General features: G+C 42.6%; 2 protein-coding genes and 2 long non-coding RNA genes across 8 annotated transcripts; 2 read left to right on the top strand and 2 right to left on the bottom strand.

Moving 5' to 3' along the window:
* Positions 1–13,377: 13,377 nt before the first annotated feature.
* On the bottom strand, positions 13,378–194,913 carry PPP1R37 (protein phosphatase 1 regulatory subunit 37). Of its 2 annotated transcripts, XM_029571626.1 has the most exons (13): positions 194,108–194,913; positions 154,148–154,245; positions 130,686–130,731; positions 129,865–129,965; positions 123,222–123,341; positions 115,768–115,918; positions 92,912–93,067; positions 58,692–58,804; positions 54,826–54,967; positions 47,442–47,608; positions 29,837–30,965; positions 22,294–22,384; positions 13,378–18,264 (listed from the first exon to the last, which is right to left on the bottom strand). In XM_029571626.1, exons 1-12 carry the CDS (start codon positions 194,508–194,510, stop codon positions 22,302–22,304), a joined length of 2,709 nt encoding a protein of 902 aa, XP_029427486.1. In that variant the 5' UTR covers positions 194,511–194,913; the 3' UTR covers positions 13,378–18,264; positions 22,294–22,301. The 2 variants fall into 2 exon arrangements, with proteins under 2 accessions (XP_029427486.1, XP_029427487.1); XM_029571627.1 differs by lacking the exon at positions 22,294–22,384.
* LOC115073314 lies at positions 80,779–83,539 on the bottom strand. The gene is made up of 3 exons (XR_003851976.1): positions 81,885–83,539; positions 80,988–81,341; positions 80,779–80,905 (listed from the first exon to the last, which is right to left on the bottom strand). It is a non-coding gene; the product is annotated as an uncharacterized LOC115073314 (long non-coding RNA).
* A 96-nt stretch (positions 194,914–195,009) lies between the features above and the next one.
* On the top strand, positions 195,010–200,367 carry LOC115073313. The gene is made up of 3 exons (XR_003851975.1): positions 195,010–195,551; positions 196,043–196,135; positions 198,372–200,367. It is a non-coding gene; the product is annotated as an uncharacterized LOC115073313 (long non-coding RNA).
* Positions 200,368–203,784: 3,417 nt separating this feature from the next.
* On the top strand, positions 203,785–225,769 carry LOC115073312 (zinc transporter 1-like). 4 transcript variants are annotated; one of them, XM_029571631.1, is made up of 5 exons: positions 203,785–204,463; positions 208,400–208,869; positions 219,128–219,583; positions 224,551–224,672; positions 224,803–224,968. In XM_029571631.1, the coding sequence occupies exons 2-5, from the start codon at positions 208,401–208,403 to the stop codon at positions 224,815–224,817; spliced, it is 1,062 nt and encodes a 353-aa protein (XP_029427491.1). In that variant the 5' UTR covers positions 203,785–204,463; position 208,400; the 3' UTR covers positions 224,818–224,968. The 4 variants fall into 4 exon arrangements, with proteins under 4 accessions (XP_029427491.1, XP_029427488.1, XP_029427489.1 ...); XM_029571628.1 differs by having other exon boundaries at positions 203,786–204,463; positions 224,551–225,769; XM_029571629.1 differs by lacking the exon at positions 203,785–204,463 and adding an exon at positions 207,134–207,370 and having other exon boundaries at positions 224,551–225,769.
* Positions 225,770–265,015: the final 39,246 nt, after the last annotated feature.

Raw genomic sequence — 265,015 nt, forward strand, 5'->3', positions numbered from 1 at the left:
TATATATATATGTATATTAATTCTTCGCAACATCCACTGGCCCGGTTGCATTTTACTTGAGTGAGACTTGGGGCATGATGGAAGCAGAGGATAAATGCATACCTCAAGGGGAGGGGAAAGGGTTGCCTGGGACCTAGGGATTGTGGGTGGTGATGGGGGTAGCCCAATTTCAATTTTAACAGAACTGGAGAAGTTATATGGGGGGGGAAGCTCGACCTGCAGACCCCACATTATTTTCATTTTTAGGAGGGCTTTGGGACGTGGCAGGGCCATTTATGAAATTTTGGGGGAGGGAGGGAATCGGGCCACAGGCCCCCTTTTCTCTATTATATATATATATTTTAACTTTACAGTGCTACTTACCAGATGTCTTTGCATATGTCTGGTTAAGCAGAAAGTTATTCCACCGCTCAAAGCCGCATAACTTAAAAACCTATCAGGTTATATTTAAACGTAGCTATTTAGGTTTTTAAGTTATTCAGCTACATGTACCAGATACATTTCGGTGGGTATATTCAGTGAAGTGTTTAGCAGGATGAGTTATCCAGCTAACTTTAACTGGATAACTTGTCCAACTTCTTGAATAAGACCCTCTCTGTGTTTATCCCATGCCTTCTGGAATTCAGATACAGTCCTCGTCACTATCATCTCTACAGGGAGGCTGTACCATGCATCCCCTACTCTCTCTGTAAAGATTGCTTCTGATCTACCCCCTCGCTGTCATCCCATGACCCCTCAGTCTACTGCCTCCTTTCCTTTGAAAGAGGCCTGCCTCTTTTGCATGGAAACTTTGGACGTATTTAAGTGTCTCTATCCTGCCTTTCCTCTATGGATACATGTGTAGATTGTTAAGTCTGTCCCCTTATTCTTTAGAAAGAAAACCACCGATCATTTTAGTAGCCACCCTCTGGAATGACTCTAACCAGCTTATATGTTTTTGAAGATGCGGTCTCCAGAACTGTATATAGTATTCCAAATAAGGTCTCACCAAGAACTTCTACAGGGGCAGTATCATCTCCTTTTTTCTGCTGATCATTCCTCTCCCCATTCACCCAAGCATCGTTCTGGCTTTTGCCTTATCCGCCTTAAGATCATCAGAGATGTTCATCCCCAGATTCACTCTTTCATGCTTAGAAGAATTTCACTCCCTATACTGTCTGTCTCTGTCCCTTGTGTTTTTGCATCCTAATTGCATAACTCTGTCTTTTTTTTTTAGCATTAAATCAAAGCTACAAGAGCCTAGACCATTCCTCGAGCTTCACCAGCTCTTTCCTCATGTTTTCCTCACTTCTCTGTGCACTCTATTGTAGATTTTGTCACCACTGGCAAAAAGACAAACATTCCACAATGTTGTTAAGAATTGATCGGAGGACTGATCCTAGTGGCACACTGCTAGTAACTTCCATCTCCTGTGCTGTGGATGTATGTGGGCATGGCTGCCTATACTGTATATATGAAGGCATGAGCATGCCTTACCTGTGAAAATGGATGTGCGCCTCTGCTGCTTGTAGCTGGATGAAGGCATCTCTGTGTGCCTGTTCTAGCTGCAGGAGGGCGTATTTTTTGTGCCAGTACTGTGTATACGAGGGCATTAGCCATGGGCCTGAGCTTTGGAATGGAGCAGAATTTTTGAGGGGGCGAGTCAAGAACTGGCTGCTAGTTCATTCTGGCCCCACATGGATGAGTGTCTGCTGAAAGCCATCAGGCAGTGCCCACTGTTCCAGGTAGGCAGGGCTGCACTGCTATCCAGATTTGAAACACTCTGAAAAGTGTTGTTTTTTTTTTTGTGTTCTAGCGAGAGTGCATTTTGGCTATCGCAGATTACATTATGAAGAATCCCCGGGCATCACCACAGCACCTAAACAAAGAAGTAGAGAAACAAGTGATTTTATTTGCTGCCAAGCTTCAGGCTCTCTGATCTCTGAAAACAGCGAACCTTCATAAGGACTGGACCATAACCCAACCAAGCTAAACACCGGACCGGGCAGGAAGTGGGATGCAATATGCTGGGGGCCACACTTTATATAGGAAATGAACCACATTCAATGCTCCAAACTGCACCAGACGACCCTCCATCCATGACAGCTCAAGGTTTCTAACCACAGCAAATCTTCAAGCCTATCTGTCCCTATGATATGAAGCTATACTGAGGCACATAAATTCTGCTTTCTTTATATACTATACTGTGTTCTCTATTAGCACCTAATCCCATCATCATCACAAGGAAGCCTTCCCACTATAAGCCCACCACCATCTTCATCATTATCACAAGCAAATCCTCCCAACACAATCCCACCAGCATCACCACAGGAATATCTTCCCAGCACAATCCCTGGGTTGGGGTGCAGCAAACTCATACAATGCTAGATTCTGGGATTTCTGAGAGGGGCATTACTGCAGATCACCTGTTATTCAGCCCAGCCCCGCCCCTTGCAGTGCTCTTTATGTTCCTCTGATCCATTGAGCACGGCTGCAAGAATGCAGGACCCTAGGCAGAAGGGGCAAAAGGTTTGACATATTAAAAATCATGTCTGCTTTTTTTTTAACAATTTTTTTCCACTGGAATCATATACTGTAACTGTTAATCAGTGCAGAATAAATGCAGAAAAACTGTTCTCTTTTATTATAGAGAGTGGCATACGTTTCCTCATCACCTTGCTGTCAGCAGTCCTGCTCATGCAACCAGAGGAGCACACACCAGTCTGCAGGCATAGGCTGTCATTGCAGGAGGCAGTCCTTAGGCTGGTGTGGGAAACTGTCTCCAAATGTTCACAAGGTTCCCCCCCCCTGTAACTGAGGAGCCCTCTAAGCTACTTCCCCCATCCCCTGCCAGACCAAAGTAATGAAAATTAGGCAGAGAAAGAAAGTTAGGTGCTTAGCACCCATATCCACACCAGGCACCTAACAAAAGCATCTGCGTTTAGAAATGCAAACAGGTCGAGAGTGAAGTGCCTCTGTTTTAGGCACTTAAGTTCCATGAATTTTCAGCTTAAAACTAGGGAGGCCGATATTCAGCATCACTTAGCCAGGTAAGTGATGCTGTTTCAATATCTGGCAACGATTAACTTCTTCCAATTAGCCAGATAAGTACTTAATACGGTTAAATATTATCTGGCTAGGTGGTGAGAGGGATGGGGGCAGAACAGGCAGGAGCTACTTATCTGGCTAACTTAGGGGATTATTTTCTAAACGTTCATTGCACGCAAAAAGTTTGGGGGGGAGGAGTCTGCTGTGGCACCGCTGCCGGCGATAATGTGAGGGACATTATCACCAGCAGTAGCGCGGCGAATAGCACCATCTTTTACGGTGGCGCTATTTGCTGTGAAAAGCTAAGGCTGCGGCCAGCGAAATCGCACCTGCGAAGAATGATGAATCTAGCCCTTTGGACTTACCCAGCTATCTTAAAACTTATCCTGGCTAAATTAGCAGAGTACGTTTGATCCGGCTAGCTATCTAGTCAGATATTCTTTACAGATCAATCTCAGGATGTGTAATTTTGGGTGAAACTACCAAACCTTAGGTGCCTGCAATGGAGGAGCCAAAGTCAGGCCTTCAGCTTTCTATGAATATTGGCCTCAAGCTGTTGAAGGTGTGGTGGTGAATTTCTGGATTTCAGGCTTGAAATCCTTAGTTAGATTATGCTAACTGCGTCAAAGATTGAGACTGCGCTTTTGAAACCTAGCTGGCAACAGCTACAAGGCAGAAGTTCTGAAAATGATGTAGCTATAGCGTGCTAGGATTTATATATTTATATAATCTTTAGTAGCAAAAGCATTACACAGATGGAGAAAGGTAAAGTTATTTACTTCATTTCTTAGGAAAACGGTAAACGTAAGTATTAGTTACACTGAGATGGGCATAAGATTCTTGGAATTTAATGAGGGGTAGCCTAGTGATTAGAGCAGTGGGCTACGAACCAGGAGACCATAGTTCAAGTCCCACTGTCACTCCTTGTGACCTTGGGCAAGTCACTTTACCCTCCATTGCCTCAGGTACAAAACTTAGATTGTAAGCCCTCTGGGGATAGGGAAATACCTACAGTACCTGAATGTAATCCACTTTGAAGCGCTGAATAAAGTGCAAAAAGCAGAATATAAATAAAATAAATAAATATTGATGCATATTCATAAACAGTATGATATACTGACCATTGATTTATCTAGTACATGTTATCACTGTCTTAAGTTCATTTATAAAGTGTAAATCATATCTGGGATCACAGCTGTTCCCTTGTACTTTGTGTGTACACAATCAGATAATAAAAGTAAGGAAGTAAGCTAATTGCCTTTTATTTCAACTAATTCTTTATAGCTTTTAAATTAGTACAATAAGAGGTGCACAAAGCCAGGCAAAGGGGCTTCCCAGGTAAATTCCTTTTAAGGGATTTTCCAAAAAAGTCATAGAATATGTTCTGCAATGCATCCCTTAAAAACAAATAAGTAAACAGAAGAAACAGGCTTTTAGATGCCATAAAAAACTGCTTCATAGAGCAGCTGTTCCTGGAACCAATGAGATGAGGAAATATTCTAGATTTAATTCTCAGTGTGACACTAGATCTGGTGCAAAAGGTAAGGGTGATGGGGCCAGATGGCACTAATGACTATAACAATCAAATTTAGCAATCAATGAAGGGAGGACATTAAGGAAAATTACTGCAGTAGCATTTAAACTTTAAAAAGGGAGACTATGATAAAATTTGTTAAATTAGTGGAGGAGTAGCCTAGTGGTTAGAACTGTGGGCTACAAACCAGAGAAACCAGGATTCAAATCCCACTGCTGTTTCCTGTGGCCTTGGGCAAGTTACTTCACCCTCCATTGCCTCAGGTATAAACTTAAATTGTGAGCCCTCTGTGGACAGGGAAATTCTTACAGTAACTGAACCATAATCCGTTTCAAAGTGTCTGAAAAGCAGAATACAAATTAAATACATTAAAAAATCTAAAAGGAGCTGTTGCAAACATTAAAAGTTTGCATGCAGTATGTACACTATTTAAAAACACCGTCTTGGAAACCCAGACTAGATATACCGTATTCCATGTATTTAAAAAGGCAGAAAAACCAAATGACTGCCAGCTATGGTTAAAGGATGAGGTGAAAAGCTATTAAAACCAAAAAGATATCTTTCAAAAACTGGGAGGTGAATCAAAATGAAGAAGATAAGAAAACATATAAACATGATGGCAGAAAAAGACCATATGGCCTATATGGTCTGCTTATCCACACCAACTATGAAGCCTTCCAATCCCCTACCATTCCCTCAGATTCTGTGTTTATCCCATGCTCTCTTGAATTTAGATACTATCCTTGTCTTCACCACTTCCACAGGAAGGCTGTTCCAGATATGCACTACCTTCTCTGTAAAAAAAAAAAAAAAAAAAAAAGAATTCCTGAAATTACTTCTGAGTGTTTTGCACACTCTTCTGGCTGGCTGTGCTGTTGCAGATTTTGGTATCATAAGCAAAAGGACAAACTTTTCCTGATAATTCTTCTGCAATGTTGCTCACAAATAATGTTGAAAAGAACCAGTCCGATCCCTGTGGCACACCACTAGTAATGCCTCTCTCCTCCAGGTGAACATTTACCCTTTGTCACCTCCCACTCACACAGTATCGAACCCAATCAATCACTTTAAGGCCATACCAAGGGCACTCAATTTATTTATAATGTGCCTATGTGGAACTGTGTCAAAGACCTTAATGAAATCCAAGTGCTCTACATCTGGAGGCCAATATTCAGTAGGCCATTTAGGGGACAAGTTATCCAGCTAAAGTTAGCTGGATAACTGTCCTGTATATTCAGTAGGATAAAGGTCCTGTTGAATATACTTACTTTTTTTTTTAAGATACTAAAATTGCTACTTAACTGGATATCTTTGAAGATATCCAGTTAAGTAGAAAGTTATCTGGCCACATAAGGCCTGGTAGCTTTAGTCCAGCTCTGATGCAGGCCTATAGTTATCCAGCTAACCTAGCCAGATATACCAGATATTTGGCTGTGCTAGCGGGATAACTCAACCCTTCCCCAGAACGCCCCTGGAACACCCCTTATTTATCTGGCTAAATTATAGCCGGATAACTATTTATCCAAATAATTTAGCTGGATAAATGGCTGTGCCAAATTTTCCATTTAGAGGGATAACTTTTGAGTTATCCCTCTAAATGGCTTTTGAATATGGACATCCTAGCGCTCTCCCTGATGCAATTCTCTGATCACCAAATCAAAGAAACTCATCAGATTCGTCTGCCAAGACCTACGCCTGATAAAACCATGCTGCCGTTGATCATGTGATACATTGGTTTCCAGAAACTGTACTATCCTTTTGTTTCAGAAGCGATTCCATTCATTTTCTCACAACAGAGTTCAGACTAACTAGCCTGTAGTCCCTGTCTCCTCCTTACTTTCACTTTTGTGAATAAGAATTACATCTGCCGGTTTCCAGCCCTCCGGAACTACTCCAGAGTCTAAAGAAGCACTAAAAGGTCAGCCAGTGGAGCTGCCAGAACTTCTCTAAGCTCCTTTAATACCCATGATGTATCCCATCTGGCCCCATCACTTTATCTACTTTAAGATTATTAAGCTACTCATGAACACACTTTTCTCAAAATCAATTGAGGTTTCCTTCACTTCTAATCCTCTTTGTGTTTGTAGAAGTGGCAGGTGCAGGACCACATTAAACAATGAACACCAAATCAGGGCCAGCTCTAGGACAAATGGTTCCCTGGGCAAAAATAGCCAATGGTAACCCCACCCCCGCCATACATTATTCCCCTTTCTCCCACCCTCCATCATCTTCCTCCCCCTTCCTCTACCTTTTCTGCTTTCCTTCAGGTACCAGGCACACTCTCTCCCTTCTCTACATCCCCTCCCCCCAGGCTTTCTATCCCCCTTTCTCTAGGCTTCTTCTCAGTATACATAATATAGAAATTCTTGAGTCAACTCAGTCAAAGCAACACAAACTCTTCACAACAAGGCATTTTGGAAATAACACAAAACCCAATAAAATGCACATTTCAAATCTATATAGCCAACTTGCCTTACCGAGCATCATTAACTCCCAGGACTCAAAAAAGTGAAAATCCTGCCTATGAAAGGCAAAACTGGAACTATTACACTGGGCCCTAGAACACCAATACACTTCCTACTGGGAAAATACAGATTCCTAGAAACTGAACACTACTAAAAAAACTTCATCTCTTCAAACATGCAGAACCCAGACAGACCCTCATCTAATACAGAATGAGGGACACAAATTTGAAATAGAAACTCCAGGAAGCCATACTACGTATTGTGCACCACCGAAGAAAGAGAAACAAAAATGCATTTCCTTCTGTACAGTGCAAAATACAAAGACATCAGAGATGCATATTTCTGAAAGCTGACATTCTGCAATCCCTAAACTTAAAAAGTTTTCTACCTTTGTTGCCCAGGCATTTTATTTTTTTCTAATCTGTATGGCTCTGATCTTTTTTCCTCTTTGCTTTCACTGCCTTTCTTTCTCCATTTTCTTTTTCCAGAGTCTCCTTTCCATTTTTTTGTTTCTCTTTCTATTTGCTTTACTTCTTTCGCTACATCTGACAATTTTTTCCTTTCATATATCTCTATTTCTCTGTTCACTCATAGCTAGATTTCACCCCTCCTCCTCCCTCTCCTGCTCTCAATACTCCAGCTTTTTACCTCCTTCTCTTCCTTCCATTGCCCCTCTCATTCCTCCAGATAACTGGTTCCATTGTCCTTATCCCCCCCATCTGCCGCCTCCTGATTCTCTCATTCCCCAACTACCTGAAGTTAACTCTCTCCAACCATCCTCAAGCTTTCCTGTATTCATCTATTTTCCTCTCTCTCTTTGCCTTTTATTGTTTGCACCCTCCCTCACCTCTCCACATCCTCTCTCTCTCTCTCTTACCCCATTAATGACATAAGAAGTGCCATGCTGGGTCAGATCAAAGTTCCAGTATTCTGTCTCCAATAGTGGCTGACAGTAGCCAATCCCTAAAAATGGAATCCATTTTTTTGGCTCACTCCCTATGACAAGTGGTGGGTCTCCCTGAGTTACCTGGTTAATAGCTATGTATGGACTTTTCTTCCAGGAGCTTGTCCAAACCCTTTTTAAACCAAGTTAAGGAATTGCCTTGATCATATCATCTAGGAATGAATTCCACACCCTGACTAGATGTTGGGTGAAAAATAATTTTTTTTCAATTTGTTTTAAATCTGCTGTCAGCTTATGAGTGACCCCAAGTCCTAGTGTTATTTAAAAGAGTGAATAGCCAATAACCATTTCCTTATTTGTTCCAGTTCTCTCATGATTTTATAGACCTCAGTCATATTATCCTTCAATTGTATTTTCTTCAAGCTAAAGAGCCCTAATCTATTAGGTTTTTTTTTTGTTTGTTTTTATAAGGGAGAGTTTCAACTCTTTAACCATATTTTGTTATCCTTCTCTGTACCTTTTCTAACTCTGCTATATCCTTTTTGAGATGTGGTGGCCAGAATTGCACACACTACTCAAGGTGCATCCACACCATTGATCCATACAGAGGCATTATGATGTTTTCCATTTTATTCTCCATTCCTTTCCATATAAAATTCCTAGCATTCTGCTTTTTTTGGCCATTGCTACACACTGAACTGAGGATTTCAAAGTACAGTCTACAATGATTCCTAGATTCTTTTCCTGAAGGTTATTCCTAACTGTGTTTATAAAATTAGGATTATTTTTCCTTATGTGCATCACAGAGTAGTTAAATCACATGCAGATTGTGATAAATTGTAGGAGGACCTTGTAAGACTGGAAGATTGGGTATCCAAATGACAGATGAAGTTTAATGTGGACAAGTGCAAGGTGATGCGTGTAGGGACAAATAATCCATGCGTAGTTACACAATGTTAGGTACCATATTAGGAGTTACTACCCAAGAAAAAGATCTAAGCATCATAATGAATAATATATTGAAATTGTCAGCTCAGTGTGCTGCATTAGTCAAAGCAAACAGGAATTATTAGGAAGGGAATGGCTAATAAAATGGAGAACGTCATAATGCCTCTGTATCGCTCCATGGTGAGATTGCAACTTGAATACCATGTGCAGTTCTGGTTGCCAATCTCAAAAAAGATATAGTTGCACTGGAGAATGATAACAGGAAAAGAATGGCTCCCCTTTGAGGAAAGGCTAAAGAGGTTAGGGCTGTTCAGCTTGGAGAAGAGACGGTTGAGGGGGGAATGATAGAGATCTATAAATTCATGAGAGGTCTAGAATGGGTAAATGTGAACTGGTTATTTACTCTTTCAGAAAATACAAGGACTAGGGGCACTCCATGAAGTTAGCAAATCACATATTTAAAACAAATTGGAGAAAATTCTTTTGCACTCAACGCACAATTAAGCTCTGGAATTTGTTGCCAGAGGATGTGATTAGGGCAGTTAGTGTAGCTGGGTTTAAAAAAAAAAGTTTGGATAAGTTCCTGAAGAGCAAATCCATAAACTATTAATCAAGTTGACTCAGGGAATAGCCACTGCTATTACTGGCATTAGTAGCATGGGATGTATTTAATGTTTGGGTACTTGCCAGGTGCTTGTAACCTGGATTGGCCACTGTTGGAAACAGGATGCTGGGCTTGATGGATCCTCAGTCTCACTCAGTATGGCAACTTCTTATGTTCTTATGTTTACACTTGTCTACATTAATTTTCATTTGCCATTTAGATTCCCTGTTCTCCAGTCTTGCAAAGTCCTTCTGCAGTTCCTCACAATCTGCCTGTGTTTTAACTACCCTGAATATTTTTGTGTCATCTGCAAATTAGATCACTTCATTTGTCACTCCCTTTCTGGATCATTAATGAAGAAGCTGAACAGCACTGGTCCCAGAGCAGATCCTTGGGGCACTCCACTAATCATCTTACTCCATTGGGAAAACTGACCATTCACTCTTGCTTTTTTGTTTCCTGTCTTTTAACCCATTACCAATCCACAGTAAGTGTGGTCCACTGTTGTTCCACTTCACTCATCTTCTCCCAGCCTTCTAGCTGCTTTTGAAGGTGTGTCTCTGTTTTACCAAAACCATATTTGTTAAATTCAAGACTTTGATATTTGTGACTTTTCTCCATCTTGACCATTACATAAAACCATACGATCTGATGTTCACTGGTGCTCAAGTGGGCACCTACCTGGACATTAGAGACACTGTCTCCATTTGTGAATACCAGATCAAGTATCAGTCCTCCTCATGTGAATTTCATCATCATTTATCTGAGCAGAGGGACCTGAAGGGCATCCATAATCTCTCTACTTCTTGAAGATTCTTCAAAAAGGACACTGCAGTCCACATCCAGATTAAAGTCTTCAACAAAGAACTTCCTGTATTTGTTGGGGGTGACACTCTGCATCCATTAGCTTCCTTCTGCCACCTCCATCCTCAGTTTAAAAGCCTGATGATATACGATCTGAATTTCTCACTTAGGATCCTTTTTCCTGCCACAAACAGATGAAGGCCATCTTTATTCCATAGCCTTATGTTCAATACGTGGCCCCAGCCCCTTATATCTCTAAAACCTTCTTTACACTAGATTTTATGGATGAAACAACGGATATTACAAAGAACAACTGGTCACTTAATTTCTCTGCGTAGACAAAAATTACACAATACAGAAGAGTTCATTGGCCTTGTTGACTTACCTAAAACTGACGACTCTACCATCTGTAGTGTGTTAAATGACATTTTAATATGCTGCAGTGTGCCACTGAGTCTATTCAGAGGGCAATTATATGATAATGCAGCTATGTCGGCTCACATACATAGTGTTGTTGCTCAATTTAAGCAAAAATAAAAATAAAAAAATCCTGCAGCCATTCATATTCATTACTTGGCATACTGCATAAATCTGTGCATGACAGATACAGGGAAGAACGGTAATGTAGTTCAGGATGAATTGGACATGGTGTTAGAAGTGACCCTTTTCATCAAGCAGTTCACAAAGCAAAACCATTTGTTTGAGTCTTTAAAGAGAAAATTAACTCTGGAGAGTCAAAACCTGCACACGCTCTATTCAATATAATGGACTGTCCGTATTGGTGCAGTGAAATCTATCATAGATAATTACAGCGTTCTTTGTACTGTAATGACACAGATAAATGAGAAGTCACCATGATGAATGTGGTGTAAGAGTTTGTAGTATTTTGGCATTGCTAGAAAAATTCAGTACATTTTATGGTGGGCATCTCTCCTATCTTGCCTTTTCTGCCTCTAAACAAAAACATTGCAAGTGGCTCACCCTATGTAATAGGATGGCATACAAAGCAGTGAATCTAACACAGGGATTTCTTCTGTGGCAGTGGTCAGAACAGACCTGCAAAAGTTTCTACAAGTCAGAGACAGAAGCTGCCACAGATCTGACATATGCACCTGTGCTGCCAAGGCACCAGAGACTCCCAAGTAGACTGGATGGGAGAGAAGCAGCCTACACCTTTACAGGCCGATGCAATAACGTTGCATAAAAAACGTGCGTCCAAACCGGGCGCACGTTTTTTGAACGCATGCACATTCACCTCTCCTGGGCGCTCGATGCAATAGGCAAATGAGTTGCCGCACTAAAAGGGACGCACAATGGGTAAATTGTGCATCCCTAGCGCTCGACATCAGATGCCCAGGAGACGTGGCTGTGTGCCTACAACAACCGTACCCAGAGCTTCTTCCCCCACCCCTCTGGCAGGGCTGTTCTTGATTGGTCCTTTTCACTGACATGTGACAGTGAATGGACCACTCAGCAGTAAGTGAAGGAGTGAATAAATTAATATTAAGTGCCCAACACTTAATATTTATTCATTCACGCCTTCACTTACTGCGGGCAGAGGTTCCAATTGGGCCAGAACTCGGGGATGCTTTCTCTTGTTCCCCCTATGAGGAACCACAGAAAGCAGGATTTTATTTTAAGCCCTTGAGCGCGGCATGATTCTGCTTTCTGTAGTTCCTTCTACTTATATTGCGACAATACTAAGAGGAGGAATTGCAGAAAGCAGGATTTTTTTTTATGAGCTCTTGAGCATGGCATGCTTAACGCCAGCTCCCAGGCAGGCATTACATTTGCTGCGTTAAAAAGGGTGCCTTGGCCGTGCGGCAATTTTTGGCATTGCAGGGTAATAGCTAATAGCTTCATCTGCATGGAATTCGCATGTGATGAGCGCTATTAGCTACGCACTCATTGGACGCGAGTTTTAGATGCGCTGATCCCTGTATTGCATTAGGGGTTATTTTAGCGAGTTCAAAATGCGCAGCCAATAGAGTGTTGCCCAATGCCTAACCTAAGCGCACTATATTGCATCGGCCTTTTAGAGTCCAGCAGAATATAACTGGAGACAATATTACAAAGTTTTAGATTTGCTTATATGTAGACTTTGATCAAAAAGCCACTGATGTGGCAACTGACCTGGAGAAACTTCTGCTCACTGCAACTATAGAAGACGATGTCACTTTTGCTACCACAACTTTGAAATTGTATGCTACCAATTTTGATTGCTTGCATACACAATTGAAAATATTGCCAGATACAGTAAAAGAGTCTGGAAATGAAGCCACAATGGTAACAACCATTAAGTCAATCTCAGATGCAATGAATGCAGAGCCTATGGCAAAGACATTACTGCCAGAGGTGCACAAACTACTTTGCTTATACGACACAATACCAGTGACTACAGCAACAGCAGAGAGATGCTTTTATGCAATCCATCATGGTAAAAAAATTACCTGCGATCTCCAAGGACTCAGATGAGATTGAATGACTTAATGTGTGCCTACTGTTACAAGGAGGCCCTTGCACCGACATACAATACCACAATTGTAGCTGAGTTTAAACAAAAAAACATTCACAGAAGGACTTATTTTGCAAAGTTTGACACACAGGACCAAGAAAATGGCTCCTCCATATTCACACTCAAGGAGCTGACAAATATTGGAGAGCTATAATGTGATGATTTTCACTTTGTTACGTTTATATTTTATTATAAATAATGTGGAACATTGTATATTTTAAATGTTTTGATCCTCTAACTCCTTAGGAAAAGTGGAATATAAATGAATGTTAAATAAACAGTTATTCTTCTTGCACAGTGTGATTTTTGTAGCTTAATTTTGTGATTAGCTTTGCAAATAATAATAATGATTAAGGATCCTTTATAAGGTTTATGTGAAGAATTTATGTAGGAAAGAATGACACTAAGGGCAAACAAGGTAAGAAATCGGCGATGGGGTGGGCAGAGTTTGGTTGTTAAATTTGCCCCCTCCCAAGCTAAATGGTGTTGCACTATCCATGCATCAAGTATTGCCAAATTCATTTTACTGATAGTTTTCACAACAGTGAACCACAAATGACAAGCAGGATGTTTGCATTAAGTTAGGAAACCCTTTATTCCAACCAAGAGTATTACAATAAACCCATAAATGCAATAAAACACACAGTAATATTTCTCTAGGGTTCAGAACAAAGCAGGTACTGGCCTGGCACAAGCCTCTGAGTCTAAATCAACAGAAAAAAATATATTAACTCTTAAATATCCAAGTGCTGGGACACAGAGGTGGTTTCAACATTCATTTAAAGGTAGGTAATGGACTGAAGGACTCCCCATCACTTCTAGTACCTGAAAGCTTGCAAATATGGGTCAACCTGTTCCTTGTAGGAAGGGGATGCATGCCAGAGTTTCTTTGGGAAATGTCCTCCCAATGTGAGCTCATGCACTGGGTCTCTGTGGGGAACACGGCTGGGGGTCTCAAAGAAATCCTTAGGCTCGGAACTCAGCTGTGCCCCTACTTTTGATTTCTGATTTCCTACCCTAATCCTGGTCTTTGCCTGGACATAGCAGCTTTGGTGATAACACTGCACTCTTCAGGGGCCTTCTTCAACTTTAATAAGTTTCAGTTCTTCCTAGTTTGAACAGAGCCAGCTTGGTATCTGCATGGCAAACAGTTTTGCATGGTGGCATTTGTCCGTCCCCTTGCCCTCTATGATAAATGTCAGTATAAATATATAAAACTGCATAAAAAGGTGATAGTCTGGGACTGTGGCCCAGCGTGGCTCATTCTGATAACTGGCCCCCATAGGTGCTTTGCATACATAGAATGCACCGCTTCCCCTCTTCTGATCCTCAAAGGGTTTTCCATATGGTACTCCTACCAGAACTGTCACAAGCCAGTTAGGTTTTCAGGCTACCTACGATGAATATGATTGAGATGAATCTACATCTACTGGGTCTCCAATTTAACAAATATATCTCACGCATATTCACTGTAGATAGCTTGAAAATATCACTGGTTGTGGGCTCAGTAGGAAAGGTTTGGGAATCACTGTAGGGATAAGGGCCATTGTGTTCAGACTGGCTGCTCTCTTGCTATGCATAGGCTCAGGGCACTGACCAAGTGCATGCGTTACACACTCTGGAGTCCCAGAAGGCACTGAAAGAAGCTTATTCATACTAGTTAGGGTTTATGGTCTGGCTACATTCTACTCAGTGCCTTTTTATGCCTACTTTCCGCCGCTCGCCATTTTCTGAACGCTCAAATGATATTCCTCAGCTTTTCTTTTGGAGTGGGGAGCGGGAAGAGGATGTGTAACCCTTCTTCTACAAGCCAAGGACATGTCTAGTCCTCAATGGCCATAAGTATTACCAGATATTCAGTATATGCAAATTAACCTCATTTCTGGATCAAAATATAAGGAAATATCTCACAAAAATAATCTTTTGGGATATCCTTTAAAAAAAAAAAAAATCCATATTAACTTGAAGCCTTTGAGGCCTGGAGTCGAAGAGCTTCAGTGTAATCTGTTTTTTCTCATATGTATTCCTTAAGATGATGGCAGTGCCAATCCCACTTGTCTATTCCAGGAAGAAGTACCCCATCACCTATCCCATCCACTCCACCCTACTCTGAAAACGCTCACAGGCACCATAAGGATGGGGGGTAGGGGAAGAGGAGGTTCAGTTTCATGAATAGCTTCTCATTTTAATAGCTAACGACGACAAAATAAAATAAAGTAAAATGCACAATGTAAATACTCCTTTTGCCAAATGTCTAGAAAGAGAAGAGACCGCCTCAGTCTGTAGTGTAGTGTTCTGGGACACTCCCTGCCGCCTGCTTGAGCTCTGGCCAAACAGCACAGTGTCCTTGCAACTCCCTGATAGATTTATTGCACTTAAGAAAACATTAAAAAAAACCCAAACACAAATCTTTGACACTACCCCAAGAACCCAAAGGCAAGGCTGGTCCTCTGATCAGTTTGTAATTGTAATTCATAGTGAGAGGGGCAGCGGAATGCAAACAAAACATAACTAAACAGACAAACAAACAAACAGGGAATGAAAGCAATTCTCTTATGTCCTCCACGTACTATCCCTATTTCACACCCAGGCTGTCATTTTTCAGATATAATACACATCCTCGTCCCTCAGCGTTACATAAAATAACCTCCCAGGCCCTTGGAGCTTTTCTGGATGCCCCTAAAGTATAGGAGGAGAAGGTGTCTGTAGAAAGGTTTTGGATATTTGCAGAAACAGGCTAATACATGGACATATGCCATGATGGCTTGGGGGAAAAGGGTATTAATGCATCCATGTGTATAGGGGGGGGGGTGTCATTTTACAGTGAAAAACTATTTCAGCACACAGCCCCCTTATACTCACATAGGACAGCATTAAACCCACTTCCACTGGAAAAGCAACGTTTCCTGGGTGCCATGATTTGGTTGTTTGCAACTGCTAGAATCTTTATTGCTGGTGCTTCACCAGCGCTCTGCAGCACATCTGCCTTCTGGGCCTGGAGTCCTAGGAGGCCTTACAAGGAGCTTTTTATTTCTGATGTTTGGGATACTGGAGTGAGGAGAATGAGGGTGAAACCCAGAGGAGGTAGCGAGCACATGCATTTCATCACATCCGAGCCCAGTTTCCATCCTGAGAATAAAACACACGCCACACTGAAGCATCTGTGTGGTAGCGCTGGAGGAAGACTGTGGACAAACCTAATAAGTAGTCGGGAACAGAATCTACCAGCTGCTAACACCCTCTCTCTCAAGGCCAGGAAATGCACTGCATCCCTCCAGCAGAAAGTCATTTGCAGTAGCCTTACCATTAGTAATGCATGGGATAGGAATACAGTAAACCCTGGAGTAGCTAGAAAGACCTGGTTCTCCCAGGTCAAGTCCTGTACTAGACAGAAGGAGATAGGCCTCGTACACAATCCTTCTTTGGGAACAGCAAAAAGGATTATGGAGGACATAGGTTTTTTTTAAGACTCGGGGGTACTTTTCTGATGCCTAGCCTAAAACAAAAGCTTAATTGGGTTTCTAGATGCATGAATTAAGATTAGGCCTTTTACTCTTCTGATCCCAGAACAGCCTGTTCACATTAATCTTTCTGTCCAGTGTGAAGACAAGCTCTCCTTTTAGAGAATATAACAGCACCGACTCTAAACTCTTCAACACTCATGTGCACCAGTTCTTTAAGATTTTCCACCTGCAGGCAGGAGGGACTGTGCTTTAACTCCTCAGTATCCCTTCAGCTGCATGGGGGAAGGGCTGGAGTAGTAAGTCCCTCAGCATCCCTTATCTGCAGGCAGGGAAGAGCCTGTGCTTTAACCCTTCAGTATATCTCACCTGCAAGGGAGGCCAGGTCTAGGTCGTAATTCCTCCATATTCCTCATCTTCAGATGGGGGAAGAGTCTGTGTGGTTAAGAACTCAGTATCCCTCAGCTGCAAGCCTGACTGAGGCCTGTGAGGCATCCCACACTTTCAGAGAGGGGAGGACCTGTACAGTAAAATCCTCAGTATCCCTCATATGCTTGCAGGACTGGGGTTGGGCCTGTGCCCTCGCTCCTTAGCATTTGATACCTCTCTTGCAGATAGGGTTGTGAATCTGCACACACACAGACCTTGTTCAATATACCTCAACTACACTTGGAGGGCAGGCCTGTGCTGGAATTCCTCAGTAAGATTTGTTTTGCCAAACAAGTCTCTTATTGGTAGAATATCAGTCTTAGATGTAGCAAGAGATGTCTCAGATCATGAAGCCTATAATCCAGAAAGCTGCAGCCTAAACTGATGAATCCTTAGGTTGACCTCTTTACAGCATAATTCTCCACTAAAATCCTAAAGAACAAGTCCACCTAAGGGCCACCCTGTTCCATTGCGTGCAAGGTGAAAGCTTGGGTAACCCATGCTGTGCACCCAGTATTCAGCACTGTGAGTATTTTGCCTCGGATGAGAAAAGCTTTTAACATATGCTGGTCTGTAGTTTTGATTCCACTGCATTGGTGGCGAGTGAAGGGGATGTCAACGGTCAGGAATAATTGGGGCTATGAAAACAGAGAACCTGAAATGAAAATCACGCTCACAGAGCTACTTCCCACACAGTGCTTTGAGAGACAAGGAAAAAAAAAGGAGCAGCAAGGAAGAGAGAAAGAGAAGTGTATCCACGCGGCAACTCCTCCTCTAGCAGCTCCCAGGCCAACTCCCACCTTGGAGCAGACTGGTCGCCGTGAAGGAGATCTGGGCGTCATTTGGTCAGTTCAGAGTGTGTATGTATTGGACCAGTGGCCACTTCCTGTTACTGGTCGTTGTCCTGAGCAGACGGGAGCACCCCCAACACGCGGCCATCCTATGAAGGGGCACTGTATACTAACCTTATGGCTCACCTGTGGTACCAGATGCCCAGCCCCAGCCTGAAAGAATCACAGCGTGAGACATCAGTCCATTTCTGAAAGAAAACCTGGTCCAGCTGGGAGATGAAACTGCGTCCATTACTGAGCAGCCGGCTCTGATCCAGCAGTATAAAAGGAAGCCAATGTGAAAACTCCATTCATCTGGCTCTAAGAACAAGGAGAGAAAGCTGTCCAGTAAAACAAAACAGCCATTAGGGAAAAGTCGCTCAAGTTCTCTCATTTTCGTTACCATCACAAGAGGTCATCAGAGCTGGGGCCTGGTGGGGGGGGTGGGAAAATATCATTGTGTGTACTGCTTTAAATCACGTTCTCCTTTCGGCTCCCTGCACTAGCCGCAGAGTCCTGCCTCCAAGGGAGGTGGCGTCTAGATACAGGAAGATGGTGATTAACTCTGGGAGTGCAAAGTCATGTCATGTGGACCAAGAAGATTAGAGGCCTGGATCACACACAATGTTAAATGTTTAGGGGGATTCTCCCCCTCCCCCGACCTGTGGTGTGGGAGGAGGGCACAAAGCTTCACAGGCATCTTCCACAACAGCCTTAGTGCAATGCAGGAGGACCCAAACACACTGCAAGAGAAGAGAAAACATTGTTCAGAGGCAGAAAGAACTGAGCCCCACACACAAGCTCTTAGCAAGTACCCACATAAATAATAGCATCAAAATGAGGAAAACCTTCTCTGAAACACCCACCCACCTTCTCCCCTTCCCCTAAACAGCACCTGCCACTCCTGCCCTGAATACCCTCTTCCCTAAACACACCCCAGGTCTAGTCATTCCCATAAACAAATCCCCTTCCCTGGATAACCCTGTCCCTAAACACACATCTGGGATCCCTCCTCACCCTCATATCAGCTCTATTACAGAGTGCCATCCCCTATAATATCCTGCCTCCTGGGATAACCCTTCCCCTAAGCACTCCAGGGATAGCTCTTCTCCCAAACAAGACACTCCAGTGATATTCTGTCCATACACCCCTGAAACTTCCCCAAGATAACCCTCTACCCCTTCTCCTCCTGGACAGTCTTTCTCTAAACATCTCTCCCAAGGAGGTCCCTTCTCCCAATCAGAAACCATAAAGATCTCCTTGTCCATACCCCCACCCTCCCATAAGGATAGCCATTCTCCTGAAATATCCTTTCCTTCTCTCATCCTCCATAATCGTTCCCCTAAACACATCCTCCAAAATCCCTTCTCCAAATCACACACACCTCAGCGACATCCTGTCTATATCCCTCCAGAATCTCTGTTGAGGATAGCCATTCTCCTAAAAGATCCCCCCTCTCACTGGATACCCTTCCCCTAAATATCCCCCCCTCCCACCTAGGGATATCCATTCTCCGAATCACAGCCCCTCCTCTTCCCCCTGGGGATATCCTGCACAGGGATATCCTCCAGGCCACCTGTTACCCCAAACGAAAACAGAAACTGTTATCCCTCCCCCTGCCTTGCAGAACAGTATCCGTTTCCCGCGCACACCCCCCTAGTGCTCTGTACCTTCTCACTCAGCATTGCTCAGCACACCCCATCCCACCCCCACCAATCCTATGCCAGCTGCAAAGTCCTCTCTGTCTTTCACCCCTCTCCTCCAATAGGCTGATCGTTTTCCCCCTGCCTATGGCTCAAACCTCTCTGTTGATGGCTCCCCCTAACCCACTCCTGCTTCAGCTCGGCAGCAGCAGCTCCTGTGCAGACTGCAAAACGTCAAACTCAAGGTCTCTACCAGTGCCTCCTGCCCATCCAGTTTGGCAGCGGCTTCCACGTAGGCTAGGAGCCTGTGACACTTCTTCAAGGCGAGAGCAGTGTGCAATAGCTGGCTCTACCTCTCGGCTCCTTCAGGAGGTGCCTGCATGCCACGCGACCGCTCTGCAATTTAGAAAACTGGATGCTGCAGAAGGGCTCTAGTGAGAGGTGAGAGCGCTTGTGGGGGAGGAGGGACCAGTGCTGTAGTGTCCCCCCCACCACCCCTTGGACATGGCGTCCTGTGTGGCCACACACCGCAAAAACCAGCCCTGATCCCGTCAGCAACATCTTTCCCCTGGGAGCAGCAATTACTGAAGACTCACAGCGCCAGAGAAGCACCCTGCAGGTTACATCTAAGTGTGCTTTTTCACAATTTGACCCCATTTTATGGAATAAGCTTCCGCAGGAAATTTGCTTAAATGTCCGATTACAAGCATTTTAGAAAATGTCTGAAAACTTTTTTTCTTTAAGAATATTTTTAGGTAGTTAGTATGGAATTGTATATTTCATTTTAATGTTAATGTTTCATGATATTGTATAAGCTGGTGTTGTACACCGTTGCGAACACTAGAGTGGCGCCGCTGCGGTATAGATATTTATTTATTTACAAAAATGAGCCCTCATCCAATGGATAACCTGTCCATACCCCAGCAATCTGTCAGGGATACCCCTACTCAAACAACTATCTCCCCTGCCTTCCCCAGTGAACCCCCATTCTCCGAAACACAAATATCTGCCTCAGGAAGATTTCTTCCCCAGACCTCAGGGATATCCTGTTCAAACCCCTTCTCCAAGACACAGACACACAGACACAGACACAGACACACACAGACACACACACACACCCCTGCAGAGAACACCCTTCTTCCTTCAAAATATGCCTTTATCCCTTACCCCAAACACCCACACAAACAGATCCCTGAGAGATTAACACTTCTCCAAACATACAGAGGCAAACCAGGTACAACCCATCCTCCAACTATACCTCTCAAGGATAACTCCTTCCCTCCAAAAGGTAAGATACAGGAATAACCCTTCCCCTAAACTGACCCCCCGATCTGCAAGAAGATCCCTAATCCCAAACCCACACAGTCAAATAGATCACACAATCACCAGAATGTAAATATGAATACAAGACATGGATGTCCAGGGCATTACCTCAATTTGCATAAACCAGGGCTATTCTTTCAATTTGTACTGAATAAACATTCATCCAGTGGAAAGCATATCAGTAGTGTTTCCTGATGGATCTCTCAATCTCACTGCACATGCAGCACGATGTCACATTAATTAGCCCTGACTATGTGATCCCTCTCAATCAAGATCTCTACAAATTATCATGGTGCATTCTATTTCATTACAATGTGCCTTACCCTACCTTTTGGGATTCTCTTACCCATAGTGTAACGATACATTCTGCTCAGTCTTCTGGGACACTCTTAACCAAAATGTTATGTTATGTCCAGTCTAAAATCCTCATATTCAAAACATCATAGCCTATCCTTCCCTGTCTCCTTCTGGGATCCTTTTACCCACACCATCATGGCCGGTCATCCCCATCTCCTGAGATCCTCTTACCTAAAGTATCATGGCAGATGCTGCCGCCACTTCCTGGTATCCTCTTAAGTACAGTGTCATGGTAGGACAAAGCACTATGGTAAACCATGAAGGGGGGGGGGGGTGGGGGTGATCATTGAGTGTTGCATTAAGAATGGGATCTCTTATGTTCATCAATCCTGGATAGTAGAGAAGTACTGGCGCAGTCTGCACAGAGCAGTGGTTACAACCGTTTACATCAGGCTTCCATGAAGGTATCAGAGTAACTTACAGGGAGCAGTGGTTACAACCCAGCAGCAGAAGGCTGGAGTAACTTGTATGGAGTGACCATGGTGGGCATGGGAAAGCTAGACATTTTGGACAACAGTCCCACTAATTTTTGTGACTGTGTAGATTATTACAAAACTTGATATTAAGACATGGAAGATTTAAGCATTTGACGAGAAAGGCCTTAACTAGTCTAACAGGGGGGAGGGGAGTGATCAGCTCTATAACAGATTTTGGACATGTTTGAAATAGGCATGCAGGGCAGTGGTAGGAAAAGGTTTGAGAAATCATATAAAATAGAAAAACACAGACCAAAAAGGCTAGGAACATCTTCAGTCAAGGTCAATTAACGTGCCAATATCAATAGCATGACACAATCACTTTTCTTTGTTGCATTTCTGGCCATTTGGACCACTTTAAAACGTTTGAACTCAGTAAATCCAAAGAGTGTTGGTTCTATTGTTCTGACAGAGGAACTTTACTGCATACACTATTTTACTGTAACAACATCCAGCCATGTTGGATCAGGCTTTAGTACATGATATGAAAAATCTTGAATCTAAAGTGTGAGGTAGCCTATCAGATAAAGAAATATAATTAAATAAATGAACTAGATTATATTACTATTGTGTACCCTGCCCCGTCTCCTGGGATCATCTTACAGAATTACTGCCACATTTTAATCTGAAACACTCCTTCCCCTGCCAGTGACCATCACCTCTCCCCTACCCCTATCATAGCTATCACTGCTCTCCACCACAACTATAACTTCTCCCTTGCCCAGGCCCGGATTTAGGCAACTGCTCAGGGCACCAAATATCCAAGTCAAAGGGGAGCCTGCTTCTGCTTGCTTTAGGGCCATGCTTCAAAGACGCATTGCGTGGTACTTGCCTATAGGCAACAAAATCCTTAATCTGGCCCTGCCTCTACCACCTCTGATCTCACACCTTTTTTCTCCCCCTCTGGCAATCCCAGGGTTGCTCTTACCCAAAGCATCACATATCCTGCCCCTTGCTCCTGGTATCCTCTTACCTAAAGTGTCACAGCATGTCCTGCCCCATTTCCTGGCTTGCTTCTCGAAGCAATTCCTCTAATTCTCTCTCGTTCTTGGAACAATTAAATTCTAAAACAAGAGGGGAGAAAACTGGTCAGCAGCTTGAGTGCAAACAGGTAGCTAGCAACATCTCAGTCACATGACTTATAAAGTCTGTTACTGCCTGCGTCACCAGAAAGCAAAATCACTCTCTGCAGGTTTTTCAGATTGTAAATTAAAGCCATGCATAGGATTCTGAAAATATATAATGCTTTATATGTATTTTCCTGGAACCTTTCACAGAGCACATCATTAACGTCAGACTCTATGGCAGTTCTCCTCAAAGACTATATAGGAACTCTGTAAAGAAATTAAGCAATTTAAATATTCCTTTCACTTTTTAAGTTACAAGTGGCTCACTAGCCCCGCTACCTTCTGCACATTACTAACTCACCCAAATTATATACCCGCCTCAGCCATGTTTTGTTTAGTAATACTAATGCTTGTACATGTGACTGAATAACAGCAATAAAAAAAAAAAAAGAAACTTGAGGCCAATATTCAGTAGGCCAAGGTATCTGGCTAAAATTAGCCGGATAAGTTGTCCAGTATATTGAGCGGGATAAATGTCCCACTGAATATACTTGTTTAATGTTATCTGGCTACATATAGCTGGATAACTTTAACCCTAACTGGCCATTGGTTGAGCATGGAGGTTAGGCCTAAAGTTATCTGGCCTCAGGTGGCCGGATAATTAGCTACTTACCCAGATATCTTCAAGATATCTGGATAAGTAGTGCACCTTAAGAAAAAAAAAAAAACCCAAACAAGTCACAGGCCTTCCGGTCTGATGCCCACCCCTCCATCACCACATGTGTCTATCCTCTCTCAGAAAGCCGGCACCTATCCCTTTGCATAATACTAACCTCCTCAGCCATCAAGGACCTTGTGTTTGACCTTGATTTAACCCTCTGATCCTGGAGTGCCAAGAACAAATTTGGTTTTCAGGATATCCACAATGAATATGCGTAAGATATAGCTGCATGCACTGCTGCCACTGTATGCTAATGTTTCCCATGCATATTTCATTGTGCAGACCTGTTTGTGGCACTCCATGACCGGAGTTTCCTACCCCCGATTTAACCAAATGGATCTCTTTTATATCTGTTATATAACCAGTGCATGTGTTATGTTAAATTCTAACTAGTATCTATACTTATTGTACTACTACCCAATTCTAACTAATATCTGTATCATACCTAACTCTACCTATTATCTGTATTGCATTCAAAACTAACTACAATCTACTACCCCTACTATTCTAGCTTACCAGAGCTATTGTATATCTGTAACTCCTATCTACTTATGGTTCCCATAGCATTAGCCTGTATAATTCTACTGTGTTGCACCATACAGAATGGTTCTACTTGTAACTCAATTTGAACAGTCTAGTTGGAAAAATGAGACACAAACAAATGATGATGCTAATGATACAAGGGATAGCATAGCTCTTTTATGAGGAAAGGTCCTAACAGGTTAAGGCTCTTTAGCTTAGAGAAGAGAGGACTGGAAAGAACATGATAAAACGTTTGCAAAATCTTGAGTGGCATGGAACAAGTTAATAGGGAACAGTTATTTATTCCATCAAACAATACCAGGACTATAGGACATTCCATGAGACTAACTAATAGCAGATTCAAATCTAATTTTAAAAAGTATATATAAGTCAATGAATAATTAAGCTATGGACTTTGTTGCCAGAGAAACTTGGTCAAGATTAGTATTATAACTGAGTTTATAAAAGGTTTCCACAAGTTTTTGGTGTCAGGTCCATAAACGATTATTAGCCAGATCCACTTCACACATTTAGAAGTGAGCAAAAGGAAATAGACTTTCCTAGTAGGCTCTGCTAATAACCCAGACTGACCACTGAGTCATGCCCAAAGACCCAGACTGGACGCTGCTGGAGACAGATGCTGGGTTTGATGGACCATTGGCCTGTTTCAGCATGGTGTAGGAATCCATATGTGAGGGTGACTGAGCAAATCACTAAGGCTGGGGCAGAAAACCACACTAACTCCAGCCTTTTAAAATGCAATTTCAAGTTTTATTATTATAACAGCAAAACAATATTACAGTAGACTGCCTTATCTCAGGATAGTGTACTCACAAACCTTCAGCAGAGAGGACCAGTAGCTCCTACTCCTGGAGACATGGGGGCCTCCTGATCCCAGTTGGGCTCACAAACTTATTCCCCTCCCAGTAGGGTTCAGCCCACAGAGTTCTCTCCACTTTTCAAAGGAAAACAAAAAGTAAAACAAAAACCCTGCCTCCGGCACTAACTTCACCGAGTACTAAAGTTCTCTCTCTAGACAGCGCTTGCCTCCTTTGTCTGCTGAAAAACCTAAATCTGCTTCCCTCCAGGCCCCACAGACCACTCTAAACTTTAAAGGCAGTTTCGCTCTTTTTTTTTCTATGCTCTGCTTTGAGCTTTCAGGCTTTTACTTCAGTGTTCTAGTGCACACTACAGCACTGCTTTGCCCCTAAGCTTCTTCCTTGGCAGGCTCCACAACAAACTAATTCACAGTCCTCCCATGGAGGTTTTTGTTTTTTTTTGCTGTGCCAAGCTTAGAAAAAATCCCTGACCTGACACCATATGTCACAGGGTGACTGAGCAAATCAGCTAGGCTGAAGCAGAAAACCACACTGACTCCAGCCTTTTCAAATGCAATTATTATAACAGCAAAACAATATTACAGTAGACTGCCTTACCTCTGGACAATGTACTCACAAACCTTCAGCAAAGAGGGACAGGAGCTCCTACTCTTAGAGAAGCTGGGCCTCCTAAGCTTATTCTCCTCCCAGCAGGGTTCTGCCCCCCCCCCGAGCACTCTCTCTCTCTCCATAGTATTTAAGGTGGACCAGGCTAAATGCCTGGTCCCGCACATGCACAAAGGGGGAAAACAGGGTCACTTTGTCACACCATACAAGTCTGAAAGGGCTAACAGCAATTATAAATGAAAAATTACTGAAATTATAATGCAGAGATGGAATCCAAGCTAAATTATTCTTGACAGACCACAAATCTTCAGCAAAGTGTAAACAATGTATCTTACTTGTTGGATGGCACCCTTGATTCTCTGTTGACTGTGATATATTTGTCTTACTCCCCGAGAATGTTCTAAGTTCAGGACTGCTCATGTATGTTCCATAAATATAGCTGCTATGGTTGTTAGTTTACGTCAAACGATACCATTTTGTATCAGGTACATATATTTACTGTGACACAAGATGGAGGAATAAGCTGGTCATGAGAAGCTTGGTAAAAGCTAAGCAGCTAAACAGCTAATTAAGCTATGCAGTTACCATTTTAACAGACCAGGCAAGATGGACCTAGATGAAGAGTTCTGGGAATGGAGGAAGAATAAGAAAAAGGAAAGAAATTCCAGATGGTGATATAAGAGCACTAAAGGACACTTGTATTACATGGAGCAATTAGTGAGCAAATTATCTGTCGGTGTACTCCTGGGTTTAAGCTCCCGGGTATAATCCCAGTAATTGCATGGGTATTTACACTGGTAAACCCCCAAGGTAACCCTGTGTGCATGCAGGTGATAAGCCCCTTAGGTAACTTTCACTGGGGGAGAAAAAGGGCAGCAAACAGGGCAGAGAAAATTTGTACCAACTCTTTTTCAGTCTCTATATCACTTTCACTCACACACACACTTTTTCTTGTTCAGTCATTCTTTCATAGACAATCGGACACCAACTCAAGGGCAGTCTAGAAGAAGACATTACAGAAAAAGATTACCGATAAATGCATCCTCTGAAACAGGAATCAACAAGGACCCCAAATCCAAGTACTACTAGTACAAGTCTGATGGCAGGCCTCAATGGCACCAATGACAAAGACTTCTGCATCAACAATGTTGGGGATTTCTGTGCTAACGGCGTTGAGAACTTTCACGTCAATAGCGCCAAGTGCATCGAGAGTTTCTGCACCATTGGCAGCAAACATACTGAAGAATGATGCGATAATGGTGCTGAGGTCTGCACTGATGACACCAAGGTGAACCTCATCTTAGGTGCCAATGAGTCCTGAGAGGAAGAAGAAGTTCAAGTGTGTGCCGGCTCTGATGCTCAGTGCTTTTGCATCTTGCTCAACCACATTGCTACAGAGAAGGGGAAGAGCCTTACTCAAGGAGTGCTTACTCTACTTGACACGGGGTGGGTGGTAAGGGATCAAATGCGGCTCCACTCTGTGAAGATGAACAGATCCGTCTTGCCACAGACCTGTGGAGCTCTGCCATTTTCCACACTTGGTTCTGTTTGGTCCTGGGGGTGCACCTGACCACAATCTTAGCAGTTTGCAGAGTCATGATTTGCTCTCAGGCATCTGTATCAGAGGCCGTGGCCATTTATGTGGACTTCTTATGGCCACAGGCACAATCTTTGAAGCCACCGAGCTTGGAGTTCTTGGAACAGGACATCTTTATTATTTATGTTTTGGGGTACCACTGAAAAGTGCCTTTTGAGGGGCTGCTGAGGAAGCAAGAGGAAAAGTAAAACAGTAAGAACAATGCCAAAAGGCAGACTATGAAAACATTTTAAGAGCGAGAAGTTACACATCTGTGTGGAAGCTCAGACAAAATGATTGAAGGTCTCATGAGGCAGCATGCATGCCAAAAACTCCCAAGCAAGTTCAGTATTAAACTTTTACTGAGCTTAAGAGATGGGTCCATTGGATAATGTCACCCATGTATCATGCTAATTCAACCCTGCTCTTCAACGGTGTTGAAATTGATTTGATTATTGGAGTTTTGGTTGTGCATCTCAGCCTGATTCAAATCAATAGCACTGAGTAATTGTCGCAAGACTAACAGCTGCACTTATTTTGGGGAACTTGGAGCCTGCTGTCTGTCAACAGCCTTAGTACAAGGTTCTAAAACAAAGTGGACAAGGCCATGGGGCCAGATGAGATACATCCCAGGATACTGTGGGAGCTCAGAGAAGTGCTGGTGGGTCCATTGGAGAACCTGTTCAATAAATCCCTGGAGATGGGAGTGGTGCTGCAAGAATGGAGAAGGGAGACTGTCGTCCTGCTTCACAAAAGTGGTAGCAGACAGGAGGCTGGAAACTACAGTATAGTTACCTTACCTTGGTGGTGCAAATATTAATGGAGACTATGCTGAAAGGAAGTAGATAGAACTATTTACAATCTGGTGCCTTGCTGGACCCAAGACAACATGTTTTCACCATAGGAAGGTCATGTTAAACAATCTGATTGATTTTTTTTTTTTTATTGGGTAACTAGAAAATTAGATCAAGGAAGAACACTAGATTTGATTTAGCTGGATTTCAGCAAACCTTTTGATACTGTCCCACATAAGAGACTCATGAAAAATGAGAAACCTAGGATTGTATGCCAAGATGGTTGAATGGATTACAACTTGGTCAACTGACAGATGACGGCAGGTAATGGTAAACGAAACCTATTCTGAAGACAGAACTGTGTTAAGTGGAGTGCCTCAAAGGACAGTTCAATAAATAAGAAATTTCCCATGATTCATGACATCACTGACAAATAACAAGTACATATTTTAGGGATAACCTGCTATTACCTGCAAGTTTTTGGGTACTTGCCAGGTTCTTGTGGCCTGGATTGGCCACTGTTGGAAACAGGATGCTGGGCTTGATGGACCCTTGGTCTGACCCAGTATGGCATTTTCTTATGTTCTTATAACCAAAGCACAGCTAGATAAAATTGGGGGAGTCCCTCTACATGAGCTATTCCCAACAGGTTTCTTCATAGAACATCAACCCAGGCCAGGGAGATATGATGGAGTGGTGGCAAGGCTACACTGAAACTCAGACAAACTGCATTCAATAAATATCTCCCAGGTAGCTGACTCAATGTCTATTAGCATATTTAAGACAAAAGAACTCAGTAGGGATCCTCCTGGTCTATAGAGCCCTGCACAACAATTCATTCTCACACTCATACTAATCATGGTTGTCTTTCAGAGATTCCATCAACTAGTGATCAATCCCCACATAGAAAATCCCAATTCCAATTCTGAAGATTTTCTCAATTCTATGTGTGCACTAGGATCTACGCAGGTAATCATTTTGCCTACCCATGAGAAGGGACATACACTAGATCCAATGTTTCTCTCAGGATCAGACAGATCCAGAGGCCAGGCTAATGATATTAAGATACAACCATTACCATGGTCAGATCATTCTCTAATTGAGCTCTCTCCAACTAATAATTTAAAACAATTTATTAATAAATCAATATCAATTATGTGTTTAAACAATTTTTTCTTAGTAATAACCTTTTGATATAGGGTGCATTTTTTTGAATACTATATATATATATATATAGTATTCAAAAAAATGCACCCAACATACATATATATATATATATATATATATATATATATATGTATGTAGTAGAAATGAAAAGTTCTGTTGAGCAGCTGTTGAAGCAGTGAGGACACCCACTTTGTTAGTGGCCTTGACCACATCCTCTAGCAACAGATTCCACAGCTTGATTGTGTACTGAGTGAAAAAGTATTCTTTCTGATTTTTTCATGGATTGTACCCTTGTTTTAGTATTATTTGAAGGAGTAAATAACTGCCTTTTATTTACCCCTTCCATCCAACTCACGATTTAATAATATATTATCATGTTTCCTCTCAGCTGTCTGTTTTTCAAGCTGAAGAACCCTAACCTGGGTAGCCTCTTTTTCTACTGAGGCCATTCCATCCCCATTTTCTCGCAATGCCACTCTTGTACTTCCTTCTATCACTAACATATCTAAAATAAAATCTTGTACCCCCATTTTTCTGTATTTGCTATTTTTTCTTCTATTTTAATTTTTTGCACTCCTGGCTACTTTCCCAGCTTTTATTAACTTTTCAGGATATTGTCACCTGTCTTCCTCTTTCTGCGAGCTCTTGTAGTTTATGAACGCTAACCTTTTCTCCCTTATATTTTCAGTTACTTCTTTAGAAAACCATAGCGGCCTCTTTTTCCTCTATCCTAACAAAAAGGTTAATGGCCCTTATATCTCCTTTTAGCTTTGTCCACTGCTCTTCTACTTCCCTTAGATTTTTCCATCCAGCTAACAACTACTTGAAGTACCTCCCATTTTCAGAAAGTTTGTTTTCCTGAACTCTAGGATCCTCGTCTTTGAATGAACCTTCATCTCTTGTGCCCTAATAAGGCTTAATGTATTATTCATATACGTGAATATCCTCAGACTTGCATGTAATGCCATCCTATATCAGTTGCCAACTTAGGTGCACCAATATTTATTCTCATGTGTACCATTTAAATTAGATGTACCAGTAGTCTACAACAGGAGGGGAAATTATGTTGTCCTCACCCTTCCATGCTTGATTCCATTTGTACACCTCACTGGGTGAAAATTTACTTTCAAAAAGGCAGTTAATATCCAGAGGCACTACGCACTCATCCTGTGCTCAATTTTAGCTTCCAATTTCTCATCATATTCACAAATACCATTTACTTACCCTGTCCTGACGTACAGTCTATCTTTCCATCACACCCCAGAGATGCATCTGGCAGCACATGAAGAAACTCTGCCTTAAGTCCATTAGGAAGTGAAGCATCATGGACTGTAGTCTCGCATGCTCCAATATGTATCTTCTCTGGATGTAACTCATCACCACTGTCCAGAGACCTTGTGTTTCCCAGATAAAGAGATGACTGGTCATTGCTGACCAGTGACCTTGAGTTCTCCAGACAAGGAGGTGACTGATCACTTCTATCAGGCAATCTGTTTTTCTCTGGATTGGGATCAATTTCACCACTGCTGTTGGATATCTGAGTTTTCTCTTGGATGGGTTCAGATACTGCACTGCAGCTTATGGACTGCGTATGGTCTAGGTTGTGTTTGGAAACAGTTGTATTAGTCTTAGTGTCATGTGATGTAGACTTTGGGGACAGCATATGGGGCACAGTTAGTGTTGGAACAACAGGGTGTTCATACAATGAACAAATCATTTCTTGTCTTGAATTATCATTATCCATTTTCTGTGGAGGAATTTCCACACGTGTGACCACAAAAATTTTATGCCCTCTTCCGGGACTAGAAACCGCAATCCTCTTCTCATCTGGAGGGCTTTTTGGAGAACCTGGAAGACTCTCTTTACTCCTTTCTTTAGAGTCCATCATCTGTTCTTCTAAACCCTGTATCTTGTTATCCATTTGATCCTTTGCCACAGCAATTACAGATAACAAAGGAAGTTGGTGTGTGTCATCCAAATCCTGAACGTTTTGCTTCTGTCCCTGGCTTATTTCTTTAGCTTCTGTTGCCACCTCTGTCTCTTCATCTGTGTCTGAGTCAGAATCCAGTTCGGACCCTGCTGCCTTTTGGTTCTGACTTGTTGCCTCTGCTATGTCTTTACTGTCCACAGAGACCAAAGCCTCAATCACCTCTGTTGCCTGCTCCGGAGGCTCATCCATGTCGGTGATCTGGTTCTCCTCCAAGGGCTCTGTGATGGTGATTTCAGGCATGGAGGCAGAGACCTGCATTTCTTGATCTTTTTCCTCTTTCTCTTTGGCAAGGATAAAGTTGCGTTTGCAACCGTTTTGTATTTCTGCTAACAGTGCTTTCTGTGTCTCTATGAAGCTCTTGACCTACAAGGTGGAAAAAATTAGGTACAAGTGAAAATCCAGATGTGTAACAAGCAAAGAGCAAAATTGCTTACCTGAAACATGTTCTGTGAAGACAGTAATTCGGCAATCAAATAGTCACAAGACTGCATCTGATAACTGAATGGACAGATTCTTTCAGAGTTTTCTGAAAAGGCTAAAAGACTATTTACAATTCATGTACTGCAGTTTCGGTGCTTTTGCGGCCCTTCACTCCTTTCAGTTTTGACTAGAGGAAGAATTACTCCAAAGCGAAGGTGGGGAAGAACTGCTTCAATGGTGAATTACTGTTATAAGAGAACACCTTTTACAGATAAGCAACTTTGTTTTCCCTAGAGACAAGCAAGTTCATCAAATCACACAATTGAGATTCCCTAGCTAAAGGTTGTTAACAAAATGGGAAAAACAGCAGTAGCCAATGGACAAGAGGAAAATATTTTAAACGTTCTCTCTTTTTATTTATATTCAAAAGCATAAAATTAGGAGATAACTTCTGATCTAACCCTAAAGGAAGCTGTGGAGAATGACCAGTCCAAACTTATTATTTCACTATGAGACCACATCTAAACAGTAAGAGGATATGAATGTACGGACTCCTCCACATCACAATCTTGCAAATCGCCACAGAGGTAGACCTTAAGTGGATTACCAATGTCACCATGGCCTTAACATATCCTGCTAAGGTCAGATCTACCTAACAGAAGGAGATACAATCTGCTATTCAATTATAAATGGTGCGTTCTGTCATCACATCCCCAAATCTGTTTGAGTTAAAAGGTATGGGCTCCACTCCAAGTAAATCTCTTGCATTCCAAGGAACGAAGGGCCTTTTCACCATTAAGGTGAATGTGACTTACAGGAAAATGTTGGAAGAACAACTGACTAAGGTGAAAATGTGACTATTTTAGTCAGAAACTTCAGATGTGTACAGAGCACCACCCTATTATAATGAATCTGGTATAAGGTGCATATGTAACTAAGGCCCGGAGTTCACAATTCTGCAGGGCAGAATTGACTTGCATAAAAAACATGACCATCCAGGTCTGATACTTGAGTTCAAAAGAGTCTATCTAGAAACTCGGAGGAGGCTATCATCAGACGAGTAAGAACCATGATGATGTTCCATTACAATACAGAAGGCCTGATGGGAGGCTTCAATTGAAGTAAGTCCCACATGAATCTGAAAACTAAAGGCCGCACACAAATAGGGTTGTCTTTTACATAATGGTGACAAGGACCAAATGCACCAAAAGAAAATTAGATCTTACCTCTGTTAATTTTCGTTCCTGTAGTACCAAGGATCAGTCCAGACTCCTGGGTTATGTCTCCGCACCAGCAGATGGAGACAGAGCAAAACTTGTCAGGCTCTGTCATATATACCAGGGTGCCTCCCACAGCCGGTCAGTATTACGTAATGTCAAAGCAGAATAACCCCCCCAGCTGAAAACTAACTATATACATGAAGTTCAACCGGGGAACCCTCGGGATCACTAAACCCAGCAAGAATCTTGATCTGAAAAACCAAATAGCACAGCAATAGGAAAAAACAGTGGGCTCTCAGACTTAGTGCAAAAGCGGGCGGGACTCTGGACTGATCCTTGGTACTACAAGAATGAAAATTAACAGAGGTAAGACCTAATTTTCTTTTCCCTGTACGTACCGGATCAGTCCAGACTCCTGGGATGTACCAGAGCTCAGAACTACTTGGGATGGGACCCGGAGAGGCCTGCTCTCAACACACCTCCTCCGAAATTGCCCTCCCTAGAGTCCTGGACATCCAGCCGATAATGCCGTGCAAATGTATGCAACGATTTCCATGTCGCTGCTCTGCAGACCTCTTGAGAAGACATCTGGTGACACTCCGCCCAGGAAGCCATCTGGGAGCGTGGCGAGTGTGCCCTCAGCCCTAAAGGCAAATGCCGACCAGCTAAAAGGTATGCAGAATTAATAGCCTCCTTCAACCACCGCGCGATGGTAGTCTTAGAAGCCATATTACCCTTCCGAGGCCCATGCCAGAGGATGAAAAGATGATCTGAAACCCGGAACCATTAGACACTTCCAGATAGCACAGAAGGGCCCAACGCACATCCAGCTTCTTCAGATCCTTGGAGAGGGAATCCAACCTATCGAGTTGGACAAACACTGGAAGTTCTACGGACTGGTTCAAATGAAATGCCGAAACGACTTTCGGTAGAAAGAAGGGAACCGTCCGGAGACTAACTCCGGATTCAGGGATCCTCAAGAAAGGTTCCCTACAAGACAGTGCCTGAAATTCCGAGACTCGACTAGCCGAAGCAATAACCACCAAAAATACCGTCTTTAATGTAAGATCCTTCAGGGTCGCCCTCTTCAGTGGTTCAAATGGCGGTGCCCATAAGGCCTTAAACACCACGTTTAAGTTCCAGGAGGGACAAGGAACAAGCAACGGAGGACGTAGATGATTTGTCCCCTTTAGAAAACGGGCAACATCCGGATGTGAGGCCAGCGTCCCCCCGTCTACCAAACCACGTAAACAACCGAGAGCAGCTACTTGTACCCATAACGAGCTGCAGGATAGACCCTTGACTAAACAGTCTTGAAGGAAGGCTAGAACGTTGGACATGGACGCCCGGGTAGCCCTACTTAAACGATCAATACACCACGACTCGAAAATCTTCCAGACCCGAGTATAAGATAAGGAAGCGGATGTTTTACGAGACCGCAGTAGGGTGGCGAACACCGCATCCGAATAGCCTTTGTCTCTTAAACGGAGCCTCTCAAACGCCATGCCGCTAGACAAGGCGATCTACCTGATCGAAACAAACAGGGCCCTGATGAAGTAGATTCGGTAACGCCGGCAGACGCAGGGGTTCCTCTAATGCTAGATTTAGAAGGTCTGCAAACCACGGGCGCCGTGGCCACTCTGGAGCTACAGGATGACCTCTGTTGGATGATGCTCAATTCTGCTAATAACCTTGCCGAACAGAGGCCAAGGGGGAAAAAAACATAGAGAAGGATCGACGTCAGCCAAGGAAGCGCCAAGGCATCCACCCCCTCCGCCCCCAGTTCCCTGCACCGGGCAAAGAAGCGTGGAGTCTTGGCATTCCATAAGGTGACCATCAGGTCCATGGCCGGCTGTCCCCATCTGTCGCAGAACAGTTGGAAGGCCCTGTCCGACAGCTCCCACTCTTCGGGATCGAGCTGATGTCGACTCAGGAAGTCTGCGTGAACGTTGTCTACCCCTGTCATGTGGGACACGGCGATGTGTAGGAGGTGACGCTCCGCCCACTGCATCAGCAAACGAGCTTCTAGCGCCACTGGTGATTGATGTAGGCTACCGTTGTCGCATTGGTTGACAAGACCCTGACCGACTTTCTCTGGATCAGGGGCAGGAATGCCCGGAGTGCCAATCGTACCGCCCTGGTCTCCAAGCGATTGATCGACCAGCGAGACTCGAGCGCGAACCAGGGCCCCTGGAACGACTTCCGCAGGTACACCGCGCCCCAACTGGAAAGGCTCACATCCGTGGTGACCACTGTCCACTCCGGTGCTACGAACGACACCCCGTGGAGGAGATTGTCCGAACACAACCATCATTGCAGACTGGCCCGTGCCAGGTCCTTCAGCGGTAACGGCAGCTGGAATTGCTTGAAAACCGGACTCCAGCGGGACAACAACGCCGACTGTAAGAGCCGCATGTGAGCAAAGGCCCATGGCACCAATTCCAATGTTGAAGCCATGGAACCCCCCAACTGTAGGTAATCCCAAACCGTCAGCATTGGGTTCTGAAGTAAAGCCCTGACCTGGTGTTGCAACTTGTGACAGCGGTCGACGGAAAGAAAACCTTGCCTTGTTGCGTATCGAAAAGAGCCCCCAAAAACTTCAGAGACTGGGAGGGGACGAGGTGACTCTTGGATGTATTGACCACCCAACCGAGGGCGCGCAATAACTGTAGTACCCGCTGAACCGCCTCGGACTTTGCTCGAATCAGCCAGTCTTAGAGATAAGGATAAACGAGCAGGCCCTCCCGGCGCAACTGCACGGCCACCACCACCATGATCTTGGTGAAGGCCCTGGGAGCTGTCGCGAGGCCGAACGGTAATGCTTGGAACTGGAAATGCTTCCCCAAGGCATAGAACCTGAGGTACTTCTGGTGGTCCTTCCTGATACCGATGTGCAGATACGCCTCCATAAGGTCTAACGAAGCCAGAAACTCTCCCGGCCTTACTGAGGGTATCACGGACCTCAGAGTCTCCATACGAAATCGTGGTATTCGAAGACACCTGTTAAGGTCCTTCAGCTCTAGGATGGGCCGGGAGGCGCCGTCCTTCTTTGGAACGACGAAGTATATGGAGTAGTGTCCTCTTCGTTGCTCCAAGGCTGGTACTGGCACAATTGCCCCCAGGTCTAGCAACCGGAGCAAAGTCTGTTGGAACGCTTATCTCTTCTCCGCGTGTAGCCGTGTTCTATCACAGAGAGCACCCACTGGTCATTCGTGACTGTGGTCCATACCTCGTAAAAGGGAGACAGTCTGCCACCTACCTTCGGAACAGAGGGATGGACCGGCTGGACATGATTGGGACGACTTACCTCTGGGAGCCAAATAGGAGGAAACGGGTCTACCAAATAGTCTTCCCAGGAAAGACTGGGACTGCTGTCTACTCCCTCCCACTTGAAAGGAGGATGAAGGCGCAGTAGAGCGAGAGGAACGAGGCTTACGGTTTCCCCGAAACCTAGATCTTGAGGAGAAGGACCCCTTGGTACGTGACCTGTCCTCCGGGAGTCGGTACCCCTTGTTCTCGCCCAACAATTGGATCATGTCCTCCAATTCCTTACCAAACAGGAGCTTGCCCTTAAAAGGGAGGGACCCCAGCCGAGACTTGGAGGCTCCATCCGCTGACCAGTTTCATAACCACAACAGCAGTCTGGCAGAGACCGCAGAGATCATGGAGCGAGCCGAAGTCCGTAGTAGGTCATACAGTGCACTCGGACTATACGCTACGACCGCCTCTAAACACCCCGCTTGTCTGGCTTCGTCCTCAGACAGCCTTTCGTTAGCGAGCAGTTGTTGCACCCACTGAAGACCGTCCCGTAATGCAAAGTTACTACAAATTGCCGCTAGGAGCCCCAGAGCGGAGACCTCGAAATCTTCTTCAGCTGGATCTCCAACTTGCGATCCTGAAGATCCTTCAACGCCGTGGCTCCAGTGACCGGTATGGTCATCCTCTTTGTGAGTGCCGAAACCACGGCGTCCACCTTCGGTACCTGCAGGACCTCTAGGGCTTCGTCTGGCAGAGGATAAAGCTTATCCATAGCCTTCGTGACCTTCAGGTCGCGGAGAAGTGAAAAGGGAATGCTGTAGGAAGGTCACTCAGATCCAACAACACCGGGTCCATGGAGCCCAGCCGAGACTCCTCAGGCGGCGTGGTTATCCCCAGCTCCTCCAGGATGACAGGAATCAGCGGAGCCAGCTCATCCCGTCTGAAAAGGCGGATCACCCTCGGGTCATCCCTTCCGAGGTCTGGCTCTGCTTCGCCGCCCCATGTGGCGGTGTGCCCTCTCCCTCTGCCCCCCTTGGAGGCAGGGAGGGCTCCTCCAGAATCTCTGGATCCGACGAGTCCATGGCGTCCATGTCCTCTCTATGCGGCAGAGCCCGCAACACCCGTTTGGCTCTGGACTGCCCGTCCGAACCCTCTGACCGAGGATGAGGCTGGTCCGTGGGAGATGGCCCCTCAGGCCCCCCCGGTTGGCGATTGGGCCGCGTGTCGTTTGTGGGCCTTGCGGGCCTTAAAGGCCCTATGCATGGCCAGGATGAAAGCAGAGGAAAAAGAATCGTCGGACCCTTCAGAGTCCGTGGACGTGTCCCCCCCTTTCCCTCCCTCCCCCCCCCCCCGCTCCCATCAGTGAAACAGGCCGTGGGACTGGCCGCAGTGGGGAGAGGGGAGGAGGGGAATCCCAGGGGCCTGCCGCAATTGGAGCCCCGCTCGGAGCCGGAGTCAAAATGGCCGACTTTCCAGCGATTTTTGCGAGGGAGCTGGCGGTAAAAATGGCAGATTTACCCGTGGTTTTCTGAACTTGCTTGGGGAGGGCAGCCGGCCAGTCCCTGATGGCGAGGGCGAAAGTCTGATGCCGGACCATGACCCCCCCAAGCGCGACCGAAGGCTCCTCCCCCCCCTGGGATGCAGGCTGAACACAGCCCGTCCCGAGAGAGGCACGTGGTGCTCGAACCTCAGATCGAGCATGCCGATCCGTGTGGCATGCTCGGCACTAGTGAAGGAAAACGAAAAACAACTGCAAAATAAAAGGGGAGAAAGGGGAGGGAGATGCCGAAGTGGCAGCTGCAGCTGACACTAACACGGAGTGTAGCCGAACACAAAAGACAAAAAAACCCGCTCCACTTTACTTTTTATTTACCTGGAGCTGTCCCTCGTCGTGGTTCTGAAGCGGTCCGGCTGGGGTGAGTGAGCCGGGCTCCCCGGTATCACCCCGGCTGGGCTGTTCCACAAGAACCTAGGGTCCTCGACCCTTAGCCCCAGCAAGTGCTTAACCAGGGGGGGATGGTCCCCTCAGGACCTGACAACCTCCTGGGAGCAGAGGACCATCTGGAAAAGCAGCTTCTTCCTCTTCTTTCCTTTCTTTTTTTTTTAATGAGGAGATAAAACCACACACCAGACAAAACACCCTGACCCTGACTACACTCAGTGCCCCTTTTTCTATTTTTTTTTCTCAATCAGATCAGACTGTGGGAGAAGCACCCGACCATCTGCTGGAGACAAAGTAATACTGACAGGCTGTGGGAGGCACCTGGTATATATGACAGAGCCTGACAAGTTTTGCTCTGTCTCCATCTGCTGGTGCGGAGGCATAACCCAGGAGTCTGGACTGATCCGGTACGTACAGGGAACATGAACTCTAACACAGATAGTTTTGACATCAGACTCTGAAAGGTTGTAGAAGGTACTAAAGCAGTTTTTTCATGGGACAAAAGATGGGATTTAAGGCCTTGCCCTGACAACAGATTGCAAATCTCTTTTTAAAACCATGAACACTTATAGTGGATTCCTTTCTAGAAACCAGGATGATTTCAGACACCTTTTCAGACAGAATGAATGATTATATTACATCTCCCTCAACATCCAGGCTGTTAACACCAGAGACTGGATGCTGGAGCAGAACATTGTTCCACGGTTCTGGGTGATCAGGGGTGATCAAATCCTGAAACAGTGGAAACCATATCTGTCTCAGCAGAAAGAACTATGAGGATCATGGTTCTTGGTCAGTTCTAAGTTCTGAAAAATAGGTGAGAGAGACATACAACCACCATAGTAAATGCAGGAAAAAACAGAAAGTAGTGGAAAATATAGAGGCAGAAGGTGAATTAAACATGAATTCAGGGAGCTGATTCTCAAGTAAGCAAACTGATCGCAAGCATACAAGGTCTGCTTACCTGTAAACAGGGTTCTCCATAAACAGCAGGATGAATTAGCCATAACACATGAGTGACATCATCTGACAGCACCAAGATTTCAGAGCTCAGCAAAAGTCTTATTGAGCAAACATGGGAGTTCATGCACTTGCATGCTGCCTAGTGAGCCTCTAATTCTATTCCATAGATTAAGCTTTAATGAGATTCTCCAGGGAGATAGATGGGTATTAAGTATGGCTGGATTCATCCTATCTACAAAGAACCTTGTTTACAGGTTACAAACTTGCTTTCTTAGTCAACAAGCAGGCTTGAATCATTCATAACATGTGTGAGGCGTTTCAAGCTGAAGATTGCATTGGAGAGTAATAACTTAAAAGACAGCATGGCCCTTTGGATGGAGAACGGACCTCTGCTTGTCCAAAGTTACTATATTCCTAGGATATGGTGTCCAGACAGTAGTGGTTTCTAAAGGAGTGAACAGGCAACCAAGTATCAGCTTTGCACATGTCTTTAATGGACGTGGCTGTCAAGAAGTGGGGGTAGTGAGTCTTTGGGCTGCTGTTAAGTATATACAGCCTATCTTGCACTAGCAGAAGATACAGTAGGCCTTAACAGGCGGCAGCTGATACACCACAAAACAAGATCTTCTGCATGACCAGCCACCTCCACCTTTGGTTGAGCCTGCAGGTTCTGGCAGCCAACAGGGTTTTCCATGCAAGGGCCAAGGAAGAAGTACATAATGCTGGTGGCCAAACTGAGGTCAAGACAGGCGGAGAGCAAAGCGAGGTCAAGGCAACAAGAATTCAGGCCAAAGGAAGAAACACAATAGCGCAGACAGGAGCTGGCAAGGCTACTACAAGACAGAGCAAGCACACACAGAATCAAAACCAGGAACAAGGCAGAAACGCACAGGAACAAACCAGGAACAAGGCAGGAACATGCTGACGCAACTAGTACTGCAGAACGAGCAGGAGACCTGTTGCCAATGCACTAGAAGGTAGCTCTGAGCTTCCCCTTATATTAGGCAGGATGTGATGACACCTGTGCGTATCACACAAAGTCCAGTCAACAGGCCCTATAAAAGGACTCAGGAGCTGCAGGAAGTTCAGCCATGTCCTTTGAATGCAGCATGATGCTGGAGGCTGCACCAGAAGTGCTTCAGACTAGAGGTTACTGTGGCCCTGTGATAAGCCACTGAAGTTGCCATGGCTCTCACTTAATGAGCACTGAAAGTCTGTATTCTGTAAGCCAGCGAGAGCTCCTTCTATTTTCTGGTGATATGCCACAATGGCCCTGAGATGAACCTTAACTGAAGAAGTGCTGAGACCCAAGGACGATAGGAAGATTGGCCACTGTTGGAAACAGGATGCTGGGCTTGATGGACCCTTGGTCTGACCCAGTATGGCATTTTCTTATGTTCTTATGTTCTTAACAGATATTGAAGCAAGGCCCTCGAGCCACTGGAGAAGGGATCCAGCTGGTTGTTCCCACAACATGTTGAAAGCCTCTTTCACTTGAAACTGTAAGATTTTCTGATTGAAAGCTTCATGGCTGAATTCAGCATGTCTTCCACTCAATATCCATTTACATTTATCTGAATTTGTAAACTGCCTAACACTGTAAGGCCTAGGTGATGAACAAATTTGCATACATAATACGATAAACAAAACATGAGAGAGCAATAAATCAATAAAACATAATGATAAACCAATAAAATGAATGAGCTAAAATAATCTAAGGAGGAGTAAACTTTGTAATCTACCTTATAAATGGGCTCTGACCGATGGCTCGCAAATGCGCAGTACAGAGCAGCTCTACTGCACATGCATGGGCGGGAGACCACGTCGGTCAGAGCGGAGCTAAGATGGTGCTGGGAGGAGCAGCAGTGGTGGATCGGCGGCGACGATATCAGGCGGAGCAGCGGCGGTATGCAAGTGTCAGGCGGGCTGAGCTACAATAGGTGGGAGGAGCGGCGGCAGCGATATCGGGAGGAAATGTGGCGGCGGTGGCATGGAGCAGCTGAGGTGCGCGCTGGGGAGGGATCCCCGGAGACCTGTCTCCATGAGCAGGCCATGCTGAAAAGCATAAGAGGGAGAGGGAAGGGGGTGGGGATTGAGAGTGAGGGAGGGGATTGAGAGTGGGTGGGGAATGACTGAGGGAGTGGGAGGGGAGGGGGAGAATGAGGGGGGAGGGAGAATGAGGGATGAAGGGGGAGGGGGGAGGTGAGAGTGAGGGGAGAAAGTGGGAGGGAGAATGAGAGGGGAGGTGGGAGGGAGAATGAGAGGTGAGCGTGAGGGGGAGGTGAGTGAGGGGAGGGAGAATGAGGTGGGAGGTGAGAATGAGGGGAGGGAGAATGAGGGGGAAGGTGAGAGTGAGAATGAGGGGGAAGGTGAGAGTGAGCATGAGAGTGAGAGTGAGGGGAGGGAGGGGGAGGTGAGAGTGAGGGGGGGAGATGAGAGTGAGGGAAGGGGAGGGAGAATGAGAGGGGAGATGAGAGTGAGGGAAGGGGAGGGAGTGGGAGAGAGAATGATGGGGGAGGTGAGAATGAGGGAAGGGAGTTTGAGTGGGGGCAGGGGAGGGAAGGGGGGGGGGTGAGTGACCAAGGAGGAGGAGGATAGGTGAATGAGCGAGGGGAAGGGGGAGTGAGGGAAAAGAAGTGTAGACGGGTGCAGTGTCCGAAAACGGACCGAAATTTTTTTTAATGTAGCCTTAACGGCTTGTTTAAAATAAATAGCAAACATATTGAAATAAGCAGGCAAAGAAAAACACAAAATTAACTATAGGCCAAATTAAATAAAAATGTCTTAGTCCATTTTCTAAACTTAAGTGAGTCACATTGCCACACCATGAGGGCCAGTGATGGCAGATTCAGATAGCAGAGCTTGCCATCTTCTTGTGCGATGAAAATCGCAGACATCCCCAAGGGAATCCGAACCTGAATGAATAATAGATGAGATATGGATACCACACTTGCTACAGGCAAGCCAGTGCTATGAGGATTACCCTTTCCTTGTCCTGAAGGATCTTCTAGAAAAATAGGCAATGAAAGGAATTGGTAGGCATAGAGAAGACTGATGTGGCTTTTTAGCACAAAGGCACTGGGAGCTAATCTGTAGTTGCTTAGAAACATGTTCTCTGAGGTGAACAGGTTGGTGTTCCTACGAAGAATGAATAAGTTGTTCATGACCTCTTCATAGAAAATTGAGGCACATAAGACAGTTATACAAATTACATAAAATTCACACAACAATTAATATTTTATCACTTCACTAAAAGACCACAAACAGAGGGGCACAAGATCTCTTGATCCAAGGACCACTCATGCGGTTGGAGCATTCATCTGAAACAGTCTGGCAACATATTCTGAAAGGTAGGTCGCCTGGAGATGGGCATTGTGACAGCTGGTCCATGACCAGATTTGGAAAGCCTCCTTGTAGAGGAGATATGAGCCTGTGCCTGCTTAATTACATAGAACATGACCACCTGGTTGTCTGTCTGGATTAAGATTCTCTTGCCTGAGAGAAGTTGGGAGAATGCCCTTAGCCATAACAGATGGCTCGCAGTTCTAGAAGATTGAGTTGCAAGTGACTCTGTGCTTGAGACTACATCTCCTGGGTCCAAGCTGCACTGATGTGAGCGCCCCACTTTCTGGCAGAGGCATCAGTTGGGGTAGGATCACTTGATGCACTAGGATGCATAGAGAGAGAGATCCACCATCAGAACCTCCAGGTTTATTCACAATTGGAGAGACATTTGCATCTCATGAGTTAGATATCTGATGGGATAATGGCTGGAACAATTGATCCCACTGGCCTCAGAGTGCCTAGTGAATATACCACGTGCAAATGAGTCAAAGATACCATGTGCATCTCCTTTGCCATGTGACCTAGAAGAACACGGATTGACAGACATCTGGTCATGTTGTAGGAGAGATGTCACCAGGTCCATCAAAACTATGGCTCTTTTGTCAGGAAGAAATGCCTTCTCCTGAAACATCTATCCAGGCTCCTATGAATTGTACCTTTTGGGACAGGATCAAGTTGGACTTCAAGAGATTGACCAGGAACCCCAGGCACTAGAGAAGCTGGATGGTTGTGCTGAGGAACTCAAGAAATCCTGCTGGTGATGGGCCCATCAGCTACCAATCATCCAGGTATGGGAACATGTAGACTCCTTGTCAATGAAGCTGTGCAGCTATGACTGTAAGGCATTTTGTGAACACTCTTGGAGCTGCTGAAAGGTCAAATGGAAGCACTTTGTTCTGGTAGTGCACATCCTTCACCATGAACCTGAGGGACTTTTGATGGGTGAGGTGAACTGGTAACATGCAAATAATTGTCTAAGATCCACAGTCTCCATCCAGTTGCTTGGATGAATGAAAGGCTAAATCATCTGGAAGGAGTTTATCTTGAACTCTTTTGCATCAATCTGTTCAGTTTCCCTAAATCCAGAATAGGCCTCAATCCCCATGATTTCTTGGGGATTAGGAAGTACCAGGAATAGAACCCCTGGCCCCATTCCTAAGACAGAACACGTTTGATTGCCATTTGCTAAGATGAAAAACTATTTCCAACTGCAGCTGAGCAGATTGAGAGGGGTTGGTACTGAAGGCCAACCTCCGTTGGACTGGAGGGGACCAAGGGAAGTACAAGCAAGAGTACAGCTATATTTCACAATCTTCAGAACTCACTTATCCTTAGTAATGCAGACCTGTACTTGGACCGGTGCTTTTCAATATATATATATATAAATGATCTGGAAAGGAATATGAGTGAGGTTATGATATTTGCGGATGATACAAAATTATTCAGAGTAGTTAAATCACAAGCGGATTGTGATACATTACAGGAGGACCTTGCAAGACTGGAAGATTTAATGAAATTTAATGTGGACAAGTGCAAGTTGTTGCATATAGGGAAACATAACCCTTGCTGTAGTTACAAGATGTTAGGTTCCATATTAGGAGCAACTACCCAGGAAAAAAAATCTAGACATCATAGTGGATAATACTTTAAAATCGTCGGCTCAGTGTGCTGCAGCAGTCAAAAAAGCAAACAGAATGTTAGGAATTATTAGGAAGGGAATGGTGAATAAAATGGAAAATGTCATAATGCCTCTATAACGCTCCATGGTGAGACTGTACCTTGAATACTGTGTACAATTCTGGTCGCCACATCTCAAAAAAGATATAGTTGCAATGGAGAAGGTACAGAGAAGGGCAACCAAAATGATAAAGGGGATGGAACAGCTCCCCTATGAGGAAAGGCTGAAGAGGTTAGGGCTGTTCAGCTTGGAGAAGAGACAGCTGAGGGGGGATATGATAGAGGTCTTTAAGATCATGAGAGGTCTTGAATGAGTAGATGCGACTCAGTTATTTACACTTTCGAATAATAGAAGAACTAGGGGGCATTCCATGAAGTTAGCAAGTAGCACATTTAAGACTAATCGGAGAAAATTCTTTTTCACTCAATGCACAATAAATCTCTGTAATTTGTTGCCAGAGGATGTGGTTAGTGCAGTTAGTGTAACTGGGTTCAAAAAAGGTTTGGATAAGTTCTTGGAGGAGAAGTCCATTAACAGCTATTAATCAAGTTTACCAAGGGAATAGCCACTGCTATTAATTGCATCAGTAGCATGGGATCTTCTTAGTGTTTGGGTAATTGCCAGGTTCTTGTGGCCTGATTTGGCCTCTGTTGGAAACAGGATGCTGGGCTTGATGGACCCTTGGTCTGACCCAGCATGGCAATTTCTTAAGGCAGGAGCATGATGCCAAGTTCAGTGAGAAGCATACTTTGCCTCACGGGACTATTACAGCCAGAGTTTAGATTAGCGACCCTGACTGCAAGGTAGATCTAGTTCCTTCTGGATACAGGAAAAGGCCTACAGATTCAACCACGAGGAGAACTATTGGACAAAAACTGCATAGTTTCCTTCGGTGTCACAAGACACCCGAAAAAACCCCACTGGGGTCAGAAAGACCTCCAGAAAGAAAATGCAGGCCACTAACATCTGAAGGACAGGATGCCTTTGCAGACACGTGCCCAATGATTGGCCTATAGGCACAATGGGCAGAAAAACCCAAGCAACACTTGGGAGAAGAAATGGCAACAGTGGCTAAGTCTGCGGCCAACCTTACTTGCCAACATATCAGACAAATCTGACCACCCAGGACAGCTGTGAAGAGTGTGAGAGGATACACAGCAATCCTTGAACAGGATTGCTAGCCCAAAAACTCCCAAGCAAGGAGTTAAGCTATGACCGAAGCTCACCCACCCTCACCCTTGTCAAGGGTAGGCCTATCCATCCAGTTCACAGGATAACTCAGGTGAGCAGGAAGGCACTTTGATCTACTCAGTGAAGTATGAAAAGCTAACGGCAGTACTGGCCAGAACTTGGCGAAAGGACAGTGAAAAAGGTGGTGTACCAATCTCTGCAGGTATAAACTAAGATATACAATGAATGCCCTCGCTTTTCTCCTCTCTCTCTCTCTCCCACATTCTGACCAGAAATCAGAAGAAATGAAAAACACAATGAGGCAGACCTTGGCGCTGCCAGGATAAGAAAAAACCACTAGGCTGAATTTAACAACCAACAACTCATTGCTGATTGCAGCGGGGAGTTTAGCCCTCCGCCCCCCCACTCCCCCTTCCCCTCAGGGTAGACCTCTCAGCATGACAGGAACAGCCGAAACTGAGGGCCAACCTCCTGGGGAAGATATCCACCAGGAGACAGAAAGCAGCGACAGCATGAGTGCAATTCCCTGTAAAAACAGGATTCTTTTACCGACCTGGCAACCCAAAGAATACCAGGGCAGGGTCAGTCTGATCTCAGAACAGACCGCCCAACAACCTGGTGTAGGTATCAATACCCAAGGACAGGATTATGCACCCTTTCCCCCAAGGAATCATCCGGTCCAGGAGATGGACAACGGTTGCCTAAATCAGGACTTCGCTGCCCACAGACAGGGTTATCCATAAATTTAATTTAAAAACTTTTCTATACCGTTGCTAAGTTAAATACCGTCGCAACGGTTTACATGTAGGCACATATTTAATGTAGGTAAAAGTGTACAATAGTACATTCTAACAGGTGCCATCAAAGGTTCGGTTACAATATATCATTAGACACAGTCATTTAGCAAAGTAGTTCATGACCAATTGTACCAAGGTACTTACACGGGTAGTTTTATCACACATAGTATTATAGTTATGGTGTATTGTGGTGTGGAGTTCATAGACTAATCTACTGTATAGTCCTAAGGACTGTATGTCGGTGCCTTTCTGTCTTTTCCTGAAATATTTCTCTCTATTCTCCTGTCTCTTTTTAAAATGCTTGTTTAAAAAGCCATGTTTTTAGGTTTTTCTTGAATGTCTTGAGATCACTTTGTAGCCTGATCTCTGGAGGCATTGTGTTCCAGATTATGGGTCCTGCTAGTGATATGGCTCTTTCTCACACTTGTGTCAGTCTTGCTGTTTTAACTGATGGAATGGTTAGGAGTGCTTTATTTGCTGAGTGGAGGTTCCTGTGTGGAGTGTGTACCCGTAATGCTGTGTTCAACCAGTCTGATTTCTCATCATAAATTAGTTTGTGAATGATACATAGGGTTTTGTATTTAATTCTGTGTTCAATTGGTAGCCAATGTAACTCAGCTAGGGTTTCAGTTATATGGTCCCTCCTTCTTTTTCCAGTTAGTATTCTAGCTGGTGTCTTAATGTTGTATTAGGTAGTCCTAGCATAAGGGCATTGCAGTAATCTGTGCTGGAGAAGATTAGTGCCTGCAGTATTGTCACGTCTTGAGCGGCTCAAGACGAGCGGCTCCCCTCCTCCCGAAACAAGGCTGCTTTTCGCGCCTTGCTTCGGGAGGAGGGGAGAGAGGACTGGCAATCCCGAGCGTAGGATTGCCCGTCCTCTCTCCCTTGCAACTTTTTTTTTTCGTTTTTTCGATTTTTTCCGCTTTCGTTGCTTGCTTCGGGAGGAGGGGAGAGAGGACTGGCAATCCCGAGCGTAGGAGAACCGTCCACTTCCTGATACCTGTCATTTCAAATGTCATTTGAAATGACATTTGAAATGACAGATACCAGCGTGTCCGTGAAGCGTTAGGCCAACGCTCCCAGGATACTGTATAGCGCTCTATACAGTAAAATAGGTTGCGCGGGCCTAACGCTTCACGGACGCTTCTTAGACGCAGCTTGCATTTGCAAGCTATTTACATACAGTATCGAGCAGTAGGTGAGCTGGACTGTGAGTGTGGCAACCGCGGGTGTGCCCGGCACTAACGCAGCTCTTCCTACCGCTCCTTACTGTATCGGCCTGTTTGTCTGATCTAAGGATGCTTGAATTCTGCCACCCTTTTGGTTCCTATATCCCTACTGGAAGGCTGGTCTAAAATCCACCACCTCTCTCTGTAATAAAGTGTTCCCCATATTCCATTTGAGTGTCCCTACATTTATATAATAATCCTTGTCCTTCAGCTTCTCATTCTATGAAAAATGCTATCTTTTGGTACTTTATTGAAGCCTGCTAGATATTTAAACATTTGCATTTTATTTACACTACAAAGAGCACTGAAAACAAATTGCAATTTCCACCCTTGTTACAAGTTCTCATCTGGCTCAATGGTCAATGTAGGAGTTTTTCAGGGAATCTATAAGCATAATCCTTCCCATGCCATCCCAAGCTCCGTCCTGCCATTTAGTACAGGAATAAAGTTTTAAAATCCAATCTGGCCTTCATTTACCTGTATCAGCATTTTTTTGTTAATATTTGATAGCTTATAATGAATATCAAAGTGATTTTTATCTCATTCTTTCTGGTATTAGCCTCTGCCCCTAAAACTGCTGCCTCATCATCTTCTCTTTGAGAATAATATGTAACACAGAATCATTTTACTGCTGTTTCTCCCAGCCCTTTGTCCTTCTTGACCTTTATTAGAGAATAAAACTTACAAGGCACCCATAAACAGATGTCATTGGGTACAGCATATAATTTCCTAGTGATTCATGAAGATGCTCCTTCAATACCATAAGGCACAGTTAGGAAACAAGCACCCCACTTACAGATTCCTTTTTGGGTTCCCTGTCCAGGTCCAGACGAAGCAGCGAGTGGTTGACCTTCAGAGCCAGTGACAGGGCCATAAGGCCACCTGTCTTGATCTCGTTTTCTCGAAGGTCCAAACGGAGCAGTCGGGGAGACTCGGCAATGAATTCGGCTACAGCCACGGCACCTGTAGAAGGGAGAAGCTAAAGGTGGACCATGCATGCAGATCAGTTCAGCAGGGAGGCAAGAGACAGCCATGAATCATACAGAGGAAATAATTTAAAAAAAACGCAAGTAAAGACTGTGACATTCTAAATAGCTTTGGTTTAAATACCTCTCCCCCATGGATATCTTTATGAAAGATGCCAACTTTGCCCCTCAAATCAATCATTAACTTTAAAAAGTAGAGAAGTCTGATTCCCTTCAAGGATTTTCCCTACACAAATGGCCTCATTCACTGAGTCGTGTCAGGCAATATTTCGTGCGCAGAAAATGGCCTAACACGGGGTTAATGCTGGATGTCAAATATCTTGCGTTATTCCAGGCCGACATCATGAGTATTTAAATGAGCTCATTAGCATGCAAATCAAATCAATGCAATCGATGCAAATCAATTAAAGCGGCTTTCCAAAAAAATTTGCAAGCTGCGTTATTTGATTTGAAATGATCTACAACTCAGGAATTGTAGCTAATTTCTCATGGGTGCATCAGGACATTAATGCATGACCAATGAACCTGCAACCTATATTAAAAGAGTCACTTAGCCCCAAGTAGTGCCTCCCCCAACCCAAAGTTGTAAAAACCCTTGGGGAGGGGGGGGGGGGTTAGTGAAAAATACCTCGGCTTAGTAAATTTTAGTACAGCTCAGGAATAGGTCCATCCATATTAAACTTATAAATGGGGAGGGGGACAAATATAAGAAAACTGCCAACTTTGCACCCCCTTCCCCTTGCTACACACATCCAGATTACCCAACTTTGAAAAGTGGAAAGTCAGATGTTCCCGAAGGACCTACCTCCACACAATGTTTAGTAAAACTAGGTCTAGCTGTCCCAAAGTGATTAGGGGAACACACATACATAAAAATACAAACTCAAAACACAGACATTTTACCATCTAATAAGCCAATCCATTCTGTTGAACTGAGATGCTGTGGATAAGAGAAAAACCTTTCAAGGTAACACAGGTACAACAGTAAGTTTGCTTACCTTAAACGGGGTACTACGCAGATAGCAGGATAAATTAGCCATGACACGTGGGTGATGTCATCTGATGGCACCAAACGGACCCTTCTCTTATATCTCATAGAGCTTTTGCTCTACTGAGCATAAGTGTGAATTCCCATGCAGGCGCTACCTCATGAGCCTCTTAGTTGATTGTAGAGCTTAGCTTTACCTCAGTAGTCAACTCTCCAGGGAAGAAGGTATTAAGCATGGCTAATTCATCCTGCTGTCTATGGAGAACCCATTTACAGTAAGCAAATTTGCTTTCTCCATCAACAAGCAGGGCTGAATTTGCCTGACTTGTAGGGAATCCCAAGTTGAGGGCTGCAGCGGAGAATTACTGAAAATGTAACCTATCCCAAAGCAAAGAATGGACTACTGGGTGAATAGGCTGTACAAAACTGCTTGCCAAAGTTTGTCATCCACTTGGACATGGTAAGCCACAATGGGACAGAGATGCACCTTGACCAATGATATATGGAGACCTGAGGAGAAGAGGGAGAACAAGTAATGAAGTAACTCCTTTGTCTTGCAGGCAAATTGGTCCAGGGGGCATGCTTGGCACTAAAGAGATTTTTTTTTTCTATTTAAAACTGTAAGTTCTTCTTGTGGAATATTCCCTGGGGAGATTACAATATCCTCAACTTTCTTGGGTAATGACAGCAACAAGATTAGTGAACACTCAAGATCCATGCTGTCAAACTGAAAGAAGGAAGATTCAGATGACCCTCTTCCTGAGTTAAAGTCAGATCGGATACCAAAGGGATCGGCAGACTGACTGACAGGTATAAATACTACACTTGTCTGAGTCATGCTGAAGCAATGAAGACCAGGAGCACCTGATCTTTGAGCACTTTCTGCACTGTTGAGGCAACCAATAGAAGTGGTGGAAGAGCATACAGCAGATCTGTAACCCATTTGATCAGAAAAGTATCTGGACTGGACCTGAATTTGCTATGAAGAAAAAGCAGAATCTTTCCACCTTCCTGTTGCTTTCTGATGTGAATAATTTGATCAAAGGCTGACCTCGGAGACTGAACAAACTGTCTGTCAGTATTTGATCTAGAGACTACTTGTGAGGATGAAAAACTCTGCTGAGGGGGTCCATAAGAACTGCCATGCTGAGTCAGACCAAGCTCCATTAAGTCAAGCATCCCATATCTGATGGTGGCCAATTCAGCTTTCCCCAGCGTATGGCTTTAAATGAAGGACATGCAATTTTGAACTAGATTCTAAATTGAATAGCGAGCCAGTGTAAATCCCAAAGTAGGGGAGTGACATGATCATATTTACCTTTACTGAAAATCAGCTTTGCCACTGTATTCTGTATCAATCGAAGTCTTCTGGTTTGATGCACTGTAAGACCATGAAACAAGGCATTACAGTAGTCAAACCTAATTAAGATGAGAGAGTGGACTAAGGGCTTGAGGTCCAAAAAATCAAGAAATGACATAATTTGACGAATGAACCTTAAACAAATTAGAACTTTGTGCAAGCTGAGAGATATGGCTGGAAAGGTTTAGTGAACTATCAATTTTAACACTAAGGGTTGTGATGACTTGTTAGGAATAGGATAATTTGCCATAAGAAGTGCTGGGAACTGGATAGAATAACTTTCCCTAGTCAACAACATTGCTTCTGATTTACTGAGATTGACTAAGTTTGGATGAAGTCTGCTTCTTTTGTTAAATAGCTATTGTCAGAGAAACTGGAGATCCAAGATCAAAGTTTGCTATAATCTCAAGATCATTTGCATAAAAAAAAGTAGAGTTGCCTAAGCTCTGAATGAGTGTTGTCAGTGGAGCAAGGTAAAGTCTGAAAATAACTGGGGAAAATATTGGATCCTTGAGGGACCCCACATTCAAGACTGCTTAGAGCTGAGAAAGAGGAATTCCAGGAGACCTGGTAAGACTGACATGCTAAGGATTTGAATCAAAGTAAAGCAAAGTCACGAAAACCAGTGTCATACAATCGATTTAACAGAAACTGGTGGTCAACCGTATGAAATGCAGCCCTCATGTTTAAGCACACCGGCAGTGTAGCTTTACATTTGTCTAATTGCGAACTGGCTACAGCAATAAGCGCTGTTTCAGTACTATGGGCCCTTCTATATCCCCGACTGCCTGGGACCAGAATGTTTTCCAAAAAATTGGAGAGTTGCATATGAGCAACTTTTTCAATAACTTTGGAGAGAGGGGCTAGGTTTGAGATGGGCCAATAATTTTCTGGAAGATCAGGATCAAGAAGCTGCTGTTTTTGACTATTTAAATTTTATTGTAGTAATCTCATAAATGGTCATACAAAACATCCAAAGACAATCAAAACATAACACACAAGCCGAACAATTTTAGTTTTCAACCCTTACCAACCCATCCCCCCCTCAATACTCTACCATGATATCTTGGTGAGCAAGCATATTAATCACACACTACAACATTGGAAGGATAAATACATACGTATCCAACTATAGTTAAAACCAAAAATTTTTTTGGCACCTTCGGGCACATACCCCATATGTCTCTTTAATTCCATACTGTTCCCACTGAGGATTCTTATTGATCCATAACAAGAACTTCTGATGCTGTCTGAAGAAATGTATTTAAACTGGCATTTTTTCACTGTGACGTTTCCTCCACCTTCGTTGTCTATTCAACTACAAGTTCTTTGTTAAACTGGACCTCCTTTGCCATCACGCTATATTTACTTCCTGAACCAAATGTATTTTTGACAATTTGTATTGGCTCTTGCGGAAATACTCCCTTTTGTTCCTCCCGATGCAGCATCAAGTTAATTGTTAAGCTCAGTGAGTGAAATGAAGATTTTAGGGTCAACAAATGCAGTAATTTGAATATTATCTTCATAAATAGATGTATTAATAGATGGTCTAAATGCAATAATGAGGATTAAAGTAGCCAAAGGAGATAAAAAGATTTTAAAAAGAAGGGAAACAGGCACAGAACCTTGACGGACCCCTAGAGGAAGAGGCAAATGATCAGAAAGTTGAGGGTCCCACTCAATCTGAAAAAAGCAATTGCCCAAATAGGATCTAAACCTGGAAACTTTATCAGTCAGTCCAATCTCTTGCAGGTGATATAGAAGATGATCGCGATCAATGGTGTTTAAGACCGCACTCCTATCTGGGGTGCAGCTTCTTATCCAGCACAACATTCCCCAGATCTTCCCAGCCCAACTACCAGAACTCTCAACAAGAGATTGTGTTATACAGGAAAGTAATAAAATTGGGTTGTGAAACTATTCACAAATGGGTTTCCTATAGTGGATCCAATGCTCCTCTGATTGCAAATTCTGATTTGATTTTAAGTTGTTCAAATGCCTCTACTCATGTAAATTTATTGTAATCCGCAGTGAGGCCAACTATGGGAAAAAGTGGAATATCAAATGTTCTACTTAACTGTCCTATAGTTAGTTGTCTAACTTGTTCAGTTGGACAGCGGCTGAATATTCGCCTCTTTAACATGCATTTCCCATATAAATATTACAGTGTTAACAAAAAGGTTACATAAAAGCAGAGACAGAATTATAGGATTATAACATAGTTCCACTGACAATATTAAAATGAAACAGCTAGCCAGATGTGAACACATCATGACCCAGAGACCCATGAAAAGGTACAGAACTCCCTAATCCTAGTGTAGCACTACTAATGATAGGATTAAAATATGAAGCAAAAAATGTTAAAAGGATACCAACATCTAATAATGTCAAAAAGCAAACAGCTATCTGCAGAACAAGATAACCTTCCTAATCATGCATTATCAGCTTTGTAGGCCTGCAACAGTCAAGCTGTTAATTTTTTCTAAAACTCAAATATTCTTCCATGACATGGAGCAGAAGTTGCAATTGATTCCACAAATGTGGCCCAACACAACTGAAGGCTCATGAATATGTAGATTTTAGCAGCTTTCAAGGATGGCTCATACAGCAAGCTGTCTTGTGAAGATCCACCCAGACATAATGCACTAACTGCTCTTTCAGATAACTGGCCCCTACTCCCTGCACAGATTGAAAAACAAAATTCAAAACTCTAAACCATATTCTGTATTGAGCAGGTAACAGATGGGTCATACTATTTCTCCAGTTGCAACTAGTTAAAATACATGCCGCTGCATTGTGCATACTCCTTGGGAGTCCTGGCCAGAAGCATGTTCCCATAACCTAAATGGGACGTGACAAGAACATGAATGAATAAAGTTAGATCATGCTCCTCTATGAAGGGTTTGATCTGCTGTATTAGCAGCAATTGCCTCTTGGCATTTGTAATTTGAAATCCATCTTCAAACACAGTTGTAGTTTGCTTCATTAACTCCTCCTCACAGCTGTGACAATTCTGGCATTTGCGTAGTTGGATTATTGTATCGATGTGCACACCTAAAGCTGGAGGAAAGGGTTACCTGGCTGTCGGGCAGCGCAAACAAAGCCAAACGGTGTTTACAGAGACAACCTACTGAGCAGGCCCATGTACACCATAGTCCTGCTTCTCCTGAAGGGGCCAGGGCTCTGAACCGGGACCCAGTCTTGCCTGTGGCAGGGTGCCGACTTTTCTTTTTATGCTCCTGCTCCACCACAGAAATCAATCCGAAGACTGTTGCCCTAGGAGCAAAATGCACCAGGGAAATCAGTTCACAGACTGTTGCCCTAGAGCCTGTTCTACCAGGGAAATCAGTTTGTTGCAATAGGGGCCTGCTTCACCAGGGGAAATCAGTCTGAAGATTGTTGCCCTAGAAGCCTTGTGCACCTTTTCCTAACTGTAGCCTCAGTCCACATCTCTGCACTGTGTGCTGAGAGAGAAATTACTGAAGAGCTGAAGGCAGCACCACACCTTTATAGGAATGAAGGGTACTTTGAGCTTTTTTTCCTCTGTCTGTATCTGCTGGCAGGACATAACCCACTTGTCTGGACTAGTCTAGTAAGGACAATGAGGAATCATAATTCTTTGACTTGCATTCCAGAAGTTTGGACCCAAAACAGAAAAAAAAACGTTCTTCCTTATATCAATAAGTCTCACATCTGATTATCAAGGGGATCACAAATAACATATCCTGTGCTGAATGAAGCACTGTGTTAGGAACATACAATTACAACCAAAGATAAGATCTTGACGTGAGCTCTGATGACAATTAACAGGGAAAGTGGAAGAAATACCACAGTTGGTATTACATTTTAAAAAGAGCTTTTTTTCACAGCATTGCCAGGTTAGGAGAAATTGAGAGCCTCTTTTGATTTAGGAAACAGATAAAGGCTCTTTTCTTCAAACTAGCTTATGACAGTGAAGATTATTATCATGCAATTTTCTGCTTTCAGTTGGTATACTAACAATCGGTAGAACAGAAGGTTTACTATAGATAGCCCTGTGAAGGCAATTGCTGATTGGGTGGGTCTGAGCCATTGTGACATTGTTATATGTTTGTAACACTGCAGTTTGTTGTTAGTGAATATTTTATTTCATATAATTTTATATATATATAATTATATATTATGAATGCACAGTTATCTATCAAGTATGTTGTATCATGTAGCATATATATTTTCCAAAACAAATAAATAAAATAGGACCAAGGGCTGCTGCTGTAATAACCATGCACAGAGTCAACCAGCCTAGAGGAAAGTAGATAAAGTCGCCTCTCACTCTAGTCCTGACTACCATGGAGGTGAGAGTTGACTTTATTTACTTTATTCTTCAGATATAGGGTTTTATATCATTATTGGATACATCTTATGTTCATGCTATATCCTAGTCTAACAGGAAGTTTCATCCATAACTAAAAAAGCCTACTTTCCAGAATGTGCCTATGCAGTCCATGGATATACATGTATCCAAAAAATAATAAAAATCACCAGTCAGAGTCCTTATAACACTTCCTGAAAATTTGTTGTGGCTACAGTAATATATTGGCAAGTAATACATTTTAATAAATAGGACATCAACACATAATTCTCATAATAAATCTTTTCCTTCACAAAGTAGTTTAAAATAGTATTCAGTTTTCTCCAGCGCTGATATATTTACTGGAAGACCCTTCTACTAGTCTCAAAAATGTACCCCAACTAATCAGCCGTCATGGGGCGCAGCCCAACCAATCAGAGGACTGGAATGAAGCTGGGCACAGCAGTCAGGAGAGCAGGAAATGAAGCACAGAAAGCGTCATGCCAGAGTACTTACCTTCACAGCTTAGTTTGCTGGCAGCCAGCCCCAGCCGCAGCACAGTGCGGTTTCCAATCAGCCCATTCTTCAGGTTGCGAACTCCCTCATTCCCAATGGGGTTGTGCCCAAGGTTCAAGGTCTCCAGACTCTGGGTGTGAGGCTAGAAACACAAACCACATGAGATCAAACACAGCACCTTCACAAATAGCTCCACAGATTGGACAACATATAAAAATACCTCATCATTTTATCAGATAGCTCTACGAAGCACAGAGCTCCTGAGTCTGTACAGCATGTCCTGTAGATGTACCTTTAGCCCTGATTAATGTCCTCTAACAAATTATAGAGTTCATCTGATCATTTTGACATCATTTAGGATTATCTGTAATGAGCTAATTAGTATTAAAAGGGTTCCCTGTACGTAGCCACATCAGTCCAGACTCCTGGGTTTTGCCTCCCTGCCAGCAGATGGAGACAGAGAAAGTTTCACTGACACTGTACATAACCTCGTGTGCCACCTACAGTCCCTCGGTATTTCTCTGTCTCCAGCAGATGGCAGATGGTGTAAAACCTGCAGTCTGGAGAGAAGGAAAAAGAAAAAAAGACACAATTTCTGGATTCTTACAGGGGGTTGTGAGGTCCTGGTGAGGCCATCCCCCCTGGTTTAAGGCATACAAGCAGGGGGTTGGTGACCCTTCTAATAGCTCGGTCCGGAGGTCTGTGGGGTGGTCATCTGGTGGTCCAGATCCTTCATCCCCCACGAGACAGCGACAGAACCTGCTGGCAGTTCTGCATTGCAAGTCCAGTAGAGCAGGGAAGTATCCCTTTTATATAGTTTGTTCTGGCTGGGTCGCTAAAGTTTGGCAAATGGAGACTGATATAGCCAGTGGTCTGGCTGCTTTCTGATCTGCCATGCTGCCTGCACTCCTGGAACCTGAACCTCTGCACCAAAAGAAAGTATTGGTTTCTATGTATCTTTATTTGTTCTCAGCGTAAAAAAAAAAAAAAAAAAAAGAGAGAGAGAGAACAAGGAGCTACCGTAGTTAGAGGAATCTGTGCAGCAGAGAGGTTCCAGAGGGGGAGCTATCTTAGCAGCTTGGGGAGCTCAGCGAGGAGGTTTTTCAGCAGCTTCTATGCCTGAGGAGGAGACTGGGTGTTGGCTCCATGGCGCTGAGAGACCATTCCCCTGCTTGCCACTGAGGTGTGCATGAAGCAAAAGCATCAAGCATGACCGCACCAGTAGAACAAGCTTCACGGGTGATGGGGTCTAGCGCTGAGACTTTCCCTATCAACGCGGAAAAGCCAGCCATTTTTGATTCCCTGAGCACTTTTGGCGAGAGAGGCAGGGAAATTCCCTCCTCAACTATCACCGGTGGTTCCCTGTCCCGCAGAGCTGCAGAGAGGCACTTGCACCGAGGAGTCGTCTCTGGTTCTGTTAGACGTCTCCTGCTGGTTTTAACTGGCTTATGTGCAAAGTGTGTTTAGCGGGATGCTGGCTCTTGGTCCCAGACTGCATGGATTCTCGGCCAGTTAAAAGACCTAATCTGTTGAGAAGCTCTTCAGGCCGATGATTTTCAGTGCCGGATATTAAATGGATCCGAGCCTAAACGCGCTGAAAGTGCAAACAAGATTTTCTTAGCCCACGGCAGCGGTTCTTTTCCCGCATGTGTAGGCATGTGTACGCAGGGACCTGTGTGTATAAGGCCGCGGCCTAGATTTAAGACTTGAGCGCATATTTGTTCAGATTCTTTATCATGTATTTGCACAGGCTCTTGAGCGCATATTTGCATAGGTACTAGTGCGCATAAGGCCACAACCTAGACTGAAGTGCTTATTTGCGCAGGTACTTGTGCGTGCACAAGACTGCAGCCTAAACTTGTGTGCATATTTGCGCACATCCTGAAGGGATGTGTGTACACACCCAGGCACAGGAGGCCCCTCAGGAGAGCTAGGTGCAGGGGATGAACAGGTCCAAGCACCTTGCCATCTGATAGCAATTCAGTACTCACTCTCTCTCTGTTTCTGTCAGCGCTGTTTAGATGCTCAAAGCGATTTGACTACTACAGCTTTTGCCAATATTGGGACATCCCCTCAGCTTATGGTATTCTCTGGAGGGGGAGTGGAATAGGAGGCGAGGGCAGAAGCTTCCCCAAGAGAAGTTGGAGAGAGCAAGGTTGGACCTATGGACTCCGGTATAGATCCATCCTCCTTCTCCTCTTGATGGAATGTTTCCAGGGCCTGCAGACCTTTCTTCAAGGGGCGCCAGGGAAGGCAAAGCAACCTACTATGTCGGGATTGCGTGCTTGGGCCTCCCATTTGTCAGTCATGGCGGGCAAATGCCGCAGGGAGGCTGTCCCTGGTAATGTTCAAGGGGGTGTGGACCATGAGATATCAGAGGATTCCAAAGGGGAATTGGCTTTCTCACTTCTAGAAGAGGGAGAAATTGCATATGATTGAGAGGTGCTTTGGACTCTGCTCTGATTTTTTCTTTTTTCACAGAGAAGTCTTACTGAATTTGGCTCAGACCCTGAACACGCTTAGGGTGGCCAGGGGTCAATTTAAAGTTAAGCGTCCTGTTTCTTTGACTTGGGAACTGTGGAGGATAAGTGAGTTAAGGAAAGGAAAGGATCTGAAATTGGGCATCCAGCACTTGTTGAATCAAGGAAGATTTTGTTACCACTCTTACATATCAAGCTGGATCTAATGAAGAACTTTGTCAAGGCAATGGACAAAACTAAAGTAGCCTTCAAGTATCTCGGTGGTAAATTTCCAAGTTTAAGTGAAGCTAAGATAAAGGAAGCTATCTTTGTTGGCCCTCAGATTCGTGAACTTCTTTGAGATGATGCATTTAACCGTGCATTGTGTGGCAAGGAAAAGACAGCGTAGAAAGCCTTCCAGATAGTTGTAACACATTTTCTCGGAAACACGGCAGACAACTATAAGGAGTTGGTGGAAAACCTCCGAGGCATACAGAAACCTTGGCTGCACCATGTCCCTAAAAGTACTTTTTTTCCACTCTCACTAAATTTTTTTCCATCAAACTGTGGAGTAGTGAGCAATCAGCATGGAGAGTGATTTCACCAGGACATTGCAGCAATGGAAAATGGTATCGGGCTAAATGGAGCCCATCAATGCTTGCAGACTATGGCTGGACAGTGATAAAAGATGTTCCATTTAAGGTGTACAAGAGACAAGTCAAGAAGAACCGAGAAGCCACTGAATTATGACTAAATTTTATATAGTTTGTGTCATTTTGCTTCATAGTAAATTATTTCTGTAATCCTTTTGTGATTTAATTTTTAAAGTGTTATATAAACAGGACAGATGAAATATTATACATCCATAAATACACAAAAAGACCTACGTTTAATTTTTGAGTCCATAGACAGGTTTGTCAAGATCAAAAGAAGTTGGGTGGAACTTCTAAAGGCTCTGATCCAATCCAAGTAGAAGGCAAGATCTCTTTTGCAACTCAAACTGCAAGGCTTGTTCACCTCTATGAAGAAATGGCTTGGGAAAAAATGCTGAGAAGACAATTGACTAGTTGAGATGGAAATTTGTCACCACCTTCAGCAGGATCTTGGGATGCGAGTTTAGCGCCACCATGTTATGATGAAATTTAATATAAGGTGGATTAGCCACTAGGGCTTGGAGCTCACTAACACTGTGGGTAGAAATGACCACCACCAAAAATATGGCTTCCAGGGTGCATCCATTTCTGTCTTACCATACCTGATAAGGAAAGAATGAGCAGGCTTTACCATGGAGAGTCCTTTGTTATTTCACTGCGAACTCAAAAATGACAGAAATAGATATAACACAGAAAAGAAAAACTGAAGTTAACAATGGTGAACATGAAGGGGCAATGAAGGCAAGCTACTCACCAACATCATGCCCAAGTAGACCATGCCAGTGTGAGTCAGCTGATTATTCCAGAGTACCAGTGTGACCAGTCCTTTCCGCTGCTCCTTCAGACCCTCACAGACATATGCCAAGCCTACAAGTCAAGCATAGTGATTTATTTTATATTCAAATGGTGCCAGATAAAAATGTCAACAGCATAAACATTCCAAAAATTAATTAGGCCAAGCATGACAGCTTATCAGGGCATTCCAATTGGATCCAGTTTGTGCTAATTATGGCAATGCTTCATAATGACATGTAGTGCATGCCAATTCACTGGGAACTGGCCTCAGACCAACAACTCATTTCACACTAGCCAGCAAGCAGCTTTCAAATGGCAATTGCTTTCACAGCTACCAAAACCCAAGCATGATTTGAATCTACAACCAAGACGCAAAAGACCTGACAGACTTATGGTAAAAACTCTTGAGTCATCTATCCAAAAGTCTTTCAACTAATTTAGGCATTCAATGAATACAAGCTGCACGTGTAGCCCACACTGAGCCCTGGGCCTGTTTGAGTTAGTGGCATTATCATCACTTAGGGATGCAAGTTGTTCCCCCTGTTTACCAGTGAAGATTAGAGTTTTCTGCTGTTTGATCATGGCATAACCCCTTGGCTGCACCTATTTTCAGAGAAAAAGCTACACAAGATGAAACTTGCTGGTGGTAACAGTCCATTTCCAAGAGAACAGATGTTCACCTCATTAAAAAGTAACCCATCCCTATCATTAGTGACAGGCAAGAAGAGTAACTTACCCTCACACCCATACAAGTGGTCTCTATACAGGACTGAATCATATTAGTAATATAGGGGTCAATATTCAGCTGCTGAGCGGCTAGTTAAGTTAGCCAGATATACACTCATGCATGCTTATGGAAAGACTGCTTTGAATTTTGTTATATACCGCCATGTATTTCATCTTTGCTTTTAAGATTAGGATTGGTTACATCTTTAAAATTTCCCCCTATTCCTTGTATTATCCAAAAGAGTAAATAACTGTTTCACACTTATCCGTTCAAGTCCTTTTATGATTTTGTAGACCTCTATCATGGCCCCCTCAGCTCTCTTCTCCCTCATAGAGGAGCTGTTCCATGCGCTTTATCATTTTGGTAGCCCTTCTCTGTACCTTCTCCAATGCGACTATATCTTTTTTGAGATGCAGCAATCAGAACTGAACACAGTATTCAAGGGGCGGTCTAACGATTGAGTGATACAGAGGAATTATGACATCCTCCATTTTATTTGCCATTCCCCTTCCTAATAATTCCTAATACTCTGTTTGCTTTTTTGACCACCACAGCATACTGAGCTGACAATTTCAATGTAATATCAACTATGATGCCCAGATCTTTCTCCTGGGTGGTAACTCCTAAAGAGGAACTTAACATTGTTAATTCCTGTTGCATGAGTGTGTAAAGATTAATATCTGTTCTAGTATGTATGTGTGAGAAGCTTTTCAATAATATATGTTTCAGTGTGTGTGTGTGTGTGTATGTGTATATATCAGCTTTCTACTTTTGTATCTGTTCTGGGTTGAGTGTGTGTGAAGCTTACCATGTCTGCATCTGTTCCGGGGGTGTGTGTGTGTGTGTGTAGCTTAATACTTATTTATCTGTGTGTGTGTGTGTGTGTGTGTGTGTGTGTACAAAGGTTACCACTTCTGTATCTGTTCACATGTGTATGTGTGTGTGAGAAGCTTAGCTCATCTGTTGCAGTGTGTCTGTGAAAAGCGTACTACTTATGAATCTCTTGTGGTGTGTATGCGTGTGAGAAAAGCTTACCACATCTTTGTCTCTTTCTGTTTGTGTGTGCCTAGGATTAGCTTACCACTTCTGCATCTGTTCCAATGTGTGTGTGTGTTTGTGTGCAGTTTACCACTTCTGTACCCATTCTGGTGTGTGTGTGTGTGTGTGTGTGTGTGCTAGTGAGAAAATTACCACCTCTCTATCTGTTCCAGTGCATTTGTGTGTATATGAGAAGCTTAACACTTATTTACCTGTTCTGTTTAATGTGGGCCTATGAGAATCTTACCACTCTTTAAAAATCTATTCCGGTGTGTGTGTGTGTGTGTGTGTGTGTGTGTGTGCGTGCATGTGAGAAATGTACCACATCTGTATCTGTTCCGGTGAGTGTGTGTATGTGTGAGTGAGAGAGAAGCTTGCCACTTCATTATCTGTTCCAGTATGTCACAGAGAAAGAAGCTTACCACATCTGTATTTGTTCCAGTGTGTGTGAGAGAGAGCAGCTTACCACTTCTATATCTGTTCCGGTGTGTGTGTTTGTGATATTGTGAGAACATAAGAACATAAGAAATTGCCATGCTGGGTCAGACCAAGGGTCCATCAAGCCCAGCATCCTGTTTCCCCACAGAGGCCAAACCAGGCAACAAGAACCTGGCAATTACCCAAACACTAAGAAGATCCCATGCTACAGATGCAATTAATAGCAGTGGCTATTCCCTAAGTAAACTTGAATAATAGCAGTTAATGGACCTCTCCTGCAAGAACTTATCCAAACCTTTTTTGAACCCAGCTATATTAACTGCACTAACCTCGCCCTCTGGCAACAAATTCCAGAGCTTAATTGTACATTGAGTGAAAAAGAATTTTCTCCGATTAGTCTTAAATGTGCTACTTGCTAATTTCATGGAATGCTCCCTGGTCCTTCTTTATCTGAAAGTGTAAATAACCGATTCACATCTACTCGTTCAAGACCTCTCATGATCTTAAAGACCTCTATCATATCCCCCCTCAGCCGTCTCTTCTCCAAGCTGAACAGCCCCAACTTCTTCAGCCTTTCCTCATAGGGGAGCTGTTCCATTCCCTTTATCATTTTGGTTGCCCTTCTCTGTACTTTCTCCATCGCAACTATATATTTTTTTGAGATGTGCGGCCAGAATTGTACACAGTATTCAAGGTGCGGTTTCACCATGGAGCGATACAGAGGCATTATGACATTTTCCGTTTTATTAACCATTCCCTTCCTAATAATTCCTAACACTGTTTGCTTTTTTAACTGCTGCAGCACACTGAGCCGATGATTTCAAAGTATTATCCACTATGATGCCTAGATCTTTTTCCTGGATGGTAGCTCCTAATATGGAACCTAACATCGTGTAACTACAGCAAGGGTTCTTTTTCCCTATATGCATAACCTTGCACTTGTCCACATTAAATTACATCTGCCATTTGGATGCCCAATCTTCCAGTCTTGCAAGGTCCTCCTGTAATGTATCACAATTCTCTTGTGATTTAACTACTCTGAATAATTTTGTATCATCTGCAAATTTGATAACCTCACTCATCATATTCCTTTCCAGATCATTTATAAATATATTGAAAAGCACCGGTCCAAGTACAGATCCCTGAGGCACTCCACTGTTTACCCTTTTCCACTGAGAAAATTGACCATTTAATCCTACTCTCTGTTTCCTGACTTTTAACCAGTTTGTAATCCACAAAAGAACATTGCCTCCTATCCCATGACTTTTTAGTTTTCTTAGAAGCCTCTCATGAGGGACTTTGTCAGACACCTTCTGAAAATCCAAATACACTACATCTACTGGTTCACCATTCTCCAAATGTTTATTAACCCCTTCAAAAAAAATGAAACAGATTTGTTAGGCAAGACTTCCCATGAGTAAATCCATGTTGACTGTGTTCCATTAAACATGTCTTTCTATATGCTCTACGATTTTGATCTTTAGAATAATTTCCACTATTTTTCCTGGCTCTGAAGTCAGGCTCACTGGTCTATAGTTTCCCGGATCGCCCCTGGAGCCTTATTTCAATATTGGGGTTACATTGGCAACTGTCCAGTCTTCAGGTACAATAGATGATTTTAATGATAGGTTACAAATTTTAACTAATAGATCAGAAATTTCATTTTTGAGTTCCTTCAGTACCCTACGATGCATACCATCCAGTCCAGGTGATTTGCTACTCTTTAGTTTGTCAATCTGGCCTACTACATCTTCCAGGTTCACAGTGATTTGGTTCAGTTTGTCTGACTCATCACCCCTGAAAACCATCTCCGGAACTGGTATCTCCCCAACATCCTCATTAATAAACACAGAAGCAAAGAATTAATTTAGTCTTTCTGCAATGGCCTTATCTTCCCTAAGAGCCCCTTTAACCCCTCCATCATCTAACGGTCCAACCCGACTCCCTCACAGGTTTCTTGCTTCGGATATATTTTAAAAAGTTTTTATTATGAGTTTTTGCCTCTACGGCCAACTTCAGTTCAAATTCTCTCTTCGCCTGTCTTATCAATGTTTTACACTTAACTTGACAATGCTTTTGCTTTATCCTATTTTCTTCAGATGGATCCTTTTTCCAATTTTTGAAGGATTTTTTTTTGGCTAAAATAGCCTCTTTCACCTCACCTTTTAACCATGCTGGTAATCGTTTGTCCTTCCTTCCACCTTTCTTACAGCGTGGAAAACACCTGGACTGCATGTCTAGGATTGTACTTTTAAACAATGTCCATACCTGTTCAACACTTTTAACCTTTGCAGCTGCACCTTTCAGTTTTTTTCTATTTTCCTCGTTTTATCAAAGTTCCCCTTTTGAAAATGTAGTGTCAGAGCTGTAGATTTACTTATTGTCCCCCTTCCAGTTATTAATTTAAATTTGATCATGTTATGATCACTATTGCCAAGTGGCCCCACCACGGTTACCACTCTCACCAAATCCTGCATTCCACTAAGAATTAAATCTAAAATAGCTCCCTCTCTTGTTGGTTCCTGAACCAATTGCTCCATGAAGCAGTCATTTATTACATCCAAGAACTTTATGTCTCTAGCAAGTCCTGATGTTACATTTACCCAGTCAATATTGGGGTAATTAAAATCTAACACACAGGGAGATCTACTGAAGAATTAATGGAAAACTTTTCCATCTGACTTAAGGAAGTTTAAGTTTGAAAAATTTTGTCGCGATGAGCGTGATTACAACAAAAGCTTTGTTTACCCATGGATGGCCAAGAACAACATTGCTAAGTCATCAAGATATGTCACTTTTGACTCAAGTGATGAAGACTCATCCGGTTATGATGAGACATGTACCCGGCAACGCAGAAATGTCAATTCTTCTGCAGTCAAATCCACTTCTTTTTTAGGACAGAGCACACGTGGCTCTCGGCGCCCGTACAACAAACAGTAGACACACTCGATATCCTGCCACTCCATATCAAGACAATTTCGATCCTCCGATGCGAATCACTCGCTCCCAATATGCAAAGAATCCTTAGTTTTAAATTTATCTTCGTGTAATCTAACATCTGTACAACTGAATGTATTAGAACGGGTTTGTTCCCACTTCACGGTCTGATAGATTTTCTTTGCATGTGGCTTTGTTTCGGTTTGCCCAAAATTTAAAATTAAAAAATATTTTTTGAGTTACATCCACCGACCTTTGATCCATCCATCATATCTAACCCTTCTACTTGGGTTCCCCCTGGTCCTGAGGACTGGCCATAAAAGTCTTTTAGCAATTGGTTTCAAAAGATATTGCTTCTCTACAGACTTGTACATCTACTCATTCATTTTCAAATTTGTTATGAATAGAGAGAACTGCTCTTCAGGAATTACGTTCTGCTAAGGATGTAATTATCAAACCGGCGGACAAAAGCGGTAAAATTGTTTTACAAGACCACTCTGATTATGAACAAGAAATCTGTTGCCAATTGAATGACACTCGTTTTTACAAACGCTTGGATCAGGATCAGACTATTGCAATACAACAAGCGATTACTCAAATAGTAAAAGATGGGACCAAATCTGTTTTTTTGACCTCAAAGGAAGCAAAAGTTTTAGTCAAGATTCATCCTCGTGTTCCCATATTTTACACATTACCAAAGATTCATAAAAACCTGCACCATCCTCCTGGTCGTCCGATAGTTTCCAGCTGTGGATCTCTATTAGAACCATTTTCCCGGGTTATTGACCTTTTAGCACCATTTGTCCCGTTGATGTCGTCCTATGTGAGGGATTCCTCCAATATGATTGTCTTCCTAGAACATCTGGAGTTCGATACTACAAATATCAAAATGGCTACTTTGGATGTCGAGGCATTATATACTTCGATTCCTCAGGATGAAACTTCAGAAATTGCTTACACTTATTTTGAGAGACGTCCCAGACCTCATCATATTCCTAGTGACTTTCTTTTTCATTTGCTACAGATAGCTTTGAAGCAAAATTCTTTTGCTTTTAATCATGATTTTTTTCAGCAGATTTGTGGGACTGCCATGGGGGCCACCATGGCTCCAGACCTCGCAAATTTATATATGAATATTTTTGAAGAGCAATGGCTTACTCATCATCCTTTTGAAAGTCACTTGGTCATCTGGAAATGATATATTGATGATGTTTTTGTCCTATGGAGAGGTGATGAAGATAGTTTTAAGTTATTTTTGGAATGGCTTAATTCATATAATCCTAATTTAAAATTTACTGCCAAGATCCAATGTGAATCTATTTCTTTTCTGGATATCAAGATCACCATGCTTGATGGCAAATTTGTTGCCTCTTTGTTTTGGAAGACTGTAAGTTCCAATACATACTTACATTTTGCCAGTGCTCATCCCAGAAACTTCAAATTGAATCTTCCAGTGAGTCAATTCATCCGTCTAAGATGCTTGTGTACCACTACAGCTGATTTTGAGATTCAGTCTAAGTTATTACGTGACCGTTTTTTAGCCCGTGGTTATCCCCGCTCAAGTATTCACAAGGCTTATCTGTGTGCCAAATTTGCCCAACGTGAGTGGCTTTTTATTCCACGTCCCACAGATGACTCCTCTCGCCATACTTGCATCTTGCCCTACTCTTCTGATGCCCATTTGATTCGCAAATCCATTTTGAAGTATTGGCATGTACTACAAACACATGATATTTTTCAAATACCTCTGAGGATTACTTTCTCACGCACCACTAATTTGAGAAATATTTTGGTGAAATCTGATTGTTCTATTTTTCCTGATTCAGATGACATCATTACAGGATCACACAATCGGTGCAATAATTGTTCAGTACGTGTTGCTTCAATGTCTATTCAGAATTCTTTCATCTTGAAAACAGGTTACAAGATCTTTTTGAAATACAAAACTACATGTATTTCTACAATGGTGATTTATTTGATTCAATGTCCCTGTGAGCTTCTCTTTATTGGAAAGACCAAGCGTCTTTTAAAAACTCGGATGATAGAACATCGGGTCTAATATAAATCATGCCCTAGTTGATGAACCAACGGTATCACATTGTATCGAATTTGGACATTGTTTCAATGATCTTTCTTTTTGTGCCAATGATCACATCCCTCCACATTGGCGCGGAGGTGACCGTGAATTATTACTGCCTCAAACTGAACAACGATAGATTTACTGATTAAATACTGTGATTCCACATGGGCTAAACACTGAACTTGACTTACATGTGTTCTTAGGGTGAAAGAGCTCTTAAACTCTGTTTCTCTAATTTTGACAGAGTCCATGATGAAAAAGAGGATGCATCGTCATTGATGTTTTGCATTTCAGTGACGTCATACAAGAACTGGATATTTAAAGAGACGCAAGCATCGGCTTCAGTTCCTCCTTTCCAGTGAAGAGATGGTCGAGGCGCAGTGTCCATTTTGAAATGGTAGCCTTTGATACTGAGATAAGTATTTTTTCATCTTCTTTATTGGCGTATTTTAAAACAGTATTATTGTCATTTTCAGGTTAAGACTATCTTGAAATTATGTTTCCATGCCCCTGTGGAAGCTGTGCTGCGAAACACCGGCCGTGTTGGGCTGTTTGTTTATAATGTTAAAGAGTCTTTCTGGTTGTTCATTTATAACGCTAAAGAGACTATCATTGACATACTGAGGACATACTAAAGATATAAAAAAGAAAAAATAAGCATTTTTGAATTAAAATTAAAAAATTGTTTTGAAGGTGAATGATTAAAAGACCGGTTGGTTTCTTTGAAGTTACACAACGTCAGGTTTGCTGACACCTTCATTTAGGCTTTGCTATAAGTATTGATTTTTTGTTTCCACTTTTTTCACAATGGTAATTAAAATCTCCCATTATTATTGCACTGCCAAATTGGTTAGCTTCCCTGATTTCTCTTAGCATTTCATCATCTGTCTGACCAGAAACACTACATAGAGCAAGGCACTGTCGAAAACTGCTTATTCTTCCATAATTGTTCTGGTGTATGTGTGAGAAGCCACTCCTCTACTGGTTAAGGTGTGTGTATATGTGTGAGAAGCTTACCAATAACATATCTGTTCCAGAGTGTGTGTGTGTGTGTGTGTGTGCGCGCAAAGATTACCACTTCTGTATCTGTCTGATGTGTGTGTCTGTGAGAAGCTTAATACTTCTGTATCTGTTCCAGTGTGTGTGTGTGTACGTCAGAAGCTTATCACTTCTGTATTTGTTCTGGTATGTGTGTAAGAGAAGCTTAACACTTCTGTATTTGTTCCATTGTGTACGCATCTATATGTGCCGGTGAGAAGTCTACCACTTCTTTATCTCTTCTGGTGTGTGTGTGTGTGTGTGTGTGTGTGAGAAACTTACCACTTCTGCTTCTGTTCCAGTGTGTGTAGCTTACCACTTCAGGTTCAAGTGACAACCACACTTGGGGAGTGGGGACACATGGGCACGAGGTGAGTGCCCATTCCTTGTGTCTGTATATGCCGCAGTGATACATGCAAGTTGGGATGGAGGAGGGGGAAAGGAATATAATACTGAAGACAACACATCATGGTGTGGGTGCAGTTAGGAGAGCTCTCCAAAGTACCCATAGCCTATATTAAGGTTGCAGAAGCTTGCAAAGCCCTCTTGCACCTCGACTGTCAGCCTCGTCTGGTCCATCAGCATCTCCCAACCTTCACTGTTGTTTCATAGGTGTTTGCCCTAACCTGCCTGCCTGGTCTGGTTCTGTGGCAGTATTGGCAGTTTTCGACAGTGCCTTGCTCTATGTAGTGTTTCTGGTCTGTGGGCTCATCATTCGGCCGCGAAAGACCCAACAGCTTGCAATATCGGGCTTTAGTTCCAGAGGGCTCTCAACAATGCCTGCAGTAATGGCTGTCATATATATATATATATATCTTTAAAAAAGGGGGGGAGGGGGGTGGCTGAGAAGTTGCAAAGAGGGAGTCTCTCCAAGACCGATCTCAGTGCTTTGGTTGATTCAGAGTAGGAGCTGGTGATGAGGGTAGGTGTGTTAGGGTGGTAGGGGGCTGGTGTCGGGAGGAGGCTCCCTGGACCCAGAACCATGATTGGCCTGTGGTACACTGGCCAGCTCAAGGTTGGGGGCAGTTGGATCTGGAGCGGGTGATGAACCCTTAGTGGGTTGTCCAATTTTGGGGGCTTCTTAATGGTATTCGGTGCTGGGGTGGGGCGCCTCATTGCGGTGGGACTGTTGTTGTGCGTATGCATGTGAAAAGAGTAAAGGAAGGGAGATGTACAGTTGAAACAGGGCATGGGGAGGTTGCTGAGGTTGGGCAATGTATTCTTGTGGAGAATCCAATGCTCATCAGACATCTCTATAATTGTGCCTGTCTAGTCCTGTGCCGCACCCTGATGGTCGTTATGCCGGGTGGTGAGACACCTGGTTGGACACTATGTTGGATCCTCACCATGTGTGTGCAGCCATTTTTAATTATCATCGGGTCACTTGGGGGTGATGTCCATCCCATCGACCCTGCAATGCAATTTCCAGTATGGAGACTTGTGGCACTCTGCAATACACTGTATGCATTGACATGCTGATATAAGCAATATATATATATGCATGTATATTAAAAAGGGAGAATCCTAGCTGGTGCTGCTGTGGTTATTTTGGATATTTACCACAGCTTTAATACAGATTACAAATATAGATAAAAATAGAAATAAAACTGGGAACAGCAGACACTCTTCAATTTTCATAAGCACAGCAGCCCATTGGAGGCAATTCATAACTGGCCACCAATACTTAGAGGAAATGCAATGTAAGCCTTAGGCTGAGGGCATACCAGTCCACTATGGCTACCAGATCTCATTCCCAGTAATGAGAGAGTATTATAATGAATGGCAGATAGTCAAGATCTAACTATTGTGTGTCCCTCCAAGATTTTTCTTCTTAAAGTGCTTACTCCATAATACAATATGGCTCCAAGGCATAAGTAGAAAAGATCTGACCAGGAGAAGTCATGAAATGCTAAACCTGAAAAGCAGAAGCTCGACACATCCACAGTCATGAGAAGCAGTTCTGCCCATATTCCCAGAAGTGAGCAACAAGCGCTGGAGGCCTTAATGCTGGAAATTCGACAGCAAGTCAAGACCCATGACACCAAATGAGTACACCAATGCATGTCTGTGATCTGCCAGCAGGAATTGGCCAAAAATGCCCAGGCCCCCTTGACCAGAAGAAACACTGGCTCTTAGTCACTTGGTACAGAATAGCTCCGAGCAACCCCATGGAGTCAAGGTCCCTGGTAAGTCCTTTACATGCAACATCACGTATCCCATACATTCATCTGATTCGGAAATGGCACCAAACCTTTTGTCTTAGCCAACATTATGCAAAACACACTAGCGTCGTTCAAAAGGAAGAAAACGGCCAAATAAGTTGACTCTTCTGGAAACACCTGGAATGTAAGCAGTAATAGTGAGCCCCCCAGAATTGGGGTTGCGGTGACAATGAGTGCAACTCAGTCTGGTGGGTCTATGCTGTAGGGTGAGTGAAGACATTCTCTGTGGCATCAGCACCCTTGCCAGGGGTGTGCCAAGAAAAATAAAAAAGAAAATCTGGAAGCATGACTTTACTGATATTTTCTCCCTCATCAGGGATCAGAAGGGAGAAAATAGTGAGCCAAAAAAGCAGAGACACAGCTAGTGAGAACATGGATAAAAGGCCGAAGATATTTAAAAATATCTACAATTGAGTCTCCATGTTCACATATTCATGACCGTGGTGGAGGAATGTGAGCTGAAGCAAGCCCCATATTTAGTAAGGTACCTGGACACCATCAGGCAATCGCATAATGATATAAATTATGATACAAAATTCTGGAAGAACATGGCTGAGGACAAATCAATTTCTTGGACGCATTGGCTGCATGAGATGGCTTTGCAGAGGTCACTGAGCAACAAAATAATTTCACAGACATAAGGCAGTATTTCTATATGGGGAGGTGAGCCATCTGTAGGCTTTTCAACCCCTGCAAGTTCCGCCACGCTTGCTCCAATTGTGGGGTCCTCACCCAGCTTTACAAGGTAGAGCCCCCAGGGATTGTCAGCAGCATGTCCAACAGGTGCCCAGAGGCCCTCGTGGTCCTAGCACCCCTCACTGGTCAAATTTAGGGCCTTGATTCCATGGCTGGACCTTTGCCTCTTAGACCTCAAGCAAAGTTAATAGTAGCTGATTTCATGCATGGTTTCTGTATATCTTGCACAAGGTCCCCCAATGTCTACAGGCTCCTCAGAACTCCTCAGGCTCCTCAGAACGTGTTGTCTATCCTAATACACAACGTGTTGTCTATCCTAATACACAAAGCAATGGCCATGAAAAATACTGAACAGAAGTTTTCCATGTGGCATATAGCCAGCCCTTTCAAGGATCTTCCATTTCTTGACTTGATCATCTTTCCAAAAAAGGAACTGGGTAGGTTTTGCCTGATACATATTCTATCATACCCCAAAGGTCTGTCAATCAACAATAGTATTGACCTGCAACTATGCACAGTTCAATATGCTTCCCTGGACCATTAATAGGCATCATTCACCATTTTGATAACCGGACACACTATGCAAAAACTGACACTGAATCGGTCTTTTGATTGCTCATGGTGCATCCTGAATCATTTCATTTGTTAGAGTTTCAGTAATATTTCAACAAATGCATACCGATGGGCTGCTCAATAGCCTGCACATATTTTGAGGCATTTATTTTCTTCTTGCATTGGGTTGTCAAGTAGTCCTCAAGGTGCAAAAAGAGTTCACTACCTTGATGATTTTCTACTCATCAGTAAAAGTGCCTCAGTTTGCAGTCCCTGTTGGAAATTTTCCAAAGAAGAGCTGCTGAATTTGGTATTCCACTGGCTTCTAACAAGACAGAGGGCCCTGTTTCAACAATTGCTTTTTTGGGCATCAAGCTTAATATACAACAAAGATTGTCCAAGTTACCTCAGAAGAAGTTTGTTAGTCTAAAAGAAGCCCTAACTTTGGTTAGTCAGGCTAGAAAGGTAACCCTTGGGCAATTTCAATTGCTTATGGGATTGCTTAGCTTCGCTCGCCGAGTAATCCCAATGGGCAAAGTGTTTTTTGGTTTGGTTTTTTTTAAAGAATTGCCAAAGCCAAATCTGGTGTTCAAAATAACATCACATATTAGGAAGTATATCAAGATTTGGAAGATATTCTTGCAGTCATTCCATGGGCGGTCTATATGGCAGGAACCCCACCCCAGGTTTAATAGATAGTTACAACTGTTCATGGTTGCTTCAGGGGGCCAAGGTTTCAGGATATACTATAAGGATGCTTGGTGTGCTGAGGTGTGAGAATGCAGGATAGTCAGGGATGTAACATTCCTGGAACTCTTCCCTATTGTAGTTGCCATTCACATTTGGGGAATTACCTCAACAACTGGGCAATAGTGTTCAGGTCAGACAACAGGCTGTTGTGGAATCCATCAATAATTGTCCGCTAGGATCAAATCACTCTACTGAGAGAGTTAGTGCTGCAGTGTTTAAAGCATAATATCTCATTCCGTTCTATGTATATACCAGGCATTGACAATAGCATGATTCCCTCTCCCGTTTTAAGTGGTCATCCTTCAGGTCCCTGGCAGAAATTGATGCCTTCAAGATTCCAACTCCTCCAGAAGTCTAGCATTTTGGCCCCATGAATTTTGGAAACTGCTAATTGATTCTCTCACTCTGAAAACACCCGAAAGAACTACATGTACACCTTGTCCCATTTGCAGTCCTTCCTGGTATCAGTGGGGATAGATCTGCTATGGTCTATTAGCGGTCAATCCGTGGTCAAATATATTCTGCAGCATAAGGGAGAAAGCTTGACATGGCCTATAATGTTATTTATTTATTTATTTATTTAAAATACTTCTAATTCTGCCTATCCACAATATTAAGCAGATTATGCTAACATTCCTGGCTTGGAACTCTTTCTTCACAAAGGCAATGGGAAACTAGAACGCTGCTGAAAAATTCGTAGTGAGGAAGGTGATGCAAGGTTGGGCAAAGGAGATTGGAAACGTTTTGGATACAGGATGTCCTACTACATACAGGTATTTAATAAGGTTATTTTTAGTTCTCCCCATTATATGCTTTGATTCATATGAGACCATGCTATTCAAATATACTTTTTCACTGGCTTTTTGTGTAGCATTAGGCGTCAGTGAATTGGTGTAGGCCAGCCTGCCAATCTCCTGCCTGCTTATCAAGGATGTAGACATGGCTCCAGGACCATATTTGCAGGTCGAAGACATCAGATGGTGAAAGGGGAGACAGTAATCTTGAACAAGCTTCAGAGTCTCACTTGCCCAGTGCATAATCTCACAGAATTCCTGTCCTGGCCACCCCAGGTCTGTTGCTTATACATAGCAATGTGCACTCCTTGACTTGATTCCAATTTTCTCAAGACTTGCAGATGGCTCTGAAAGAATGCAGCATCAAATTAGGTCTTTTTCCACACATTGATTTTGGATTAGGGCAGTGACAACAGCAGCAAGCCATAATGTCTTTCAGTAGATGGCAGTCTTGAAGGTACTAGCTGTATATCAGACCCTTTGCTTATGTTAATGAGTTTCAGAAACATTACGTTACGCTTTTCAGGTGCAAGTTTGGCAATATGCTTCATCTGGATCATGGGACATTCCTTCATCCACTGGGCTCATTAAAGGACAAAGATGATGCCAATGGAGGAGCACCTGGGCATGTCATCTTCACAGATATGGAAGGGTAAGCGTGGGATGAAGTAGGACCAGATGATGGCCCGCATGTTGCACATGCACAAAACATGTGCCCCCTACGCATGTGCAATAATTCTTCACTTTGGAGACAATGACATGACAACGCACAGCGCAGAGCTGTGAAAAAGATACAAAAAAAACTGCTAACCTATTTCCCAATGCATGCATCATCTGGTCCTACAAAATCCCCAAGAGATTTTGGCAAAGTGAAAGATTGCATCAGCCCTGGAGAAAACTAGGAAAAAATTGAACAAATGGATAAGCAAATTTATGCCCATCCTATAGGATTGGTGCCTGTCCCATGGCCTAATTGATGAAAGCTTCCCTGGTTTGTTTCACCCAGATGGAGTGTACCTGTCAGACATAGGCCTTGATATATTTAATAGTGATATACATGATGCACTAGAGTTATCATCATATATGTTAAGCTAGAGTTGTTAGTATCATATATGATAAGTTAGAGTTGTTAGCAATCCAGCATGGCCGTAGCTCCTAGTTTCTGATTGTTCAAGGGGAGCCCCTTGGTAAACGAGAATTCCTTACCAGGGGGCTGTAGTGCTTGGGGTGGCCAGCTCAGGGTAATGTTTTGCTGAACACTCAAGCATTCCATGGCTATTGAAGCCAGTTAAGCCCCATCGCTATTTGCTGACACAACAGCTTTCCTCCTCATCATCATCATCATCATTTACTCATTACACGCTGTTCCAACATATGAGCTCAAAGCAAGTTACAGAAAAACAGGGCAGGGAGGCTGATTTTACAACTTACATAGAACATAAAATCACAAAATAAAACACAAAAATTTAAAAAGAGCAGGGAAGGAAAGCACATGACAACAAATAGGTAAGAAAGCAAAACAAACAGCTTTAAAAGCTTTGCCATATCTGGAACATTGCTCACCACTTTGACGGTGGGGCAACATTGATGCATACATTGGATAACAATGGCCGCAGACTTCTATGAGACAGTGGTATTGGTACACTATGCATGGTATCATATTAAGCTGTGTTGCACTGGACAGCTTTTACAGCCAAGTCCAATAGTATCCCGATAGAGCTTTTGTAATGTTTTGGAAGGCTGGTCATCCTCAAAGCCAAAAGTTGCTAGCTGTAAATTACTTTGCTTGGACTAATGCTTGGGTATGTTTATACATAGTTATGCGATTCCCATTTTGCTTGATGTGACTGCCAATTTTGTTTATAAAGTTTTGTTCATCTTGAAGACTACTTGTCTGCATTGTCTTATTTCATTTGGTGAAGAAGTACAGCAAGCATGCTAGAGGACTCATACATCTGCCCATGTTGTGTATCTGTTCTGCTATAGGTGTAGGTGTGTGTGTGTGTGTGTGTGTGTGAAGCTTACCACTTCTTTTTCTTTTAGAGAGTGTGTGTGAATATCGATGAAAAGCTTATTACTTCTTTATCTATTTCGGGGTGTTTATGTGTGCATGTGAAGTTTACCACATCTGTCTCTGATCCATTGTGTGTGTTGCTGTGTATGTGAGAAGCTTATCATTCTATGCCTGTTCTGGGGCGTATGATATTGTGAGAAGCTTACCACTTCTGCATCTGTTCCAGTGTGCATGTGTGAGATTGTGAGAAGCTTATGGTTCTGCATCTGTTCCGGTGTGTGTGTGTGTGTATGTGCGCGTGTGTGTGTGTGTGTGAAGCTTACCAATAATGTATTTATTTGGGCATGTGTGTCTGTGTGACAATTATCACTTCTGTATCTGCTCCAGTGTGTATGTTTGTTTCAGAAGCTTATCTCTTCTGTATCTGTTCCAGGGGTATACTGTATCTGTAATTATTCCAGTATGTGTTTGTAAATCTTACTACTTCTTCTTTAACTGTTCTAGTATATGTGTGTAAAAAGCTTACTACTTATCTATCTGTTACAGTGTGTGTGAGAAGCTTACCAATAATGTATCTGTTCTAGAGAGTGTGAGTGTGCATGCATTATCACTTCTATATCTGTCTAAAGCTTTATACTTCTGTATCTGATCAGGTATGTGTGGGTATGTGAGGTTACTACTTCTGTTCCTGTGTGTGTATGTCTGAGAAGCTTACCATGTGTGTGTGTGTGTGTCTGTATGTGTGTGTGTGAATTATCACTTCTGTACCTGTTCTGGGAATATGTGTTATAGTTCCCTCTGTCTGAGCTGAGCAATTGCACATAACTTTCGAAGCATCGCAAACAGGTTTTACATGGTCAGTCACATCAATTTTTTTTTTAGCTATATACAGAAATGCAACGCTAATACTTGCACTCAAAAATTCTTGGTTTAAAAATATGTTCTCACACAAAAAAAACAAAAAACTGCACACACCTAGTCACTCCTTGGAGCGACTGAGTGAGTGAGTGAGTGATTGCAATTCTTGGTCAGTCCAATAGTCCATCAAGCCCAGTATCCTGTTTACCACAGTGGCAAATCAAGGTCTCAAGTACTTGGCAGGATTCAAAAAGGTTGATAGATTACATGCTGGTTATCCCATCTTAATAATAGTTTAATTAATTTTTCTTGCAGGAACTTGCCCAATTGGCATTTACCCATTTCACTCCATTTATTATTATTTTATAAACCTCTATCATATTTCCCCTCAGCCATCTCTTCTCCAAGCTGAAGAGCCCTGCCTCGTTAGCCTTTCCTCATAGGAGAATCATTCCAGTCCCTTTATCATTTTGGTTACCCTTCTCTGTACCTTTTCTAATTGTGCTATATCTTTTTTTAGATGAGGTGATCAGAATTGCACACAATACCTCGCACCAGGGAGCGATACAGAGATTTCTGGTCTGTATGTATGTGAATGTGTGTGCGAGTTGTCATTGCTTGTCACTGCAGTATACAGAAATGGTCGCTTCGCTCCTGATTTTCCTTCCATCGCAGATACTTCTCCCACTCCGATGCCTCATCTCTGCCATTGCTGGGCCCACCACTAACGCACATCTCCTCTTGTGAGTATTTATGCACCAACATGCCTATGAGGTATCCTTGCTGGTTCCCTGGTGGGTGCTGGATGGTAGATTTCTAGGGCTTCTGATTTGTATTTCTCACTTTCGTTTTCTTTTCCCTTCATTTTACAGTTGGGTGCATCTTCATCCTCAGCACTGGTCACTGCTGTCTGCAGTAATGGTGGTTCCAATCCTGCTTGCTCATTGCCGCTATTTTGCTAAAATGGTGGATCATCAACAACACTTGGAAACGTCGTCTGCTTTGCCAAGCTGTCACCAGTTTATGGATCTGTTGATTGCATTTATAGACTTTTGCTGCATATGCTAGTTTGCATATGCTCAGTTTCCCGGGCTATCAGTGTGGTTCTTGAAATATTACTGGACTCCTGCTGAATATGCAACCTTGAATTTTATGCATTTGCTTTAAAGTCAATCTTACATGTTTACTTCTGTAATTCATTTTGAAGTGAAATAAACAATCTTAAAATGTTAGTTGTATCATGGTGGGAGGGCAAGTGGGTTACAGGCATCATAGGCCATACCACCTAGGTCCAGAGATTTCCACACTTGGCACTGTTCTTGAAAATCTCTGGACCAAGTGTGCAAGGCCTGTCAAGGGTTGGCCCGGGCCTTGTATGCTGGAGCAATGATGCAGGGCCTGTTAGGGGCATCACGGGCCATGTCACCGTGGGCCAGAGATTCCCGCATAAGTGTGGGGAACTCTGGAGCAATGATGCAGGGCCTGGCAGGAACGACACAGGTCGTGCCTTAGAAACATAGAAACATAGAAATGACGGCAGAAGAAGACCAACCGGTCCATCCAGTCTGCCCAGCAAGCTTCACACATTTGTTCTCATACTTAACTGTTTCTCTTGGCTCTTAGTAACCTTATGTTCTAATTCCCTTTTCACCCCCACCATTAATGTAGAGAGCAGTGCTGGAGCTGCTTCCAAGTGAAATATTAAGTTTGATTAGTTGGGTAAGCGGCAGCATAGCTCTCTGCCATGAAGCAGAGGGCAATGCTGGAAATGTGTGAAGTATCAGTTTTTCTTTTCCCCTGTCATTGAAGCAAGGAGTCATGCCGGACATGCACCGAAAGTGAAGAATGCCTTGAAAGTCACATTAACTATCATCAAATATTGAAAAGCCTAATAATTGGTAATACCTATAAGCCCATGAACCCATCCCTGTTTTTTTTTCTTTTTTCTTTTCTTTTTTTAATTGGGAGATGGATGCCCTTCATCCTTCTACTCTGTGAAGGTGGACACCTACCACCGGCCACTGGCATCCCGCTCCGTTAATGCCTCTGTGGCTACTGCCGCTCCATGCAGTGTTTTACTACCTGCTCTTTATATGCGTCCTCTAGAACTGATGGATCCCATCCCTGGGTTTTTTTATTATTTATTTAATTGGGAGATGACAGCCCTCCATCCTTCCGCTCCGTGAAGGTGGACACCTACCACTGGCCACTGGCATCCCGCTCCGTGAATGCCTCTGTGGCTACTGCCGCTCTGTGCAGTATTTTACTACCTGCTCTTTATATGGACACCTACCACTGGCCACTGGCATCCCGCTCCGTGAATGCCTCTGTGGCTACTGCCGCTCCGTGCAGTATTTTACTACCTGCTCTTTATATGTGTCCTCTAGACCTGATGGATCCCATCCCTGTTTTGTTTTTTTTTTTTATTTAATTGGGAGATGACAGCCCTACATCCTTCCGCTCCATGAAGGTGGACACCTACCACTGGCCACTGGCATCCCGCTCCGTGAATGCCTCTGTGGCTACTGCCGCTCCGTGCAGTATTTTACTACCTGCTCTTTATATGCGTCCTCTGGACCTGATGGATCCACAATATTTATCCCATGCCCCTTTGAAGTGCTTCACAGTTTTGGACTTCACCACTTCCTCCGGAAGGGCATTCCAGGCATCCACCACTCTCTCCGTGAAGAAATTCTTCCTGACATTGGTTCTTAGTCTTCCTCCTTGGAGCCTCAGCTCGTGACCTCTGGTTCTGCTGATTTTTTTCTGTTGGAAAAGGTTTGTCATTGTCTTTGGATCGTTAAAGTTTTTCAAGTATCTGAAAGTTTGAATCATATCACCCCTGCTCCTCCTTTCCTCCAGGGTGTACATATTTAGATTCTTCAATCTCTCCTCGTATGTCAACCGATGAAGACCCTCCACCTTCCTGGTCGCCCTTCTCTGTACCGCCTCCAACTTGTCCTTGTCTCTTTGTAGATACGGTCTCCAGAACTGAACACAGTACTCCAGGTGAGGCCTCACCAAGGACCTGTACAAGGGGATTATCACTTCCCTTTTCTTACTCGATATTCCTCTCTCTATGCATCCCAGCATTCTTCTGGCTTTTGCAATCGCCTTGTCGCATTGTTTCGCCGACTTCATATCATTAGACACTATCACCCCAAGGTCTCTCTCCTGCTCCGTGCACATCAGCCTTTCCCCCCCCATCGAATACAGTTCATTCGGATTTCCACTCCCCAAATGCATGACTTTGCACTTCTTGGCATTGAATTTCAGCTGCCATATCTTCGACCACTCTTCCAGCTTCCTTAAATCCCGTCTCATTCTCTCCACTCCTTCCGGCGTGTCCACTCTGTTGCAGATCTTAGTGTCGTCCGCAAAAAGACAAACCTTACCTTCTATCCCGTCCGCAATGTCGCTCACAAAGATATTGAACAGGACCGGTCCCAACACCGATCCTTGCGGTACACCACTTAAAACCGCTCTCTCTTCAGAGAAAGTTCCATTTACCATCACGCATTGTCTTCTGTCCGTCAACCAGTTTGCAATCCAGGTCACCACTTCGGCACTCACTCCCAAGCTTTTTGTTTTATTCACCAGTCTCCTGTGCGGAACCGTATCAAAAGCTTTGCTGAAATCCAAGTAGATGACATCTAGCGCTCTTCCTTGATCCAATTCCTTGGTTACCCAGTCGAAAAAGTCAATCAGATTTGTCTGACAGGATCTTCCCCTGGTGAATCCATGCTGCCTCTGGTCCATCAATTCTCCGGACTGTAGATATTTCACTATTCTCTCTTTCAACAGTGACTCCATTACTTTTCCCACCACCGAAGTGAGGCTAACCGGTCTGTAGTTACCAGCCTCTTCTCTGTTCCCACTCTTGTGAAGCGGGACCACCACCGCTCTTCTCCAATCACTCGGCACCACTCCCGTTTCTAGGGATCTATTGAACAGGTCACACAGCGGACCCGCCAGCACATCTCTGAGCTCCCTCAGAATCCTTGGATGAATCCCATCAGGCCCCATGGCTTTGTCCACTTTCAGATTCTTTAGCTCTTCCCATACATTTTCTACTGTAAAATGATTTTCATCTATTCCACTACCCTCCAGCTTCTTGTGTAGAAATGGTCCTTCTCCAGGGTCTTCTTTAGTGAATACAGAGCTGAAGTATTCATTTAATATTTCTGCCATTTCTTCGTCTCTCTCCACACATTGATCATTTCCACCTTTCAATTTCACTATACCACTATGGACTTTTCTCTTTTCGCTGATGTATCTGAAAAATGTTTTGTCACCATTTTTTATCTCCTTGGCAATCCTCTCTTCCGCTTGACTTTTTGCCAACTTGATTAATTTCTTCGTCTCCCTCAGTTGAATCAAATATTCTTCTTTGTGCTCCTCCCTTTGGGATCTTTATATTTTTTGAATGCTGTTCTTTTAGCTTTAATTTTGTCAGCCACCTCGTTTGAGAACCAGATAGGTTTCATTTTCCTTTTGCTTTTCTTTACATTTCTAACATAAAGAGTAGTTGCCTTGGTGATTGCTCCTTTTAGATTGATCCACTGCTGATCCACATCTCTCTCATTCTCCCATCCATTTAGTTCTTCCTCTAGGTACTTCCCCATTTCCTCAAAGTCTGTGTTTTTGAATTGTAAAACTCGGGTCTTTGTGGTTCTTTTCCCTATTCTTTTAGTGATATTAAACCATATTGTTTGATGATCACTGGTGCTGAGGTGGGTGCCCACCTCGACATCAGAGACATTATCTGCATTAGTGAGCACTAAGTCGAGTATATTTCCTTCTCTCGTGGGTTCTAATACCATTTGTTTGAACAAAGCTACTTGCATGGCATCCACTATTGCTCTACTATTTTTAGATTCTGCAGATGGGATTTTCCAGTCTACATCTGGCATATTAAAGTCACCCACGATCACCACTTCTCCCTTCTTACCTATCTTATGGATGTCTTCAACCAGGTCTCTGTCCAGCTCTTCCTTTTGGTTCGGGGGCCTGTAAACCACTCCAATATAAATTGATGCTCCATCATCTGTTTTTAGGTCTACCCATAGTGCTTCTTCCTTGCCCCAACTTCCTTGTAGCTCAGATGCTTGGATATTGTTTCTGACATAAAGAGCCACACCTCCCCCTTTTCTATCCACTCTGTCCTTCCTTAACAAGTTATAGCCTGGTATTGCCGTATCCCAATCATGAGATTCTGTGAACCATGTCTCTGTGATAGCAACAATGTCCACTTCTGCCTCTATCATTAGGGCCTGCAGATCTGGTATTTTATTTCCCAAACTATGAGCATTTGTGGTCATAGCTTTCCAGGTACTCTCTTTAAGATTATTGCTTTTCCTGTACTCCTTATGAGACTTTAGTTGAGATTTGTTATTCACTTCACTCTTTCCTTTTGCAGTTGTGCCACTGATGCCAGAGTTATCCATCTCAATTTGCTTTTTCTTTTGGTTATGTATCTTGAAATTCTGCATGCATTGGTTTTCTCTCTTTTCTGGTAACACTTCAATGTTTTTCTCTAGGACTTCAGTTTTTAATATAGGGAAGGCTTTTTGTTCTTGTTGCATTTGATACTGTGTGTGTCTCCTAGTAACTGGTCCAATTCTACCAGAGCCCACTGTAATCCTGGTTTTTAATGATTTACTTAATGACCTGCTTGAGTGGGGGGGTATACTTGTTGGCTGCAAATCTGTCAAGAATGGGTGACTATGGGACACATGTGTAATCCTACCTGAGCCTACTGTATTTCTTTTTCTTGACTCCTGGTTATTCTTTGGTATTGGGGAATTATTTTCTGAGTAATGCAATGTGTCTGAGAAATTCTGGACCACTGATGTGGGGCCTGTCCTAAAATGGAATCACACCAAAGAAGGAGACTTGTCAGTCAGTAAAAATGTTATTTTATTAAATTACAATAAAATTCATAACATATTAAAAACACATAAAAAAAAAACTGGTGGATGGCAGATCTATTTCTCCTGGCATTCATCTTCCTTAAGGTTCGCACTGATCTGAGAAGAGACAAATGTTGGAGTTAGAATCTCTTCTACAGAACCCTCCATGCTCCCGCCCCCACCATGTGTAAAAATGTACCTCCAAAATAGTCTGCAAAGACTTTGTAGTGCAGCTCATTCCCCCTTGCTGTACTATCTCCGTCCACGATAGGGGCAAACATATTCAGATCTGGCCCCGGGTCCAGATCCACATCCAGATGAATGTCATCCAGGAGGCCAAAGTTATGGAGCATACAGCACACCATGACGATATCCTCTACTTTCTCTAGTGAATGCTGAATTTCTGCTCCAGAGCAGTCATGGTAGCAAAACCAGTTTTTATAAAGGCCAAATTACACTCTGTGACCATGCCTTGTTATAGCGGATTTCTGCTGCCGTACAGGAGCAGACAGGGACGTGAGCAGCCATGCCTTATAGATATAACCAGATTCTCCTGCAAAAAAATGAAAATAGAACAGTCCATTAACTTGCTGCATATGTAAGGCACCAAAATAAATTGTATTATCAACCTGCTGATACCCACCCCATGGTTCAGCCAACATACTATTGATCCCCACCCCAGAGAGCTTACATTTGATTGCATAGCAGAACAGTGCACACTTTTGGCACCATGCACCAGAGCCTACATTATTCAGCTTTCGGTACCCGCCCCCCCCCAAGAGAGCTTACATTTTACATTTTCTGCTAACACTTTCGGCACCCACTTGAGAGAGCTAACACATGTAACAAAATAGTATGCACTTTGCTACCATGTACCAGAAAGCATGGACTACTCCACTTTTGGTACCCACCCCAAGCAGCTAACATTTGATTTTATGGTAATGCTTTCTGTACCCACCCCAGAGAGCTTACATTTTACATTTTCTGGTAACGCTTTTGCCATCTACCCCCAGAGAGCTAACACATGTAGCGGAATAGTATCCGCTCGAGAGAACTTACATTTTGACATTTTAGCTTACACTTTGGTTCGACTTACCAAGCAACCAGCCTTCGTAGTATTTCCCTTCGGTGAAATTTTGAGCCAGAACGGACTGCGCAAGGATGAAGGAGTCATGGCTGTTTCCGGACAACTTGAGAGAACATGGATGATCTTCGTGTGTGCATTGCATACAACTTATATAGTCAGGGTTTGGAGATGTTTCCTGTTATGGTATGCCATTCTCTTCCATGTTGGGGGGGGGGCGGGGGGGGGAGGAGTAGGGGGGAGAGCAACATGGGGGCAGTCGATAGCACCCATTACATTCGGCATGCCTGCTATATCCAAGAAAGCGCGCTTCATTTCCTGTCACTCTGTAAGCTGTAATGGCCATCAGAACCTGGCTGAAATGCATTGAAAATGTTGTCTGATCCATAGTGGCCATTACAGCCATTGTATTCTGGAAAGAGCCAGTGGCAAGAAAATGCAAGCCTGGACTGTCACGTCCATGCTCCATCCTTGATTTCTTCATAGCGAGAAAGAATTACCCTGGAGCTCAGTCTTTATGTCTGCAGCACATCTGTCTATCCATTGCCTGCGTGCCCTTCTGTGAATGGCTTGAGCCAGGACAGCCTGCTCTCCTCTCGGACCCTCCTTTCTTTTTCTGTGAGAAACCATCTTCTTTTTCTTTCTTCCCTCTCTCTTCTTTGCTGTAAAGCTTCTGCCATTCTTATTCTCTCGCCCACCCACAAAATGTACCAAAGCATCAAAAAAAAAAAAAAAAAAAAAAGACAGACAATAATCCGTGTTTACCACAGAAAGGTTCAGAGAAGTTCCTACACACAGCACCACAATGGACTAAAAAGGCCTCTAGAGATGTGCTTTACATTTTACTCCTGCCCTGACCCAGGCGTTAAATGTATTTATTTATTTATTTAAAGGGTCTTTTATACCGATATTAGTCGAAACTTCATATCGGTTTACATCAATCCATGGAAAAAGAAAGGAAATTACAAAAAACAGGGGAGAGGGGAGGGGGTAAAAGGAACCAATAGGATAGCATAGAAAGCGCAAGAAATCAGACAGGCAAACTTAAAAACTGAAAGGACAAAAGCAGTATCAATTCAAAACATTGTAAGATTACAATTCAGGGGTTTGTTATGTGCTTGGGGGAAGGCTTGTTTGAAAAGCCAGGTCTTTAGTTGGGATCTGAAGTTTATAATGCATGGTTCTAGCCTGAAATGGGTCCCATGTTAAAAAGCAAGTGCTAAGATGTCTCCTCACTATTGCAGCTCTTTATATTGCCCTTTAATAGCCAACACTCTCTTTTACATGCTATTTGCATGTTTTCAGCGCTAAAACCCATAGTACATGCCTGAGTAAGGTTAGTGCTGCTAAACTCATGCAAAAACCGGAGTAAAAACCCATGATAGGCTCAGCAGAGCTTATTACATTGGCCCCACTATGCAGAGCTATGCATTTTGGCTGCAATAACCAAAAGGAAAGGTACAGGATAGGGTGTGAAATTCTTCCATACACAAAAGAAGAACAATATCGAGGGATGATCACATCCGATTACCTTAAGAAGGCCAACAGGTGGATAAAGCAACAGCAAAAGTCAGAAAGATGCTTGGGTGCATAGGGAGAGAAATGGTCAGCAGAAAAAAAGAGGTGATATTACCCCTGTATAAGTCCCTGGTGAAATCTCATTTGGAATACTGTATGAAGTTCTGGAGACCCCATCTTCAAAAGGATGGAGTCGGTCCAAAGGGTGGCTACTAAAATGGTTAGTGGTCTTCATTCTAAAAGATATGGGGATAGACAAAGATCTATACCCTACAGGAAAGGCAGGATAGGAAGATATGATAAAGACATTTACATACCTCCACAGTTTCTATGTACAGGAAGTGTGCCTCTTTCAGCAGAAAGGAAGCTCTAAAATGAAGGGTCATAGGAAGAGGGCGAAAGGGAGTAAATCATTTAAGGAAATATTTCTTTATAGAGGGTACTAGATGCATGAAATAGCCTCTTCTGGGAGGTGGTGTTTACAAGGACAGTATCTAAATTCAAGAAAGCATGGGCTAAACAGAGAGAATCTCTGAGAGCTTGATGCTTATCGTAAATGGTGTTCTCCTAGACAACAAGATGAATTAGCCATGTGGCAATGAATGGATCCCTCTCTCTAAGCTCATAAAACGTTTCCTCTACCATTGTGCTGCTACTACAGTCAGGCACATGGTACAGACCTTCGGTGCTGCTGACCAGATGAAGGGGAGCATTCTGTAATGATAGTGGGAGGAGTCCACCACGATCCGTGGATTTCAACCCCAAGAGGATCCAAGCTCTAGAAAAGTTGCGTTGGCTTCCAGCAATTTTTGAAATTTAATTTAAAATACTATCTCTGTTTTTTAAAACTTTATATTTTATTTGGCCAGTATATGTTGGCCTATATTCTCATTAGGTCACTGCAATCATCACAAGATGCTCTTTTGTAGGCTCTACTCTCTGGAATAGTAACTCTAAGGGACTGCGATTCTTTGGGAACTGAGTTTCAGAAAGCACCATAAAGCCTGGTTTTTAATAGAGCTCTTTACTAAGGACATTTATGGGATGTCTTTTGGTTTTGATTTGTTAGTAATTGCTCTGTTGAGGCTGCTATATTTGTTGTTTTGGTTGTGTCTGTTGTTGATGTTGTGAGCTACTGTCTGTATAGGATTTTATCTTATATTTACTGTCATTTTTCTGCTTATTTGTAGAGGACATAATCTGCTATTTATTATTTTTGGCCACACCACTAATACTGTATTTTAATGTTATTCACTGGGCTTTGCTCTGAGTCTGTATGGATGAGAGGATGAAGTTAATGAATGGTATGTAAGTATTTAGTCTCGTAGAACTGGTAAGAACCTAGGCAGAACTGTAGCACAGCATTCTGATAATTATGCTTCCCAATAAGGTCTTTCTTAGGTTCATGCCCTGGGGGCACTGAGGCATGGGATTTAGTACTCTTGGTCCTTTTGAGGGTGGATTTGAAAAATACATTGTGATGTGTTAGCTGGGGATTGTTGTAATTGCCTAAATACAATACTTTGTGTGTGCCTTTTTTTCTCACCGCGAGTATGTTCCATGAAGTTTCCCATATCTTTTTTATGCATATCTAGGAAAAACGGGAGGATGGGTGCTACCATCATCTATTTTGGGTGATCAAGGTACTTCAGGAGATCAAATAAAGGCACCCTGGGTATCTCCTGCCACTTCTGAATAAATAAATAATAAAAAAAAAAGAGATGGCCTTAGTAATTCTTTGAACAAAACTTGGAAAGAAAAAGCCCTCAGGTGGAGAAAGAACTTGCTCCTCTTACAGGCAGGAGAGATCTGGAGAATAGTCCTCTTCTGGACTAGTACTAAAAAATAAATGTTCATTGAACCAGGATTCCTCCATATATTAAGGAGCTAAGGAGTGTTTAGAGTGCCGAATGGTCTTATCTCAGGTTAGATCTTCCTAGGACCAAGAAACCGGTTCAGCTTCTCAGGCCTGGGTTATTATTTCAAAGATCAGAGTGGCACAGTGAGTTGCGTTATTGTCAGCATCAGAACACTAAGCACCGATGGAGACACATTAGCTTATATATTGCTTGATGCACCCATCAAGGATAAAATGTGTGGCGGGCAAACTTTTCCTCTTCAACTCTGCATTGAACAATGACAGGTTAGGCCTTGATGGCCCTTTTGAGGGACAACTATAACATTTTGGTTAATCCCAGTGGAGATCATTAGAGTGGCTTTGGTACAGGAAGTCAAGTTAACTTCCAGGTGTGTCTGCTTTGAATTGTGTGCAACTTCCATCACGTTCGGGTTCACGGAACCAGGCATCAATGTGCTGCACTGATGGATTGAAGTCTAGGCTAGAGATTTGGTATAAGTTGCCTTTGGCTCTTGGCATCAGTCTTTAGAGCCTTTGCTCAGATGAACAGAAATCAAAACTTGCATTGACTCTTAAGCCTACTCTTGGGGAGAGATGTCAAAGAAGCTGGGGACTTTTTCGGTGATGTCTGACCACCAGTGTGATAGTGATTAGCTCCTCTGGCTATGTATCAAGTCTTTGAGACAGTTTCTTGGAGCTGGACAAAAAGAAGAAAGGAAGACATAGAGCCCATACTTCTGGGGACAAATCACTCTGAGTTATTTCTCAGAGCATATTTCTTAGCCACCAGCAGCATGGTCCCTCCCAAGGCAGATGTAGCATATTTTGTGATGGTCAGTGATGGACATCTTTTGCATATATTTAAGATAGAATTTAAAACCTGCTATGGTAAAAAAAATATTGATGCAAAATCAAAAGACGACAATATCTTTCTTCAGAAAAAATAATCCTGTAAGGAAAAACAACAACTGGAGGCTTGCTTTTCATCTAGTTTCCTGCTGAAAAATCATGGGGTATAAAGGATTGATTGACAATTTCTTATGTTCTTATGCAATTATCAGGTAAAAATTTGACTAGGGAATTAATAGGGCAAAATAATAAAGTTTCTCACTGAGGCCTGTAAGAAATTAGTGTGTATGCCGAAGAAAAACTACACTATTAAACTGGGATCTCAGAGTGAAAAAAATATCACTATATAACAAATAATTCTACTCAAATTTCAGATCAACCAATACATTTATTCAAATTATTCCATTTAAATTGAAAGACTTCATATAACGGCACAGAGGACTGCACCATATATCTTGATGTCTTATGGCTTGAGAAATCATGGCAATGGTTTTATAGTCATTGGTCTTAAAGTCTAACATTATTTGAGCTGATAATATGTATTTTTTTAAGTCATTTTTGTTGCAAATAAAAATTATCAAAAAAGTCTACTTAGCTTAAATCTGAAGGGATTGTTATGTTGCTTGCATGCTTTCATGAGTCTATGATGACTTCTGGAGACACCTACACCACAAAGTCTTGGCAATTGGTGAAGTGAAATGCAAATACTCTCCTATATCTGATACAGGAGATTGTTTACATTCCACTCCACCGATTGCCAAGACTGTTACCTAGGTGTCTCCAGAAGTCATCATGGACTCGTGAAAGCATGCAAGCAGCATAGCATTCCTTTCAGGTTTAAGATAAATAGACCTCTTTTGATGATTTTTATTTCAACAAAAAATGACTTTAAAAAAGGACAAATTACTACTTACCTGATAATTTCCTTTCCTCTACGGAAGGCAGGCCAATTCACACAAATGGATTATGCACCTCTACCAGCAGATGGAGATGGAGTAAAACTGACTTGCTGATGTCATAGTCATATAGCCCTGCTCGGCAAATCTCAATAGTAGACAACAATCGAAGCTCCGCCCATGTTTCTGCCTGAGCCCTAGTGGAATGTGCCTTAACCCATCTAGGAAATGGGACATTGGCATCTGCATAGGCAATTGTGATGACTTCTTTTACCCAATGGGCAATAGATGCCCGTGTCGCCAGTTCACTCTGTTTACCTCTACCATGGAGCACAAACAGATAAGACTTCCTGAAAGATTTAGTAATCTTCAAATACCACCTGACATCCAAGGCATGCAACAGACTATAATCATGCTCTTCTCTATCCCTGTCCAGCACGGGCAGGGAAACAGTCTGATTTAAATGAAACTCTGAAACTATTTTTGGCAAAAGAGAAAAGTACCATTCAAGCTGTACTGCCCCCAGACTCATTCGCAGAAATGGCTCATGGCACGAAAGAGCTTGCAGCTCAGAGACCTGCCGTGCTGAACAGATTGCTACAAGAAAAACTGTTTTCAAAGTGAGCAATCATAGAGACCACTCAATGGCTGAAAAGTGGGACCTGCCAAAAAAGTCAAGTCCAGATTAATGACCCAAAGAAGCACCATTAGTCAAAAGGGAGGATGCAGATGCTTAACTCCCTTCAAAAACCTGGACACATCTGTATGAGAAGATAATGCTCCCCCATTGACTCACCCCCCCCCCCCCTAACAAAAAAGAGAGCTGCTACCCGGAACTTTAGAGTGTTAAGGACCGAACCTTTAAGCAGGTCTTCCTGTAAAAATACAAGCATCAGAGGAATTTCAGCTTTGAGAAGATGAAAACCTCACTCTTCACAGCAGCTCTCAAACATTCTCCAAACTCTAACATAAGCTAGAGATGTAGAAAATGTCCTGGCCCAGAGCAAAGTGGAAATCACCGCAGAAGAATATCACGCTTCAGCAGTCAAGCCCTCTCAAGGGCCAAATTGTAAGACAAAACCAACCTGGATCATTATGCAGAATGGGCCTCTGATGCAATAGATCCATCCTGAGTGGTAGTCTGAGAGGACTATCCACCAGAAGTCTCTGAAGATCGGCATACCACAGCCTCTGGGGCCAATCTGGAGCCATCAGAAGTATAGTTTCAGTCTGACTCACAATCTTTCAAATTAGCCTGCCTATCATCGACCAAGGCAGGAAAGCATGCAACAACCCACTCCACGACCAGACCTGAATAAAAGCATCGATGCCTAATGCCCTCAGATCCCTTCTGCGATTGAAGAATCATGGTACCTTCGCATTGTTGGAGGTCGCCAGCAAATTCAGATACAAGCGAACCCAGCATGCCACTATGAGTCGAAAAGCTTCATCTGCTAATTCTCATTCTTTTGGGTCCAAGTCTTGCCTGCTGAGGAAGTCAGCCCATACATTATCCTTTCTGGCAATGTGGGAGGCAGATATGTCCTGGAGAAACATCTCTGCCCACCAATACCTGCTGGCTTCTGGTTCTGCTTTGACAATTGATGTAGGCCACCAACGTGACACCATCTAACATTATCCTCACCACTCGAGCTTCTGGGCACTTGGTGAACTGCAAGCATGCCAGACAACCTGTACACACCTCTAACCAATTGATAGTCCACTGCCGATCCTTGGCACTCCAGCGGCCTTGCGTCATTAACTCTTGACAGTGAGCCCCCCCCAACCCAGAAGGCTTGCATCTGTCATAAGCACCAACTGTTCTGGTATCTCCAGGGAAACCCCCTTCATGAGATGATCCACTTGTAACCACCACTGCAACTGGACATTCATCTCCAATGGCAAATGGAGTCTCACCGCATACTCCTGTGACTACGGATTCAACCGGGAGAGCAACATCCACTGAAAGGAACGCCTATGCACCCTTGTCCATGGGACAACTTCCAGCATAGTTGCTATCAATTCCAGAACGTGCAGATAATACTATACCGTAAGACGAATTGTCCTTCTCAGGGCCCGAACCTGAGAAATTAACTTCTGAATGCTACTCTCTGGAAGAAACACTCTGCCCTGCTCTATATCAAATTGATTGCCGATATACTCTCAACATTTGAGCCAGCTGTAAACTGCTCTTGGCCAAGTTCACCACCCAGCCTAGTTCTTGAAGCAAGAAGATCAACTTGAGAAAAGCCAAGCAGCTCTCTTCTGCTCTTTTGGCCTGAATCAACCAGTTGCCCAGATACGGATGAACTAGAATGTCTTCCTTGCGCAGAGCCATCGCTACCACACCATGACCTTAGAGAAAGTCCTGGGAACAGTCGCCAGCCTGAAAAGCAAAGCCTAAAATTGATAATGATGTCCCAGCTCAGCAAAATGTACAAAATGTTGATGATCCTGGCAAAAAAGAATATGAGGATATGCCTCCATCAGGTCGAGAGATGTAAGAAATTCTCTTATTTACACTGCCACTATTATGGAATGTAGAGTTTCCATTTGGAAATGAGTTGCATGCAACTGCCATTTGACACCATTGAGATCCAGGAACGGCCGAAAAGACCCCTCCTCTTTCTTGGGAACGACAAATAAATGGAATAGCATCCTGTATTTTCCTGTGATCTGGGCACAGGAATCACAGCCATCAAATCCAACAGCCTCCTTAATATAGTCTCCACTGCCACTCTCTTCTCTAGAAAGCCGCATGGAAACCATAAAGGCATCCATAGGAATTTGGCAAAATTTCAGAGCATAGACGTCCCTCACCACGTCCAGGATCCACTGGTCTTTCGTAATCTCAACCCACTTCTGATAAAAGAGAAATAGATGCCCGCCTATCTCCTGCACCAGTAGGTGACCCGCATACCTTCACTGTGTAGATCAAGGTACTCCAGTCCCAGAGCCCATATTCTTACGAGGTTTTCTAGGCCAAAAGTACTGAGATCTTTCATAGGGCCGAGTCCTTTGATTAGATGTTCCTCCATAAGGACAAAACTGATGGGAATCCCTGGAATGTCTCTTCATCCCAAAAGGACACAATGCCACCTCCCTGTTATCTGGTAAATGAGGAACCTTGGACTCTCCCCAGCTATTCGCCATTTTTTCCAATTCACTGACGAACAAAAGGGAATCCTTAAAGGGTAACTTTGTGAGACTGGACTTGGAAATAGTGTCTGCTAACCAATTTCGCAGCCACAACTGGCACTTAGCTACTATCTAGTAGCCATCTGCATTAAGTCACAGCCTGCATCAGCTAAGAATATGGTACCTGGTTTCATTGCCAATCCGCTATTGGACTCCGCTTCTTGCATCTCAAGAGAGAGACGCAAACCAGCCTGAGCCACCAAGCAGCAGCAAGAAGCAATCTGCAAATTCATGGCCATGGCCTCAAAGGCCTGCTTAAGGATAGCCTCGTCCTCCTATCCTGAGCATTTTTTAAAGCTGCCCCTCTTTCCACAGAATGGTGGTTCTCTTGGTAACAGCGCATACCAAGGCATCCACCTTCGGGAATTGCAACTGATCCCTTGCCTTTGGATCCAAGGGGTAATAACACGCTAAAGCATGCCCCCCCCCCCTTTTAAAATTTGCCTCTGGGGTGCTCCATTCAAGGTCAATTACCTCTTGAATTGGATCTACAAAGGGAAAGATACAGGATGCCTTGCATAAGGTGACCAATATGAGACCTTTCTTTTGCAAACCTGCAATGTCATCCCCATCCTCAGAGAGTGTCTTCAGGGTCTGAGGCAACAGACTCGGCAACTCAACTTTGTGAAAAAAACAGAGCAGAGTCTGATGCGGTTCCAAATCAGGTGAAATTTCTCTTCTTCCAAAGAGGAGAAACCCAAGTCCCTATCAGAATCATCCAAGGTATCGTGATCCACATCTCCTGGAACATCACCAGGGACAGCCTCCCTACTGTGCTTGCCTGCAGTGGCTGACAAATGGGAGCCCCGAGTATGTGAACCCTTCTTAGTAGGTTGCTTTGCCTTCACTTGGCACTCCTGCAGAAAAGCCTGCAGACACTGGACAAATTCCACCCAGGAAAAGGAGGAAGGATCCAAACTGGGGCCCATAGGCCCAAACCAGACACTCTCTGACCCTTCTGCTGGAGATGCCTCTGTCATCAGGAACAAGGGATGAGGGAATCCATCCGCTATGTTGCCTTCTGCCTCATTCTTCTTCTGAGGGGATGGCCTAACACTGGCAAAATCCAAAGTGGCCAAATCGCCTTAAGCATCCAAACATGGCTGACACAGGCAAAGAGAAAATGATGGCTGGATTGCCCTTATATGGCAAGCCTCACAGATAGCCAGGCGCTTAGACTGTTTTGTCCCTGGCACCATACTCCTTCTAAACTGGGCTCTAGGTGGCCTCCTGCTTACCCACCACCAGTGTCTGGGAGTACACACCACACAAATACATGCCCAAAAAGGAGGGCCTCGGTTGTATGTGCACAAGTACTCCCCATGCATAACTACATGCCTAAAACTAGGCCGCGGTTGTACGTGCACAAAATATCTCCATGTGCAAATGCATTCACAAATAAAGGTCATGCCCTTATCAGCTCAAGTACATGTGCACTTACTTCAGAGCACCGCTGGGTGGCAAGACTGTGCACACATACCTGTGTGCGGGTAAATCACCGCTGTGGCCTACCACGCAGCTGACAGGACAGAGCCTGAGGAGCAGGCTATAGTCAAAGGCTCCTCAATCCACTGAGCCCAAACGGCCTCTGCTCTACACTAACTCCCCAAAGAAGTGAGAAAGAAAGGGGGTAAAAATGCAGAGCCACCAACGTTAAGGGAAGAAGACCTGGTAAGGAAAAAGAGGGGAACTGAAACTTCCCTTCACTTTTCTTTCTTTTTTACTTGCACTCAGCCCTCCCTGGCTGAGAGCACGATTGGGTCACGGGCTACGGTGGGAGAGGGCACTCCCACTTTTTCTTTTTTTTTTTTTTTTTTTTTTAAGTCTACGTCTGACTGGCTCTCAGACTTAAAATGCTCAACTGAGGGAGGGACCAAAATGAGGTGTCACCTCAGGAGCCCAAAGGGGTACTCTGAAATCGTCTGTCTTCTCCTTTGTTCTTTCCTTTCCCTTCTTTATTTATTTATTTATTTATTTATTTTTTTTTTGCTACACGCAATCCCAATCAGGGAGATAGATGTTCACCATCTGCTGGAGATGGAGAACACTGGCAGGCAGATGTCAGGGCAGGGCTATATGTTTGTGACCTCAGCGAGTTAGTTTTATTCTGTCTCCATCTGCTGGTAGAGGTGTTTAACCCACTTATGTGGATTGGCCTGCCTGAATGCACTGGAAATACATATTAACAGTTCAAGAAATGTGAGTCTTTCAGACAGATAATTATAAAACCATTGGCATGATTTCGCAAGACATAAGACACAGACATATATGGTGCAGTCCTTTGTGCAGTTATTTGAGGTTGTTCAATTTAAATGGAATAATTTGAATAAATGCGTGGTTGATCTAATATTTGAGTGCAATTTTTTTTTTTTTTTGCTATATATGAAGAAAAACTGCAAGCATAGTGGAACAGGTCTGAGAGGGTCAGCCAAAAAATGAAACAGAGTAGCTGAGGGCACTGCCACTAAGTAAGAAGTCTCACAATGTGCATTAAAACTTGTTTTTACCAGAAAGCTATAAAAATTTAGTTCCACATGGTGCCGTATGAACCATTTATGTAACATGATAAACTTGCTTTATTTCAGAGTATCACAGATAATAATACCAAACTACAGAGAAGGAAAAAAAATGTTTTTTTCTCCTTGAACACAGGAAATACTTTTCTCCCCTACTCCTCATAGTGAGCAGAACTGGCAGTTCCTGCCTTTGCCACTACTCACCCGAATCTAGGATGTGGTTATTCCTCAGGTCCAGAATTTGAATGTAGCAGTTAAACTTGAGTAGGTTGCCTAGCTGGGATGAGTCTTGCAGTCCATTCAGTTTGTTGTCAGCCAGATACAGCTCCCTCAAGTTCATGTTCATCTTGAGAGCCGTTGCTAAGCAGCAAGAGAGAAAAAAAAGGCCATTATGGAGAGAAAGCAAGAGGGCTCTCTGAAGAGCAAACAGCAAGGATAGCAGTGCTGGGGTGACTGATAAGGAACCATCAAGGTAGATCCAGCAAACAACAAAGACATGGTAGCCTCAGCAGTGGCCAAATTTTAAATACTACGTTCTCAGTGTCTGCCTGTACCAAAGCAAATCCTGTGGAGGCAGACTGCCCCTCTAAACGGCTTCCAGCTTCACCTGCATGACCAGAGGGCTAGTTCTATTATCTAGCTACTCAGCTTCCAAGATTAATAACATCAATTCTTTGCAGATTGTGATACTTATTTGTTGGACCAATTAAATAATTTTTCAAAGACTATATAAATGAGTTTTCAAGAAAAGCATAGTAACCTAGAGATCAATATTCAAACCACTTTTCCGGATAGAAGAGGCACTTAGCCAGCTAAATAGGGCATATTCGGCTACAGACTACTTTAAGCAGAAAGGCTTAGCCAAATATGATAGGTGAATGGCACCATTTAGCCAAATGAAAAAGCATGTCGGGGGGGTGGCCAAAATTTAACTTAGCCACACAATTGATGACGTATATCCAGCTGAACTCAGACCGGCTCATTAGATGTCTGCAAGAGCAGCCTTTCAAAATACCCAACTATCTTTGTCTGGATAGAATTTTACACTACCATAACCACGCTACAACAGCTTGAAGCCTTTCAAAGATGTGACATGCTTCCAGTATGGTGGTGATGGTGGTGCAGGTTGTACAGAGAAAGCAGAAAAGGAAAGACCAGCCACAAAGGGTGGACAGGCCCAGAATTAATTTTTTTAGACTTCTCTGAAAAGCACTTCTTCACAAGGTACCGATTTAATCGTCAAACTATTTTGGATTTGTGCGACTTGGTCAAAGGGGATCTGGAAAGTATCACACAAAGTAGTCAAGCTCTGCCCATGCATATAAATCACCCATGCCTTGCTTGGCCTTCCTAGCTACTGGTAGTTTCCAAATAACTGTAGGTGACACTACTAGTATAACACAGTCTGCCTCTTCCACAGTATACACCAGTTTATTACAGCTTTTTGCCAAAGAATGAAGGACTACATTTCATTTCCTATAATGCTTGGCATTATAGACCGCAACCTTGTGGCATTAAGACCAGAAATGAAGTATAAAAGAGCCACGATGCATATGTATTGGTTTGCAAAAGTATTCAACCCTCTAAAAGTCAGCAGATGTGTGGATTACAATTGACATTTACACAGATTGTTCAAGAAAGTATGTTTATTGCAAACCAAAATGCTCTTAAAGTAAATTTTCAAAGTCACAATTCACTATTTCTCTTATATTTTGTAAAATAAAATTTAAAAACTGAAAAATGCTGCTTGCATATGTATTCAACCTCTGTGCTGTGGAAGCTCCCAGTTTACACAGATGAAAGATATTGCCCTAACAACTGGCTTACAACTGGCCTCTACCTGTTAATCATTAAAAAGGACAGCTTTTCTGGATAAAAGACCTCCTAATTCCAGTACCACTGATCAGACTGTAAATCTGAAGGAAAGTTATGAAAATGAAAACCAAAGAGCATTCTAAGGAGATTAAAGATAAAGTTTAGTCATGCACAAGATAGGAAAAGGCTACAAAATAATTCCCAAGTGCTTGGGAATCCCAGTGAGCACTGCTGGATCAATTGTGAGGAAATGGAAGAAGCGTCATACCACTAAACAAGGCCATCCCTCAAAACTCAGTATCAGAACAAGGAGGAGACTTGTAAGGGAAGCCACAGAGAGGACAACAATCACTTTGAAGGAGCTACAGCGTTCAGTGCCTAAGACTGGAGTGGAGGTGCACAGTCAACCATAACAAGAGCTCTGCATACAACAGGCCTACATGGGAGGGTGGCAAGAAAGCAGCCATGACTGAAGAAAAACCTCATCAAAGCACGTCTGGAATTTGCCAGAAAGCATCAGAGTGACCCAGCTAAAATGTGGGATACGGTTTTTGTGGTCAGATGAGACACAAATAGAGCTTTTTCGGCCAAAATTCAAAACGCTGTGTGTGGCGCAAACCTAACACTGCCCATTCCTCAGCAAACACCATCCCAACAGTAAAGTATGGAGGTGGCAGCATCATGTTGTGGGGATGCTTTTCCTCAGTAGGGACTGGGCAACTTGTTAAAATTGAAGAATGGATGGAAGATGCAACATACAGGGAGATACTGAATTCAAAAGGGCATGGGACAAACTCTGTGGATCTCTAAAGGCATAAAGAAAGGGCTGGTGTAACATTTCTGCAGGGGGGGGTAACATGCATGGAGCGGCAGTTACTACCATAAGCAAATTGATGGGCAGAATGGATGGACCACCTGGTCTTTATCTGCTGTCATTACTATGTTACAACCTGCTTCAGTCTGCTAAAAAACATAGGCTTGAAAGAAAGTTCACCTTTCAGCAGGACAATGATGCCAAGCACAAGGTCAAAGAAACACAGTAGTGGTTGAACAATAAAAAGGTGAATGTTTTACAATGGCCCAAATCAAAGTCCAGATCTCAACCCAATCAAAAATTGCAGTCTATAAGCGTCATCCAACCAACCTTGAGCAAATGTGCCAAGAAGAATGGGGGAAAAGTCCCTCCTAAACTGTGTGCAAAGCTGGTAGAAACTTACCCCAACAGAGAAAGCTGGCTCCACCAAGTACTAGTCTGAAGGGGTTGAATACTTATGTAAGCAGCATTTTTTCAGTTTTTAATGTTATTTTACAAACAAAATGCAGAGAAATAATGAATTATGACTTAGAAAATTTACTTTAAGAGCATTCTGGTTTGCAATAAACATACTGTCTGGAACAATCTGTGTAAGTGTCATTTGTAATCCGCTGACTTTTTAGGGGGTCGAATACTTTTGCAAGCCACTGTATTCTCTCAGTCAGGACTGGCAGAGGAGTTTGAAAGCAGTCAGATTGCAAGGGCTTGGCTCCCAGGTAAGTTACAGCTTGCTACATTCCTTACTTCCAAGGTCATGGCATCACTTAGCTCTTAAAAGTCAGGGTTGTGACCCTAATGGACCGTGCAGCACCTGCAACTTTTCACCCTTACTCCTTTGCGCTTACCCCCAGAGCCTTCTTTTTCCTTGTACACAGCAATGCAGTTACTTAGAGAACTGTTTGGGTCTGGGGCATAGCCTCCTCCAATCTAAGCACGAGCTTCCTGTACTATATACACCTACTGCTCATAATACAGGCATAAGGTCCTTGAGGCTTGATCCTGAGGACCTCACTTCTGCTGCTACACTTTTCACCATACTGGTCTCCTTAAAGAACAGCTGCTGCATTGTACCCCACTGCACAGATGATTGAGGCTTCCCATTAAAAACTTGGCCGTTAACCCCTCGTAAACATGCAGAGACTGCTCAAGAAGAATGGTGCAACAGGTCTCAGCAATGCACCAGGTAGGTCATACAGTGAACCTTTGATATTTTGAGGACATGCTTTAGATGTCTGGATAAGATAGGGGCATTATTACTGTATGGCCCAGACAAGGTCTATCACATCTTCGTAGTCTGCTGTATTCTGCACAACAAAGCAACACAACAACAGATCCCAGCACCAGAGGAGGAGAATAGAGGAAACAGTGAATCTGATTCCAACTCCAGCTAGACTTACCAAACATACAAAGACACACACCCGCTGCTGCCCTCTCTCTTCGACAACACTTGATTCAAGAACATTTCTAGCTAATTAATGACTATTATCAGTATGAGACTATGTAAACAGTACACAAAAAGGGATGGTGGTGTATAACAATGATTTCCACCCTCAGCTATTCCCCATATGGCTCAGAGTACATTGAAGCTATAGAAATTTAATAACCAACAGGCTGGGAAAAAAAACCCCATATAACATTCATTTCCTGTCTTTGCTGCCATTCTGCCAAGTTCTGGGAAGCAGTTAGGCATACAGCCAGAAAACTTTTTAAAATGAACAGCTCTCTCTCTTTTTTCTGTTTTGTTTATTAAAGTGCTGGAACTGCAGCACAATAGCATAAGTAAAATAAAACATTAATACCAAACAAAGATCTGTAGTACATCTTTTTCTTTTTTCCTATCCACTGCTTAATGGCAGGGAACACATACTAAAGACAAGACAACCATTCCATATTCACTACTGAAAGGTTTCTGAATATATTTGGTATCCAATTTCTCTATATAGAACAAGTCAAACATTTGAGTAAACCAAAGCTTAACAGGGAGCGAAGCTTCAATAATCCAATACTTCAATAAACCTGTTCCAGCAACCAATAAAGCAATCTGAATAAACCACTGGGCCCATTTTGACAACTCTGTAAATTCCAATAATAAACATTTCCCAGTAAAAGAGGGCTTCCAAGAAGTTACTTTCTCAATATTTATTACATTTACAATCCGCTTATCTACAAAACTAAGCAGGTTACAATTTACTTACACGTTTATTAAAAAATACACAACACAAAATGCAACTTAACAAATTAAACACACACAATACAAAAGCCGTCTTGAATTAAGATACTGTCCTGGACTCCACCAATAATCATATAACTCAGGACATAACAGAAAACTAAGAGTAAATGCTCCTGTCATAAACATGACATTTAGGACAATCCACTGCATTTCAGAATCCCATCCTAAACACTTTAGCAGGATCATAATAACTTCTGTGTAATATTTTAAATTGTATTTTCCTAAATTTAGAATCAAGAGAAATAGTTTTCAATTTAGCAAGTAAATACTGCAAATCTATTCCTGTAACAATGGTACCTAACTCTGCCATCCATTTAATAGCAAAATTATTTAAGATTTTTTGACTGTTTTTTCAGAACGAATCTTATACCAAAGGGCCAATTAATTTTTTTTTGGATAACAGTAAAAAAAAAAAAAAAAGTAAATCAACGGCAAAAATATTAGGATTATGTTGTTTCAATTCCTTAAGACCGTGCTTAATTTGTAAATAAGCATAAAATGATGGCTGGGAAGATGATATGTTCTCTTTAACTGGTCAAAAGAACCTACTTCAGCCAAAGCCATACTTTAAAGATGAGGAATTCTAGTAATTCCCTGTTTTTCCCATTGCTGAAATATGCTGATACCCATCTCTGGAGTAAAACCAGGGGAAGAAACACTGAAGCCTACCAGGAGGTACGCCATCAAGCACACAAATACTTCCAAGCACGCTTCACCGGAGAGGAAGTGGATATGATCTCAAGCAAATAGGTAATCGTTTATCCGGAGTACGTAAGGCACCCCAAAGTGAAAATGGTTGTAATGTCAAAGCAACCATTCCATACTGAAATAGAAAGGAATATGAAACTTGACCACTAATTATGTCTTGCCTGGGGATCTTTATATAATAAATGAAACCACTGCAAAAAAAAAAAAAAAAACGAGGAGGAATACCATATCTTTCCAAAATAAAAAACATATTTCCATTATCAAATGCTTTTTCGGCATGTAGACTTTATTATACCCTCCCTATTAACATCCTGCTTGTCCCAGAGAGCTTGGATCAACTTAAGGGCGTTACTCAAACCATGTTTCCCTTTTACAAATCCTGTTTGATCCGCTAAGACCACACTTAGTGGAGATGCTAAAACTGCTGCCCAAATCTTAATATCTAAATTTATAACAGATATCGCTCTGGTAGTAATAAATCCTTTTCTACCCTGTTTGGGGAAGGCTGTAATCAATGCCTGATTGATTTCTGATCTGAAATACCTTTTATTTAGGGAGAAGTCAAACACCCACTTCAATAAAGAAGATAAACTGGGTCTCAAAATTTTATAAAAAGACCTTAATCCATCTAAACCTGGCATTTTTCCAAGCTTCATTTTCTTTATAGCCCAATCAATTTCTAATTTAGTAATAGGAGCCTCTAATAATTCTTTATGCAGCATAGACGTTTGAGGGAGCAGTATGTCTTCAAAAAATTTAATCATCAATTCATCAGTAGGGTTTTTAATCAGAATATAATTTACAATAATAATCCTTAAAAATTTCTTCTATGACATTAACCACTTTGCCCTCTGAGTTTTCCACAATGGTAATATAATGACATCATTTAGAGCTCTTTACCAACCTCACTAGTATAACTTGCCAGACTTATTAGCATATCTATACTTCTTTGCTCAATCTCTGTAAAAGACAAGATAACTCGCTGATGTAGTAGATGATTCAGACGTTTTCTAAGAGACACCAACTCTTCTTATGGTTCGGCAATAATGTAGTAGCATGTTGACGTTTAGCAGCCTACAATAATTTGGAAAGCCACAAAACCTCAACATCATTGTTTTGATGGCATACATAGGAAGTTTGCCCCTTTGTCACTGCCTTTCCTACCAACCAAAGAACATCAGGATCAACATCTGGCATTGTATTCAAATCAAGATATAATTTCCATCTATCAGGAAAACTCTAAATTTTTCGTCTTGAAATAAAGATAGAAAATGCCATTAAAAGCTGATAATCTTTAATCCAGATGCACGACCATCATCACAGGGGCATGATCTGAAATAGAAAAATATGCAATGACTGCTTTCTTTGCCACCTTAAATAATAGAGGGAAATAAATAATCAATGTGAGCATATGAATCATGGGGCGCTGAATAAAAAGAAAAATCCACGTCACCAGGGTGTGAATTTCCAAATGTCCAATAATTGAAGTTCTTTTAATAGAAATGGCAAACCCATATCATCTCTATGACTTTTTGATTTCCTAGATGGTCTTGCATAAACTACAGAATCATAAACCAAATTGAAATCACCTCCTGGAATTACATGATGGTCTGGAAATTGGCTGACAATATACCATCTGAGTAAAAAAATAGTGAGAATACATGTTGGGAGCATATATGCTACCCAATTTATTTATTTATTTATTATTTATTTATGGATTTTATATACCGGGAGTTCCTGTATACAATACATATCACTCCGGTTCACAGTTAAACGGTAATAACTACTGCCGTGTAGCAGTTTACATGGAACAAATAAATATTTCTGGTTGTAAAGGACCCCAGAAACAAAAACATATCTCCTTTATAGATCAGAGACTACATTATTAAACACAAAAAGTAAATTTTTGTGAAATAAAATATCACCATATCTCTGTCTCATATAATACGATGCAAAAGCACATTGTCCTACCCACTCCCTTTGGAATTTCTTATGTTCTACTACTAATATAAATGGGTTTCTTGCAGAATCATGATTTGATACATTTATTTAACAATTATTTTTCTATACCGGTGTATGGACTTAACCTTCACATCTGTTTATAATCGTTTAAAAATAAAACCATATCATACATAAAACAATCTGAAATAACAATAGCAAATAAAACGACAAAATTTCTTATAACAAATCTTGCAAATATCAAGATATATTCCTATCAATCAATAATGTTGCATGTTTGCACAGTTGTTGTTTTCACCGTAGGCTTGCTTGAATAACCATGTTTTTAGGGATTTTTTCAATTCTGTCTGTCTGGATTCTAGTCTTAGTTCCACTGGTAACATATTCCAAATCTTGGGGGCCACTAGGGATAATACTCTTTCTCTTACTGCTGTTAACCTGGCAGATGATAATGATGGAATTGCCAATAAACCTTTATTTGATGATCTCAGAGTGCGTTGTGGGGTATGTAATCGTATTGATGTAGTTAACCATTCAGAATTTTCAGTCTGTATTGCTTTGTGTAGGATTGTTAGAACTTTATATTGTATCCTTTGTTCAATTGGAAGCCAATGTAAATCAATAAGTATTGGGGTTATGTGTTTGTATTTATGAGTTCCAGTAAGTATCCTTGCTGCTGCATTCTGTATAACTTGTAAAGGTCTTAGAGTAGAATGGGGTAGTCCAAGCAACAGAGCATTACAGTAATCAATGCCACTAAACAATAGGGTTTGTAGCACTGTTCTAAATTCATTTTTATTCAGTAACAGTTTTAATCTCCTTAACAGTAATATTTTAAAGAACCCATTTTTCGTTAATGATCTTTCTTAAACAACTGAAAATACTTTTTCTCTCCTAAGAGAAGAGTAGATGCCATCAGTATTTAAGGAACTCATCTTAATATTCACCATTACAACATTCTTGAAATAAATCTAACCAAATTCTCTCCCTTAAAAAATGGAGCACAACCCTTGAGCATGAGGAACATCCCTCAGTTTGGTCTCCACTGCCGCCATAAAAAAATACCAAAGTGAAATAAAAACTCCCCACATGAAGTGTACATAAGAACATAAGATATGCCATACTGGGTCAGACCAAGAGTCCATCAAGTCCAGCATCCTGTGTCCAACAGTGGCCAATCCAAGACACAAGTAGCTGGAGGGTACCCAAACATTAAATAGATCCCAAGCTATTATTCTTATTGATTAATACAATTTATGGACTTCTCCTCTAGGAACGTATCCAAACCTTTTTTTAAACCCAGTTACACTAACTGCCATAACCACATTCTCTGGCAATGAATTCCAGAGCTTAATTATGCATTGAGTGAAAAAGAATTTTCTCTGATTTGTTTTAAATGAGCTACTTGCCAAAACCGAATGAGCTACTTGCCAAAACCGAATGAGCTACTTGCCAAAACCGAACTACTCTTTATATCCAAGCAACCTGAACACGACACCTCCACCACACCACCGCACCCCTACATCTCCCCCACACTACCCCCCTCCGTGAGAGACCTGGGAGTCACTCTTGACCAACACCTGAATTTCAAGCCACACATCAAGTCCCTCCTCAAAGCAGGTTTCTACAAACTCCAGATCCTCAAAAAACTTAAGCCCTTACTCCATACTCAAGACTTCAGATTAGTCCTACAGTCCACCATTTTCTCCAAAGTGGACTACTGCAACGCCCTCCTACTAGGCCTCCCATTCTCCACCATCAAACCCCTACAAACGCTTCAAAACGCCATGGCTCGTATTCTTACTAACACACGTAAAAGAGAGCATATCACACCCATCTTAGTAGACCTACATTGGCTGCCCATCCAGTTCCGCTCCCAATACAAAACCCTTACTATTCTTCACAACACCCTCTACAAAAACAACTCCCCCTGGCTTAAAGAAATGCCCCACTTCCACCTCTCAACCCGACAGACTAGATCCACCTCCACAGGCACCCTCCACACTCCCCCCCTCAAAACTGCCCGCCTATCCACCACCAGAGAAAGAGCCTTCACCATCGCAGGCCCCGCCCTCTGGAATTCCCTCCCCACACACCTCCGTCTTGAACCCTCCCTAACCATCTTTAAAAAAGGCATTAAGACCTGGCTTTTCAGACAGGCTTACCACTGTTCCAGCCCCTCGTAGTCTACCCCCCTGAAACCCCCCTAGTTGCTCCCCCCTGTCTCTCCCCTGTCTCACCTCCCTGAAACCTCCCTAGTCTCACCTTCAACCCACCCACCCACACCCACCCTCCCTCCACCCTTTCCCTATACCCCCGCCCACCTATCACCCCATCCCCACCTATCTACCGTGCTCCACTGTACCCCCAGTTAAAACTTATAACCTTTATGTTTAAATCATGATACCGTTACTACTTGCTATAACTGCTGTAAATAAGCTAATAGTTTATACATATGAGTTTATATATATGTGTTTAATTGTTTAATAAGTTATCAATATAATCCACCATGTTAAGCAACCTTTTTTGTAAATACTGATACGTTCCTTGTACCTTTCTCAACTGCTGTCTTTCCTCCTTTACCTCTCTCCCCCCCTCCCCCCCCTTTTTCGCTCCTGCTCCATTCCCCCACCCCCTGTTTTTTGTAATTTCCTCCTTTTCAAGTTTATTGTAAACCGGCGTGATGTGCTTGCACGAACACCGGTATATTAAAAGCTGTTAAATAAATAAATAAAATAAACTTGCTAACTTCATGGAATGCCCCTTAGTCCTTTTATTATCTGAGAGAGTAAATAACTGATTTACATTAACATGTTCAAGACCTTTTCATGATTTTGTAGACCTCTGTCATATCCTCCCTCAAGGGAAGGTCCAATGAAACAAACCGGAAGGTGGTCCCACGTAGCCAAGGCAAAAAAAAGAAATAGACGACATTTTAGATGTAGCAAGGAAGACCAATGTCCTTACTAAGAAGGAACTAGATTTTTTAACTGTATCCAAACCAGTTATGCCAACTATATACATCCTTCCGAAGATACATAAATCTGTAACAGCACCCCCAGGGAGACCCATAGTTTCTGCTATGGGTTCATTATTGGAACCAATTTCAAAGTTTATCGATAAGTTTTTGAGACCTCAGGTACCTAAGATTGCCTCATATGTTAAAGATTCCAATGATATTATCAATACTTTAGAAACCTTGGACCTAAAAGAAGATGATGATATTACCTTGGTTTGTTTGGATATTGAGTCCCTTTATACAAACGTACCTCAATCAGAAGCACTCTTGATCATAGAAGATGTTCTACATAGACGCGAAGAATGTAAGCGTATTCCTACATGGTTTATTTTAGAATTAGCAAGGATAGCACTTACAAAAAACTTTTCTGAATTTGAACATAAATATTTTCTTCAATGCAAAGGTGTAGCCATGGGCGCTACCATGGCTCCCTCGATAGCCAACTTGTACGTCAGTGTTTTTGAAGATAAAATGAAGCTAGACCAACAACATATGCAAAATATAGCTTTATGGCGTAGGTACATCGACGATGTTTTTATGATTTGGAAAGGTGACATGAATGACCTCCCTTCTTTTTTGGTTTGGTTAAACAGTATAGATACCAATCTCAAATTTACTATGACATACTCCAAAGAAACAGTTTCATATTTGGATATCCAAATTTCAGTACAAGATGGTAAATTTAGTATGGACCTGTATAAGAAACCGACAGATACTAATAAATTTTTAGATTACACTAGTTGTCATAATAAATCCATGAAAAATAATCTTCCTTATTCCCAGTTTCTAAGGATACGAAGATTGTGTACAGATGAGGATGTGTTCCAACAAAGGGCAAGAGAACTTGAAGTGAGGTTTATACAGAAACATTATCCAGCACCACATATAAAGGCTGGATATATGAGAGCACAGACACAAGAAAGACATACACTTTTGAAATCCAAAAAGAGAGAAACAAAGGATATTGTGGCATTCCCCTTAACATATAATCACATGACACATAGAATTGTTGGAATTATTAGAAAAAATTGGGGAATTGTGCGGAACTTAGAGTGCTTCGAAAACAGCAGACTTGTTATAGCTAACAGACGTGAACGCAATTTAAGAGATTTTCTTGTCCCCTCTGCACTTCCACGTAAACAGTTCAAAGATTTGAGACCTCAGGGCCACTACCCATGTGGTCACTGCTCAGTGTGCTCTGTGAATCCGAAGGCTAAACAGGTTTTGTTCAATAACCAATCAGAACCATATAAATTGATGAAATTCACTAACTGCAAAAGTGAGGGTGTGGTCTATGTAGCATATTGTACATGCAACAAATTTTACATTGGTAAGACCATTCGACCACTGAACAAACGTTTGATTGAACACAGGAGTGCGATCAACAGAAAGTTAGAAGGTAAACCAATGGTTGAGCATTCCAGTCAAGCTAACCATAATTTTGAAGACTACAAATTCTGTGTATTATATAAACCTAATTTGAACTGGAGAGGTGGAGATCTGGATAAGGTCTTACTACGCATAGAACAACGTCTTATTTTTAAATATAATACTGTAGAACCGGCAGGGTTAAATCAAGAAATAGATTTTTCTGTTTTCTTATAATAGATTTCTCTGTTTTCTTATAATTATTTTTTTAGACAAGTGACCTGCTTTCACCTATATATATTCAGTTGCACTCCTGTGTTCCGATCGCCAGACAGTGACCCCGTTTTAAAGGGGATGCATTATTGATAGCATTAGTTTCTCTCTTCCCTTCCTTCTTTGAGTTTTGCACGTCACTTAGTGAACCCGTCACTGATATACAACTAGTTTATCCTTCATTGTTATAAAGAATCACTGATATACAACTAGTCTATTCTTCGTTGGTCCAAATGTTATATAATGACTCCGGTTTGATATAGACACATATTTTCCTCTTTAAGCGCTACTCTGTAGCGATCTTGACAAGGATAAATTTTCCTTCTGTTGTTTTAAACGTTACATAGTAAGCCTGGTTTCATATAGACACAGTAGCGATCATGGTATATCTAGATATATACAACACAGTCCTCTTTTTAAGTGTCAGCCTTCATAAATATACATAAACCGTGCAATAAAGGAAATGATGTAATGTTTATTTTGGTGCAGTGAAAATAGCCATGCTTTTGATTAATATCGAAATTGGTTCTCTAGTATTTTGTCTCCTTGACTACGTGATTGACACATTTCACAGGAAATGATGTCATAGTTTTTTGGCCCGGTTTGCTTTTGAAGAACTTTATATAAATGACAACACAGCAGAGGACTCTTCTTAGTTGCAGTGCAAGTCTTTGCGAGATGTTTCATTGACTGACAAAGGTAAAGTAGATAGCCCTGAGACTACTTTCTAAAATTTTCTCTTTGTAGAGTTGCTCGCTGAGTATTAGTTATATATAATATAACAACTTAGGGATTAGTAAAGTCAAAGCTTAAGATTGTATTTTAGTTTTAGCGATATAAAATGGTTTTAGTGCTTAAATCTGTTTAGTGTGATTTGTCAATACATTATTGCCTCAGATACCGGGTAGTTTTAATTTTAATTATTTATCTCTATGGCCATTCATGTCTGTGACGTTATCATTTAGATAGAAGAAGCTATGAGTGCACTGATATTTAACTCATTGTTAATAGGTTATTTTCTGTTTTTATAATTTTCAGTTTTTAGATGTGTGTATTATGTCTATTTCATAGTCCGAATGTGAGACTTTGTTTTTGAAGAACGCCATATAAATGACAACATAGCAGAGAATTTTTCTTAGTTGCAGTGCTAGTTTTTGCAAGATGTAAAGAAAAATTTTTTTTGTAGAGCTGCTCGTTGAGTATTAGTTATATATATCACAACAACTTAGGGATTACTAAAATAACAGCTTAAGACTTTATTTGTGTGTTATACTAAGTTTTAGCGATAAAAAATGGTTTTTGCGCTAAAATGTGTTTAGTGCGATTTGTCAATACAATTTTGTTTTATTTATCAGGCAGTTTTAATTATATCTGCATTGTTGTCATTTAAATGGAAGAAGTTATGAGTGCACTGATATTGAACTTACTGTAATAGTTTGATTGCTGTTTTTATAATTTTCAGTTTTAGATGTGTGTATTATGAATATTATTTATAGTCTGTACGTGTGATTTGACATGCATATGGTTTCTTAATATTATTTATTGATATATTTGTGTATACGAGACTTTCTCTCATTTTATGTTTTTTAATGATCATTTTTATTAACAGCTTTACTGCAACAACTAATGGTCAGATTGATATACTGATATATGTAGCTGTGAGTATACGGTTACAGCATAAAGGTAATGATTTCAGTGTTTTCATATATTTTTTAAAACTACTTTTTAAAACAATTTTTTTATAAAAATGATGTTTGTTTTAAATAGTAGTAAGTTTAAAATAGAGTGAATGGGTCACGTTGCACATTAATGATTTAAATATGTATGTTATATATGAATATTATGAGTGTAGACTATTATGGTAGAGTTACATAGAGATGAGCAATCATCCATTTTCTAGCAGATTGTTTATAATTTTTAATATAGAGCATGTTTGTGGTAATATCTATTGTTCTTGATTGTTCTAGCCCCTGATGCAGCCTTTTGGCGAAACTCAGCTTGTATTTTGAGTCGGGCAATTCTAATAAAAGTCTTTCCACGGTGTAAGGTATATCCTCCCTCAGCCATCTTCTCCAAAGTGTAACATAAAATTGCTTTACATAGCTAGTATAGTGGCTCATACGAACACACATACTCATCCCACGTTCATACCAGACAAGACTCTGAACAGACCCAAAATACAATATCAAGTCCAACGCCTATGCTCCAAGGGATTGTATCTTCAGTTCTCCTGTCTTCTCTTGAACCAAAGATTTTTATTTATTTATTTATTTATTTATGGTTTTTTATATACCGGCATTCATGATCAGATCACATCATGCCGGTTTACATTAGAACAAGGAGTGCAAAGAACAATAAAACTATAACTAGTGAAGATATACTCTTCAGGGCCAATGATAAAGTATGTCATCCACTGAAGCCACACCGATGATCGCCTCCAAACTCCTACAGCTGCTATTTTATCAGCATATTGCCAACCAGAAAACAAGCGGGAAAGTCCGCCATAACATTCAAAAGAAAACTAAAAAAAAAACCTCAACTATCAAAAAATAGTCACATATGAACATCTCATAAGCCACTGTTATTCCAAACCAGGAAGCCTGTTCAAAGCAGGTCATAGCACAGTTCCATTCAAAATAATCATCAGACTGATTCAAGGTATCGCTGTGCCTATTCTTTATTTTTTATAGAAATGTTTTGCCATCTTTAAAGACTTTTGAGGCCAATGCAAGAATCTTGGTGCTAATAAAATGTACACTGGTTTACAAGTACACATTTTTAATGCCAAGATTATATATATTTCTTTTAACTCCCAATGCAGTAAGCTAATGATATGCATTGTGAGTTTAAAAAAAAAACAAACAAACCCACATAAAATCTGTAAAATGTGCATTGGCACAGGTCGAATGCATATTTTAACTAGGGAAGCGGGTGGAGGCATCCCTGATAGGCTCTCTGGGTAAATGGCAGAAGCGGATAAATTCTGATTTATCCATCCAATTGGCAGCGGGAAGCAGCCGCCACATTAATCAGTACTTATACGATTATCTGCTGCAGATTGCCGCAACTTAGCCGGATAAGTCTATCTGCTTCCCGCTGCCAGATAGATGGATAAGTCAGTTATTATCTGGGTAAGTGGCAGCAGCTGCTGGCACTTATCTATAGAGTTATTTAAACTTTTTAAAAACTTTATAAGTCTTTTTCTCATAGAGCTGGAAACTTAATGCTAGCTCTAACCAGGGATTAATCTTCCAGTGCTAAAAAAAGGCATGCTGACCAGATGCAGATATTCAGAGAGATAGCCGTGTTAGTCCGGAGAAGCAAAAATGACACGAGATGAATGGCACCTTACTGACTAACCAATTTATTGAGGCATGAGCTTTCAAAGACAGAGTTTACTTCTTCAGATGTAGTTTCTCTGCAGCGGGGGTAATGCTTAATGCCTTCATTTGCATGGCATTTCCATGCGAGGGTGCTAAGCAGTACTCCCATTTGGAAAGACGTGTTTTCTGTACCAGCAGTTTGCCTGCAGAAAATGTGCACTAAAGTGCCTGGAGAAAGGCACATTCAGCTAAACACACCGTTCTGCATCTGCAGCATGATTGAAGCCAAAAACTGTAAATACATAGTTACACAGTAATGACGGCAGAAAAAGGTCCATCCAGACTGCCCAGCAAGCTTCCCAAGGCAGTCACTGCTGCTCCGTGCAGGTTACCCCCATGTTTCTCTTAAGGGTAGTAACTGCCGCTCCGTGCCAGTTTAGCTTTTTTATTTATTCCCATCCTCTAGCCCAGAGCTTTCAAAACTGTGTGTCGGGACACGTTAGTGTGTCGCCTGCAGTGTGCAGGTGTGTCGCGCAAGCCCGGTCAACTCTGATGCGAGTTTGGGCTTTTTTTTTTTTCTAGAGATTCACTTTTTTTTTTTCGGTTTATGGGTTGCTTATTATTGGGTGATTTTTGCTGCCAATCGCGTTTTTTTGGGGGGCTTGGTGGGTGGAACGAGCCCAGCCATCCTTGCATTGGCTGCTGCTGCCGATGAGGCCTGGCCATGAGGAGTACTGACTGCAAGCAGCAGTGTCTGGTGATCATGGAAGGGAGTGAAGCACTTAACTGGCAACAATCAAAAAGACAAGGTACATGAGTGTGGGGGCCAGACATGTGCTGGGGGGAGAGAGATGAGTGAGTGGGGGGCAAACGTGCTGGGGGGACAGACATGTGCTTGAGGGGGAGAGATATGAGTGTGTGGGGGCCAGACATGTGCTGGGGGGAGGAGAGAGATGAGTGTGTGGGGGACAGACAATTTGTTTTATTGTTTCTCATAAATTATAACAATAACATGAATCTTGGAATATATATTTTTAATATATATTTAAGGTTTTCATGAGATAGGTTGTATTGTGAAACATTTTATTTATGTATATATTTAAGGAAACATACATAAATTGTCAAAATATGTTTCGTTCGTTTAACCTTTAACCTCTGGTTTACTAGTAGACTGAATTACCGTGTCGTGAAATTATGTTTGTCTTAAAAGTGTGTCACCAACATGAAAAGTTTGGAAAGCTCTGCTCTAGCCTTTTAGGAATCCACAGTCTGTTTATCCCATGCCCCTTTGAAATCCTTCACAGTTTTAGTCTTCACCACTTCCTCCGGAAGGGCATTCCAGGCATCCACCACCCTCACTTCACTTCCTTCCAGAATAACTTGAACATATCGACGACATTAATCGATGAGCTTCAGATAATTTATTAAAGAAGCAATTTAAAAGAATCAGTAACTTTTTCCTTCGTATTCAAGAGCATTTTCAAATTTTTTGTAAGTTTGCATCAGTCACACTTTATCAGCATAGTTTAGTATTCGGGCAATCACTACCCTCAGTCTGCCATCATCCATTCTTGGGGAGTCTAAGCCGTGAGCTTGTTCTACCACAACAGGTTCCGTTACTAATGAAAGGTCCATTGTTTCAGGCATCCAAATCTGAACAACTTCTTGGTCTTCCACAAGCTCTAAAAGTGAGGCTTTTTTTTTTTTTTTTTTTTTTTTTAGCTCAACTAGTTGCATCACAAGTTGTTCAGAAAATATTTCTTGCACTGTTACTCTATGATCTAGGTCAGAGATCTGTCCTTAATCTCATCCACCGAGGATTATATTTTGCTTAAACAATCCTCCAACATTGCTGAAAAACTTCAGGATATCTTGCGAATTAAGTCCTCCTTCACTTTCATAAGTAACTGATCTAGAGTCGCGGTCATCTTAAATTCTTGCAGCTTATTCTTCTATCTGGGAGTCCTAGCAGCTTTCACTGACATTCCGGTATCCAACCAAGACTCCCAAAGCTTAGTATGAGTATGCCAGCAAAATATTTAAAAAATTTCCAATAATTTTAATTGATGCTGAAAAACAGGAAAATAAATATTGCAGGTCTTGTCAGAGCTCTCTTATCATGAGACCTCTCAGCTCCTCATCTTGGCCAGAAGTCAGCTATCTCCCTTTTTAATGAGAAGATAGCTGGAAAGTCGCCACACAGCCAGATAAGTTTTATCCGGTTGAAAACTAAAAATGCAAATACTGCTGATGTGGATACAGAGCTCTTACTTACAGTGCATCTCCCATGACTAGACCCTGCTGTGTTTATATTGACAAATAATGGATTTTCCAACAATCAGTTCTTATCATGCATTAATGGGCAAACCAGGCCCATGACTTAGTTGGGGAAATCAAAACTGATAATGATTGGGATATTTGGGGTATTGGGTTTTTGTTTGGGTGTTTGGGAAAGAAAACTGCTTATTTCATACTTCTGACTGGGGTTGGATTACTTATGATATTGTATGTGTGTTTTCTTATGTATTTCTGTAGAAAGATTCCTACCTCTGAGTCCCCGATCAACCTTGTGGTGATACGTACCTATCCAGTGCCTACATCACCTTTGGAGATTCTGGAAATGTCCTCCCTCAGGAGGTCATATAGAGTTGAATGTTTGCCTGAGTGGATGCAGGGAGAACATTTCCAGGGATTTTTCCCATAATTTAGTTTAAGATTAAGAAAGATGATAGCATAAAAGGAAGGGATTATCATAAATTTCTGGAATCCAGGCTTGGATTCCTTTGTTAGTTATGCTGACATCTGTCGTAAAGATCTCAGATTGCATTGTAGAAGTAGGATAAGATGGCTGCTGGAAACTGCTAAAGGCCAGAGAACCAGAGATGATGTATAGGTATTGCATGCTAAGGCTTAAATAATTATAGATTTCTTCTGAGATTAAAGTTTTACCTTATACAGAAATAAGTAAGTTGTTTACTGGTTAAGTTGTCTGTTAAAGCACATACACAAAACGTAAGCTTATGCATAGATATTAGTTACAAGAATTAAGTATAAATTCTAGGAGTCTAATAAATATTGAGATATTTGGCTGCTAATTGGCTGAAAGCTTGTTAATGTTTTTGGATCATATTTAAAGTGTTAATGTCATCTGCAACGAAGCTCTCCAGGTTTGGTCAATGTTTATTACTTTGCATACAAATTGATAAGATCAATAAAAGAGGAACTTTAATTGGCCTCAGCTGATTGCTTGGTATTACAAATTTTTCTTTAAGTTTTTAACAAACTTCAGCTGAGTTTTAGATGCCTCCATGAAATGCCTTGAGAGTCTTTCCTTTGGGATTTTCCACTCTGTGTTGCTAATTTTGTTCGCATTTCATCATCTGTTCATTCTGCTCAGGTGGACAGTAGTACACCCCACTGCTATTTTATTCCCATTCTCACATGGAATTTCAATCCATAAGGATTCCACACTACATTTTGGTTCTTTCAGAACTTTTATCCTGTTTGACTCTAGTCCCTCTAACATATAGCGCCTCACCTCCTCCAATTTGAACCATCCTATCAATACGATATAATTTGCATCCTGGTATCACAGTGTCATGTCCCATTGGTTATCCTCCTTCCACAGAGTCTCTGAGATGCCAATTATCTCTCTTGCTTCATTCAGAGCTATGTATTCTAATTATCCCATTTATTTTTCAGACTTTTAGCATTTGCATACAGACATTTCAAAATATATTTTTTGTTTGCATTAACAATCTGTTTATCAGTTGACAGGGATAATTTGGGATCTTTTTGCTCTGTTTGCTCTTTACTAAAAGGCTGCTGGATGACTTTGCATTTAGTGCAATCTCTTTAAAACAAAACATCATTTCAAACCATTTACTTCTGAGTGACGGTTGGTGTCCCCCTATCATCTAGTTTAAAAGATGCTTTATTTCCTTTTTTTTTTTTAATTTATACTTTATTGAATTTTTAATCTTTATTTCCTTTTTAAAGTTTAGTGCCAGCAGTCTGGTTCCACTCTGGTAAAGGTGGAGACCATCCCATCGAAATTGGTTCCCCCATCCCCAGAATGTTTCCCAGTTACTAACAAATCTAAAACCCTCTTCCCTGCACCATCAAATCATCCATGCGTTGAGACTCAGGAGCTCAGCTTGCATCTGGGGTCCTGCATGTCTCACACTCAAAGAGCATTTCTGAGAAAGCAATTCTGGATTTCAGTTTCCTACCTAAGAGCCTAAATGTAGCCTTCAGAACCTCCCTCCTGCACTTTCCTATGTCATTGGTACCATGTGAGGGAGTATACAGAAACTCCTTCAGAACACCTCAAAGACTGGTCACAGCTATATGGACCGGTTCTCCTTAAGAGCCAAAACAGCAAAGGATTCTGGGTCCAGAGAGGTTCTGTTCAGCATAGGATAAGAAGGGTTGGGGAGAAGGCAGGAAGCCATTGTACAGTCATACTGCTTATGATTGAGAACTTTGCACTGCTAAGGTCTGCAAAGGGCAGGCAGCTATTTGCTCTGTATTTTCTGTTGTTGTTGTTGTTGTTAATAAAGTTTGTGTTTGAAAACAGCCAGAATCTGCCTTACTCTTTCCTCCTGGCTGTTTCCCAAGCCATGACAGCTCCCAGTTGCCATTTATGGTGGGTGGCACAATCCTGATCTATGCGGGGCACACAGACACAGAAGGAAAAAAAAACCACACAGGATTTTTGTCCCCTTTCCTGGGGCCTAGCTGCAGGGATAGCCCAGGAGTCTGTTATAGCAGGCCATGGGTATCTGCCCTGCCTGAAGCAGCTAGGGTATATTCAGTCAGTAAAAGCTGGAAAAGTCAGAAAGGTGGGGTTTTGGGGGGGGGGGGGGGGGAGGTTTCTCTACTTCCTCAGAAAGTCACCCAGCGTTGCTGCTTGCACAGTTTGCGAAGAAAAAAAAAAGGAAAAGATTGTGAAGAGACAGTATGACGTGAGTAATACAAACTTGCTGAGGCACAACAGCAATTATAGGCTATTGTGCAAGCCCAGGGGGGCTCAACAACAATGTATCCTGGAAAGTCCGAGTGCCCTAGAGGCTGTCCTGATTAGCATTCAGGAGAATGTAATCCAGAAAAATGCTGCCTTTACAGAAGCTCTGCAAGCTATCACACTCACCCATACTCCAGTGGTTCACATGATACCAAAGGTAGGTCTGGGAGAAGACTCAGAAGCTTTTCTTGTAAACTGAGTGGATAGCCTGCCTAGCTGAATGGCCAGAGGCTGTGTGGACTATCTGTTTGGGAACCTATTGACCGGCAACTGCCAAGTGGCGTATAAGATTGTAAACACAGATAGACAGGCTAGCTATGATTATGTTAAGGCAGTCATACTGGAGAGGGCTGGCTGTAACACCGGAAGCGTATCAGCTATGGTTATGTAAAGGGACCCTTCACTCCAGAGAAAACCCCAGGAACCTTATCCATTGACTCAAAGATCTTGAGTGTAAATAGCTACAGCCAACTGGAAAGTCAGGCCAGGAAAAGCCCTACATCATCCTGCTTGAACAATTTGTAGAATGATTACACCCAGCCATACAGTGATGGCTATGCCAACACACTAAGTATACTTTGGAATCTGCCATATTGATGGCTAATGCCTTCTATCAAGCCCAGATCATCACCGAATATCCTGGGGTACAGAGTAGGATAGGGCAGACCCCATCCAGGAACCTGTTCATGACAGAGAGATTAGAGGGGCACAGCAACCATCTGCAGGATAGGGAGGTCCTAGCCCAGTGTTCATGGGACAGCCAACAAGCTCCTCAGTTTGTTTCAACTGTGGCTGGCAAGGCAATTTCGCCAAAGACTGTAGGTATACAAGTAGTGAGCCCATGGAAGTGGGCTTGGTAAGTGAAGCCTGCCCAAAAGGCTGTAACATTTGCTGACAAGAATGAACCCTTAAAGGGGCAATGATCCTGAAAACGAGAAAAGAAAAGAGTCAAGAAGGTACCTATCCACCTGGGTAGTGATAGTCCGAATCCTTTTTTCTTTTGTGCCCTCTGTGCAGGAAATGGGCATAAAGAAGACTGTTGCTCCTATGAGAAGAAAAGATATGGAGAATTTCAGGAGGAAAACAATAATGCTAATCTGAAAGAATGGATCATACAGATAAGGACTGCCTATGGCTAGAAGAAATAGAATGGGAATGCCAGTTGGCAGAGTAGATGAGAAAATACAGCAGTCAACCAAGGGAAGGAAAAGATATTTTGGATGTTAATCTTACAGAGGTTTAAAATTGTAATCTTCTGGATGGGTCACTGCCTCGACATAGTAGTTCGTTCGTGATACCAGTGGAGTTGGAGGACCTTCCCTCACAAGCCCTAGTGGATTCAGTGAGTCAAAGGATTCTTATCCGGAGTGACTTAGCCAAAGAAATACTGCCTAATTTATTTTTTTTTTTAAAATGTGTTACCTACTCTTCCTACATTCAGGGCGAGATACAAAATACGTACATAATTTAATCAATAATACAATAAAAACCTCATACAGTCACTTCATTAAAAACTTAAAGACAAAGGTGTAGCATACGGGAATATTAGAGTGAAATACTTATCAAGAAGAGGCTCTTTGGCATAGAAATGTTTTTAATGCCGTTTTGAAGAATTTGGGCTTTTTTAGTAGTCTGATTTCAGTTGGAAGGCAGTTCCAGAATAAGGGTCCTGCTATCGAGGAAAACACCAATTCTTACCTGAATACATGGGCGCGAGCAGCAATCCCTTGCAGACAGGGCGGTACTGATGACCCTGGCTGGTCAGGACTGTGTAGAGGTTGGAGTCCTTCCTCAGCTCCCATACCCTGTAGTACTAGGGCAATACTATCTAACATTTCAGACAATCTGGGCCCACTTTACGCTTAGCCTGAACAGTTCAAGTTGTAATGAATCATCCATGCCTTTTAATTGGGGTGAAGGGTATCAATTTAACAGAAAAAAGCCTGGGGTGCGTGGAAGTAGGGGTGGCCCCAAAACTAGTAACCAATTCCCCAGGAATTAGTGATCTTTGTAAACTCACAGTTCTAAAACCTATGGAAAAAAAAATGAATTTACACTAGCTCACAAACACTATATAAAGAAATCCATTACTGTTCCTAGCTTGTTTTTTGTTTTAATCCAAGGCCCAAACACACCCACACTAAAAGAAATCACTTACTTGTCCTAGCTTACCCACAGTTTCACCTTTCCCCAAATTTTTAAGACCCCATATAGCCAGGCAAGCAGTACTTACCAATCCTCTTCACCCACCAGCAAAATATTCTGCTCGCTATATTCCTACCCTCCTCCTCCTCCCTCCCCCCAAAACAAATTATTGGTGGGCATCGGAATACCTTGCAAGTGCATTTCATCTCTGATATGTCCTTTTTAAATGTCTCCCCACTAGAACTCATCATTATAGAACCCGAGGTAGACAAAAAAGGAATATCTTTTGAAACCGGACATTAATGGGCTTCAAACATCATATATATATATGTCCTGCTAGGCATCTTTTGTTTCTCCTGATCTATGTCTTCTTTACTCACCCAACAGCATGAGGGGCCGGCCTGACAGGCTAGCATTCTCCAAGTGTAGCACAGTGAGGCTGCTGCTAATCCGGAGTGCACGGGCCACAAACGGTGCCGAATGGTCTAGCAGAGGAGTGTTTCGAGCATCCAGGTACTGCAGGCAGTTTGTCTGCAACAAGGAAACAAGCCTGAACAATGTCTTTTCCCTAAAGGGTAAGCAAATATAGCCTTGGGTAAAAGATGCACAATTTCACTGTGCAAGCCCCGTGACTTGCAGACTTGGTACCCTTTCTTCTGCTCATTCCTTAAATCTGAAGCTAAGAGAAAGATCATGGAGAGCAACAGGCTGTGGAGCAAGGAGTGACAGAGATGAGCAAAATATGGTAAAAGATGGGGGATGCATGAAACAGCCTTCCAAGGAAGGTGGTGGAAGTAAAAATGGCATCCATATTGAAGAAAGCATGAGACAGGCACAGAAGATCTGCAGTGGTGGGGAAAGGAGGACTAAAGCTGGACTTGGATGGGTCTATGGTAGTGAAGTAAATAGAAAAATGGGGCCTGGGGGATTTTATCTGTTACCACATTCTGTCTTTCCATGATAGCTCTGTTATCAGTATTAGGAAGCTCTAAAAGGGAGTAGAATATTGTCCAGCCAGTATTGTAGAACTCGAATGCATAGAAAGTCAAGGAATAGGAAACAAAGTGATGTCACAGATTATGTTATTTTTTTCATACCTTGGGCTGGGGAAAACAAATTTGCTAATTTAAAGACAGCAGGTCACCATTAATGCAAATGGAAGATGCCATCTGACAACACCAACAGAAAACACTTTTGCAGCGTTTTCCTGCAAAAGTTGAAGGCCCTTCTACTCAAATCTAGAAGGGGAGATAGGAAGGTTTGTGTGACTGGTGAACTGCTGACTTCAAAGAACAGCTGTTACAGGCGAGCAAATTTGTTTTCTCTAAAGATAAGCAGTTCACCTAGTCATACAGATAGGACTCCAGGGCTAAGCATTACCTGCAACAAAGAAGGGGAAACAACAACAAACCACAACAGGGCAGAACTCTTTTTTGAGGGATTTAAACATCCTCTTTTTTACAGGCAGGAAGACAACCCAAAATAATAAATGATGGGCTTCATTTTCAGCTGCTGTGCAGCTGTGCTAGTTAGCTGGTTATTCACAACCCGTCTATCTTAAAGTAAGCCAGTTAATTACAAACAGCTAACTTTAGGACAGCCCAATGGCCCAACCAGAGTTAGCTGCAGAAGGTAACCTGCTAACTCAGCTAACTTATGTGGCTAACTCCGCTCTTCTATGCCTCCTGCCCACCCCCGGAACACCCCATCTTATCTGGCTAAATTCTAGTCGGGTAACACATGCGACTAACTTTAAGATAGTCGGGCATATTCAGCGGTGTTTATCCGGCTAACTAGCCGAGCCACTCAGTGGCTGAATATTGGCTCCAGAATGTATAGCACTAAATAAAGAGATAGACACAATTGGCATCTCACAGACCTGAAGGAGGATATCCAATGGAACACTGCAATACCAAAGGTAGAAACTGTATTGCAATGATATAATGGATTAAATTGGTGGTGGAGGGATGGCATTATATGTTAAGGATGGAATAGAGTCAAACAGGATAAAGATCCTCACGGAGACAAAATGTACTGTGGTATCTTTAGGAATTCCATTTGTGATAAGAGTATAACAGTAGGGATATATAAGCCCCAGTGTTCTCTATTTGCTAACCCCTCCTGACATGCTCCACAGCAAGTGCTGCTGCCAGGCAGGAAAGCCATGGCTTAGGTCATGGCTAGCAGAGCCCCTAAATTCCACTCAAGGTATCAGGTTGACTTGGGATTTGTACTAATTTTTTTTTTTTATATATAGCAGTTTCCTCTTGATCCTTTGTACTTCCAGTTCATTCAGAACTAGAGCTGAGATCTGGCATCATAAGCATTCACTCACAACCACTCAGGGATTTTTTTTTCCCTGTTTTATATCCCTCCTAGCTTATGTTTAGATTGCATAAAGTGCCAAATTTTGTAGGCACCAAATATCAGAGCCAACGAGGATTGTAACTCTGCCAAGAAGCCTTCTCTACCAAATCACTTCAAAAGGCACTGCTATGGTACTCTGGGACTCTGGACAGCCTTGGAAATAGAGAGATTTCACCTATCATCTGATTTTCAGGGTCTCCCATCCCTCAGTCTCAAATCCTATCTACGGGTGCCCACATCCTAAATTCAGCCCTTTATATGGGTGCATGCTTCCTTCAGATCCAGAGAGCACATCCAGTCTCATTTGTTTAGAAGTGATACTAAAGTATCCCAAAAAGGCATCTTGCACTTCTCTTTCATGAGATATTTGTTCAACACCCATACACAGATCAAGGTCAGGTTGAAATATCCCTGTCTTCTTTGGGTTCAGAAAGTACCTGGAGTAGAATTCCTTCCCACTCTCCTACAGTGGGACAAGTCTATTCACCCTGGCCTGCAAGAGGGAGTAAAACTCCAAAATGAATAACTCCTGATGCACATATAGTTAATGCACTCATCAGTGGGCAATTTTGTGGAAAAGAAATGGCGGGGGATTTCCAACAGATGTAATCTGTAGCCTTCTTAAAGTATCGATAAGATCCAACAGTCAGAAGTTACTATGGGCCAATAATTTGCATAAATCCTCAGCCTCCATCCAACAGGGAGTTCCTCTGCTGTGAAGACAGGCGTGCTGGCTACTGATCTAGCCAAAAACATGTCCCTGGATTTAAGTAACAAAGTAGGGCTCATAGCTCATTCATTCAAAGTGGAGAGAACTAAATCCTGTTGCTGTCTGGGATGAGTCAAATTCTGAAAGTGTCTTCTCAGGAGGAAAAACTGTCTCCAAGATTCCTGTTCACAAGGATACAAAGGTTGGCTTGTAAGTGATACTGAAGAGAGCCTGAGGCATCGAATAGTTTGTGAGGACTTCCATCGCTTCTTTGACTCTATCTATGAACCGATTCCTGCTATTATCAGGCACATCAATGAGACTTTAATATATGTTTTTATGTCGGCTAGATGCCTACAGCCATGAGAATCTGCACTCATCTAAAACTATTGCAGAGGCTCTCAATGTGATCTCAAAAGCCTTATATGCTGAATGGATAAGATGCTTTTTACACTCCTCAACTTTAGAAAGCAGCAAATGAAATTTACCTTCATCCTCTTGAGAGAGCCAGTCTATGAATCTCTATCTCTTTTCCAGAAAGGTATGCAAAGTGCTGAACCATATAAGTCTGGTAAGATGCTATGCAGAACTGGAGTATAGCATGCTGATTTTCACACTGAGAGGGCACCAAAGCATGGTTCAGTGTAGATTCAAGCACCACAAACTGGTGTGACATTTGGGATTGATCAAATCCCTCTAGACACAGTATTTGGTATCCTGCTTCTTACCAATTGGGAAGACAGAGTCGGAGCTTTTCACATTCTCTTGCATGCCTCATGGCAGAAGGGGTGGACAGGTACTGTCGCCAATATTTTCAGGGTATACAGGTATTTGAGGAAACTGAATAAAATACTCTGGGATCTTCTTTAACCTCATCTTAAGGTTGAGATCTCTGCCTTGCCTATGGAGGAGACGAGCCTGAGAGGGGTTCTGGAGACAATTCCCCTTTGGAACAAACTTCCTTTGACTTACAGGGACTTCCATGAGAAACTCAGACAGACAGATGTTAATTTCTAAGGATGCACTGATCCTAGAACTGACTGCCTGTTGGATGGATGATTATTGGGACATCAGAGCCAATAGTCAATGGACATCCAGAGAGACTTCCCTCTCAGAGGCCATTAGACTACAGCTTTGACAGTTGAAGCTCATTAATGGACCTGGAGCACTTGGCAGCACAGGAGAGGTAGTGGTATGTGAGCCCTTCAGTGCTCTTAGTGGAATCCAAATCTTGCTTCCTTATGGACTTCAAATGTTTGGCAACTAACTCTGCTGCTTGCCTCCACAACTCTTCTATAAATATTGCTAATCCGAATATTAGGTGGGACTACATTTCTTCTGAGGTGTCCTGAAAACCTCAACATGGAACTCTGGAAACTAGTGCAGTGAATATATCAGATGGGAGGTAAAACTTCCCTCCACATGTGGTTGCTTCAGGGATGGAGGAGAGCACGGGCTCCATGTTTCCCCAATTCTCAGTCATGCAAAGGAGGATATCAGTGCCAATATACTTTCTCCTGCAGTAGGCCTTTGGTGCTGTTTCTGTTTGGCTCCATGCTCAAGTATTTCAGAATTTATTGTTTGGTGTAAACTGGAAGAATAAGATCAGACTCATTCTCTGTGTCCACCGGCTTCAGTGCCCAGGCAGTCGAAGCCTTTCTTGGCATTTACAACCACCATTCAGCATAGTTGCATGGTCCATATGCTTCCTTGCTGCCAGCTGGGTGGAAGTGGAAAGCTATGACCCTTGGTGAAATCTTGGGAGTACACGCTACCGAGAAGCACATCATGATCCTGACCCAGATATTTATAGCAGGTCTTATGATAGTTAGTGGTGGATATCTTCTGATTATAGTCTGGGAATTTTTGAAGCCACTGCTGGTCTTCGGTGCTATCATCATAAAAACAGATGATGATAAATCAAAGAGAATTTTTTTTTTAAACTGATAGCTCGAAGAGAAAAAAAGGGGACAGTGGCCTGGAGGCCTGTCAGAAAGTACTACCAGAAGGGCCTAATGATAGAGATGATGAATAAGAAACACAACTTTAAAACATCAAAAACCCCATGTAAGTATTACAACCCCACTAAGCATATGGGGCCTAATATGCAGCACCATTTAGCCAGCTAACAGGGTCATTCAAAAGTCATCACAATGCACAGTGCAAATGCAAATTTTACAAATTTATTCAAAGGGGCGTGATTGATCCCGCCCAAACCCCTGCCCAATTAAAATGAGGGACACTATCACACATGTTTAATGCCAAAAATAACTACACCTTTTTTCCTGGCGTTAAACTGCGATATCCCAAAACGTAACTTGCAATATATATCACAAATTCTGTTTCGGGCATTTTTGGCCATGGGGAGGGGGTGGAATGGAGGAGAGAGAGAGAGAGAGACCCTCTGGGGTGGCACACATAGTAGTCAACTATCTATCCCACTATAGGAGGGCCAGCTAGTAACTCGAGGTGAGGATCTGGGATGTGGTCTAGGGTTTTGAGGCCTGTTTTACATGCAGTGTGAGCCGTACAAACAACACAGTTGACCTTAGTGAAGATCTGATGTGATTTGGAGTGAGGAAAGTCACACAAAGAAGAGATTTCTGCAATGTTCTCTCGCCCTAGCTTGATGGACTTTCTACCAGGGTACTATCAAGCTAGGGCGAGAGAACACTAAAGTAATCTCACCTTAGTCTGACTTTCTTCACTCCAAATCATGTCAAATCTTCACCGAGGTCTACTGTGCTGTTTGTATGTAAAACTGGCCCCAAAACCCTAAACCACCTCCAAATCCTCACCTCGAGTTACTAGCTGACCCTCTTATAGTGGTATAGATAGTTGACTACTATGAAAGCTTTATAAAGAGTCTCTCTCTCTCTCAGTAAGGAAATGCCCATATCGCAGGGTGCGAAAGTGTTAACCCACGTAGATAGTGCACTGTGCAGTAACTCTGAAATTATCATACCCACATCCCTTTTCCTTATCACAGACGTGATCCATGTGAAAAGTATCGCATTTTGATGAATCTAGGGGTAAGTTTGTACTTAGCTGTCTAAATAGTACTGTTTGAATATTCAGCTGCAGTCAACAGCTGCCACTTAGCTGGCCAACTTTTTATCCAGCTAAAAAATTAGACAGCTGAGGGGCAGGGCAGGGCATTCAGGGGTGAGAGTCACTTGTCCAGCTAACTTAGCCAGATAAATACCAATATTTAGCATTATTTGGCTTAATTACCCTAAATGTAAGTCTTAAAACTAGTTGGATAAACTTATCCAGCTAATTTTAAGATAGCTGTGTATATTCAGCAGCGGGGCACACCACTGAATATCTCAGCCAAGTTAGCCAAATAAGTTTATCGAGCTAACAGGCAGCCAACAGCGTCTCAATATCAAGCCCACCTTTGCCTAAGAAGAAAAGCTGGAGAATCAACAAAACCCATCAAAAACAACTCCACGGTGCAGTAAAAACTGAACAGATTTCTGGAACGTGAACATCAATACCAATGGAATATTGGAACAGAGACATATCATGTGGTTGTAGGCATGTAGGAGCAGCTGAACATGCTCAGAAGGGTCCTTCAAGTGTTTGCTGAAATACTCTGTAAAAGGATTCTGTGTTAGTGTCATTGGATGACATCCTTCATTTGTATGATTTGGTGAACTACTTCTCTTAGAGACACTGGATGGACAAATAATCATGACCCTTGGCAAAACACCTGCCTTGTACTAAGAGTCTCTTTTGGCGAATTAAAGCAAGAACTATAGAAAGGTTAAAAAGAAAATGAAAAACAGAAAAGGCAGATGTAAGATAGTATGTAACAATAAAGCATAACATGTCTTTTTTTGTTCTGGATTAATTATTTTGGGGCTACAGTGCTACTTGTTCATGACAATATTCTGTTCTCTGTTAGTTCAGATTGGTCAGGGCTTCCCTGGCTATCCTTAGCTTCGCTATGTTCTTCAGGAGGCCTCACAAACTCAGCCCTACTAACTTCAGCTGCACATTACTTCAGTGCAGTACAGAGTTTTGTCTTTCCAGTTATGCACACTGCTAATACATATTAGAGCTGTTTCACTTGGCCTTTTCCTGTAGTCTGTCTGTGCATCTTCCTCAACCTTCATCAGCATGGAGACTATGCTATCTCTTAGCTGCTCCATAAATGTGAAGGTGGTATATTAAAGAATAAAATGTAAAGTAACTTCCCAGCTAAAAGATTTGCTCTAGTTATAATCAGGAAGCCAGTAGGACTTGCCAATCACTTTATGTCTTCCCATTTGGCTTTTATCAGGGATCCATCATACATCGCCACCTGGTTTCTTTCCACATTTCCACCCCATATATTCAACAAGGATTGTAATGACTTGCAGAGTCAAAACAATGCATATCTTTTGGGCATCTTCTTTCACTTCTTCTTTTGGGCAGATCAGGAATTATCCTCATAGGGCAGGAGTAGCGCCTCCACCTCGGGCCCAGTGGGAAGGCTGAACCCCCGACACCCTGGCTGGCACATACAACAGCTACTTGACTGGTCCTTCTAGCAAGGTCATACAATGAAATGGACTATACTTATAGCCCCCTAGCTCTATGATGGAGCTCCTTGTCAGCTGAAACCTTTTCTCCTCTTATGCTACAGATGAAGGAGAATTAGATAAGGAACACACCTCACTATAAGTCATTCTGTATTTTGTAAACTAAAAAATGTAATAATTCTGTCCAGCACAGGTGAGAAAAGATTAGGATTGAAGAGCTGGCACCAACCTTCCTCATCATATGTGCAGCTGCCTGCCAGCCCCGCGTGCCAATGTGTTTGTTAAACGAGATATTCAAGTGTGTCGCTGACTCATAATACTCAATCATGTCAAATAACGCTGATGCCCCCTGCAAAGAGAAGAAGAGTAGGAAAAATTGATGCCCATGAAGAAACATCATGCAAGAAAGATAGATCAGTTGTCATTGAGGTCTATGGCCAAGTCACAGTGTAATAGTAACGCACCACTTGCACAAGGATAGGCTGAAAGACACTTAAAGAGACATTCCTCTATTAAGCCCCTGTATCCAGAAGCATTTAATCCATAGGACATGTGTTTTTAAAGACAATGATTATTATAATTAATAGTAAATGCTTGTAATCAAGTATCGAATAGTGCTTCAGAAGCTCTTATATAGATAAATGCAATTCGCTGTGGATCAAACTAAAGATTGGAACATATTGTAGGTATGCTTTCCCCTATTAAAAGTGCAACCCATGTCATCCTGGTTGTCTTTCCTGGCCGAGAATGGGAAAAGAAAATTTGATGAAGGCTGAAACTTTCAGTGATGTCTCAGTTTCAGTAGGGGTCACTCACCCGTACAGCTCAAAACATTCCTTCCGCCCCTGTTTAACGCACACCAACATCTAGGCTGCTGCTGCTTGGCTTGGCACACATGCTAGAAGTTTATCATCATATAGCCAGAGAAGGAACCTAATGATTAGAGCAGCAGGCTGAGAACCAGGGAAGCCAGGGTTCAAATCCCACTGCTGCTCCTTGTGACCTTGGGCAAGTCACTTCATCCTGCATTGCCTCAGGTACAAAAGCAGACTGTGAGCCCACTGGGGACAGGGATATACCTATAGAAACTGAATGTAATCCGCTTTGAAGTGCAGAATACAAATCTAAATAAATAAATGTTTCCTAGTTACTATTAGCAAGAATTGGCCCAGTCAAGGTATATTTCACCTGACTACTCTTGTGGTATAACAGTTTTATCATACACTTATCCATAATAATCTTATCAGCTCATTTCACTGCTCCACTTCACTCACACACTGCAGCAGGTCAAATGACCAAGAAAGTGAAGTTACTTACCTGTAACAGTGGTTCTTCGATTGACAGGAGGATATCAGTCCTCACATGTGTGACATCTTCAGACAGGTCCAGCACAAAACTTTGACTTCAAAGCTTCTAGAAGCTCTGAGAATGCCCTACTGGGCATGTGACTAGCCTAGTGGTTAGAGAAGTGGGCTATGAATAAGGAAAACCAGGGTTCGAGTCCTGCTGTCGCTCCTTGTGACCTTGGACAAGTCACTTTACCCTCCATTGCCTCAGGTACAAACAGACTGTGAGCCCTCTGGGGAGAGGGAAATACCCAGAGTAGCTGAATGCAATCCACTTTGAAGTGCTGAAAAGCAGAATATAAAATAAAAATAAATAAATGCGACCCTAACCACTCCCCTGCATGGCCCCTCAGTCCATGATAAAGCTAAGACTCCAGGAAGTGGGAAGGTTTTGTGAGGACTAAAATTCTGATGTCCATCAGAGAAAGTAACTTTTCTCCAAGGTCAAGCAACCTTGAGAGACCCTACTCACACATGAAGACTCTCTGGCTACAGGCTGTCTCAAACAAAAAGAAAAGGGAAACAAATAAACAGTGCTAACAAGCAATACTGTTTTGGGTGGCCACAAGCCAAATTGATGTTTTCTGTTTTTCTTCATGACACTCTGAACCAAATGAATGGGCCAGAGGAAAGATGGAATTGGGTTCTAACACCTCAAAGAGACTCTGTAAGACAGACTGTCCAAAACTTAATGTCATGTCAAGAGTCTTTGTCAACACAATAGTGAGATGCGAATGTGGGGCGAAAACCCCACATCACAGATTTGCTACTTATGATATCATGACTCCAATTCCATGAGTCTTGACATGCCTCACCAAACCCAAGTCTTCCTGGGCATAACAAAATGGAGCACAAATCATAAGCCAAGAGAAGTACAGCTCTTAGCTATGCAATTCCATGTTTATTGGCGTTAATGAAACAAAACTTGGATAGCTATTGGAGGGCTTCAGAAAATTCCAGATAGAAGGCTCTGGATCACTTGTAATCCGAATTGCAATGTCAGTTGATTTTCGAGGACTTAGGAACAACTGAAGGCAAAGATTTAGGAATGTGCATAGTACCACCATATTGCAAAACTTAGTGTAAGACGGAGCTTATCAACTCCATAAGCCAAGTGACAATCACTGACAAATATGATCTTACAAGTCAGATATTTCTCCTCACAAGAGCCCAGAGGCTCAAAAGAAGCTTTTAATAACTGTGTAAACACCACACTGAGATTCCATGACACAGCGGAAGGCTCGATGGGGTTTTTAATAGTAGCCAGTCCCACATAAAAACATACAACCAAATGGACATGGATTTACCTTCTACATGTTGACAAAAACACTAATTTCACTAAGGTGAAATTTAACTGCGTCGGTCACCAAATTGACTCGGACAAATGTAGAAGGGATGCAAGTAGTTTTCATGTAAAACAAGAAAAAAATCTAGGGCCTTTTCCTTAAGCTGCACAGCAAAACTTGCCATACCACATCATAGAATGTATTTATTTATTTAGGAAGATTTATAAATCATCCTACAGATTACAATAAATCTCTCAAAGCGATGTATATCTCATAAAACACTCAGACATCAAATTAATAGAACAATTAAAACAAAAGCGATAAAAAAAACATGAGAACAAATAAAACAGACATAAAATGCAGTCATGTGGTAGCTGATGAACTGAGCCCCATCAATACATGACTATCTAGTTGTTGATTACTACTGCAACAGTCTGTAGGACACCTGAATTCAGAAGCCTTTTATTATTATTTCTCAAAATCCTTCTTGGATACCCAAGGAATGCGAAACAGGACTGCAGGTCCCTTGCAACATCTAAGCTGAGAGAGCCTAATCCTAATGCTGGGATGGCGTAGCAATCCCTGATCCTTATATATCAGCGTTGGGATGTCTTACAGAGAGTGGGAACCAATTTGGGTACGGATCATGATTCCCCGATTTCTTCTGCGTTTCCATGATCTTGCAAACCAAAGGAATTAGAAGAAAAGCTCAGAGGGTATCAGAGTCTAATCATGGCACTCTCCTTTGCTGAAATGAAAGCCTTCTCCTCCATGTTAGAGAGGAGAACTGCATAGTCAATTCTATAAGGACTAACTGGACATGCCCCTTGCTGACATCAATTGACTTGTTCTATTCTTTCTGCAGGGGATATCAATATGTTAATCCTCTTTTGCAGAAGAACAGCTTTTGTCCAATCCACATTTTGTCAAGGATTTATAAATCCTATCAAGACAGCAGCCTCAGCTTGGATTTAGGGAAATTAATAAACTCTAGCAATACCAACACCCAGATGGATTTGCTCATTAATTCTGTATCATCACTAAGTCACTGCTTCCTTGACCCTATTACCCAAAAGGGGCTTTCCAGTAGTTGTACTTAAAATGTCATATCATGCGATTTCTGCATTCCAGTACCACATCCCCTAGTAACCTTAGCGAGTCACAGTGTTTTGAAGGAGCTGCTCTAATAATCCCTTGCTTTGCATCCAAGGGACGGATGATAAGCTATGCCATCATTGGGCATAGCCTTTTAACAGAGCTTCCTCCTCGGAACGCCCAGGGAAGTAAAACTCTTGGACTTCTTAAAGGCAGATTTGACCACCAAAGACCAATAAGGTAGTGTTGCTTTTTAAATCCTTTAGCCTGGATATGATAACCGTGTCTACTTTCTCACTAACAAGAACCACATCATCTCCTTAACAGGCACTACCACAAAATCCCCAGAGGAATCCGCAAGTTGGTCCTGGACTCTTCCCTCCTTCAACAACTCAAACAGAAGGGCAAACTCATTCCCTGTGAAAGAGGTGATTCCATGAGGACTTGTTGGGCAGTTCTTGCCTACCACTAGCAGAGGGCCTCAATGGGTCTGCTGGACACTCTAGTTAGGCCTTTCAGTTCTGTGGCCCACACATTTTGCTGGCAGCCAGCTCTGTAAGAGCTTGGTCCAAGTTTCAGTCCTTCTTCGTGGTCTTAGACTATGGTCCTGTTGGCTCTAATTGGTGGCCTTACATCTGGTCCTACTTTTCAGTCTCAGTTTCTTTTTCCTGTTTTGTCCTAGATTGCTTTATGTATCCTGTGTTCCTGCTATGGTTCTATACTGCTTCGTGGGTGCTTTCCTTTCTCCTCTTTCCTGCAGTAGTCCTGCCCTGTTTCTGTGGACATCTTCACATCTCCAGGTTTGAGTTAGTTCTTGTTGTTGTGTGTGCCTTGTGTTTCCTGATGTCCAAGTTCTACCAGCCACCAACACATAAGGGCTCAACCCGAAGGGAAAGTGGCCATCATAGGCAGAAGACAACCTGTTCGTGCTCCAGTTACAACCTGCCAGTCTCATCTCATCTGCACACAGACAGCTCTTGACTTTGGGGGTCACATCCTCAGACACCAGGATTCCAGGAGATGATCTTATCTTATGTCTCTAACATAGAAATGACAGCAGAAGAAGACCAAGCAGCCCATTCAGTCTGCCCAGCAAGCTTTCACAGTTATTTTTCTCATACTTATCTGTTTCTCTGACCGCTGAGGTCAGGGCCCTTATTGGTAAATTTTTGGTTCTTATTTTCCTTCCACCCCTCTGGAGCTGCATAAAAGTGAAGTATCAAGCCTAATTGGTTAGGGGTAGTAACCGCCACAATAGCAAGCTACTCCCACACTTATTTTTTTACCCAGCCTGTGCAATTTAGTCCTTGTTGGTTGTCTTAATATAAATCATCTTTTCTTCACCCCCCCTGCCATTGAAGCAGTGAGCTTTGCTGTATATGTACTATGCTTTTAGTCAGCTTTAGCATGAGAGACCCCAGAGTCTGCATCAGAGAGTCTGGCCCCAGAGACTCCAGCATTTACAATGGAGAGTCTGGTTTCAGTCATCTCTCTGATTTCAGTTCCAATTCGCATGTTTATGCCTTTAGATCCAGCTCCAGGTGTCCCAGCAATAGCTGTTTTTGAGACTTGGACTGCAGCCACCTCAGACTTTGGGCCACCTGAGCCCAAATCTAACCCCATTTTTGTATGGTACTCTGCCTTCCTGAGGCAAGTCTGTGATCCTGGGTATCCCTGGAGATGTCTGGAATCCACCATTTTAGAGTGGGGTAATGTGAGGACTTGATGGGGCAGTTCTTGCTTCCTGCCAGCAGAGGGCCTTGGTGGACTTCTTGGACACTCTGGTACATCCTCCCAGCTGCCAGACGACACTGACTCACAGTTCCAATTTCCTCCTTATGTTATCAATGTCGGAGCCTTGCCTCCATTTGAATAACTTAGTTTGAAAGGTCAACTTCATACAGGGATCGGAAACTTTTTTTGTTTTCACTATGCTTGGAAGTTCACTCTGCACTGGGAAACCTTCTGTAGGACGCCCTGCACATAATATCGGCATTTTCTCCTGCAGCACATGTACACTATTATTGGTTTCTATAAGTTGATTTTCTGGGCCTCTGTCCCTTCTGATGCAGCCCATGTGGCAAAACACAGACCATGTCGGGGGACCGAAACCTTCTTTCAATTACTCGTGAATAAAAGATGGAAACGCTTAATTTAATGTTCTTCTTCGCTTCATTTTCTCGATTAATCCAGTATAAGGATTTGTGAACTTTTAGCGCTATCCAAAACAGATCTAGCCTAGTCACGCAGGGGGAGATTATCTATAGGCCCTCTGAGGTATCGGACAAAAAAAGCCAAAAAAACGATTTGAAAATTGGGAAACCCTGACTGGAGCAGACAAAAAAAAATAAAAAAAACAAAATTAAATGGATGAAAAAATAAACTAGAGGACTAGAGGGAAAACACAACACACGGGGCTCTTACTGCAACAGATGTAAAAAAGAGAAATAACTGTGACCTAAAAGCTCCATAGAAAAGATGACACCGAGGAGCTTTGCATGGGATGCAGGGGAGTGGTTAAGGCTGCACATGCCCTTCTAGAAGCTTTGGCCAGGCTCCATCTGATGATGTCACCCATGTGTGAGAACGGACATCCTGCTTGTCTTCTGATAATATCACAAATAGCACCCACTCTGCATGAACTAACTGGAATGCAAACTGTGACCTCCATGTCACAACAGTCACTCCCAAGCAGGAGCCCAGAATGTTCTTCCACAAAAGGGAGACCCTTCCCAGACAAACAAGGATTAAGGTACCTATCGTTAAATTATTTTGTAATAGGGGCGTGTTTCAGGTCAAAATATCATGCAATATAGTAGCAATATGGCTATATCAAGCAATAAACAGCATTTAATGGTGATAAACATTCTATAGCACAGCTTAGTAAATCTAGGCCCAAGTTTGTTCCTGAGCCACTGGAGAATGAAATGGCAGGAGGCAGCGAATCAGGAAGCACGGAAGGGGACAGCTGAGTGGGATCGGCATTGGGAAAGACCCAATGGTATTACTAGAAAACACAGATGCTAGGATGTAATATCTAAGTGCCACAGTGACCTTGGGCCCAGGATTTATCTAGTCCTATCTTCCTATGCCAGCTACTGTAACTCTGCAGGCTAATGTTCTGCTAAATACTAACACCACTTACATCCTCATCCAGGTTGGTCTGCTCTACATCCACGATTTTGAACTGGACCCGTTTGAAAATTTCTTCCAGTGCCTCGCAGGCTTTGTAATCCAGCTTCTCTCCTGCAACACAGAACAGCAGTGAGTCAAGGTGACTGAGAGTGGGGCAGCAGTTCCAGCACCCACAGGTAAGCCAGTCCCGTGCAGTTTACACAGCCTTAACATCCCCAAGTAAACGGGCACATTCAGTGAGAATTCTGCAGAAAGGAAGTCCTAACACAAGGAACTCAGAAATCACCTAAGGGAGTTGGCTGCATGGAACAGCCACAGAGCAAAGGTAACGAGGGTGAAACCGGTATCAAAATTCAAGAAAACACTGGATAAATGCAGCGAGGTACTCAGAGGAAATAAAGCGATGGTAAAACCAGAAATATCATGGGGTCTGTGGTAGTCCCTTCTGGGGAAATTCTGTACCACTATACAATGCAACATATGCTTTTGTCATGTTTGTGCGTAAGTTTACCTTGACGGATCAGAGGATTCCCGGTGGAAAGGGTCGGGGAGGGGTTTGAACTTAAAGGCAGACTTTTGGATTTTTCTTTTTTTTAAAGTATGCCTGTAAATTTCCAAGAAAAATCTGTACCCATTTTAGCAGGTCTATATGTGTACGTGGCTGGATTTGGTGGGATACGGTAATTTTCAAAGTGGACTTGTATACATAGATCGACTCTGAAAACTGGTGTAACTTACATGCTTCTTGTCGACATTCTTATGCAGGCTGTTCAAAAATGACCCCCTAAATGAACAGATTTCTGCAAAGTGGTAAAACCCCGAAATCCTCACCTTTGAGATCCAAGCAATCTAGTCTCCGAGTCAGGTCTTTAAATTCCTGAAAGAAAAATAATGAGATGTAAGAAAAATAAGAAACACCATACCGGATCAGAGCATAGGTCCATCAAGTTCAGAATTTTGTCTCTGACAAAGGTCAAAGATACCTGGCAAGATCCCAAAAAAATAGATTCAAATCCTTTTTGCTCATAACCAGGAATAAGCAGTGGCTTTCCCCTTGTCTACATGGTTAATAATAATAGTTTATGGACATTTCCTTCAGGAACTTGTTCAAATATTTTTTTTACCCAAATTTGCTAACTGCTTTCAGTATATCCTCTGGCAAAACATCCCACATTTTAATTGTGTGCTGAATGAAAAAACAAATAGGTAGCACTGATTTGTTTTAAATGTGCTACCTATTATCTTCATGAAATTTTTCCCTAATTCTAATATTATTGGAAAAGGTACATAACTGTTCTCTATTTACCCGGTCCACAGCACTCAAGATTTTATAGATATGTATCATATCTCCTCTTGGCCCTCTCTTTGAAGAGCCCTAATCTATTTAGTCTTTCCTCATAGGAGAACCATTTCATGCCCTTTTGGTCGCCATTCTCTGTAATTTTTTTTCTAGTTCTGTTCTAGAAACTTTGACATAAGTTTTCCGTGCCAGGCTCCATCAGATGATGTCAACCATACGTGATGACTGCCTTCCTGCTTGTCCTCGGAGAACTAATGGGACAGTGCTGTACTAGCATGCAAATTATATGATAATGATAGGATGGATCAACTTGAGGGGATGGCGCTTTAAATTAGGGTTGGCACAGAGTCCAACAGGATAAAGATCTTTCAGGAGACTAAATGCATAGTAGAATTTTTATGGGTTGAAATTCCATGTGTGATGGGGGAAGAGTATAGCAATGGGTGTATACTATCATCTGCCTGGCCAAAATAAACAGATGGACGATGAAATGCTAATAGATATTAGAGAAGCTAACAAAATTGGCAGCACAGTAAAAATGGGAGATTTCAATTACCCCAGTATTGACCGGGTAAATGTCACATCAGGACATGCTAGGGAAGTAAAGTTTCTAGATGTAATAAATGACTGCTTCATGGAGCAGCTGGTTTGGGAATAGATGAGAGGGGGAGCCATTTTAGACCTAATTCTTAGTGAAACACAGGAATAGTAGTAAAACTGCTCAGCAACAATGATCATAATGTGTTCAAACTTGACTTAGTGAGTGGAGGGAGAACATTAAGTAAATCTACTGCTTTAGAATTTAATTTTCCAAAAGAAGACTTTGATAAAATGAGGAAAATAGTTTAAAAAAAAAGTTTAATGATGCAGCTACAACAGGTTAAGAGTCTACATCACACATGGACATTGTTTAAAAATACCATCTTGGAAGCACAAACCAGATGTATTCCATGTATTTGAAAAGTTGGTTAAATGATTGCCAGCATGGTTACAAGCCTAAGTAAAAGAGGCTAATGTAGCCAAAATAACTTCTTTAAAAAATTGGAAAAAGGATCCAACTGAAGAAAATAGGGAAAAGCATAAGCATTAGCAAGTCAGACATAAAACATTGATAAGGCAGGGAAAAAGAGTATTTGAAAAGAAGCTGACCATAGCTCATAATAAAATCTTTTTAAAATATATCTAAAGCAGGAATCCTGTGAGAGTGAGAGTTGGACTGTTACACGATTCAAGGGTTAAAGAGGTTCTTAGGGAAGATAAGGCCATAGTGAAAAGACTAAATGATTTCTTTGCTTCAGTATTTACTGAAGAGAATCTTAGAGAGACACCCATTCCAGACACAGTATTTAAAGGTGATGATATGGAAGAACTGAAACAAATCACGGTGACCCTGGATGAGGAATTAAAGCAGACTGACAATAGAAAGAGTAACAAATCACCTGGACCAGATGGTTTACACCCCAGAGTTCTGAAAGAACTCAAAATGATATTGCAGATCTATTACTACTAATTTGCAACCTATTATTAAAATCCTCCCTTGTACTTGAAGATCGGAGGGTGGCCAATGTGACTCCGATCTTTAAAAAGGGCTCCAGGGGTGATCCAAGATACAATAGATCACTGAGCCGGACTTCAGTGCCAGGAAAAATCATAGAAATTATTCTAAGGCACAAAATAACAAAACAAACAGAAAGCCATGGTTTAATAGGATACAGCCTATATGGATTTACACAAGGTAAGCCTCACCTATGCTACATTTTTCTGAAGGGGTTAATAAACATGTGGATATTAGTGAGCCAGTGGATATAGTATATTTGGATTTTCAGAAAGTTTTTGACAAAGTCCTCCATGAGAGAATCCTAAAAAAAATAAAAAGTTATGAGATAGGAAGCAATGTACTACTATGGATTGCAAATGGTTAAAACATAGGAAGCAGAATAGGATTAAATAGTCAGTTTTCTTAGTGCAGAAGGGTAAACAGTGGAGTGCTTAAGGGATCTGTACTTGGACCGGTGCTATATAATCTACAGTATATAAAATGTTTATGTCAGATACACTGTCAAGTCTGTCTGTAGCCACCAGGAAGCACTCTGAACAGTGAACCGTGCACTGCGCAAAGACAATGGGGTTGATTTTATATAACATGTGCGTGTGGGTTCCGTTATAAAATCGTGTGGCCACATGCACATGTGCGCCAGATTTTATAATTTGCACATGCATGTGCATGCAGCATGTGCAAGGGGGGGGGTGAACCTTTGCAATTTCTGTGCGGCCACGCAATCCGGACTTCCCCAGTTCCCCCCACATACGTAAACCCCAGGATTTACTTGCCCAAGCCTTTTAAAATCCGCCTGAATATGCTCTGTCTGTGAAGCCCAGTTTCTCAGGCATGCACACAGATATACACACACAAACACACAATCTCCCACACAGAGACAGATACACACACGTCGAGGATTTTGAAAGGTCAATTGATCCTTAACTTGGCTTTGCTTAGCTTAGCAGGATTATGCTTTGTCTACTAGCAATTCTGCATAGTACTCAGTAAGCTAATTAAGAGTAACAGAAACGTAAGTCATAATAAAATATGTCAAAGTGGCTTTATCTTGCTTAAGGTAAAAGTTATGGCATCACAAGAAAACAGAGCTTCTGCTGTCAGGAAATGCATTATGGTTAATGAATAGGCCTGGTTAGAGACAGATAAACCAAGATGCTACAACATCTAAGTAGATGCCTATGGATAGCGAAATGTCAGAGAATGAGTGATACCTGCTGCCGGTGATATTTTTCTATTTACATGTATAAGCATAGGGGTAACCTGGATGGAGCAGCAGTTACTACCCTTAATAGAAGGCATGGGATTACTACTCTTAACCTATAAGTCTTGATGCTTTTGATGCAATTGCAACATTGCTCTCCACTTTGATGTCAAGGGAAGGGGAACTGGATTCAGACAACCAACACAAGCCTTACCTTTTACAGTCTGGGGTACGGATATGCAGACATAAGGGAAAAAGCACAGGACTGCTTCTACGGGCAAGTCCCTAAGTAAAGTACATCATGCAGCACTGTCTGAATTTTCAAGGCTCATCGCCCATTAAAAATGTTACTAGCAGAAATCTTTTTATGGATTATATCATAAGGCTTGGGGGGATAACTTCACAGACCAGCAGTTACTATCCTTAAGAGAAACACAGAGGTAACCAGCATGGCATGGCAGATACTACCACCATAAGAAGCTTGCTGGGCAGACTGGATGGACCATTTGGACCTTTTCTGCCATCATTACTATGTATGTACTATGTATATTATATTTATGCAAGATATCAAGTGAGAAATTATTTCTGAATGTAGTACAGAGGAAGTGTAAAATTGTGGAAAGGGTTCCTTGAATACTGGTCCAGAAAAAGGCCTTTTGGTTCCCAATAAAAGCATAGCAAACATTTAGTCTGCAGTCAAACAACATTTGCACAACTGAGACTCTCGCCTAACTTGTGGTTAGAAAGGGTTTTTGCTTTTACATTGAAGCAATCAGATTTGTTCAGGTTGAGAGGTTTAGCAAAGGTCATACAGTTGCTGGCACAAGGGAAAATCATCAATTCAAGCTCATTGATGCAACTAAAATTTGCATTAGCAAAATTTCAAATGACATCACCTCATTCATTGCAAGCCTTCCAGAACATGAATGTGAATATTTTCATGCTTTTCAAGTATCCAGCTTCCAACCTGGTCAGTATTTAGCTTGCATCTATGATAAATCTTGGTGGATTGGCCATATATACAAAGTCTCAACTGAGGAACATGATCTCTTGGTCTATTTCTTGCACCCCCAAGGTCCTCCCAGGTCATTTTACTGGCCGCCCCGTAGAAACACCTGAAGGGTTCCAGAAGAGCACATTATTGCTGCCCTTGATGCATCCATAACAACTTCATCAGGCAGGCAATACATTTATTCACAAGCCACTTTGTCACGCATTGATGGGACATTCAAAAACATGTACAAGGCAGGAAAAATCACTAAAGGAATTTTTGTGAAATCTGCAGTTTAAGCAATTCTCATATGTAGTGTCTTGCCTTTTCTTGTTTTGTGCTTAAATAAAAGCTTGCAAACCCCTTGGCATGGGGTTGACAATTTTACTGAACTGGCAGTGACTCAGTCATCACTGACCAATGCAAGGTAACTAATCAGCATAGAAAGGTTTGCACCGACTTTGATGACTAATTTATGAAAATACATCTAAACAAATGTGTGTCAAAAACTAAAAGTGTGGTAAGTACAGTAAACTGAGCTGTACTGTAAAATTTCACATCTCTAACTCATTTGCATGTTTCACAGCTGGGTGCCAAAGATGGCTCTTTTTAACATAGTGCATTCACACATGCACATGATGCTTGTCTTTGGGACTGTAATTCTGACTAAAGCAAGGCTGGGTCCAAGATGAAAGAGGGTGACTTTTATAGCAAAAAAAGTGCTCTTTCAAATAACGTTAGAAATAAAAACATTAAAAATGACACAGTAGAGATATTTGCACAAAAACGATGGCAAACATTTGCATAAAAAGATGACATCATATCTTTATGTAATTATATCTTTGCATCCAATTGGCTGCAAAGCCTCCTAGTGCAAATCCTACATGTACGTCATGGGCCATGACTACTGATCCAGTTATGGCCTGAATCGAAGTATACTTCAGGAGCAATAAGGAGTCAAATTAGGCTGTAAATGTCTTTTGTAAAACTTTTCACATAGTTTGCTGGCCCATAAAAAGGGAGGCAAGCTCAAGTTAAGTTCCAAGCTTTGCATAGGAACTTAGCACAAGAGGCTGTAATAATCCACAAAATGTCAGGCCCCTAACAGAGGTTGTTTGGCTGCAGTGCCCGGACAAAGTGGCCATTTTGTGTTGCGTGGCGCACAGTACTCCAAGAGTGACCTTCATTCAGCAGCCTCTAGCTCTTGAACCAATACAGATCCAGCCGAAAAATTCTGCATAGTTTGGTTTGTTTGAGGCCCTAGCAAACTTCCACACAAAATTTTATTCAATTTGAAGGCGGTCGAGTGTGGCTGATTTTCTAAATTGGTCCATTTACATGGAATGTCCTTGCCTTCACTCTTCTGCCTAGGGACTGTTTTCCATTCTGCTTGTTATATTCTGGCTTATTTATGGTTCTGCTGCCCTATTTTTCCCCCACTGTGGCTTTTTGATGGTTAAGTTTTTTTTCTTCTGTTTTATGCTATGACTTCTGATTATCTGTCTTGGAGATCCATCTAGTGGTTTTGTGGTGCATTGCCCTTCTATCCTGATATCTGCTCTGCATTTGATTTCCTACACTGTCTGGTTGTTTTCTTCCTACTCCTTGGGGTCCTGGTCTTCTTATTTGGTGTTTACTGTTGGGATTGCTTCGGTCAGTTGTGGCTCCTATCTTTCCCTAATCATCTGCAAAAAGGTTTCATATAGTCTTGGGGATGGACTCCTTGCCAGAGGAATAGACTTCGAGGTTGGACCTCGTAATTGGGATTTAGTCCAACTGGATTGGGCAGTGGGCTTTGCTTACAATCAAGAGTTCTGGTTTGATAAGAGCAGTCTAATATTCCAGCTCATGGTCCAGTAAAAATGTTGCTAGCAGTAATTTTTTATGGATTATCATAAGGTTTGGGGATAACTGTACAGAGTGACAGTTACTTCCCTTAATAGAAACAAGAGGGTAACATACATAGAGCAGCAGTTACTACCATAAGAAGCCTGCTGGGCAGAGTGGATCCTTTTCTGCCATCATTACTACGTTTGGAGCAGAATTAATAGTGGTGCACCCTTTTTACTGTTTGGCAGATTGAAAGCGGGATAGAAGTTATTAGCTGGAATTGTTCCCTAGCACTCTTATAGGCCGATACAGAAAAACGCGCAGGAGAGCTGGTGAGCACCCACTCTCCCGGCGCGCGCACAGGCCACTCTCCTGGGCGCGCGATTCAGGAGGGTGGCCTATGCAAATTAGGGCCCGCGGTAAAAGGAGCGGCAGCTGTCAGCGGGTTTGACAGCCGACGCTCAATTTTGCCGGCGTCGGTTCTCAAACCAGCTGACAGCCACGGGTTCAGAAAACGGACGCCGGCATAATTGAGCGTCCGTCTTCAACCTGCGGGCCGATTTAAATTTTTTTTTTTTTTTTACTTTTGGGGCCTCCAACTTAATATCGCTATCATATTAAGTCGGAGAGTGTACAGAAAAGCAGTTTTTTATGCTTTTCTGTACACTTTCCCGGCGCGGGCAGGCATTAATTTCTGAAAGTAAAATGTGCAGCTTGGCCACACATTTTACTTTCTGTATCGCGTGGGAATAACTAATAGGGCCATCAACATGCATTTGCATGTTGCGGGCGCTACTAGTTTCGGGGGGGTTGGACGCACGTTTTCGACGCACTATTACCCCTTACTCAATAAGGGGTAAAGTTAGCGCATCGAAAACACGCGTCCAAACTTGGGCTAACAGTGTGCTCCACTGGAGCGCACTGTACTGTATCGGCCTGTTAGCTGCTGGTTCTGGCTGGGGAGCGGCTCTTTTGTGACTGTTCCCTTTCCCTGGCATGTGGGCTCATTACACTCAGACTGTTCTTAAATTTCGTATTTGGACTCCTTTCACCTTTCCTGTGTAAAAAGCACTCCCTGCTTTCCCATTTTCACTTGATGGTTACTTTATCCCAGATATGCTTGCTTATTTCTTAGATGCTAGACAACTTGTGAATGCCTGTGATACTTCCAAGTGGAGGATCCTTTTATTCACCCTTACATGGAGCCTTATGCGGTCCCTTGGGGGGGGGGGGGGGGGTTTATGCCTCTTTTGTAATTTGCTGTTTGCCCTCCCTTCTGTTCTACCTTTTCTTTCGGCCTCCACACTCCCTTTCTGTGGTTTTTTTTTTTTTGTGCTGTGTTTACTGGGTTTTCCTCTCCGTTTCTGTTGCTTTATAGTCTGGTCTCCTGTTCCTTTGTGCACACTTGTATTATTGCTTGACTTTTATATTTGTTTGTCCTTTTGCACTTTTTTTCTTTGGAACTTCTGATTATAGGGGTCCTGCACGCCCTTATGGGAGTCTCCTCTGTTTTTGCATTCTGATATTCTGAATTTGGTGCTGCTCACCTTTGGTTGTTCCGCTCATTGCCTAGTCGTCCTTTCTTTATTTTTTTTCTTTGACAGATTGTTCTTGTGTTTTCTTCTTGGTATTCCCTCCTCATCTCATCTTTGTTTTTACCTCCATAGCTTGTTCCCCAGATACTCTCGCTGTTCGTCCTGGACTCTGCCTGTTACTGCCAACACCTTATCCCTGTTTCTGCGCTCTTCTTTTCCAGCACTACCTCAGCTACCTGGCTGCAACCTTCCCTTGGGATCGTTCCCCCACATCTCTTCATATGACCATCATCACCTCCTCTCCTTGCCAACCTCAAATTCTTTCTCTGCTAGCCGTGCTGGACAGTTCGTATCTTTGCTTTCCTCCTGTTTATTCCTCATCTGCTTTTCAGGATTGACTGGAGAAAATAGGGGGGGGGAGGGGTAATAGTGTATTTTCTATTGCTATATTTTGGTACTAGTGTCCATGTCTGTTATTTTTATATTGCTATATTAATTTTAAACCTACTCATAGGATTTTGGGACATTCTAAACCAAGGTGCCACAGTGGTGCAGTAGACCAGGTTTATACACTGCCCCTCACATTTCGCTTTCTGAAAAATGTATTGCTGTCTATATATCTGGGCTCATCAGGAAAATAAGTATGATCAGAAATGCAGTATTTTCTAAATACTCAGATAGGCCTTAGGTTTATAAAAACTGACCAGGGGCTGACTTTAGGTTGTCCTGTAGCCTTAACTGCTGTCAATCTATATTATTATAGTTATTTTTGTTTACCGACTCAGTATTGCTTAGGCCATGTCATGTCCTACTATTGAATATTTAATTTTACATGAATACCTTGTTGCAACAGTTGGGGGTGGGTGGGGGGGGAAACGAAGGTTCTTTAAAATTAAAAGGATATTTTGTATGGTATAGGCAACATTTTAATATAATTTTTTATTTGTTGTATCTGTTTTTTGGCTTGCCTAATAAAATGTTAACAAAAAAAAAAAAAAACCCAAAACTGATTGAACCCTGTTAAATTGTAAATGGCCCTTTTGAACTCTCCATGAATCGAACTGATCAATGGCCCCCTTGCCAGGGCCTGAAATGTTTAAAGAAAAAATATAACTTGACTTTGCCCGAAACAAAATACTTTCACTCTTTATCTCTCAGGTACCTTTGAAAACCACCAGCAACTTGCATACATCTTTCCAGCTTCACCACACCTCTCCTCTGCCCAATAGCTCCACCCTTAGGAATTTTGTACATTTGACAACCTTGGTGAAACAATCCATCATAAGTGACTCTGAACAACAACTTCAGGGGTTAGATCACTGGGGTTACGCTCACCACCTCACAAAGACTTTGGCATTACCAGAGGCTCTCACATCACACCATCTTAGTAAGTCTTCCTGATGCCTACCTGAATTCTGCTGAGACAGACTCTTCAGAGTGTGGCAGTAGACAGGTGATATACCCTGACAAAGAAGTCTCTGAAATGTGCCCTCAAATTCTGGCTCTGGCTATTGCCATTTTGGCAGTCCCAAAGGAAAGCAGCAGACTCAAAACCATTACCTACATTAATCTTACGACAACTATTCAGATGTCATTTGGACTCATCAACTGCTGGATTTGCATGCAAACTCCTCTAGCCCTGAAACAGAGAAACATCATTGCTGCATCTTCTTTCCTCTTTCTTGAAGCAGCCAACTTCAGCTCACGAGGTTTTCCCATGATGCGAAAGATGAGTCCCGTATGCTGGTCCACCCTTCAGCTCTCTCTACAGAGTGGTGTCTCCAACGCCTGACTGCTCAACCTGCGCCATGGACAGCTGGCCCTACTGCACTAGTATCCTGGTCATCACCACATATAAATTACTACTCCCTACCGGCTCGGTACCAGTTCTAGAACTCTTATTGGCATCCCCAAGCTTTGTTTGCTTCTGTATCTACTTCCATTAACATTTACTACTCACAATCCCGAGGTTACCTAACCCTACTGAATTCTCTCCCACCTACTGGAAGCTGTCGACCTGTTCTCAATGTTTCTGAGAATCCCATCAGCAACGCTTAGTGCCCTTGTTTCCATTTATGATTATTAGCATCCTATGTTCCCCTCACTCCCTTGCCCTGGGATGCTAGCATGTGAGTAACTGTGGGCTCTACTTCTTTGGAAACAAGTGGACATCAAAGACAATAGTTCCTGGGGTTTCTGAGCCTGTCACTTTGGAGTATGTCCTCTCCCAGGTTACTATCCATAAAAATCAAAATATGGACCGTCATCTTCACTGAACAAAGAGACTGCAACGTGACCCTATATCTGACAGACCCCTTGAATTTCATGCCCTTATGAGAGTCATCCTCTCCAGCAATGGAATATGAACTGGAAAAAAAATAAAGACTGTTTCAGCTATCATAGACACTCTCACTAGTTGTCTTACCAAAGGTTTCCAGCCTAAAGATCCCTTTCAAAAGGAACTAGCCTCCATGTCAGGTGTGGTGATAGACTACTGCTTATCTCTTGATCTTCTCTTAGCAGATAAAGAAGGCATGTGTACTTTTATCAACAAACCCTGCTGTGCTTTTGTTGATATCTCTGGTGAAATTCAAGACCTGGCCAGTAACATTAAAGATTGGGGCAAATAGGCCCTTAACCCCATTAGTACCAGGGACTGGGACCTTTTGGCTGAGTGCTGTTGGAAACAGTGTATTTTGGTATTTGCAATGACTGTCATATTAATTGTTTTCCCTTTTTCTCCTGTGCTTACGTACAAAGTATCTTTCCTATGTCAGCTCCTGTGGCTCAAACCTCTGTGGTAGTAGAAGGGCATCCTCCCTATGATCAAGGCACATACCGTATATCCTTAGGGGCAGTAAAGACATTTACCAAGAAGATGAACAAGCCAATTAAAACCAGTAATCCACTCACTGAAGAATCTATTTATGTGGACCCTATGGAATGGGAAGGGTGCTACCACTGAGATTGTTCCTCCAAGGGAGCAATCAGAGTGCCTTATGAATTTCTCTTATGATGGAATTACGATATCTCATGAGTCTGAACTCTCAATACTTGAGCATTCTTCTCCTTCCACTGTTGCAGATCCTAGGGATGTTGTTTTAGTACACAAGGAAGATGATCTCGACCCAAGAGACTCTGCAACTGTTGAGGGACTACATGGGCACCCTAGACTGTCCAATGGCACTTAGGTTTTGGAATTGCGAAGCTTCCAATGCATAAAAGGAGGGGACTATCGAGGACTTTGAATAGTTAGTTGACCCTTAATCTGGTTTAGCTGAATTATGATTTATTTACTAATAATTCTGCACAATATTCAGTAAGATGGTTAAGTGTTAAACAGAAAAGTAGGTCATAATAAAATAAGTCAAGATTGCTTTACTTTTGCCTAAGGAAAAAGATATATCATGACAAAGGAGACCGAGTTTATGCTGTCAGGAAATGCATTTGGTTAATTAATAGGCCGTGTTAAAGATGCAGCAGATAAAGCCAAGATGCTACAACATCTAAGCAGGTGGCAGCTATGGATAATGAAACATCAAAGAGGATGAGTGGCATCTGCAGGTGATGTTTTTCTATATGCATGTAATATATTCTATTTATGTAAGATATCAAGCAAGATATTATTTCTGAATATAGAAGATAGGAAGTGTAAAACTGTGGAAAAGTTTCCTTGTATATTGGCCCACAAAAATGGATTTTGGTTCTCTATAACATTTAGCCTGTGGTCAAGCAACCTTTGCACAACTCAAACCCTCTTCTAACTTGTGGTCAGTAATATCTGCAAGAATGTTTTTTGCTTTTGCAAGTTACATGACAGCTGTGTTTAGCTATTCATTGCCACTGTCTGAAAACCCTATAAGAAGCTCCTAAAATCTGTAATGAGGCAATTGACCATCTTGGTCTTTCTCCCTATATGTTTTTTTTAAACCAGGCAACAAAGCCTAGCAATAAAGATAAGCCTTGCCATATAGACAGTGTTTCTCTACGTCACATTCAGGCAGGGCGAAAACTGCTCAGGTACAAGCTGGCTTCCCCTAGTTGGGCTGGCCAAATGTTTTGTGTGTCCTCATACACAAACACACATACTGTATATAGGCTCCCCCACAAACACAGACACAGGCTCCCACTCAAACATACACACACATAGCATCTTTTCTTTGGCTGCCGCTAGATACTTTCTTCATCCAACACGGGATGGGGTCTGTGGCAGCCTTCTCCTTGTTTGCCGGCCTCAGGATGGGATCCGCAGTGGCCATCCTGCAGGCCTCTTCAGCAGCCACAGGACTCCATCCTGTGGCAGCCAACAACAGGAGAGGTCTAATATACTGTCAAAGTTCTTTATAGAGAGGTTCTCTAGCTTTCTATATACCTTTGGATAATTACTTAAATAAATAAAAATATATACTGTTTTTACTTTTGTTCAATTTTAAAATGTATATCTGTTATGGACAAAACTACCTGAGCAACACCAGGCACTTTTCACTAGTATATTTATAAATGATCTGGAAAAGGGACGATGAGAGAGGTGATCAGATTTGCAGATGACACAAAATTATTCAGAATTTTAAAATCACAAGTGGATTGCAAGAAATTGTAGAAGAACCTTGCGAGACTTGGAAACTGGGCAACATTGAGGACAGACAAGTACAAAGAGATACACATGGGGAAAAGTAACCCACACTCTAGTTATACAAGGTTAGGTTCCATACAAGGAGTTATCACCCAGGAAAAAAATCTGGGCGTCATCATGGACAATACTTTGAAATCCTTGACTCAGTGTGTGGCAGCAGTCAAAAAAGCAAACAATGTTAGGATTTATTAGGAAAGGAATGGTGAATAAAGCACAAAATGTCACAATACCTCTTTTTCGCTCTGTTATACACTTTATGGAAATCATATTGATGATCATAAAGACTATGGTGCTCATCCAAACAATCATTAAGTTGCGATGATAAGACACGCAATGCGCTAATTTTAGATATAGGGCATAGATTAGCTAACTGTGTGAAGGCAATGCTCGATTATTTTGGACAGGTCTTACAATGACCATTTTCAGAACTGATGGCAAAGATCCTCCACGTAAAGACTTATTTACTATCCACTGAATATGATTCACAGCTAGATCTTTCATACCTTTAATAATATAAAAGGGAAACGGATTGAGCTGTGAGCCAATTGATTTCAGGATCCCTGTTAACATTTTAATTTCTTTTATAGTTAGCTCCCTAAACATAACCCATTTTTTTTACCTTCCCTTCCATCAGTCTAGACACATGTCTCCAACACATCATATCTGTGAGTTCCTGAGGCAACAATTTAATTATCATCTCTTCAAAGTAATCTGCAATTTGTTCACATTCTGGAAAATTCTGATAGTGCAAGGCAGGTTTAGTTGTCAAATTCTATTAGTTTATTTAAAATTTTCTCTATTCTTTCCATAATAAAAGTATGCTTTGCCTTAAAAGTGCGCTTTGCTGGCTTGGGGGCCCGAATGGATGTCATGGTGGAAGGGCGGAAGGGCGGAGAAGCTGCGGAGGAGAGGCCGTGCTTTGGTAAGGAAGCCGCCCGGGAGCGATCGTGGGAGAGGGCCCATGCAGGCATCCGTCTTCGCCGGCGGCGGGGACCGCTTTCGCCGCCGGCTGCCTCCGGGAAGCAGGGGGCAGCCCTCCGGGAGGCAGGGGGCCGCGGTCCGTCTCCGGGGGAGGGCTGCGGGAAAAGTAAGTTTAACTTTGCATGTCGGGTCGCGAGGGGATCGCCGCCGGCTGCTTGAGCGCCCAAATTTCGCTTTTTTTGCTTTTCCTTGCTTCAGGAGGAGGGTAGAGAGGACTGGGCTGCCCCGGAGACCGGCACCCAAGGACGCAGCCAGGGCAGGTGAGCGAGGGCTGGGGGAAAGTTTGCCGCCTACCCTTACCCCTGCCTCTAACGCAGGGGTAGGTGTAGGCGGTAAATCAGCAGGTTAAACGCGCGGTTAAACTGCAGGTTAAAAAGGCAATAGTCGGGGCGCGCGTTACTGAATGGGGGGGGGGGGGGGAATAGCTAATCCGATCGTTTACATCTCATATACATGCCGTGGGCGGAAGGGGTTACTCGTTGATTTAAAGAGGCGGTAAGAATGGGTTAAAGGGGACAGTGAATCGCGGGTTGGACTAACGTGGCCAAATTGTGAGTAGAAGGCAGGTTAGAAGCAGGGTAACCGTGGCTGCACTTTACTGTATTGGCCTGTAAGGTTGGTAGATTCAACAGACTAACTACAGGCTTAGTTAGATTCTGCAGCAAAGTTGAAGATGACCAGGAGTCTGGGGAGGTGTCCCAAGGACCTAATCACTGAAATAGCTGATAACATTAGATTGGAAGAGTGAAAACAGAGAGCCAGGTGGTATCCGCATTCTGACATACAGATCACCTAGCAGAGGATCACTAGCTAGTTCCTGTTCTAGTTTATGTTTACACTGTATCTTGCTCACATTTGTTTTGTTAATGAAATTCTGTGTCAGTTTTGCTTTCTATGTTAAACATTAACCTGTCCTTTCCTAATGCATATTCTCAATGAGATGTGGTACAACACATTTATAATTAAAACAAAAAATGCAAACTACACTAATGCTAACATAACATTAAACACCCAAGGAAAAGGATCCCCCCCCCTCCAAGGAGGAGGGCTGTGTGTCAAATGTGTTGTCCACATGTTTAAACCCTTTTGCTCACTACTCCTGGACAGATGATTCCTCCTCAGTTTGGTTGCCTTTTGTCTGAGGAATTACAAAGAGAAGACTTGTCAGAAACACCACCAACATATTGAAGAGCTCAAAGTAACTATTACACTAAATACTGAATCTCCAAAATGCTGAGTGGACCAATACTCAGGGCAGTCCCTACAAGAGAAGTAAGTCTTCCAATACATCCCATTTCAGATTAAGTTAATAAATTATGGAAGAAAATGGGCAAAAGTGACAGCAGTAACTGTCGAAGGCAGGGAAAGCTAACTCCTGTCCTCAAGGGCACAAACAGGCCTGGTTTTCAGGATATGAACAATGAATATGCATGAGATATATCTGCTTGCCTGTTGAATTCTGCTCACCCTGAGATTTCGGTAGATTAGCGGAGGGAGGGAGGGGTGCAGTGATGCAGCACAGTATACAGCTGGCTCGGTAAGATAGCGCCCCCCATTGGGCAGGGCCCAAAAAGCAGAAATTAGGTCAGATTCTTTATAATCAGTGCACCCATTGGTTCCCACCCCTTGTCTTTTTATTTTCAGAATAACCACATGAATAGCTGCTAGAGTGGCTGTCGTCTTGTGCTTGCGCAGTGCCCTCTTTCTATTGGCACGAAACAGTAGACCTGACTGAGCGTGAGAGAGTGGTCGCACCAATTCTGCCAAAGCACAGAAGAGACTGCAGGAGCTAATAAAGCAGGGGACTGTGATCAATTTTATAGTGAGTGAAGGTGCAGAAAACCTTTTCTGAGTCCAGGGCCACGTACAATAGCTGGCGACCTAGTATTTCAAAGCAGGGGGTGCTACTGCACCCGTGCTTCCATTGCCTATGGTGGCTGTAAAAAGAGCTGAACACATTTCCAGCAATCGGCAAATGAACCCAAAATCCAGCATTGCAACCTCACGTCCCCCGACTTTACTACACATAAAGAATTATGATTCCAGTAGCACACATTAGTTCAAATGAAAAATGGGTAGAGAAACACTTTTATAAAACTGACTTGACTCTTAAAAGGCACTTCTAATGAAGATGTTTAAGATTTTATTTGCATTTCAAAAAATGTAAACAGGATCTATGATTAAAAAAACAAGACACCTGAGTCAATACATCAGTCACACTTCATAGTGTGCAGTAGGCATCTTATAATTTATGAAAGTCATATAGCAACGAGATATTTTGCATTTTTCTATGTGATCATCAAGATCGAGAGTGGAATATTTGATATGGATATATTCGGGGGTGGGGGGGGTTCACTCTGTTTAATTCTCTGTCAATACAGAGTGGAATTATAGGTACGGCAGGGAGGCATCAGGCAGCAAGTCCCCTATGGTGGTATTAGAGGTATGGCAGCAGGCAGGCAGGCAGAGAAGTAATAGTCAGAGCCCTGGGGTGAGATATCTGGGTCATGGCAGGTACTGACAGAGTGCCAGCAAGACCTTCAAGTTGTTTTCAGTCAGCTTGCCACTCACATAGAAAATCTGGAAACCCAAGCAAAAGAAGATTACACTTTAAAAATACCAACTTTTCCATTAACTATTGTACCAACCTTACGCAATGAGTAGCACGAAATAAAAGTAATGTGCGGAATATAACATTTTACTAAATGAAATGAAAGGTCTCCTGTCATTGAAAAGACTCGTTCACTGGGAACACTGGTTGGTGGGCAAGAAAGACAGCGCTGTGCCACTTTGTTTAGGTCTGGCCAGATAATGAACTTGTGTACCCAATAGGCAAGCATATCGATGACCGGGACCACAATGTGCTCTGTCAGGTAGTGTGTCACAGACCTTTGTGCTGAGTTTTTCTTTGCCTATGTGGGCCGAGACTCTTTCTGCCAGCCAGCTGCTTTCACTCTTGCCTGTGCCAGATATTTATTTGCGGGCAATGTGGCTATGACATATTGTGGTGGGGGAGGAAGTGCTAATTGTCTGGGTGTTGCTCCTGCTTTCATTGCTTTCTGAGGTAGTCACCATTTCCTCCTACCCATTCCTCTGACCCTCCTCCTGCCAGATCATCCATTCCAGCATCTGTTTCATCTGTGAGATACTCAGACCCCAGGGCAACATCTTTCATCTAGGGATCAGTAGCGTAGCAAGCTTGTATACATTGTTTTCCATCAGATTTATCAGTCTCATGCACCTGATGCTGCAAGCAGTCCACAAACTGCAACACCTCTGCTTTCATTCTCATGTCCTGAAGGAAGCCTTCCAACTTTTCCATAAGACAATTTGCTATTGGGATCACAACCCCGAAGGTGCTCTTCTGGAATTCATGCCCTCTGTGAGCAGCTTCAGGATATCTGCCAGCTGCCTCACGACTGCCCATTCATAATGCCTCAGGGGGTAAGTCACATCTATCCCTATTTCCTGAGAGTTATTACAAATGGGTGTCTGCTACTCTGCTAACCTCTGCAGCATCGGGTAAAATGGTTTCCAGCAGGTGCCAATATCAACAATGAGGCACCTGAGAGGCATCCCAATTTCCTCCTGCTTCTCTCAGAGAAGCTGCCCTACCTTTACACTTCTGTGGAATTGCCCCTGCAATTTTAAGAACATAAGAACTTGCCATACTGGGTCAGACAAAGGGTCCATTAAGTCCAGTCTCCTATTTCTAACAGTGGTCAATCCAGGTCACAAGTACCTGGCAAGATCCCAAATAGTAAACAGGTCCCATGCTACTATTGTGTAGTGATAAATAGTGGCTATTTCTTAAGTCTACTTAGTAAATAACAGTTTGGACAAATTCCTGGACGAGAAGTCAATAAACCTTTTTTTAACCCAGCTATGCTAACTGCTTTAACTATATCCCTTGGTAATGAATTCCATCGCTTAATAGCACATTAAGTAAAAAAGAATTTTCTCAGATTTCTTTTGAATGTGCTACTTACTAACTTCATGAAGTGTCCCCTAGTCTTTGTATTTTTTGAAAAAGTAACCAATTTACATTTACCGTTCTATTTCGCTTATGATTTTACAGACCTCTATCATATTCCCCCTCAGCCATCTCTTCTCCAAGCCGAACAGACCCAACCTAAAAAAATAAGAACTTGCCTTACTGGGTCAGACCGAGGGTCCATCAAGCCCGCATTCTGTTTCCAACAGTAGCCAATCCAGGTTCCAAGTACCTGGCAAGTACCCAAACATTAAACAGATCCCATGCTACTGCTGCCAGTAATAAATAGTGGCTATTTCCTAAGTCAACATGATTAATAGAAGTTTATAAATTTCTCCCCAGGAGCTTATCCAAATCTTTTTTAAACACAACTACACTGACGGCCTTAATCACATCCTCTAGTAATGAATTCCAAAGCTTAACTGTGCATTGACTGAAAAAGAATTTTCTCCAATTTGTTTTAAATGTGTTACTTGCTAATTCATGGAGTGCCTCCTAGTCCTTGTATTCTCTGAAAGAGTAAATAACAGATTTACCATTTACTTTCAGAAATTAATGCCTGCCAAAGGCAAGAGTTAATTAAAAGCAGAAAAAACTGCTTTTCTGTACACCCTCCAACTTAATATCATAGTGATATTAAGTCGGAGGCCCCAAAAATAAAAGAAAAATTTTAAATAAAAAATTTAAAATCTGCCCGCGGCTTGGAAGACGGACGCTCAATTTTGCCGGCGTCCGATTTCCAAGCCCATGGCTGTCAGCGGGTTCGAGAACCATTGCCAGTAAAATTGAGTGTCAGCTGTCAAACCCGACAGCCGCCGCTTCTGTCAAAAAGGAGGCGCTAGGGACACACTAGTGTCTCTAGAGCCTCCTTCTACCGCGGGCCCACATTTGCATATTTTTCTTTCTGAATCGCACTCCCAGGAGAGTGGCCTGGGCACGTGCCAGGAGAGCAGGCTCTCGCCGGCTCTCCAACAGGTTTTTCTGTATCGGCCCGATTCTGTTTGCTTTTTAAACCACCGTGGCACACTGAGCAGACAATGTCAATGTATTATATACACTATGATACCTAGATCTTTTGCCTGGGTGGTAGCTCCTAATATGGAACCTAACATTGTTTAACTACAGCAAGGGTTATTTTTCCCTATGTGTGCATCACCTTGCTCTTGTCCACATAAAATTTTATCTGCCATTTGGATGCCCAAACTTCCAGTCTCATAAGGTCCTCCTGTAATTTATCTCAATCCGCTTGAAATTTAACTGCTCTGAATAATTTTGAGTCGTCTGCAAATTTGATCACCTCACTCATCGCACCCCTTTCCAGATCATTTATAAATATATTAAAAAAACACTGGTCCAAGTACAGATCTCTGAGGCAGTCCACTTTTTCCACTGAGAAAACTATTTAATCCTACTCTCCATTTCCTTTCTTTTAACCAGTCTGCAATCCACAAAAGAACAACACCTCCTATCCCATGACTTGTTAGTTTTCTTAGCCTCTCATGAGGGAGTTTGTCAAACAGCTTCTGAAAATCCATGTTAAAACTGTAATCCACACCAAACACTGATGAAAGCAGCAGACTATATAAGAACCTTTAATAAAATTAAATAAATAAATACACACATTGCATCTGCCAGCCACCTTTATCCACATTTACTAATCCATTCTAAAAAAAAATGTAGCAGATTTGTGAGGCAAAACTTCTCTTGGGTAAATCCATGCTGACTGGATTTAGCCTCTTTAACCTTTCATAGGGAAGCTGTTCCATCCCCTTTATCATTTTGGTCGCCCTTCTCTGTACCTTTTGCAATGCAATTATATCTTTTTGAGATGTGGTGACCAGAACTGCACCCAATACTTTAAGTTCAGCCTTACCATGGAGCAATATAAAGGCATTATTACACTCACTGTTTTATTCTCTATGCCTTTCCTAAATAATTCCTAACATTCTGTTTACTTTTTTTGAATGACACCATGCACTGAACTGAAGATTTCAAAGTATCCATTTTGACCCCCAGGTCCTTTTCCTTGGCAGTAATATGGAACCTAACATTATATAACTACAGTGTGGGTTACTTTTCGCCATGTGCACCACCTTGCACTTGTCCACATTAAATTTCAACTGCCATTTAAATGCTCAGCCTTCCAGTCTTGCAAAGTTCTCCTACAATTTTTCACAATCTGCTTATGATTTATCTGATCACTTCACTTGTTGTTCCCTTTTCAGGACCATTTTAATTATTATGTATATTACTTTGGCAACACATGTAAAACTGTTATGTCAAGAACGTTATCTGAATCTGAATATCATGAAGGGTGCACGAATCCTTCCACAGGGGCACCAAAGAGTGGGTTCTAGACCTCTTGGCCTTTTGAGAGTGGATACCAACTACAAATGATTGACAATGATTGACAAATCTGAGACCACCTTCTGGACAAATCTGCATCTGCCTTCTTATTCTCTTGTGACAGAGGGGGAAGGGGAGTCTCCCACATTCTCATGCTTTCTTTTGGGGGGGGGGAAGGGGGCACAACCTATTAACTGGACAATGTCAAACATTTTGTCCTGACCTTTTCCTCCTTCTTTGAATTGAGTGGCATTTCTATTTTGGCTTATGTAACACCTTTTTCATGTGCAAGCAGTAAAACATATTAACATATTAATTACATCAATGCAACAAAAGGAAATACATCAAAATTGCATAATAAAACAAAAAAATTCTCATACTGCCAGTCATAGCTCCCACTCACACTACGGATGCTTTAAGTAGTATTTAGATATCTAAAAAATAACACTCTCTCCACACATCATTAAATTCGTCTAAGCTGTATTTGAAATCATTCTATTTTAACATACATTGATATGGAAAACAAACCACAAACAACGCACTAAGGGTAATATGTTCTTGGCACAATGACTGAAAAGTTTCTACACTCCTGCACAGCTCCTGAAACAACTGGCAATAGCAGACTTCTTGACCAAGAAATAACAAATAACCCTCCCCCCAGATTTCCTTTCCTCATCAGATCACCTCTTCAAAACCTCAGTGAGGTCAAGGCTGTCAGTAGATGATCTGCATCTTGAAAGACTCCCTGTTCCCCTAGACGTTTACCAGATTTTATTTATTTATAAAATTTTTATGCTGTGCCATCCCATGCTCTAGGCAACAAGTAAACATTCATATTTTTAAAAATGGTTAAAAAAAATAGGCCTTTCTGATAAGCGGGATGGCTTCCGATGCAACCCTTAAAACCTCCAAGAGGTATCTTGAACAGTTGAACAATATAGACGTAATATTCAGGAGCCTGGCATGGTTCATAAGCTTTCAACCTTCCAATGAAGCACAATACGATCCTGCACCAGCCCCACCTGGGAGTAACACACCTGAGCAACACATTGTTCCGACTGCCTCATCTTCTCCGTCTGACTGCTAATGAATATCCATGGTAGGCGTACCAAAGAGGAAGCTGCCTGCTCAAAGGAGTCTGAACGGAGTCTAAGGTTATGCTAGAAAGTGCACTATCTGCATATACGTTTACCTAGATAGAGCGAGGCATATGGACTTACGTGGATACGTTTGCAAATATACACATAGTTGCATGGAAAAGCCTCTCAGTATCTGAATGGGACAAAACCACAGGGGATCGCTGAGGGAGTGGTAGTGCTGTAAAGCTGAGCAGATGCATGGATGGGCAGGCTTGATAGGCCGTATGATCTTTTTCTGCCATCACGTTTCTATGTTTTTAAAGTTACACCACTTTTCAAAATGGACTTGTGTGCTTTGAAAATGTATCCCATCAATTCTACCTGCAGACACTTACATCTGCTATTTTGTGTGTGGAAAATTTGGGGCAAAATATTGATGCGCATACGTTTAAGGAAAGGAGACCAAAGAAAGGCCTGAAAAAGCCAATCCCACAGTCTCTATTTGCCTCGCCTTCAGTCACATATGCAGAGAGAGTACTGCAGTTACTGCTGCAAGAGACAGGGTGCAGATTTTTCTAAAGCTCTTTCAATGCTGATCTTTAGGTAAAGAGAGGGCAACATTAAGCTCTTCCTCCAAAAAGAAGAAGAAATCAGCAATATGCTATCTGTGGTACAGTGCATGGCTTTAAGCCATCATACAATAAAATGAAGCTCATATCGAAATGCAAAGGTTAAGGTTAAGGAAAGAGCCAGCGAGAATGGGGAGAAAGGTGTGTTAATTGTTCAGTCTCGACCAACACCCTGGGAGTTAATCGGTGTGGTGCTCCAGGGCTCAGTCCTCCTGACCTATTTAACATCTACATGGGACCTTTGTGAGGGATTATACAGGAGGTAAGCCTGAGCTGTCTTTTTTTTCAACTGCAGGCAACGTTCTGCTCTTCCTTCAGTCTGTACATAATCTGGGAATCTGGTTAGATTCATAGCTGCCATTGTTAAGTCTTCTTTTGTTTATTTATACATGGTGCATCAGTTACGGTCCTTACTGTATTTTGAAAATTGATAATAAGATTGGATTATTGCAATGATGGATATGTTGGACTACCCCTGACTTCCATTAGGAGCTTACAGCTGATTCAGAATACGGCTGTGAGGATTTTAGGGAGGTCTTAGCTATAGGGATCATTTAACTCCCTTATTAAAAAGCTCACATTGGCACTGAATTTAGATGTAAATTTAAAATCCTAATGTTGGTTTTTAAATTTGCTGCTGAAATGAAGCCAGGTTATTGGCAGAGAAATCGCTACTTTATATGTTCTATTATGTATAGTTTAAGGTCGTCACAGGAGCATGTTATGCGTGTTCCTACAAAGTAAGAGACCATTTACAGAAGACAAGAGGGTGAGATTCTACAGTTATTGCCACCATCTTTGGAAAAATCTGCCTTCTGAAATTCAGATGGAAGGGGACTATGCATTACCACAAAAGGGTGAAAGTCTTGGCTATTTTCTCTGGCATTCAAGGAGACAAGAGGAGCAGAAAACTCATATATGGGGCATGGGAGAATAGTACAGGATATATTTTGCAAATAATATAGTATAATGTAAAGAGTCAGGATACAAAGATGTTTTATGCCATATGGAGTAGGGTATTTGTGAAATTTTTATTGTATAATTGAAATATGAATCTATATTCAAAGTTATAAATGAGGTTTTGTTAACTTGTGTATTGTTTTATTATTTAAATGTATTGTGGATTTTCTGTTTCGTTATATAAATCTCTTCAAGCTTTTTCTGTAGGCAAAATTAAGACACACAAAGGAAACTCACCAACCAACAAAAGGATAAGTAGCACTATGATAACCACACTTAAATCATCAATGCTCATTCTAAATATTAAGTAACACTCAGCTAATATCAAACAGAAAATCAATTGTTTTGATACAGGAAGCAGTTTTTCAAGGACGTCTCTGTTTAAGATTTCTGGAGTTGTTGGCACCAGAAAAAAAGCCACAAGCTACAGCCTAGGGCTAGTCAACAGTACTGTTGGGGGAATAATACTAGCTGTAACCCCAGCACAGATAAAAGCAGCTACAATATGTCATTAAATCCATATAGAACATCTGTGTGTTATGCAAAATGAGCTCAAGGAAAGAGGAATGTATGCATAAACCATTTAAGGGTTTTTTCAACAGAGGTTAGACAACAGATCTGAGGCATCATATGAGCTGTGAAGTTGCAGGGCTGGTGGAGATCTAGGGGTGTGAGAGAAAGCCTGTGTCAATTACCTAACAATTGTGCAGGCTTCATGGATACGTCTCACATGCTAAGCTGTATCCCTCCGCATAACAGTAACACACTGTGAGGAAGCAAAGGAGTTAAGGTCACCAACCAGATCTCACATATGATTGTTTTCAGCAAACATTATCCCCAAAACGTCTTTATATTAGTAGGGACCTGCCATTCACATTCTACTATACCGTCACTTCTGAAGTCCAAAAGCCCCATCCTGAAGGTCCAAGGCTGTCTGCAAAGAGTTCTTTTCTTGAACAACGCGGAACGCAAATTAAGAACCTCTGGATACATGAACAAAAGCTAGGCAGACACACAGTCCTAAACTGCGTGCCAGAACAGGTACCTTCAGCACCATCAAGCAGCCACTATTCAGTTACTGTAAGAGGGCTCATGAGCAAAGAGGCACGACACAACTTAACTCCTACCTTGGTTGGTAAGGTTTGTGACTTGGGTATTTGTTTTACAAAGCACTTTTACTTTCAATGCAAAGATCATTTTCATAAAATACAGAGAAAACAAACTAGGATTTCTGATGCAGATAAAAGCCGACATACCTGCAGTTGCTTGAGTAGCTTAGGGATCTGTTTGCAATTCAGTTTCTGGCAGGCTTGCCTGTAGGCTGTGATGATTTCCTCAACGGTCACATTCTGAGCTGCACAGGAGAACAAAAAAAAAAAAAAAGGATATTTCAGATTATATTTTTATTCTCAGTATCAACATTCAAACTGAAATGCAAAAAAGCTTTTAATACAACATTTTTTCATGCTTCCTTCATAGCATAACACACATTCCAACTTCTTCCATTTCCCTTCCTCCTTAATTCCTGAGCTTCCTATTTTCTGACGGCAAATAAGAGAGGTTTTCTTCTTTACTTGTTATCTCTTATGAGAATATGAACTTATTTTTAGTGCTATCAAGCATTTATAATTCAAGGAACTAGAATTACAAAACTGGAAATTGTTGGTTTGGAATTTGGGAGCAACAATGCTCTCTCGGTATTTTGATTCATTCAGCTGCCGTTGGTCCATCTCCCTCCTACACACACATCCAATACAATGTGAAAACACAGCAGCTGACCAAAAATAAGCCCCCCAAGAATGAGGTATATTGTTGGATAGTAAAAAGAATCATAGTTTCCTGACAGGGCACTACTTTTCATGAGACCCATACCACTGATGAAAAACAGTCACACCCTACAGCCTAAGCAGTCCAGAATGGAGCGACAGAGGATCCTCTTCTATCTGGTGCTAGAACATTCTAAGTTGCCTTTTTTCACGCAGGATGAAGACAATCAGCTCCAACTGTGCTTTTAACTTGATGCACACCTCCAAGAAGAGGAATCCCACAATCTAACAAAATATTGCTCACAGCCATCCTCTAAACAATTTTGTCCTGGGTTAACCAAAACAACATCTTTCCTGCAAACATTTTTCTTACTGGCTTCCGTTTGAATTCAGAAACAAATCGCAAGATTAAAGCTCTGGAAAATTCACCTTATATTTAAAACTTTTTCTTGAATAAAGATACAGACAAAATTTATTTTGACTTGGCATCCATTTGCTCCTTATGCTTACCAAGCATCAAAAGATACAATGTTTTAACTTTTCATATTTTAAACCCTTCAACTTCCCTTTCAACCCTATTTCCCCAACATTAGCACCCATCCCCTCCTTTCCCTACCATCCATCCCAAACTTTATAACTATGAAACCATTATATCGTCAAATAATGATCTAAATACAAATAATTGAGAACATCACTTCTCACCTTTGGTGAGAACTGTTGAAGATAAAAAAAGTTCCTATACCCTCATAAAAGCTTTTTCTGCCCTAAAACATCACCAGCTGCAAAGCTTTCCATGGTCATGGCAGTATGTAGCTCATTCCTCCATTGCCAATTTGATGGAGGGCTGGCATCTCTCAAGACAGTAAACATTACCCTTTTTCCTCATTAAAAATGTTTTCTAACAAATGACCTTTGCCTTTAAGAATCCATACTGAAACCACATCCACCAGAGGCTGAACTTTCTGTCTTATTTATTTATTTGAACACACTTCTATAGTGCACACTCGTAAGTTCGCAGCGGTTTACAATATAGGATTAAAAACATACATGACTTAGGCACCAAAACAAATTTCTCTCTCTATACTTGGCTACTGGAGGCTAACATTGTTATTGAACCAACTGTTTCCATTGTCTTACATCACATTCTCCCCACCACGGTCAACCAAATGTGAGGGCAGGATGCTGACGGCACTTATGAAAGCTAAAGTCATGACCTAAGTAGAACTGGAGTCAGTTCAACAACGTGAGATTTTTTAAACCTGCAAAGACATGGGGAACATATTTGATCTACTGTGCCCCCCCCTTCCCTTCGGATCCCCAGCTCCTTATACAGAGCAACTCTTCCATGATTGAGTCATTAAACGCCTCACAATTGGATATGAAAAATATTGTGGCTTTGGGGGGACTTTAACCTGCAAGTAGATGAGCAACCCCTTCTATTGCACTGTGACAACTTTCTAAAAGTTATGTCTTTCTTGGGATGGGAGCAGGTGGTTCAAGAACCCACTCACATTGAGGTTCATACTTTAGGCTCAATCTTCTCAAGCAAATTCCTAATGGGCTGTAAGTCACATGATGCTTCATGCAAGCAGGTGCCCTGGTTAGACCACGTTTTGATTTCTTTAAAAATGTATGTACCTCTGCCTTTGTAAAAATTCATTGCCTGGTAAAGACTTTTTTTTTTTTTTAGCCATGTGGATATTAATCCACATTGGATGCAGTTACCAAATCTCACAGCACTAGATTACAGTGATGTATGTGCCGCTGTTGATGCATGGCAAAGGACTTTGTTGCAAGCTGTAGATGAGTTGGCTCTTGTAAGAAAGGTATTTCTGTATTTCCAGTAAGAAAACTGGCCAGCCAGAGTTGGAAGAAAAATTATCAACTGGGTGAGAAGATAGTTGAGCAACATAACTTGGGGAGAAACCATCCCCCTTTGGGTCTCCCTCCATGGTGGAAGGTGGCATATATAAGCCTTATCAGAAAAAGAAAACAGTCAGTGGGTGAAGGTAAAGTGACCAAAGGAGTATTAGGCCCTGTCCTCTGCAATGCCTTTACAAATTACATTGGGGAAAGGTTAGAAGGGAAAGTGTGCCTGTTTGCAGACAGGAAAATTTGCAACAGAGTATGGCAACTATGCTTTAATAAAAAAAAAAAAAAAAAAGAATGTGGGATGCAGAAATCCAAGAGCCAAATACCTTTTTGGAGGTGAGGAACTATCAAACACCAAACAGGAGAAAGACTTTGATGTCTATCCATGACATCTTTACTGTAGCCAGTCACTGTGACTGTCAGGGCCAAGCAGCCCTCTGGTGGTTCCTGGGGTTAGCCCTCCACTCCGAAAAACCTTTTGGACCACAGATAAGTTTGAGCCCCTGTGCCATGGCTTGACCTGCACAGCCCCAGGGTTGGTCGTGGTCCATGCCGCTGGCAGGTGAGCGCATCCAGGCACGAGCTAGGCAGATGCTGAAGACACAGAGTCCCAGCAAGACAAGGTGAAGACTGAAGACAAGAACCAACAGACCCAGGTGGGGCCAAGGTTCCAGAAGAGAAGGAACGGGAACTCAGATGACTATGATCAAGACTAGGAACAAGACTCTGAAGACGTGGAACCAGACTCTGGTCTGAAGGCTGAAGAAACCAGAAGCAGGACTAGGCTGAAGACATCAAACACTGGAACAAGGCAAAGACCACTGGAACCAGACTTAGACCATGATGCTGAAGCAGGCTGAAGACACCAGGCGCTGGGATAAAAAGACTAAGGTACATAAGAACATGCCATACTGGGTCAGACCAAGGGTCCATCAAGCCCAGCATCCTGTTTCCAACAATGGCCAATCCAGGCTTATAAGTACCTGACAAGTACCCAAAAACTAAGTCTATCCCATACTACTGATTCTAGTAATAGCAATGGCTATTTTCTAAGTCAATTTGATTAATAGCAGGTAATGGACTTCTCCTCCAAGAACTTATCCAAACCTTTTTTAAATCCAGCTACACTAACTGTACTAACCACATCCCCTGGCAACAAATTTCAGAGTTTAGTTGTGCACTGAGTGAAAAAGAACTTTCTCCGATTAGTTTTAAATGTGCTACATGCTAACTTCATGGAGTGCCCCCTAGTCCTTCTATTATCCAAAAGAGTAAATAATCAATTCACATTTACCCGTTCTAGACCTCTCATGATTTTAAACTCCTCTATCATATCCCCCCTCAGCCGTCTCTTCTCCAAGCTGAACAGTCCTAACCTCTTTAGTCTTTCCTCATAGGGAAGCTGTTCTATCCCCTCTATCATTTTAGTCGCCCTTCTCTGTACCTTCTCCATCACAACAAGACACTGGAGCAAGACGAAGACCACAGAAGACCTTGCAGGACCAGAGACTTGGAATCAGGAGTGAAGACCTGACATCAGGAATGAAGACAAGGACAAGAAATCCACAGACCAGAAACAAGAATCCGAAGACCTTGCGAAGGCAAGGAGCAAAAACTGAAGAGCCCTTTTATAGGATGTCATCAGAGGGTGCCGCATCCTTTCCCACCGTGGGCCCTTTAAATCTTAAGCAGAAGTATGCACGCGCCTAGGAGGGTCACATTAGCACAGAGGTGGTGTCCAGCAGGACCAGAGAAGAACAAAGCTACTCACAGGACCCTCCCACAAACAGTAAACCTAACAGTGGCAAGGCAGCTTGGAAAGCTAAGAGTGCACATTTGGGTAGTAGTAGTAGTAGTAATATTACTATGTATTTAATGGTTTTTTTTATACTGATATTCGTAAGTATATCATATCGTGGGTACATATTACTAGTAGAAAGAGGGAAGCAATATAACATATTTACAGGTCTCTGGTGAGACCTCATCTTGAGAATTATGTTCAGTTCTGGATACAATATCTACAAAATGACATTGATAACGTAGAAGCAATTCAAAAGGAGACCACCAAAATGTTGCATGGTCTGCATTATACACTGAAGGAGTATTCCCTAGAAAGAGAAAGGCATGTGGGGATACGATACAAACATTTACATATCTAACAGACTTCAATAAAGCACCAGAATATACTTTTTTTTTTTTTTTTTTTTTATAACATACAGAGCTCAATGACTAGAGGCCATCAAATGAATCTGAACAGAGAGAAGCTCAAAAGAAACGTAAGAAAATGCTTTTCCAATAAGAGTGGTGGACATCTGAACAGACTTCCAACAGAGATTACAGGAACCAAAATAGAGGCACATTTCAAGCAGACATTGGGACAGACAAAGGGAACACAGTGGCGCAGGAAGGGAGATTAAGTAAGACCTGCGATACCTCAGTAGGCAGGTACCAATGTGCAGATTGGGTAGATCAAGTGGTCCTTTCCAGCAGGGTTTTAAATTTACTTGTATGAAAATACAGTGACTCTAGCCTGTATTCATGGAGACCAAATCCCTCCACTCAGTTCTCAATGAAGACCTCAGCTTGACAAGCCCACCTAGAAGTGGGAGTAGTCCTATGGCTCCCATCCCTGTTGTCTATGTATGTAATCTCCCATGATGAGTATGTGTGGGAGTTCCCACGTGGGCGTGGTCTCACAGTCTCCTCAGCTGTATCAAAGCTAGTAGACTCTTCAGGGAGGAGGATGAACATCTCCTAGCTAATTCATACTATCTACGGAAAACATCAGTTACAGTAAGCAAATTTGCTCTCTTCCATCAATAAGCAGGGCTGACTTAGCCATGATCTATGGAGGTCCCAAGCTGAGGTTGCAGCATAGTGTTTTCTGGTAAGCATCTCAGATTCCAACTTGGAGAGCAGATCTCTCTCTAGTACATGGTGCAGGACTGCCTATCCAATAGCACTGTCTGAAGTATCTAGGGTATCTAGGCAGAAATGTGACACGAATGTATGCACCGATGACCGTGTGGCAGCCTTACAAATTTCTTCAATGGGAACCTCTCTGAGATGTATAATTGAGGAAGCTCTTGCTGAACTCTGATGTGATCACTGAGAATAAGTCCAGCTGCTGTATAGCAATGTTGAATGCAGTTTGTAATTCAGTTGGATAATGTCCTTTTAGCTACAGCGATGCCAAGTCTGTCTGGATCATAAGCTATGAATAGTTGTGATGATTTTGTGTGTGACTGCATGCAATACTTATAGAGTAAATAGCATTTTCTCGCCATAATGAGCATGAGGTCATGGACAGAAAGTAGGCAGCACTGGTTTAATTGAAAAGCTGACCCCACCTTCGGTACAAATTTGGGAAGTGTTCCACCTTATCATGGAAGAACTGCATATATGAGGGGTAATGCACTAGATCCTGAAGCTCGCTAATTACAGAGGCTTGAATGGAGATTGTATTAGGTGAGAGAGGATCAAGTTGAGGACCCAGAGCACTGGTGCTTTGTGAGTCTGTGAACGTACATGTAAGAGTCCCTTCATAAGAGGAAAAGCGTACATGAGACCTTTGTCCCAAGGAAGCAGGAAAGAGTCTTGTGCTTCATGTAGAGCACTTGATAGTATGCAGCAGAATAGATTTAATTTCCGGTTTTGTTCTGACATGAATATGTCGATTCGAGGCTAACGCCATAGTCTGAACAAATGGTTGGCTATGGACTGTTGCAGTGACCACTCATTTAGGAGGAATATTCCGCTTAGGCAATCTGTGAAGATGCTTGCTATCCCAGTCAAATAAGTCACCTGAAGCCTTGCTTCATTTTTATATATATATATATATATATATATATATTTATTTATTTAGATGCCATATTACCAAAAAAAAAAATCAAGGTGAAAATAGCCATTAATACAATAGGAAATACACAACAATGTAAGATTATAAATTGTAAGCTTATAGCACATAAATATAATATTGCATATTCAAAAATTAAGCAAACACAAAATTGGCTACTAAAGAAGCCACATAAAAACTATATAAGAGCAGAAAACCAATTATCCCCACTCACTCATCATTTGAACTATAAGTAAACAAAAAAATAATTCATAAAGAATCATGAACAAAGGAAGCAGAAATTAACACCACCAAACAACTGAAAACTGCAGAGCATTCAATTTCTCTTTAACTTGTATTGGCAACAATAGGAAAAAATGTTTCCCTGCTGCGATATTTCTTTAGAGACTTTCCTGGAGATATACAATACATCACTATGCTCAGTCTGCATCCAACTAGACACATGTTGCTCCCATAGGATTAAGCCAGAACAACATAATACAATATTTCGCTTTTAATAAAGCTATATGAACAAACTTCTGATAGCCATTAGATAAATCTTCTGCCCACTTTAGAGAATTAATTATCAAGCTCTCTCTAGTATAGGCAGGTTTACAAGAAACCATTTTGCCAAGAATTTTAAAAACAGAGTCCCAGAAGGAAAAACCTTGGGACATAAAGCCAAATTGTGAATCATAGATCTGTAAACCATATGGCATTTAATATAGCTTGCCAATGTTGCAATGCCCATTTTACATGCTAATACTACACCAATATACGAATGATGCAAAATGTTGAATTGTACTTTTTGGAAAGGCATGTTAATAGAGAGTTTGCGCAATTGTGAAAAAAGAGACATCAAGTCGTCTGAAGAAATTGGAGAATATTACTCCAGTATTTTGATAGATCTTCCAACACATCAGATTTAACTCAATTATATCAACTAAATGTGTATGTTAAACTGTCTCAAATTATTGCACAACTCGAAGCTTGGGGAGATCTTCTCCTTTCCTTATTTGGTAGAATTGCTTTATTTAAGATGACTTTGTTTCCAAAATTATTATACGTTCTGTTGGTGGTACCCTGCTGGCTGAAAGCTAAAGACATTTTGACTTTGAAAGCAGCTTTGAAATCTTTTATATAAAGGGGTGGGTGTGCTAAAATTAGCTATGTTAAACTTCTTTGGCCTCGAGAATTTGGGGCACTTAACCTTCCTGATCTTTGTTTTTATAATCTTGCATGTCAAATGAGGTTTATTTGGGAATGGTTTTCTGGAGATATACTTAGAGGTAGATCTTAAATAAGTACGCGCGCGCGCGCAAACAAAAGTACGCCAGATTTTATAAGATACGCGCAAGGCTGCGCAAAATCAGCAGCCTGGGCGCGCCAAGCCGCGCAGCCTGCTTTCGTTCCCTCCGAGGCCGCTCCGAAATCGGAGCGGCCTCGGAGGGAACTTTCCTTCCGCGTCCCCCCACCTTACCCTCCCTTCCCCTATCTAACCCATCCCCCAGCCCTACCTAAATCCCCCCCTACCTTTGTTGTGCAAGTTACGCCTGCTTGAAGCAGGCGTAACTTGCGCACGCCACCTCGGCATCCCCCGGCACAGGTCGCAGTGCCAGCGGACTCGGGGCCTCCCTCCCGGCTCACCCCCGAACCGTCATCACGCCCCCGGACCCGCCTCAGACTGCCCCCTGACCCCGGACATGCCCCCAGACACACCCCCGGCCGGACAACACGCCCCCGGACACACCCCCGGCCGGCCGACATGCCCCCGGACACACCCCCTCACGTCCCGGGGCTTTGTGCGCGCCGGCGGCCTATGCAAAATAGGCGCGCGAGTGCCCTGCACTCGTAAATCCAGGAGGATTTACGCACGCAGGGCTTTTAAGATCTACCCCTTATTGCATAAAGGGAATGTTGGAGTCTTAAGTTGTTCCTTTGTCTTTAAGCTATGTACTACATAAGACTAAAACAGACATTCCCCTCAATCTATAGAATTGCCCTTTATTTACTGTATATATGGAAGAAAAATGAATGGTCAAATGTTTATCATTGCACACACTGCCATTTATGATCAATGTTTTTCAGATTTTCACATCTGTTTTCTACTCAAGGGATACTTTCCAGAACATGCAACATCTCTACTTTCATTTTCAGAATTTTAATTTGTTTCATTTTTCCTTCTCAAACCTTTATCACAGTTGGCATTATAATACTGTTATAATAGTGTGTGTTTTGTGGATCCTTGGGTGCTGTGGAGATGACCACGCCCACGGGGAGGAGCCCCGTGAGGAGCCACAGCACTGGGCTAGACTCACACACACAAAACACAGGATAGTTCTTTATTAGACAGCTTGAAGATCTCCACCAGAGGTGGCAGTAGTGAGGCAGTCTAGTAGTTGCAGTCTCAGGGACCTCGGCAGAGGGAGCCCTTCTCTCCTAGATGTCGTCAGGAGGTTCCGCAGCAGGTCTCCCAGCGAGGAGATACTGTGGATGAGATAGACTGAGAGTTAGAGTACTCACTAGGTGTTTGCTGTTGGTATGTGATTCCACCAGGTATGTTGTAGAAGGTACAGGCACCGAGGCAGGGAGAGCAGGCCCTCGAGGAGCGAGTACCTGTACCCTGTAAGGCACCTGAAATAAAGCAGAGGGCCCCCGAGGAGCGGGTACCCAGGTTAGCATAAACCCCGAAGGGCAGAGAGAGAGAGCTTCCTGCGGCAGCACGAAAGCGGCAGAGTAGCGTAGACAAGAACGGATTCGAGTCCTTGCTAACTTGGGGAGCTAGCAAATTGATGAAGGTAATATACCCAGATGGCGTGACGTCAGCATGAGGGAACGCCCTCGAGGTTCGCAGCAAGGGTGGTACAAAGACGTGGGTTGCGCACGCTCACCCTAGTAGATACCTGGGAGGAGCAATGGCGGGAGGCTGCACCATAGCCGTTCTGGGGATGCCAGAGAGGTCGGCTTGTAGACGCGGCGGTAGCCATCTTGCCCAGGTAAGCAGAAGGAGCCGTGAATAAGGTGAGGCAAACGGGGCAAAGCCGTCGAAGACCGACAGAAGCAACAAGTACAAGAAAGCAATGCAAAGATAAAGTTGATTATCATTTTGATTGCATAAAAAATCTCAAAAAATATAGCAATGAAGATTTGAGACTGGTAGTGCTTATTATGATGGTCTGCAATATTGCTTTATTCTTAACAGAGTTGTAATTCTCACCACTGTTTGGACTAGTGCATTCTTAGATGTGCCAGGTGATAGATTTTTCTTCTTTTTTGGTACAGGCCTGACCCAATCTACTTGTTCAGGGTCAGAACCAGATATGAAGCAGAAATGACTCAGAATTCTTCTTTGACGCATGTAAGGTTTCTTTACTTGGGAAACTATGATAGAAAAATAATAAACATTATGAGGTTGATATTCAGCACCACTTAACCAGTTAAGTTCTGACTTAGCTAGCTAAGTGGCACTGTCTGAATATTCGGCCATGTTTAGTGGCCACCGCTTAGCTGGTTAACCGGATAAATGAGGGGTGAGACAAGGGCATTCCAGGACAGAGCTACTTATCCAACTAACTTAGCTGGATAAGAGTCAATATTCAGTCTTATCCAGCTTAATTAGCCAGAAATATGTAGGACATCTATTTAGTTTTCTCTGGTCAACTAAAAGATAAGTAAATTCAGTGGTGTGGCTGCACCACTGAATATCTCTGTCAAGTTAGCCAGATATACCTGAATGTAATCCACTTTGAATTGTTTGAAAGGCAGGACATAAATAAATAAGTTTATCCTGCTAACTTGTTCAGCTGAATAGCAGCTGAATATTGGCCTCTATGTATACAGACATGGTTCTGTAGTGGGACTGTGCTGGTATTACCAGATGTTAGACAAGGAGGAAGATGGTGACTCGACTCACTAGTATAGGTTACATCCTATCTAGGAAATGCTTACAGTCCCATCCCTTCCCATATAAGGTTAGGTGACACAGTCATGGAATGTTAAACCCTGGCTATTTGATGACCTTTAGCTATTGGTCCTCCAACATCAGGTACAAAAATGTTTCATGTTTTTCATTATCAATTTCATACAGATGAGAGATAGCACATGTTATGGCAAGCCAAAGAGTGATATATAATCTTGAAATAACTTTTGACCCTTATATTGAAGCTGCGTTATCACCCTATATGCCAACACAATTTGTACCTTACATGCAAAGTATATCATTGCCATTACCAGCCATGGCTTCCTGTTGTCTTTGTAGATTCCCAGTTGATGCACTTGCTCCACCTTCAAACCTCCAGATTCTTCGTCCAAACCCAAAGACTCCAGCATCCATGTTTTCCATAATCTGCATAAAATCTTTATTTTATACAATCTCTGGCAGCCTGATGATTCATCTATTGCTGTGATGTCTGTTTTTCTGGTTGTCAAGATGATCTTCCAATTATGATTTTTTTTCTAGTACTACATCTTGTTTTTTTCAAGTTCTTCCAGCATATTTTCATTTTCCAATATTTCCAATATTCTATTTTCATGTTCTGGCAATCCTATTTTGCACCATGAAATCCTTCCTTTTATCTATTGATTCCGGGGGGGAGGTTCAGCAATTTCTTAGAAATTGTACCATGTGCACTGTGGCTTAGTGTAACTGGAGGTTTAGCTTCTGTGTCCATCTTGTTGTTCCAAACCTTACTTTTCCCCCATATCAATCACTGGACTTTGCTGACACTTTGGGGATATTTTTTACTAAAGCTTTTTCCATTAAGTTCTTACTGTCCACCTATTTTGATTCCCTGGGTTTCAGCTACCAAAAATGAGGATTTTACATTTCAGGGTACTTATTAAGGAGCTCTGCCTTTTAGCATCTGCTCAGCTCCAGCTTTATCACATGACCCGTCAAGTCTCTCTTTGTGGGGAGTGTTTTGCAGGCCTTGTTTTATGAACAGTAAATTAAAAGCAATTAACCTCTGAACAGAGATGAAATGAGGATAGCAGATGTTATACATTAGTGGCATTGTAAACTGTACTTTTACTGTAAGAAGAGTCTGCTTGAAGTCCTGGAGATGTAAGACCTGGGCACACAAAGAATTTCTATTATACAAGATAACTGTTAGATATATGAGTACCTCTCACAGAACCACAATATTACTGTCTACTATAAATTAGCCACTGCAGATACATTCGCTACCATAACAATCACAACAGATTAAAAAAAAAAAAAAAAGGGTCAATGTAATACTAACAGCTGCAGGAAAATTTTCTGTCTTGGAGAAGATTGGCCAGGATAGAGCAGCAAGATCCTCAACCTGCCAGGAGAGTTACCAGAGATGTAAAATGCCCTTCCCTCTGGTCTCTGGAGGTAGTCAAGAAACGATGCCCACATCGGGGATTTTATTAATTTATTTAAAAGATTTTTACCCTGCACAATCTAACATACTCGGTAGGTAACAAATATGCATACATAATAAAAATATTCAGTATCACAGAATGCTTTAGAAAACAGACAGACATACAGACTTTTTTCAAGACTCTGCAGCAACAATGTAGCAAATCTGCTACATTGGGTACTTGCCAGGTTGGCAAGTACCCAATGTACCCAAAAGTACCCAAAAGTGCCAGGTTCTTATGGCCTGGATTGGCCACTGTTGGAAACAGGATGCTGGGCTTGATGGACCCTTGGTCTGACCCAGTATGGCATTTTCTTATGTTCTTATGTTCTTATTACGTTTCACATCTTTGCCAATACGAAAAATTCAAAATGTTATTGAAAACTTTTAAATATTTTAAAACAATGTGAAACTATACAGGAAAACAAAAAATGTATCAAGTACAAGAATAGTCTAGCACAAAGACATATACATTACAGGCTTAACTGTGACATGCTACTCTTGTTTTAAATTAAAATGTAGCACAACCATCCTTTTTATATTTTAAGCCTTTGTTATCTTTCCTAGAACGGGAAGCTTATATAATCACTGTTTTCTCAGCATTTTGTTACAGAAATCCACTTGATATTCTGGGACAGGACAGAGGGGCTGCAGAAGATAAAAAAAAAAATGAAGAGACGCACAGGCTCTAGAATCGGGTTTTCCCTTTTTTACACGACAGAAAAGGAACTGGATTGGCTCTTCCCTGAATCCTGGATATCCACCTCGCTGGCAGGCCACCATGCTATAGAAATGCAAAGTGTTTGACAAACAGAGAAGTCTACAGTGTAAACACTGCCAGGGCACTTTCATAATCAGGGGAGTGTAAGAACCAAAGGAATGCATAAGTCCAAAAGTACACAAAGCTTTAGATCAGACGTGTACAGAGCCTGCATATCTCACAAAACATACAGAGAGGCCTAGGACATGAGAGGAGTGAGTATAAACCACAAACAGTGGGAACAAGCAAACAGTAGAAAGCCATATTTGATAACAAATTTGAAAAATGTACTAAAAAAAATAATTAAAAAAAATAAAACATTTTAAAACAGGACATCTGTATGCCAGAACCAAGTAAGAATATCGGCAAACCAGCAAGAATTTTATACTACAGATGTCCAGGTCAGATTTATATCAGATCATAGCAGAAAAGAAACAAACTTCTGCTAGGTACCAGCATTTTAGTGCAAAACATTTTATTAGACAGAACCAAATTGACAGAAAAAGACATAACCTGAGATGCAGGATTTCTTATGCATCCCCAGCTAACAGCCAATAACTATGAATACATCATTGAACACCAGCCCACCCTCCCCAGTTCCCCTTATAATCCCCATCCTCCATTCCCTTCCCACCCCTCTCTCCCTCCCCCAGCACTTTATTAATTACTCCAAGAAGCAAAAGAAATAATGGTGATATGTAAGCAGAATGACAGAGGCAGGAATTTACCCGAGGGCACAGTCCGTAGAAAAGTCAGGATTAAAACATAGGAATCCCTTAAGCTCTCTCTCAACTTCCTCAAGCACTGAGCCTAAATCAAGCAGAGTTGCTTATCTGTTACTGTTTCACCTGTGTGCAGTCTCCCCGTGCCAAGGTTTGGCCTGCTGTGCACTCTTCCCGCCACAAGAGGTCCTCAGCAAGCCTTATTCACTATCTTGCCAGTTACGTCCTCACTGATTACACAGCACCCTCCTTAACCTAGCCTGTCCAGTACCTCAGTGCCTCTTCACTGAGTCGCCTCGGTTCTCTGACCTGGCCAACCTTATGGTCTCCGGACTTTCTGCCTCACCTAGCCTTGAGCCTCTGGACTTTCTGCCTTGTCTAGTGGCCTCTGGGCTTTCTGTGTTTTATGTTCTGTCTTGCTTGTGTCCTGTCTGGGTCTTGTCCCGTCCTTGTCCTCTCCAGCTCCCATCCAGTACCTGTATCCAGCTTCCAGCCAGCACCCGATTCCAGCTCCCAGCCCGTATTTGAATCCAGCTCCAGCCATGATGGCTCACCAGAAAGAAAGTCCTACCAGCCCCCAGGACACAAGGGCTCAATCTGCAGGGGACGGGGTTGGTTCGGCAGAAGACCAGCTCTAGCCCTGCTTTACAGTTCTGCATCGCCTCTGCAGGGGTGCTCTGTGATTCCAGCTACTTGTTTAGAAAATCACAGTGGCTTCTTTTTCTTCTTACCTTTATTTTTCTAACAAAAAGGTTTGTTGCCCTTAAAATGTTTCCTTTTAGTTTTGCCCACTGCTCTTCTACTTCCTCTAGTTTATCCTATCCAGTTAATGCCCATCTTAAAGTTAGTTTTTCTGAAGGTCAGAACCTTTCATCTTTGAATTAACCTTTGCCTGTGCTCTAATACTGTACCATGCCATCCTGTGATCAATTGATCCCAAGTAATCCTCCACTATGACATCAGAAACACTCTTCCCATTTGTAACAACCAGGTCTAGTATCACCCCCTTCATGTCTCAGTTCTTTTACCAGTTTCCAAAACAGTTCCTTCCTGCAGACAATCCAGGACTTCCCTGCTTCTAGATGACACGGCAGTTGGGATCTCCTAATCAACATCTGTCAGGCTGAAATCACCTAGCATTGGCATCTTCCCTTCATAGCAATTTTGTGAATGTCTTCAATTAAATCTGTATCCATTTCTTCTGCCTGTGGAGGTCTGAATATCAAACCAACATGCAGTGCCCTTAAAAGTCTTCACACCTTTGTACATTTTTCACATTCTGCTGTCCAAAACATACAAAATCAAAATGAATTAAAGTAGGATTTTGTTTCACCATTCTACAAAACATACTCTGTTCTTTCATGATGAAAGTGTAATCAAAGATATTCCAAAAGTAATTAAGAATACAAAAGGTTTTGACTGCGTTAAGTATTCACAAATCTTGAATTCAAGTAATGAAATCACTTTTGATATGCTCTATATATAGGGACCTTCATTTTATTTTTCCTGAGAATTTCAATGTTATAATTAGGATTGCCAAATGTCCGGATTTTGTTTGGACAGTACATAAATTAAGTGGAGTGTCCAGAAGGCAGGAGGGGAACTAAAATATCCAGAAACTGTCCGGATTTTAGCTCTCCATGTGCAGCTGGGAGGGGGGGGGGGGTCCTACCCAGCATCTCTGTTTCCTGTAGGCTGTTCCTCCTCCTCCCGCCAAGAACCGGTGCCTTTTCTCTCCTTCCTGCAGAGCTGTTTGTATGGTGGGGCACTCCACAGACATGGAGCCCCGCGCAGGGCAAATAGCTGACGTTTGCTCTGCATATCACAAGAGAGAGACAACAGATGCCGGTATTGGCTGCAGCAAATCCTTCCTCCGGCCTCCGTGGTCAACCGGCGAAACATAGGGCACATCCAGGCAAGAGCAAGGGCAAGGCAAAGCAGACAGGAGCTCAGGAACAAGGGAGGAACACAGAAACAGGAAGAGGAATGATGGAACATGCACTGAGGCACGAGGCACATCAGTAGACCTGTTGCCGAGGCATCTGATGCTTCTCTGAAGGAGCCTTTCGCAGGAGGACCCAGACATGTCATCTTAAGGCACAGGGCAGCCTTCCCGACATGGGCCCTTTAAGGGTGCGAACGCTGGGTACGGCAGCATGGTGGCGTCCTGTGCTGCATTCAGCGGCACTGGTCTGCGGGCAGCATCTCAGCCACAGGAAGGTGCTAGCGGCATCGTGAGGCGGCTCATGGGGGTCATCCTGCAAGCCGCCAAGCATAACACACAAAAATGTTTAAAAATCCCATTTAGACTGAAGAATCGTTTTAATTAGCTTAAAGAACAATGACTTATTAGAAGGTTTGTGTGACACTGACACATGACAAGGATTTATGATTCTCCCTCAAATCAAAAACAAGTTTCCTAAGGGCAGGTGACAATAGCAGGCATGTGTGGATGTGAAAGGACACTGTCAGCATAAGTTTGCTCGGCTCCTGCAAGTGTTCAGAATTTTCTCAGTTAAAAGCTGGTAACCCTAGTTATAACCAAAAAATTATCAGTGGAAGAATTATTTTTTCACTGATTTTTCTCTTGGTTTTTTTTTTTTTTTTGGTTGTTTTGGGGGGGTTTTTTTTATAACAAAGTCATTTTTTTCCACTGATTGTTTTTGGTAATAACATTGACATTCCCAGGAAAAATAAAATAATTGAAAACAAAGGTCCCTATCTGTGTCATTCATAACAATGTTGATGAGCTGCTAGCTATAGGTCTGATGATTCTTGCCAGTCTCTCAGTAATGTTTCAGCTCTTGGGGCCTGGCAGACAGCACATCTCCAAGGACAGCTTGTCTGGTTGGCAAATGGATGTCTCTGTGTCCCTCAGAAGTAAGTCACCACTCACCACTTCCCCTTCACTTCCAAGGTACAGTGCTTTCTGAGCCTGCAGCTTTGGACTTTGAGTTCCAGCTTCTCCTTGTCCTGGGATGGTTTATCCTCCTCCACTTTCAGGTCTGCTTACCAATTCTTCAGCTTGAGAAAAACCGGAGACAATCTGGATTCCGCTATTGTATTGCAGTCTAATTTAACCTTACCCTCTGCTTCAGATTTCCATCTTTGATGCCTCATAGGCTTTTCTTAAAATGTAGTCCTCATTGCCCATGATGCTTCTCAGCCTTGTCATCTCTTCTTTCAGTTCCAACACCGATTTCCTGAGAAAGATGATCTGCAGACATCTTACAATGTGTCCCGGCCATCCTTCTGCTGTTAAGAGCTGTTGGCACTTGCTGAAAGAAATAAGAGACACCTACCAAAGTCTCTATGATGTGTGCAGTTCAGTGTGGCTCCCTCTGTAGAATCTTGCTGCTTAAGCTATAAAAGTAAACCAGATCAACTAGAAAGAACTGCCACAAAGATCTAGCAACATATCAAGCTCCCCCTGAAATGTACTTAGTTTTTGATCAGTTTACAGATGACCAAAGTTTGACTTAAATCACTTACTTACTCGCCCCTTCCCAGTTCAAAGCAGTATTTCTCCAACCTGTGGGAAAATCGATAGTGCAAACGTGTACACACAACTGCCAGCTAAGAGCAGAACAAGGGTTGTATGGAAGATCTAGATTGTGCCTCTAAGCAGCACTGCTCTAATTTGATATGACTCACAGTAAGGTACTAAGAATGACTATAAAATACGAGCATGGCGCATTCACAGGAAAGATACAGAAGGCAGAACATGACCGTAGGACAGGAGGATGGAAGGCTTGCAGAAGAAAAAACAGTAAGATCCACACACAGCTCCTGAGGTCCAGTTCCTGTCCTATACAAATTAAGTTTGACACCAGCTCAGAAACAGATGGGCGTGAGACAGGAAGCAGGTGGACGATTTATGAAATTTGCAAGTCGTATTGTACAAGACTTAAATAGCAAGACTATTATGCAGAAAAACAGGATTTATAATACAATTTCTACCCTGCCAAGGGCAGCTTAGTCAAAGATCGAGCATGCTATGCTAAACAAAAAATACATCTGAATATTGGCTGTTCCATGTCTAAATGATTCAAGTTCCCCAAAATATGATTCACACTGCAGTTCTCCCACACAACAGCAGCTCCTGGCTACTCTTTTCAGAGGAAATGGAATCAAGCACAGTTTCAACCACACCATCAGATGTCCTATTCTAAATGTCAAAGGAAAGCAGAAATGTCCTTTTCCCCAGCACACAAACTGCTGACCCAGCATAAATATTCCACTCTGCTTTCTCTAATATGTACAGTTTCCCAGTCCAGCAACTAATTTTTTCAATTTAAATGTTATTGAGATCAATAACAATAAACAGGAAATCATAAAAAGTGCAATACAAGAATCTCAGCAGGTCAATGCCCAGTTACATTAATATTTTCCACCCATCCTACCCAGCCCTTTTCCTCCCCACCCCCTTCACCATTCAAACAATGTAGATGAGTCTAAAAAAAAAAAAGAAGAGCAAGTGGCAATACAAAGCCAAGGCAAACTTGTAAATGTAAGTCCCACAGCAGATCTAATGTTTTTCCAACCATAACTGATAAGGTTTCCAAATGTCAAACTTTGAAAGAGTATCATTTTTAATTGCGGTGAATTCCCCCAAATAATGAATAGACCCAAGTCGTTGGCACACCAAGGGCATAGAAAGAGTAATAGGATTTTTCAATCAGCCACTAAAGACCATCTGGCGGCAATAACAATCTGTAAAATTAAATGTTGTAGTGGCTTTAATATTTTTGGAGGTGAGACACTTGATAAGGGTCCATTGGGATGGTAACCTTCATAATATCCTTAATCAAGCCCTGGATCTGTCTCAATAGCACTGGACCAAAAAGCACTGCCACCACATATGGTGCACAGTTCCTTTCTCCCCACATGGGCACCAAGAGACTGCAGTTGTGGAAGGAAACATTTCACAAATGCTCTCAGAGGTAAAGTACCATAGAAATAAAAACATGTACCATTTTCAACCAACCAGAAAGAAATGGAGCAGCACCCCACTGACAAAACACACTAATCCCAGGTACATCCATCCAAAGTTTCTTCCAAGTCATTCTCCCAAGCCACTGAATGCATAGGCTTCGAGGGTAGCTCCCTGTTCAGAAATACATATAGACAACACAATTTTGGTACTTGAGGCCTTGTTACAGAAACCCCTTGAGAAGAGTTTTCCCTTTCAGAAAGTCCTGTTTAACTAGAGCTGATTCCACAAAATATTCCAACTGTGATACGGTACATATCCCGAGGGGTCAGATAGTACTTTTCCATAAGATTCTCAAAACTAAGCATGCCCTGTTGCCCCCAAACATGTTCAACTGGGTGCCCCACTTGCAAAAAGCCATAGAATTAAACCCCAGATGAAAATACAAATTACAATGTATAAGGGACTTAAAGAATTGTCTAGTACCCATCTGTGAGGGAGTATACCCGGAAACTCCCTCAAACAATCTTAACGGACCAGCCACAGAGATCGAGTTGAGTCTTCCTGAAGAATCATCCCCGCAAGGGATTCTGGGCGTAGGGAGGATCTCTTCAGCCTAATTTAAGTTGGCAGGGCCCAGACGGGTTAGCCGGGTCCCAGAGAGAGCTACCGTAGGACTTCCTGGTGGCGGAAGGGCCTTCAGAGGGGCTGGCGGAGAGTTGCTGCTGATCTTTCAGCTGCAACATAATCTCTTTCATCTTATCCCCAAACAGGTTCTCGCCTGTACAGGGGAGGTCCGCAAGCCTGTCCTGAACACCTGGGTCGGAGCGGCTAGGCGAGCTGCGGCCTCAAAAACATCATAGGTAGACCTGACTTTGTGTCTACCTGCCTCGAGCCCCGGCACCGCAGCGACTGCAAGGGATTCCTGCTGTTGCTGGGGAAGGCCCTCCGCAAACTCCTGGACCTGCTTCCACAGGTTGTGGTTGTATTGGGTCATGTATAGCTGGTAGGCCGCAATATGGGCAACCAGCATAGCCCCCTGGAACATTTTCCTCCCTGTGTTCACACCACGGAAGAGCAGAAGCATGTGTCCGGGAGCATCTGGCCTTTTTAAGAGCGGTCTTCACCACCGCCGACTGATGGGGTAAGTGCACCATTCAATCAGCTCAAAAAAGCAGAAAAAGGTAACTAGGAAGTGCAAAAAATCAAGGGAGAAAAATTGGAAAGCTATGATCATACATGCTCGTAGTTTGAGCAATAAAATCCCAGACCTGCAGACCCTAATGATGGAGGTGGACTTGGAAATTGTTGCTGTTACAGAGACACGGTTCACAGATTCTCACGACTGAGGTATGGCCACACCAGGCTATAACTTAAGGAAGGACAGAAAGGACAGAAAAGGGGGAAGAGTAGCTTTTATGTCAAAACGATATCCAAGCAACTGAACAGTAAGGAACTTGGGGTAGAGAAGAAGCATTATGGGCCATCCTAAAAAAATAAAATAAAAAAAAATGCTCCACCATTTTTACTCGAGTGGTTTACAGACCTTTCTTTGACTCATACAGAAGAGCTAGACAGAAATCTGGTCGAAGACATTCACAAGATGCAAAAGAAGGGAGAAGTGTTGATTGGAGGAAGTTTTAATCTGCCGGTCGTAGACTGGAGAATCCCTTCTGCAGAATCCACCAGAAGTAGAGAGTTAGTAGATGTCCTGCAAGGGGCTCTGTTCAAACAAATGGTAATGGAACCCACAAGGGAGGGAGTTATACTCAACCTAGGGCTCACTAATGAGGAGATCTCCCTCCCCTTGTTTTACTCTCTCATTTAACACTCTCTATTACAATGTAACTTTTTCTTTATCAACTCGTTCTATGTAAACCAATGAGATGACATATTTTGAATGTCGGTATATAAAAACAAACAAATAATTATCCAGGAGGGTGCCCACCTCAGTACCAGTGATTATCAAATGGTATAGTTTGATATCACAAATAGGATAGGTCACACGAAGACCCGAGTTTTGAATTTCTACCTGGAGGTAGAGTTAGAAAACTGGGAGAAAATGAGAAAGGTGGAACAGTGGGCCAAACTAAAAGGAGCAATTACAAAGGCAAATCTATGTGTTAGAAAAGTAAATAAATGTAAGAGAAATAAGAAACTGATCTGGTTCTCAAAGGAGGTAGCTGATAAAAAAAAAAAAAGGCAAAAAGAACAGCAGCGGGTGGATCAGTGGGGGCCGGAGGGACCGGAACCCCTCGGACCACCCGAACCCGGTTCGCCCCTTGAGTGTCTGGGATCCTGGGCCCCTGTGCTGCAGCCGATCTAGGGACCTTGGCAGGAAGAGGGCAGGCAGGCAGCTGAGGATCTGGTGGGTCATCCTGTTGTAGAAGGCTGGCAACATAAGCCTTATGCATGAGGAGAACAAAATCAGCTGAAAAATGCCCCGTAGATTTGCCTGGGTCAGAACTGACATCTGGGGGGTCCACAGGGCTTAAATCGGGGGGGGGGGGGAAGGGGGGAAGTTGGGTCCCTACCCCCATTAGGCTTAGAATCTTCAGCGAGGTTTGGAGCCAAAATGGCTGCCAGTCCTGCGGTTTGCAGTGCATCTGCCAGGCAACAACCAGCTGATCTCTCCGGCACAGAGGAGCCGTCCCGACGGGGCAGGCTCTCCACACACGAGGCAAAAGGCAGATCGAGGTATAGAGGGAGAGAGGGGGAGAGGCAGATCTGCCACGTGTGAGACGGCAAGAATCGCCGGTGCCTGGCTGAGAGCAGGGAAGTGAAAGTTCAGCTACCCGCTCTTTCCTCCAATGGAAGATTTTGTTTTGGTTGTTTTATTTTAAGTTGTTGGTAAAGTTGACGAAGCCGAGGAATGAACTTCTCTGCAACAGACCAGAGGTATGCTTCGTCTCTGGGTCTGCGCGGGGGAGGGACTGGTCCACCAGTTTCACCCCTAGCCAGGCAGGTCACCGGGTAGGGTGTTAGGCTGAGGATCTCAAGGGGCAAAGCCCCCCTAGGCACCCAGTAAGAGCAAGGGGCAAACACTTTTGCTCCCTACAAGAAATGAAAACTTTAAGATTTTTTATTTTTTTTTTGAAAACTGAAATTAGAAATTAAGTACTTGCTTGATCCAAATAAGACAGAAAGAGGGAGAAAGTAGACTTTCTCAAACAATCTAGCTGACTAGAGGGGAGCCGCATGGTCTACCATCTGCACCTGCTGGAGATAGAGAAATACTGAAGGGATGCAGGGTGAGCACTGTCCTGATATAGGATACCCTTTAGTTTTTCTCTATCTCCATCTGCTGGACAGGAGGCTCAACCCACTATCTGGACTGATCTGGGTACGTACAGGGAAATAAAAGATCCGAAAAAGAGGAACACAGGGAAGAATATCTAGTGACACTAAGGGAGACAAAGAAAGAAATCAGTAAAGCAAAAAGTCAGGAGGAAGAAAGAACTGCCAAAGAGGTAAAGCGAGGTGACAAAACATTTTTCAGATATATCAGAGAAAGGTGCAAAGTGGTGTAGTGAAAATGAAAGGTGACAAAGATCAATGAGTCGAGAGAGCCAAAAAAATGGCTGAAATATTAAACAAATACTTCAGTTCGGTATTCACTAAAGACAACCCTGGAGGAGGACAGTCGCTAATTGACATCAAGCTTCCTAAATCCCCTGCGTAGCCTTCCAGGCAGATCCTTGTTCTTCTCTACACATGCCATGTCTGTTTCAAAATGGGTCCTTAGGAATTCACACAGTATTCAAGATGTGGGCACAGCACAGATTTCTATACACAGCAAAAAATATCCGTAACCTTCCACGAACCTTTTTAACAGACACTAAACACTGGCTGATATTCCTGACCAACCTATCCACAGCAACTTTTAAAATCTCTTTCCTGCGTGATATAGCCAGAAGAGAGTTTACTGTGTCTGAGACCTTTGGATTGATTTTTCCTGTGTGCATTACTTTGCACTTAACAACCACATTGAAACTCATCTGTCACTTGACTCTTCTTCAAGATCTAGTTGCAGTTCTTTCCCATCATCTCACCAGATTCATCTCTGGCAGGCTGGACCTTATCAGAGTAACTGTTCTATCATGGGTCAAAGGGCAGGGAAAAAAAGCACAACGCCCAGACCATGCCATACAACCTTTTCCTTTGGTATTTTTGTCTTTTACAGGAGAATACAGCTTTAAAATGGCACAATGCGCCTGGGAGGCAATATTTCCAACAATGAGAAACAGATACTTAAATTCTCAGATCCAACAGCTTCTGCAGCTGACTAAAAATACAGACGCCTAATTGAACAGCACCCAAAGTGTGTCTTTCTTTTACCGGATGAAATATAAATTGCATGCAGGACTGCATCCCGAGGACCAGGGATAGCTCCGGATCTCTGCGCCCACGATGCCACAAGGGAGCTGCTTAGAACACAGGAAGTAAACATTCTGAACCACGACAACCAATGCAAACTTTCAAAGAGAACATTTTGTGCATCCAGGCACTTAGATTATCTCCTCCGATAGAATTAAAACTTGTCAAATAGAAAGTTGCTGAGTGCTTTCCCACTGTTCGGACTGCCACACTGGAGTCTACTCGCTTTTGTTTTTTTTCTACTTTCATTTGTGCCTGAATGCCAAACCAAGAACACAAAGCACAAACATAGCAGCGTCCTGATATGGCAATTATGTCATTCACAGGAGCCCTTCCGCAGTCCTCGCCCAGCTCTGCAACTGCCTCGTTTTCTACTTTTTACTCCATTTTAGAAAGGTTTTATATCTATTTCTTCTCCATCCTCTGCTGTGTCCCTTACTTTCATTAAAGATCTGCTTATTTCTGTGGTTATTATATTGTTTTGATGTTGTTCCACATGCAGTATTTTTTTTTTATGCGTTGTAACATTTGTAAAAATAAAAGAACTGCAATTTATTAGGTTAGAAATCTGTGTTACACTAACCAGACAAGTTAGTGCTGACAATGCAGAGGGGAAGGGAAAACTTTGGTTTTCCACCATGCGTTAACAATAATGGCAATTGAAGAAGTATGGACCAAAGGAATGAGAAGCCAGTTCGAGTGCAGAGATTTGTCTGCAGTTAAAGAACCCCCTGGACTCTGCTAGGCCAGGGTCACTAGAGTTCAGTATAAAAGGTTGCTGCATATCCCCGGACTGTGACAGAGCAGGCTGAATGAGGTGACCGACGGCACAGCACAGTGCTAGTATGATTCCTAAGCAACCTCGCCAATTTTCCAGGCTCCAGGCGTGTTAGTCACCTACTTCTCATCTACAGGAATGCGTGTCTGCTGTTTTTGCATCTCCTCGCTAATAACGTCAGATGCCAGTCATTTATTTTTTAATTAAAGTACCAAAGCTAGACAAGCTACGAACACACAAGAGTCAGAGTTCCTTGGCTTCAAGATATGTTTTGCAACACTGATTTTTCTTGGCCTTGCTTCTATGCTTGGCTCATGCCAACCTGCGCAGACCCAGAGACGAAAGCTGCAGCACATATTCCTGGGACTTGACTATGGCTCATCAAAATTTGCCTTAAAGAAAGCCAGATGGCTCTTTTCCATTTCAATCACGTCTTCTCCAGCTCAGATAGTTTCGTAGAACCCCCCTCTCCGCCTCACCCTTCTGAGTTTTCAGCAACCCATGTGCTTGCGATAGATCTCCACCATGCTTTAATGAATTCAAATCCCCAGTTATCATCCTTGGATCTTTTGCAGCAACAAATCTTGAGCAATGATGAGTGTTGTCCAGGTACTGCAGCACAGCAAGGCAACTAAAAGTAAGAAAACTGAAGAAAATATTGAAAAAGAAACAAATTGTAAAGGATTTTGAAAACATTATCTAGAGAGACAGAGTACATGTCTGAGCTGTTCTCAGAATACAAAATGACTGAAGAGGCTCCTGCGGAAACTCTTGCACATGCTCAGTAGAGCTCAAAGCTCTACTAGCCAGGAGAGAGGAGTCAGTTCGGTGCCTCCGGTTGACATCACCCACATGTAATAGCTAATTCAGCCTACTTATTGATGAAAAACAGCTGAAAGCATGCAGGACAAACTGGAGCAGTCGGGGAGGATAGGAAAGAGCCATTTCGGAGGACTGGAATTCCCTTGAGAGTGTGTAAGGGGAAAGAAGTTGAGAAAGGGAGTCAGGGGCCTGTTTATGCACATATTTGAGGAACAAAGCAAAGAGTTTTAAATTTTACCCTGCTTTTCTACTGGGAGCCAGTGAAGTTGATGTAGAATAGACTAGATATGATCAGTTGCTTTTGCACCTACCACAAGCCTCATGGCAATACTTTGTAGGAGCTGGAGGCAATTTAAACTGTACTGTGAGATGCCATTGTATAAGAAATTGCAGCAATCAGTTTGGCTGCTGATTAAAACATGGATTTCTGAAGATGTTCATTAAGGAAATTATGTAGTTGGTGGATCTGGCACAGACACATAAAAGAAAACCTTGCCACTTTTGAAATATGAGGTTCCATTGTGAGAGTTTGGTCAAGCTGATCCCCTATGCTTTGTGCTGACTCCTTAGGACAGGGCTTCCCAAACCTGTCCTGAGGACTCCACAGCCAGTCAGGTTTCAGGATAACCTCAATGAATATGCTTGAGAGAAATTTGCATATGCTGTGTCTCCATGACATGTAAATTTACCTTATACATATTCATTGTAGATATTCTGAAAACTCGACTAACTGTGGGGAATCCGGGACAGTGACATTCTCTGGAACCGTATGGAGGGAAATTTTGTAGTCAAATCAGATGTCTTGCAAGTCATTTAAGTCAGGACAGATGGTCCCACAAGTATGTGAAGTGGTAAGTGCCACCAATATACACATACCAGGAGGGGCAGGGTGAGAAAGGGAGCTCCCTCTCAAAATCAGAATTGCTTAGGGTCAACAAATGTTAGGCAAATTGGCGTTCTTTGCCCCCAATACCCGGTTTTTAGAATCAGGGCTGGCTGTAGATGCCATTCCTTAATATGGAGATAACTGGCATGGTATTGTACCTACTGGTGACCAATACTAGTCCAAAGAAAGTAATACTGCATAGTGAGGCATCCCTGGGTTCTTTAGTGGGTGAATCATTCCCTGTTCTGGAACTAAGTCTTCCAGTAATAGCTAAGTTGCAGAGACAAATTCAGATAATAATAAAAAAACAACTTTAAAGTTCCAGAACACTTCGCAAAGGTCATGTTACCTTGCAGTTGTGTTGGCCTTATGATGAAAAATCTTCTAAGTTCAAGCAGGAAATAACTGTCTCGTTTTATCAAGGGAGCGTGACAAAACCGAGACAAGTGATGCTCAGATTAAAAGTGCCAGAACTATCAGTACAGGCCCGATAAACATGTACAAATCCCCCTAAATCTACCTTTCCCTGGGTTTAAGAAAATGGTGAATAATCAGCTCATGAAAGCAGAAGCTTGCACCAAAAGCTCACTTGAAAGAACTGCTACACCAGTATAAAGACCTCTTGGCTACCGATGCCTATGACTATGGCCTGGTTGATTTGCATAACACTTCAGTGCCCACAGAATCTAATACCAAGTCAGCCTCTATGTACGTCAATACAAGATACCATTGACTTCATATGAAATCTGTGCAAGAAATTCTAAATACTTTAGAAGAAAGAGGAACTATCATGCAGTATAACAATACCTTTAACAATCTCATATGGCCTATCTTGAAAAAGAATGGAACTTAAGAGACTAGCTATAGACTACAGACAACTTAACAAAAAAAGTGCTCATCTTGGTGGCCAGTGGCCCGCTTAGATCAAAATTAAAGGTGCCAAATGTTTTACCAGCCTCGACCTAGCCTAAGATTTCTGGATTGTTCCAGTAAATCCCAAAGATCACAAAAAAAATGTCCTTCTCATTTGGGAAGAAACAATACATGTGGAGATGAATCCTATTTGAGTATCTAAATTCTTCCATCGATTTCAATATCTTTCTACATAAAGCATTAGCTGATGCAGATGCTAGAGGAACTCTAGTGTTCATGGATGATATCCTCATTATCAGTACTACCTTCCAGGACCACCTGGCAGAGATTAAACATATTTTCACCCAGCTGCAGGCAGCAGGAGCAAAATTATCTCTTGACAAAAGGTCAGTGTTATAGAAAGCCTCTCAAGTATGTAATATATGAAATTTCAGCCGATGGACTACATCCACAAAAGAAAAGAAAAGAAGCCTTACAAAAGCTCAAAACACCCACCGCTCTGAAAGAGCTATCTCCAGTCAGTTCATTGATCAGTTTGCAGAGATCACACTGCCTTTGGTCAAACTGCAGGAGGAGGAGTAATGGCAGTGGGAATCCAAGCAGCAAGAAGCAATGGATGAATTGAAAGAAACTCTGGGTAAAGCCCGATGTCTTACCTATTCAGAAAGCAGCAGAAGTTATTCCTAGAATTTGCATTCACTCAAGAGTTTTGGGCAATTGCCAGGTTCTTATGGCCTGGTTTGGCCTCTGTTGGAAACAGGATGCTGGGCTTGATGGACCCTCTGTCTGACCCAGTATGGCAAGTTCTTATGTTCTTATGAGCACTGTCACCCATCCATAAACATGATACTGACAAGAGAATCATAGCATATGCCAGTAAGGCTCTAACAGATGTGGAAAATAAATATTCAAATTGTGAGAAATCCCTTCTAACAACAGTATGGGCTTTCCAACATTTCAGGAGTTATGTTCAAGGAGAGAAACTCATTACCTTAAGTGGAGTACTAACGAACCAAACATTACTTACAACAGCAATCTTGGTTTCAGAGAATTCATCATACTTGGTAATGGAAATTTTACAACTAAGGGCTTCAGTAGTATCCTTCAAAAAGGATTTACCGGGACACAACCAATGTATGTCCTTAGTCTGTTGGCACAGGCCTAAATTTGGAACTAAATATTGCCATGGATTGTCACTTAGATAAGCAAAATGGGCAAATATTGCAACACACAGGTACAAATTGTTAGACCAACTACCTATGTTAATTACTTGTTTCAATTGGTAAACATTTTCAGGTAGAATAAAAGGCAGATTTAGAACGTAAGCAACTTCCATTTTCTCTACATCAACACACAGAGGAATAGCATTGTCCATGTGAAAAGCAATTTGAATCTGGTTAGGTTCAATGTTACTTCAGTTAATTTTAGCAAAGGAATCTGTAATGACATCAGGAGAAACACAGTAAATGGGTTTCGTCTTTTCATTAAATTACTAATGCTGTTATCCAGTTCACTAAATAAATCGTTTGAGAGTGCCTGAATGGTTGAATAAAGGTACATTTCTTGCTCAGCACTTCTTTGATGATAGTTACATCATCTCGGTTCTGCTCAAAAGCTTGGGAATGTAAATTAAAGATAACAGTATTACTTAAAGTTTTATCCTAAGCAATCAATTACCTTACAGTTATTTTGGCCTTATGATGAAAAATTTCTAAGGTTCAAATAGAAAATAATTGTCCCATTATTAAGGGACTTTGTTGTATCATATCTGTCCCGAGATACTTTTCATATCATCCTGCAGTTCTTCAACAATTGCACTGGATGCACCAAAAAGGGAATCTAAATCAGAAAAGATCATGGATCCTGAGATGTCCAATAAATCTTTTCGGTCTTTCTTGGTCTTTTTTGATGGGTTGGATCATAATTTTGTCCAGCTGTCTCAAGATGTTCTTAAAATACATGGTTTCCTGTATCATGTGGTCTCTAAACCAAGTTCTGGAAGCAGGGAGACAAATACCAGAGGTTCCTGGATCACATACTGGGGATCAAGTGACAAAAACTTTCTGGATGACTATCTATCCTAATCAGGAATCCAGGTGTGTCCTGCATCAAAATCCTGGAGGAAGGACACAATTCCATTAATTGGCACAGAATGACCCTTACCCTTAGATCCGCAGTATAGAAAAATGTGTAAATAAATAAATAATACAAATTAAGAGACCACAATTCAGACTGCATTTTGGAAAGTTAGGAGTTTTATATTCCTTTATGTAGGTAGACAACTGTTTTAACTTCTTAAGTAGGAATTTAAAGTTAATTTGATATGTTTGTGCCTTAGTAACTTAGTTTCTAGTGTCTTACTGATTCCATAAGAACCATTTTCTTATTTGAAATTTACTAATAGGTATTCCTCTTAACATCTGACAATCATTAGGTTTATTATGATAGATCAGGGGTGGCCAACCTTTCATGCACCAAGAGCTAAGGAATCAGAATGCACAATAACAAAGAGCCTCACATTTTCAAGAGATGAAATAGATCCCTTTATGGAGCAGGACCATCTCAAAGGGTGGCAAGCAGGGCAACTGCCAGCACCAAACTGAGTAGGGGGGCATCTCATTACCCACTGGATTCAGTCTGTGAGTCTAGGATCAACCAAGTCCTCAGAGGAAGAGGGTACCAAAAGCAATCCTTGCCCAGTGTGGTGTTTTTGTCCAACAACTACCCTGCATGTGGGGGGAGTCCCAAGTGGGGATCCCCTTTCCCTCATTCCCACCAGTAGCTCTTTTTCTAATCACCCCTGCCTGTTCCAAACCAGTCTCTTTGTTCATCTCAATCCCATCCTGTCCCCACCAGTCTATTCCTCTTTCTCTCTTATCCCACTCTGCCCAAATTAGTATTCCTCAATACCCCACCCATTCTCTCTTCCCATGCCACCACCCCCTCCTACCCATTCTGGCCCCTTCCCCAACAATAGCTCTGTCACTAGTTCTCTCTTTGCCACCTCTGGCTCCCAAATACACCTTCATCCGTGACTCTGTACCAATCCCATCCTAATATCTTTTCTAGGTCTACCTCTGGCTTTCTTTCATGCACACTCTCCCCCCTCTGGCTTTCTTGCAACTCTTTACTGCCATTCTCCCAGTTCTTTTGAACCTCTTCTACGCTCAACCCTTGGCCCCTTCCACCCCCCCCCCCCACACACACACACACACACACACACTATTTCACAGACAAAATTCCCTCCCACATGGTTCTCATGCATTGCTCTAGCCCAGCCCTCTCTCCTTCCTGCTGTTCTCCCCACCTTAGCTCTGGTTCCCTCACACTTGCTGCACAACATATGGCAATATGAACTTTGGTGACGAATGAGGTAAAGGGGAGGTAGATGGGAAGGAAGACGACCTTCACCCTCTCCTCACCTTTCCCACAGCATTCTTCTCCTCCTTGTGCTGTACCCAATAAACCACTCACCACCTCCTCCCAGCATTCTCCCCTCTCCTGAGCTCTTCCATATTCACCCCTATTCATGTCACTCCTCCAGAAGCTTCATCTTCCCCCAAGATTTACATCCCTAACCTCCTACAACATCTACCACTTCTCGCACTGCCCCCTCCCTGCTCCAGCCTACCCTACAATGGTGTTGTTGCCATGTGGCCAAGAGGGCAAGAGCCACATTTTGCACATGAATCAGCCACATGTGGCTCCTGAGTCACAGGATGGCCACCCCCTGTGATAGATCATTGTAATAGGCTTAATACAATTCCTAATAAAATATCCATCAAAGACAAATAGAATTGTGATAGTCTCTGATAACATTGGATTACTCATAAAGGGTACAGTTTTTATAAATTGTAGACAAATTGCACTACAGTTCCAGCAGGTCCAGTCCACTGTCACCTGTCAGGCCGATTTAGTAAAGTCCGCAGGAGAGCGAGCGAAAGTCTGCGGGAGAGCGGGCGAATGGCCGCTCTCCCGGCGCGCACACAGGCCACTCTCCTGTGCGTGCGATTCAGTATGCAAATTAGGTCCGGCGGTATAAACAGGTAAAAGGAGGCGCTAAGGACACTAGCGCGTCCCTAGCGCCTCCTTTTGGACCGGAGCGGCAGCTGTCAGCAGGTTTGACAGCCGACGCTCAACTTTGCCAGCATCGGTTCTCGAGCCCGCTGACAGCCACGGGTTCGGAAACTGGACGCTGGCAAAATTGAGCGTCCGGTTTTCGACCCGCGAGCCGACTTCAATTTTTTTTTTTTTTACTTTTGGTAACTTTCGGGACCTCCGACTTAATATTGCCATGATATTAAGTCGGAGGGTGCACAGAAAAGCAGATTTTCTGGGCACTTTCCTGGTGCCCGAAGAAATTAGCACCTACCTTTGGGTAGGCGCTAATTTCTGAAAATAAAATATGCGGCTTGGCTGCACATTTTCCTTTCTGAATCGCACGGGAATACATAATAGGGCCATCAACATGCATTTGCATGTTGCGGGCGCTATTAGGTTCGGGGGGGGGGTTGGACGCGCATTTTCGGCCCCTTACTGAATAAGGGGTAACGCTAGCGCGTCAAAAACGCGCGTCCAATCGAGGGTTAACAGTGCGCTCCGTCGGAGCGCACTGTACTGTATCGGCCCGTGTATTGGTTAGCAAAAGACAGAGGCACACACTTTAAAGAAAAGAAAAAAATGTGAAGGAATCTTCGTTGACCTAACAAAAAGAAAGGCTTACTCGGGAATTACTCTGAATGATACCTAAGAAACAAATGACGTTTTTAAACAAGAGATTATGTCAATCACCGATTTACCTTCTTTATACGTAAAACTTATTTTTGTTATGTTATAAGCTACTCTGGATCCACTTTGGAGGAGGAGGGCAGCAAAAGCAGAGTGGCACCATTTTGGAAGATGGCTACCGCTGGGCTCAGAGCACAGGGGGCACTCTGGGGCCCCCACTGGACTGCCAGGGACACTTTCTGAAGGAAGGGTCTGAGGGAGGCTAGGGTGGGTGGCTGGGGATCCACTAGGTCCCCAGGGGAGGGGGTCCATGTGGTGAGGGCTGTGGGGGGGGTCCACTGGATAACCAGAGGTCTATTTATTTATTTAAATTTATATTACGCTTTTTGGAGGAAGTGACGTCACTTCCCATACCGGTCGGCTGAATCGGGGCTCCTCGTCTCCCAGGGCTATTTTCGGCGGAAAAACGGGGAAAAAGTGAGCGTTTTTCGGCGCCCCATATTGCAATCGGAAGTGGAACTCACGGCGAGCATGGCTACAAAAAAAAAAAAAAAAAAAAAGCCCATGGACTTCAAAAAATTCTCCTACTCTAAAGGGGGAGAAGAAACGGACCCAGAAACAAACAAAATGGCGGAGCCGGACAGTGTGGCAGAGCCCGGGGCAGAAATGAGTGACTCGCGAAGCACTGATGCTGAGCCTCCCTCCCGATCTGAAATGCGCTCCTGGTTTATGGAGATCCGGCAGGACATTAAGAATTGTAAGTCTGAGATTGCAACCACGTTGCAGGAAATGCGAGAAGACCATGCGGAGCTGGGCCGGCGGATCGACTAAGCAGACATCCGACTGGAGGACCACGAGGAAAAATGGAAGCAGACAAGCTTGAAGACCTAGAAAACAGATCCAGGCGCTGCAACCTAAGATTTAAAGGCATCCCAGAAAAGGATGAATATGCTAACTGCACATTGGTGGTTCAAAAAATCTGCGCCACGATACTGGCCGGGGCATCTTCAGACGGGGAGGACCCCCAACCCATTCCGCAAATTGAAGGAGCACACAGATCCCTGGGTCCCAAAATAGGGAATAAACCCCGAGACATTATTGCCTGCTTCCTCTCTTATGCTTACAAAGAACGGATTGCGATGGCAGCACGGCAAAAGCGGCTATGGAGCTGGGAAGAGAATGATATAGCCATCTACGCAGACCTTGCCGCCACCACTTTGCGCAAACACCTGGCTTTTAAACCCATCACTGCGGCACTAGCGGCTGCGAAGATCCGCTACCGATGGTTATTTCCTTTTGGATTATGGTTTCAGCTTGAGGGGAAAATCGCACACCGTTCGTACGCTTGAAGAAGCAGCACACGCCAAGAAAGAGAGGGGCCTTTCAGTGGAGCTTCCTGCCCCCACCACTTCTGTCTCGGCGGGAACCAGGTCTGAGATGCCGCGATGGCAGAGAGTAAACAGAGGCGACCGCAGACTGCGACGGAATACACGTGACAGTTCCCAAAGCACTGATCATACCTGAACTACCTTTATGCAAAGGCTCCCCAGCAGAGCTTTTGACTCATTTCCTGTCTCGGGGAATAAGTAACAGTTGGGCACTGCGTGTTTTCCATACTCACTGTTTCAGAGTCGTTTGGTTTGGACTTCTGAGTATTTCTAGGTGAACAATTTTGCCCTCACCATTTGATGGCTCAATACAGGACACCCGGGGGGGGGGGGGGGGGGGAGCCGGCTCTCCCTGCTGGTATAGGTTCTTCCTCCAGTAGATACTGGGAACGAAGGAATCTTTCTCAGGGGTGGCAGAGGGGATGGGGGGGTTGGGTATTCTGCCTGATTGAATGTTTGCAAAATCACATGCAAGGGAGCTGAAGGTGTTCCGTAACCAGCCAGTGCGGCCCTTCTTCACAGGGACCGGGGGATGATCATGTTTTTCGGTTAAGGGACGTGAGATCTTCTAAGCTACAAAAGATTCGGAGATTTACAATTTTCTGGAATTCTGAGCTATGGAGGGGGCTCGGTTATGAACATAATGGCTACAGTTAAATTTGTTTCTCTCACTGTGAAAAGGTTTAAATTCAGGCCATAAAAGACGATTATTATTTCAGGAAATGGGGCGTTTAAAGGCAAATGTGATTTATCTACAGGAGACCCACCTCCGGAAAAGATAGGAGGGCCTTCTGAAATCTGATAAGTACCCGTATCAATTCTGGGTGGCAGCAACGAAAGACACTAAATATTCTGGGGTGGGTATTTTAATTCACAAAGATTTGCACTTTGAATTATTGAACTCACATTGTGACTCTCAGGGCCACTATCTTTTACTAAATGTGAAACTAGGGGGGGAATCTCTGACACTTTGTGCCATATACGGCCCGACCACTCATAAAGAGGCCTTCTATACCACGCTCTACACTTTACTAGCGGACAAGGCGGAAGGGTGTGTAATTCTCGGAGGGGATTTTAATGTCATTCTCAATCCCTATATTAATAATTCTACTGGGACTAGCTCAGATAACATCAGCGACCAGAAAGGCTCTTCAGAAAATAATTACTCTTATAGCTGGGACTGCTTTATGGCGATCACGTTTTCCCAACTCTAAGTGCTACTCCTTTTACTCTCACCCGCATAACTCTTATTCCCACCTAGACATGTTTTTTTCTAGATAAAATTAGGATTAATATGGTACAAAAGGTGGACACTGAACCCATTGTTTGGTCCGATCATGCCCCAGTCTGGTTTCCATTACAATTAAAAAACTACGATATCAGCCAATGATACTGGAGACTTAATGACGCCCTATTAGATGACAGTACGTTTCAAAGACAGATACATAAGGAAATTCAGAAATACCTTTGACTCAATGACACAGGGGAGGTGAACCCGGGGACAATTTGGGAATGCCTGAAGAGTGTCCTTCGAGGCTCCTTTATTGCCAGAGCCACCCATGTTAATAAGCAGAGAGCTAAGGACAGATTACAATTAATGACCACTCTTCGCCAGCTTGAATCAGCCCACATGCGGAACCCGACCAATTCCCTATTACAGCGGGAGGTACAGGAGACTCGGGATAAAATAGCGGCCCTTGATTCAGCGCATACAGCTCACCAACTGACTTTGGTTCAACAGCAATACTTTGAAGGAGGGAATAAGGCCGGGAAGCACTTAGCACACATGCTCAAGCGAAGGCAAGTGCTGGCCACCATCCCAAAAATTAAAAATACAGAGGGACAGATATTAACTGACAACACTTCCATTAGGCAACAATTTCTTCAGTTTTATACTAAGTTATAGAGCAGGGACTCAAACATTTCAGATAGGGATATCACAGAATACCTTTCAGATACACCACTCCCGGAGCTGACCACCTCTCAAAGGCAATTCTTGGATAAAGATATTACCCTGGGGGAAATCCATGATGCTATTAAATCATTAAAATCTGGTAAATCCCCAGGTATTGATGGGTACACCCCAAAGATTTATATTACTTTTTTGCACATTTTTCAGTACTTCAAAGTGGATTATTTGTCTTAAAGATGTGCCAAGGGAAAGAAAGTGGCCTAAGATGAGGGGATGGGAGCCCCAGCCTCTTTGGAGTGAGGACGGGCTTTCTATGAACATTAAAATTTATTTTTTTTTGTTTTCAACAATGGGCTGCCTAAAGGACAGCGGTAGAGTGGGACAGGGGCTTTCTGCAGACACACAGGAAGTTACCACTCTTTTTGGGGTGTGGGGGAATGCTTACCAACATCTCAAGGCTCAGTTGTAGCTGAATTCAAGTCAATAATACAGCTTGTGAGTTTTTTGGCAAAATGCTATATTTGATTTGCATAGTTTAGGGTATTTAAATGAGCTCATTAGCATGCTAATGAGCTCATTTAAATATGCTCAGTACCAGGTTGGAATAGTACAAGTTATTTCAAATAGCTTGCATTATTTATTCATTTTATTTGGCCATTTTATATATCGTAGTTCCAAATGAAGATCACAATGGTTTACATCATGACATACATAATATGAATTGACAAATACATTAACTTATTGTGTTCATATAAACATAAGATACCACAAATATTAACTGCACTGTGATCGTTGGAGGGATTTATCGATAATGACAATAAAAATATAATAATTCTCACCTCTTAATGTATGGAAAACCAGTTTACCAACCCAATTTTCAACTATTTATCACTGTATCAAGCTACACAAAGAATATATATATATATATATATAAAAAAAAAAAAAAAAAATGTGGATGGAGGAGGATTGTTGATGATTACAATGTTAAAATGTTACCCTATGGGGTTATCCCACAATGATATGAAACTTTCCTTCCCTTCAAATAATTTTCATGTACATTTCATTTTTCAACATAAAAAATATATAGAACCCTTATCAGGGAGATAATAGTTGAAAATTGGGTTGGTAAACTGGTTTTCCATACATTAAGAGGTGAGAATTATTATATTTTTATTGTCATATAAACATAAGAAATTGCCATGTTGGGTCAGACCAAGGGTCCATCAAGCCCAGCATCCTGTTTCCAACAGAGGCCAAACCAGGCCACAAGAACCTGGCAATTACCCAAACACTAAGAAAATCCCATGCTACTGATGCAATTAATAGCAGTGACTATTCCCTAAGTAAAACTTGATTAATAGCCATTAATGGACTTCTCTTCCAAGAACTTATCCAAACCTTTTTTGAACCCAGCTACACTAACTGCACTAACCACATCCTCTGGCAAAAAATTCCAGAGCTTTATTGTGTGCAGAGTGAAAAAGAATTTTCTCCGATTAGTCTTAAATGTGCTACTTGCTAACTTCATGGAATGCCCCCTAGTTGTCCTATTATTCGAAAGTGTAAACATACAGTTTAAAGACAGACACATACCATGACTAAAGTTGTCAGGGGCACATATGGTGGCTAGTGTTATCAGGGGTGAGAAGATATATAGGGATGAGCAAGCATTTTTAACTCAATATACTGGTGGTATACGAGGGTGGTGGAAAAGAAAAAGGTTTCAGTTTCAGATTTATTTATTTGTGAGGGATTTGGGAGGTGATGTGATGAGGATTGAAAGGTTCTGTGGTATTGAGTTCACTAGTTAGGTTTTTAATGAATTTACCCATGTTGGTGTAAGTACTGAGATTAGAAAACTTTAAGTTGGGTTACAGGCATTTTGAAATAACCATGTTTTTAGGGCCCGTTTGAATTTGTTTCTAGAGTCAGTTGTAGGGTCTCAGGTAGAGCGTTCCATATTCTCAGGCCTGCAATAGAGAACATGCGGTCTCTCATTTTTGCTAGATGTGTGTATTCGATAACCCAGCTAGTAATCCTTTGTTTTGAGATCTTAATAATTTCTGAGGCTTGTATGGTTGTTAGAGTGGAGGGCGGTATGTATTAATGTTAGGACCTTGTAATGGATTCAGGATTGCACAGGAAGCCAATGAAGCACTATCAGTGATTGCGAGATGTGATCACATTTCCTGGATCCTGTTAAGAGTCTAGCTGCAGCATTTTGAAACAGTTGTAGTTTTTTTGGGTTTTGGTTTTTTTTTTACAAGACAGGTAGGTACTCCAAGCAGAAGTGAGTTGCAGTAGTCTAGGTTTGAAAAAACTGGTTGTTGGCCTGCATGTTCACTGCTTCTGCTGTATTCAGTGCAGCTGGCTCTGAAGGGTTAACCTCTGACTTAGAACAGGAGATCCTGAATGTTTTATCACGTCTTTAGTTGACTTATGTGTTTCAGCAGATAATCTGGCCAGCCCTACAAATTAATCCTAATTTTACCTGACTTTATTTCTGTGGCCCAGACTGTATTGATTACTGTCATCCCCAGTTTATACAGAGTAAGACTGTTTATCTGTTTTATCTATTAAAGCTTGGAGTAGAAGACGCTATTTCCTTTCTCTGCGCGTAAACAATCAATAGCAGTGGAAACAATGATTGCTTGTTTAAATGGGGTGGCTATCTCTTAACCCTCAGAACATGGAGTTACTATGGGTTTCTAGGAGGGAGATGTCTTTGGAGGCATACCCTGTGATGTTGGAGGTCCAGAATCTTGGAGTATTTCTGGATACTAAGTGATCACTTGTACTCTAACTTTCTTCTGTAAGAAAATTGACTTTGTTCTCTTCAGCTTCTATGCAAAGTGCAGTCGTACACTGCAAGACCTGAGTAAGAAATATTATTCTCTCTCCATTACACATTTCCTATGCACAAATTAAACAGATAGCTTAACTCTGTCAATGCCACCCATTGACACATACAGCTGTACATTATCTGCATATATATGAACCTGTAAACTCATATGCTGAATGACAACAAAGGAGAAATATAAATATTAAATACAGGGGTCAATAAAGGCCACTGTGGTACCCCACAAGTCAATCTATACTTCCAGTTGAAGACAAAAAATTAATTGCATAAAATAGAACTTAACCATTGGTAGGGTATACCAGAAATTCCCAATGAAGACAATCGATGAAACAACAATTCAAGGTCAACCATATCAAAGGACATGGATGGGTTTAAGAGCACTAGTAAAGTATCCTTCTCCTCATCCATCTGCCTTTGTATGACATTAGGCAATGCTAGTAAAGGTGACTTATACCACTGCCCTGACAAAATCCTGATTGTTGGAGTGGTAAGATCCCATTATCATCCAAAACTTCTAGTAACCACAAAAGAACCACTCTCTCCAAAATTTTATTCAAGAATGCCAAGCTGAAAACTAGATAATGAACAAGCACTAATTGATTTATATCTTTCTTTTTAAAACTGGCTTCGCTATAGCTGCTTTTAAAACATCTGGAAATGAACTACCTTCTATACAGAATGCACATTGCTTATTTAACATCTTGTTACAGACCTCTCCTACAGAACATACATATAGTAGGCCTTATTTTAACTATGTTATCAATAAAATTAAACTTAAAACTCAAAACACATTAAATATATCCCTTTCTACTTGAATTTTAATTTTAAAAAAAACAAACCCTACCTCTGCTGTTTACTGTTTGGATGACAATAAATGCCTGGAGCAAGCTAGCCTAACAGAATCACTAACCTGATGAGTACTTTGCATAGGTTAGACAAATCCCAGGTGCGATGGCACCCAAAAATCACTGTGTGGCACGCAGAATTTTCCACCCTCTCCCCCCCCAGCTGATGGGAGTAGAGCAGGGCAACCTTCCTCTCATCAGCTGCAATCTGCTGCTATCACCACTGTTTCAAGCATTTGGCCTATAGATTAGCAGCATCCAAGAGCAACCTGCTGTTTGAGCTGCAAGCATTTGAACAGCAGCAGTAGCAGCAGATGGCAAGAGAAAGATAAGATGCTCCATTGTCCTCCTGCCAACCACTGAGCTGGAGGGGGGTGATAGTGGGTGAGTGAATGCATGCATAAGGGCTATGGGGGGGGGGGGGGGAAATCAGTGGATATAAGTGAGTACATCAGGAGTGAGAAGGCAGGAAGGAAGATGTTTGGAGTTGTTGTCTACAGCACTAAATTTTGGAGATGGCTTCTAGATGGATCAGATTTGTCCAGGCCTGGTTTTGCATATCCAGGCAATCATTTCCTCCCAGAGGGTTATTAATTGCCACGTAATCACACCAGACATGGAAAACAGCCTTGCTCTCAGCAGTCTTCAACTCTTAACTGAAGTTTTCACTTTCATTCTCTCCAATCTGTCAAGACTACAGTGACGCCTATATACTAACAGAAATCCATTTTCCTGATTGACACCACTGATCATGTCACCCTTTAATATATAAACATAGAAAATGACAACACAGACTGCAAGGCCCATAAAGTCTGCCCATTTCTGATGCAATACTATAGAGCCTAGCTGATCTCTAGCTTTCCCTTGCATTTAAGGAATGTTTGTGCTTACCCCAAGATTTTTTAAATTCTGTTACTGTTTTAGCCTCCAACACCTTCATTGGGAGACTATTTCATGTATCCAGCATCCTTCCTGTGAACAGGTTTCCTCATACTATTCCAAAGTCTACTCACTTTCAGCCTGCAGGGAAACAGTGGTCTATTGGTTGGAGCAATGGGCTGAGAACCAGGAAAGCTAGTTATCAAATTCCACTGCCAATGACACTTCTTGTGACCTTAGGCAAATCACTGTCTCTTGCTGCTTCAGGTACCAAGTTAGATTGTAAGTTCTTTAGGGAAGGAACTTATGATAAGTGAATATTTATCATAATTGTACAGCTATGTGTATATCCCATTGCACTATAATAATAAATATTATCCTTTCAATTAAAAAAAAAAAGATTTCTTATGCGTTATTTATACTTCTGACAAAGTTTAATTTTCTACCTATTCTCCCAGATCAGCCTCAGCTGTAACTATAATATTTACTGTATTCTTGGATACTTCAGAACTTCACCAACACAGATTTCTTAAAAAAAAAAAAAAAAAAAAAAAAAGAACACTGTAGGCCACTTCCTCCTAAATTCAAAATTTTGTCAGTGGATAATCAGGATGACTGTTCAAATGTTTCAAATTCTCTCCATTCAAAAATGAGGCCAAATCAAAAATAAAATGAGAAAACTGAACTTTATATTTTTCAAACACTGATTTAAATTATTTTTCAAAGCTTTCACAGCTAATTTGAGAATAACAGGTTTCAAGCCTGAAACTTTTTTTTTTTTTACTAATTCAGAGTCTGTATGTTAAAGAGGCCTTGCTACTTAGCCACAAAGTCAGCTAAGGTTGATCTGCTACCTGAAGGTGTGCATCTCTAAACTAACCTAAACATCCTAAGAAGGAAAAAGGACATTTTAAAATCAAAGATATTTTCTCCCCAATCCTAAATTTAGTGTGCACCAGGGATCTCTTGCTCCCTCCCCCCAAGTCACACTCAAATGCTGTGTCTTCAATAGAACAATGCATCTTAACACTGCCTTTCCATGGGAAGCATTTCAATCTAGTCAGCTTCTTTCCTAAAAACAGAACTGCTACCCCTTTCCATTAAGAAGATCTTTATACCGTGTTCAAGTCTAGCTTCAAAACATGTTACACTTGGTATTCTGCACTCACATGTTAACCAAAATAAGAGATTCAACACAAAGTTGGATGAGCAGCAATGATTACTTGGGGCCCCACACTGGCTCAGGTCAGGAAAGGCTGGATTGGGCTAGGAAGGGGCATTTGCGCAGTTCAGTTAATTTTAGTCCACACGGTTTCCATAATGTAGGAAGCAGCTCAGGTTGGTTAAAACAGTGCAGGGGTACCTTGATTACCCTAGGGTCCCCCTTCACTGCATGGCCCCAAGGCAGCTGTACCCCATGCACCTTCACCAGTGTTGGAATCTATAAAGCTCAAATATAGAGCCAAGGCAAAAAAAAAATAAACTCATAAATCCTCTTTAGCTAAACTGAAAATACTTTTTTCCTGATGACAAGCTGTCAGATGTCACGTGACTCGGTTATATACATTTCATACAGCACAATCACATCTACTTTACCATGCCTCCAGGGATCCTTTGGTTCCACAGCCCCAGAAACAATGTCGTCATCTGAAGGGAACGTCACTCGCTTGGATCCATGCTTATTTTTCCTATTTTCGTCTTCAACGCAGGGGGACAAAGGTGTAGAGTCCACCCCTGAGCTTTCCATGCTGAGGGTTTGTGAATCCAATGAGGAAATAGATTCCTTTAGATCCTGAGAAGAAATAGGAAGGTGCTCTGATCCACTCAGTTCAACAGTGGGCTCTCCTATAGTATCAGCAAGGCGTCTCAAAGTCAGATTAGTGTCAGAAAGATCAGCCTCATTAGTCAAAGCTGCATCCCGAGTCAAACAGTCCTCGGATATTGCCATAGTGTTCTCAGTAAGTGTATCCTCCTGATCCATACCGCCTTCTGTAGACATCTCCGGCACACTTTTGGAACAAGTTCCCTTAGGGCAGAGGTGGACAAACTACGGCCCACGAAGTCCTTTCATCCAGCCTGCTTGTTGTTTTTTACTCTGCAACCTTACCGGCCGGACGATACCGTAGTGCCAAACCCGCCCCTACCCCCCAAGCTAACATTATCTACTACGACCCAGCGTCGCGCGCGCCTCTATACGTCATAAAACGCGAACACTTCGGGCCTTAAAAGATGACGTTGGCAAAGGAGGAACGACGATCTCGACCTCAGCCCTATGGCATCGTTTTGAGGACCTTGATAGATGACGTTGCGGAAACGGGGGACAGGGATTGGCTATGATCTATAGCGTCATTCTACGGACCATGGGAAATTACATTAGCGGGTAAGTAGGAATTGGCTCGGACCTATAGCGTCGTTCGGTGGGCCTTGGTAGATGATGTAATAGGTGGGCAGGGCATGGCTCGGATTTATAGCGTGTGAGTTTTTGTAGAAGACGTAGATAAGAGGCAGGGATTGTTTCGGACCTATAGTGTCTTTCAGCGGGCTTTGGGAGATGACGTTGCACGGGAGATAGGATTGGGTCGATCTACCGCGTCATTCTGCGGGCCTTTGTAGATGACGTCGGCATGGCTGCTGGATTAGGCTATTTTACCCCCATTTAGGCTACATTTTCCACGTTGTGGGAAAAAAAATTGATTTTGCAAATTGAGCTGGTTTTGGGCTGGGCGACCGGGCACTTGAAGCCTAGCAATCCTCTTTGTTGCTGGCACTTTTTTTCTTTGCGGATGTACTGGAGATATCCCAGCCAGAAGTCGCAGAGTGATGAGTCAGCGTCAACAACCAATCAGAAGCGGCAAGAACTGTAACGGAGAAGGTGAGGATTACTGTATTTTGCAGAAGACAGACGAGGAAAATGCATCATTCCTATATAAAGGGAAAGCTAGTCCATCACTCCGTGCACCTCTTTTACTTCCATGCTTACCAAACATTTTATTTTTCTTCACAAGAAACAACCGATTTAAATGAAACTCAAACCTGACAGGTAAGTAGTTTCTTTACAGTTTTTTCTTTGGGGGGAGGTTGCTGCTATCAAGTTGAAATTTTTTTAGCAAGCATCACCCCTAAATATAACTAATTCCTGGCAGGAGGTTCTACATAAGGAAAATATGTGTCAAGGCTAAATCTGAATTGTAAAAGCCTCCCCTCTACCCTGAATACTACCATCATTATGAGGTGGTCTGTTTTCTGGCAGTTATTTTTCCCAAAATTTGGGTTTCTAAAAATTGAGCATTACTGTTATTTTGTCAAAAATTTCCTTTTTTTTCCTGGCCTTTTGTTTTAATTATTATATATGTACTTTGCCAACACATGTAAAATTGCCATGCCAATAAAGTTATGTTAATATGCTTGCTGCCTATTTGATGCTGCTTGAAGCTTATGAGAAAACAGAGCTGCCTGCCTGTCTGCCCACATTCCTAAATCTAATGATGATGCATTTGTCACCGTGAAACTTTCCCTTCATCTTGACCCCAGAACAGAAGCTGATGACCTCCCCACTTCACCCTGCTGCAATTTCCTAATCCAGCTGCTGCCTGGGAACCAGAGACTTGAGGACCATCATAGGAGGTATGAGGCAAGGCTAGGAGGAAGATACTTTTTTTTTTTTTTACATAGTGGTGACTGAGGATTAACTTTCTGGGGGAGAGGGGGAAGACACAAGAGTAGTATTGTGGAATGATAAGTACTCTGGAGATCCAAAAACAATTAATCTATTTCACCCCCAGGGAAAAGCAATGGCTTTCCCAGTTCTACCTGGCTAATAACTGTTTATATTAGTTGCCTTGACCACATCCTCTGGCAACAGATTCCATAGCTTGATTGTGCACTGAGAGAAGAAAAAAAATATTCCCTACGATATGTTTTAAATCTGCTAATTGCTAGGTACATGGAGTGTCCCTTAGTCCTAGTGTTTGAAAGGGTAAAAAATCATTCCCTAGTTACCTGTTCCACCTTTCTTTCCTGTTTCTCTTTCAAAATTATGGTAAAAAATAAGGGAGTATGGTTCTGTGTCAAGGATACACAATTAACTATTCAAAATCAGAACTGCTCCTAGTTGGACTAAGAATAATGCCAGAATGTCTTTCTGTGTTTAAGGTGGTGAGAGAGGGAGTTTCTAGATCTCAGGATCTTGATGTGAATAATTTCCATGACCTCTTTAGAAAACTTTGTCCTTGTTACTCATAAATTAAAAAATGATATGCAGGAGTGAACAGAGTTTCTGTCCCCTGGGCAGGAAGGATATATCTGCTCAAGATGAATATATTGCCTACAATCATATTTATTCCAACATATGTCATGCAACATTCTTTTTAAAATATTTGCAGAATTGCATGGTGGAATGGGAGCTTTATTTGAGATAACTAGTTAAGAACTTAAGATGGTCCAACAAGCCCAGCATCTTGTCTCTGACAGTAGCCAAATCTGGGTCACTGCATGATCCCAAGAACTACTGACAAGAGCCCAAAGATTAGATCCATGCCTTGTTGCCTACTCTCAGGGATAAATGGAAGCTTTCCCAAGGCTATCTGGCTAATAATGATTTAGGGACTTTTCATCCAAGACCTTTCCTAAAGCTTTTATAAAGCCAGGTATGCTAGATTCCTTGACCATATCATCTGGAAACAGCTTGATTAGGCACTGAGTGAAAAAAAAATACTTCCTCTGATTTGTTTTAAACCTGTTACTTGTTTCGTGGAATCCTTTTCTGAGGCTGCTCAGTAGATGGGTGGAATTGTCAATTTTTAGAAATTGCAGGGCTCTGGTTTCTGAATTTCTTTTAAATTTTGCTTGATTCAGTTTTATATTTCCACCTGTTGCCATATTGTAAATGCACTACAACTTGTCTGTTTTAATAATCAAAAATAAAATGATTGAAAATATCATCTATATTAGCCTTTATTTTGTCTTTTGAAGACTGGGCTATATTTGGACTTGGGACCTCCCTTTCCCAGAGTTACTTGGGCTACAATGTGTCTTACTTTGGACTACAAACCTTGTTTAAATTCTGGCAATACGTCAGAGTCATTTGGCTGGTCAGTAAGAAAGCCCAGAGGAAATGGGAAACTAATGGAGAGGTGACAATCTGCCTTATCCAGCACAAGATAAATACCTTTTATGAAAAAGCAAATACATATTTCAGTGTAACAGAAGTGTTGACTTTTATTATAATTTTGAAATATTTATTTGCTCTTGCATAAGAGGTATTTATCTTGTGCAGGCTGAAGCAGACAGTCATTTGCTTTACTTCGCGGTTCTAACTCATGTATGTTCAGACTGTGATAAAATAAAAAGTTACAAAAAAAGAAAAACAGGTCCTAACTCTAAATTCATTGGAGTGGAAAAAGGAACTGGAAATGCTGGTTTGAAAATGGAGCAGTCTGCCTGTGAAGTCTCCTCCTTGGTAAAAACCTTTTAGATTCTTGGTTTTATTTACTTATTTATGCTTTTTATATACTGTCGTTCCAGAGGTAGATCACAACGGTTTACATATTTAGCATTGGGTTGCATTGTAAATAAGGTTATAGAAAAATTCAATCAGCATTAGAATAAATGAGAAAGTAACAAATCTAGGAAAAATAGTAATTTACATCAACCAGGATTAAAAAGTTCAAGAGGCAATTCAAATAGGAATTGAAATACCCTTACCTTTTTCTAATGTTATGATCTGTTTTCATGAATATACAAATCTGAAGAGATTTTGTTTTGCCCCTCTTTTATGAAAAGTGCATTCAGAAGATATAAAGTCGCTCTGTGTTAATAAATGTATTTTAGTTATATTTGCCATTTATGCTCTTTTCTCCAGGAGGACTCCCCAACAGAAAAATATGTTTGCCACCCCTGCCTAGGAGCATTTCTGACTGACCCCTACATGGTTCCTTGAAGGCGAGTCCACCAGCACCCACTAGATTCATTAGTTTTAAGGCTGAGAGAGATAAGCAGCTTCCAAGTTTTCCTTTGGTTTTGTCGCTGGTTGATCTGCAGATATGGCTCCTTCAGCATCTCTCACCTTAGAGGATTACAAGACTAAATAAATAAATTTAATTCAAACGCATGCTATTCATTCAGTTAGCCCCAGACCATTTTCATCCTGAATGTTTAATGAAACATGAATACATTCCTTGGTTGTCCTAACAAAATGTCTGATGGAATCTTACCTAGCCAGTTTCCTTTCCTGCTTCTTTCATTACTTTTAATATTTGTCTTTCTCAATTTTCAAGGATCTTCCCACGGATAATCCAAAAAATACAGGGGTCCTTCTTTAACCACTGTGCAGCTCGGCTAGTTAGCCAGATAAACATATACAGCTAACTAGCAGGGTATATTCAGCGGCGCAGTCGCATCATTGAATATACCTGGCTATCTTAAACTTAGCCGGTTATGTCTAACTGGCTAACTTTAGGACTGCCCTACAGCCCAACCAGAGTTAGCCGCATAACTTATGCAGCTAATTCTGCTCTGCTCAGGAACGTCCCCGACTTATGCGGCTATGAGTATCACTGGGTATCCATTTAAACGGATAACATTTCAGTTATCCGTCTAAATGGCTTTTTGAATATTGACCTCACAATGTTTCTAGCTTTTAATCTATGCATAGTCCCATGAATCAGCATCTTGAATTGCAGTAGTACTGACTTCCTTTGTAAATATATTAATAACTTAAGTAATCATTTAAGTCATGAAATAGTCTGTTTGATACAGTGATGGTCAGTTATGCTCAAAGAATGTTTCCTCTCATGTTTATGCTTTTTCATTATTGCTTTGTTCTTTATTATTCTCATATACAGCTTTTCTAGCTGTTTCCTTCCACAGCAGTTGTCTCTTATTTGCTGAAGTTTGTGAATCTGCCGCCTGAAGATAAGAAACAGGAAGCTGAGTGAAGAATCCAGAGAAGAAGATAGGAGTAATGAAGTACAAGGAGCCCAGATATTGCAGCTAAGAAGGTCACTGAATGCGTTGCCAGAAAGAGGAGGGAACCCAATAGCAGCCAGTATATTAAAGGGTCATTCATGCCTATTTTTTGCCAGAACAGAATGTTTTCCCAACTGGGGAATCAAAAACCCAAACTGCAACCTGGCCCCTTCAGCCCAATAAAATGGCAATCACTAACCCAGCCACCCTAGGCAAGTTTAATATGTTCACAAAGGAAATCCAGTACTAACACAAGTCCAGGTACTTTGATTGCTTACTTAAATGCTAGAACCATTTTATTTTGTTGGAGCGGTGGTGGGTGAGACTCTTGAAAATTGAGAAGGATTGATTATTAAAAATGTCAGAAGCAGGAAAGGAAACTAGATAGGTAAGACCACCAAACATTTTGCTGTGTTGTGCAAACTCATCTTTCCCTTCTTTCCTCCCCCTCCTGAGAAGGAAAGCATGATATGTGGGCTGATCCTGGACCCTGCCTCCGAGGAGGTGGATGCAAAGCCAGTTGAGGCTCTGAAAACTGCTGCTACTGCCCTGGGTGAGGAGGAGGAGAGTTTCTGGAGATAGTAAGGTTGACTAATGGCGGGTTGGGGGGGCTTGAGGACTACAGGGATCTTAGTGAGGGCTGAAGATGGAAGTCCACTAAGGGAAAAAGAAGGGGGAGGGGGTAGAGAAAAAGGGATATCCTCGGGGATGAACATTGGTGGGGAGAGTTCAAGGACCACTGATGGGGATCATATTGGGGGCAAGGAACAGAGAAGGGTGGAAAGCCTGAGGGATAAGCACTAGTGGGGGGCCTGAGGTCCACCAGGAATTGGAGGGATGCGGCCTCAAGGAGCATTCAGGGTGAAGCTGTGGATTGAGGATCATGGGGGGGGGGGGGGGGGGGGGGGGGGGATAATATGGAAGGGGAATTGGGAATGGAGGACCACTGGTGCAGAGTGGAGGGGACTAGAGAAAAAGGGTGTTGAGCACTGGTGGGTTATTGGGAGTGGGCTTGAGAACCACTGGGGGATTGCTGATGGGATTGAGTACCAATGGGTTATCATAGGAAGGTAGGAATAGAAGACTACTAAAAGAGAGAGAGGCAGAGGGGATCCAGGGGGGTGGAACACTGATGAGCGGTGGACTCGACACCTAAAAACAAAAGGGAGTGGGCACATACAAAAATGCCTGCTAATGGCATTGCCTGGCCCCTTCTTGCTTTATCCCTCAAGTGTGATGCCACCTTCCGCTTATTTTGGATATTTTTCAGGTGTTTGGCTCCTTCTTGGGCCTTAAATTAAACCTGGATAAGTCTGAAGTTTTAGACATTCTGGGGCACCTACGTGTCTCCTGGCCAGACCTCCCTTTGCATTGGGTAGGGGATTTGATTAAATATCTGAGCTACTGCTCAGTGGTATCAAGTTAATATCCCACCAGTACTGGAAGATATTCGTAAACACAATTTAGGGTGATTGAAATTGCCTTTAACACTCATGGGTAGAATAGCCCTGTTTAAAATGTTGCTTCTCCCTAAACTACTTTGTGTTGCAATTGCTGCCTCTCATTCTTACATCTTTGGATCTTAAAGGTCGATATCAGGTTTGCTTTAGGTTTGTGAGGGAGTAGTTTAAAGCGAGGGTGTCACTTAGTAAACTAATGATCCCTGTTGCAAGAGGGGGCCGGAGTTTCCCTAATCAGCAGTATTATAATTTAGCCTGTTCGTTGCAGGCCTTGGCTGATTGGCACCTGGGCAGTCATTGTTTTGCGGATGTATAGGTGGAACAGTGGATAGCTTCTCCTTATGATTTACAGTTTCTGCTCCATGCAAGTTCTAAAGATCTTCCGGTTCATTTGTCTCGGACTATTTTGGTGAAATACATGCAGTTTGGGTGGACTGCCATAAGACGGAAGATGTCACTCTCATGGAAGATTTCTCCTTGGTTACCCTTGTGTGGTAATCCTTGTTTTTTGCCTAGGCAAGATAATAGATTTTTTGCATGGTTGGCCCTTGAGGGACATCCTACATTCCATGATTTGTTTGGACTATCAATGTCAGCATGTTTAACCGTTTTCAAAATGCCAGGAGCTCTTCGGTCTTGAACCCAGTCAAGCCTTTTATTATTTCCAAATTGCAAGCTTTATCTCTAAAAAAAAATTTGGGGCCTCATCGGGTCCCTTTCAAAGGCTTCTGTCTTTATTTCGGGAACAGAAGCAGTCATTGGCCAGCTTGTATACATTTTTACACTCTTTTATCTCTCATAAAGTGTTTAGTGTACTGGCTGAGCTATGGAACGTGGCTTGGGATTGGAGCTTGAGGATAAGGATTTATTGGATGGCCTTGCTGATTTTTATAAAGCCATCCCTTCAGTTGGGTTATGGGAACAGTATTTACGAAAGCTATACAGGATAATTATCTCTCCTAATAGGGCTTACCAAATGAAACGTATTTCTTCTCCTGGGCCCATGCCTCTTTAAGTCATGGGACTTGGGAATGTCCTCCAATTCATAGCTTTTGGGAATCTGTACTGAAGTATTTGTCCACATTGATGGGGTGTCCAATCCCTGTGCGTGCCTCTGTTGGGTTCTTGGGAATTATTACAGATGAAGTAAGTTGCAGTACCCCGGCTTGCCACCTCCTGATCAAGGGGGTGTGCATTGTTTGGAAATGTATCTTACACAAATGGATTCAGAGTGATGCATCAACATTTGACTTTTGGTTTGCGGAAATGTTGGATCTTAGATTATCGGACATGGACAATAACAAAGAGGAGTAGCAATCAGCCTTTCCAAAATTTGGGATCCATTTATTAAACAACTCCCATTTGCATGGCAGGGAAGATACACGCATGATTGGTCAATAGATACCTCTATTTCAACTGCTAATTGAATGATTGTTCTATACTGTCTAGAATGCTGCTTTTGTGTTAATTTCTCTGGCTCCTGGATGTTTAGGATGATGGGTGGGGTTTATTAGGGTGGAGGTGGGAAGCTGGGGTTGTTACTGGGTATTATGATCCATCATTGTATAACTTGTCCTTTTATTCTGTTAAAATTTAATAAAGACATTTATACAGACATTGGATCTGGTTTGTGCAGATGTTTGTGGCCTCCTACCAGTAACAATAAATGGTACCAAACGGTACTTTCTTATTTTTGTAGACTGTTATTCAAAGTACACTGACACCTATCTATTGTCAAAGTGAAGTGTTTGAACGGTTAATTACTGTGCCTATGTTAAAAATACATTTCAGAGAAAAATTAAGAGATTTAGAACTGGCAATGGAGGGGAATTCTTCAGAAAAGATATGGAGGAATTTATAAGAGAAAAAGGCATGAAGCTTGAAAAGACTAAAAGCTATAGCCCTGAACAGAATGGACAGGAAGTTAGAAAGAATCAGAGCTTGTTAAACATGACTAGATGTCTACTGTTGGATGCACAGTTAACTGATGACTTTTAAGGTGAAACAATCAGTGTTGCCAACTAGTTACAGAGTCGCCTACCAAACAAGGAGTCCCAATGCATGGCTCCCAGCCCAGAATAGTCACTGCAGTTACTGGAGTAGATATGTTGGGGGTGAGCAGGAAGATACAGATCCCAGCTCTGGTTCCAATTGAGCTGAAAGTACAAAGGTGCAAGAGGAAACTACTAGGTCAGAAAAAGATGGCAAGGCTTGAAATGGCCTACTAGCAGTGGTGATGGAGGCCATCACTTTAACATATTTTGGGCAAGCTTGGGCAGATGTGGAGGACAGTGATGGGAAACAGGTTGAGAGAACATGGAGGAGAAATTGGTGTTGGGCCACATAATGGATTTTATATGTGCAGCTACCTAAATTGGATGAATCTCAACTGGGCAGACTGGATAGACAGTTTTGGTCTTTATCTGCCATCATTTACAATGTTACATCTGTAGATGCACTAGGGATAGTGTAAAACCAAGATTGACTCAGCTAATCCAGGATGATTTGGTGCCTTTTAGCGAATCTCTACAGGACTGGTAGGCAGTCTGCATGGTGTGACTGGTTATTGTGTGTTAGAGGTTCCTGAGAAGAGTAAAAGCCAGCCAGAGGCGATATAGCCTTTGGTTTTGGAGATATGTTTAGCTTCACTATAAAATTAATAGAAAATGCAGAATATTAGATTGTTTTAAATAAATATATTGCTGTTATTCAAGATCTGGGGAAAGGTGATCAGTTGCCTAATAAACATAACACCTATTCGGTGTTCAATAAAACATGCAGATTGTTGCTGAATCACCCCTTTACTGCTTCTGGATCTGGAATATGATCGTGTGATGCCCATGGCACAGGGGGATAAAGTAACCCTCACCAAGTCACAGTCCATGACAAAGATCAGCCTTGTGCTCACTGGTCTCCAGGTTCTTTAAACACTATGTTATTCTTTCTCTCTCTCCCACCCTTCCTACCTCAAGTTCCCATATACAAACCAGAGCTGATAAGGCACACAGTTTCTGAGGAAAGAGTTTAGCTTTGCCTAACACAGAGGGCAGCAGTGCAAGCTTCCCCACATCTCCCCCTCCAAAAACTTCCACAAAACAGGTCCACCACAGGTAGCAACAGTACAAGCTACCCTTGGTAACAACCAGCAGTAACTATCCTACTGCAAAAGTGGGGCAATCCCTTCCATTTAAAAAAAAAATAAAGTAGCTCAGAAGAGTTGCAATCCAGAATTCTGATTGGCTGACGCACAACATTCCTATGATCTCATCATTCCATGATCTCATGACAGTTCTGAAGCAGGTTTTAAATGTAAACATTTTTTTTTCTTACTTGTTCATTTGTTTCACTCCAACATCAAGATTTGAGGCAGCAAAAAGAGAAGAATGGCAAATGGGCAAGGATTTTGCCTTTGTCACCATCCCTGCCGTCTCACCATCCGTCCTTCTATCTGGCACACCTTATGTATGGTTCATGGCCACAAATAGACAGTAAAGGAATTACTAGGCTAACGGAGAGTGGTCACAAGGTGAGTCGGGGAGAGTATATTCACATTTGGGTTGTGATGGGAGGGAAACTGGGAGAAGAGGGAGTGTCAGAGTCACAAATCTCTTTAAGCAAAGGAAAAGCTGCACAATAGAGGGAGAACGATAACTGGCCAGAGTCCTCCTCATCTCCCCACCAGGGTTGCCAATCAGCTCTGTGTCAATAGGAACGGGATGAGCCATGCCTGATTTTGCACCAGTGTGTCTATGGACTTGTAGTTTCAGTTTTTCTAAGAAAAGCCTAAGCAGCATAGGAATGCCAGGTGAGCTACCTTTCTTCACACGTGTGGTCTAAGCAGGGTAGAAATGCCAGACAGGATACCACAGAATGATGCAGAATTCTATTTGGTGTTTTCCACATATTTTTCTAGCCCCAGTCTTTGGGAAAGCTCTACAAAATATACAGCTTTCTCTGTAAATTGAAATTTGCAAGTTTCAGGGTTCTCCAGCCAGTGGCAATGTAACCAACCAAACAGCTGGCCCTCGGAGCCTGCCATGTTGAATTAATTGTGACTGGAAGCTGAAATCAGATAGCTTCGGAGCAGGCTGAGCCAATTCTGATTTTTATTTGCTATTGCAGTGTTTACCTGCCTTTCCATGGCCAAGGTATATCTAAATTAACCAAACTGACGTGTAGCACACCACCCTGCACCGAGTAGACCGTGCCGACAAGGAGAGGACTCATGTAACCAAAAGAAGTGCTAGGGAAGGACTGAAAGCCCCCAGTCTCTCTTCCAAATGCAGCCCCTGTCCTGTTACGGGCATGGGGGCAGGGCCACAGACCATGCAAGGCCCCTTGATCTCCCAGGAGTCCCTCACGGGATGGAAAAGTGCAGTTCTTTTCAAAGCCCTTAAGAGTTTTTACCTCTTTGAGGCTCTTCTGCACACCAACTCCCAAGCACTCAAAAATAACCACTCTTCATGCTTGTGCTGTTGTTCAGAATAAAAAGTCTTTTACTGAAGCTGATGGCAGGAACAAAATTAAAAAACTAGTGTACTACTAAACAGTGCACCACTGCAACACAAAGTCCAAAAGACATCAACAAACTACAGTCTCTCTTCACCTTTGTACATCTTTCCCCAAACAGGTCAGTTCTTCAGGACAGGTTTCCCCTCCACCCTGGGCCCTCCCACTACCTGAAATCTTTTCTTCTAGAGTCACTTTCCTCTTCCTTTCTCTCTTGAGTCTCTGGTTGTTTTTTGTAATAGAATAAGGTTTTGACTCTGATGGACTTTCCCAGACAGGATGCATCTCCTCTCGTACCTCTCACTACACTTGTCCTCAGCTTCCAGGAAATCTCTTCCTTCTCAGGATCCTTTTCTCTCTTCTGAACCCTCAGGACCTCCACTCTTGGAATCCTTCTCAATCTCCTCTGAACCCTCTCTGTGAAGAAATAGGACCAAATGGTGCTACTCTGTGAAGAGGTGGCTCCAAAAACCACCAGGACTTCAGATGTTGGAATCTCCCCCTTCTGCCCATCTGCATCACATAGGTGCAAGGTGTTTTATACACTCACATCACCACTCCCAAAAGGGAGTGATGCTCCTCCTTAATATATAAGAAAATTCTTTTTCGCTCAGCGTATAGTTAAGTTCTGGAATTCACTGCCAGAGGATGTGATTACAGCAGTTAGGGTAACTGGGGTTAAAAAAGGTTTGGATAAGTTCCTCGAGGAAAAATCCATAAACTACTATTAATTAATAAGCAATAGTAGCTTGAGATCTATTTAATTTTTGGGTATTTGCCAGAAACTTGTGACTTGGACTGGCCACTGTTGGAAACAGGATACTGGGCTTGATGGACCCTTGGTCTGACCCAGTATGGCAATTCTTATGTTCTTATACTGACATCACATGAAGGGCAAATTCTAGTGAGACTTTTGTCACTCTGAGGGCACTCAGACCAACTGAAGCCTCCAAATATATGTTTGTAGCTGGCAGGGTACTTTTTAAGGGCAGAAAATGAGAAACCCCTATATGGATTTTAAGATAAAGGGAGAGAGGGCAAAGGCACACATGAAACACATGATGGACCAGCTACTTCTTTATACAAGAGGAAAAGAAGAGAGAAATCAGTGTGATGCAGGAAGCTGGCTCACTTGGTTACTTTGGCTTCCACATGCAGCTGCCAAAGCGCCTTCCCAAGACCTCCAGTACGCCGTGTATGCTCTATTCATCTCACTCAGCCAGGAAATAGCACAGAAGCTGGAAGGAGTAGAAAATGGGGAAGATGAGGACACTCCAGTAGGTCAATCTGGTAAGGCAACACTGCCCTATTGAATGCATGACAATATAGCTGCTAGTTTTCTTAGGGAGACCAGAACAAGTCCCAGGATGCAGTGGGGGAATAGGGGAGGCATAAAACCAGGCCTGGCTTCAAACTATCTGCTCATCTTATGTTGAAGAGTTACATAAATAATTTTGAGAACAGGAAACATTTCAGGGTGACTACATGGATGTGTTCCTGCCTTGTTTTAATACAAAGTGACAGATTCCAAGACAGAGGCTGAGACCCAGCAATGGGCAGCACTTGTAACTGGCATTCTGCCCACCTGAGGCCATTTGCCAAGGCCCACTCAAGGCCAAAAGGTTTGTATTCAATTCCCAGCGCTCATTCTTCTTGCTTCCCTGCTGCCTCCCCCTTTCTCCTTCTTCCCCCCCTTCTCTCGCTTACTTTCCTCCCTCCCTATTCCTCTCCCCATCCTCTCTCTCTCTCGCTCCCTCACTCTTCTCATTTCCCTCTGTCTCTCCCCTTCTGACTTGGCAATTTTCTCAAGGCAAGCAGCAGACTGGGTCATTCACATGACTGTCACAACTGAGGGAATCGGAAAAACAAGAACGGAGAGGACGGTAAGGGAAGGAAGGCACTATTAGGAGAGGCGAGGAGAGAGGTATGAAAAGAAAAAAAGAGGGGAGCGAGGAGGGACAAAAGTGGGTGTCTGGGGGGGGGGGGGGCAAAGGCCAACAGAGTGAGAAGGGAAGATGAGAAATGGAGGGAGAGGAAAGAGAGAGGGCACCCCAGTGGGGAGGGTAAATGATCAGCAAGGCATGCAGGACAACTCGGTAAGAAAGTCTGGAAAAAGAGAAGCCAAATTCAAATACAGATACTCGTCCCAGCTCTAGTAAGGCACAAAGCTTCCACTGTCCCAGTGTCCTTGTAAATCATTCAATTTTCTGCAGCTTGGGTTTTAACTAATACTCTTCTCCACCAGTCTTGAAAGCTTTACACTGGCTACCGATACACTGGCGTAATCAGTACAAGATTGTTGTCCTTATATATAGTCTACATCTTATTTCTTCCTCTCCGTGAATCACTTCAACTTTGTGAATTCATGCTCCTAACCATGCCTTAAGCTCCGCTAATCAGTTTCTGCTGGATGTGACTCAGGAGTGGGCCTTCTCATCTTTGGCCCTACCATGTGGAAATTGCTCCCTTTAAACATCCATTTGAGAAAGGACACAAAGCTTTTTAAAAGCTCCTAAAAACTCATCTATTTAATGAGGCTTTTCCTGACTCAAGTTAGTGATGTTTTCTGTCTGCTTCATAATCCAACTGGCACATTGTTTCGATTGTATTGAATTTTGTGGTATGTAATATATTGTTTTGATTTTAGATTTTGAATTATATATTTTTAAGATATTATATATGTTTTCTGTACCTTGCCCTGAATTACTTGGAGGGACTAGTAACAAATAATTTAAATAAATCAATACATCTATATTTCAAAAGTGTGCATGTAAAATTTCCAAACATTTCTGTAATTGTGTAGTTTTGGTGGGCTAATTTTCAAGGCAAATTTACATGCACAAGTTTTCTTTAAAAATGAGTGTAATTTGTAGATATTTTTGCTGTCTGATTTATGCAAGCTGTTACAAAATGACCCCCTAAATGTCTTGGTTTATCTCCCTCTCTCTTACAGGATGGCTGCGAATGGTATTAGCAAGACTCACTGGGCTCTCCTGGCTTTAACCATCTGCTTCCTCTTGGCCGAACTCATCGTGAGCCGCCTTTGTGATTCCCTGATTGCCCTGCTGGACACTTTTCACACTCTGTCTATCACACTGTCCTTGGCCCTGCCAATTCTTCTCAAACTGCTAGCCAAGTGGCCGAGCCCTGGTTCCTTCACGTTCGGCTGGCAGAGGATTCCTCTCCTGGGAACTCTGGTTTCCTCTCTGCTGCTTGCCTCCCTGTGTTTTTCCATCACTCTGGATGCCATTGGACGCTTTGTCAATCCACACCCACCCCACAGACCAAGCCTTGCAATTAGTATTGGAGCCGTGAGCATTGCCATAAACCTGATGAGCGGACTCTTTTCCTGGAACAGAGCATTGGCGTGGCAGGGGAGTCTAGAGATGGAAGAGTGCCCCGAAGACCTGGTGAACAAGAAAGGTGGGGACTAATGTTTCTCATTCAATTATTCAAAACCTAAAGACCTGGCTCTTCAAACAGGCCTATAATAATTGATCCACCCTGTCTCACTAAATTGCTTCTACAACCTCTTTATCCCTCTGTCACGCCTACTACTAGAGATTCTTCCCAATTGCATATCCTATTCCCTCTTGTATTGTTCCCATCCTCCTGTTCCTATCGCACATTTTTACACTTGATAAAGTACAATCTCTTAACTACTACCACGTGATCTTAAAGATATCAGTTGATTTCTTCCAATGCTGTTATAGTATAGCATAATCTCTGGTTTACCCTATTGTTTTTCATGTCATCCCTCCTGCTATTCTTTAGCATAACTAAACTGTTTATTATTTAATAAGCTGCTCCTATTCAGTTTCGAGTTTGATGTAAAGCCTGTTGCTAATTTTACAGTTCCATGTAAACCGATGTGATGCCCCCATACTAATGTCGGTATATAAACTTTTTCAAATAAATAAATAAAGGTGGTAAAGTGCACCTCCAATGCTACTAAAGGCATGGTGGGGAGGGGCAATTTTCAAACTGGGCATACTTTGTACCCATGGGCTTTGCAGCAATTCTCCAAGCCAGAGTACTGTGGGTATCAAGAATGAACAATTACTTGCACCTGCTTTTTCTGTGGGGAGAATTTTGCTGGAAACATATTATTATGAAAATGTTCACATGCCAAACTAACACTTACTTTTATACTGCTGTTGGACATATGCAGTGCTGTACAAGTATCCCAGTATAGTCTAAGTTGGTACCTGAGACAATGGGAGATAAAGTAACAAGGAACGTCAGTGGGGGAAGTGGGACTTGTTTCCATGGTTTGTAACCCATTGCTTTAACCACTAGGTCCCTCTCCCTCCCCACACACGCATGCACTTTTTTCCATCCCACCTAAACATCACTACAGGGATGTAAGGGGTGGCAAAGACCCACCAGGAAAAGGCGTCTTCCCTCTTTGCTACCCCAGTTCCCATCCTCCATGGCCTGGTGCTGGTGGCAGGAGAGCAGCACCAGCAACTGGCATTTCTAATGTGCTCTAGCCTGCCAGCACTGACCTCTCCCACACAGTTCAGACACATCAGCTGCTTGAACTGCACATGCTCCATAGATCTCTATGAAGAACTGCATGGTTCAAACCCCTGATTTGTAGCTTGAATTGTACAGGAAAGAAGAGGGCAGCAGCAGCAGCAGAGGAAGTATGGGACAGCACCTCAGGAGGTGAAAGAGGCTCCTACAGTGGCGGCAGGGGTGAAGATGCTGAGGCAGCAGCTGGTTTAGCTGCACCAGGGCCCTAGTAGGAGAAGGGACAGACAGCTCTTGCACAGGGGTGGAGGAAAAAATTAGGAAGTGAGAGGTTCTGGCAGCAGCAAGATTCAGGAAGAGCTCTCTGAAGCTTCAGACCTGAGGGAAGGTTTGGTTCCTGAGTTGGTGTTGACCAATTTGTAGTTGCTTGTGAGTATCCATTTGAGACTGGGGGGCTGTCGATAAGCCAGGATAGGTTTGCCACCCACGGCCTGTGATAGGGTGGTATCATTGTCCAGGATAGGTGTAGGAGATAAGGAAATGTTCTAAATCAGCTATGAAAATGTTAGCATATTGTGGAGCCGCACAACATTTTACATGGCAATGACATTGATTTGCAGATATACAAGCCCTTTTCAAATCTGAAGTAGTTGTGTGTGAGAACAAAATGGCAAAGTTTGGCCAGATCAGCTGTGGAGGCATCTGGGATGATATTCTTGATGGCCTGTAATCCGTCTTTGTGGGGGATGTTGGTGTAAAGGGATTCAACATCCATGGTTGCCAGAATGGTGTTGTCTGGGAGGTGGCCAATAGAATGGAGCCTCCTCAGAAAATCCGTGGTGTCGCAAAGATAGCTAGGAGTGCTGGTGGCATAGGGTCTGAGGATGGAGTCCTACTGTGAGGTTGTGGATGCTAGAAACAATGGGGCATCCAGGGTTTTCTGATTTGTGTATTTTGGGTAATAGGTAGAAAGTATCTGGTTGAGGTTCCTGGGGTATTTCCAGGTAAATCTGTTGGAATATTCCAGTGGGGAATCCTTTCAGGATTATTGCGTACTTCCTTCTGCCATTTTCCAGTGGGATCTGAGGGAAGGGGCTTTTAAAATGTTGTGTTGGAGAGTTGTCTCCTTGTTTCTCATGTATAGTCCAATCTATTCATGACAATCATGGCTCCTCCTTTGTCAGTTTCCTTGATAATGATGTCTGGATTGTTTCAGAACTTATGGATGGCTTCCCATTCTATGCGGCTGAGGTTGTGGGGCAAGAAATGCTATATATTAATTATCTCAGACTGTGCACATGGTTGGAAGCATTCTGTGTAAAAATCCAGTCCAGTGTTACACTCATCTGAGGGTGTCCATTGGGAGTTTCTGTTTTTGATGATCTGAGTAGGTGGAGAGGGTATGTCAGCGTCTTCTTCTGTATGTGGCTGTGTGTTGGTATGCTGATTGGTCTAGAAGTATTCCTTGAGTCGGAGATGGCAGAAGAGGGGGAGAATGGGTACTAAGGAAAGCAGGTATTTGGTGATAGAGGGAGAATAGGGATTTGGTGATTAGATTGAGATTATACGTGGAGGATTGTTAAATGGGCTGGGAGTGTAAAAAGGTGCAGAAGGGTAGGGAAGGGTGGATAGTAAAGGACCTGGTGGGACTGGGAATGGTGAGAGTGTGGAAATGGGCTGGGGAGGAGGTAAAAGGGGAGCAATGAAAAGTGTAGTAGGAGGTAACAGAAGCAAGCAGCTAGATACCAGAAGGAGGATGAGTGATGGGGAAAGATTTGGGAATGGTGAAGGAATAAGAGTCAGAGAAAAGCAGATAAGAGCTGGGAAGGGGATGACTACAGAGGGTGGAAATGGACAAGTGAGGTAATCAAATTTGCAGACGATATAAAATTGTTCAGAGTAGTTAAATCACAAGCAGATTGTGATAAATTGCAGGAAGACCTTCTGAGACTGGAAAATTGGGCATCCAAATGGCAGATGAAATTTAATGTGGATAAGTGCAAGATGTTGCATATAAGGAAAAATAACCCATGCCATAGTTACACAATGTAGGTTCCATATTAGGAGCTACCACCTAAGAAAGAGATCTAGGTGTCATAGTGGATAATACATTGAAATTGTCGGTTCAGTGTGCTGTGGCAATCAAAACAGCAAACAGAATGTTGGAAATGGTGAATAAAACAGAAAATGTCATCATACCTCTGTATCGCTCCATGGTGAGACCGCTCCTTGAATACTGTGTACAATTCTGGTCGCCGCATCTCAAAAAAGATATAATTGTGATGGAGAAGGTACAGAGAAGGGCGACCAAAATGATATGGGGAATGGAACAGCTCCCCTGTGAGGAAAGGCTAAAGAGGTTAGGACTTTTCAGCTTGGAGAAGAGATGGCTGAGAGGAGATATGATAGAGGTGTTTAAAATCATGAGAGGTCTTGAATGGGTTAATGTGAATCAGTTATTTACTCTTTCGGATAATAGAAGGACTAGGGGGAACTCCATGAAGTTAGCATGTGGCACATTTAAAACAAATCGGAGAAAGTTCTTTTTTACTCAACGCACAATTAAACTCTGGAATTTGTTGCCAGAGGATGTGGTTAGTGTAGTTAGTGTGGCTGTGTTTAAAAAAGGATTGGATAACTTCTTGGAGGAGAAGTCCATTACCTGCTATTAATTAAATTGACTTAGAAAATAGCCACTCCTATTACTAGCAACAGTAGCATGGAATAGACTTAGTTTTTGGGTACTTGCCAGGTTCTTATGGCCTGGATTGGCCACTGTTGGAAACAGGATGCTGGCTTGATGGACCCTTGGTCTGACCCAGTATGGCATGTTCTTATGACTAGAGAGTAAATGAGAGGGGAAAATAGGAGGTTGAAAGAGTAAGAGACAGAAGGGGGGAATAAACATATAAGACATAGAGTGGCAAAAGAATAGTTATGAAGCACTGAGGTAACTTGCATGGAGCAGAAGTTACAACCCATACGAGCTGCAATATGACAGCATTGTGCTTCCTAGAAGTCATAGGATAACCTGATAGAGCAAGTGTTAAAACCCTTAAAACAAAAGAGCATAGCGGGAGAGGATATCAGGTTCCATGTAGGACCTTGTATTTGCATTTAACCAAAGTGGACCATTCACGACTGGGCAGAAAGGATGGGCCATTTTGGTTTTCTTCTGCAGCCACTTCCCATGTTTCTATGAGATGGAAAGCTAGTAGGTAGGTGTGAGGTGAAAAGAGGAGACTAAAGACTGGAGTGGGAAAAGGAGGCATGAAAGCTTGCGGTGAGTTCAGAGAGAGGCAGAGAAGGGAGACAGAAACCAAAATGTTCAAAGAGAAATATCAATGCCAGAGACAAATGCCAGGGAAGATAAGAGGAGGAAAGAGAAGACATGAAAAATGGAAAGGAGTCCCTGGAAAAAAAGAATCAAGAGAAGACTGGAAAGAGACACTAGGACCAAGCTCATCAAAAAAACAATCATAAAAATGTATGCCTGACAAAAAAAATTGGAAAAGAAAACATTTTATTTTCAGTTTTGTTTAGAGATTGTAATGTGTTAGCTTAGGGAATGTGCATTTCTTACTGCTTTAGCATTATGTTCAGTAAAGATGAAAATGTATTACTGATGCACTTTCTCCAATGTTACACTGCATGCAGAATCTGACTTCTTGGGATTTTCATTTCTGTTTTTGGCTGTATGTTTCTGTTTTTAATTTGTGGTCTCTTATTTTGTATTATTTATTTTAAAAAGATTTTCTATACCATTTTTTTTTCTTCCATCACATCACTATGGTTCTATTTCTGTGTAAGGAGACTGCTTGACACATCCTCACTGGTTGAAAGAGTCTCTTAAGGTCCTGCCTGTGGAAAGGCTGCTTGACTAGCCCTGATTCCTGATCCTTGTCTGACTTCTGATCCACGCTTGACCTGATTCACGCCTAGGCCTGAAGTCTCAACCTGTCTTTGCCCTCAGTTTTTTAAATTAAAAATATAGTAATGACGGTAGAAAAAGACCAAATGGCCCATCCAGTCTGCCCAGCAATTTTCTTATGGTAGTAACTGCTGCTCCGTGCAGGTTACCCCCAAGCCTTATCTTAAGAGTAGTAATATTTACAATCAAAACCAAGCAACTGTCAAAACCCATAACAAAATTACTGCTAGCAACATTTTTACAGGGTGAGCAGCCTCCATGATAATTCAGACAATGCTGCTTGAACGTGCTTTGCTTTTGGGCTTGGCCATAGAAGCAGTTCTGTGCTTTTTCTCTAATTTCTGCGTATCAGAACCCTGGTCCATAAAAGTCCGGGCCCCGCATTGGCTGTTATCTGAATCCAATTCTCCTCCCCCCCCCCCCCCCCTCCCCCGCCATTGAAGCAAAGAGCGATGTAGCAGTTGTATCAAAAGCACCAAGGCTAATTAGTTAAGGGTAGTGATCCCCATGTAACTGCGCTCCTGGCTGCTGCCTGCGCCTGTGGGATGAACTCGTGAGGAACAGCCACAGAGTCAGGTGAATATAACTTTCCAAGCTGCTGCATACCAAACCCCTGGCCTCTTCTGGACGCCATCCTTGTCCTCGTTGAAGGGAAGTCCCCATGACACCAGTCACTGGGAGGCTATCTATATACGGGGAAAGTTGTGTGCTAGGGAGGATGGGCTCTACTTACCCTACCTTCACCTCCACAGAATAGGTTTAAAATTATTATCAGCTTCCAGCAAAATACCTTATTAGGGTTTATGCAATTCCCCACTTTGATGCAGATTTTAGTGTCCCCTGTAAAAAGACAGACCTTTCCTTCTAACTCTTCCACAATACTGTTCACAAAAATATTGAACAGGGCTGGCTTCATTGACTACCACTCTCTACCATCTATCACTCAATCAGTTTTTAATCCAGTCCTCCACCTTTAGGACCCATCCCATGCTGCTCAGTTTATTCATGAGCCTCCTAAGCAAAATAGTTTCAAAAGCTTTGCTGAAATCCAAATAAACAACATCTAGCACATGTGCTTGATCTAATTCCTTTATTACCCAAATGAAGAAATCAATCAGGTTTGTTTGACGTGATCATCCTCTGGTAAAACCTTCTATCCTGCAGCCCATTGCATTGCAGATAGTTCATTATCTTTTCTTAATTTTCCCACCATTAACCGCTCTGTATTTACCAACCATCTCTCTGCTACCACTTTTATGACGAGGGACTACATCCATCCATCTCCAGTCCCATGCAACCACTCCTGCCTCCAAACATCTATTGAACAAGTCTTTCAGTGGACCCACCGGAATCTCTGAGTCCCTTGAATATTCTAGGATGAATTTTATTTGGCCTCATGGCTTTGTCCACTTTCAATTTTGCTAGTTCCATGCAGACACTCTCTTCTGGAAACAGTCACATCCACCTTTCCCCTATATGAACTCTTGCCAACAATCCAGGGTCCTTGTCCAAAGTCATCTTCAATGAATATTAAAAGGAAATATCTGTTTAGCAATCCTGCTTGGCCCTTATCTCTCTCCACACATTGCTCTTTTTCATCTTTCAGTCTTATTATTCCTCCTGTGGTCTTCTTCCTTTCTCCTGTCTTTGTGTCTTGACACCTGGCTTTATTTCTTTAGCCGTTTTTTCTTCTGCTTGAGCTTTTACCATCCTGATTGTCTCTCTTTATCTCTTTCAACTTTACTAGATGTTCTTCACAGTGTTCTTTTGGAGAACCTTTGCACGTTTTGAATGATAATCATTTTGCCTTTATATTTTCAGTCACCTCTTTGTAAAACCATATCCGTTTCCTTTTTCCTCTTATTTGTATAACTATTTTTTCCACATGAAAATACGTTGCCATTTTTTTATGACTCCCTTTAGTTTGACCCAACGATCTTCCACTTTACCTCCCTCCTCACACCCCCACCTTTTTACCGAAGTCAGGACTCTGAGCTTCATGTGATTTCTCTCCACCTTATCAAGCCATTCCAACTGATCATCACTGGTGTTTAGATGCGAACCCACCCAGACATAGGAGACATGTTTTCCATTTGTAAATACTTGGTCCAGTATCACCCCCTTCCCTTGTGGGCCCCATCACCATTCGTCTGAGCAGAGCTCCTGGGAAGGCATCCACAATCTTCTCTACTTCTCTCCGATTTAGCAGATGGGATACTGCAGTCCAGGTTAAAATCTCCCACCAAGAACATCTTCCCCCTTAATGCTTGTCCTGTTTGTTGATGGAGAAAACTAAGTTGTCAATTTAAAAAAAATGGCTGAACGCAAAACATAAATGAACAGTACAACATGAAAAACCCAATAGATCCACCACTAATGAATAATTAATCATACCATGGATTCAAAAACATATAAGTGACAAAAACGCACAAGCTTTACTAAATGTTCATAAATAAATGTAAAAAATAGAAGTGGGCATTCATAAAATGCGGTAAAGTTTATCTTTCAGGATAAGAATACTCTTTCGTAGAAAGCCACTATTTTTGAATTATAGTGCCAAACTTAACCAGCAAAATATAGGTGGCTAAGACTTAGCTGTCTGGAATTAGGTTGCTCAGACTTTGGGCATCTAAACTTAGTGAGCTAACTCTGAAAATCAGTGCTGTTCCACCAGCAAGAAGAAAAGTAATGCATGGGGCCTATAGTCTCTAATCCCCACTACCATCTACCTGAGGAAAAAAGGTACACCTGGGGATGACAGCCCCTTGATGTCCCCTCCCAATCATCCAGAGAAAAAGTAACATGGAGGACTGACAGCACCCTTGATTCTCCCTTTCAAATGCAGGAGGACAAGGTAAATCCCAGACCAACAGTAGCACTATTGTCGGTGCAACACTGGATGAAGGGATTGAAGGAAGTAAGCCTGTGTCCTACTCCCAGCTCAGAATTGGGAGTCTTTGGGGACTTCTGAAGGGTGTGGAAGGTTTGGAGGGTGGCTGCGGGCCAAGGTTCGCTTTTCTTCAGCAGGGTGGGAGTTGGAGATGGGGGAAGGGGGGGGCAGATCACAGTTTATGGTGTTACTTATTCCTCTGGTCAATGGTGGCTATCGACCCCATGCTGTATTTTTTCTATGGACAGAGAGGTAGAGGACTGGGGAGGCTGTCAGCCAGAGGGTTGCCTTACAATTCTGGCTAGTAGGAAGGAGAGCATTGGTGAGCCCTAGCCAACCAGATTATGAGTGCTGTTGCACCTAGATTTTGCGAGTCAATTTAGGTACCTAATATTGAAAATCAGTGCGGGGCACCTTACTTCCTGCAACCTGATCCCATCCACTTTTTAGGTGGCTAGTGAAAACAGACACCTAAATTTAGGGACTCTCTTTAGTCAGTTTTCAAAGGGGCAAAATTAAGCTCCTAAATCTCAAAGTAAAGGTGCACAAACCCTTTGAAAGCTGACCTCTAAGTTGCTTGCCTGTAACAGGTGCTCCTTGTAGACAGGATAATCAGGCACACAAACCCACCCTCCTTCCTTTGTGGAGCTGACATTTTTAGGTTATTCTTTCGGACTGAGGGGACCCTGTGCAGTAACAGCTGCACAGCAACTTCCACACTTGTGCAGTAAAATATTCTAGCCTTTTTCAAAGCTTTGAAAAATGCTTCATACTTAGAGGTAAATATTCAGAAGCCAGCTGGATGAGGAATTTAGATGGATAAACTTATCCAGCTAAGTTAGCTGGGATATTCAGCGACATGGTCACGCTGCTGAATATACCTGGATAACTTTTGAGTTAGCCTAATACGTTTATCCAGTTAATTTTAGGCCTCCCAGTTATGCCCCCATTCTGCCCACCAGTTAGCTGGCTAACAACCAGATAAGTAATTATCTGATTAAGTGGCAGCCACTGAATGCACCTGGATATTCAAATTTCACCCCTTTAACGAATAAGCCAGAACTTATCCGGCTAAATGGCACTGAATATCGACCTCATAGGCTCCATTGGATGATGTCACCCACTCGTGTGGCACTGGCTAATTATTCTGCTGACTAAGGAGAATACCTACTGCAGGTAAGCAACTTAGTTATTACTAACTTCCAATTATAATATGCTTTTGTATGTAAAATAACTTTGGATTACATTTTATCTAAGAGCCGCACTTATTTGTTTTTTTGCCGGTCTGTCTTGACTAAATTCTAAGTTCCATGGATCAGGGACTATGTCTCTTATGTATCTCTCAAAAGTGCTATATATGCCTATTAGCACTTTACAAATAATAATAATGCAAACCCTTTGTTTCAGAACTGGCCCAGTAGCTCAATGATACTGTCATATAGAGAACTTGTTTTTTTTCCAGGTTCAGATCTTCCCAGAACAGCCATGGGGGCAGGGTTCACAGTCAATCAAGAAAGAAAGTCCCAGTTATTGCACAACAGCAACACCTATGGGCCAATTTGTAAAAGGTTTATGTGCCTAACTTTGAGATAGGCTCCTAAATTATCGCCATTGAATACTGACTAAAGCTTATCCCCTAAATTTAGTTGTTTCACTAAACCCCTAAATTTATGTGCCCTCAAAATAGGTGGCAATGGGGACAGCACTGGGAAGAGAAAAAAAAGTTAGGCACTTAGCAGTGATTTCCAGTACTAGGCATCTAACATAGGCTCCTAAGTCTAAGCAAATGAATTGAATTGCATATCTAAATTTAGGCTTCTAAGTTTTAGGGACCTGAATTTAGATACATTTTCAGCTAAAAATTTAGTTACCTAAGTTGGGATGACAATCATTCTAAATTTAGTCTCCTAAAATTTAGAAACCTAATTTAGACAGTGAAAATTGACCCCTATTGGCCAGACTTAGGACCCATGATGGTAGGGTTCTAGAAGAAGTCCTGGTGAGAGCTGTTGTTGCAATGACCATGCTAAACGGGAGGGGATATATGAGAGAAGTTGTGAATGAAAGCTGAAGGCATCTTAGCCCAACAGAGGCTGGTTCTAATTACTGGAAGCCCAAAGGAGAAGGAGGAAACTGCTAGACAAATCTCCCTCCAAAAAAAACCCTTCCTTCTTCCGCAGGGAAATTCAAGTACTGCCTCCTTCTCTCCTATGAATTGTCTGAATTCCAGACTCACATAGATGCATAGGAATTAACAGCAGAGAAATCTAGTCTCTCCTTCTCCAGGGTTTTGTGGCAAGAATGAAAACAGCTTAAGGATATTTTTGTTGCTTTTAGCTTTCTCTTTTTCTCTTGGGTTGTAACTTTTCTCTGCTTGCTTTTAGATGCCAAACAGAACCAAAATGAGGAACAGGGAGGATCAGATACCTTGCAGTCAAATAGACAAAAGCAGGCAGATGCCACTCACCATGTGGCCACAGGGGAGACTGGGACCTTGCCGGAGGATCTGACTTGGAATGGGCAAGCTGGACAGTGTAAGAGTGATGAAAGGATTCTGATCACACCTGAAAAAGAGCTGGAAGTCCAGGCAGAGCAATCCCAGTTTTCTGGCTTCACAGAAGCCACTCCAGAGCAGGAACCTGCATCTCCAAAGGTGAAGATTGAATTTGTGTCTACAGGTGATCTGGGTAGCCATGATGATGACTCTCTTGGTTTTGACTCTGTCTGGAGGTCAAGGGAGGGAGATGAAAATGTGTTTCTCTGGAATGCCTGTGTGCAAGGAGCTTCTGAGGAGCAAGAACAGATGTGGTCCACTCCCGTTTCCGAGGAGAACATGGCAGGTAACCATTGCTTATTGGGCTTCTTTCTCTGATACTGTAATGTTTGGAGCAGACTTTGCAAAAAAGAAGCACCTCCTTGAAGCATTTATGTGTGGTAACAAGTAGGATGTATGCTCTGTTTCGAGGGATATCCTCCAGGAAGAATCATAAAATTGTGTTCTAGAGTTTGGCGGGACCTAGATAATTTGAAGTTAGTTGACTCATAAATAAGTAAAATTAATTTTATGTAAATCACAGCAAGTTAAGAAATAAAATATGCCAGGCAAAATGTTAATAATGTACCAAAACCAGAATATACTCATCTAAGGTTACTGTACAACTAAACTGCTTAATTCAGCAATCAGATAAAGCAGTGAAGTCAATAAGCATATTTTTCGTCAAATCATAAAAGATAGGATACCATTAAAAAAGGGAAACCAGAGTGTCATGACAGCAAGGATATGGGAAAAACAGATTCCAAATTACATGAATCAACTGTTAATGAGTTGTGAAACAGTAAAAAGAATGCATTTAGCTATCAGTATGCAAATGCTAAAAGACTAAAAAATAAGATGGATGAGTATATAGTATATGGCACTAACGGCCCTATTTTCAAAGCTGTCCACGGTACACCATTTGTGAGCATAAGTGGATGCACAGGATATTTATGCTATTATTTTGTAAACCGGTGTGGCAGGAGCCAGATCATTTATAAACTATCATGCATTTCTGCCCCAAAAGTGCATGCCTCCTATTGAACATGCCTACAATAGGAGTCTGGGCTGGAACTCTCAGGAGAGAGCTGGGGAAGCAATGGTATCAGTAGCTTCTCCGGAAATGTGGGCTGGGTTCTATCCAGGCACCCATTGGCTAATAGGCAGACCCGCCCTTTCCTTCCAGCTCTTTAAAGGTTCCAACCAGCAGAGAGTCCATTGCTGGCACAACATCTTCAAGCTCGGAGGGCTGGGTCTACAAACTGGACTGTATTCAGGCTGAATTGGGTCTCCACTCCTGCTTCCCTGGTAAGGGAAATCCCATTTTGGAGGTCCTTGGTTGTTTTCCCTGCAATCTGTAAGCCAGGAGATTCTTTTCATCCATAATGCTCTGCTCTTTCAAAAACAGTTTTAGTAGTTAACAAGATAAAGTTCAAAGCTGCCTTAGGGGTTGTTTTCTCAAGATAAGTAAACAACAGTGATTTGGTGGAGTTACTAGAGTGCCTAGGCTGGATGATAAACTATGTAAAGAGCATTCTTCAGCCATCACAGACAATAGATTTTTAGGTGCATGATTCAACAACATGACAGGAATGGTTTATCTAACAGAGAAAAGAATGGACAAAATTATAGCCCAGATATTAAATTTTAGCACTCTGAAAACCCCAAAAGCTTGGGACTATCTCCAGGCATTAGGCTGTATGGCAGCTGGTATCTTGGGCAAGAGCACACATGAAACCTCTACAGACACTTAAGAACATGCCATACTGGGTCAGACCAAGGGTCCATCAAGCCCAGCATCCTGTTTCCAACAGTGGCCAATCCAGGCCATAAGAACCTGGCAAGTACCCAATGTTAACTGGACCTGGTGCTTACCAACTGTCCAGCATGCATGCGCCTTGGGAGTGCGTCACGATGGCAGTGTCCTGAGCCACGGAGCAGTGGTCGGTGGCATCCTGTGAGCTGAGGCATCGGGTGAGTGCCGCGGCTCACAGGGCTTACCTGTGAGCTGCAAAACATAAGTTCTTAGATGTCAGGAGAAGTGTAAGAGAATATTTAAAGATGACAAATGAATTTCATAATTTTGATAAATTGTGTTATTCAATGGCACATGTAAGGAGGAGACCGCTTCAAAGCAGCCATCTCAAGATGGATTAAGGAAGCCATAGTGGCTGCATATTTACTACAGGAGCTACAAGTGCCGGAGGGCAACATGGTTCATTTGACTAGAGCACAGTCTTCATCGTGGTCAGAGAAAACTGCATGTAAATCCGATCAATATTAATAAGCGGCAACTTGGACAACTCTAGGTTCATTTGCCAAGCATTAAAGGTTAGATGTTCTTGTGATACAGGATGCTAATTTTGGGAAAGCTGCCTTAAGAGCATACTGGTTCCATGTATGACATACATATACAGGTGGTCCAAAAGTAATAATGAGAAAAGTCCCGCATATATAATCAAACCATGAAAGGGGCAAGGACTAATGAAATACTTTTATGGGAATTAGTATCAGACTCAGTCGTGCTTTCTCAAATATAATCCACAGGCAATGGGCTACAACCGGAATCATTCGATTGAGCACCTTATTCACCTCATATACCTTTTCCCATTACTTTACTTCTAAACCTTGATTCCTCACCACTATTTAATATGTCAGTAGAAATTTTTTTAGTTTTTTCTACTTATTGCTCCCCTGGGGCAGAAGTAGTTTGCGCATGCCGGCCAACTGCCGGCGCGCGCGTCCCCAGGACAGCGGCTAATGGCCTCTGTCCCGGCCAGCCTTTGTTTTGCCCTGCCCTGCCCAGACCACGCCCCCAGCCCGCCCCCTTTTCAGGGCCCAGCAATTGTGCGCGTATTGTCACTTACGTGCGTAGCCGGGCCCTTTTGAAAATGCGTGCGGTGCGTGCAGGGCCTGGCCACGCGCGTAAGTGACGATATTTGCACGCGTGGCTGTTTTTAAAATTTGGCCGTTAGTTAATTTTTAGAGACATAAATAGAAGAAGTATTAAGCAATGGAGCTAAAGAAATGTTAGATGGTATAAGAACATTTCTTTTCACATATTACATAGTGGTGAGGAATCGAGGCTTGGAAGTAAAGTAATGGGAATAGGCATATGAGGTGAATAAGGTGCTCAATCATATGATTCTGGTTGTAGCCCATTGCCTGTGGATTAGATTTGAGAAAGCACGATTGAGCCTGATACTAATTCCCATAAAAGTATTTCATTAGTCCTTGTCTCTTTCATGGTTTGATGATACATACAGGTGGTGCCATAAAAAAAAAAAAAACCTCTGCCTCCAACTGCTGGATGAGAGGACTAAACCCACAGAAGGAAAAGAAAGGAAATTAATCAGGTAAGTCTTACTTTCTCCTTTCTCGTGTACCCTCTTATTGTTGCTTGTGGGTGTCCACTTCACAGTGTTACTTGAAGAGTTTTATTTTGATTTGCTTCCAGTAAAAGTTAGAACTCTTATGCCTGTTATCAGTATATTTAGATCTGCTGAACCAAGGGGACACATTACTGCTCAGAGAATCTGTGTGGGGAGACCAGGATGTGGTATTTGGGAGGCTCTTGGGACAGGGTCTTACCCTCTTCCAGACAAGCGAACCTGCAAGAATTATGAATAGCATTTTCTTTTATGGTTAACTGCCCTTCCCTTGGCCAGGGTAAACTGCCTCAGAGAGGGGTTACAGATACATACATATATATATATATATATATATATATATATAATATAACAAAATGGGGTACCCGCTGCAAAACCATGTGGTTCGCTTGTTGATGTTGTTCTTTCACCTTTTATCTGAAGGCAGCTGATAGCTAGAGAATTCCATCATTGTAGACGTTTTAGCTTGCTTGTCCTTAGAGAAAGCAAAATTGCTTACCTGTAGTAGGTGTGTTCTTTGCATAACATAAAGGATATAAGCTCACCATAATCCAATTGCTTTCCCTTGGAGCTGGATTTTCATCTAAGCTACATTATTAAACAGGAGAGGGACTCACACCTGATGCTGATGATGGCGGAGGGCTGAGCCGAGCATGCAAGAGAGTTCTGGAAAGCTTTTCTTTCAGATTCTGTCCTGGGGCTCTACCAATGATGTCACCCATCAGTGAGGACTTTATATCCCACTGTCCTTGGAAAACACCTATTACAGCCAAGCAATTTTGCTTTTTTTCCCCCCTCTGTATCAGTCCCTTGAATAGTGCCTGCTCAGTAAACAGTAATGTATTCATTCGACAGTTCCTCATGTCCTTGCCATTTGCCTTTGGTCCATCACTCTTGTCCTTCTAGTGTGAATATTGAGCAAACATTTGTTTAAGATCTGTTTCCGCTGATCCTCCACTTTTCAAAACCCGTCCCTCTCGTTTAATTCATCCTGTTCCCTCTTTTGATCTTCCTCTTTTCACTTATACACAGTATCTAAAGAAAGCTTTATCCTTTGCCTTTCCTGATTGCACAATGTAGCCTCCATTTGAGCCTTTGCCTATTTGCATCTCTTTGTTTCTTCTGGCAATTTTGCCTGTCCTCTTTCTTCTGTGTCTGTCTGTATTTCCTGAGTGCTATTCTTTTTGTTCTTATCTTTCTCTTTTTTTTTTCTATGGTGACTCATAGTGGTCTCTTAATTTTCTTCCTCTCACTAACATGCCTCACACAATGTTTGTTGCTATAAATATTCCTTTTTATTGCTGTCCATAGTTCCTCTGTTCCTCTTAGATTCCCTACTCCTGACAAGGCTTCCCTAACATAATTGTTCATTTTCTTAATGTCGGCCCTTTTGAAGTTAAATATGTTGTCCCCGTATTGAATATGACTTAAATATGACAGGGTCAGATTTAAAATTATGGCCCCTTTAGGCAGAGAACTCATGGTAGGGAAATCTTTCCTTGGAAATTAGACAACAGTGTGTATGTGTGTGTGGGGGGGGGGGGGGGGGGGGAGGTCCCAGTTTTCAGGTGCCTTCAGAATTTGGTGCCCAAGGCATGTGCCTATGTTCCCTACGCCTAAATCTGGCTCTGCAATCTGGACCAGAGACCAAGAGCCAAGTTAGGCTATGGTGAGTTGCAGGGAAAATAGAAACTATCACAAAATAAGAGATGTTTGTTCATTTGAAGAGGTAGGGAGGAAAAATGATTAGCAACAAAATCAGCAGGATCTCAGGAACAACATATTTTGTCAGAACCATCTTTGTTTACATTTTTGAACTGAAAGGGCAATTTCATGTGATATGGCCTGACAAACTGACCCTATCAACTGACCACCTCTTTTGCAGGAGATGAGGAGAGTGATTTTGACCATGAGAGGCTGAGCACAACCCACACGACCCCTTCTAGGGACGGCACCGGTCTCCGCTTTGTGCTGTGGCTATTGAAGTCTCTTCTCTCACCCTCCCTGGTACTTATTAATGGCCTACTCTACTATTTCCTGGACCACGATTGCCTGCTTCATGCTGGCACATGTTTTCTCTACTTGTACCTGGATCCCATCTTCTGCCTGATCACTGTTGTCCTTCTTGTGGCCACAGCCTTCCCTCTCCTGAAGAGCACTGGGAACTTGCTCCTGCAGGCAGTGCCGGATCACATGGACCTTCAGAAGTTGGAGAGCACCTTGAGGAGCCTACCTGAGCTGGAGGGGGCCCATGAACTACATGTATGGCAGCTGTCAGGTGGGAACATTGTGGCATCGGTACACGTCATGTGCATCAACCTTCAAATGTACGCAGTCCTGCAACACAAAATCCAGTCCATATTTTACCATGAAGGCATCAACACCTTTACCATTCAGCCTGAGTTTCTGCAGGGGCCTGGGGAAGGGACCTCAGTAACATCGACTCTCTGTAACTTCACATGTGGTACAGCCTGTTCCAAGCAGCTTTGCTGTGACCGATGGAGAGAGGCCATGAATGAAACTCCCCTCCCTGTTGTTGCCACCCCTTCCGATGCCAGCTCAAAAGAACTGATCTTCAGTAATATTTATTTGTAGTCTCAAAATGCCATGCCACTTATTCAAAAGTGTTGGTAGTCATCAGATATCTCCAGGGCATCAGGGACAAGCTACGCCAGCACTGATTGTACCTCAGTTTCATTTTCTCAGACTCATAAGTGCCACAGAAAAATATTGGGCATGCATCAGCCTATCCCTGATGACCTGGGGCCATCTGATAACTCTAGCTTTGCTGATGGTGAGAGAGTCCATAGCCAGTGTCAATTATTACTCTTACAGGCAGATGGCATGCTTCACACACTCTATAAGCCTGATTTCCAAAACCATTTCCATGCATAAAACCAATAGCTGTACTAAAAGAGCCTGAGGTGACTGTATAATCCATCCTTGCTGAGGTTGGTAGGTTGCTACCTGGCTCCATGTTATAAGGGATATATTACAGACCCCAACTAAGACCAACAATTTCCAAATAATCCTGTGTCAAGCAATACCAAAAACACTATGTATAGAAAGCACAAAAACTGTGTGTCTAATAAGGGTGTCAGCAAGCCGGGAAGCCAGTGTAAGACCACCACTAGGGTGGTTGCCCGGACCTCTCAATCATCTATCCGATGAGAAATCTAGAAAACTACAGCAGGAAGTATTCTTTTTATGATTTTTAACTTGCATATGAAAACAACTATTCGTCAATTATTTAGAAAAGCCGCAGCGTCTATAGTTGTGCCCCGAATTGTTGTAACAAGAGACGCTCTGTGATATTCAGAGCGAACCCCGAAGTCAGCCGATGTTTCGGTTTCCCTGCATCAGGGGATAAGGGACTTATCTGATAACACGATCTTCAAATGTGAAATAGCGCGCTTCAATCGGATCTTCTGATCTCCTCCTTTTCTTCCAAAAGCGGCAGAAGAGAAGAAGACTGGACAACCACCCTAGTGGTGGTCTTACACTGGTTCCCCGGCTTGCTGATGCCCTTACTAGACATATAGTTTTTGCGATTTCTATACATGTTTTTTTTTAATCCTGTATGAGTTTGTTGGGTACTCCATATTATAAGGAACAGTTCATGACTTTACTGTAGTGCATGCATAGATGCGTAGTTCTGATTTTCTTAGGGAACTCATTCATGCTTGCAATAGTGTAAAATCAGGGCTGGGTTGTCCAGCTCCCCATGGCACGAAGCCAGTTAGCAACCATAGGGGGTTTGTAAAAGTCTACTTAAAACCCCTAACCTCCTGCTTCCTTTGCAAATATTTTCTGTTTTGGAAAAAAAAAAGCTACTTGCTACTTTTTAAATTTCATTTTGACTTTACTTTTTATTACAAAGACTTCTGTATATGATAAAGGAGCTTGTCAAGGCTGTCTGCTGAAGAGCTTAGTTTAGCAGTCAGTCTCCTCCGTCCTCCATTGAGGCAAGGCTGGGGAATATTTGTGGTTCTTCCTACGGCTGCTTCCCTGGTTTCAATAAAGAAAAATGTATTAAGTGTTCATTCAGTGTGTGTGTAATCTTCAGCCCATGCAGTAGCATCCTCAGTTGACAACATACAACATGGTTTGTGTTTTGCCCTAGCTACTTTCTGGGTTGTTTCAAAGACCCTGCCTTGTCTGGAAGCAGTCTGACACCATGGCAGGTTGAAACTGGGTGGGCATACTGTGGGATCTGTGATAAAGAACGTGCCTGGGGGTAATGTCAAGCTTTATTCCTTATACCAGAAGATCTCCATAATACAATCCTGGTTTGGGCCCCAGTGGGTAGATGATCAGTGATGGTAGATCAGCAGTGGATAAATTTAAAAGATTGATAAACAATAGCAAGCTTGGATTTACATAGATCTTCTCCAGTAGCTTACTTTAGAAATTTCCTCTCATATGTGTGAGGGAACAATGTTTTTAAAACTAAGAGCCATGCTGGGGGGGGGGGGGGGGGGGGATTTGTCAGAGAATAACTAACATGATGCACATCAGTTTAATGTAAGCGTTTGGCAAGATAGGAAATTATAAAGAACTCCAAAAAGGGACATACTGCGGCAGACCGAGGGTCCGTTAACCCCAGTCTCCTATTTCCAACAGTGGTAATCCAGGTTACAAGTAGCTGGCAGGATCCCAAATAGTAGATAGATCCTATACTGCTAGCACCCAGGGATAAGCAGTAGCTTTCCCCAAGTTTACCTAGTTAATAACGGTTTATGGACATTTCTTCCAAGAACTTGTCTAAACCTTTTTAAACCCAGCTGCGCTAACTGCCTCTACTACATCCTCTGGCAATGAGCTCCAGAGCTTAACTTTATGTTGAGCGAAAAAAATATTTTTTCTGATTTGTTTTAAATGTTACTCACGAACTGAATAGAGTGTGCCCCCCTTCTTTTTTTGAAAGTGTAAAAACCGATTCTTTTACGCTCATGATTTTACAGACCTCTGTCATATCCCCCCTCAGCCGTCTCTTCTCCAAGCTGAACAGTCCTAACCTCTTTAGCCTTCCCTCATAGGGGAGCTGTTCCATCATCTCAAACAAAAGTAAATCAGAGGCAGAAGATTTTTAAAAAATATTTTTTCCTTCCTTCCTTCCCTCTCTGCTTTTCTGAAGCAAAAGTCAAAATAAGCTTTTCTGAAAGTCCTGCAGAAAAATGCACTGACCAGGGACAATAGCGGACCAACACCAAAACTTCAGACTCTTTCTGTAAACTGTAACTTTTTATTGTCTTGTAATCTGTTCTTTCAGGCTACCAGGAACATGCATGTAGAGTAAACGTTGACTTGAGAAATACGCAGAACCTCTGTAACAGCCATCACCTTAGGGGTTTCTGAACTACAAAACACCAATCAAGCAGGTAGAGGGAAAAGGTGCCAGTACTCAGTCCCAGCACATACTCCCTGAAAAATGCCCTGCTATTATCTAAAGGAATATATTCTTCTGAAAAGTTCTAATGTATCATATTTCTAAATGGGAACTGTGGTAACTTTCAGCCTTTCACAAATGGCTTAATGAGGCCCAGATTCAATAGCCAGATACCTTTAGTCAAGTATATACATTGGGATGTTTATCCTGCTGAATATATGGGACAAGTTATCCAGCTAACTTTAGCTGGATAACTTGTCCATTACTCACCCTACTGAATATTTTATTTATTTATTTATTTATTTATTTTATTTATGAACTTTTCTTTACCGACATTCGTAAAAACACATCATGCTGACACCAAACGTGTTTTCTGTGACTACTGATTTGTAATCTGTTTTTTTGGGGGGGCAGGGGCTGTCAGGAACATGCATAAGGAATGATTTTCAAAAGCATTTACACACATAAAATTGGGTTTTACACATGTACATTCACTTTATTTGTGTAAGTGGGCTTTTGAAAATTGCTCCAATATATGCCATTGAATTGGCTATTAGATTTTACCCGTGTAAGTGTGCTGTACATGCGTAAGTGACTTTTGAAAATTGCTACGATAGTATATCACATTTACACATGTAACTCCTTTGAAAATTCACCTGATATAGAGTAAATGTTGACTGTTAGAAATATGCAAGCAGGTGGAGGAACAAGGTGCTAGTATTCATTCCTGGCACATACCCCCTGAAAAAAGGAAAATAAAGATAACACATTTTCTTTTTAACACTTTTTTCTTCTGAAATGTTCTAATATATTATATATCTATTGTACCCTTCAGCCTTTTATAAACAGCCTAATGTGTTTTCTGTGACTATTGTTTTGTAATCTGTTCTTTTGGGCTGCTAGGAATATGCATATAGAGTAGATGCTGAGTAAAGAAATATGCAAAGGTACAAGTAATATTCTCAAATAACATTACCTTTTTTCTTACAGTGTTGGAATGGATTGAAATTGGAGCCAAGTCTGAACATGTCTGGGGGGGGGGGTGGCGGCAGGAGGACAAGGCAGAGCATAGAGAAAGATGACAGGCAGCAGCCACCATATAAGCTGAACCCTTGACAAGTTTTTTGAAAAACAAAAAAAGTTGTACCAGAGATGAGATGCCAGGATAACCCGTAAGGCCAATACCTCTTTGAGTTGTTCAAAAGCCTGGATGGCAGCCATGGTCCAGTTGCGGGTATCTGATCCTTTCTTAGTCAAGGCGGTGAGTGGGGCAGCTAAAGAAGAGTAGTTAGAGAATAATTGCCTATAGTAATTGGCAAAACCCAGGAAGTGTTGCAGAGCCGTGAGGCCCACAGGATGGAGCCATTCCATGATAGACTTCACGTTGTCTGGATTCGTACTAAGGCCCTGGCGGGAGACAATGTATTCTGAAAAGGGAAGTTCCTTTAGTTCGAAGATGCATTTCTCCAACTTAGCGTAGAAATGATGTTGATGTATCAATGACCTGGAAAAGACCAGGATGTCGTCAAGGTAAACTACCACATGGGAGTAGAGATGATCCCAGAAGATTTTGTTCCCCATAAATTGGAATACTGTGGGGGCATTACACAACCTGAAGGGCATCACTAGGTATTTGTAGTGACTGTCATGGGTGTTAAAAGCAGTTTTCCATTGTTGCCCTCACAAATTCTGATTAAGTTGTATGCTCCTCCAAGATCCATCTTGGTGAACACTTGGGCGTCCCGCAGGCAGTCAAAGAGCTCAGAAATCAGGGAAAGCAGGTAGTGGTTCTTTGTGATGGAGTTGAGACTCCGATAATCAATACAGGGGTGCAGAGAACTGTCCTTTTTGCCCACAAAGAAGAAGCCCGTCTTGGCCGACGAGGAAGAGGATAAATCCCCTGTCAAGGTTTTCCCTTCAAAGCTGTCTATATCTGTTAAAATATAATCCAGCATGGTTTGCCTTTAATAGCAATTCTTTTAAATAAAAGGACCTTTGAATCTTTGGGCTAACACTCTAAGGAGGGAATTTTAAAAGGAGTTACACACATACTATTGTAGCAATTTTTAAAAGCCATTTACATTTGTAAAGTGCATTTGTATTTACATTTGTAAAGTGCATTTGTATTTCGCATGAATATCTTTTGGCCAATTCGATGGCATTATTTTTAATTAGTACACTTATATTCCACAGTTCTAAAATAATCACTGCATACAATGTTGCAAATTTCCAAAGCCCACTTACATGAGTAAAGTGTATTTACATGTGTAAAATCCAATTTAAAATATACACGAGCACGCCCATATATGCAGTTATTTGAATGGGCCATGCACATGCACACACATTTTATATTGTGCGTGCAAGTGCGCGCACAATATAAAATGTGTAAATCTACCCATGTGACTGGGGCAAGGTCCAGGTATCGTACCCAAACCACACACCAAGCTTTTAAAATTCACCTCTCTGTGCGCACATCTGCTAATTTTACAGGCGCAGCTCTTTTAAAATTCCCCTTTAAGCTTGTAAATGCTTTTAAAAATTACCCCCAAAATACATTTCTCTCACCCCTGCAGTGAGTACTGGGAAAAAGGGGGAAGTAAAAGCCCACTACTTTCTGCACTGCTACTTGGGCTAAAAAAGAAAGAAAAGGAGCTGAAATTATCTCCTTAGGAGAAGGAATTAGATTTTTTTTTTTTTTTTTTAAGCATTGTACATGTTCTGTTGGTAATGTCATTCATTCAAACATGGCTGTCTCCTCATGCTCCATTTCTGTAAAAAGGCATAGCCATTGACTGAGCATGCTAAGGGTGATGTCATGGCCTGTGATGTCATTAAGATGTCCTCCCGCACAGGCGACACTAACATAGGTAAAACACATTTTGTTTTGGTCTTACTGTGCATTCATGGCTGTGATGTCATTTCCTCACCATAATACAACAACTGCCATCTTGGCAGTGTGTCATTCCCTGTCCCCAGGCAGTTGCCACCATCTTGAAAAATGTATTTCCAGTTCCAGTCTACGTCATCCACAAGGGATAGTAAGATGGTGTGCCCTGTTATGTCATCAGAGAGGAACAGAAAGGGGCCTGTTTTGGTCGTGACAAATGCATACTTCCTGTGATAGCAATGAAGGAGCAAGGCTAAGGTGTTATAAGGAGCTTCAGCTGAAAGTAAATTGGCTGGGAGGGAGGATCTGTAGATGGGCAGGGACTCCTATTATGTAACTACAGTTTGAATTGCTTTTCCCTTTGTGCATCACTTTGCACTTGTCAACATAAAGAAAGTAATTTTCAAAGGGAGTTACATGTGTAAATGTAACATTGTATCGTAGCTTTTTTGAAAAGTCATTTACACCTGTAAACAGGCCCAGGGCCACCGGGTGTGCAAACCATACAATTGCACAGGGCAGCATACCCGGTGGGGCGGCGTCAGGAGCTGGGAGAGGCCCATGCTGCCGCCGGTGAACTCGATCTCACTGGCGGCAGAAGAATCAAGAGACCCGTGCTGCCGCCGCTGTACTCAATCTCACTGGTGGCACAAGAAGCAGGAGGCCCATGGTGCCACTGGTGTCCCGATCCCACCGGCAGCGGATGAAACAGGAGGCCACAGCAGAAGAGGAAGCCTGTCCGGCAGCTCCTCCTCATGTGCTGGCCTTGCGGCATCCAGCACTCGCGGGGCCAGCACTCCCTGTATTCTCATCTAACGATGCACAAGATGAGATGATTTAACCAGGTACAAAAGAGGCGTTTCAGGGGAGTTCTGGGGAAGGGATGAAATATTTGGCTAACCTAGCCGAATATCTTTAAAAGGCATCCAGGTAAGTAGCGCTGTCAGTGTCAGCATGGGGAAAAAAAAAACCCAGATATCCAAGGGCCTGCGGCTCTCAGCAATCTCCGTAAATTGCCCTGCCTCTCTCAGCAATCTTGAAATCTCACAAATTTCTGTGCTGCCCCCCCCCCCCCCCCAATACTTTTCCCTGTTTCATTTTTTTAATTTTCAATCGTGAGTTGCAACCCCCCAACCCTCTATCCCTGCCCCCCGGACTTTGAAAGCCCCCTCCCGCAGTTTAAAACAAAGTTAGGCTCCCCCCCGGTGGCCAAAACTATTCCTGCTGGGAGCGAGGGTCTCACCCGCTTCCAGCAGCTCCAGCACTGCCTCCGATAGGCAGCACTAGAAGCTTAAACTACACTCAGTTTACACTTCCAGCACTCCCAAGTGTTACTCATTGGCTGTCTACTGCTTTTTTCGGCTGATTAAGGTTAACGCCTCCATGGAGTCTTATTTTGGATATGGGAGCTTCTTCCCACCCTCTCTATCCCTTTTATGATTTTATGCTGATTTATTTAAGTTCTGGGACTCGGTTACTTTCTTTTCTCTGCTTTAAGAACTATGGGAGCGCTTCCCTTTACCAAAGAGGAATCTGAGATCATTGGGATCGGTGGAGATAGATGACTTACAGCCATCCAGAGGAAAAGAAGGGGAAAGGGCCCATGAACAGGGAACTGAGCATCTACTGGGGATTTTGGGAGAAGAGGAGTAGCAGCAGTATCGCTCTGACACTAAAAGGGGAGGAGACCGTGGAGTGTGAGAAAACTGCAGGAGAGGTGGCAGATAAAAGACTGAATATGGGATTAGACATCTACATTTGGATTTCATCTTTAACATTTCACCCACATTGGGAGGGAAGCACCAAAACTTGCCCTACATCAGTGGAATGAGTGAAACCTCAGAAATAAGACTGAATTCATTGGCTTTACCATCTTAAACTTTAACAAGAAATTAAGAGGTCACAAAATTGTTACAAGAATTCACTTGTAACATCGATAAGTGAACCAAACCGCTGTAAAGAATATTTTTATCACTTCCTAATATATCAGTGAACGTTATGATGGAAACCAAAGTCAGCTTCTAGTGTGATTCTGACTGCATAAGAGTCGTTTTACACTCATTAGTGCTGTTATCATCCATGCTGTCTGCAAGAACTTTGAACTAGGACTTAAGTGTTTGCAATGCTAAGGGCCTTGAACGTTATCTTTCCTCTCGGTCAGGGAATCCTCACCACTCAGAGCTTACAATGCTACAAGGAGAAATGAAGCAAACACTATATTGAGATATGGCTTCTGGATCCACCATCGGGGATAAACCAGCCCAAGGGTTACATTTGGATATACAACTTTCTTAGCATTTGATAGGAATAATTTGGAATTAACTCTTTTCTTTTACTTATGCCTTTAGTGGAACCTCTCTATTGGGATGCTTTAACTTCTCTGTTTTGTTAGTATCCTTTGGAGATACCTCCTTCCAAACCAAGCGCTGCTGAGTGACTGTCGGCTTTCCCCCACGTTCTAGTTTAAAAGCTGCTCTATCTCCTTTGTAAAAGTTAGTGCCAGCAACCTGGTTCCACTCTTGTTAAGGTGGAGCCCATCCTTTTGGCATAGGCTCCCCCTTCCCCAAAATAGTTCCTAACAAAACTAATGCCCTCTTTACTGCACCATTGTCTCATCCACGCATTGGGACTCCGGAGCTCTGTCTGCCTCTGGGGTCCAGCACTTGGAATGGGAAGCATTTCTGAAAATGCAACTCTGGAGACTACTTTTCTTATTAGTGGAACCTCTCTGCCGGGATGCCCTAACTCTAATGTGTCGATAGGATCCTTCGAAGATACCTCCCTCTGAATCATGCGCTGCTGAGCGACTGTCGGCTTTCCCCTTTGTTCTATTTTTAAAGTTGTCCTTTCTTCTTTTTAAAGGTTAGCACCAGCAGCCTGGTTCCGCCCTGGTTAAGGTAGAGCCCATCCCTTCGGAAAAGACTCCCTCTTCCCCAAAAGGTTCCCCAGTTCCTTACAAAACTGAATCCCTCTTCCTTGCACCATCGTCTCATCCACGCATTGAGACTCCAGAGCTCTGCCTGCCTCTGGGGCAGGGGCGGATTGGCCTATCGGGGGATCGGGCATCCCCCGGTGGGCCGGTCGCGCTAGTCACGTGGTCTGCCGAGTGCGGCCGTGACAGAGCCGTGCTCGGCAGACCACGTGGTATCTCCTGGGCGGCGAATCCCCGGGCCGGTCTTCATCGTGAATCCGCCGCTGCTCTGGGGACCAAATTCATGAAGGGGAAGATAACGGTTGTTCTCCCTGAGCAATCCAGAGATTTCTAAGCTATCCATACTCTCTCCATTCGGGCTCAGTTCACCATCTGCATGACCCATTAGGCTTCTATTCAATAAATAAATTTGGGAGATGGACCCTTACACCAACAGGGAAACTCCTCCCATCATTTTTTTGTGCCAAAGGATAGGGTTACTCGGCTTTATAGTTATAAGTAACTGAGCTTGCAGCTAACAAATGTTCTTTTTATTCTATGGTTCATGTTGACCTTGGCAAGTTGGTCTTAGTTTGGGAAACTCTGCTAAGGATTCAGGCCCATTCCACAGCAAATTGCTTCCTCCTGGGGCAATCTTTGGCACTACAGACTGGACCTGAGCCCAGAAGACAAAGGTGAAACCTGAGGTTAATTCCACAACTTGCACAGTAACCCAAACACACTGCAACTTAAGCAGACCGAAGCATGTGATAGTATATCAGGGGGACAGGCGTCTCTGACAGTGCAGGTGTTGGGAGAGGGAAGGAGAGCAAGGAGGTCAATTTAAAGAAGATGATCCAGTCCTGATTTTGCTCTATTGTATGCATGAAATTGTAGTTCTGATTTCCCTAAGAAAAAACAGGAACTACAACTTCGTGCATGAAACAGGTCAAAACCAGTTCTCGATCAGCCTCTTCAGGCTGACCTAGGTAGGTAAGGTGGCAGTCCTGTATCTGACACAGTGCAGAGAGAACAGGAATGTGGAAAACGCAGAGAGGCAGTGACAGGTGTGTACATTATGAGGGATAAGGTGTTAGGGGAGGTTAGACCAATGGGCTGAGAACTAGGGAAACCAGGGCTCAAACCCCACTTTTCTCACCGACGCTTCCTGTGACTTTGGGCAAGCCACTTTAACTCCCATTGCCTCAGGTACTTAATTAAAGGTGAATTTTCAAGACGTTGTGCACGTAAAATATAGCATATACACGCATAAGTAGCCTCTATTTCCTTTGTTTTCCTAACGCCTATATGCTCATATCCTGTATTTTATAAAAGTTGAATACACACACGTATGTTCACTTTCACGCGCACATATACATGTATAAAAAGGGGTGGTTTCGGGGTGTTCCAAGATGGGGCTAACAGTTATGCACATAAATTTCTACTTTTAAAGACACGTACATGTGCTAATTATCTGGTGTAAGCGATATTAAATGTGTTTGTTGTGTAGTACTGAGGTCTGGGTTGCCCGGGGAAGGTCTGAGTGGACTGGGGAGTTTAGGCTGAAGAACCAGGAGGGTCTTGATAACCTGAGAAAGGACTGGGCAAACTGGTGGACTAATTGGTAAACTGGTTAATTTCCTCAACTCGTGCATGTTTTTAAATTGGCCAACCTGTGTGTGTAAATAGGGACTTACGTGAGTAAGTCCTAGTTTACTTTCATGTGGAAAATATATGCATATATATACACATTTAAAATAGGTGGATAAAGTTTGAGCATTCAGTCCATTGATAAATGTGGGTTCAATGCATTGAAACGCTCATATGTTGCATGGCAGAATTATGCATATTTTATTAAATGTGCACCTATCCTATGTGTGAATTATAAAATTAGCAAATCTGCGCCCAGCCACATATTCACGTGTATACCACTGCGCACAGTTGTTTGAAAGTTATCCTCTTAGATTGTAAGCTCTTTTTGGCAGGAACTTGTTGCACCTGAATTATTAATAATGTTGTAAGCAACCTTGAGTGTTATTTAGTAACGTTAGGTAATAATCCAAATCCAAACAGGAGCGTACGGCACGCAGCATGGAGGGGCAGTGATGATTTTCTGCAGAATCTGGCCGGCTCGCAAAGCTGGAACCTTCTTGAACTGCGGAAAATTCCCTTTTCATGAATTTGGACACAGGTAAAGGCTCCGGAGACCTGGAGAAAGGTGGCCACAGACACAGTCAAGGCACCGTGAGCATATTCAAAGCTCGCAGGACAGGTGCCCGCATTTCTTGGCTGCCAGTCTCATGAGATCAGCAGATAGGAAGTGCTGGCACCTGGTTCTATGGGTTTCATAAACGCTCACAGTCCTGGGATGGGGCAGCTGGCGGGTCGCATCCTGCCAGCCACCAAAGACATTAGACTGCCACCCATCCAAACCCCTGCTGTAGCAGTGGCTGGTGGAGCTCACCCCGTCAGCCCCCCAAGAAAGCAGAAGAGGCCTTCATTGCTGTCTGTCCAACCCAAATGTGGTGGCTGGTGGAGCTCATCCTGACAGTCGCCGAAGGCATTAAACTACTGCCTGCCTGAACCCTACTTTACTGGCTGGTCCAGCAGCAAGGCAAAGGGGAGGGTGAAAGAAACAATTTCTGGGTTGGGGAAAGAAGGAGAGAGCCTCGAATGTTTAATTTGTGAAAAGCACTGATAATACATTTGAATAAAATAAATAAATATAAATAGCCCCTGACCCCTGGACATGTCAGCGTGACAAACATTGTGGAAGGAAGGGACGGTGTGACATAGAAACAGTCATAGAAAGCTCTGAGGTGAGCCAAACTGATTTTACAGAAAATCATCAAAGTGCAGGGGTTCACGAAACACCTGGAGCTTGATAGATTTGGAGGTATTAGGACATTGTTTGATACTTGAGAGATTGAGAGGTATTAGGACATTTTTTGATACTTGCTAGATTCGGAGGTATTAGGACATTTTTTGATACTTGATAGATTTGGAGGTATTAGGACATTGTTTGATACTTGATAAATTCAGAGGTATTAGGACATTTTTTTTAAAGCATGGCTGTGCCCTGAGCTTAACCCAACTGTATGCACGCTGAAAGGAGACGGGCACATGGAAAACCAGAAAGGTAGAAGCAGGACCAGAACAAGCCAGAGATCTCCATGGAACTTTATATTCAGGCTGCAAACAGGAGCTCAGAATTATATGTCTCCGAGTCCTAGCCAGAGCGGAAAGCCCCTTGCAGTGACAAAACAATCTCGGTTTGGAAAGTCCCAAAGGGCTGCCTTAATAACCATGAGTGAGAAAACAGAATGTATATGCAAGGAGGGACTAACAATGTATTTATTTGCTTTAAAAAAATTATTAGCCGCACTTATTCATGGTTCAAGGTGGGGGTACATGAAAACAATCATAAAAATAAACATAGCATAAACTCAAACAAACATGAATGAACGTCAGAGAAGTCTTAAAAATACAATATACATAAACACAAAAAATTCATAAAGCAATCTATGTTAGACTCAAACGCCTGCTTAAACAAAAAAAGCCTTTAACTGCTTTCAAGAAAGGTAACTTTGAAATGGGCGCGCGGGCACACATGTACATCTGTGCGTTGGCGCACACCCAGATATGCATCCATTTTATAACTTGCGTGTGCATATGTGCGCATGCTATAAAATGGCCTGGCTGTGCGCCCAATTTTAAATGGCACACGCCTAAGCGCACAAATCCCAATTCTACTGCAGAAGTCAGGGTATTTTATAATGGGCATGCGCCCACGCCATGACCAGTTTCACCAGTTTGTTCACCGGTTCACCCAGATAAGAGCGAGGTCCTCCAAAGCCCCCTGGTTTAATAGCCTGCGCTTCCCTCCAATAACCCCAGGCTCATTAAACCCTTCCAAAATGGTTGTTGTTTTTTTGTTTTTGTACAACTCACACCCACGCGGCGGTGGACCTGGGGCAGATAAGTGTTTATGCGCATGTCTCTTGGCCACGCCTCAAGACGATCATACCACGCTCAGACTATGCCCACACCATGCCCTTCTTTGAAATGAAGTGAAATGAGCGCACAGCAGGAGATTCGCATGCACCTGGGTGGCTTTTAAAATTCAGTGGGCACGCGCGAGCCTGACTCGTGTGCGCATCTCCCGATTTTGGCATGTGCCGAGCTTTTAAAAAATGTCTGTCATAGTGTGCAAGCTCTCCAGTAAAGTATTCCAAAAAAAATGGGCCCAGTCACTGAAAAAGCTTGATCCCCAGTTGTTGTAAGTTGAGCTAATCATGGGGAAGGTAACCTCAAGAAGACCATACAGCACAAATCTCAAGACTCAGAGTCATAACCACCAGGGCCGGTGCAAGGGGATTAGGAACCCTAGGCACCTTCTGCCTTACGCTGCCCCGCCCCCGGTCGTGCTGACATCCCCCACTGTGCCCTGCCCCCGGTCGCAACCCAAGAAGTGTAAGAATAGTCCGAATAATATCAATATATAATCTCACTTCTAAACAATAATAAAAACAACATTTATCTCATGAAAATGACCATCATATTTAGCACAGTCCTGATTTTGTGCTTAACTGTATAATCATCGCTCATATGATTAAATAAACTTCTTTAGAAAGCTTTCTTTTATGAACTGTGAGAAGTGCATTTTTCAAGTACATTTTCTTATTGCACATAGAAACATTGCTTAGTTTTTATGAGAAACTGCCCTTATACGAGTGCTTGTAACGGGCCTCCGGGAGTCGCCTTTGCACATATCAGCTGGCGTGCATTAATTTCTGGAGACCCATGGTACTTTTTCCGGACTGAAAATAAATCTTGCTAAATCAGAGGCCTTGGATGTTTTGAGCACTCCACATCATTCTTGGACAATTTCCCCTTAAATGGGTCGACAAAGAAATGAGATCTCTGGGTATTTCAGTGCCCATTGACGTGGAGAAGGTTTATCATGAATATAATGTTAAGGCTTTATTAAGATGCATGAAACCTAAATTAGCAGACTGGAGTTCCTTACCCCTATTCTTATTGGGTAAAATTCATTTATTAAAGATAATAGAGTTGTGAAGGTGGCTGTATGCATTGCAGATGCTACCAATTTACCATCATACACAATTTACCATCATACACAAATCCTTAAACAACTTAGCTCCAATTGATCTTACCTTTCAATTTCGCTCCAACAAATCAAAGAGACCAATAAGAAAAGCTTATCAAGGCTCCCTTTTTATCCCTCAAGCCAAAACTCCACTAAGAAATAGGGCTCTTTCCACGGCAGATTCTTCTCATTGGAACTCACTTCCACCAGACCTTAGACAGGATCCCTACCAGCAATCCTTCAAGAAAAAACTGAAAACTTGGCTTTTTAATCTAGCATTTCCCTGATTACTTACAGTAGACTTACCTTGGCAAATTTGATTTGTTTGTTCTTTTTGTATAATTCCTCCTTCTAATCCCTCCTTCTTTATCTTCCTTTCTGGTCCCACTGTTCTTCTTTTTCCCCCTTCCCTCTCATCCTCCCTTATAATTATCCTCTCATTGCTCCAAGCCCTATTTCTCTCGATACATCCATCTGTTATTTAATTTTTATTTTTTAATTCCTCATTGGTTTTCTGCAAGGCATCTGGTTAAGATGAATACTTCAAACTTCACGGTTTATTATTGTTCCTTCAGGTTTCTTGTGAGATGTTCTCTGTTACTTGTAATGTTTTCAAGCAAGTTTAATTGTTCAGTGTAAACCGATTTGATTTGCATCTAATGCAGGAAGACCGGTATATAAAAAAACAAAAAATAAATAAATAAATAAATACCAATTTGGTTAGAGAATAAAGATATAAGGGAAACACATTATGGGGCGGATTTTCAGAGCCCTGCTCGCGTAAATCCGCCCAAAACCAGGCGGATTTACGCGAGCAGGGCCCTGCGCGCCGGGAAGCCTATTTTACATAGGCCTCCCGGCGCGCGCAGAGCCCCGGGACTCGCGTAAGTCCCGGGGTTCTCCGAGGGGGGCGTGTCGGGGGCGGGCCCGGTCGTCGCGGCGTTTCGGGGGCGTGTCGGCAGCGTTTTGGGGGCGTGGCCACGCCCTCCGTACCCGCCCCCAGGTCGCGGCCCGGCGCGCAGGAGGCCCGCTCGCGCGCAGGGATTTACTTCTCCCTCCGGGAGGCGTAAATCCCCGGAGAAAGGTAAGGGGGGGGGTGTAGACAGGGCCGGGGGGGGGGGTTGGGTAGAGGAAGGGAGGGGAAGGTGAGGGGAGGGCGTTAGAGGATTCCCTCCAAGGCCGCTCCGATTTCGGAGCGGCCTTGGAGGGAACGGGGGTAGGCTGCGCGGCTCGGCGCGCGCCGGCTATACAAAATTGATAGCCTTGCGCGCGCCGATCCAGGTTTTTAGCAGATACGCGCGGCTCCGCGCGTATCTACTAAAATCCAGCGTACTTTTGTTTGCGCCTGGAGCGCAAACAAAAGTAGGCTATTCGCGCGCCTTTTAAAATCCGCCCCACTATGCGACAATTTTTGTGAGGTAAAAAAGATCAGGAGCTACTTTGTAAGTTCTGATGAGACCCTCATCGCAGGGAGGTTAATTTACAGTGTCCAAATGTGCAGGATTATAACTTGGCATACATGTTGAGACATGTCAAAGATTGGTTATGTGCAACCTCTGACTCCACACCTTCTCAATGTATGCAGGCCTGTGCTTTCCCTATTACACTGAATAATATTCTACAAATTCGAGCAAAAGAGTTGCCAATTTATATCAACAAGAAGTTATTGGCGTCCTCCTATAGAAAGTCATGACAGCTTTTTCATGGCAATTAAAGCATGTGAAATGTCTCTTGTGATGCTGCAGGGCTGCAAGCTGTCTCTTTAAGAGCTGCAGAGAAGCTATAGTGATATAAGGTAAGGCAGAAAAGAAAAGAGAGGCAAGTGACCACAGTGAAAAACAAAGTCCCAGAGTAATACATGTATAAATATGGCACAAATCACAATGGCTCAATAAAATACAAATAATTCAATCTGCAGGGTAGTGAACATTTAAAATCATAGTCAGAATATTTATTCAATAATTATTTTAGAAAAAATGTAAAACAAAACACATCACATATATGTGACAGACCTACGGTTCCATTACTATTATATAAATCCTTGTACCAGTCAGTGCAGTTAGTGAAGAATAATTAGGGGAGGATCCATTCATGTGCAGCCCCTTCCCTTTTAGGGTGCTGGAATGGACATCCCACTTCAGAGGTTTCATGGGAGCTCCCACTTAGAGCTCTGTGGGCAACTATCAGTTTGTAGTTCAGGAGGAGGGTAGGAGATTTTACCTAGTTTGATTTTGGGCCTACTCTTGGGGCTCTGGCCCTCCCGACTGGCAGTATGTGAGTAAGGTAGGCGATTTCCCTGTCTGTCCACCAGCGGCGGATTCCCGATGAAGACCATCCCGGGGATTCGCTGCCCAGGCCGGCCCAGGAGATACCACGTGTTCTGCCGAGCGCGGCTCTGTCACGGCTGCGCTCGGCAGTCCACGTGACTAGAGCGACCGGCCCACCGGAGGATCCCGATCCCCCAATAGGCCAATCCGTCCCTGCTGTCCACTCCCTGGTGGGTAAGGGTTCTCTCATGGGACATTTTTGGAATTTTGGATTTATTTATTTATTTATTTAAATAATTTATATACCGGAGGTTCCTGTATAATATACATATCACCCCGGTTTACATAGAACAGTACCAATCGCTACATTTTGCGGTTTACATAGAACAGGATTAAACAACGAAGTTTTACATTGAGCAAAAAGAAGTAAACAAGTTTTAACATTGAAACAAACGTAGTAAACAAGTTTTTACTTTGAAACAAATTAATAGAAGTAGGCAAATAGTAAATACTATTAAACCATTAATAGACATGCGGTTAATAAATCAAAAAATAACATGGAGATATGTAAGTCCACATGAATATATGTATGTAGACTGTATGTAGACAGCATGAATATGTGAATCTCTAATTGAATAATGAAGAATAAAAAAGATCTGAAAAAGATCTGAAAAATATCATTGTGGGAGTGAGATTTAGACATGGTAGGAGCCTTGCTGGACACCTGGGCCTTTCCTGGATTAAGAGAACGGGGAAGCCTGTATTTAGGATGCCCAGGGATAGGGAAGACCTGCCCTCTGAGGTGGTGACTTGCTGCAAGGGGCAACTCCAGTGTTATTTCCTTTTTGGGGACCAGAAGAGATTGTTTTGTGACCATCTGGGAGGAAGAATTTTTTCTGCCCCTCTTCCTAACCATCTAAGGACCTGTGAAGATACAGTTCCAGCTAAAATCCCTCCCAGCAGGGATCCCCATTGTATTTAACTGTGAGTAAGAGACTTTTGAAAATCAGTGAAGACATCACGACCCATCAGGGGTCTTCACCACCTGGCGGGAGAAAGGATTTACTCTCTATGCATGGACAGAATTTTGGCCATCTTTGGAAGGGGTTTTCCTGACCATCTTAGGGTTACCCTGCCCACTGGGATCACCACTTTGCCTAATCCAGGAGGGTGGCTGGATTCATATTTATTGTGCCATTATTCACCCAACGTCTGAACAGTAAAGTTTTATTTTGGACACTAACCCAGCCGCATGATTTTTGGCACATAGCACACAGTAAAGAGATTACCCCTCTCTCCCAGGGAAATTTCAGAAAGGAGGAAGTCGCCCTGGCATTGGACCCTGAAAATTAACCTTTCCCCTCAACAAAAAAGATCCACACCCTGGGAAAAGGGGCACAAGGAAGAGCTAGCCAGGGTCCCTACCTCAAAGAGTTTATAAATTATTTTATGGCCCCACCCATGCAGGACAGGCTCACCAGGGTGGGGTTACATATACATATACAATAAAATACCATAACCTGACATGATAATGTTTTGACATAATGCCTGCCTTAGGGGTATATACAAGCAATTCATAATGATACTGATATGCTGTGAGGTAGTCTACAAAATAAGCAGAGATACAAATCATCAAATACAGTGATGTGGGCGCTCATAGGCCCTTAGTCTCAATGAAACACTTTTTCACATGTCACACAAGTCATTATTCATGTTCTAAGTTTTTTCTAAGCAGCCTTTATAATTGCTAACAAGCATAACATTAATTATGACATTCATGCTACAATGTTGTACTTGTTTACCTAGACAGATGGGCACTATAAGCTAGATATAAATGCTGAGCTACAAGATTGTAGAACATTTTGAACTGATATGAGGTTAGTTTGCATTCCATTTAAGAACAGTAATGAGGTCAGTTTACATTCCTTTTCAGATTATAGAAAATATTCTTAGATCAAACACAAAGTTGCTAATGCTGGCATTACATGCGAGACGAGAATTAAATTACCATATGGCCATTCAGATTATTTGTTTATAACAGAAAGCCAATCATATAAATTTTGACAGTTATATAACCTAGTTTAGGGGTTGAAAATATACAACTGAAATTCTATATAATGCTTTATCAGTAAAATAATTTGAGAGGGAATTTATGCTGGTGTCTTGCTTTGCACTCTGCCTCTCCATAAGGTACCTTATTATTTAATGTTTTAAGATTTATATTATTTTATAGCATTTAATAAAAAGTTTTTTCCTACAGATATTGGGGTAGATTTTTAAAAACGGCGCGATCGCGTACTTTTGTTCGCGCTCCAGGCGCAAATAAAAGTACGCTGGATTTTAGTAGATACGTGCGTAGCCGCGCGTATCTTCTAAAATCCAGGATCGGTGCGCGCAAGGCTGCCGATTTTGGGCAGCCGGCGCGCGCCGAGCCGCGCAGCCTGCCTCCATTCCCTCCGAGGCCGCTCCGAAATCGGAGCGGCCTCGGAGGGAACTCTCTTTCGCCCTCCCCTCACCTTCCCCTCCCTTCCTGTACCTAACCCACCCCCCCCGGCCCTATCTAAACCCCCCCTACCTTTGTCCACGGATTTACGCCTCCCGGAGGGAGACATAAATCCACGCGTGCCGAGACACAACCCGGGGTGGTTCCGGAGGGCGCGGCCACGCCCCCAGACCGCCCCGGGCCGAAACCACGCCCCCGGGCCCGCCCCCAAAACGCTGTGTCGATCGGCCCCGCCCCCGACAAAAAACCCCGGGACTTACGCGAGTCCCGGGGCTCTGCGCGCGCCGGCAGGCCTATGGAAAATTGGCGCGCTAGCGCGCAAGGCCCTGCTCACATAAATCCAGGCGGATTTACGCGAGCAGGGCTTTTAAAATCCGCCCCATTGGCATTAAGCATTTTATTTTCAGAGAACCACAACAGCCTTTTGCACTTCATCATTCATTAAATAGACAGACTTCAAAACACTCAAACTAAACTAAACAAAAAACAGGTCATAAGAAGATCTCTCTCTCTCTCTATACCATACATCATAAAAAAAACATCCATGAGAAATTACAAAAAAAAAAGAGAACAAATTTCTAAGGGAACCATACTTTCAATTAATGAGGAGGAAAAATATCTGATCCTTAAGGAAATAGTACAGAGTCCCTGCTGTTCCATAACAAATAAAAATAAACAATTAAAAATAGGTTAAAAAAAAAATAAATATATATATATATATATATTTAAATATAATACAGCAGCCAAAAATAACTCTGACCTAACTTGCCAAGTCAAGAAAGACTAAAAAGATCCTATCATGATAATTTTTACTTATTTATTTAATAATTTTTATATATTGAATTTTCATGCAAGCATATCAAATCAGTTTACAGTAGTTAGCAAATATTCATTTAAAAATATTTGCATTTCCAAAAGAAGAAAGGAAGTAGCTACATAGTTTCATAATGTACATAAATAAAATAGTAAATTAAAAATAGTATGTTAAATAATCTAAAAATTTAATCAATTATAGAGACAGTATAGTAGGAGTAGAGATAAAATAAAAAAATATATACATTACATTAGTATAAAATCATCAGTTAGAACTTATTCTGTTAACAGTTCTTGGAAGGCTTGTTTAAAAAGCCAAGTTTTAATGCCCTTTTTACATAATTTGATATCTGCTTCTAATCGTAATTCCTGTGGAATAGAGTTCCATAGTTGGGGTCCAGCAATAGAGATGGTCTTTTCTCTTACGTTATTTAGATGGGCAATTTTAGGGGAAGGAATTGGTAATATGCCTGTTCCGGTTGATCTAGTAATTCTAGAAGGGATGTGGAAATGAAGTGATGAAGTTAGCCATTCAATTTTTTCATTGTAGAAGGTTTTATGGCTTAGGGACAATATTTTATGCTGGGCCCTGTATTTGACCGGTAGCCAGTGAAATTCTTTCAATATTGGGGTGATATGTTTGGATCTTCTAGTTCCTGTCAATAGTCTAGCTGCTGAATTTTGCAGGAGTTGCCCATACTATGTCACAGGGGAGACTGGTGAATAAAATGAGAAGCTTAGGAGTGAGTGCCGAGTAGGTGGCCTGGATTGCAAACTGGTTGACGGACAGAAGACAATATGTGATGGTAAATGGAACTCTCTCTGAAGAGAGAGCGGTTTTAAGCGGTGTTCCGCAAGGATCGGTGTTGGGACCGATCCTGTTCAATATCTTTGTGAGCGACATTGCGGATGGGATAGAAGGTAAAATTTGTCTTTTTGCGGACGACGCTAAGATCTGCAATAGAGTGGACATGCCGGAAGGAGTGGAGAGAATGAGACGGGATTTAAGGAAGCTGGAAGAGTGGTCGAAGATATGGCAGCTGAGATTCAATGCCAAGAAGTGCAAAGTCATGCATTTGGGAAGAGGAAATCCGAATGAACTGTATTCGATGGGGAGGGAAAGGCTGATGTCCACGGAGCAGGAGAGAGACCCTGGGGTGATGGTGTCTAGAGATGTGAATCGTGTCCTCGATCGTCTTAACGATCGATTTTGGCTGGGAGGGGGAGGGAATCGTATTGTTGCCGTTTGGGTGTGTAAAGTATCGTGAAAATCGTTAAAATCGTGAGCCGGCACACTAAAACCCCCTAAAACCCCCTAAAACCCACCCCCGACCCTTTAAATTAAATCCCTCACCCTCCCGAACCCCCCCCCCCCAAATGCCTTAAATTACCTGGGGGTCCAGCGGCACATTAAAACACGGCACACTAAAACCCCCTAAAACCCACCCCAACCCTTTAAATTAAATCCCCCACCCTCCCGAACCCCTCCCAAATGCCTTAAATTACCTGGGGGTCCGTAGCGGCGGTCCGTAGCTTAAATTACCTCCGTAGCCTTAAATTACCTCCGTAGCGGCGGTCCGTAGCTAAATCGGGGGAAGGGGGAGAGCAGGAAAACCGGCACACTAAATCGTGTAGTCTTCAGCCGGCGCCATTTTGCAAAATGGCCGTCGCAAAATGGCGGCGGCCATAGACCAAAACGATTCGACGCAGGAGGTCGTTCCGGACCCCTGCTGGACTTTTGGCAAGTCTTGTGGGGGTCAGGAGGCCCCCCCAAGCTGGCCAAAAGTTCCTGGGGGTCCAGCGGGGGTCCGGGAGCGATCTCCTGCCGCGAATCGTTTTCCGTACGGAAAATGGCGCCGGCAGGAGATCGACTGCAGGAGGTCATTCAGCGGGGGTAAATTAGAAATGGGTCTTAAGTTTGAAAGATCATATGAATTGGATTGTGGGTTTTTTTGTGATAGGTTTCACTATTGCGGATTTTACAATGTGTGGGACGTTCGCTTCAGTAATGGAGAGGTTAATTATATTGGCAATAGGTTTGGAGACTATATTGGTGACTGTTTTTAGTAGTTTTGTTGAAATATGGTCAATTGGGTGAGCAGCTGGGTTCATTTTTTTAATTATACCTTCAATTTCAAGCGATGAAACTGTGTCAAAGATGGTTAAATGGTCGTTGGAGTTACTTGGTAGAACAATTTGGTTAGAATTCTGGGGAGAATCCTTATGACCCACACAATGGGGCATGATCATGCCATAAAAGCAATGAACCTTAAGTTCTAAAAGGTGCATTTTCATAGACGTGCATGCATAAATATCAGCACATACGAGTGTAAATAGCATATACGCGTGTACATGCTATTTTATAAACCTCAAATACACATGTAAGTAAGGGTATGTGAGTAAATATGCACATGGAAAATAAAGGGGAGGGCGGGGCCAACATGTACATGAGTACGTTTCTATGTCATAAGCAATTTACATATGTAAATTTGGCAGCTTACTCATGTATATTCACACCTGCTCCATATCTGGTATGAGTGATCATAAAGATTGTAAAATTGAAATACTGACTGGGTGGAGGGTCTGGGTGAAATGGGGTGGTTCAGGCTGAAAAGCCTGAACCACCCCATTTGCTGACCTATAGATGGACTGGGCGAACCAGTAGACTAATTGGTAAAACCGGTAATTTCATGTGTTAAACCGGTCACTTACATGTGTTAAAACTGAATTACATGTGCAAGTAAATTATGCTTGTAAAATCTTCATTTGTATATTTTAAGGTTAAACTTTAAAATATGTGCATATAGCAGTTGCACACTACTTATCCGTATAAATTCCGATTTATCTGGCTAAATCTTGAAAGTGGAACTTATCCGGACAAATTCCACTTTCAAGATTTAGCTGGATAAATCGGACTAAGTAGCAACATTTATCTGGATAAGTTAGATTTATCCAGTTAAGTAGCAGCAAAGTTGCTACTTATCCGAATAAGTTTTAAAACGCTACTTATCCAGCTAAGTCAAATAACCAGATATGTTTAAAAAGTGCTACTTATCTGGCTATCTGATTTATCTGGTGTTTTAAGACTTATCTGGTTAATTAGCAACTTATTCAGATAAGTGCCTCTATTTAGCTGGATAAATAGGAACTTATCCAGATAAGTGTAATATGTATTTGCACATTTTTATTACATGAATGCGCATGTTGCAGGGTGCATTTACATGCATTTCATAACCTGCATATATCATATACATATAAAATACAGGAGCTGATTTTCTCTTGTCCATAATCATGCGTATATGGGCGTGTGTACATGTTTCAAAGTTATCCTCCTTGGGGTAGGTCAAAGAAAATAATATATATAAGAAACAAATTAAAAAATGTGAATATAAATTATCAACATAATAAAAAATAAATAATATACAATACATAATGAATATTAATAAAAAGGTAATGCAAAAGTGATAATCATATATAATGAAAAATCATATATAATGAAAAATACAATATAATAATGGGAAATAAAGGGAAATACAAAGAAGAAAGCACCATTAGAAAACATTCAGACAAATATGAACAGGCAGATAAAAAAAAGAGTATAGAAACTTATACAAACTCTGTATGGCTGGCTTATTATGTAGCTATAACCAGTCAAAAAACTGCTTCTTAAGCCAATATGTCCACTTCATGTCCTCTTGAAAGACATTAAAAGGAATCAGAGGTAAAAAAAAAAACCCCAAAAAAAACCTTATGGGGCCTTTCATGTTAGGGAATTGGTGGCTAGGGCAGATCTTGGGAATGAGCAGATGGGTTTGCAGGCCCAGCACATGAAGGTTTGTAAGGATAGTATTACTTTGCATATCCCACAGTCCAAGACCGACCAGGCAGGAAAAGGAGTTTCTCTGGTATTGTGGGCGATAAGGGGCTTACACACCTGCCCAGTTGCCAATGTGGAGGCTTATAAAACTGTTCGTCCAGAGGGAAGGACTCAATTCTTGGTATATGAACATCTTTGGCCCTTAACCAGCTATCAGTTTGAGATGTTTTTAAGGGCAAGTTTGAAAGCTTTTGGTCTAGCAGTGGGTCGGTTTGGTACTTACTCCTGTAGAATTGGGGCTGCAACTTCGGTGGCACTTTCAGGTCTTTCTGGTGAGGTCATTCAGAGGATTGAGTGCTGGAAATCTGATGCTTTTGAATCTTATGTTAGGCCTGGGTTTGGGGACTGTTGAATATGTTGACTAATTGTTTTCTCTTTTCAGATTACACATGGTGGGGGTGCAAATATGTGGATAGTGGGGCATTTGTACATCATGTGGGCGAATAAGCATGCCTGTGTATCGTTATGGGGCACACTTGGGCCTGGCGGGGCATGGTGTATCTGTCCATTGGTTGGGTCGGCGTGGGATGTTATGGGATGAACTGATACCGGCTAGGATGGAAGGTTCCACCAGTAGTTTTGATTATACATTTGGTAGGAAACAACTGGGGTAAATTGACTGGTCGCCGGTTCATTAGCATTGTTCGTAAGGACTTAATGACAATTTCTGCCTGGTTAGCTAATGCGGTGATTCGCTGGTCAGATATTATTCTGAGGCCTGCTGAAATAGAACGAATCATTTGGAGGAGTAACAGGGTCAAGGCTAATCAATAGCTTGGTTCTTGGTTGTGTTTGCTGGGTGGACAACATATTAAACATGAATGGTCTTGGGATTTGCGTAGTGGTCTTTTCTGGGATAATGGGATCCATCTGTCCTTTGTAGGGCAGGATTTGTTGATCAATTAATTTCAGGAGGCCTTGGAGAGTTTACTACTTTAGGAATCAGGGCCACATCTTTGGGGGGCACAGAGTAGATTCCATCCATCTGTGCCTGTGGCGGGCTGCCCGAGCTAGATTAAAGTTTCAGCGGTATGCTGAAGGGTTTGATGACTTGATTGTATGGTCAGGTCTGGAAATTCCAGGGCTGGAGAAATTGGGTGCCGTTGTTCTTGCTGGGCTTCTTGCTGGTCTGTGCGATCAGGTGGCTTGGAGCTGCCAGTGGCCTGCAGGCTGGGTGGCCTAGGGGTGGGTGTGTTCATCTTGCTGGGGCTGTGGCGGATGAGTACCTAGACTAGTTATTTGGTGTTACTGTTGGCTCGGGCTGATTTTTATGTGTTTGGTAATAAAGCTGCGGCCTATTTGATTCCAAGCGGGTGTCGGTGTGTTTATTGTGCACGAGGTAATTATTGTAAAAGGGCGGATGCAGAAAGAGGTTGAAGTCCTGGTTATTTATGTTATCATCATCTCTTCTTGAAGCAATCTGATATATGGAACCTTTCATGTGTCTTATAAAGAAAAAGGAAAATGTAACTAATGCTTTAGCCATGTGAAACAAAGCCCTACCAACGGAACTTAATAATACCCATTAAAAATGCCGATAAAATACTGCATAAACCAAACCCAACTACTCACAGGCAAAACATAGGCGCAAGCAAGGCTTGATTGTAACATATAAAAATATGACAGATATTGCACAAATTACCTTAGAAAAAAATGGCGTGATAAACCACAGCTTATCCACCATAGAAAACAAACTCAGCAAACCCTGGCACGGTTTCCCACTGTTTTTAGAAAAACATCACTGTGACTGACCGGTCACAACAATGGACGCTGCTGTGCCAAGGATGCAGAGATTATGTTCAAGAATGTGTTAAAAGGTAGAAAAAAAACCTAAGAAAAGAAAAAGCAATAAAAGAACTGACTAGCTTCACTGTAAAACATACAAAAAGTGTCAAATATTCATACACAAATAAGGCTTATTGTTGGTGTCATAGTGAAAAATGCAATAATTTCTAAGCTATATATGTAACCCCCGATTTCAAAAGGGTCACTTTCTCAACCTTGGGGACATGAGGTAAACCCATTCAAGTGGAGCAAAAACACAAAAATCTCTCAGGTCGCGGCTGGGGGACAGGCAAACTGGGCCAAAGATACACACACTCCAAAAGGTCAAGCTCTAAACCAAAAAGAAAAATTCCACAGACTTTGTCAATCAACAAGAAAAAAACAATAGCATAGGAATAAGCATTCAAAATTCTCAATTACTTGCTTCATTACTTCCTCAGAAAATCACATCCCACTTCACAATCCCTTCTTCGGCCTACCCAGGCCCTCTTACTGATTTAGTGACTCACAGTGTCCTGATCAGCTCAAAAAAACCCCTCTGTTTCAGGAATAACCGAGCCCTGTGGCAAGGTCCCGCTAGGCTCCGTTTGCTTCTTGATCCAAGCAAAGGCCCACCATAGCTGAAATACTCTGGTTTCTCTCACTCTTCCAGAACAGCAGCACACAGATCTTCTATTCCCTCAGGCTTCCTGAGGCACTGGGAGAGTATCTCCCCCTATCACCCCTGGAGAGGGTGACAGCTACATCCTCCTTCTTCCTCTGTGACTCTGGAGAAGCCCCAGACCAAGTGTAGCCAGGGTAGCTTGCCCAAAGAGCTATAACAGGCTGTCAGCCAACTCAGTGCCTGTATCACTCTCTGCAGCCTTGGCTTCTTCACTAGGCACCCATTTATGTCTGTGCCTAGGGCAGCAAATATTTAGGGGCGGCTAAGATTTACCACCTTCCAGCTTTGCTGAATCTTACTCAGCAGAGAACAGCCCTCTGCTTCTCTGTAACAGACCCGTACAGATGATGGGGGATTGGAAAAAAAAAAGTGCCTAGAGGTAACTAAATCCTAAATCCGTCCCTGCCCCTCTGGCCTTTCGTTGAACCTCACTCACAGGAACTTTCTCAATAGCACAGCAGCACAACCCTTTGAGGCACCGTCAGAGTAACATCATTACGAGGCAGAAGTCTTGATCATCATGAGGAATCGTTGAGTGAAGAGGTTCAGACCCTACAAAGTTGGTTTTCTTCATATCTACGTACTCCCCTGAGGAAAGACTGACGTCTGAAACATGGACAGTTCGTGGGGATCATCATTAAGGTTGGACACAACACACCAACAATAATCGGGGAAGTCTGATCTTTACTCTATTTTGAAAATCTCTCTCAGCTTTATAGAGCTTTACAACGTGCAGTTCGCATATAAGTTTACTGACTTTTAAGCCACGGAAGCGTCTTAGGTCACTGGGATTAGTAATAAGCAACACAAAATTTAAAAAAAAAAAAAAACAGCTTATGGAGGAGGAGGATAGTTAATGATTATAACCACTAAGTAGTGGTGTTGGTACACCTACACAATATATGAAACTTTCCTCCAACTCCAATAATATATTGATCAAAAATAGGATGAATTTAAAATAAGAAAAAAACGATATTCCACGGAGTGTAGGTATTTAAAATAAGTCTTAAATCAACACAAAACATAAAACAGAATCACTATTTATAAATAATTGCTGCAGATCAGCAATAGAGCTGAGCTCTTGATTTTTTTGATTATTATACAGATCGCTGAAATTTGAGGTGTATTGTATTGATATATCTGGTTAAGCAATCTAAAGCCAGATGGGCTCAGAGTGGCCATGCAGATGGTTGCAAAGGCAATAATTTGAGTTAATGTTCTTCGGGCTACAGTCTCTAGGTGTGGAAAAGGTTCTGGTGTATTCATGCACAACACGCTATCTCGAGTATTAGTGCTGGCTAAAATAAAGTTTAACAGACCCCACTTTTAAACTTCAAACTACAAACATTATTTCTGGGTGAACCAACCAGCAACTATTTACAAGGACTGGAATGGGGTAAAAAGGATGAAAATGCTTAGCCCAACATGAACACAAGCTGCGTGAATGCTAATGTTACGATGAACATTGACATTGAGCAGATGCTGCTTTGGCTGAATTACTTGGATTAATGATTACCCTGAGGAAGGAAGTTTCTTCCGAAACGTGCCTGGTGTTGGGACAGCAATGAGGGATTGCATCGTGTGATCTAAATCTATCTCAGATAAGTGTTTCTGTCCTTGTATTACAGCATCTTCCAAGTGGTGTCAAATAAAGAACAGACAAGTGTTTGTTTTGAAGGAGAAACATTTTATGTTTTCAGCATTCTTTCATTCAAAGATTTCAGGTTCATTGGGTCACAAGAACTTTATTGTGAGACTCAGCGTCTGATAAGAAGAACTTCAGTCATTTTTATTTGCAAATATCAATATACAAAAAATTGTAAAAGGGACCAATGATTTAAAAAAAGATAGCTGGTAATTATTGGTCACATAGAGAGCTTGTGAGAATAAATAAAGACAACAGACTCTCAGTCACTTTAGAAGCACTCCTTATTTACATTGAAATTTCTTCTTCTCCCACTTACTCAATTTCCTCAGATTATGGAGATTGAATTAGTTCAGTCCTCCCTTACCTCCTAACTTCATTCTTAAATCTTCCCACTGAAAGTGGTTAGAAGGTATTCAGTCCCGATGTTTAATCAGAACTTAGTCCCAGATTTAATATCTTCCAAGAAATCCTTTAGACATCCTTTAACTCCTCGGACCACAGCAGAAGGGTACTTCACTCTCTTTCTTGATTCTGTTAAGTCCTTGGGCACTCACCCCTTCATGTAAGACTTCCCTTAAGAGCAACAAAGTTCTTGTCACCTCTAAGTGACAGCTCTAAGTGGAAAAAATATTAGATGAACCCAAAAGGGGGAAAAAAAAGTCAAGCAAGAAGCAGGAAGGGTGGAATAAAACTTCCGTGCCTCCAACAGAGGTCGTTCAAAAAGACAGTTAATGCAAGAATATAATTCCTCTGCATCGGGTCCCCAGACAGTTTAAACCCTCTGGAGGAGAGTCAAAAGTCTGCCAAACTCTTCCCTTACACATGATCTAAATCCACTCTAACGAGGTTCAAAGGCTCTCCCAGGGAATGCTCAAAAATGGGCTTAAAAGAGTCCAAACAATCTTAAAGGCTGGATAGACGAGTCAGCGAGGTCTGGCTCCTAAATGGGAAAACATCCTTACTACTGTCCCATAACTTAGGAAAATTTAAAGCAGGAGACGGGGGAACAACCTGTTAACTCAAATTCCAAACGAAAAGTCCATGAGGATAGCAGGTGCGTTAGAATGATAAACAGCTAGGACACACCATCTGCATGTTCTCCCATGGGGGAGAAAAGCCTGGATCTCTCTCACTTCTTTCCTCGGTGAACCTCGCCAGATTAATGGTGCACTCCTTTAGTAAGGGGACACCAAAGGTACCTTACACCTGAATAGATGTTGTATTGCTTTTTAAATAGAATAATTTATTTTGCATATTTTTCTTATCTCTATTACACTCTGCCCTCCCCCCCGAACGATGATCAGGCGAAAGAGGATGGAGAGGAGGGGGATTTCCCCCCCTCCTGCTCCATTGCAAAATTATGCACACAATAGTCATGCACACTGGCATATTCCCAGAAAAAGAAATGAGAGAGAATATTGCTTGGCACGCCAGCCGAGGAGCAATAGAGAATACACGACCTGTGCGGCCGCTTTCATACATTTTGTCGTTACTTGTCCATGCAGGGCTTTCATTTCACACACCTCATTCAAGCCAAGTCAGGTGCCGGTCCCCTGCAAGCCTCTCCACCCAATGATTGTAAATAATACTCTGGAAAGTCTTGAGATTCCCTGCCGCCGCTTGGAAATCCCCTCCACGCATCTCGGGGCGTGGCTAGGAAACAAATTGCCAAATCTCCATGCTCTCTGGCTACAAGAGATAGGGTCTCTCAGTCAGAGGTCTGCAGGGGGTCATTCCCCAGCCACTACTGTATGGCCTCCAATAGGTTACTTAATCTCTTCGTTCTCAAACTCAGGCAGGACACAAACAATAGCAGAATTCAAGAAAGCATGGACTAAGCACAGAGAATTCTTAGCTGGGATAAGAAAAGAGGATCTCTGGTTGTGAATAAATGAAAGGCAAGTTACAAATCACCCGGGATGTATAGCACGCACCAGAGAGTAAATTGGGTAGTCTAGATTGGCCCTGCAGGCCATATCTGTCTTCATATTATAAGAATATAAGATATTCCATACTGGGTCAGACTAAGGGTCCATTAAGCTCAGTATCTTGTCTCCAACAGTGGCGACTCCAAGTCACAAGTTTATGGCAAAAACCCATACATTAAATAGATCCTATGTTACTAATGCCAGCAACAGGCATTGGCTATTCCCTACTAATTAATAGCAGTTTATGGATTTCTCCTCCAGGAGCTTATCCAAACCTTTTTAAACCCAGTTACACTAGCTGCCTTAACCACATCCTCTGCAACAAATGCCAGAGCTTAATTGTGCATAGAGGGAAAAAGGATTTTCTCCAGTTGTTTTAAATGTGCTACTTGCTAACTTCATGGAGTTTCCTCCTAATACTTGTATTATCCAAAAGAATAAATAACCAATTCACATTTACCCATTCAAGTCCTTTCATGATTTTGTAGACCTCTATCATATCACCCCTCAGCTGTCTCTTCTCCAAGCTGAACAGCTTTTTAAACCTTTCCTCATGTTTCTGTGCACATGTACAGTGCTGTGTATACTGATAACAGTAAGCCTCTAAATATAAGAGAGAAATGGACATCCTGAGAATTGTGGCACAAGGGGATTAACCACTGTCCCCTTCCCCAAATCGATCAGATGAAAAATTATGTTTTATCTTTCGGATTGAAAGGCACTTGCAAATCTGACTTTGATTTTAAACAACGCTTTTAGTCCAGTATGGTTTTAAATATAGATTCCTGGCATAAGAATGAGGTTGCCAACCCTCTAGGATTGTTCTGGAGTACCCCAGGCTTAAAGATTACTCTTCAAATCATCATAAAAGTCAACCAAAATTAAAAAAAATATATGTTGACTGGAAAAGATTAAGGCAAATTATTTGCTTTCAACCAGGCCCTAATGGCATGGGGAGATAAAGGGACTTGACAAGGTCACACACAGAGAATCAGTGACAGAGGCAGGAATTAGAAATGAGATTCGAGAAATAAAAGGGACCAATGTATTAATGTGCATTAGTGTTAACACCTGTATTAATGCGGGTATTAGCAACATCCATGTACAAGTGATGTTATGTGCTATTTGTATGTGTGTTAAAGTTACTGCAGATTCCCCAATATTTATGGCAACGTGCATGCAAGAAGACTTCTGTCCCCAAAATTAAAATTAGATACTATCCACTCCAGTATTAATACCTGTGAAGCTTAATGTGACCAAAATAAAGCCCCTCCCCCTCTACTATGCTGCCAGAATCTCCCCCAGCCGGAGGAAGCAGAATGTGACGTCAAGGAAGCAGCTCACCTGGTTGTCAAAGTAGGAGTTCAGGATTCTCTTCATTCTGCAGTGTGAACGCAATCCCTCCCTCAGAGTACACCTCAGAGCCCAGATAGGGAGGAGGTGTTGGCAGCACTGCTAAAGACAATTAAAAGATAGGGGAGTCCCCCATCTTTCAACTAAAGAAATAACCTAGGCATTTTTATATCCCGCTCCCTCTGCTCCAGTAACGAATAAACTCTTTGATGCACAAAATTCATATTTATTAGTGTTGATTCTTCTATCTGTATTTTAATAATGATGCAATGTAGTGTCTAGCTTGCAGGTACAAATTTAGAATAAGGGTTTGTGAACCTGCTGAAAAAGCAACGCACGTCCATCTGCATCCATTAAGAGCCTTGCTCAAGAAGGATGACCTTCCCAATCTGTTCCATTGGAATAAAAACTACTGAATAAGCCCCTAAGCCAGCAACTGTCTTTATGCCCAGTTTTTTGGGTTTTTTTAATATATATAATGTGACCTCTACCATACACTTTAGCATAATCATTAAGACTCTTATGTGCATGCTTACCTCCTGTTCTGGTCAGCTCTTGGACACCGGGGTATGGACAACGGGGGGGGGGGGGGGGGGGGCATAAGATATTCCATACTACAGTTTGAGGGACTATAGGAAAGGATCACAGAGACAGAGAGAAAAAAAAACAGGAGCAGATGCAATAGGAAATTCAGAAATATTCAAACACTAATCAATCAGGGTAAAGAATTTTATGGAATAGAAATCAAATAAATAAATAAACTCTACAAAAAATCTAAGCTAAGCAATATCATAAGATGACACAGGGAGTCAGTGTAATAAAGAAACCTATAATACACCTTGGAGACAGCACACTGCCCGCATGGTACTGCAGCAGATATCACTATTATCAAATATTATACTGTGATGAGATATCTCAAATCAAAGAACTATCACAAACATCTATTTATTTATTTAAGCATTCTTATATACCAAGTTTCGTTGGGAACATCACCTCGGTTTACAGGTAACTTAATGCAGCTAGAGGCTTTATATTGAACAGGTAACAAAATGTAGCAACATGATAAGGAATAAAATGGTACATGATGTTCAAGTATTCATAATGGTACATAATGTTCAAGTATTTTCATAAGATATGAATACTGTCTCAGTGGACAGGTCTGCTGAATGTCTTTACTGTTCCTTGTTTTGCAATTTTGATTTCAATCTTGTGGATTTTTCTGTCACACTGGGAAAGGTTTTCACAATTCATTCCATTAAACTCTTCCATCTTTCAGTAGAACAAGGTCACCTTCCTGAACTTTGTCTCAAGCGCAGAAGGACAAATTGGCAGCACCTATCTCCATGCTAGAATTGCAGGAGGCAATTTCAAGACTCCTGGCTAAGAAAAGTCCTGGGCCGGATGGTTATGCTATAGATTTTTATAAATGTTTTTGTATCAGGCATACTTGGCCCCTTGAAGTATGTATGTGACTATTTGCAACAGCACCCAGAGCAAGTGGGAACACTGACAGATACTAATATTATTTTTCTGTATAAGTCAGGGTGTGATGCTTCTGAGTCAGAAGTGTATAAGCCCATCTCCCTGCTGAATGCTGAATGAAGGTTTTGCAGCTGCAGCTGGAAAGGTTTTGCAGCTGCAGCTGGAAAATTGCATGGGGTCCCTGATAGGGCAAGACCAGTTAGGCTTTGTTAAGGGTCATTCTTCAGTGGATAATACCAGATGATTACTTGATTTATAGGCTTTGGCTAAGTGTGACAAGATTGCGGGACTGGTGAGAGGCTGCAATGGCCTTTCTTATTTGCTGTTGTCCATAAATATGGGGTTCCTGAACAATTGTGTGACTGGATTTGAGTATTGTATGACCACCTGAGGGCCAGAATTATTACAAATGGGTATTTATTGGAGTTTTTCCCCATTAAGAAAGGCACTCGGCAAGGCTGTCCATTATCTCCATTGCTTTTTGACTTGGCCATAGAGATCCTGGCAATTCGATTGTGGGCTGATAGGGAGATATGGGGCATACCGGTCCCAGGTCCACTCGGTTGCCTTAATTGAAAAGTTAACGTCTATGTTAAAGGATAAAGAGTTGTTATACAACAAGATTTGGGACCCTTACTGGAAGTTCTATCATTGTGGGGTAGATTTTATAAATCTGCGCCCGTGCGTACTTTTGTTCGCACACCAGGCGCAAACAAAAGTACGCGGGATTTTAATAGATATGCGTGTAGCCGCGCGTATCCATTAAAATCCGGGGTTGGCGCGCGTAAGGCTGCCCAAAATCGGCAGCCTGCGCGCGCTGAGCTGTGCAGCCTGACTCCGTTCCCTCCGAGGCCGCTCCGAAATCGGAGCGGCCTCGGAGGGAACTTTCCTTCCGCCTCCCCCCACCTTCCCCTCCCTTCCCCTACCTAACCCACCCCCCAGCCCTATCTAAACCCCCCCACCTCTTGTTGTACAAGTTACACCTGCACGAAGCAAGCGTAACTTGCGCGCGCCGGGCCGGCACGTGATTCCCAGGCACCGTTTCGGAGGCCTCGGCCACGCCCCGGGCCGGAACCACGCCCCTGCCCCCAAATGACGCACCGCCACAACACACCCTCCAACACCCCCCCCCCCCCCCAGGAAAGCCCCGGGGCTTGCGCTCGCCGTCGAGCCTACTCAACATAGGCTCAGCGCGCGCAGGGGGTACTTCGGCCAGGTTTTCAGGGGGTATGCGCATATCTTACGCGCGTACCCCTTTGAAAATCTGGCCCTGTATGTAATAAGATGGGGGCAATATTTCAGTGTTGTATCTTGTTTACAATTGCTGGAGACTTGTATATGGTAAAGAGGCCTTGATTGTATTCTAGCTTTCGTTTAAATAAAAAGTTAACAAAAAAATATTAGATAACAGTTTCTCATAGCAAACATGATGTTTTTGACAGAATGCCTCTGCCAAGTAAGTTGTATCTTATTACTGTACCTAAGAATTCCAGAGTGGATGTGGAGGAATCTCTCTGTTCTACTTGGAACCAGAACCTTTCCCCTCCGAGATACAAACTCTGGATGTGTTTCGGGAACATGCTCTTAACGTTAGTAAAGAGTTAGATTACTTATTGGACTTTAAAGTCTTTCAAATTATTGAAGTGTCCATGGACCAGGCCACTGTGCAGATTGCAGATTATCACTAAGGTCTCCCTTCCATTTGACAAAGTCATAATTTTAATGGGATTTTCTGTTCGGGTCTCACCACTTCCTGATCTGGGGGTATCCCCTATTGATAGGGGTGGAAAGAAGTAAAAACATTTTTTTTAGTTTCATTTTTGGGGGGTTTGTTTCACATAAGAACATAAGAATTGTCATACTGGGTCAGACCAAGGGTCCATCAAGCCCAGTATCCTGTTTCCAGCAGTGGCCAGTCTAAGTCACAAGTACTCAAACATTAAATAAATCTCAAGCTACTATTACTTATTAATTAATAGCAGCTTATGGATTTTCTCTAGGAAAATATCCAAACTTTTTTTAAACCCAGTTACACTAACTGCTGTAACCACATCCTCTGGCAATGAATTCCAGAGCTTAACTATGCACTGAGTGAAAAAGATTTTTTGATTTGTTTTACCCATGAATTTTATTTCATTTAATGCTTATTTCATTTTTTAAAAAATAAACAAACATTAAAAGAAAACCCAGAAATGAAAAAAACAAAAACAGGGCCTCCCATCCCCATCACCCATTCCTCCCACCCGAAAAAATGCCAGGGCTAGAATCCTCCCCGGCCCCCACTTCCTCCATCCAGGGGTATCAACCGACAAGGCCAAGGTCACCTTGCCCTTGCCTTAGCTTCTACACAAGGCCCAGACTTGAAGGCTGAGTCCCGACACCTGGGCCTTGGCCAAAGCCCAGTCCGGACACTGGAGCCTGGCCCAAAGCTCAGGTCCTGATGCCCAGGCCTTGGCCTAGGCCAGAGCCGAGGCCTGACACTGGGTCCTGACGCCTGGGCCTTGGCCTGACACCAGGTTCCAACAGCTGAAGCCCAGTCTCGAAGGTCCTCTTTCTTCAAATGACAACATCTGCTGGGAATGCACTGGAGTAGTTGAATTAACTCCAGTGCCATCCTCTGCAGCGGGCAACATTTCATTTTACAGCCATATAGCAAACCGCCGTACAACAAAATGGCCCCCTCCACTGAAGAGGATGTGCCGGAGTTAATTTACTCTAGCAGACATCACCATTTAATGAAAGAAGACTGAAAAAATAAAACAAAAAGAACCTAAAAGGTGTGTGCTCCAGCGGCCAGGCCTGACCCTAAGCCATGGCATCGGACCCGGGTCTCTGGGCCAGATCCTGATGTTGGGCCTGGGCCCTTATCCTGGCCCTGGCCTAAACTGAGGCTCAACTGTCAGGACCCGGCCTGCAGACTGGGCCTCGGTGTTTGGTCCTGGGCTCAGAACCAGCCGTTGGGACCCAGTCTCTGTACCAGGCCCCAGCATTGGACTGGGCCCCAACATTTTCCTAGGCTGAAGCCCAGGCATTGGATTCCCAACAGATAAAGTAAGTGGAGATTGGGATATTTTCTGGGCCTGGGTGTAAATAAACATGTGGATAAAGGTGAACCAGTTGATATAATGTATCTGGATTTCCAAAAAGCATTTAACAAAGTCCCTCATGAGAGACTTCTTAGGAAATTAAAATGTCATGGGATAGGGGGCAGTGTCCTATTGTGGATTGGGAACTGGTAAAAGAAAACAGAGAGTAGGGCTACATTGTAAATTTTCTCAGTGGAGTGCCTCAGGGATTTATTCTAGGACTACTGCTTTTTAACATATTTATAAAGGACCTGGAAATGAGAACGAGTGAGGTGATCAAATTTGCTGATGAGACAAAATTATTCAACGTGGTTAAATCACAAGAGGATTGTGAGAAATTGCAAGAGGACCTTGCACAACTGGGAGACTGGGCATGCAAATGGCAGATGACATTGAGTGAACCAATCCAGTGGTTCAGTGTGAGTGTACTCAGAAGGCCCTAGACTAGATTTCTGGGCCAGGCCTCTGCTCCCTGGGCCAGCTGGGGATGAGAATACAGCAGAGGCAACATTCACAATCCCTGAGAAGGAGAAATCTCAGCCATTGCTCAATGGTGATATCCAGCAGCCAGACTCAAGGGCCACCTGACTACATTTTGATGGGAGCTGCAGTCTATTGGCCCCGGTTGAGGATTATCGCTGCAGTGGAACATGAAATAGAAGGAAAAAAACCGCACATCGTTGGCAATGAAGGCTCTTGGTGCCATAGCTCAATAGAAACCAATTTCAATAGAGCTAAAAGTGTCATCCAATAAGCATTTAGACAATCTGTTTTAGGACATTTTATTATGCTGAAACATATTTACACATCTTGAAAAATGACAAAAGAATTATATATCTACTGTGCATTACACTTGCGCCCACGATATTCACTTCCCTTCATGCCTCTTCCAACCCTCCCAGGGCAGCACCAGAAGGAACCAAAGGGAAAGGAAAAGAGTGTCCGTCACCCCAGCACCCAACAAGACATCCCAAGTCAGACCCAGAGTGTGGAAAATTGCTGCCCCCCCCCCCCCAAGCAGAAAAGGCAAAGGGCTGGATTTTAAAAGGGTTACGAGCATAAGTTATGCATGTAACCCTTAAAAAAAAACCCCTGCGCGCGCCGAGCCTATTTTGCATAGGCTCGGCAGCGCGCATAAGTCCCAGGGCTTGCAAAAAGGGGTGGTCGGGGGTATGGTGTCAGCTTAGGGACGTGTTCGGGGCATGGGGGCGGTCCGGGGGCGTGGCCGAGTGCCCCCACACAGCGGCCTGTGTTGGGGCCTGCCGCGGCAGCAGACAGCCGGCGCGCGTAAGTTACGACTGCCTGGAGGCAGGTGTAACTTTGCGGATAAAGGTTAGTAGGGGGATTTAGGTAGGGCTGGGGGGTGGGTTAGATAGGGGAAGGGAGGGGAAGGTGGGGGGAGGCGGAGGGAATGGGCAGTGCGCACAGGGCTCGGCGCGCAAGTTGCACAAATGTGCACCCCCTTGCGCACGCCGACCCCAGATTTTATAAGATACACGCAGCTACATGCGTATCTTATAAAATCCGGCGTACTTTTGTTTGCGCCTGGTGTGCGAACAAAAGTACGCGCGCGCGCTGTTTTTTTAAATGTACCCCAAACGTGTAGGGATATCTCCTGCAGTAGAACAGAAGGTGGGACTATTTCCAGCCCTTCATTGCCCCGGCACCCAACCCAGCAGGTCATGTACAAATCCTTCTATTACCCCCTTTCTTGGAGGATTGCTGCTCCTTAGGGCACACAGCTAATTTATTACTTTGGGGTTGCTCAGGCTAACCATTCCATCCCATGCTGACTCTTAGTCTCTGGGGGAGTGGGGGGAACTCTTTTTATGGGGGGAAGCTGTCGCTTATGGCCCAATGAGAAAAGGTCACCAGTGTGTCTTTAGAGAGTAGGCACTTCCCATAAGGTGAGAGGCTGTAATAATTCAGACAGGACCAGGTCCGGGTGTTAAATAATAGTTTGCTGATTGATATTCATAAATTAAAGTCCAGTATCCAGAAGTATTTTACATCTGACTGATGGTACAGGTATAATTCTGGATAAGGTAGGTGACCTTTTCCAGGCCTCTGGCTATGGTGGTTTTATAGGCGCTTGCACTCCCAGCGGCTGTGCGTCAATTCTAGTGGAGGTGTCCTCAACTTTACTGCAAAAATCCTACCTTTAGACATCTTCTTCTCAGACACCCAACCCATCCTGGTCCTTTGATGGTTGAGATTTGGATGGCGTCTTCAGCTCTTATTTTTCCTTCAAGATTATTTCATCCTTATTCTCTCTGATCTTTCTGGGAAACTTTTCTTGGGGAAAAGTTTGTGGGATCAGGCAAGTTCTCCACTCTGAAATCCCAATAAGGATCCAAAAACCTCCCTGATCTTAAGTCCAAAAAAATACTTTAAAGCTTAAACTGGATATCCTTTCTGCCTTCACTGTCTCTCATGGCAGGATCCATCACTGGTGCTTGCCTTCCTAGGGTTTAGAGTAGGCTCACAGGTCTTTGGCCCCTTGGTGAGAGCCCTTTTGGCCCTAAGGATATCAGGCTTACAAATCTCTCTCTCTGTAAATTATAAGGACCACCCTCAGGCAGGGAGTGCACTGGGAGGTATCAGTTCTAAAATAAACTCCTGTGGATAAAGCTGGGAGGCACCACCAGAGTGTGGAAAAAATATTTACTTGCTGACTGCTTCCTCAAACTGAACTCCATGATGTATTAATATGGCTGGGCTAAATAGTCTTCAGGCAGCCAATCCAGATCTCCAGGTTGGAGGGACTGAGGGGAATAGATGGCTCCTTACAAAGAATGTTCTAATGACAGTGACATCTGGTGGCCAAACTGGAAGGGTTTGCCACACTTCAACAATAAGATTATTCCACCAGGAAGAAGAGGAGGAGGGGAGGAATTGAGGGTGGGGAAGAGCAATAGGGCACATGATTTTATCCCACAGAGAGAGTAATTTTGAAATTGTCCCCTTTGCTCGCAGGCCCAATGTAAGAATCTGCGAATAGTGCTCCCCTCCCACCAGCAGGGGCCCCCAGTGAACCATGTTACCTGCTGCTCAGTTCTCCTCTAGCTTGGAGTTCCTGATGGCACCCATGTTTCCTTGCACTGCCACAGGATATAATCTTGCCTTTCTGCAAGTACAGTGCTTCAGCTTGGGTCTTTCACACACATGGACCACCACAGAACAGGTATAGTGCCAAGTGTCCCTCTCTCACATATACACACATGGTCCACCACAGAACAAGTATAGTGCAAGCTTCCCGCACACATACACACACTGGCTCCACAGAACAGCTAAGGTGCAAGCTTTCCTCTCACACACACGGACCACCACAGAACAGGTACAGTGCAAGTGTCCCTCTCTCACACATACACACATGGTACACCACAGAACAAATATAGTGCAAGCTTCACACACACACACCCACACACACTAGATCACCACAAATCAGGCAGCAGCAATACAGGCTTCCCTCACACACATACACTGCCCTGCCACAGAACAGGTACAGCATGGGAAGCAGCAATTCAAGCTTCTCTCTCACACACACACAGTTGATCAGACGGTAAGATGGCCGCTCACTCTGGTGTTGAGGAGGGTATTGAAGAAGATAAGCGAGGAAAATACTGTACTATTTGAGGCTTTGTTAAAAGAAATGGAATTGGAAACAAGAACTCTGCATATAGAAATTGAATTAAGCCACTGGGGAGAAAAAAAAACTAGTATGGGAAAATAGTAAAGCAGAAAAAAAAGGACAAGTCTGTAAAAGTAAGTGAAAAAGCAAACTATGAAGGGTAAAAAGGCTCAATCTGTGGGAGCAGAAGCAATCAGTAAAGTAAAAGGAAAATAAGCAGGTTGAGGCCAGGAATAAAAAACGTGCAGAACTAGAAAAGAGGGGTCTGGGCTGTACTGGGACGGATTCATCTCAGGGAAGCCGGGGGAAGGTTCAGAAGCTGCACTCTCCAGAATTTTGAAGGAAACTCGGCAGAAGCAGCTCCCAGAAGAAAAAGTCGCTGGAGCCGCACGGGTAGGAAGGAGGAAGAGCGTTGAGCCCTTGCATGGACGAAGAAAAAGGGACGGCGTCAGCCCCATGCGTCAGGAGGAGATCCGTTGACACCCCCCCCCCACACACACACACACACAGGCCTGAGGAAAGAGGGGGCCGCTGTCCCTGGCAGGTTTGGAGTGAGGAGAGAGTGATCATGGGTAGGAGAGGCAGAGAAGCAGCGGTATAGGTGGGTGAATGAAAGGAGTGAGGGGGTGAGGAACAAATGTTTGAGCGCATGCTGCCACCAGATGCCCCCTACCGCAATCCGCAAGAATTTCAGCTCCCAGGGATGCAAGTGTGGAAGTAGCAGATACTGAAAGGCAGGAGGAAGCAGCTCTCTCTCTCTCTTCTGGAGCTGCTCTAGGCTGGACATTTAGCAGCAATGAGCTGAGTGAGTGCACCTGGGGCCCAGGCTTTGCAGGGGCCGAACCTTCTCCCGGACTGTTAAGAAGTACCTGACATTGAAATGACTGAAAACATCAGAAACGACAGAATCTGCAAATAGCAATTAAAAAAAACGCCTCAGAAGCAACTGAGAGGGTGGGGGGGAGGGGGGGTAGTAAACTTTCCCCAGGGCCTCCCACTCATCCTTCTGCGTGGAG

The sequence above is a fragment of the Rhinatrema bivittatum genome, chromosome 11, assembly GCF_901001135.1.
Source record: "Rhinatrema bivittatum chromosome 11, aRhiBiv1.1, whole genome shotgun sequence".
Classification (NCBI taxonomy): Eukaryota; Metazoa; Chordata; class Amphibia; order Gymnophiona; family Rhinatrematidae; genus Rhinatrema; species Rhinatrema bivittatum.

Excerpts from the sequence above, each read along its gene's own strand:
- PPP1R37 (XM_029571626.1), bottom strand. The coding sequence starts at position 194,510 with ATGTCTACAGAAGGCGGTATGGATCAGGAGGATACACTTACTGAGAAC. Across the intron at positions 58,805-92,911 it reads TAACCACATCCTAGATTCGG|GCTTGGCATATGTCTGTGAG; the intron begins GTGAGTAGTGGC and ends CTTGACTTGTAG. Across the intron at positions 54,968-58,691 it reads TCTACTTGGGCATGATGTTG|CCTCACACCCAGAGTCTGGA; the intron begins GTGAGTAGCTTG and ends TTGTGTTTCTAG.
- LOC115073312 (XM_029571628.1), top strand. The coding sequence starts at position 208,401 with ATGGCTGCGAATGGTATTAGCAAGACTCACTGGGCTCTCCTGGCTTTA. Across the intron at positions 208,870-219,127 it reads AGACCTGGTGAACAAGAAAG|ATGCCAAACAGAACCAAAAT; the intron begins GTGGGGACTAAT and ends GCTTGCTTTTAG. Across the intron at positions 219,584-224,550 it reads TTCCGAGGAGAACATGGCAG|GAGATGAGGAGAGTGATTTT; the intron begins GTAACCATTGCT and ends CCTCTTTTGCAG.